General features: G+C 42.2%; 1 protein-coding gene and 1 long non-coding RNA gene across 6 annotated transcripts; one reads left to right on the top strand and one right to left on the bottom strand.

Moving 5' to 3' along the window:
• Nucleotides 1-39191: 39191 nt before the first annotated feature.
• Nucleotides 39192-44912, bottom strand: LOC140713903 (uncharacterized). Of its 2 annotated transcripts, none has more exons than XR_012095771.1 (3): nucleotides 44801-44912; nucleotides 43479-43600; nucleotides 39192-39599 (listed from the first exon to the last, which is right to left on the bottom strand). It is a non-coding gene; the product is annotated as an uncharacterized lncRNA (long non-coding RNA). The 2 variants fall into 2 exon arrangements; XR_012095772.1 differs by lacking the exon at nucleotides 44801-44912 and adding an exon at nucleotides 44346-44432.
• LOC140713901 (ubiquitin-conjugating enzyme E2 E2) lies at nucleotides 43043-214914 on the top strand. Of its 4 annotated transcripts, none has more exons than XM_073024560.1 (7): nucleotides 43043-43398; nucleotides 45456-45641; nucleotides 66608-66658; nucleotides 165269-165340; nucleotides 187201-187333; nucleotides 199587-199734; nucleotides 213576-214914. In XM_073024560.1, exons 2-7 carry the CDS (start codon nucleotides 45466-45468, stop codon nucleotides 213671-213673), a joined length of 678 nt encoding a protein of 225 aa, XP_072880661.1. In that variant the 5' UTR covers nucleotides 43043-43398; nucleotides 45456-45465; the 3' UTR covers nucleotides 213674-214914. The 4 variants fall into 4 exon arrangements, with proteins under 4 accessions (XP_072880661.1, XP_072880662.1, XP_072880660.1 ...); XM_073024561.1 differs by lacking the exon at nucleotides 43043-43398 and adding an exon at nucleotides 44365-44385; XM_073024559.1 differs by lacking the exon at nucleotides 43043-43398 and adding an exon at nucleotides 44459-44702.
• The last annotated feature ends 50055 nt before the right edge of the window (nucleotides 214915-264969 follow it).

Raw genomic sequence — 264969 nt, 5'->3', positions numbered from 1 at the left:
GCTTTAATTAGAGGACAATGAAAGCTTTAATCAGTGAAATGGAGTTGAACAGTGGCTCGTGCCCTACCTCGTATTCTTCTTGCCACAAGGTTTATGCGTGCTACCTCTGCCTCCCCAGGGTGCTCGCAGAGACGGTAGAATGCTGAAACACCCACACAATCTCCAAACTACAAAGCACAGGCCCCAACAGTTACAGAATCACATTCAAGATGAAAAACAAACATAAAAGAAGTGAAATGTGGTTTCGTGATCTATCCAGATGTCAACTAAAGGAATATTGTATGCAGGCGCCCCCTTGCCCAGAAGATAAATGTCACCATTTATTACCCTGACATCCATTTTCTTGCGGGCATTCTCAGTAGTACAAACTACACACAAAGAGGGACAAACAACCAATTTGCAAATAAATTCAGACAAGTAAATAGATGATAGAAAGATGACTGATAGATGGTAGATGGATAATACTGAGAACATACTTGTGGAGTCCTTAAATGTGAGTCCATAGGTTGTGCAATCAGTTCAGTGTTGAAGTGAGTGAAGTTATCCACTCCGGTTCAGGAGCCCGATTGTTATAGGGGAGTAACTGATCCTGAACCTGGTGGTGTACAAACCAAGGCTCCTGTGGCAGCAATGAGGCGAGCGTATGGCATGGATGGTGACAGATGCTGCTGTCTTGAGGCAGCATTCCTTGTTAATATGCTCAATGACGGGGAGGGCTTTGTCTGTGATGGACTGGGCTGTATCCACCAGTTTCCGTAGCAGCTGAATTACAGGTGTCTGAACTGTGCCAAGTGGCATCAGCTGTACAGACGTCACTTTGCAAATTCCATATGCCGGCTTACTCTGTCCTGCAGTAGGAAGTCATTCCGCTGCTCAGTGTCCAGCTGATGAATGACCACGTGTAGCGCATCAAGCAGATCAGAGCCCAGTATCTTGGCAGCAGTCAAGAAGCCTTAACTCTGAGGCACGCTGAGATACCATCTGTATTTGATTTTCCATAACCAACAATAGACAACCGAATCAGAATCAGATTTATTAACAGATTCAGATCCAGATTCATGTATTTATCACTTGTACGTTGAACCATACAGTGAAATGAACAACCAACACAGCCCAAGGATTTACTGGGGGCAGCCTGCAAGTGTCATCACACATTGTCCACAATGTTCAGCAGAGTAACACAACAACTCAGATGGCATTGCTCTCGAGATCTCAGGAACTCACTAGCCTCGACAAAGGTTGGAGAGAAAGAGAACCCAGTGCTGAGCTTCTTTCTTGAGCTGGCATCCCTGTTGTGTACCCGCTGCTCCAGCAGCATAGGTTGCACTGGCTGGGACAAGCTCTACGGTGAGCCGGCTTTAGGCAAGAGAACCTCAGACCGTGCTATGAGGATATCTGCAAGCAGGGCACGAAGGCACTGGACATCAACGTGAGTCCAGAGAGGAACTCACAGCCGACCCCACTGGGTGGGGAACACCCTGAAACAACATCTGAAGTCAGGCGAGGAAAGATTGCTGAGAGTGAAGTCAAACGGGCCCATGGAAAGGAACACTGCATCTCCAGCAGAGCTGGGACCACTTACAGATGCAACACTCTCACATGGGTCTCAATAGTCGTAGATGCTCCTGCACCTGGAGCAGAAATAGCCAAGATGCAACATCCTTGGTCGACCTCAACCAACGGAAGGCCACAGCTGGCAAATTGGTTCATCATTGTGACATATACCAAGGTACAGTAAAAAATACTTCACACACAAAATGCTGAAGGAACTCAGCAGGCCAGGCAGTATCTATGAAAAAGAGTAAACAGTTGATATTTTGGGCTAAGACCCTTCATCAGGAAGGTCCTGAAGAAAGATCTTGGCCCAAAACATTGATTGTTTACTCTTTTCCATAGATACTGCCTGGCCTGCTGAGTTCCTTCAGCATTTTGTGTGTGTTCCTCTGGATCTCCAGCATCTGCAGATTTTCTTGTGTTTGTGACAGTAGTAACTTGTCTTGCACATTGTTTGTGTGGATATGATAGTCAGCTTTTCAGGCAACCTCAGTTTTTCACGTCAGAGGATTGTTGGGATCTACTATATCACTTGCTGGTAAAGGAAATTCAATATATTCCCTTGTTGGTATCAGAAGCAGAAGGCTTGCCAAATGATCCATTATCAAAAGTGCTTTCTATTCCAGACATGAAGAGGGGTAAACTTTATCCTGTCCTGTATTCTAATGCTCAGTAGCAGTTTAGAAAATAGCTGACTTAGAATAAACACTCACTGGTAACAAATAAACCTCCTGCTGCATTCTGATGTTTTTTTTATCCAAAATTCTTTTTGGAAGTCAGGAAAGAAGCGCAAAGCTTGCTGCTTCATGATCATGTTATTAAACGCTCGTAGAGCAAAGAGAATTGGAAATGGACAGTAGCAAGAGTCTAAGCACAAAGAGGGAAGGAAGGACAATAAAGATAGCCAGCTTATGCGTTTCAGATCTTTTTTATACCACAGATAAGAAATATTCCATTCAAATTTGTGGATAAGAGTTAACCAATCAAATATTCCCTATTCAAATAATGTGATATTAGCAAACTTGCAGAACCTGCAAAGAACTGTAACCACTAGGGGACACAGTAAACAATTGCATACACACTATGACCACTAGAAACCTACTAAACAATTATATGTATACTGTATAGGTAGTTATATAAAACTCAAGCTTGTAATTAATTAAACTACAGAGAAAATAACAATTATACAATCTAATCCAAAGCTACTGTACCTAATAAAGTGGCCGCTGAGTCCATGTTTGTGGTCTTCTGCTGCTGTAGCCCACCCACTTCAAGGTTCAACGTTTTGTGTATTTGGAGATGCTGTTCTGCACATCACTGTTATAATGCGTGATTATGTGAGTTACTGTCGCTTTCCTTTCAGCTCGAAGCAGTCTGGCCATTCTCTTCTGACCTCTCTCATTAACAAGGCCTTTTTGCACACAGAACTGCCATTCACTGGATTATTTTTCTTTTTCGCACCATTCTCTGTAAACTCTAGCATGAAAATCCCAGGAATTCAGCAGTTTCTGAGATACTCAAACCACCAACATTCATTCTACAATCAAAGTCACAGATCACATTTCTTCCCATTCTGATGTTTGGTCGGAACAACAACTGAACCTCGACCATGTCTACATGCTTTTATGCACTGAGTTGCTGCCACGTGATTGGCTGATTAGATATTTGCATTAATGAGCAGGTGTACAGGTGTACCTAATAAAGTGAGCACTGAGAATAGAACATAACCATCAATCTACCCCTTCCCTCCCACATAGCCCTCCCCTTTTCTATCATCCATTTCCCTTTCTAAAAGTTTCTTAAATGTCCCTAACGTATCTGCCTTTACCACCACCCTTGGCTGTACATTTTGCACCCACCACTCTGCGTAAAAAAACAACCTCTGACATTCCCCCTATACTTTCCTCCCATTACTTTAATATTTCACCACCGCATATTAGCCATTTCTGCCTTGGGAAATAGTCTTTTCTGTGATTTTTTAACTTGAAAAGCCTGGTCTGCACAAGTTGTTTCTCATCCTGTTGCAGCTACTTGGCCTGCAGCCTGGTCTTCTCCAGTAAGATGTTGTCCTCCACAGAACGAGCCTTGTCAGAGGGGGCTGATTAATAAGTCACGAGAAATGAGAGCTCCCCTCTGGGAAAAGAGATATGATGTTTAGAAAGCTTTATAGAAGAAGGAAGAAAATGCCAATTATACCAGACAACAAATGGAGAGCAACAATCAAAATGACAATATTTAACTTTTACTGTTCCTCAACCTGCTGGTGTATGAACTAAGGCTGCTGTACTTGCCCTTCACCTCCCTCTGATGCCCCTGCTCCTTCCCTTTCTCCCATGGTCCTCTCTCCTCTCCTGTCAGATTCCTTTTACTTCAGTCCTTTACCTTCTCCACCTACCACCTCCCAGATTCTCACTTCATCCCTTAATGTGGTGAACTAGATATACCTGTCTGACTGCTCCTGTGGCTCCTCCCACAGACCCTGCTGACTGCTCCTGTGGCTCCTCCCACAGACCCCTGTATAAAGGCGACTGTGGTCTGCTGCTCTCCCTCATTTTCCCAGGATGTAGTGTTGTTCTTCAGTCAATAAAAGCCGATATCTCACTTCCTAAGTCTCGGCGTGAGTTATTGATGGTGCATCACACTTCATCCCTTTCCCCCACCCACCCACCTTCCCCCTCACCTGGTCTCACCTATCAGCTGCCTGCTTGTCCTCCTTCCCCTCCTGGCTCTTCCTGTCATGGTCCAGATCGGTTCCCCTTTAAATTTAGTTAGGTTGTGATCCGGACCATTGACGCCTTGTTCCCTTCTAATTCCGTTTCACGCATCCCTTGAGCTTGGCAATCAAGGTCATCTACCCTCGGCCCGAACCGGTAGTTTATAAGCCCCTGGCTTTAGCCGTTCGGGGCGAGAGTGTCAAGAAGCCTTCGCAAGTCGCCGTCGCCGCTGCTACGACAAGCCAAGAGTGACCCAGCCCGCATCGGAGTACCAGCGATTCACCTTCCGTCACCAGAGTGATCCAGCCCGTATCGGAGTACCAGCAATTCACCTTCCGTCGCCAGAGTGACCCAGCCCGCATCGGAGTACCAGCAATTCACCTTCCGTCGCCAGAGTGACCCAGCCCGTATCGGAGTACCAGCAATTCACCTTCCGTCGCCAGAGTGATCCAGCCCGTATCGGAGTACCAGCAATTCACCTTCCGTCGCCAGAGTGACCCAGCCCGTATCGGAGTACCAGCAATTCACCTTCCGTCACCAGAGTGACCCAGCCCGCATCGGAGTACCAGCAATTCACCTTCTGTCGCCAGAGTGACCCAGCCTGCATCGGAGTACCAGCAATTCACCTTCCGTCGCCAGAGTGGGTCCAGGCAAGGTCAACCTACCAGGGGCGAGATGAAGGTGGAGTCCTGACTCGATGTTCATAACCATTGTCCATGTCTACCCCCTGAAGAAGAGCCCTGGCTCGGTGCCTGAGTGGAAGGCAGAGTTCCGGCTCGATGTCATGCCCAGTGTCTGTGTCTGCCCCCAAAGAAGAGTCCCGGCTCGATGCCTGATCTGGAGGAGGAGTCCTAGTTCAAGATTCCTTGTCCTGTGTTTTGGTGTCCACGTTTCTGGCTGCAGTGATCCATGGTATCCAAGTGTCTGGCGGTGGTGAATCAAGGTCCCAGTCTCCAAGTCCAAGGTCCGCGGCTGTCCATGCTCCCCCTGTCCAAGGTCCACGGCTGTCCATGTTCCCCCGTCCAAGTCCGAGGTCCGCAGCTGTCCATGTTCCCCCGTCCAAGTCCGAGGTCCGCGGCTGTCCATGTTCCTACTGTCCAAGTCTAAGCTCCGCGGCTGTCCATGCTCCCCCTGTCCAAGGTCTGCGGCTGTCCATGTTCCCCCCGCCCAAGTCCAAGGTCTGCGGCTGTCCATTTTCCCCCTGTCCAAGTCCAAGGTCTGCGGCTGTCCATTTTCCCCCTGTCCAAGTCCAAGGTCTGCGGCTGTCCATTTTCCCCCTGTCCAAGTCCAAGGTCTGCGGCTGTCCATTTTCCCCCTGTCCAAGTCCAAGGTCTGCGGCTGTCCATTTTCCCCCTGTCCAAGTCCAAGGTCTGCGGCTGTCCATTTTCCCCCTGTCCAAGTCCAAGGTCTGCGGCTGTCCATTTTCCCCCTGTCCAAGTCCAAGGTCTGCGGCTGTCCATTTTCCCCCTGTCCAAGTCCAAGGTCTGCGGCTGTCCATTTTCCCCCCGTCCAAGTCCAAGGTCTGCGGCTGTCCATGTTCCCCCTGTCCAAGTCCAAGGTCTGCGGCTGTCCATTTTCCCCCTGTCCAAGTCCAAGGTCTGCGGCTGTCCATTTTCCCCCTGTCCAAGGTCTGCGGCTGTCCATGTTCCCCCTGTCCAAGGTCTGCGGCTGTCCATGTTCCCCCCGTCCAAGTCCAAGGTCCGCGGCTGTCCATTTTCCCCCTGTCCAAGGTCTGCGGCTGTCCATGTTCCCCCTGTCCAAGGTCTGCGGCTGTCCATGTTCCCCCTGTCCAAGTCCAAGGTCCGTGGCTGTCCATGTTCCCCCGTCCAAGTCTAAGGTCCGCGGCTGTCCATGCTCCCCCTGTCCAAGGTCTGCGGCTGTCCATGTTCCCCCTGTCCAAGGTCTGCGGCTGTCCATGCTCCCCCTGTCCAAGGTCTGCGGCTGTCCATGTTCCCCCTGTCCAAGTCCAAGGTCTGCGGCTGTCCATTTTCCCCCTGTCCAAGTCCAAGGTCTGCGGCTGTCCATTTTCCCCCTGTCCAAGGTCTGCGGCTGTCCATGTTCCCCCTGTCCAAGGTCTGCGGCTGTCCATGATCCCCCTGTCCAAGTCCAAGGTCCGCGGCTGTCCATGATCCCCCTGTCCAAGTCCAAGGTCCCCGGCTGTCCATGTTCCCACTGTCCAAGTCCAAGGTCTGCGGCTGTCCATGTTCCCCCTGTCCAAGGTCTGTGGCTGTCCATGTTCCCCCTGTCCAAGTCCAAGGTCCGCAGCTGTCCATGTTCCTACTGTCCAAGTCTAAGCTCCGCGGCTGTCCATGTTCCCCCTGTCCAAGGTCTGCGGCTGTCCATGTTCCCCCTGTCCAAGTCCATTTTCCCCCTGTCCAAGTCCGAGGTCCACAGCTGTCCATGTTCCTACTGTCCAAGTCTAAGGTCCGCGGCTGTCCATTTTCCCCCTGTCCAAGGTCCGCGGCTGTCCATGTTCCCCCTGTCCAAGTCCAAGGTCTGCAGCTGTCCATGTTCCCCCATCCAAGTCCAAGGTCCGCGGCTGTCCATGTTCCCCCGTCCAAGTCCAAGGTCCGCAGCTGTCCATGTTCCTACTGTCCAAGTCTAAGCTCCGCGGCTGTCCATGTTCCCCCTGTCCAAGGTCCGCGGCTGTCCATGTTCCCCCTGTCCAAGGTCCGCGGCTGTCCCAGTTCCCCGTCCAAGTCCAAGGTCCGTGGCTGTCCCAGTTCCCCCTGTCCAAGTCCAAGGTCTGCGGCTGTCCATGTTCCCCCTGTCCAAGTCATGGCCGCGGCGATCCCAGTTCCAAGTTTCCAAGTCACAGGTCTGCAACGATCCTAGTCCCTAGTCCCCTAGTCTGAGGTTCGTGTTCCTCTTTGTCCTCCTTGATATCCCGATCTTTTGTGTAGTGAGTAATAAACACTATTTTATTGAACCTAAGAAAGAAGTGTTTGTGTCCTGCGTGTGGGTCCTCTCTCAACACCCTTGTCCCCACCTCGTGACACTTCCCCCTTTATTTCCAGTCCCGATGAAGGGTCTCGGCTTGAAATGTCGTATGTTTATTCCTGTCCATGGACGCTGCCTGACCTGCTGAGTTCCCCCAGTATTTTGTGTGTTACTCTGGATTTCCAGCATCTGCAGAATCTCTTGTTTAAAACTTTTACTGAAGTATTTCAGCTGGCTTAATGATTTGCTTCTGCTTGAGGCATCACAGCAGATTGCTGTCACCGATAAATGTAAAAGCACTTCTGGCTGGGTTGAAATGAGGAATGTGGTCTAGGTAGTAACACTGGTTAAAGGTCAGGGATCCAGATCGGACAATGCTATAAGCACATGATAATATCTCATTATAACCAAGTAGTGGGTGGGGGAAGCACGGTAACATAGTGGTTAGTGTAATGACCAGTATAATTGGCAGATGGGCTTGTTGGGCCAGAAGGGCATGTTACCGTTCTGTATCTCTAAATAAAAATAAAAAGTCTATGAAAAGCATGTTCTATTTAGGAGCAGCCAAATTCATGAGTGTACCATTCCAGGGTACATAGACATACCTACAGTAATAAATTCATTTAATGAATTAGCAGGATTGGATTGATTTAATGAATTGGGCTGAGTTACGGTGAGAGGGTGGACTTTATTTCTTAGAGCCGGAGATTGCGAGGTGAGCCGGGGTTCACAACCTTTCTTATGACATGGGCCCCTACCATTAGCTGAGGGGTCCGTAGCCCCAGGGTGGAACCAGCTGCGAGAGGCATGTACAATCATGATGGAAACAGAGAGGGTGAATGGACTCGGGTATCAAGAACCAGAGGGCACAGGTTTAAGGTGGGAGGAGAGAGATTCAAGAGAAAATTAAGAGACAATTTCCACCACCCACCCACACACACACACAAAGGGTGGTAACTATGTGGACTGAGCTGCCAGAGGAAGTGGTTGAAGCAGGTACAATAACAACTTCTTAAAGTACAGTTGGACAGGTTTAGAAGGTTATTGCTAAATGATGGAGTGCCTTGGTCAGCACAGAGCAGCTGGGCCAAAGGGCCTGCTTTGGTAATATATGACTCTACAAGTCTAAGATCTAATTATTTGCATTCTCTAGGGCAAGACAGTGTAAAAATGCTGAGTTTTCAGAATGTTTTCCAAGTAAGCCTTTGTGTGCCTGAATGTCTTCATTGACTAAATGCGTCAAAAATATCTGCTAGAACATAGAAACCTGCAGCACATTACAGGCCCTTCGGCCCACAATGTTGTGCCAACCATGTAACCTACTCTAGAAACTGCCTAGGGTTTCCCTATTACATAGCCATCTATTTTTCTAAGCTCCATGTACCGACCTAAGAGTCTCTTAAAAGACTCTATTGTGCCAACCTCTACCATTTGCACTGGCAGTGGATTCCATGCACCCACCAGTCTCTGTGTAAAAAACTTACCCCTGACATCCCCTCTATACCTACTTCCAAGCACTTTAAAACTATGTTCCCTCATGTTAGCCATTTCAGCCCTGGGAAAAAGCCTCTGGTTATCCACACGATCAATGTCTCTCATCTTCTTATACATCTCTATCAGGTCACCTCTCATCCTCCGTCACTCCAAGGAGAAAAGGCCAAGTTCACTCAACCTATTCTCATAAGGCACACTCTCCAATCCAGGCAACATCCTTGTAAATCTCCTCTGCTCTTCAATGAACTTTAAACAGAAATTCAGAAATAAGCCAACTATGAGTCTGAAGCTTTCTCTGTTCAGTAAGTACAAACCAGCTGTGTGGACAAAACAAACTATTGAAGTTAGATCAGATAAAAACAGTTGATAAGAACAAAGGGTTTAGAAATGTGAGGATTTGCCAACTGTGATACGTATCTGCCTTTTCCATTTGTAGAAACTTCAACTTTATAAAGTTTATATCAGAGATGATGACAAAGGTCACGTTCCAAATGGATAAACTGCCAGCTTGCATTTAACTAAAGTAGCACACACACACAAAATGCTGGAGGAACTCAGCAGGTCAGGCAGCATCTATGGATATGAATAAACAGTCGACATTTTGGGCCGAGACTCTTCTTCAGGACTAAAGTGACAACCATTTATTCCTCCTCATAGATGCCTCCTAACCTGTTGAGTCCCCCCAGTACTTTGTGTCTGTTTCTCTGGATTTCCAACTTCTGCAGAATCCCTTATGTTTATGGTTTAACTAAAGTGCTTGCTTTAAAATCGATTCAATGATGTCAAAACAGCCCTGTTAAGCGGGAAGAAAAACTCCCTTTCACCCTTTGGTTATTTCAGTATCACATTGCATATATAATACCAACAGATTGCTCTTTTCAGAGCAAGATGATTAAGTGTTTCCTTTTTCTATTTATACCGCAAGAGTATACCGCATAGAGATGCATTTAAGTTGCAACATGAAAGCAGCTCTTCCAGCTGAGGTAGTTACCCTGAACAAGAATCAATTTTCCCTGTTACATTTATAAACCTTTTTCATTCATACACTCACCCAGTCAAACATCAAATGTTGTAAACTGAATTCTGCTTCTTCACAATTCTCATTGTTCAGATTTATCTTCTAAATCCCTTACAATTAATTTTTCATAGCTGATTACTCTTTCAACCTTTAACTGCTGAAAACTATCTCCTTCTCCGTATGGAGTCTCACCCGGTCATAATGCCAGACACTTACACCATAAGGCATAGGAGCAGAATTAGGCCATTCAGCCCATCGACTGTGCTCCATCATGGCTGATTTATAATCCCTCTCAACCTCCTTCTCCTGCTTCTCCCCGTAACCTTTGACACCCTGGCTAATCAAGATTAGGTGGTGGGGTGCATATACATCTCTTCCATAGGAGGCATAAAGCATTCCTTCCCTGTTATAGCTCTGTGCTTTCGGAGTTCGGATATTCACTGTCTGGTGAACTTTATCCCTTAAACCCCGTGACCACGTGGGGTTCCTCCAGATGCTCCGGATTCCCCCCACAGTCCTAAGACGTATGGATTAGTCGGTTAATTGGTCATTGTAAATTGTCCTGTGAATAGGCCAGTTGGATCATTGGGCCTATTCTGTGCTGTATCTCTAAATAAGTAAATAAAATGGCAAAAACTTAGATCATAAGACATAGAAGCAGAATTATACCATTTGGTCCATTGCGTCTATCATTCCATCATTCTTAAGCCCTTCACCCCTAACGAGGGCACAGGCTCCTGACGCAGATTGCCAGAATCCTCTGTCCTGCATGAAGATGCTTCTTCTCACAGGAATGAGGCCTTAGGAGCTTCTGTTGTTGTTTTTGTGGCTCCAGGATTGTATGGGATAGGGTTGCTAGCCCCATGTCTCCTTTCACAGCCAGGCATCCTTTTCACATCCACTTTTATGACATTGTTTGCTATTTTGTAAATAGTTCCTCATTAGAACTTGTATTCCTGTGAGAAACCATTAATAAAGTAAAATAATCCTTGACAATGAGCTGATACACAAAATCTTTGATCAGGTGAACATGATCTTTGATCAGTTTAAATTGTTTGAGAGGTTACCCGCTAAAAAGTAAACAGTAGATTTCTTCAGCTTGTCTCATCCCAAAGGTATTTAAAATTGCAATTACGGTTTCAGTAATGTTTTTTTTAAGCTAGAATTTCTTTTATTACTGAAGAAATGTGAGAAGCTAGAATTCAATCTATGCAGTTTACTTGGATGTTCTCAGTCATCATTTATCCCAAGGCACATTGAACTAATTGTTAGTGTTTTTATTGCTTTTTTCCCATGCATTAAATTTGAATTTACATTTACAGCTTTTGTGAGTTTGTCTCTGATGTCAGTGTGGATAAAGTTCAGGAACATATGTATCTCCCTGGCCAGACAGTTCTGTGCAGTGAGCCATTTGGATAAAATCGTAACCAAGGGCGTTGTGTTGTCTGCCTCCTCAGGTATATCTAAAAGAGCCAGTAACATTACCTGACACAGATCAGGGTGATGTACAGGCCAACACAGTACAGACCGCACAGGAGTGCAGCAGTTAGTGTAAAACTTTACAGCGTCAGCGATCGGATCATTTCCTGCCGCTGTCTGTAATGATTTATACATTCTTCTCATGACAGTGTGGGTTCCTCTGGGTGCTCTGGTTTCCTCCCACATTCCAAAGGTGTGCAGGTTAGTAAACTGTGAGCATACTATGCTGCCGCCGGAAGTGTGGCGATACTTGAGGGCTGCCCACAGAACATCCTCGCTGATTTGCTTTGAAGTAAATGATCGGTCTCACTAATAATCAAATCACATTTAAATGCCAAAATGAAGCTGGCAAAAGAAATGTTGCAGAATAGCTGACAGAGTGGTTACGAAGGTGTATAGTGTGTTGGCCTTCATTATATGGGGCACTGAATTCAAGGGCGGCGAGGTAATGTTACAGGTCTGTAAAACCCTGGTTACATCACACTTGGAATATTACCTTCAGTTCAGGTTTTTCCCAGGGATGGGGGCACGAAAAACAAAAGCACATTGGTTCAAGTTCAGAGGTGATAGATTTAAAAGGAATGTCAGGGACAGCTTCTGCACACACAGGACAGTGTGTATGGGGAATACAGTGACACCAAGGAACTGCAGATGCTGAAACCTCAAGCAACAAACAATCTCATGGAAGAACTCAGTGGGTTGCACAGAAAAGAAAGTGTCAACATTTCAATTGAGTCCAGAACCAGGGATCTGGTCCAAAATGTCAGCAATTCCTTTCCCCCAACGGATGCTGCTCAACCCACTGAGTTCTTCCAGCAGACTTGTGTTCCAGAATGAGTGGTTGAGGTGGGCACTGAGTTAAGTACACGTTTAGGAAAGGTTTAGAGAGCTGTGGACTAAACATGGGCTGACAGGACTTGCTCCTTGAACAACACAGTTGCATTGACCAGTCAGGCCAAAGGGCCTTTTCCCTATTGAATGATTCTGTGACTCCAAACAGATGAATAAATTCACAGTTTAATGCTGATTCCAGGAAGTGTCTCTCTCCCGGTAAGTGTCAACATATGTTGGTTGTACGACTGAAACCTCAAAAAACCAGAAAGAGAGCTCAGCCGGTGTTGGAGAACATTTAGAACTCCTTGTGGTTGGTGGATCTCTCTCCCTATCATTATGTTATTAGCTGGTTCGCAACATAAAATTATTCTCGTAACTTATTACCATTTTTCAAAATTGCGGTCTGTAAATTGCGTGACATAAGAGAAGTGTTTTTGATGAAACCCATTCCCATTCTGAAATGTCAGTCCATGGCACCCTCTGTTGCCTGGATAAGACCTCATACTCCACCCGGATAGCCTCCAACCTGGCAGCATGAACATCTATATGTCTAATTTTCTTCAATTTCTCCCCACTCCCCCTTCTCTCTTTGTCCATTCGCCATTCTGGCTCCCCTCTCACCCTTTCTCTTCTCCACACCTGCCCATCACTTCCCTCTTGTGGCCTCCTCCTTCCCCTTCTCCCATGGTCCACTCTCCTCTCCCATCTGATTCCTTCTTCCTCAGCCTGTTACCTTTTCCACCTAATCTTTCCCGGTTTCTCTCTCACCTCAGCTCACGGATCACCTGCTAGCTTGAACTCCCTCCTTCCCCACCCCCCCCCCCTTCTTTTACTAACTTCTTCGCCCCTCCCTCTCCTGACCTGATGAAGGGATTTTGCCCAAAATGTCAATTGTTTATCCCTCTCCACAGATACTGCCTGACCCGTGAGTTCCTCCAGCATTTTGTGTGTGTTGCTCTGAATTTCCAGCATCTGCAGAATCTGACTTTTTTTTTACTGAAACTCAGTCGCTCAACAAGGTTGTGGCAGTGGAACACTGAGACCTGAATCTTTCATATCAGTGAAATGCACGCACATGGAGATGACTGAACATCTGCAGACGTGTCAAATGGCCTCTCATACTCAGATTAATGTGAAATGGGAAAACTTTGCTTAGTTTTTGAGGCCTGCAAATGGCTTGAGCCTTAAATAATGAAGCAGGTCCCAATTGAAAGGTTGAGCATGCTCAGATTCAGGTTCATTTATCACGTGTACATTGAAAATGTAGTGAAATGAGTCATCTGTGTAAACAACCAATACACCCGAGGGTGTGCTGGAGGCAGCACAGTCGTGTCACCATACATGCTGGCACCAACAAAGCACAGAATGCAACAAAATAGAACACAAAAACAACAAAACAAGCTCATTCCTCCCTCACACCCACTCACCCATGCATATACACAGTCCTCTAATGTCGGGCAGGTCATCCTCGGCCTTCAGCCTCCAGCAGACTCATGGATTCACAGACGCTGGGCCTTCATCTCCCACAGCAGGCTTGCAGAAATTTGCATGTTTGAGGCTCTGACCATCAGGCCTCAACTAGGCTGGGCTTCGAACTGGGCCTGCAATTGGTTTTCAGGCTTCAATTAGGGCCTGCAATTGGCTTTCAGGCTTCAATTAGGGCCTTCAATTGGCTTTCAGGCTTCGATCTTGGCCTCCAATTGGCTTTCAAGCTTTGATCAGGACCTCTGATCGACACTCAAGCTACAATCTGGACCTCTGAATAACTTACAGATTTTCATCAGGACCTTCACTTGACTTGCAGGTTTCAATCTTCAATATCAACCTAGGACCCTGAAACCTAGACCTCAAACTCCTCTGCCATTAATTAAAGGGTTCATCAATCCTCAGGCCCTTAGGTGTGGTTGATATGCTGCCAAATAGATGGAAAGCTGTACTTGGAATAGTACTGTGCAAAAGTCTTAGGCACATATTAATACCTAGGGTGCATAAAACTTTTGCACAGTACTATAGTAATCTTTTGTATTGCACTGTGCTGCTGCCACACAAAAAAAGCAAATCTCATAACATATGTGAGTGATGATAAACCTGATTCTGATATGGTGGACTCTATTGTGGACTGAGAGTGGGAAGGGGAAAAGAGGAAAGGAGAGGGAAGGGAATGGGAAGCACCAGAGAGGGACACTCAATATTGTCTGGGATCAAATGACCTTGCCTGGTGTCTCAGGTCTGGGTGTGTCTGCACCCATGCCACCTCCCCCCCCCACCCTCACTATTCCCAAATCCTTTGCTTCTGCCAGATTTACAAACTCTTTCCCTGTTCCACATTGACAAATACAGTACTGTGCAAACGTCTTAGGCACCCTAGCTACTTTTACGTGCCAAAGACTTTTGCACAGTTCTTTAGCTCTGTGGTAATTCAGTTCTGATGTACAAACTATTCCAACAAAATGCACATTAAACCCCAGCTATTGTTTTCTTCGATGTATGGTTTTGATCCAGACTGCTTCTGCAGAGGCAAATGAAGAGTCTATTTTATTTTTCACTACATAACTTTCCTTCAGGAGCTTCACATTCCTGTGAAGAATAATGGCATTACTACTGTGCTACCCTGTAGAGAAATGTTGTTAGTAGTCCTTAATATATCAAGTATTTTTACAGGAAAGGTATCAATAAAATTGAAAGTACAGAGAAAGTTTCCATGGGATGAGTTCCAATCAGCTATTAACCTACCCAGTACATCTTTGGACTATGGGAGGAAACCGGAGCACCCAGAGAAAACCCACACATTCCACAGGGAGTTACGTCAACCTATATACATGATCCCTCTCAAATGTGGCTGCCAGGACAGTAGCATAGTTTCCTTTCAGTGCGCTATATGATGATGTGCAACCTGCAACTTATAGGGAAAGGTTGACTAGGTTAGGAGTCACTCCCTGAGCTATTTAAAAGATAAAACATTTATGGGGAACCTTCACTCAGAGGGAGGTGAGAATGTGGAACAAGCTGACAGCAGAAGTGATGGATGCAGGTTTGATTTCAATATTTAAGAGAAATTGAATACATACATGGATGGAAGGGTATTTGGGGTCTATGGTCTGGATGCAGGTCGATGGCACTAGGCAGAATAACAGTTCACACAGACTCGATGGGCCAAAGGGCCCATTTCTGTGCTGTAACCATCTATAACTCTATTTCAATCATTGTGGAGTTGTTTTCTCGAGAGTTGTTTTCCTGAAGTGTTTTCACTTAAATATATTTTCCATGGTCATATTCTATACATTAAAAGCTGGAAGTTTAACATATCATTGAGACTTGTGTTTTTATTGCATTAACTTATTCTGAGTAACATGCAGGAGCTATATTCTATATTTTCTTGTTTCATTCCACAGCCGTCTTTCAGAATGTTATAATGTATATTCAGATTTACAGTAGATTAACCACATTAACGACAATCAATCGACTTGTTGAAGAGCTCTTCACCTTGCGTTCTCCATATTTACTGTTTACTTATTCACTTCTTCTTATTATTATTATTTCTTTCTTTTTGTATTTGCATAGTTTTTTGGCTTTTTGCACTTTGGTTGCGCAGTCTTTCATTGATTCTGTTATGGTTATAATTCTGGAGATTTGCTGAGTATACCTGCAAGAAAATGAATCATAGGGGTGTATATGGTGTCATATATACACTTTGATAAAAATTTACTTTGAACTTTGCAGATTTTACATTTACCTCTGAGTGTTTTGGAAAATTAAATACACCCAAAAGATTATCCTTATCAATGTGACAAACCAGGTCAAGATTTTCAGAAAAATGTTCTATTTTCAGATAAGTGACCAAAAAAAAGGTAAATTTGAGTTGAGTTGACAATTCTGGCCAAGACCCTTAATCAGAACTCTGCCCAAAACGGATGAAGTTCGGTCCTGATGAAAGGTCTCAGCTGAAGTGACAACTGTTTATTCACATCCATAGATGCTGCCTGACCTGCTGAGTTCCTCCTGCATTTTCTCTGTTTTTGCTCTGGATTAACAGCATCTGCAGAATCTCCCGTTTAAATTGAGTTAGCATTTTGCTTTGGATGTTTTATTTTCATCGGGAATTGAAATTACTTTCATCTCTATTAAAAATGTTATGATCTCAGGATTCCCCAAGGTGCTTCACAACAAATGAATTATTGAGTTATTTGCTACTCAGCCATAACAGATTGCTGCTGTTGAGAAATATGGCAACAGTCCAACTGAGTGTTACCTTGTTAATATAGTTCCCTCGTTGTTGAGACTAATGTTATGATTAATAAGTATTAATATTTTTAAATTGCCATAATCTACCAAAGTTACAGCCGTGTAAACCTTGAAATTTAGAATTTTCTTAATTTGCAGATTATGCCTCATTTGCTGGAACATCAATGCAGGATATTTACCTTACAGTTGGGCCATGGGAATGATGTGGAACCAGCTCTAGCCTCTAGTCCTTGCTGAACAATGATGGGCAGAAGCTAATTCCCAATGAGAGCCACAAAACAATCCCAAGCTTTTCAGGTATGAGTGACCTGGGTGGCAGGATGGAGATAAATCTCTGCCAAAGGAGGTGTACGGTGCTCCTTCCCTCTGCTAACCTGCAGGTTACACTTGGTAAGGTGCAGCATCTACTTAGCCCCCTGATCAAGGTCATGTGAACCCATAGGAGCAGGTGGTGGATGGTGGTATGAGCAGCAGATGCATATTACAGTTCCTGGTTATGTGACCTCTGAAGAGTATTGACAATGGCTGCAGTCACCCATCTTGCAAAGACACTTCCCAGGAGAAGGCAATGGCAAACCGCTTCTGTAAAAAAATTTGCCAAGAACAGTCATGGTCATGGAAAGACCTTGATCGCCCACATAATAATGATGATGATAGATGATGACACTTGGATAATTGTGAGCAGTTTTGGGCTCCTTATCTAAGAAGAGCTGTGCTGGAATTAGAGAGCGTCCAGAGACTCTAGGCCTGTCCTTACTGGAATTTAGAAGAATTGGGAGAGGATCTCATTGGAATCTATCGAATATTGAAAAGCCTAGATAGAGTGGATGTGGAGAGGATGTTTCCTATGGTGGGGGAGTCTAGTACCAGAGGACACAGATAGAGTGGATGTGGAGAGGATGTTTCCTATGGTGGGGGAGTCTAGGACCAGAGGACACAGATAGAGTGGATGTGGAGAGGATGTTTCCCATAGTGGGGAGTCTAGGACCAGAGGACACAGATAGAGCGGATGTGGAGAGGATGTTTCCCATAGTGGGGAGTCCAGGACCAGAGGACACAGATAGAGTGGATGTGGAGAGGATGTTTCCTATAGTGGGGGAGTCTAGGACCAGAGGACACAGATAGAGTGGATGTGGAGAGGATGTTTCCTATGGTGGGGGAGTCTAGTACCAGAGGACACAGATAGAGTGGATGTGGAGAGGATGTTTCCCATAGTGGGGAGTCTAGGACCAGAGGACACAGATAGAGTGGATGTGGAGAGGAGGTTTCCCATAGTGGGGAGTCTAGGACCAGAGGACACAGATAGAGTGGATGTGGAGAGGATGTTTCCTATAGTGGGGGAGTCTAGGACCAGAGGACACAGATAGAGTGGATGTGGAGAGAATGTTTCCTATGGTGGGGGAGTCTAGGACCAGAGGACACAGATAGAGTGGATGTGGAGAGGAGGTTTCCCATAGTGGGGAGTCTAGGACCAGAGGACACAGATAGAGTGGATGTGGAGAGGATGTTTCCTATAGTGGGGGAGTCTAGGACCAGAGGACACAGATAGAGTGGATGTGGAGAGAATGTTTCCTATGGTGGGGGAGTCTAGGACCAGAGGACACAGATAGAGTGGATGTGGAGAGGATGTTTCCCATAGTGGGGAGTCTAGGACCAGAGGACACAGATAGAGTGGATGTGGAGAGGATGTTTCCCATAGTGGGGAGTCTAGGACCAGAGGACACAGATAGAGTGGATGTGGAGAGGATGTTTCCTATAGTGGGGAAGTCTAGGACCAGAGAACACAACCTCATAATAGAAGAACTTCCCTGTAGAACAGAGATGACGAGGAATTATTTTAGCTAGAGGGTGGTGAATCTGTTGAGGCCAAATCTTCGGTATATTTAAAGTGGCATTTGATAGGCTCTAGATTAATAAAGGTGTCAAAGTTTACAGGGAGAGGGCAGGAGAGTGGGGTTGAGAGGGATAATAAATCAGCCATGATGGAATGGCAAAACCAACTCAGTGGGCCAAATTATGCTCCTATGTCTTATGGTATTAAAAAATTCAAAGGTAAATTTATTATCAAAGAACATATATGTCATCGTCTACAACCCTGAGATTAATTTTTGTGGGTGTACTCAATAAATAGAAGAATAATAACCACAATGGAATCATCAGTGAAAGACTGCAGAAGCTGAGTGTTTAACCACTGTGCAAAAGACAACAAACTGAGCAAAAACAAAAATAAATAAATAATAATAATAAATAAATATTAGCAATGAATATTGAGAACATGAGACATAGAGTCCTTGAAAGTGAATCCAATAGCTGTGGGAACATTTCAATAATGAGGCAAGCGAAGTTGAGTAAAGTTATCCCCTTTGGTCCAAGAGCCTTTTTCAAGGGGTAATAACTGTTCCTGACCTGGTGGTGTGAGTCCTGAGGCTCCTAAACCTTCTTATTGGGAGCAGCAAGAACTTTCCTGTGACAACTCTTCATGTAGATGTGCTCAAAGGTGGGAAGTATTTACCTGATGTGGGAATATTATAAAATGTTTAAAAGTATGTGTGCCTTGTGAGCTTTTCCAATCACCCCAGCACAACTCAGTGAAGAATTTGCCGTCTCTAAAACCTGCAGATCAAATGCCAGTGTTGCTTTTGTGCAGCTTTTTTTCAGAATCAGAATCAATATCACTGACATATGGCATAAAATTTGTTATTGACATGCACACATTGGGAACCCGTTTGTCCAGTCTGCAAATCGCCCACAGCTTTATTTTGAAGTACATCGTGCAGCTTAAGTCAAATCTGACTCGTGTGGTTCACATTCAATAAAATGGCTTTTATGTTTTAAGCTCTAATGTGTACAGTTTTGGTCACACTCTAATAGGAAAGATGTGGTTAAATTGGAAAGAGTGCAAAAAATATTTACGAAAATGTTGCCAGGATAAGAGTGCCTGAGTTAAAGGGAGATTTTGGCCAGGCTGCAATTTTATTCCTTGAAACTTAGAGGAATGAGGGATGATGTGGTAGAGGTTTATAAAATCATGAGGGGAGTAGATAAGGTGGATGGCCACAGTCTTTTCCCCAGGGTGGAGTTTTTAAACCAGGGTGCAAGGATTTAGGGGAAAGATTTAAAAGAGAACTGAGAGGCAATTTTTTCACACAGAGAGGGTGGCAAGTATATGGAACGAGCTGCCAGAGGAAATAGCCACGGCAGGTACAATAGTATCATTTATGAAGCATTTGCACAGTATGTGGAAGGACAGGGCTTGGATATGGGCCAAATGCAAGAAATTGGGACCAGATTGGTGGGCATTGTGGTTGGCATGGACTCGTTGGGCTGAAGGGCCTGTATTACTCAATTAATCTATGACTCTAGTAACTGATGTTCTCTGACCATGGTTTGCTTCTTATCAGCACTAACATAAGTAAACAGGATGGTTAACAAAGTGCTGTATGTGGCATAGTTGCCTTCATCCCAAACTGACTGAGATAAGTTCTAAAGCAGCTGTTATTTGAAAAAGGTTCCTAAAGGTGCCCTTGCATTCTTTGTGATGATTATAAACACTTGCATTTAGACAAAAGAAACTACACTCCTCCTTCACCACCATCCTGTGATCTAAACAGCCCTTCCAATCGAGGCAAAGATTCACCTGTACCTCCTCCAACCTGGCCCAGTGTATTCAATGCTCTCTGTGTGGCCTCCTCGACATTGGAAAGATTGAGCGAAGACTAGGCAAATGAGTTGTCAAGAACCTGCTATCAGTCCACCAGCAACAGCCATCTTGAGCTCCTGGGTCTGCTGACATTACCCATTGTATCCGATGGTCTTGGTGCTGCCTCCTCTACCGCTGTAACACTGAGTCTCAAGGCACCCAGTAGTCACAGGTCTCCAGTCAGAGAACTGACCTTCACCATCTACGTCCTTTCATTGAGCTCATTCCGCATCCCAGCTCGCTATCTCCCCCTGATTCCCATATGACCAAATCTACATGGTCAACCTGCCTTGCAGGATCTTATCAAAGGCTGAAGTTATCTAAGTCCATATAGACAATGCACACTGCCTTACCCTAAACTATCCCCTTCATTACCTCTTTGTAAAGGTCCAAAAGATTTGTCAGACACACAAAACCATGCTGTCTATTCCTGATCAGGCCTCGATGATCCATGTCTAATAGAACACAGATGTTCTGGAAAGCAATCTCATATTGTGGACACAGAGTGTGGTGCATTCAATTGGAAAAGTCCAAAGACTTGCTCATTCATTTAGAAAGACTTTTGGGGTCCATGAATGATAAGAAAGGAAGAGATGAAGGAACAGGCATGGATATCTTATGGATGAATGGGAAACTAATATAAAGAAAGATTAAGATTAGCTTTATTTTGTCATAGGTACATTGATACATCAAAACATACACTCAAATACCTCATTTGCATCAATGACCAACAGAGTCCAACAATATGCTGAGGGCAGCCTGTAAGAGTCACCACGTTCCCACTGCCAACATAATCGGGATAGCTAAGGACTGCATAAAAGCTAAGGAAAGGGCATTCAAGTTAGCAAAAATGAGTGGGAAGTTGGATGATTGGGAAGCTTTTAAAATCTGACAAAAGGCAACTAACAAAGCTATAAGAAGGAAAAAGTTAAAATATGAGGGCAGACTAGCCAATAGTATAAAGCAGGATACTGAATTTTTTTTCTCAGTTATATTAAGAGTAAAATGGTTGTGAGAGTTGATATTGGACCACTGGAAAATGATGCTGGTGAGGTAGTAGTGGGGGACAAAGAAATGGCAGATTAACTTAATAAGTACGTTGCTTCAGTCTTTACTGTGGAAGACACCAGCTGTATGCCAGAAGTCCGTGAGTGTCAGGGAGCAGGAGTGAGTGCCATTGCTATTGCAAAGGAAAAAGTGTTAGGCAAATTCAAAGATCCTAATGTGGATTTCACCTGGACTAGATGGACTACATCCTAGAGTCCTAAGAGAGGTTGCTGAAGAGATAATAGATGTATTGGTCATGATCTTCCTACAATCACTTGATCCTGGCATGGTCCCGGAGGACTGAAAGATTGCAAATGTCACTCTGCTCTTGGTTTATTATTGTGCAGGGAAAAACTTGTCTTGCATACTGTTCATACAGATCAAATCCATCACATGGTGCATTGAGGTGGTACAAGGTAAAACAGAGTATAGACTGAAGTGTTACAACTACAGAGAAAATGTAGTGTGGGTAGACAATAAAGTCATAATGAGGCAGATTGTGATTACAGCCGGCTGTAAGATCAGCGTTCAATTCCCACCTTTGAGCATAGTTACAAGGAGTGTTGTGGCAGGAAAGCAGCATCCGTCGTCAAGGCCAGCCCCCATCCGGGCCATGCTTTCTTCTCACTACTACCATTCAGCAGTAGGTACAGGAGCCTTAGGTCCCATACCAGCAGGTTCAGGAGCCTTAGGTCCCATACCAGCAGGTTCAGGAACAGTTATTACCTACAACCATCAGGCTCCTGAACCAGTGTGGATAACTTCATTCTCCACAACACTGAACTGATTCCACAACCTACAGACTCACTTTCAATGTCTCTACAGCTCAGTTTTTGTTTTACTTGCACATTGATTGTTTGTAAGTTTTTTATGTATAGATTTTTATAAATTATATTGTATTCCTGTATTTTTCCTGTTGATTCTCACAAGAAAATGAATCTCAAGGTAGTATCTGTTGACATTTATGTACGTTGATAATAAATTTGCTTTGACTTTGACAATTCCTGCCATGGTCTGTAAGGAGTTTGTACGTTCTCTCCATGATTCCGTGGTTTTCCAGTGGGTAATCGGGTTTCATGCATTTTCTTGTAGGCATACTCAATAATCCATAACAGTATAATAACCATAATAGAATCAATGGAAGACCACACTGCCTTGGTTGGTTAGTGAGTTGTGGGCGTGCTATGTTGGTGCCAGAAACGTGGTGACACTTGTGGGCTGCCATCAGCACATCCTCAGACTGTGTTGGTCGTGTTACAGAATCAACAACAGTTCACTGTCAATTTTGATGTACACACGACAAATAAAGCTAAACTTACACTTGCGTCAAAACAGTTCTGTGTCACATCAGAAACAGAACAATGTCATCTTTTAGTCTGTGTGTGAAAAATGGCAGTGGAACAGTGACCCCTTTATCCGAGGCTGTCCAAGTGCTGCCGCTTTGGTTTAATGGGTGGATAATGAGGCCCATGAGGGAACTGCAATACCTCCCCTAGATGGAAGTTACATTACAGCTTTATAAAACTCTGGTTAGGCCGCATCTGGAGTAATGCATACAGTTCTGGTCGCCCCACTATGCTTTGGAGAGGGTGCAGAAGAGGTTTACCAGGATGTTGCCTGGTTTAGAGGGCATCAGCTATAACAAGAGGTTGGACAAACTTGGGTTGTTTTCTCTGTAATGGTGGAGGCTGAGGGGAGGTCTGTAGAGGTTTATAAGCTTATGAGTGGCATAGATAGAGTAGACAGACAGTATCTTTTTCCTAGGGTTGAAATATCTAATTGCTGAGGGCATGCATTTAAGGTGAGTGGGGGTAAGTTCAAAGGAGATGTGAGGGAAATTTGTTTTACAGTGAGTGGTGGGGGCCTGGAACGTGCTGCCTGAAGTGATGGTAAAGGCAGATACATTAGAGATTGTTTTTAATGTTCAGATAGGCACATGGATGTGAGGAAAATGGAAGGATTTGGACATTATGTAGGCCAAAGAGATTATTAGCATTTTATTACTATTTTAATTGATTTGTGGACCAAAGAGTCTGTCCCTGTGCTGTACTGTTCTGGGTTCAACAGAGCAGAAAGTTCATGATGACATTCAGTAGACAGTCATTAACCACAAAATCTCACTTCACTTGTGTTACACATTAACATTACTCACTGCCAATACTGAAGCAAGGGCCTCTGGTTCTAAACACAGACATCACCCTGGTCAAAATCGGGCATCCTGGCCAAAGTCTCATAAATTTGATTAAGCTTTATGGATGAGGTAACTAAGAAAATATTCTGAGGATCAATGATCAAGTTAGAAGCATGGATGTGGAATAAAGTGTGCATAAATACATGAATACCAGCTTGTACTTACAACATGATAAAATCAGTTTGAAGTGTAGTGATGGGGTAACAAACAGTGTTATGAGAGAGATATGGATGGAGATGAACCCAAGTGCAGAGTGAGGTCTAGAACTGACTCAAAATAAACAAGATGACACAAACAGTAATACTAGAAATTGAACATAGAAGGAGCCCTTTAAGTACAGACTTTCCATGAAGGAATGTGGCAGGTAATAATTGGCAGTCTGAGTCTTAAAGGGACAGTGGAAGCTAAGCAGACTCAGGGGAATTGGAGCGCTGAAACTCGGGTGCCTACCACTGTTCAGTTGGAATGATGACAAATAAAGGGGGTGATGGCTGACTAGAATGGTTGATCAGATTAACTACCTGAGTGAAGAGACTTGAGGAATGGGATGATGTTTTTGTTTTAATAGCCCTCCAGCACTTTCCGGAAGGGAGCTTTTGAAAAAGGCAGTTTGAGGTTGTGTCCAGCTTAATTGTAGATCTGTGATAACAAGAAAAACGTAAGGTTTGTCACAAGGTAAACAAGAGCTAGTACAGAAACTTGACAAGCCTGTTTGCAGCCTGTGACTAAAGGAGAGTTGCTGCACAGAGTATCTGCACAGCAAGCTGTACAGAGGAGAGAACAAACTGAGACCACAGCCGCTATGAATACACTGCAGTCACAGAGAGAGGTCACCAGATATCAGCAGATCAATAGATGGGAGAACAGACTGAGAGATCAGTGGTGGAAAGGATGAGTAACTTGTGCTTCCAGGGTCTGAAGATCTAAGACCACAAAATCTCACTTCACATACGTTACACATTGACATTACTCGCTGCCAATACTGAAGCAAGGGCCTCTGGTTCTAAACACAGACATCACCCTGGTCAAAGCTGGGCACCCTGGCCAAAGTCTCATAAATTTGATTAAGCTTTATGGATGAGGTAACTAAGAAAATATTCTGAGGATCAATGATCAAGTTAGAAGCATGGATATGGAATAAAATGTGCATAAATTTGACTGTCATATGTTGAAAGATTGGAGCGACTGGGCTTGTATACACTGGAATTTAGAAGGATGAGAGGGGATCTGATTGAAACATATAAGATTATTAAGGGATTGGACACGCTGGAGGCAGGAAGCATGTTCCCGCTGATGGGTGAGTCCAGAACTAGAGGCCACAGTTTAAGAATAAGAGGTAGACCATTTAGAACAGAGATGCGGAAAAACTTTTTCACCCAGAGAGTGGTGGATATGTGGAATGCTCTGCCCCAGAAGGCAGTGCAGGCCAAGTCTCTGGATGCATTCAAGAGAGAGTTAAATAGAGCTCTTATAGATAGTGGGGTCAAGGGATATAGGGAGAGGGCAGGAACGGGGTACTGATTGTGTACGATCAGCCATGATCACAGTGAATGGCGGTGCTGGCTAGAAGGGCCGAATGGCTACTCCTGCACCTACTGTCTAATGTCTATAAATGCATCAATATTGATGCAGTTGCAAAGAAAGCACAACAATGATTATTTTTCATTAGGAGTTTGAGGAGATGTGGTATGTCAATCTAACTGGTTGCGTCAGTATCTGGTACGGAGGGACCACTGCACAGGATCGGAAAAAGCTGCAGAATATTGCAAACTCAGTCAGCTCCAACTTGGGTATTAGCCTCCCCAGCAACCAGGACATCCCCAAATGGCAATGCTTCAAAAAGGTAACATTCATCATACAGGACCCCATTACCCCTGGACGTGCCCCCTTCTCATTGCTACCATCAGACAAGAGGTACAGGAACCGACACACTCTCAATGTTTCAGGATTCAACTGCACTTCCTTCTCCACCATCAGATTTCTGCATGGTCCATGAACTTGTTGCACTACTTAATTATTTGTTTAAATTTATTATCATAATTTATTGCTTTTATTATTATGTATTACAAAGGAAGTTGAGAAGCACGACCGCAAAGGTAGTAATCTCGGGATTACTGCCTGTGCCACGCAACAGTAAGAATAGGAATAGAATGAGGTGGAGGATAAATGCGTGGCTAAGGGATTGGAGAAGGGGGCAGGGATTCAGATTTCTGGATCATTGGGACCTCTTTTGGGGCAGGTGTGACTTGCACAAAAAGAACAGGTTGTACTTGAATCCCAGGGGGACCAATATCCTGGCGGGGAGGTTTGCTAAGGCTACTGGGGAGAGTTTAAACTAGAATTGTTGGGGGGCGGGAACCAAACTGAAGAGACTGGGGAAGAGGAGGTTAGCTCACAGATAGAGAAAGCTTGTAGACAGTGCGAGAGGGAGGATCGGCAGGTGATAGAGAAGGGACGCGCTCAGACCGAAGGCTTGAGATGTGTCTATTTTAATGCAAGGAGTGTTGTGAACAAAGCAGATGAGCTTAGAGCATGGATCAGTACTTGGAGATATAATATGATGGCCATTACAGAGACTTGGATGGCTCAGGGACAGGATTGGTTACTTACAGGATTGGCCGGGTTTTAGCTGTTTCAGAAAGGACAGGGAGGGAGGCAAAAGAGGTGGGGGCGTGGCACTGTTGATCAGAGATAGTGTCACGGCTGCAGAAAAGGTGAACGCCATGGAGGGATTGTCTACGGAGTCTCTGTGGGTGGAGGTTAGGAACAGGAAGGGGTCAATAACTTTACTGGGTGATTTTTATAGGTCGTTCAATAGTAACAGGAATATCAAGGAGCAGATAGGGAAACAGATCCTGGAAAGGTGTAATAATAACAGAGTTGTCATGATGGGAGATTTTAATTTCCCAAATATCAATTGGCATCTCCCCCGAGCAAGGGGTTTAGATGGGGTGGAGTTTGTTATGTGTGTTCAGGAAGGTTTCTTGACACAGTATGTAGATAAGCCTACAAGAGGAGAGGCTGTACTTGATTTGGTATTGGGAAATGAACCAGGTCAGGTGTCACATTTCTTATATTGCTATATTTCTTCACTATTCTTGGTTGGTGCAGCTGTAATGAAACCCAATTTCCCTCGGGATCAATAAAGTATGTCTGTCTGTCAGATCTCTCAGTGGGAGAGCATTTTGGAGATAGTGATCATAATTCTGTCTCCTTTACAATAGCATTGGAGAGAGATAGGAACAGACAAGTTAGAAAAGCATTTAATTGGAGTAAGGGGAATTATGAGGCTATCAGGCAGGAAATTGGAGGCTTAAACTGGAAACAGATGTTCTCAGGGAAAAGTACGGAAGAAATGTGGCAAATATTCAGGGGATATTTGTGTGGAGTTCTGCATAGGTACGTTCCAATGAGACAGGGAAGTTACGGTAGGTACAAGAACCATGGTGTACAAAAGCTGTAATAAATCTAGTTAAGAAGAAAAGAAAAGCTTACAAAAGGTTCAGAGAGCTAGGTAATGTTAGAGATCTAGAAGATTATAAAGCTAATAGGAAGGAGCTTAAGAAGGAAATTAGGAGAGCCAGAAGGGGCCATGAGAAGGCCTTGGCGGGCAGAATTAAGGAAAACCCCAAGGCATTCTACAAGTATGTGAAGAGCAAGAGGATAAGACATGAAAGAATAGGACCTACCAAGTGTGACAGTGGGAAAGTGTGTGTATGGAACCGGAAGAAATAGCAGAGGTACTTACTGAATACTTTGCTTCATTATTCAGTATGGAAAAGGATCTTAGTGATTGTAGTGATGACTTGCAGCAGACTGAAAAGCTTGAGCATGTAGATATTAAGAAAGAGGATGTACTGGAGCTTTTGGAAAGCATCAAGTTAGATAAGTTGCTGGGACCAGACAAAATGTACCCCAGGCTACTGTGGGAGGCGAGGGAGGAGATTGTTGAGCCTCTGGCGATGATCTTTGCATCATCAATGGGGGCGGAAGAGGTTCTGGAGTACTAGAGGGTTGCAAATGTTGTTTCTTTATTCAAGAAAGGGAGTAGAGATAGCCCAGGAAATTATAAACCAGTGAGTCTTACCTCAGTGGTTGGTAAGTTGATGGAGAAGGTCCTGAGAGGCAGGATTTATGAACATTTGGAGAGGTATAATATGATTAGGAATAGTCAGCATGGCTTTGTCAAGGGCAGGTCGTGCCTTACGAGCCTGACTGAATTTTTTGAAGATGTGACTAAACAAATTGATGAAGGAAGAGCAGTAGATGTAGTGTATATGGATTTCAACAAGGCATTTGATAAGGTACCCCATGCAAGGCTTATTGAGAAAGTAAGGAGGCATGGGATCCAAGGGGACATTGCTTTGTGGATCCAGAACTGGCTTGCCCACAGAAGGCAAAGAGTGGTTGTAGACGGGTTACATTCTGCATGGAGGTCGGTCACCAGTGGTGTGCCTCAGGGATCTGTTCTGGGACCCTTACTCTTAGTGGTTTTTATAAATGACCTGGATGAGGAAGTGGAGGGATGGGTTAGTAAATTTGCTGATGACACAAAGGATGGAGCTGTTGTGGATAGTGTGGAGGGCTGTCAGAGGTTACAGCGGGACATTGATAGGATACAAAACTGGGCTGAGAAATGGCAGATGGAGTTCAACTCAGATAAGTGTGAAGTGGTTCATTTTGGTAGGTCAAATATGATGGCAGAATATAGTATTAATGGTAAGACTTTTGGCAGTGTGGAGGATCAGAGGGTTCTTGGGGTCCGAGTCCATAAGACGCTCAAAGCTGCAATGCAGGTTGACTCTGTGGCTAAGAAGGCGTATGGTGTATTGGCCTTCATCAATCGTGGAATTAAATTTAGGAGCCGAGAGGTAATGTTGCAGCTATATAAGACCCTGGTCAGACCCCACTTGGATACTGTGCTCAGTTCTGGTCGCCTCTCTACAGGAAGGATGTGGAAGCCATAGAAAGGGTGCAGAGGAGATTTACAAGGATGTTGCCTGGATTGGAGAGCATGCCTTATGAGAATAGGTTGAGTGAACTCGGCTTTTACTCATTGGAGTGAAGGAGGATGAGAGGTGACCTGATAGAGGTGTACAAGATGATGAGAGGTATTGATCGTGTGGATAGTCAGAGGCTTTTTCCCAGGGCTGAAATGGTTGCCACAAGCGGACACAGGTTTAAGGTGCTGGGGAGTAGGTACAGAGGAGATGTCAGGGGTAAGTTTTTTACTCAGAGAGTGGTGAGTGCATAGAATGGGCTGCCAGCAATGGTGGTGGAGACAGATACGATAGGGTCTTTTAAGAGACTTTTAGATAGGTACATGGAGCTTAGTAAAATAGAGGGCGAAAGGTAAGCCTAGTAATTTCTAAGGTAGGGACATGTTCGACACAACTTTGTGGGCTGAAGGGCTTTTATTGTGCTGTAGGTTTTCTATGTTTCTAATGTCCCACTGCATAAAACAACAAATTTCATGACACAAACAAGAGAAAATCTACAGATGCTGGAAACCCAAGCAACACACACAAAAAAACTGGAGGAACTCAGTAGGCCAGGCAGCATCTATGCAAAAGAGTATCATCGACATTTCGGACCGAAACCCTTCATCAGAACTCATCAGCCAGTGGTTCTAAAACTGATTCTCACCAACAAAACAGAGATAAGTATGGAGAGGTTGAACCTGACCCAGTCAGTAACAAGAGGATGTTTACCATTGGATCAAGGCAGCTTGAATACATAGGGCTGTGAGAGAATGAGAGAGAGTGGAGGGGGGGGGGGGGGAGAGAGAGAGAGGGGGGAGAGAGAGAAGAGAGAGTGAGGGGGAGATAAAGAGAGGGGAGAGAGAGGGAGGGGGAGTGAGATAGAGAGGGGAGAGGGAGTGAGACAGGGAGAGAGAGAGAGTGAGGGAGAGAGTGAGGGAGGGAGGGAGAGTGAGGGAGGGAAGGAGAGAGAGAAATCAGAGGTTACAGTGTCAGCTGTAATAGAACAGCTGCCAACACAGATGCCTTGTGCAGGAAGGCACAGAGTCGACTGTATTTCCTTAGAAGGTTGGCGTCATTCAATGTTTGTAGTGAGATGCTGAAGATGTTCTATAGGTCAGTTGTGGAGAGCGCCCTCTTCTTTGTGGTGGCGTGTTGGGGAGGCAGCATTAAGAAGAGGGACGCTTCACGTCTTAATAAGCTGGTAAGGAAGGCGGGCTCTGTTGTGGGCACAGAACTGGAGAGTATGACATCGGTAGCAGAGCGAAGGGCGCTGAGTAGGCTACGGTCAATTATGGAAAACCCTGAACATCCTCTGCATAGCACCATCCAGAGACAGAGAAGCAGCTTCAGCGGCAGGTTGCTATCGATGCAATGCTCCTCAGACAGGATGAAGAGATCAATACTCCCCAATGCCATTCGGCTTTACAATTCAACCGCCAGGGGTAAGATATGTTAAAGTGCCGGGGTTAGGACTGAGCTTAAGTTACCATTCAATGTATTTTAGTAAACTATTTAAGAACTTTTTAAAAGCTATTTATTAATGCTTTTTGAGAGGGTGATTTTAGATGCATATCATATTTATACTGAGTTAAGTATTGTATGTAATTAGTTTTGCTACAATAAGTGTATGGGACATATTGAAGTATCTATCTATCTATCTATCTATCTATCTAATCACGAGAGGGAGGGGGAGTGAGATAGAGAGGGGAGAGGGAGTGAGACAGGGAGAGAGAGAGAGTGAGGGAGAGTGAGGGAGGGAAGGAGAGAGAAATCAGAGGTTACAGTGTCAGCTGTAATAGAACAGTACAGCACATTAGGAGAATGATGGGAGATTTGATAGAGGCAGATAAACTTATGAGGGGTATACATTGGGTAAATTCAAGTAGGTTTTTTCCATTAAGATCAGGTGAGACTAGAACAAAAGGTCATAGATTAGGCGTGAAAGGTGAAATACTTAAAGGAAACTTCACTTAAGTGGTGGATGCAGGTTCAGTCGCAACATTTATTCGTTTATTTATGCGTGACTGTGCAGATTGGGCCTTTCCAGCCCTTCGAGCCTCGCCACCCAGCGATCCCCCAATTTAATCCGAACTTAATTTACAATGACCTATTAATCTACCAATCGGTACGTCTTTGGACTGTGAGAGGAATCCGGAGCACCTGGAGGAAACCCAGGTGGTCATGGGGAGAATGTACAAACACTTTACAGGTGACGGCAGGAATTGTACCCAGGTCACCAGGACTGTAAAGCGTTGTGCTAGCCACTGTGCTACTGTGCCACCCTAAGAGAGGTTTGGATAAGTATGTAGATGGGAGGGGTGTACAGGGATATAGTACAGGTCTAGGTTTCTTGGAACTAGGCAGAATAATAGTTCAGCATGGACTAGATGGGCCAAAGAGTTTGTGCTTATGTTGTGCTCTCTGACTAGATTTTATGAGTACAGGCCCTTCAGTCCATGGTGTTTGTGCCAACTTTCTAACCTACTCTAAGATCAATACAACCCCTCCCTTCCACATACCTACCTAAGAGTCTCGTAAATGGCCCTCATGTATCTGCCTCCACCCATCCACACTGGCATCGTAAGAAACTCTAATCTGCAGTCATTTACTAAATATTTCGCTTGGATTATGATTCAGTATTCCCAAGAATGAATGAATAAACAAATAAAACAAATCACTCTTGATCTGGGTGAAAACTCTAATTAAATTTGTCAAGAAGCACCGGAGATTTAACCCGAGTTGCCTTTAACACGTGCAATTAAAGTAATGAGAAACTGAAGTGCTCATTTTTTTATGAGTTAATCATACACTTACATTTTCAAGTGGGCAGCTAGAGACTTCTTCCCAGGACGGAAAAGGCAAATACAAGGGGGCAATTTTTCAGGTGACTGGAGGAAAGTATAGGAAGATGAGTCCTGATGAAGGGTCTTGGCCAGAAACATCGACTGTTTATTCCTCTCTATGGATGCTGCCTGACCTGCTGAGTTCCTCCAACATCTTATGTTTTTATTTTATTTAGTGATACAACATGGAGTGAGCTATTCCTGCCCTTCACGCCATGGCGCCCCAGCAACTTCGATCAACCCTAACCTTTTTTTAATTTTGTGTGTGTTGCTCTGGATTTCCAAAATCTGCAAAACCTTGTGTCCATGAAATTATAGTGGGGATGTCAGAGGTAGTTTTTTTTCTCACAGAGTGACGAGTGAATGGAATGCCCTGCCAGGGGTGATGCTAAAGTCAGATACGTTAGGGGCAGGGGTTCCCAATCTGGGGTCCACAGACCGCTTGCTTAAAGGTATTGGTCTGTGGCATGCAAAGGTTGGGACCTTTGCATTAGAGTCCTTTAAAGAGACTCTAAGATAGGCAGGATAATGTGTCGTCTCCCGGGGGCTAGGGTCTCTGAGCAGCTGCAGAATATTGTTGAAGGGGAGGGTGAGCAGTAGAGGTTGTGGTACCAATGACATAGACAGAGGAGGGGTAGAGGCCCTGCGCAGTAAGTTTAGGGAGTTAGGAACGAGGCTGAAAAGCAGAAGCTCCAAGGTGGTAATTTCCAGATTACTCCCAGTGCCACAAGCTAGGGAAGGTCAGAACAGGAAGATAATGCAGATGAATGAGAGGCTGAGGAGATGGTGCAGGGGGAAGGGGTGACCTGTACAAGTGGGACATGTTGCACCTGAACTGGAGGGGAACCAGTATCCTGGGAGGGAGATTTGCTAATGCTATTGGGGAGGGTTTAAACTAGATTTGCAGGGGGCTGGGAACCGAAGTGGAGAGGCAGAGGATGGGGCAGTTGGCACACAAGTAGAGACAGCTTCTAGGGAGTTTGTGAGGAACGATAAGCAGATGATAGAGCAAATATGCACTCAGCCAGATGGCTTGAGATGTGTCTATTTTCATGCAAGAAGTATCATAAACAAGACAGATGAATTTAGAGTGTGGATCAATATGTGGAACTATGATGTTGTGGCCATTGCAGAGACTTGGATGTCTCAGGAGCAGGAATGGCTGCTGAGTGTGCCAGGCTTTAGATGTTTCAAAAAGGACAGAGAGGGAGGCAAAAGAGGTGGGGAGTGGCTTTGCTAATAAGGGATAGTATCACAGCTGCAGAAAAAGAGGAAGTCATGGAGGGATTGCCTGCTGAGTTAGTGTGGGTAGAAGTCAGAAACAGGAAGGGGCAATAACTCTACTGGGTTATTCCCAGGGCTGAAATGGATAACACGAGGGGGCATAGTTTTAAGATGCTTGGAAGTAGGTACAAAGGGGATGTCAGAGATAAATTTTTCACACAGAGTGGTGGGTGCGTAGAATGCACTGCGAACAACAGTGGTAGAAGAGGATACAATAGGGTCTTTTAAGGACTCTTAGATAGGTGCATGGAGCTTAGAAAAATAGAGGGCTATGCGCTAGGGAAATTCTAGGCAGTTTCTAGAGTAGGTTACATGGTTGGCACAACATTGTGGGCTGAAGGGCCTGTAATGTGCTGTAGATTTCTATGTTCTATGTTCTAGGCACATGGATGAAAGAAAAATGGAAAGCTGTGTTTGAGGGATGGTTTTGAGTTAGGGGTTAGCACAACATGATGGGCTGAAGGGTCTGTAGTGCGCTGTAATGTTCTATGTACAGTAAGAAGCAGCTTTCCTGCTGCAGATGACTTTGGTCGATGGGGAAAGGTTTCTGAACGGTGAACTCAATTTGTTTATGCTACAATGTTTTATTCATGAGTGTTAAAAGGTGCTAATGTACTTGTGTATTATCAGCTTAAAGACAGTGCCAGAGGAAATCAACTCCAGCAGGTTGTTCACCTGAACTGAAGATCAGAATCAGATTCATTATCACCGGCATGTGCCCTGAAATTTGTTAATTTAGGGTTAACAAATACAGTCCATTCATTAAGTACATTCTGTAAGGAGCTTTTCACATTCTCTCCGTAACCGCGTAGGTTTTTTTCTCGGTACTCCTATTTCCACCCACATTCGAAAGACACACAGGTTAGTAAGTTGACGACAGTTGCGAGTTGACCCTCCAGCACATCCTAAGGCTTTGTTAGTCATCGAGGCAAAGGACACATTTCATTGTATGTTTCAATAATTCAGATTCTGATTTATTTATCGCATCTACATCAAAGCATGCTGTGAAATGCATTGTTTGTGTTAACAGCTAACACGTCCATGGATGTGCTGGGTCAGCCCGCAAATATCACCACACGGTCCAGCTCGAATGCTCAATAAAGTAACCCAGAACGCAACAAGCAACAAAACAACAACGGCAAAACAAGCCCCTTTCCTCCCTCCCAAAACTAATCTGCTAATCCTCATGTCCTCAATGTTGTGCCACTCAGATTGGACGTGCAATAAAAGGGACAGAAGATGTGCTAGAAAGTGACTGAGTCTAACCAATTATGTAACCATCAGGCCTCAAGGGGGATCATCACAATGCCTACTGTGAAAAGTCCAAGGTCACCAGAAACCTACTTGGCAATCAGCCAGCTAACGATTTCTTCTCCATAAGGAAAATATCAAGTATCGTATAACTGAAATAGACTCTTAGAATCAGAGAGCACCACCACACAGAAAGAGGCCCTTTGGCCCATCTAGTTCATGCTGATTTGTTATTTGGCTCTATTGGTCCCAACAGCGACCAATACAGTCCGAGGATGTGCTGGGTTGTAGGTGCCACCACACAGTCCAACACCAACATACCTTGCCCACCATGCTCAGGAGAACAACACAGGACACAACAAAAGAGAACATTTATTTATTTAGAGCCTTTTGAGCCACATTGCCCAGCAACCCCTGACAACCCTGATTTAACCCAAACCCAATCATGGGACAACTTACAATGACCAACTAACCTACCTGATACTCCACTGGACTGCTGGAGGAAACCCACACATTCAGACAGACAGACATACTTTATTGATCCCAAGGGAAATTGGATTTCATTACAGTCGCACCAACCAAGAATAGTGTAGAAATACAGCAATATAAACCATAAATAATTAAATAATAATAAGTAAATAATGCCAAGTGGAAATTAGTCCAGGACCAGACTATTGGCTCAGGGTGTCGGACACTCCAAGGGAGTTGTTGTAAAGTTTGGTGGCCGCAGGCAGGAATGACTTCCTATGACGCTCAGCGTTGCATCTCGGTGGAATGAGTCTCTGCTGAATGTACTCCTGTGCCTAACCAGTACATTATGGAGTGGATGGGAGTCATTGTCCAAGATGGCAAGCTACTTGGACAGCATCCTCTTTTCAGACACCACCATCAGAGAGTCCAGTTCCACCCCCACAACATCACTGGCCTTACGAATGAGTTTGTTGATTCTGTTGGTGTCTGCTACCCTCAGCCTGCTGCCCCAGCACACAACAGCAAACATGATAGCACTGGCCACCACAGATTCGTTGAACATCCTCAGCATCGTCCGGCAGATGTTAAAGGACCTCAGTCTCCTCATGAAATAGAGACAGCTCTGACCCTTCTTGCAGACAGCCTCAGTGTTCTTTGACCAGTCCAGTTTATTGTCAATTCGTATCCCCAGGTATTTGTAATCCTCCACCATGTCCACACTGACCCCTTGGATGGAAACAGGGGTCACCGGTGCCTTAGCCCTCCTCAGGTCCACCACCAGCTCCTTAGTCTTTTTCACATTAAGCTGCAGATGATTCTGCTCACACCATGTGAAAAAGTTTCCCACCGTAGCCCTGTACTCAGCCTCATCTCCCTTGCTGATGCATCCAACTATGGCAGAGTCATCAGAAAACTTCTGAAGCTGGCAAGACTCTGTGCAGTAGTTGAAGTCCGAGGTGTAGATGGTGAAGAGAAAGGGAGGACGTACAGAGGACAGTGGGATTGAACTCCGAACTCTGACGCCCTGAGTTGTAATAAACCTTGTCATAGTTTGGAGACTTGATGTACCGCAATAACCTGGAGAGCTCCAGTATGCTGGCTGGAGTCAGGCTTTATGCTTTGGCTCTTGGTAGGGTCACCCATGCCAAACAGGACAAAGGGTAGAGGCCAGACTAAGAGTGGTCCACCGGCCCTCCAGGTTTGGGGGTTCAGCTCAGGGCTAACAACCCTGACTGGTCAAAGAGGATTGTTACGGAAAGAACATCTACATCTGAGTGTGACGGTATTCCTGAGTCTCCACCCAGAGCTTATATGTCTGACAGTAGTGAAAACCGAGAGGAAACTACCGACATGATGAAAGAGTCCCTGAACACGGCCAGAGATGCAGGACGCCAGCGGTGTAATGGGCAGTAAGTAAGTAACCACTATGGCACCGTGGCACCACATACTGAGCGACTAAGCAGCAACCTGTTCCTCCCACACCCACCCACCCATGCACATGCACAGTCTGCTAACCCCAGGACAGGTGTCCCAACTCCAGTGGACGTGTGCATTCGCAGATATTGGGCCTTTGACTTCCCCAGCGAACTCACAGGGATTTTTAGATTTAGGGCTCTTCCCATCGGAGCCTCAAGCTCTGGACTTCTGACTGACCTTCAGGATTGGATCTGCACTTCTGATCTGTCCTGGGGGAGAAACTTTTGTGTGAAGTTTTGGTTTTAAAAGCCCTATAGTGCCTTCCAGAAGGGAGCTTTTGAAAAAAAAACAATTGCTTTTTGTTTTTGGTTATCCAACCAAAAAAGGGTTGGATACTTTGTATGCTCGTTACGTGCTGTGTCGTACAACGTGGTCTGCCCATGACCATGATTGTTCTTGGTATCAACAGAAGTGGTTTGCCCTTGCCTTCTTCTGGGCAGTGTCTTTACAAGATGGGTGACCCAGGCATTATCAATCCTCTTCAGAGATTGTCTGCCTGGCATCAGTGATCACATAACCAGGACTTGTGATGTGCACCAGCTGCTCATGCAACCATCCACTATCTGCTCCCATGGCTTCATGTGATCAGGGTCCAAGCAGGTGCTACGTCTTGCCCAAGGGTGACCTGCAGGCTAGCGGAGGGAAGGAGTGACTTACACCTCCTTTAGTAGAGACGTATCTCCACCCCACCCCATCGTAGGGTTGGATAGTACGTAAAGATAAAACTATGAATTTGAGGCACTGGCATACCAGAAGCCAATAGTAGTTGGTAAGCAATGACAAGGTGGTGAGTCAAATTGCTGTAAATTAGGATTTGAGCAGTTTATTTTCAGTTGGGTTATATTTTTCAAAGTAAGGTCATGTGAAGATGTCAAGAAGAGAATCTGCAGTTAATGCAGGAGGAAACAAAGGCACAGATAAAGGTTTATGGCGTAAACCAACCAAAGCTGGGTGGAACTCTACAAAAGATAGGTGGAGGAGCAGGTAGTACTGAGGAAGCAGGGAGTCTGCAGAAGGACTTGGACAAATTTGGAAAATGAGCAAGGGAGTGGCAAATGGAATACAGTGTAGGGAAACGTATGGTCATGCACTTTGGGAAAATTGTTTTCTAAATAATTCAAAAATCAGAAGTGCAAAGGGATTTGGGATTCCTTGTGCAGAATTCCCTAAAGTTTAACTTGCAGGTTGAGTTGTTGGTAAGGAAGGCAGAGGAGGTTTACAAGAATGATCCCAGTAATGAATGGGTTAATGCTTGAGGAGTGTTTGATGGCTCTGAGCCTGTATTTGCTGGAGTTTAGAAGAATGAGAGAGGATCTCATTGAAAAGTCTAGATAGAATGGACATACAGAGGATGTTTCCTATAATGGGAGAATCTAGGACCAGAGGCCACAACCTCAGAATAGAGGGATATCATTTTATAATAGAGGTGAGGAGGAATTTCTTGAGCCAGAGGGTGGTGAACCTGTGGAATTCATTGTCACACACGGTTGTGGAGGTCAAGTCATTCAGTATACTTAAAAGAGAGGTTGATAGGTTCTTGATTAATCAGGGTGTCAGAGATCATGGGGAGAAGGCAGGAGAATGAGGTTGAGAGGGATAATAAATCAGCTACACTGGAATGTGAGAACAGACTTGATGGACCGAATGGTCTGATTCTGCTCCTTTGCCTAATGGTCTAGAATTACAAAGGTGGGATGGGAGAAAAAGGACATGAGGTCAAGTGCTCAGCTGAGGTTCTCAAGCTATAAATACTGTGTTAAGGCTCAGGCTGTATTAAATCTGTCCTGTTTTTAAAAGCATGAGACATCAAACTGAACAGAGGTATTTGTATTTCTAACTGGTTTGATGATGCTTAAAACTTAGACTCAGTAATGCGGCTGAACAAGTGAGAGACCACTGGTCATTTGGTACCTCAGGATATCTTTCATGGGACCTTAAAGGAAGCGTTAAGTTATACCTGGGCCCATTACGCAACATACCAGAATTAAAAGGAGACGGAGTCACAAGAACTTTGCAAGTCACATGTTGCCAGCCCAAGCAAATGGCAAACATCCACGGTCCCATCAGAATCCTCAGAGGATAGGTTGAGTGAGCTGGGGCTTTGGAGCGAAGGAGGATGAGAGGTATCATAGAGATGTTCAAGATGATGAGGCATAAATCGAATGGACACTCAGAGACCTTTTCCCAGAATGGAGATGGCTAATTTGAGGAGGCATAATTTTAAGGGGAGCGGAGGAAAGAATGGGAGGATGTCAGAAGTAAGCTTTTACACAGAGAGTGGGAGGTGCGTTCAATGACTTGCCAGGAGTGGTGGTGGAGGCAGCTATGGTACAGATATTGAAGAAACTCTTAGATAGGTACATGGATGATCGAAAATTGGAGGGCTATGTTGGAAGAAAGGAAGCTTTATGTTGATTTTAGAGTAGATTAACTGGTCGGCACAACATTATGGGCTAAAGGACCTGTACTGTGCTGTAATGTTCTGTATTCCCTGTTCCACTATCAGCAGCTTCCTCCATGCCGGGGCAAAAAGCCTAGTATCTGTTGACCATCAGCCCCTGATCATACTTCAGAAGCATTAGCAATGAACAACATGGAAACTGGTCATTCTGCCCAACTGGTACATGCTGACCGACATGCCCATTTAATTGTGTTTATTTATTGATTTAGAAATATAGTGTGAAACAGGCCCTCCTGGTACAATGAACCATACCATCCAGCAACCCACCTATTTAACCTTAGCCTAATCACAGGACCATTTACAATGACCAATTAACCTACTAACCACAACGTTTTTGGACTGCGGGGGAAACTGGCGATGCAGAGTAAACCCATGCAGTCACAATCTAGTCTCTAACCCTCTCAACATTTCTGATCCATTTACATGTCCAAGTATTTTTTTTAATATTGCTTTTGTATCTGCCTCAACCACCTCCTCTGGTAGCTTGTCCCATATACGGACCATTTTCTGGGTGAAAAATATTGCCCCTATTAAATCTCTCCGCTCTCACCTTCAACCTGTGTCCTCTAGTTCTTCATAGCTCTCAAGTTCTTGAGGACTGTGTTCACACATCCTACCTGTGCCCCTCATTATTTGTACATCTCTCTAAGATTACTCCTCATTTTCCTATCTTCCAAGAAATGAAGACCTAGCCAGACCTACCTACTGGGGCAGCACAGTAGTGTAATGGTTAGCACAATTCCCGGGTTTAATATCCACCATTGCCTGTAACAGGTTTGAATGTTCTCCCCATGACCAAATGAGTTTTCTCCCACGTTCCAAAAACATACAGGTTGGTCGATCTTTTGGTCATTGAAAATGATCCCATGGTCAGGCTGTGATTAAATTGGGTCATTACTGGGTGTTGCGGCTTGAAAGGCCTCAATAAAATAACTAAGGATCTCTAGTCCTGGCTTTATTTTCATAAATCTTCTCAGCGTAGAGGAATCTTCCCTGTGGCAGGGCAACCAAAACTGAACACAACATTCTAAATCGACCTCACTAACTTCTTGTTCAACTGCAGTATAACAAACATCACAGCTTCTATACTCAATGTCCTGTGAGGTTAAGTTTTCTTCACTGTGTACTTGCATTTTACAAACATCCTTAAAAGTTTTTTCATAAAACGTCATTATTAAAATTTCAAAGTAAATTTATTATCAAAGTACATATATGTCACGATGTGCCACCTTGACATTCATTTTCTTGTGGGCATTCATAGCAGAACAAAGAAATACAACAGAACCAATGAAAGACTGACAAGCAACCAATGTGCAAAAAGAGAAACAGTGCAAATACAAAAAATAAGATACAACTGAGAAGGTAAGTTGTAGAGACCTTTAAAGTGAGTCCATAGGTTGTGGAATCAGTTCATCGTTGAGGTTATTCATGTTGGTTCAGGAAGCTGATGGTTGAATTTTTGAACTCGATGGTTTGAACTGTCCCTGAATCTAGTGGTGTGGGACCTTTGTGATGGTAGTAGTGAGAAGAGAGCATGGCCTGGATGTTGGTTCCTGATGCTGGACACTGTTTTCTTGTCAGAATCATTATACCCACTGTACGTGATGAAACTTGTTAACTTCACGGCGGCAGTGCAATGAAATACATGATAAATTAATATAGAAAAAACAGAATTACATTAAGTATCTATATGTTCATTAAATAGTTAAGTTAAAACAAAAAGTGCAAAATAACAGAAAAAAATAGTGAGGTAGTGTTCATGGTTTCAATGTAGAATTAGGTAATTTCTCCCATCGAGTCACCACAACCATTTTATCATGGCAGATTTATTATCACCATCAACCCGATTCACCTGCCTTCTCCCCTTGACAGCCTTTCTAATCAAGACAAGGTGAGTATGATGAATTGGGTTTGATCAAAAAGTTAACTGGGGAAAAAGGTTTTGTTCTTTACATGAGTCAAGTAGGCGAGTAACAGAGACAGTAAAGGGGTAGAGAAAGGTGGTGTTGAAGCTGAACTGGGTATATTAATAATAAACAAACAAGAGAAAATCGGCAGATGCTGGAAATCCGAGCAACACACACAAAATGCTGGAGGAATTCAGCAGGTCAGGCAGCATCTGTAGAAAAAAGTACAGTCGACATTTTGGGCCGAGACGTCTACCGTACTTTTTTCCATAGATGTTGCCTGGCCTGCTGAGTTCCTCCAGCATTTTGTGTATATTAACAATAAATATGGAACCAAACATACTTAGAAAGATATTGCTGAGGGGCAGTGTGCACATCAGATACAGATGCAGTCAAAGGTAGATTTTCATGAGACTCCTAAGTTAATTCTATTAGAGCCGGAAGAAACTCCACAGGAAATTTTTCTACAACAGCTGGATAGAACTAGATGAGGGCAGCTGAATTACACACGGGAAGAATTTGAGTGTTTTTCATGCCATCTGATATCACAGCTATTTCACCCCCCCCCCCCCTCCCACCAGCCCTCCTTGTAAACTGCAGCATCAATAGAACCATAAAACAATTAATTGGCAAAGTACCAATATATGACACTGCTTAATAAGGCTAGCAAGCTAAAATGGTTTATTTCCCACTAAAGCATCTGTTTTTGTTAGTAAAAGGATTTCAAAGGTTGCTGAGAGGATCTTCAGGCTCTCTCTTACACGCATCCGAGATATTTATCAGGAGAACTGTGTATGCATTGTCACTGAACCTCCCATCCATCCCACAATCTTTTTGACTCCCCCCATCACCATCATGCAGGAGGTACCATAGCATTAGGACAAGGACTGATGGAGAAACAGCTTCTACCCCCAGGCCATGAGATTACTGAACTCCCTGTCACCACCCAGGTCTCATCACTTATGAATCACCTGTAGCGTTATGCTGTTTACCTTTTATCTTGTGTTATAAATGCACCTTGTGCTAAGTGTCAATCTTCTGGAATATATTTTATTATTTGTTAATTTATTTGTGGTAATATTACTTATTCAATGGTGGGGTGAAGGTATGTCTCTTCCAAAGGAGGTAAGGTCCTTCCCTCTGCTAGCCTGCAGATCATCCTTGGCCAAAGTGTAGCACCCGCTTAGTCCCCCCCGATCAGGGTCACCTGAAGCCATGGGATCTGGTGATGGGTAGTCGTATGAGTAGCTGGTGCATATCAGAAGTCTGAGTTGTGCGATCACTGACGCCAGGCAGACAGTCTCTGAAGAGTATTGATAATGCCTGGGGTCACCCCTCTTGTAAAGACACTGTCCAGAAGAAGAGAATGGCAAACCACTTCTGGAGAAAAAATTGTCAAGAAAAATCATGATCAAAGACCATCATACAACATGGCACATGAGGACGACGAATATTACTTTATGTGTTGTGTGTGAATTATATTTACAGTGCTGTGCACCTTGATCCGGAGGAACGTTGTTTTATTTGGTGGTATACATGGGTACAGTTAAATGACAATAAACTTAAACTTGAATTCTTTTTCTGAAGCAAATAGCCACATAAACATAATGGGTACAAGAAGTTTTTCTTCACATTTTGTTTGGCAATGTGTGAAATAAAATAGGCAGACACACTTGAAATCAGTTTAACATAGACTTATACTAAATTAATTTCAAGAGTATCTGCCCATTTAGTAGAAATCCAGATAACATGGATTTTGCAACAGGATTTTTAGACTACATTTAATGTGACAATATTCTGACAGAATGATGCATTTCTGAGATTCTTTCCACATTGTGACCAAACAGGATCATTTTATGTTTGTCATGAATGTATGACTTAGGGGAACTGAGCCAGTCTTTAAAGCTTAGTTGGATTGATGTGATAAAAGCTTGTTTAGTCACATAGTTTAAACCAATATTTCCATGGATATGTAAACTTGGGATTTATCTATTATGAGATAAAAAGCCTTATTTTCTCTCCTGGACCACCAAAGTGTAAACAACTCAAACCAACAACACAGGAAAATCTGCAGATGCTGGAAATGCACAGAAAATGCTGGAGGAACTCAGCAGGTCACGTAACACCTAAGAAGAGTAAACAGGACAAGACCCTTCATCGAGAGTGGGGGGGGGGGGGTGGTTCTGGTTAGGAAATGCCTGAATTAAATGGTGGAGGGAGGGGAAAGAGGCCGGCTGGAAGGTGATAGGTGAAGCCAGATGGGTGGGAAAGGTCAAGGATTGGAGAAGAAAGAATCTGATAGGAGAATAAAGTGGACAATAGGAGAATGGGAAGGAGGAGGGGACCCAGGGGACGTAATACGTAAGTGACTAGGAAGTAACAGCTCAAACCAACAACACAAGAAAATCTGCAGATGCTGGAAATCCAAAGCAATGTACACAATATGCTGGAGGAACACAGCAGGTCATGCAGCATCTATGGAAAAGAGTAAACAGTCGACATTTCTGGCTGAGACCCTTCATCAGGTGGATGGGAAAGGCCAAGCAAACTGTTGACATTAGGAGAGTAAAGAATGGGAAGAAGGGAGAAGTAATAAGCAACTCAATAGGAAATAACAACTCAAACCTGCAAGTGCAACATATTAAAACAACTAACTTGTCTAGGTGTCCTGTGCTACATAGAGATAGCATAGTGGGACAAGACATGATAAGATATTATTTGCATACAAGTTTAAACACTGTCAAATAACATTAAAAAAAACTTTAAAGTTGTCTAACTGTATAGTAACAACCCTAAAGGGTCTCAATCCAGAATATAGACTGTTTATTCGTTTCCATAGATGCCATCTGACCCACTGAGTTCCTCCAGCATTTTGTGTGTAACTGTATAGTAGATCCTTAAAAGAAACTTTAATGCTTTTAAGGAACTACAAAAAAAACCAGTTAGTTCAACTTCTACTTTTTTAAGGATCAAAGGTTAACTTTATTCACCACATATATTTGCATGTATTAGGAACTTGCCGTGTTGCAGTGTCTACTTTATCAGGTACAGCTACTCATTAATCCAAATATCTAATCAGCCACTCAGTGCATAAAAATATGCAGATATGGTCAGCTGTTGTTCCGACCAAACATCACAATGGGGAAGAAATGTGATCTAAGTGACATTGATTGTGGAATGATTACTGGCACCAGATCGAGTGGGTTGAGTATCTGAAAAGCCGCTGGTCTGCCAGGATTTTCATGCACAGAAGTCTCTAGAGTTTGGTATGAAAAAATCCAGTGAGGTCAGAGTAGTTTAAGCTGACAGGAAGGCGACAGTAACTGAAATAACTATGTGTTAAGACAGTGGTGTGCAGAAGAGCATCTCTGAACACACAACACGTCAAACCTTGCAGTGGGTGGGCTACAACAGTGGAAGACTACACTGTGTTCATCTCCTGTACCTAATCAAGTGGCTACTGAAGGTACCTGGGAAATGAAGTTGAAGCTTGATTGGTAAAAAAAATATGTAAGTAGAACTGTATAGCAGTTCCTTGAAAGCATTTCAGCTTATTTTTTTGTCAATATAAGTTACAGTTTACTTCTTACCTCTTCCTTTCCAGTACTGAAGATGGGTCTTGGCTCAAAAGGTTGACTGTTTGTTCATTTCCATAGATGCTGCCTGACCTGCTGAGTTCCTCCAGTGTTTTGTGTGTGTTACATTTTAAGAACTGGTGACCAAAAGAAAGGAATTTGACATTTAATTTAAAAAATCTCACGATTTGCTATAGTCTTGTGTACAGTTGCCTTGAAAAAACTAATTTTAGCAGCAACACAGACACACAGAATCAGATAAGCAGCATTCGCAACTAAAACAAACATAAATATATTTGTACATGAAAGAACATTATTAGAACAAAATGAAGACCATTTTAGTGCCACAAACAAGAGAAAATCTGCAGATACTGGAAATTTGAACAACACACACAAAATGCTGGAGGAACTCAGCAGGCAAGGCAGCATCTATGGAAAAAAGGTACAGACTATGTTTCAGGCAAAACCCCTTGACAGGATTCCACCCGAACAGCAACTGTAACTTTTTCCCCATAGATGCAGCTTGGCCTACTGAGCTTTTCCAATATTTTGTGTGTCCTTCCATTTTAGTGTGAAGGACAGGGAGTTTGAGGGGAGGGAAAGGGGGATTGGACAGGGGTGAGAGTAGGGTGTTGGAGAGAAACTGGGGAGAGGGTGAAACAAGGGGAAGAGGGTTGTGGGAGGGGAAGGAAGAGAGGTAAGGGGGGAGGGAGGAAGGAAGGGGGCAGTGAGGCTGAAGGAAGTGGGATGAGGGGGAGGGAAGAGGGTTGTGGGGGAAGGAAGGAGGTAGTGAATGTGAAAAAAGAGGGACGGGGGAGGGGAGAGAGGTAAAAGTGAGGATGAGTGAGGGAGGGAAGCGGGGTGAAGAAAGTCTCAAATAACCCTCTGCCTCTCCTCGTCCTGCCAACCGGCATCATTTTGGGTGAGCGGGGTAGGAGGGGGAGGGTTGGTAAATGTGGAGTCTGCGGGAGCGCGCGTACTCCGTGCGCGACCACGTGTTGCCGAAGCGCGGGTTCCGTCGACGGGAAGGTGCGCGCTCGGGTGAAGGCGGCGGCGGTAGCGAGGATCCGGATCCACATCCGGAGCGGGAGGCTGTGCGGCCCCCGTTTGTGCCCAGCCGGGGCTCGGCGTTCCCCCCTCCTCAGCCCGGGGCCTAACTCTGCCCGATCTCCTCACACCCCCCCTCCCCTCTCCTTCTCAGCGCGACCCGGGGACGGGCAGTGGCTGCTTTCCTTTCAGGTAACCTCAGCATCTGTTTTCTTTTTATTTATTTTAAATAATCTGAAGCCACTCCGTCCGTCTCCTTGCCCCTCTCCCCCTGTTCGTCGTCTACCCACCCTCCCTCGACAGCCGTCTCCTGTCCTCTCGAAGGCGGCCTGAAAGTTGGAGACCGGCGGGGACAGTGTGTGTCTTTGTGTGATGTTCCCGTGTGTGGGTAGGAGAGGCCCTTCACCCGTCCGTCTGTGCCCACCCACCAACCACCCCCACCTCCTCCTCCCGCCCCCTTCCCTCCACCCCTACCCCGCCCCCCTCCACCCCTGCCCCCTTCCCTCCCCCGCCCCCTCCACCCCACCCCCTGCTCTCTCCCCGCCCCTCCCTCTCCCCTCCCTTTCCTCCCTCCCTCCACCCCAACTCCTTCCCCCTTCCCTCCACCCCTACCCCCTCCCTCCCTCCCTCTCCTGGCCCCCCATTCCTTCAACCCGCACCCCCTCTCCCTATCTCCCTCCCTGCACCCGCACCCCCTCTCCCTACCTCCCTTCCCCCACCCCAACTCCTTCCCCCTTCCTCCACCCCTACCTCCTCCCTCCCTCCCTCTCCCCCATTCCTTCCACCCGCACCCCCTCTCCCTATCTCCCTCCCTCCCTTCCCCATCTCCCCCCACCCCCATCCCCCCCTTTCCCTCCCTCTCCCCAGAGCATCCCTATGGTGTACTGGATTGTGACATTTTGAGAGGAATATAAACCGTCAGTGACAATGTGTTTTAACTTCCAGAGCAAGTAATATGTCCAGTGAGTCACAGAGGGCTGATGACAGCCCGAGTACCAGTAGTGGTAGCTCAGATGGGGATCAACGTGAGAGTAATCAGCAAGAACAAGAAAGGCAACAACAGCAGCCTAAGAAGAAGGATGCCAAGATTTCTGGTAAAACGGCTGCTAAACTTTCAACTAGTGCTAAAAGGTACTGTCATCCGAAATCACTTTTTTTTTCTGAGAAAAGTTATTTATGTCAAAGTATCAATGTGATGTTCAGCAATATATGTCATCAATGGAAATGTTGTGACAGTACAAATGATGAGACGTAGGAGCAGAATTAGACCATTTGGCCCATCGGGTCATCGCTATTCCATCATGGCTGATTTATTTTCCCTCTAAACCCATTCTCTTGCCTTCTCATAAACTTTGACACTCTAGCTAAACAAGAACCTAAAAATCTCCACTTTAAATATACCCAATGTCTTGGCTCCCCACATCCATCGGTGGCAATAAATTCCACAGATTGCTCACCCCCTGGCTAAAGAAATTCCTCTCTATTTCTGTTCTAAGTGGACATCCCTCTATTCTGAGGTTGTGCCTTCTGGTCTTAGATTCCCCTACTTTAGGAAACATCCTCTTCCGCATGTCCAGTCTAGCTAGGCCTTTCAATATTCAATAGGTTTGAATGAGATCATCTCTCATTCTTCTAAATTCCTGCAATTATAGACCCAGTCACAACTAAGAAAATCTGCAGATGCTGGAAATCCAAGCAACACACACAAGATGTTGGAGGAACTCAGCAGGCCAGGCAGCATCTATTAGAAAAGAGCATCTTCGACATTTTGGGCTGAGACCCTTCATCAGGACTTCAGAATTATAGGCCCAGAGCCATTAGGCATTCCTCATGCGTCAACCCTTTGATTCCTGGAATCACAGTCAAGGTATATATTTCATTTCCCCATGTTTCCAATAGGCACTTGGTGTTTCTTTAGCGATTTCTTCCGATACGTGTTGCGGGTGGGAGATGCAATGACTAGGCTAGAATTTTTGCTAGGAAATATTCAGAATCCAAATGAACAGCTTTTATGTTCTTCACAGTAAAGTAGCACACATTTTGAGAAAATGTACATACTAATTTCTCTTGTTGCATGAAAGTAATGTACAGTCATGGAGTTAAAGAGCACCGGTTCCAAGCTAAGCTTTTACTACATCCATGCTGATCTAATTTGTCAACATTGGATCCGTTTCATTTTTTATGCCTTGCCTGTTTAAGTGTCTTTCTAACTGTCTCTTAAATGTTGTACCTGACTCAGCCACCTTCAGTGGGCAGTAAGTTCCAGCTCACAACCACTCTGTATTCCACATTGGAAAAAGCTGCAGAAAGTTGTAAACTCTGCCAGCTTCATCATGAGCATTAGCCTCGCGAGCATTGAGCACACTTTCAAAGAGCAATTTCTCAAAAAGGTGGCACTCAGTAGGGACCCCTATCACTCAGGACATGCCCTCTTCTCATTGCTACCACCAATGAAGAGACACATTCAAAGTTCGAAGTAAATTTTATTATCAAAGTACATATATGTCAAAGGTCCTAAGGTGGATAAGTCACCTGGACCAGATGGACTATATCCCAGACTCCTGAGAGAGGTTACTGAAGAGATAACGGATGCATTGGTCATGATCTTACAAGAATCACTTGATTCTGGCATGGTCCCGTTGGACTGGAAGATTGCAAATGTCAATCCACTCTTTAAGAATGGAGGAAAGCAAAAGAAAGGAAATCATAGGCCAAGCAACACACACAAAATGCTGGAGGAACTCAGCAGACTGGGCAGCATCTGTGAAAAAGAGTATTGTCGAGATTTTGAAGAGTTTCGGCCCAAATTGCTACCTGGTCTGCTGAGTTCCTCCAGCATTTTGTGTGTTGTTTGGATTTCTAGCATCTGCAGACTTTCTCTCATTTGAAATTATAGACCAGTTAGCCTAACCCCAGTGGTTGGGAAACTTGGAGTCTATTATTAAGGATGAGGTTTCAAGGTACTTGGAGACTAATGATAAAATAAGTCAAAGTCAGCATGGTTTCTGTCAAGGGAAATCTGTTAGAGTTCTTCGAGGAAGTAACAAGCAGGGAGGACAAAGATGCAGTGGATGTTATTTACTTGGATTTTCAGAAGGTGTTCGATAAGGTGCCACACATGAGGCTGCCTAACAAGATAAAATCCTATGGTGTAATAGGAAAGATACTTGCATGGATAGAGGAATGGCTGACAGGCAGGAGGCAGTGAGTAGGAATAAAGGGGTCTTTTCTGTTTGGCTGCCTGTGACTCATGGTGTTCCTCATGGGTCAGTTTTGGACCGTTACTTTTCACGTTGTTGTCAGTGATTTACATAATGGAATTGATGGCTCTGTGGTAAAGTTTGCAGATGATACAAAGATAGGTGGAGGGGTAGGTAGTGCTGAGGAAGCAATGTGATTGCAGCAGGACTTAGACAAATTGGAAGAATGGGCAAAAACGTGGCAGATGGAATGCAGTGTTGGGAAATGCATGATAATGCATTTTGGTAAAAGGAACAATGTTGTAGACTATTATCTAAATGGGGAGAAGGGTCAAACATCAGAGGTGCAGAGGGACTTCTGAGTCCTTCTGTAAGACTTCCAGAAAGTTAATTTACAGGTTGAGTCTGTGATAAAGAAGGCAAATGCAAACTAATACACTAGTCAGGCCGCACAAAGAGTATTGTCAACAGTTTTGGACCCCATATCTCAGAATGGATGTGTTATCATTGGAGAGAGTCCTGAGGAGGTTTACAAGGATGATTCAAGGAATGAATGAGTTAACATATGAGGAGCGTTTGACAGCTTTGGGCCTATACTCACTGGAATTTAGAAGAATTCTGGGGGGAGGGGGGTAGGATCTCGTTGAAACCTACCAAATGTTGGAAGGGCTATATAGGGTGGATGTAGAGAGGATGTTTCTTATGGTGGGGGTATCCTGAACTGGAGGACATTCTCAGAATTGATGGGCAACCCTTTAGAAGAGAGGTAAGGAGGAATATTTTTAGCTTGCGAGTAGTGAATCTATGGAATGCTGTGCCACAGACTGCAGTGGAGTCCAAGTCTGGGTATATTTAAGGCAGACATTGATTGTTTCCTGATCAGTCAGGGCATCAAAGGCAGGTGTATGGGGTGGAGTGGGATCTGGGATCAGCCATGATGAAATGGCAGAGCAGACATCGAAGGGCTGAATAGCCTAATTCTGCTCCTATGTCTTATGTCACCATATATAACCCTGAGATTCATTTTCTTGTGGATTACTGAATCAGTTGATGGAATAATAACCATAACAGAATCAACGAAAGACTGCTCAGTAGGGCGTTCAACCAGAGTGCAAAAGACAACTTACTGTGCAAATACAAGATTTAATAATAAATAAGCAATAAATATTGAGAACATAAGATGAAGAATGCTTCAAAGTGAGTCCATAGGTTGTGGAAGCATTTCAATGATGGGCAAGTGAAGTTATCCCCTTTAGTTCAAGAGCCTGATGGTTGAGGAATAATAACTGTTCCTGAACCTGGTTGTGTGAGTCCTGAGGCTCTTTTTCCTGATGGCAGCAGCAAGAAGAAAGCATGTCTTGGGTGGTGGGGGTCCCTGATGGTGAATACTGATTTCCTGCAATAGTGTTTCATGTAGATGTGCTCAATGGTGGGGAGGGCTTTGCCTGTGACGGACTGGGTCGTAGCCACTACTTTTTGTAGGATTTTCCATTCCAGGGCATTGGTGTTTGTTTCCATACCAGGCTGAGATGCAGCCTGTCAATATACTCTCCACATATGTAGAAGTTTGTCAAAGTTTTAGATACCAAATCTTCACAAATTCTTAAGGAAATAGAGGGGCTACCGTGATTTCTTTGGAATTGCACTTACATGCTGGGCTCAGGGCAGCTCCTTTGAAATGTTAACACCGAGGAATTAAAGTTGCTGACCCTCTCCACCTCTGATTCTCCAGTGAGGACTGGCTCATGGACGTCTGATTTTCTCCTCCAGAAGTCACTAATCAGCTCCTTGGTCCAAGTAATCCATTACCTAATCACTTACTACGTGTGGGACTTTATTATGAAATTTGACAGCTGGGTTATAATAAATATACTTCAGAACACTTGTCTGCCTGTACAATGCTGTTGAATTATAGAGACAGTCCATGTATGTGTTTGTGTTCCACTGAAACCTCTACCTGCCTTTCTTCATCTGCATTACTCCTCTATTCCCTTCTCACTTGAATTTATGTATGTTATTCACTTCAACCATACCCTGTGGAATATAACTCCACATTCTCACTACACTTCAGGTAAAGAATATTGTTCTGAATTGCCCATTCAATTTCTTGGTGACTGTCATATTATATTCATGGTTTCTGGTTTTGCTTTCTTCTTGCAAGAGGAAACATTTTCACTGCAGCCTCTTTACTAAATCCCACAATATTGGTAAAGAACTCTTTAATTCATCCTTCAGCTGCTTTTTAGTATCATGTTGACCTTATAATTAAAAAAATATTGGTTCTGCTGGCAAGGTCATCATTTATTGTTTCTCTCCCTAAATGCCCTTTATAAAATGGCAATGAATCCCCATCTTGACACTCTGGTAGAGATAATCCCATAAAGTTCATGTGTGAGGAATTCCAGGCTTTTAGATTCAGTGATACTGAAGGAATTGCAGAATGTTTCTGAGTCAGAATGGTGTGATTTGAAGGTGGAGCTGTGAGTAGTGAGGTTTCAGTGTGCCTGATTTCTTTGTCCTTGAATGATAGAGACTATAGTCCTGCAAAAATGTGGGGAATAACTTTTGAATTCATCAGAACATCCATGTCTGCAATGCAAAATAACTACAGGCAGTCCCCGGTTTATGAACAAGTTCCGTTCCTGAGTCTGTCTTTAAGTCGGATTTGTACGTAAGTCGGAACAGGTACATCCGGAGTTATTTAGCGTCAGTTAGTCAAACGTTTGTCTTAGTATATAGTATATATTTTACCTTTCTATGCATATGAAACACTTAAGAAACATATGTATTTCAATAATTAAACCACTGCATTGCTTAGTCATAATTATAGCTTTCATTGGGGCAGGGCCTTTCACATGCTCCATTATTCTCACTTTATCCTTTACCTGTGTCCTTTAAAGTTGTTCTGATTGTTGACCAACTGTAGCCTAAAGCTTTTCCAATGGCCGATGGCGTTTCACTTCTTTCTGATTGGTTTATTATTTCCACTTTATTTTCAATCGTGATCGTTTTCCATTAACGGAACAGAAAACTGGATTTTATGTTCGTTCACTGAGCAGCAGTGAACTGTCTGATTGGCCTATCAGAGTTCTCTTTAGGAACTAGTTGACTTGATCAGCATTTCTGATCTGGCTATTGTTCACAATCGCACTTAATAAAAGAAATACAGCAGCAGCAGCAGCAGGCGGATGCTCTGTGCTGCTTCGGGTCCTAAAGTCCACCTGCACTGAGACAGGTTAAATGGGACAAGTAGAGGTGGTGCTGACTGGAAAGGGGGGAGGATCAGGGTGAATCTTGCTAAAATATTTAAGCCAAATACAAAGTTACACACTCAACATAGTGTTAACGGCAATGACTTAAAATGGCGGACGGCGTCATGATCCGACTTAAAATGGCGGACGGCGTTCTCCTCCTTCTGTTCATAAGTATGAGTTGTCCGTAAATCGGAAGTTCATAACTGGGGGACTGCCTTTAATTGAAACACAAGATTCTGTGGATGCTAGAAATCTTGAGCAACATACTCAAAATGCTGGAGGAAATGAGCAGGTCAGGCAGCATCTAGAGAAATGAATAAAAAGTTGATGTTTCAGGCTGAGACCCTTCATCAGGGATTGGAAAGGAAGGGTGAAAACTCTAAAATGGTGGGGTAAGGGGGGAGGTGTACCTTTTAGCTGGTACTCCTTCCACTCTCCCCTCCTTATTATTCTGGCTTCACCCACTCCCTTTCCAGTTTTGATGAAGGGTTTTGGCCCAAAACATTTACTCTTCATTAATTTCCAAACTAACTATATTTTCTGTTCTTAATGGTTTTCTGAAAGCAATTCTTTAAATTTGCATTGCATTGATGAAAGTTGTACCATCCCATACTTTGATAATGTTGAAAAAAGTGGCAGATGTAAGATAAGTTTTCCACTTGCATCAATTATGCTGCTGTCTGTAAAGAATTTGTACATTCTCCCTGTGACTGCGTGGCTTTCCACCGGGTGCTCCTGTTTTATCCCACAGAGATGTACCGATTAGTACGTTACACACACATGCTGGAAAGGAATACAGTTGACGTTTTGGGCTGAGACCCTTCCTCAGGGGAAGAGTCTCAGCCAAAAATGCTAACCGTACTCCTTTCCATAGATGCTGCCTGGCCTGCTGAGTTCCTCCAGCATTTTGTGTCTGTTGCGTGAATTTCCAACATCTGCAGATTTTCTTTTGTTTGTGATCCAATTAGTAGGTTAATTAGTCATTGGTAAACTATCCTATGTTTAGGCTAGGGTTAAATCAAAGGTTGCTGGTCGGTGAGGCTGTATCTCAATAAATAAATAAAAATAAAGCAGTGGTTGAGATTTTGCCATGAAATTATATCACATAATAGATTGGCTTTGAGTTTTACAGATACCAATTTGTCTTAATTTACCACATCAATCACAAGCATTCACTTTTAACATGTCACACAGCCTGACAAATTGACTAGCATAAGCTTTATGTGCCAGAAGTAGAGAGAAGAGACAATCAGTGGTGTTAGTCCTTTTGCATTATTGTCTGGTCACCATTGCTGCGGTGACCTCAACATCCAGCTAACACCTTGCATCTACCCCACCTGCAAGCAGAAGGCTATCAGGGACTCATTATTTAGTTGCTTGACCTTTATTTGGAGGTTTGCTTGCCTTTCATAGTGCTCAAACCAGGAGAAGATTATCACCTGCTGAGATAATAGTTTCAGTTTTTGCTATCTTAGTTTGAAATAAAGTTGTTTCCTCAAAAATGTAGTGTACACAGAAACCAAGTACTTAGTCAAAGGCACTTTCTCACAGCCAGGTGTGTTTAGCTGATTGAAGAAAATAGTTACTAAGTTGGGAAGACAGAGATGGAGCCTTGACCACTGTAGGGGATAAAGCTATGTGATGAGATGTCTGTGGCTCTGACAGTTGATCATTGTAAGGGAAAGTGAGGAGAGGAGCTATCTTCATAGAGCTTCCTGATGTAGAAAGACCTCCATTTCCTGTCATGAAAAATGGGTAGTATGTGAAGAGCCTCCCAGTGATGTGGTCACCTTGAGGACTCAGCATTTGGAATTGAGCGGCTTCAGCAGCTGCGTGAGGATCAGCTCCATGCATATGGAACAAGTCCATGACCAAGGCAAACAACTCTGCGAAAACAAACTCAAATTTCAAAATAAATGTATTATGAAAGTACATGTATGTCACCATATATAACCCTGAGATTCATTTTCTTGCAAGCATACTCAACAAATCCAATAGACATAATAGAATCAATGAAAGACTGCACCGACTGGGTATTCAACCAGTGTGTAAAAGGTAACAAACACTCCAAATGCATACAGAAATAGATAGTAATAATAATAAATAAATAATAAACATCAAGAGCATATGAAGAGTCCTTGAAAGTGAGTTGTGGAAATACTTAAGTGAAGTTATCTCCTTTCGCTCAAGAGCCTGATAGTTGATGTGTAATAACTGTTCCTGAACCTGGTAGTGTGAGTCCTGAGGCTCCTGTACCACCTTCCTAATGGCAGCAGCAAGAAGAGACCCCATCCTGGGTGGTGGGGGTCCCTGATGATGGATACTGATTTCCTGCGACATGTTTGGCAAGTGAAATTATCCATGCCGGTTCCAGAGCTTAATGTTTGAAGGATAATAACTGCTCCTGAACCTCATGGTGAGGGATCTAAAGCTCCTGTACCACCTCCTTAATAGAAACAGCAAGAAGAGAGCATGAGCTGATGATGGATGCTGTTTTCCTGTGACAACACTCTGAGCAGATGTGCGTAGTGATGGAGAGGGCTTCACCCATAATGGACTGGGCCATATCCATTACTTTTTGTAGGATTTTCCATTCAAGGACATTGGTGTTTCCATACTAGGCTGTAATGCAGCCAGTCAATATACTTTCCACTACACATCTATAGAAGTTTGTCAAAATTTTAGATGTCATGCTGAATCTTTGCAGACTCCTAGGGAAGTAGATTCAGATTTGCATTGCTATACTTTCTTTGTAATTGCACTACGTGCTGAATCTAGGACAGGCCCTCTGGAATAGTATGGCTTAAGAATTTAAAGTTGCTGGTCCTCTCCACCTTTGATCCTCCAATGAGGACTGGCTCATGGATCTCTGGTTTCCTCCTGACATCAATAATCATCTTGTTCTTGCTAACATTGAGTAAGAGGTTGTTGTGGCACCACTCAACTAAATTTTCAATCTCCTATGTACTGATTCATTATCACCTTTGATGCAGCCTATGACAATGGTGTCATCGGCAAACTTGAATATAACATTAGAGTTGTGCTTAGCCACACATCTTACGTGCAAAGTCGAAATAAACCATGATCCTTTCAGAATTGAGAATAGACAATAGAATTATCAATTAGTTACCCTTGTGGTTCATTACTGCTTTGCTTTGTATGTCTGCCTGTACTGCTCATCCTGTATTGTGCTCCATGACTGAGTACAGCTTGTTCAGTGGGAGTTTGTGACTGTTTGTGAAGGAGACTGCAGATGGACTCTCAGGGTGACTCTGAGCTCTGATCCAGCTTTGGATTGCACAATCACACTGAGCTGCTGCTATCTAAAGGGTTTAGCAGATCAGGAATTGTAAGGATGTTGTCACAGTAACAAGAAGAGAAAGGAATAGTTACCATCTTGAAAGAAAAGAGTAGCTTCAGCAGCCTCCGGAATTACAGCTAATCCTTTGTCACTGTGCTCTGGTGATCTGAATGATCAGAGGGAGTATACTTGCTGGACTGAATCTCATTCTATTAGCCCCTCTGAACACTAGAAACTAGAAATTCCACTGTAAACTGTGATGATGGGTTATTTTTTGACTATTGCAACAAAGGCTGTGAAATGATGAAATGGAATGATTACTGTCTACATTGCTGAGAGCCCATTTGATGCCCTCATTGTAGCCTTCTGCAATAATGTGTATGTCCTTGCCTTCAGCCAGGTTGACAATTTTCCCCTGAAGGGGTTGCAGCCTTCTTATGTCCAGTGGTTCAACCTGTGAAGTTACTGCCTCTTAGCTACGTGTAATGCACGTCAGACCTTGTATCTAAACGAAGTTGTGAATGTTGGGTGAAGTACCATTTGCTGGCTTAATCCTTAGTGAGGTGGGAGGTCTTTTTTCAAAAATAGATAACCACAAATGTAATACAGTGAATTCTAGTTAATTGGATCTTTGGTTAATCGGGCAGCTGCCTATTTGAGACAAATCTTAAAGAACAAAAAGTAGCCAGGATTCCCTCTGTCTATTTGGGACAGTATGCCACTTAATTGGGACAGGAGGTTCTTGCCAAACAGTTTCTAACTAGTGTCAGCCATGTGCATTTGTGTTGCTGTTGAATTGAATTGACTTTATTTCTTACATCCTTCACATACCTGAGTAAAAATATTTATGTTACATCTCCATCTAAATGTGCCATGTGCAATCATAGTAATTTATAATTTTAAATAAATAGAATAGTCAATGTAATATAGAGTACACTTAAAACTGCTTTAGACACTACACTGTTTAGAGCAAATACTCATTATATAATGTCCGTTTACATTCAAAAAGTAGTGATTTTTGTCACTGTTAGCTGATGAGCAATAAGCTAATTCAGAACTGTTTTGCCCAGTTCAAACATTCAGGCTTCAAGGTGCCAAAAACTGCCTGAAGTAAAAATGAAATGATTTCCCTACTTCAAAAGTTGGGAATTATGAAGAATTTGAAGGAATTGATAATCATCTTGAATGCTACAATGAAAATGAAGATTTGGAGGATGTAATTGTTGACAGCATTGTATGAAGGCAATCCATTATGTATACTTGTGTCTGCGCCGATTTTGTTCGTTTACAGTCAATCAAAGGAATGCAGCAGTGTACACTGGATGGATTCCTCCATTGATAACTATTAATAACTAATATGCAGTTCTATAGTACTGGTAGTGTTCTAACTTATTCTGTATTACATTTAAATATATAATTTATTGCTCAGTTAAATGGTAGTCTGTCTTTTATTTAAATACTTTTTTAACTATTTCTGTGAAACTTTGACTAATTAGGGCTGTCAGATAATTGGGCCAAAATGTACTGGTCCCAATTAAACGGATCCATTGTATTAGGCTTAGGAGTTTGTAGGTGGAGTTGGGGGGACTGGATGGAGGAAATTGAATCAACACATGTAGCTTAAAAATCCTAAGTAGTTATGGGATAAGGCTTGAGTGGATTAAAAAAAAGAAGATAAAACATAAATACAACATAATTTCTTGTCTAAGTTCCATGTGTGCCTGTGACTCCTTCTGGTATCCATCTTGTATAAATGGAGTTTAATATGGGGATGTGTGAGATCAAGAGCAATTGAAAAGCAGATCATTAGAATGGAGAGAGAGAAACGAGTGATCGAGGTGATATAGTGCAAATCAGCAGACAGGTCCAACAGGTTGAAGTTTATTGCAAAGGGGCTGGATGTGGCTCTGTTACTGTAGTGCAGGGTATTGGTAAGGTCACACCAGGAATACTGTGCTCACTTTTGATCCCCTTATCAGCTAATCCAAAGAGATTCACTGGGTTTATTTCTGTGTGTGTGTGTATTGTTTTATCAAGAGAGGTTAATCAGTTTAGACATGGAGTTTAGGTAAATTTAAGTAACCTCATTCAAATGCACGAAGAGTACTTGAGCAGGTGGATGTTGTGATGTTTTCACTACTGGGAGAGTCATGAACATGAGAGCCTAATGGGGCCAGTCATTTAAGCCTGAGGTGTATAGAGATTTCTTAGAAGGTATTGAGTCTCTGTAAGATCAAATCATTAAATTGAAGATGGATAAAGGTTAAGGAGGAGGAGGCCTCTGTCATGATGAGGCCACACTCAGGTTGGAGGAACCGCACTTTATATCTGGGTAGCCTCCAACCTTATGGCACGACATTGATTTTTTGAACTTCTGGTAATGTCCCCCACCCCCACCTCACCTTTCACCATCCTCTTTTACCCTCTCTCACCTTATCTCCTTGCCTGCCCATTGCTTCCCTCTGGTGCTTCCCCCCTCCCTTTTCTTTCTTCCACTGTCTTCTGCCCTCTCCTATCAGACTCCTCTTTCTCCAGCCTGGTATCTGTTTCAGCAAACAACTTCCTAGCTTTTCACTTCATCCCTCCCTCTCCCAGTTTCACCTATCACCTTGTGTTTCTCCCTCCCCTACCCCCACCTTTTAATTCTACCCCTCATCTGTTTTCTTCAGTCCTGCTGAAGGGTCTCGGTCCAAAACATCATCTATACTCTTTTCTATAGATCCTGCCTGGCCTGCTGAGTTCCTCCAGCATTTTGTGTGTTGCTTGGATTTCCAGCATCTGCAGATTTTTTCTTGTTTGTGATAGAATTCCTCCTTTCTTGTATTCTGTAGTGAGTGCCAATGCGAGCTGCTGAAGATGTGCTTCACCCACCCTTCAAAGTCAGCTGCCATTTTCAGTGACTATGTAACCTTGTAACGAAGTAGGAGAAAGAAAAGTGTGTCTTCTTAGTGAGTGCTGTGCATTGTGCTTTGTGCTTGAGGACATTGTGAAAGCTGAGAAGTCAACAGTGTTTGGGGCTGTGCTGGGAGTAAGCAGTATTTGGACCTAACCTCAATCGAGATTGCAATACCAATGTGATGGGCTGTATTACATTACATTGAATAAGTATATGATTCATTTAATGGAGTAGGAAACTTTGGATATATAATCGACCTTTACTTCTTCTGTGAGGTCATTAAATCTCTTCCTAGGTTGTATCCAGGTCCTTAGAGCTTAACTCCTTTATAACTCCACGGTAGCATAGCGATTAGCGTAACCTTCACAGTGTCAACTTTAAGATCAGGGTTCAACTCTCACCACTGTAAGGTGTTTGTACATTCTCCCCGTGACTGCATGAATTTCATCTGCGTGCTCCAGTTTCTCCTCTCATTCCTAAAATGTACAGTTAGGGTTAGTAAGCTGTGGTTATGCTATGTTGGCACTGGAAGCATGGTGACACTTGTGGGCTGCCCCAGCACATCTCTGACACAGGCAATGCATTTCACTGCTTCATGTTTTGATGTACTTGTGACAAATAAAACTAATCTTTGCATTGTGGGGGAAGTGGTGGTGTTAATACTTTTCTTTGAATGGGTTCCTTGGTTTTCTTTGTTTTGTGGCTTTCTGTGGGAATACTAATTTCAGGGTTGTATATGGCATGTATATTATGATAAATGTACATTCAATCTTTGAATCATTTTGTTTACTTCCACTGCCCTTGAGCATATTAGCTGAACAGGATTTGTATCTCCTCGTGGGCGAAGGATGTCTCTCCTCTTCACCTCATTAGTGTACATTGAGCTACTTTGGAGAAATAAGAGTTTGTTTCTCCACTGGTCAACCATCACCATCCAGAATGTTTGTTCTTGTACAGTACATTTCCTTTAGAAGATGTAGGTCTGGAACTAGCTGTGGTTTGTTGGGGTGAACTTACTCACAGTAAGGGAACAGAAGTTAAAACTGTCCCAGAAATTCAGTGTTGAATTAAATGCGCTATATGGTAGTGTGAAATGTTGATCTTGACCCTCTACAATTCATTCTGTTTAGCACTACCAGTCAAAGATTAACTTTGCAGCAGTTTAGTTTTTTCTGTTTTGGTGTAACAGGACAGTTGCATTGAACGTTGGAGAATCTCTCCTTTTCGTAGCAATGTTATGACATATTAGTCTACCTGAAAGATAATAGTCCTGGAGATATAATGAAGCATCAGCCAGAATTATGTGCTGACTCAGATGCAAGTGAGCCAAGCTGAGTAGCTGCTTCCCTGGTTCTTTAGAGTCACAATGGCACATTGATAATGAAATTAAACATGATGATAACTCATTAGTTTTTTTATATATCAGTATATGAAAAATTGTAAGATCTTAATAAAATAATAAACATAAGGCCAAAGCATGTAAGAACAGAATTAGGCCATTCAGCTCATCAAGTATGCTGTGCCGTTCCATTGTGAATGATCCCAGATCCCACTCGACCCCCATACACCTGCCTTCTTCGCCATATCCTTTGATGCCTTGACCAATCAGGAAACTATCAACTTCCGTTCTAAGTATATCCATGGACTTGACCTTCACCGCAATCTGTGGCAGAACATTCCACAGATTCACTACTTTGGCTAAAAAAATTCCTAAAAAGCATCTTATGTAGTATGATGTCAATAAGCCAAGTTTATTATTATCTGCACAAGTACATGTTTGCCCAGATGCAATGAAAAGCTTGTTTGCAGCAGCATCATAGGCACATGGCATCAGATAAGCCACATTCACAAGATAAACATAAATTATGCAGATTTTACAAGACAGAATGCAGTTACAAAAAAAAACACAAAGCCAAAATGATCAAAGTGGTCGTCGCATTGCTAAAGTGTAGTGTATGGGGTTTTGCCAGTTGGTTGATGAACCGAATGGTAGAAGGAAAGTGGATCAAATAATTATTGTTTTTGACATCACTACTGGATGGATGAAACGTTGCACTTTACAGATTACATTTTAATTCAGCACATTTCATTGAAAGTCTCATACAAATGTAACAATAATTGCCAAGAATTAATTGTGGCATTAGAGTACAGTACTTTATCACCAAAATTCAGAGCTGGATGGGAAGAATGTGTAGTACATTTAGTAGTGTCAAATGGCAATCAGTTTTCAAGTATATTCATGATAATCAGAACTATGAAAAGAGCCATTTTTCATTTATTAAAATTAGTTCACTGATTATACTAATAGGTCAGTTTTTCAAAGCATGAAATATATTTTTGAGGCATAAAAAGAAATGTTCGATTTTGCATTTATTCCACATTTGATAAACAACTATAGTAGTTGTACAATACTGTATTGTCCAGTTTTAATGAATCGTTGTAACATTACCACAAATTGACACTTGCACACAGCGTACCCCGAGCCATTGTGAACACACCGGTATGATAATGCCATGTAGTTCAGCTCTTGCAGTTTACCTGGATAAGTTGTGCTGTTATCAACAATACAACAATACAATGTATTTGGATTGTCTAACTGAGTTAATCAACCGTGTGCTTTGTAATACGGGGCTAAATTGACCTAAAACACTTAATGGTGATTTTAGTCGTGCTGTTATTTATGTGGGTCACAAAATTGGCTTCATTACTCCTTTTTCAGTGCTGGGTAAAGATGGGGAGGGGTTAATGCTTTGCAGGTAGATACTTGCATCAGCTGTAGCTTGTAAATCAGAAGAGATTGTTGGATGTGTATTAAGTGAAGTGTGAGGAGAATTTTGTATAGAAATGCAGTAATCTCGACCATACCAGTGTCAGCTACTTGGACATCCATGTGTTACCTGCTCGTCTGTCCATTATGCACTGTGTTCTCCAAGAATAATGGAGGAATAAGGTCTCTTGTATGACATATACATGCTCTGGTTGAATGGCTAACACGTGTATCCTGTGTGGGTGTGAAGCATAGCATAGCATAATAGTAAGTGTGAGGGGCAATTGTAAGTTAAGTGTGAGTTGTAGATTATAGAGATAATTAGAAGGTGAGTGTAGTTGGTGATGCAGTTTTTTGGGAGATGGGATTGACATTGATATATATGATGACTTTAAATTTTTTTTTGTCCTTGTCCTTTGAGGGGGGGTTCACTCTAAGTGTAACGTTGTTTGGAAAGCTTTTCCCCATTGCCTCTTGATTACTAGCACGAAGGTTGACTTAGTTCCATAGAAACATAGAAAACCTACAGCACAATACAGACCCTTCGGCCCACAAAGTTGTACTGAACACATCCCTACCTTAGAAATTACTACTAGGCATACCTATAGCCCTCTATTTTACTAAGCTCCATGTAACTATCTAAAAGCCTCTTAAAAGACCCTATCGTATCTGCCTCCACCACCGTTGCCGGCAGCCCTTTCCACGCACTCACCACTCTCTGAGTAAAAAACTTAGCCCTGACATCTCCTCTGTACCTAGTCCACAGCACCTTAAACCTGTGTCCTGTTGTGGCAACCATTTCCCTGAGAAATGTTTATTCCTTTTCTTTCCTCTTTTGAGCACAGCAGGTTAGAGTTGCCCATAAGTCAGAGGGGTTTCTATCACTCAAACCAGCTATGTGGTACACAGCATCAGCAATCACATGCAGTCGATTTGTGGCTGATTGCTAAAACAAAAATCATTTCATCAATTAAATCTCATTCCTATTGTAGATGTCTGTTCACTTCATGAGAAATGCTGCCTTGGTAAATTCACACACAGATTGTTGAGGAAGTAGACTTCCAAAGTAAGCCATCTTTGCATGCTTTAGTTTAAACAGTCAGTTGGCTGATAGAAGTGCAGGATTTTAAATAACTGGAATTTCAATGGGTTCCTATCAAAACTTTAATGATTACAACAGCTTAACAAAGAGCAGGTAATTGGTGAATTATTAAGTGAACTGTTATTCAAAGCTATATAAAATCATTAGGTTAGAAGGTTAATACTTGGATCCAATTGTCAACAAACATGATAAGAAAGCAAAAGAGTCAAGGAGGTTCTGAGCTTTGTTGCTGAAGGCTTAAGTATCATCCATGTAGTATTGTGAAAATCATGAAGAGGCTGAACTATGGCAATATTTGAAAATGATTATACGAGATGTTCTGCAGATGCAACACACACTAAATGCTGGAGAAACTCAGTAGGTCAGGCTGCATCTATGGAGAGAAATAAACAATCAACATTTTGGGCTAAGGCTCCACCAATTTTGATGAAGGGTCTTGGTCCAAAATATTGACTGTTTATTCACTTCTGCAGATGCTGCCTGACCTGCTGAATTCCTGCAGTATTTTGTGATTATTGTAAATGGAGGGATTAGCTAACCAGAGAATTTATGAAAATCAAGTTGTTGCAAGTTGTAGAATTTTAGGTGACCTGAAGTTTATGGTATAGAACATAGAACAATATAGCACAGTACAGGCCTTTTGGCCCACAATGTTGTGCCGACCCTTAAACTTTGCCTCCCATATAACCCTCCACCTTAAATTCCTCCATATACCTGTCTAGTAGTCTCTTAAATTTCACAAGTGTATCTGCATTCCACACACCAACCACTCTCTGAGTAAAAAACCTTCCTCTAATATCGCCCTTGACCGTCCCACCCCTTACCTTAAAGCCATGTCCTCTTGTATTGAGGAGTGGTGCCTTGGGGAAGGGGCGCTGGCTGTCCACTCTATCTATTCCTTTTAATATCTTGTATAAGTATGAGTTGGATGACCAGATTAAAGTGGTTAACTCTAGAGCTAGCAAATGGATAGATGAGGGTTTTGGTAGCATACAGTATGAGTGGTGTTGAGAGTCGGGTGAGGATGCTATGATGAAAAAGGGGATCTTAGTGATGACCAAGCTATATGTCTAAAGATGATCTCATAGTTAAATATGGTATTAAGCCAGAGGTCCATGAGACAGCCCTCATTAAAGTAGTGAACGCGGAGAGGGTGAGTGGCTTTAAATTCCTTGGTGCCATCACCAAGAAGACATGAAAATGCCTCTGCTATCTTGGAAGTTTGCGTGGATTCGGCATGTCACCAAAAACTTTAACAAACATATCAATGCACAGTGCAGACTTTACTGACTGATGGATCATGGCCTATCCAGTCCATGCTCTCTTCTCACTGCAGCCATTGGGAAGAAGGAATAGGAGCCTCAGGACCTACACTACCAGGTTCAGGAACAGTTATCCTACTACCATCAGGCTCCTGAATTGGCATGGATAACTTCACTCACCTCAACTCTGAACTGGTTTTACAATCTACAGACCTACTTCAGTGACTCTTCTTTCCAGTATTATTTTTATTTGCCTAGTTTGTCATCTTGCACGTTGCTCTTTGGTGAATAGTCTATGTCTGTTTATGTATAGTTTTTCATAAAATACAATTGTATTTCTTTTCCTGTAAATGCCTGCAAGAAAATGAATCTTGGGCTAGTAAACGGTAACATATACTTATATGATAATAAATTTAGTTTGAATTTTTGAAACAATCTAGAGGCAGTTTGCAAGGAAGAGGGATGACTGTGAACTGGAGTTTAATAGATTCTGTTGAGTCAAAGGAATTTTCTGCTTGCCCATTGTAGTATGTTTTTATAAGTACCGTAGATTCCGGACTACAGAGCGCACCTGATTTTTAGCCGCTGGCACTAATTTTAGAAATAAAATCATTTTTTTAAATGTAAAGGCCGCACCGGATTTTCGGCCGCAGGTGTCCCACGTTGTAATATGAGATATTTACACAGAAAGATATTACACGTGAGGATTTTTTTAACTTTTAATTAAATCCATATGGTAACAAAAACAAATACATATTGCAAATGCTTTTTTTCGAACCGTGCCCGTACGCGGCTACTTTTAAATATACGTTGCGTATACTTCTTTACTGAACAACATTCCAATATCTCCTAACGACTGGTAAAAAATATATATACTGCAGCCTACCAGGAAAAGTTATTGATACCTTTAACTTAAAAGCAGAGTTCGCTCGGATCCAAAGCCGCTCGCGTAATGCCGCTCCCCCCCTCCTTTCCGTTTCATCGCAAACGGCATTTAAAAGCAGATTTCGCTCAGATCCAAAGCCGCTCCGCCGCTCGACCCCCTCCTTTCCGTTTCATCGCAAACGGCATTTTCCCACAAGACGCCGCGAAACCGGGTGTGTCGTCATAGCATCCCGCGATGTAGTACAGAAAACAAATATAGTTTAAACTAAGAGGGTAGGTAGCACAATGCTTCGAGTGTTTTCCATGTTGATGAGGGTGAGTACAAATGACTGATTTACAATAATTTAATTGTGAAAGTGCGCTTGATTTATCGTACAATTTCATTGGACCTCTGTGAACTACTTGGTCTACTGTTACGAGGCAAAATGTTTACGAGGCGGCATGAAAAAAACCTTGCATTAGCCGCATCGGATTATTGGCCGCAAAGTTCAAAGCTGTTCAAAATGTGGGAAAAAAGTAGCGGCTTAAAATCCGGAATCTACGGTAGTTAACAGTTTATGAACAGTGAATGTTCATGAGAGCTGATAGTAAGGTAAAGCTGGCTGTTGCTATCCAGCCTTGAAAATCAAATGTGAAGGTGTTGGAAATCTGAAAGTATAACAGAAAATGCTGAAAGACAGTGTCAGTCTCTGAGGGAAGAGAAAAAATATCTGTTGTCCCAGGTTGACAACCAACTCAGCCCCAGCTGCCCCCACCCCAAGGTCATTGACTTTAAATGCCAATCATGAACCCCTCCCCCAGATACAGTTCTAAAAGCCAGGTACAGGTTGAAAACCCCTTATCCGAAAATCCGAAAGCTTCCTAAATCCAAAATTTTTTGAGCACTGACATGACACCACAAAGGGAAAGCTCTACAAAGTGCTGGGAAGGTTCCCAGGTGATGCACAGGTATCAGTGATTACCATGTGTTTTGTGCTTATTCTCTGTTCTGTGCTGTGAAGCTATCATTGAAAATGTCAAAAAGGCCAGCAGTTAGTTACCCCTATAGTTAAAAGTTAAAAAATAAAGAGGAAGCATTTATATTTATAACACAAAACCAAGTTGTTGGAAAAACCTGACAGTGGTGTAAGTGTGAAGCATCTGACAGAACAGTATTGGAATGGCCAGACGGGCAAGCTTAAAGTTCTATGCTGAAATATGCTGAAGTTAATAATAAAAAAAGATAAAACTCTGCATAAAGCAAAAAATGAAGATCTTGATTATGTATTGAAAGATTGGATTTATTGGCGTCTGAGTGAACAGATGTCACTTGTTGGTGTGCTGATCATGAAACAAGTAAAGGTCTATCATGACCATTAAATTGAAAGTAATTGTGAATGTTCAGGAGGCTTGTTGCAGAAATTTTTAAAAAAGGCACAGCATTAAATTTCTAAAGATTTCTGGTGATAAAGCATCTGCTGACCAGGAAGCAGCAGGGAAAATCATTGATCAGTTTGCCAAGATCGCCGCTGATGAAGCTAACAGGCTGAACTGTTGCATTGGTACATATGTATGAAGAACAAGTCTAAGACATAGACTGCTTAACAGTAACACATAAATTCAGAGTCAGGAATGATAGCGATGCCTAATAACCACTGACCATCCACCTGGGTGGACAAAGTAGTGACAGCTTCCCTTTCTGATGGTTCAGTGTGCGCATTATTATTTCATGCACAAGACTACCTTCAGGATATATGTATAAACTGAATATGTAATGTAAATGGATTTGGTGTTTTTACCTGGGTCCCATCCCCAAGCAAATATTCCAAAATCTGAAATCCAAAACACTTCTGGCTCCAAGCATTTTGGATAGGGTTGCTCAAACCTGTACCTGCAGCATTCTCTCCTCTTCCACCAGAACTGGATGGCTCTGTCATAACCTGCAACAACTTGTCATCTGAAATTAATAAAATCATTCTTCTGCCCTAAGTCAAAGTAAAATTTATTATCAAGGTAAGTCTATGTTACCATATATTACCTTGAGATTAATTTTCTTGTAGGCATTGTCAGGAAAATAAGTAAGTACAATACAATTTACAAAAATATCTACATAAAGATGAACAAACAACATAGACAAATTCTCCCAAGAAACACAAAAGTACTGAGAACATTAATTGTAACGAGTCATTGAAAGTGAGTCTTTAGGTTATGGAATCAGTTCTGTGTTGTGGTGAGTGAAATTCCCCACACCAGTTCAGGAGCCTGATGGTAGTAGTGAAAAGAGAGCATTGCTGGACAGCCCTACGGGTTGTAATGTGCTTGAATAGAAGATGAGATATTATTCCTAGTGACTACAGTGAGCTCTGTTCAAACAATTTATGAAGTCAAAAGCAGAGAGATCAGTTGGGATGGAGAATTGAAGTGACAGGTGACCAGAAGCTAAGGGTTATGTTTGTAGGTTGGTATGAGGATTAATGCTTAGTTTAAGAGGTGTTACCTGAAAAGTGGTTTGCAGCATCAGATTCATGACTTGGACAAGCTGAGACAAATCTTTAAATAATGTCAAAGCAGGTCTCGTGCATTAAAGCTGCTTCTGCTTAAATAATATGACACCCTTCTTGAATAGTGGAAAATTGCCAAAGTGGTATCCACCCTGGGTTGGTTGGTTTGTTTATTTATTGAGATTCAGCATGGAATAGGGCCTTCCGGCCCTTTGAGCTGAGCCACACCACAAGCAAGCACCCCCTGGTTAGCCTCATAATGGGACAATATACAAAGAACGTAACTGGTAGGTCTTTGGAGTTTGGGAGGAAACCAGAGCACCCGGGGAACCTGACGTATTCCACAGGGAGGATGAACAGTCCCGTTACAGATGATGTCGGAATTGAACTCTGAACACTAATGCCATGAGCTGTAATAGTGTGGCACTAAGCACCACGCTATTGTAGTGCCCTGGATTTGCATGTTGTTAACTTTCCTGTTTGTGCCTAGGCATATCTGTGTTAATGTTCTCCTTGCACTGAAGACCTAGAAGGAACCTCACAGGCTATGTTTATCCACAAGTTCACAATTTATCCCTGCATCACCTAGGACATGCTTTCTTCTCATTTTATATATGCAGACCAGCATATTTTATGACTTATGCCAGTGATATTAAATCTGATTCTGATTTTTCTTAATTTTTCATTGATATTCAAGTGGTAAGAATATACATTGTGCTATATCACCGAAATTCTAGTTTTACATTACTTGGTTGGAATTCAAATAACGGTAGTATGAAAATCTAAGATCATTGGTTTGTTAAAATGGAATTGTAGTCCTGCAGAAATGTTGACTGTATTTTTTTTCCATTGATGCTGCCTAGCCTGCTGAGTTCCTCCAGCATTTTGTGTGTGTTGCTCGGAAATAATATATTCCTATTGAACAGCTGTCATGTTGTGCCTCCTTACAGGATTCAGAAAGAACTCGCAGAAATTACACTCGATCCTCCCCCAAACTGCAGGTAAGAACTAATAAATGAATTGTCATGAACAGAAATACTGGAAAAATATATGCTTTTTGTAGATTGTTTCCAGAAGCATTTTGTTTGCTTTCAAGTGCAATAAAGCTAATTTAACTTTAAATCTTTTAGTGGAAACTGATGCGTACAGATGGAGGTGTTTGGAATTATCTTGTAGTTTTATCTGAAAGATGTATATTGTAATATTTAGGTAAATACTGTATTTGTTGCTGAGAGGAGTTGATAAAAGTGAATTTATCCATAAAATATGCATAATAAATTTTATGGCTAATATAAGAAGTCATAATTTGAAGGTGATTGGAGTAAAGTATGGGGTGCAGTGTCAGAGAGAGTTTATTTTTCACACAGAGTGATGGGTGTGTGGAACGTCCTGCCAGTGGTGGTGGTAGATGCAGATACATTTCAGAGACTCTTAGATAGGCACATAGATGATAGAAAAATGAAGAGCTATGTGGGAGAGAAGGTTTAGATTGATTTTCAGAGTAGGTTAAAGGTCAGCACAACATTATGGCCCAAAGAGCCGGTACTGTGCTGTAATGTTCTGTCTATCACAGAGATGGATGTTAACAGGCAGATGTAATATAGACTTTTAAGAGATGTTTACATCACATGAATGTGAGAGAAATGGAAAGATATGGACATTGTGTAGGCAGGGGGGATAAGTTTAGTTGGCCATTTCATTATGAATTTAATTGGTTCGGCACTGTTCTAAGTTTGATGTAATAAAGTAGACTCGAGTTGTTAACTGGACTTCATGCGCATTGCTGATAGTACACGTAATGCTGATCACATCAGCAGTAGTGAATAATTAAAGGCTTTTGTTCACTAGCTGTTTGTTCAGATGAGTCTTTCTTTGTTTAAAAAAACATCAGTTTGCAATTGTTTCAAGAAATGTTGCATTTGGCTGTGAGCCAATTATGTGATTTTCAGATTATATTTCAAATTTAGTTTTGTTCTTGGTCAGTATCAGTGTCTGCTTTGGTATTTACATGTATTTTATGGACTTGTCACATATTGCATTTTTTTGCATTTTACAACTATTAATGTTTAATTTTCCATTACTATTATTGTAATTGCAATGACCAATTATATGATTTTCATCATTTAATTTTATAGCCATGAACTGTTTCCTCAAAACAATTTTAATACCACCAATGTATAAATTCCTATGTTAATACTCTGCTGTTTTGTTATTGATATAGTGATTAAAAATATTAATTTTTAACTTGTTGATGCTTGCACAAGTGTTATTTATCTATCAAGGGCGCATGGTAGCATAGCAGTTAGCGGTTTCGAAGCTGCATAAGTGTTCCTGCATTCACTTTTGGCAATGAAGCTCCAAGCGTTTCACTTCGGAATGTTTGATGTTCAATTTCGGCACCAGACCTAAGGAGTTTGTACTTTCTCCCTGTAACCACACGGGTTTCCTCCAGTTGCTTATTCTCACAGTCCAAAGATGTGAGTAGTAGGTTAGTTGGTCATTATAAAATGTCCTGTGATTAGACTAGTGTAAAATAGGTGGGTTGCTGGGTAGCATAGCAAATTGGGCCAGAATGGCCTGATGCACGCTGTATCTCTAAATAAGAAAGATAAAAGAAGTTTATATAATATTTGGAGAATCAAAGTCTGTGCACCAGTTTGAATGGCATCCAGGTGATTAATGAATTCTGCTCATTTAGCAGCATTATTATGTGGTGTAGGGTGATATTTCAGCACAGGTGCATAGTTGACTTTATCGTTATTACTGGTTTGTCCTGTCAGAAAGTATACATCTGGAGAAATATGTTTGTGGCCTGAAAATTACACACTACTTAAAAAATCAAAATACATGCTTTTACTTTTACATGTAAGCTCTAATGATAGTGTGGAACTTTCTATTTAATGAATACTGATTAGATCATACCTTAATGTATGAACAGAATACATGTCCTTGTAATATCCTGAGATCAAAATACTGAAATTACTGCATTTTTTTTTGCTGCTGTGTTCATAATTTATTAAAAATGCTGAAAGGTATTAAATAATTTTGGATCAATTTCTTCTGTTAATCTAACACTAGACTATTTCACTGGAAAAATCAGTACTGGTTTACTGTTTGAGGTTATGATTTTTGGAGCTCTGAAATCACTTCCACATACCTATTTTTTGCATTCTGAATTATGTATACACTTTTATTATTGTATCTTTCATTCTGGTAGCATTTATCAGAGGATATATTTGAAGTGTACAACTCAAGTTGAAAATTCTGATCTGCAGAATTGTAAAGCCAGAAAAGGGTTTACTGGTCAACAATGTTTATTAAATAAGCAAGGATTTAGATCTTGTAGCTTATTAATTCTAAAATCTATGATTTATAATATATCTCAGCAAATTTGGAATCCAGAATGGATAAATTCCTGTTGATGTTAACTTGATTTAACCACAGTTTAGTGATGATGAGTGAGTAATTAGACAACATGGAAATAGTTATGCTGTCGAGGGTGATATAAATTAGTGTATTTATAATTTATTTTGTATTATAATATTAAATTCAAATATTTCATTTTAAAACTGCAATGTTTGAAGCAGTTTAGGCAATGATTTAAAATAGGTACTTTTATAGCAAGATCTCCTGTGATTCTTACTGATAATTCTGTCAATAATTGCTCTTGAGTTACTATTGCATAAAGTTCAACAGAGTTAAAGTTGTCTTATAAATCCCTGATCTAAATGTGAATTTACAATGCAGCTTTAATTGGACAGATATATGCTAAGAGACAGAATCAAAATGATGTTAGGTATTGAATTGTTATGCAAAACACTATATCATGCTTCTTTTCCCCAAAACTTTCTTCTTCCTTACAAACAGTTCTTGTTTTATTTTTCATCCGTTCACATTCTAAGTGAGTCAGCGTGAAAATAATAATGATTAGTTTGATCATATGTAGGTTGCAATCGATTAGTATGTCTGTAAATTTTTGTTGCCCTTGTTATTATGATCAAAATTATCTTTCAACTTTGTGATTTTAATCAAAGGTTCCTACTGGTATGGTTCTAGTATGGTTAATGTGGTACCCTGGAGGTTTCAGTGGTTCTATTTTTTGGTTTGTCCTTTAAAATGAGCAAGTTATTACATCATAACTGACGTGTTGTTTCATTCTGACTCATCAAAATATGTCATTTTTATATTGCCTAATTTATTTATGGCTGCAGTATTTTTGTTAGTGTTTTGTCGGTAATTATCTTAATGGAATTTTATTCTTACAATATGCTATTCCACATTATTTTTAATTTCTGTCTACAGATCCCATTCTGAGAAATTTCTTGCTTTATATATGGTCATCTGAGTGTTGGTAATTTTCATCTCTTTATTTTCTCTGTCATTTCTGAGATGGTAACTTTGCTACCATATGAGAAGAATTCTTCTGTGAGCTTTCAAAGTGGTGTGAATGATGATCTTAATTCACGCCTGCAGCTGGACTCTCATTTTTTGTATACTCAACAAATCAGTCATTGAACAAATCAGAGTAGTTAATAGATGTGGGCCTCTTTGAGCAAGCCACTTGGGCAACAGTGTGGGTAAAGAGCTCTTGTGTACTTGGACCGTGGAGGGACGTTCTTTGGCACTCACCTTTGTATTCAGGATTAGTAGTTAATTATTCTAGACACATAGAAATGTTTGCCAAAGATGGCAGAGGCTTGGCTGATTATCTTGAAATTACCTGCCGAGGCTTAACCATTACTGAGGATAGAACTATGATGACAGAAGTGATGCATGTTATCTAGGGCTTCGGTATTTTAATTTAGAGGTACAGTACAGTAATTGGAGGCCCATTGAGCCTGTGCCTCCAATTATACAAGTGACCAATTAACCTACTGATAGGTACGTCTTTGGAATGTGGGAAGAAATTGGAGTACCCTGAGGAAACCTACGTGGTCACTGGGAGAAGGTACAAACTCCTTGCAGACGACAATGGAAATTGAACACTGATCACTGTAAAGTGAAATGCTAGCCACTACACTACCATGCCACCCTACATTGATGTAGATTTCACATCAACAAAGTCCAGGAGAATCAGGTCTAAGAGGCTGAGTCCTCAGTTCATAAAGCCTTTGTGGTATTCATGATGGATCATAGATGCTGTGTGTATATAACAGCTGAGTGTCATGCATTGACTAAGTACCAATAATCTTCTCCAAAAATAAACTATTACCAAACCCTGTAGTATCATTTACCCAAGAAGTTGATTTTTAACTCAAAATCATTTCTGAAGTTTTTTTTAATCACAGAAGGAGCCCATCTCTTAGGAAAAATGTCATTATTAACAATGTCACCAGTGACTGTAGGCTCCATGATCTCAAATTGATTTGGCATTTCATGTTTTAAAGTGGCTTTTTTTTGATAAGTTGAGGTACTCTCCAAAATCTATAGCAAAATAAAATATGAAGATGCTGGAAATCCAAGTATCACACACAAAATACTAGAGGAACTCAACAGGCTAGGCAGCATCTATGGAAAAGAATATTGTCGATATTTTGATCCTGATGAAGGGTCTCGGCACAAAGCGTCGACCATACTCTTTTCCATAGCTGCTGCCTGGCCTGATGAGTTCCTCCAGCATTTTGGTGTGTTTCTCCAAAATCTATGTTGAATTTTTCTTTGGATAAACACATCTTTGTATCATCCATTGGTGTGTCAACAACATCAATATATTCTAAGAGTAATTTTGTGATACTCTGTGACCACTTTATTAGATACCTCCTGTACCTAATAAACTGGCCAGTACATAGTGTTCATGGTCGTCTGTTACTGTAGCCCATTTATTTCAAGGTTCAATGTGTTGTGTGTTCAAAGGTGCTCTATTGAACATCACTGTTTTAACACATGATTATTTGATTTACTGTCTACTTCCTGTCTACTTGAACCAGTCTATCCATTCTCCTCTGACCTCTCTCATTAATAAGGTGTTTTTGCCCTCAGAAATGCCACTAACTGGATGTGTTTTTTTTTTGTGTGTTTTTGCACCATTCTCTGTAAACTCTAGAGATTGTGCTTAAAAATCCCCGGAGATAAGCAGTTTTTGAGATACTCAAACCACCCCGTCTAGCTTGAACAATCATTCCATGGTCAAAGTCACTTAGATCTCATTTATTCTCCATTCGGATGTTCTGGTCTGAACAACAATGGAACCCGTTAACCACGTCTATATGTTTTTATGTATTAAATTACATCCACGTGGTTGGCTAATTAGATATTTGTGTTACCAACCTGGTGAAAGGTCTACCTAATAAAGTAGCTACTGAGTGTATAGTTTGGAGCAAATCTGATGCAGAAAGGATGACATAAATATCTGTACTTCACTTGAATGTTCATGTCTTAGTGTCCTGCTAAGAATGTTACAGCACAGTAGAGGCCCTTCTGATATTGTGCTAACATTTTAACCTACTATGAGATCAATCTAACCATTCCCTCCCACATAGTCCTTCATTTTTCTATCATCTATGTTGCCTATGTAAGAGTTCCTTAAGTGCCTCTAATGTATCTGTCTGTGCCACCACCCCTGTCAGGGTGTTCCACACATCCACTATGTTTAAAAAAAAATTTACCTCTGACATCCTCTATATTTTCTTCCAACCACCTTAAAAATGATCAGAATCAGAATCATTTCATCTTGTATTAGCCATTTCCATCATGGGGAACAAGTTTCTGGCCATCCACTTGATCTAATGTCTCTTATCATCTTGTACACCTCTATCAAGTCCCCTCTCATCCGCCTTCCCTCTAAAAGCCCTAGCTCACTCAATCTATCCTCATCAGACATGCTCTCTAATCTAGGCAGTATCCCGGTAAATCTCCTCTGAGCCCTCTTTAACAATTTCACAGTTTCAAGTGCCAAACATTTGAGCAAGTATTGAACTTGGAAAATTATTATGCAACACTAAACCACGATATGCTTTCCTAAAGTAAGATTGTTTACCTTTAGTGAATTATTTTGGAAGTTAAAATGAAGTTGCTGTTCACCACTTGTTTCTACGCAGTGAGTCACTTCATCCATTTATGACTTCAGTAATCTTTTAAATGAATCATGAAAGAAAACTTTCTGCCTGCTGTCTAAATGATGCACTGTGTAAATTGCTTGTCAGATTCTGATCTGTAATGTTCTTAGCAAACAATTGTATTCCAGAGATAGAGAGTGGGCATATATTCATGGAAACTGACACCTGCAATTCCTTAAACCTTAACATTACTGAAATTTTACACTGGAAGTTTTTGTAAGCAGGTGGTTGAATTGAAATGACACCCACTATGGAGTCTGGGAGAACTGGGCAAATAGAACATCTAATCAGCAAACAATACAGTGAAATCAATAGAGCAGGTTGATCCAGGAAGTTTAAATTAGAATCAGTAATTCAGTGCCAGATCAGATAGAGAAAAATCAGATTAAGAATGGAAACCAGAGAAAAGAAGAAGGTTAAAATACATTTTTTAAAAATTCTCATGTGTGATTCATTTCATTGCCAGTCTGAGTATTTGACATTAATTACATTAATTAAAACCTAAAACGTATTAAAATATAATAAAACTGAAATAGACAGTTTCTTGTGGTAAATTCATCTTATGTTGATGCCTCTCAATACTTCCCATTTATTACACACTCCCTCATTTTATGCAGCTCTCCAAATACATAATCTCTCTGGATTAGATTTCAGTTTGCCATTTTTCACTGCTAAACTGACTCGGTCATTTGTATTTTCCTGGTCTCAAAGGCTTTCCTCTTCATAGGCCAATTTTTGTATTATCAGCAAATTTAATCAAGCCTTTGCCAATTTTGAATTCTGTTTGCCTGTCCCTTCGATACTTTAACCTCTCTGACAAGCCTGTCATGTGGAACCTTGGCTCTTTAATTTGCCTACCACTGAAACTACATTGATTGCCTTGCAATCACTTACTTCCGGCTTGCCCCCTTTTTTTACTGACAAACAGCCAATATGCAAAAGAAGACAAATTGTGCAATCAAGTACAAGATTGTATGATAAACAATTATTCCAGGTGCTTTTATGCAATTATTGGGAGGTTCAAAGTGCTAAGCTAGTACAGCAGTTTGTGCTGTATCCTCATAACTCAAGGAGTTATATTGATCTCCTTGAGTGTACATATGCAGTTCAGAATAAGGTGTATTATCGCTGACGGATATCAGGATTCCTCTAACCACCTTACTAATATATCCCCTTGTATTAGAAATTTCAACTCTCGGAAAAAGTCTGGCTGTCTACTCAATCTAAGTCTCTTGTACACTTCTATCAGGGCACCTCTCATCCTCTTTCACTCCAAAGATAAAACCCCTGGCTCACTCTACCTTTCCTCATAGATATAAGTTTGTCCAACTTTTCCTTAAAGATCATATTCTTTAATCCAGGCAGCATCCTAGTCCTTTCGGTTAGTCCTGACGAAGGGTCTCGGCCCAAAACATCGACAGTGCTTCTCCCTATAGATGCTGCCTGGTCTGCTGTGTTCCACCAGCATTTTGTGTGTGTTGTTGTTTGAATTTCCAGCATCTGCAGATTTCCTTTGTTAGTATCCTAGTAAACCTCTTTTGCACCCTTTCCACATCCATTGTTTAATCAGGCGACCAGAACTGCACACAACACTCCAAGTGTGGTCTGACTTAAGTTTTATATAGTTCTAATATTTACTGTACAGACGTTTGTCCTGGTTTTTAAACACCACGGCTGAAGGAATAGTGAAATCATCGAGGAAGTTAATGTCAATTCTGATATTGTGTTTTATGTCTTAAGAGTTGTTTATATCAAAATGTTTTACTCCCTACTTGCTACCACAGGCACTGATGTATCTTGAATACTGTGTCTACTGTCAGGTTGAAGATTTGTACCACATCCTCTGTGTGTAGTTCCTCAAATGCACAGATGTTACTACACAATGTAAATAGACTCTATATGTGACTGAATATTATTTATATGAGGATCACAAGACAAAGGAGCAGAAGTAGGTCATTCAGCCCATTGAGTCTGCTCCGCCACTGCACCATGAGCTATTCTCCCATCTAGTTCCAATTTCAGGCATTTTTCCCATATCCACTGATACCCTGACTAATTAGATACCTATCAATCTCCTCCTTAAACACCCTCAATGATCGAGTCTCCACAGCTGCATGTGGCAATGAATTCCATAAATCCACGACCCTCTGGCTAAAAAAATTTTAGATCTCTTAAATAAAAGGAGGTCTCTTATTCTATGCTTGGAAGTCTGCTTTAAAATTTACTCCCTTTTATGAAATGGAAATTGCAAGGGAAAGCCCTGCAATCATTGGCTTAATGGAAGTGAACATTATTTTGCTTTTTTAAGCCAGTTATATTTATTTATTTGTTTAGTTACTTTCTTCCGTTTTGCTTTCATTTCCACTATTGGTATGTTTTTTAAAGATTTGTGCTACATTTTGTGGCCAACCTACCTCACATAATCAAGTCCTAGAACCCAGGAGCATACTTCTCCCCACATCATGTACTATTCTATGTTCTATGTTCTATCATGCTGGAGGATCAGAGAATGCTTATTTAAAGTGGCTGACCAGCATTATTGTAAGAGACTCGTTGCACTGCATGTACAGAACATGCTTGTCCTATATGAAGTTTTTAAATCATCATATGGCTGAGTTTTCACTTTGGGAGTAATGCTTAGATAAATACAGCTAATACAGCAAGTTTGCAATCTGTTGAAATTGTGCCATAAACTTGACTTTTTAGTGATAACTGAGTGGATATATGATCTGTAACACAAGTATAGAAAGTTCAATACTGTGGCAGAATTATTAATAAGCAAAATATTAAGTTGCTGGGAAGAATATTGTATACAGTCACTGCATTATTCAGCTACAGAAGTTGTAGAATTTATGGTGTAAGTGATTTACACAGTACCACAAATGACTTGAATTTTTGTTTGGCTCAACCATTATCCCTTGTTGAAAGCAGCTTGAGAGTAATTATACCTTCCAATGCATAATGATCACAATTTTCTGCATTTAAGTCATTTTAAATGCCAGTGCCACATGAACTGAAAAATAATGGTATCCAGTTTATGGCAATTGTGTCAATTAAGGATGTGTGTTTATTAAAAATTTATACCAAAAGGAAAATGTCGTATAGAAATTGAAATGCTCGTTGCAGCTAGTCTAACAGTAATGATCAAAGTGCAAATTATTGCAGTTTATGACAAGAGGAGGATAGTTTGACTGGAACAAGGCTGTCGTCATTTTCAGGTCATGGTTTCTGGAGTGCTTGGAGGGTTTGCTAATAGGCATGCCATGTATAGTTCTTGGTTTGTATTTACACAGGATGTAAATATGATAAAACTACATCTTGTGACATTTACATCTATACTGTGGATACATTATTAGGTACACTGTGTACCTAATAATATATTGTGTACCTGCTCGTTAATGCAAATATCTAATCAGCCAAACAAGTATCAGCAACTCTATATGCATAAAAGCATGCCAATGTGGTCAAGAGGCTCGGTTGTTTTTCAGCCCAAACATCAGAATGGGGAAGAAATGTGATTTAACTCACTTGGATCGTGGAATGATTGGGTGGTTTGAGTATCTCAAAAACTGATGATCTCCTGGGATTTTCACACACAGCAATCTCTATATATAGAGTTTACAGAGATGGGTGCAAAAATCAAAAAAAATTCTAGTTCTGTGTGCAAAAATGCCTTGTTAATGAGAGCGGTCAGAGGAGAATGGCCATACAGGTTCAAGCTGACAGGGCGGTGACAGTAACTCAAATAACTGTGTTATAGCAGTGATGTGCAGAAGAGCATCTTTGAAGACACAATGAGTCGAACTTTGAGTGGTTGGGCTACAGCAGCAGAAGACCACAATAGGTTCCACTCCTGTAGCTAATCAAATGGCCATTGAGTGTACGTGCTGGAGAGGTTAAGAATATTTGGCGAGAGCAAATGAAGGTGTGGTTGAAGGGCTGGTGCAGACAAGAGAGCTTCAGCTGCTTGAAACATTGGGATCTCTACTGGGCAGAGGAAACCTGTATAACAGAGACATTTCCATGGAATGGGGGCTAATATCCTGGCAGAGAGATTTGCTAGTGCTACTTGGGATGGTTTCAACTAAGTGTGCACCACAGTAATGTGGCAATTAGCGTGACACTATTACAGCTCAGTGTTGGAGTTCAATCCTGGCGTCTTCTGTTCGGAGTCTGTATATCCTCCCCATGGAATGTGTGGGTTTTCTCCGCATCCTCTGGTTTCCTCCCATTGTCCAAAAACGCACCGCATAGTTTAATTGGTTATTGTAAATAGATTAGATTAGGGTTACAATGGTGATTGTTGGGGATTGCTAGGTGGTGTGGGCTGGAAGGACCTCTTTTGTGCTGTATCTGTAAATAAAAGAAGGCCCAATGTAGTGTTAGGAGGGATTGGGAGACCTGTGACTGGTGGTGTGCCACAGAGTTCAGTTCTTTATTCCTTGAATTTTTGGTCTGAAACTGGCCATTTCAGTCCAAAATTGATGGTACAGTGATCTGTGAAACAAGTTGTCCAAGGTTATAACAGAATATGGATCAACTGTGAAAGTGAACAAGGGAATGGCAGATGCAAGTGTGAAACCAGGACAGAACAGACTGTGGATGACAGGATCCTAAAGAATGTTTTGAACAGTGAGATCTTGGGGTACACAAGTGAGAAGCTTATGATATGTTTGCCTTCGTCAGCTGAGGCACAGAGTGCAAGAGTTGGTTCATGATGTGACATTTATGGTAAGTCCGTACGTGGTGTGCTAAAGTGTAGTTCTTCTTACTGCACTGTTTGAAAGATGTGATTAGTGAGGGCACAGAAAAGATTCATGAGGCTGTGGCCCAGGTTTGAGGGCTTGAGTTATCTGGAGAGATTAGTTAGACTGTTACCAAAAGCAAAGGAAACTGAGAAGTAAGGTGATGTACATACATAAAACTACAAGGGGCATAGTAGGATTTTTACTGAATGTCTGAATCTCATGGTGAAGGTATATAAAACTAGAGGGCAAAAATTCAAGGTGAGAGGGGGGAGATTTAAGAGGAATAGACAGAGTGGACAGCCAGCGCCTCTTCCCCAGGGCACCACTGCTCAGTACAAGAGGACATGGCTTTAAGGTAAGGGGAGAGAAGTTCAAGGGTGATATTAGAGGAAGGTTTTTCACTCAGAGAGTGGTTGGTGCGTGGAATGCATTGCCTGAGTCAGCGGTGGAGGCAGATACACTAGTGAAGTTTAAGAGACTACTAGACAGGTATATAGAGGAATTTAAGGTGGGGGGTTATATGGGAGGCAGGGTTTGAGGGTCGGCATAACATTGTGGACCGAAGGGCCTGTAATGTGCTGTACTGTTCTATGTTCACACTATCTGAAATTATCTGTAGGAGGCGGTGGTATGCGCAGGAGCTGTAACAAAATAATGTAAGAGGCATCTGGGTGCATACTTGAATGAACAGGACAGAGAAGGATATGAAGTTAATGCAGGCAAGTGGGATTAGTATATGCTGACGTTCTGGTTGTAGGGATGTGGTTGGCCAAAGAGCCTATTTCAATACTGTTCATCTTTCTTTGACTCCTACATTTTAAAAGTCAATGGATGTGCCAGCTGATAAGATCTATAATTACAGCATTGCATGATTTGCAATTATAATATAAAATGTGAACAGTAAACTTTTCACAGTTCAATACGACAGTATAACTACAACGATAAATGTTTGTATAATTCCCCTGGCTGTTGTGAAAAGTGTGTACTGCTATTTACCTTATCCCTTCATCCTTATGCCAATCACAGTGTTTGCAGTCTCAATGACTGTACAGTGAATCAAAGTGTAACAGATCAATGTATTGTTGCTAATGTAGTTCTGGCTTTTACGTAATCATTACTAAAAATACTATAACATTTATGAGACATAACATTTATTCTCTTTGGAGATCCTCAAATACTTTTCTTAGTGTATGTATTTCAGAAAGAAAAGCCGTAAACTGCAACAGTACATTTGGAAAAAATATTCTTCACCCAGGTATTGATTAGAATATGAATTTCATCACCTATTTTAAGAAATGGCTGAGTCAAACACTATAGACAAAGGGAAGCTAAATGAACATTACAGGGAGAAACTACCGGTAATCAAATGCATTGCTGAGCAACACACACAAAGTGCTGGAGGAACTCAGCAGGCCGGGCAGCACAATGTTTCGGCCGGAAACGTCGACTGTACTCTTTTCCTAGATGTTACCTGGTCTGCTGAGTTCCTCCAGCATTTGTGTGTGTTGCTTGGATTTCTAGCATCTGCAGATTTTCTCATGTTTGCAAATGCATTGTTGATAAGGTACATGAACAAGAGTCACACACACAAAATGCTGGAGGAACTCAGTGGGACAGGCAGCATCCATGGAAAACAACAGTCGACGTTTTGGGACAAACAAGTATTTATACACCTTGCTTAAGTTCTATTTATTGTTAATTCATTTATCACGGCTTGCATATGATACTACTTCTAACACAGTGGGAGGATTAGTATTGTGTATGAGGCAACAATAAAATTATGCAGTGCTCTATCATTCACCCTTTACGATCACGTTACATTCTCGGAATTATTTAGTCATTTAAATTGGTCTGTAATTTATGTCACACCAGTCCTACAGAAAAGCAATGATATCTACATAGATAAAAGGAAATGCAAATATTTTTGTATTTGTAATTTTGCAGATATTTGCATCAGTAATAAATGAACTATTAGTGCATAGCTCAGATTGAAATACAGCTGAATTTCTGCCTTCTATGAATTTGCATCAGTGTTTATATGGAGTTTTTAGGAATAGCTAATGTGTCGTCACTGAAAGAAATGGATGCAATGAAAATGAAAAATGGGATTTGGAGAAATAGCTGATGTATTGGAAGATGTGACACTGAGCCATATGCTGTTGGGATTTACGAAAAAAAGGAAATTTAACCTTGTGTTTGGCAGTTTGCTGAATGTGTCTTGGGGCAGATGAACTTCTGAAAGTTTCTCATTCCTTGGGGAGAAATCAATATGTTCATACTCTTGATTTGTACATAGTACAGTGAATAATTTCCCTGCACTTCCAAATATCATACTTGAACCATTCTGCAGTTGACATAAAGAGTCTGATTGTTGCAGCAATAATCAAATCCCAGTGACCATATCATTCTCTGTGGATTCTTAGTTTTCTCAAGCAAGGCAGGCTTGGACCTATAGAAGCCAAGACCAGGACAACAGTTGAGGTGATGTACCAGTTTTCTCAACTTGTTGCAGAAGTATGTTGTTTTGAAAGTACTAGAAAATGCTACATTTGCCATAATGGAGAGGGATCTTACCAGGCCATGTCTAAACCATGTCTAATTCTTAAGCAGTCATTATCTGTAGTTACAAGATCTTTAAATCTCATGCTTAACAATTATGCAGTCCTGGGTTGGTCTTGTAGTCTAGTGTAGTTTTTTTCTATGTTGTTTTTACGTAGTTCATTGTAGTCTTTGTACTGTGTCATGTAGCACCATGGTCCTGGACAAAGTTGTCTCGTTTTTACTGTAAACTGTAACTGCAGTTTTATGGTCGAAATGACAATAAAAAGTGACGACTTGACTCCAACCTCTTCCCAACCTTTGAGGTCAGGCTAACTGGTCTATAATTTCCCTTCTGCTGCCTTCCTACTTTCTTAAAAAATCGGGTGATTGTTGACCAATGGTTTTTGAAAGATCATTACTAATGCCTCCATAATCCCTACAGCTACCTTTTTCAGAACCTTAGGGTGCAGTTTATCTGGTCCAGGTTACTTATGTACCTTTTAGGTCTGTTAACTTTTTAGCACCTTCTCCCTCGTAATAGTAACTGTACTCACTTCTCTTCCCTCGCACCCATCAACATCTGGCACACTACTAATGCTTTACATAAAGAAGACCGATGCAAAATACTCACTTAGTTTATCTGCCATCTCCTTGTCCCCTGTTATTATTTCTCCGGCCTCATTTTTTAGTGGTCATACATCCACTCTCATCTCTCTTTTATTGTTACAAACTTGAAAAAGCTTTTACTATCTACTTTGATATTGTTTGCTAGCTTGCTTTCATATTTCATGTTTTTCCTCCCAATGATTCTTTTAGTTGCTGTCTGTAGGTTTTTAAGCTTGCTAATCCTCTGTCTTCCCACTAATTTTTTGTTTTGATGTATAGAGTTTGCTTTGTTGTATGCAAAAAGTTGTTGTTTTGCAGTAGCAGAAGATTTCAATACATAATAAAAACATCAATTGCGATACATACATATATATAAAAATAAGTAGCACAAAGAAAGAGTAAAAAATAGTGAGGTAGTGTACATGGATTCACTGTCCATTCAGAAACAAAATGTTGGGCATTAGGTTTTTAAATTTTCTACTCACTTAGCATTTTTGTATTGCAATAATAGGAAGTTGATGAGGAGATAAAAATAGTTGAATAGTGTGTGTTCATATCAGTGGAAAGCAAAGTGTAATTGCTGTATTTACAAGATTCCAAGGACTTAACTAAGATGAGACATAAAAGGGTAGCAGAAGTTCAAGAAATGTTGAACCATGTATACACGAAATGAAAAGGTTTTAGAATTGGAAAGTCACAGCTGGGGGTGATGGGTGAGCTCATTAAGGAGGGAGATGTGTAAAGCTGCTCTGAATGTTTAAAATCAGCAGCATGGGATGGTTAGTTCAGGGCTACAATTAGTTATTAAATAACCATGAGCTCTGAGGTTCTGTGTGTGCTGGGCAATCTCAAATGTGATTGGCACACAAGCATAATTTCCATTAGAAATGTTGCAATAAGAAAAACAGGCTTAAATTGTGTCGTGCCTTGCATACTTAAAGCCATTTATGTTGTAAAATTGAATAAATGCCTTCTGTTTCTGCTGCTGATTGTTACATTCAATTTAAAAATTGACCAAAGCAGGGAAAATACTTGATAATTAGTTTATTACTATCATCATCACATGTACTGTACCACAGAACTGTGAAGAACTTTGTTTTGCATTCCATTCATTCAGCTCATTTCAAAACAAGTATATTGAAGTTGTACAGGGGAAAAGTGGTAACAAAATGCTGAATAGTAGGTATGCGATCGCTCGAGTTGAGTATGATGCTCTCCATGAGGGTTGACTTTTGATGGATCTTCAGGTGGCTGTAGAGGCCGATTCGGGATCCACATATTATGGGGGTTTCCAGACTTCATAATCCTGCCACCTTCATCACTTGATGATTGTTGCAGGATTTAATCTGTGATGCTAGGGTGGATTCCCTTAACAGAGTTTGCCTGTGCTTGACTTTGTTTAACATGGGGAGGTTGATTCAGGGGTAGCTGCCACACGGTCCTTGAAAGATCAGTGACAGGGTCCAGTGGTGTGGAATGCAAAGTGATTGGGGGTCCTTCACTGCCATTGTGATGTGTCATATTCTTCCACCAGCTCCATCAGTGAGCTCTTGGTTGGATCTCCCTTTGTCTGGAACATCATCCTTGACCTTACCACCATGGGTGATCCTACCAGGCAGTAAACTCCAGACAGAGTCACTTTTGGTATCTTAGAACTCACAGCCTTGTCAGCACATTGAGGAATGAAGAATATAGTTTAACATTAACACAGAGAGTGCTACGCAGACAGATGGTGCAAGGGTCATGATGAGGTGAAGAGTTCATTATTTTTGTACAAGAGGTTCATTAAGTGGTTTTATAACAGCAGGATAGAAGCTGACCTTGAACCTGGTGGTATGTGTTTTCAAGCCATGTACCTTCTGAGTGAGAAAAAGAAAATGTTCTGGGATGGATGGGGTCTTTGATTAGTTTGGCTGCTATTCCAAGTCAGCAAGAAGTGTAGACATGATCCATGAAGAGGTGGAGGTAGGATGGGAGCTGATTTTCATGGTAGACTGGACTGGACTGCGTCTATAACTATCTAATTTCTTGTCATCTTGGGCAGTGCAGTTGCCGTTCCAAACTGTGATGCATCCATATGCTCACAATCTCTACTATGCCCTCAAGTCAACAGGCTGTCCCCAACCTTCTGCCTACATAACCTGTATCTGTTGTTCACAGTTTTGGGCTTAATGTCAAAATGTGAAATCTGTTCATGTATTTGGTTTCTCAGATATGTAACCTTAAAATGAGATTTGCTGTCATTGTTCTAAAATCCAGAGAATAAAGGCCTAGTTTATTCAATTGTTCCTCATGTGACAAAGCTGCCATTTCTGAATCCAAGCCAGTGAATCTTTTTCATCAATGTATGAGAGTGTTGAGTAGACCAAATTCCAATACTCCATGCACAGTCTCATCTTAGATAATTCATAGAATTACATTCCCTTACAGTAAGTTGTTGGCCAAACTATAAACTAGCTGCCATTTTTACATCAAATTCTGGTCTGACAAGCTGTAAAATAACTCTAATATAAAAAATGTATAAATAATTTATTTTAGGGTTTCAGTACCAATGAATGCATATTTAATACCAAAGTGTTAAAGCATATAAAATACTGTGTTGAGCAATGGGCTTAAGAAATTGAATTAAAGAAAGACCAAACTAACACATGCTAGTTTAGTAGTTTTATTTAGTGTTTGCCGCAAATTACACTGGGTGATTTTTATTCTAATTGAAAGTTAATTATAAGGATTTGGATTGCTGGTTTTTGATAAATAGGTCTTGAAAAGATTAACAGGATAAACTGAGGCACTTATTTTCGCATTACTTAATGTTTTGGTCATTTACGTGGAAGCATGTTTTCGTTGCACCTATTCTCTGAATCAGCAGAACATAGAGGGCCACACACTGAATTTATGCAAGCTTCTACATACTGTTGTAAAATGCTGGGAAGCTTCCTGCTGACTTAGAACACTAATCCTATGGATCTCAGTGACTTTGGGTCACTGCATTTCTTCATCTTTAACCTTCCTGCCACAGCCACCTCTCTGGCAGCCCTCCTTGGTGTGCTACTTACACTGAAGTTGCTGCATCAGTATCCAAGGCAGAGATTCCAGTTTAAACAATCTTTTTGTAATTATGTGAAATGTTTAATAATGTTTTTATTACCTGTATAAATACCATGCAGTATCAGCAAGTGTTTTGAATAATTAATATACTGTATAAATTGACAGATTTTGGGGCAGTGAAGTGGTTTATGAGCCTGTTTCCACGCCCTGTACAGTTGTCAAAATGACGAAATGACAAACCTGAAGGCACACACTCGGAAGTTTTAGCAACAGCTTCTACTCCTCCACAGTCAGATTTCTGAATGATCAATGAACCAACCTATGAACACCCCCCCCCCCATTTTTGCTCTCTTTTTGCACTACTTAATTCAACATATAGCAGTGATATTAAATCTGATTCTGAAACACATCTTTGAAAGCGGAGTCATTATAAACCACTCATCTCAAATAATGCAATCTTAATCATACAACTCATTGTAGAACTTTATCAAACAATTAATTGTAAATGATTAATAGTAATAAAGGAAATTTTCATGCATCTTGCAATATAAATTTGACTTGTCTTCCATAACAATGCAACATAGACTTGCACATGGTTTGGAGAAGTGATAATGAGGGATGTTTCAAATTTTGCAATTCAGGTAATTGAAATGCCTTTAAAATATTATCTCTATGATCTGCTTTTTTACAAACACTGTTCCTAAGATAAAACACACAAAATATGTGATTTACTCTTGATTTCCAGCAACAGCCGAATCTCTTGTGTTCTGAAGATGCAACTTGAATCCCAAAATATAATATGAGGCTGATTCTAAGGAGTTATGTGGCAATAGAATCTCTTCTATATTAATAGTATGGCAGATATCTGTGGATTTTCTGTATGTATCATTTTTATATTGAAGATAATTATAAATCAGTACTTTCATGGCAACAGCATTGTTAAATAGCAGTACAGTGGATTCTGGTTAATTGGGACACATCAGGACCAGTATATTTTGGTCCAGTTAGCGACTGCCCCAATTAGTTGAAATTTCATGAAAATAGTTAAAAAGGTTAAAAGGTGTATAAGATGATGAGAGGCATTGATCATGTGGATAGACAGAGGCTTTTTCCCCAGGGCTGAATTGGTTGTCACAAGAGGACACAGGTTTAAGGCATTGGGGAGTAGGTACAGAGATGTCAGGGGTAACTTGTTTACTCAGAGAGTGGTGAGTGCGTGGAATGGGTTTCCGGCAACAGTGGTGGAGGCAGATTCGATAGGGTCTTTTAAGAGACTTTTGGATAGGTACATGGAGCTTGGAAAAATAGAGGGCTATGCGTAAGCCTGGTAATTTCTAAGGTAGAGACATATTCAGCACAACTTTGGGGGCCAAGGGGCCTGTATTGTGCTGTAGGTTTTCTATGTTTCTAAGAGACAAATGAGTAACAAATTATGTATTTAAATGAAGCGTAGAATAAATTACTGTGGTACAGGCAGTCCCCGGGTTATGAACGAGTTCCGTTCCTGAGTCCGTCTTTAAGTCGGATTTGTATGTAAGTCGGAACAGGTACATCCGGTATTTTTTAGTGTCAATTAGTCAAACATTTGTCTTAGTATATAGTATATATTTTACCTTTCTATGCATATAAAACACTTAAGAAACATATGTATTTCAATAATTAAACCACTGTGTTGCTTAGTAATAATTGTAGCTTTCATTGGGGCAGGGGCTTTCACATGCTCCATTATTCTTACTTTATCCTTTACCTGTATCCTTTAAAATTGTTCCGATCATTGACTGACTGTAGCCTAACGCTTTTCCAATGACTGGCGTTTCACCTCTTTCCGATTGCTTTATTATTTCCATTTCATTTTCAATCGCGATCATTTTCTGTCAACGGAACAGAAAACTGCAGATTCAGCTGCAGCGGCGGGTCCTCTGCTGCCGTGGGTCCTAAAGACCACCCGCATTGAGACAGGTTAAATGGGACAAGTGGGGGTGGTGCTGACTGGAGAAGTGGGTGGGGTCAGGAGGAATCTTGCTAAGAAATATTTAAGCAAAATACAAAATTACACACTCAACACAGTGTTAACGGCAATGACTTCAAATGGAAGACAGTGTCGGGATCCAACTTAAAATGGCGGACGGCATTGTGATCCGACTTAAAATAGTGGACGGCATTTTCCTCCCTCTGTTCATAACTCAGGGACTGCCTGTACTTCAAAAGAACGTATTAGTTTCTAAGCAACACACACAAAATGCTGGAGGAACTCAGTAAGCCAGGCAGCATCTATGGAAAAAAGTACAGTCGACATTTCGGGCCGAGACCCTTCGCAGGACTGGAGAGAAAAAGCTGAGGAGTAAATTTGGTGGGAGAGGGGAGAGAGAAACGCCAGGCAATAGGTGAAACTTGGAGGGGGAGGGATGAACCAAAGAACTAGGAAGTTTTTTGATAAAAGGGACAGAAACCCAAGGAAGAAAGGGGGAGGGTGTGGGAGGAGTACCAGAGGGAAGTGATGGGCAGGCAAAGAGATAACATGAGAGAGGGACAAGGGGATGGAAAAAGGTGAAGGTGGGGGTAGGCATTACTGGAAGTTTGAGAAATCGATGTTTCTAATACTTATTCAGTCTTTTGACTACAAATGAACAAAATCAGCGCAGACACCTAGAGCAGATAATGGACTGCATTCATACAAAGTTGTCGACAGTTGCATCCCCCAAATCTTCATTTACTTTGTAACCTTCAAGATGGTTGTCGATGCTTTCAAATTCTTTGGGGTTTCAAACTGTCCTGTTGTACATACTGTTTATTATAAATTACTATAAATTGTACATTGCACATTTAGACGGAGGCGTAACGTAAAGATTTTTACTCCTCATGTATATGAAGGATGTGAGTAATAAATTCAATTCAATTCAGTTTCATTCATTCAATGCATTCAAATAACCGTATACTCTGCTTCCAGTTCAAACTTTCAAAATGTATCACTTCACACTTCTCCAGATTGGAATCTATCTGCCACATCTCTGCCCAAATCTGCTTCCTGTCTATATCCTGTAGTAACCCATGATGGACATTGAATTTTCTGATAGGATCAACTGAAAAAGCACTGTGACTGTATGAATTAAAGCAGGCATTAAATCATTTAAAGGAACCAAGGATTCAAAAGCTAGACACAAATGCTTGATTGAAAAGCAAAAGTAAAGTGCAATGCTGGAAATCAAATAAAAATAAAGATTGGAAACCTAGAACAACATACAGAATGCTGGAGGAACTCAGCATCCATGGAGAGGAATAAGCAGTTGACATTTTGGGCCAAGACCCTTAATCAGGACTGATGGACATCTCTGTCGGTCAGACAGCATCTATGGGAGAGAAACAAGATTAATGTTTCAAGCTGATATCTTTTATGGGTAGAAACTGGAAAGGCTGATTATTGAGTTGTAAATGCAGTACAGTATTAAATCTGAAGCTTTAAGAAAGGGAGATGCTGTCCTTTGAGCTTAGGTTACAGTTACTTGAAACAGTGTAAGAGATTAAATACAGACTTTAGGAATGGGGTGGAAAGTTAAAGAGAACTAAAAGCTCAGGTTCATCTTTGCAGATATGTTATCTGAAACTTTGACCGACTTTGATAGATATGCAGTAGAGAGCATCCTAACTGGTTGTATCACAGCCTGGTATGGAAACACCAAGGCCCAGGAATGGAGAAGCATACAAAAGGTAGTGGATACACCCCAGTCCATCGCAGGTAAAGCCTTCTCCACCACTGAGCACATCTACAAGGAGTGCTGTCTCAATAAAGTAGCATCCCTCATCAAGGACCCCCACTATCCAGGCCATGCTTTCTTCTTGCTGCTGCAGTCGAGAAAGAGGTACAGGAGCCTTAGATTCCACATCACCAGGTTCAGGAGCAATTATTATCCTTTGAACATCAGGCTTCAGAATCAGCATGGATAATTTCACTCACCGCAACACTGAACACAGCCTATGGACTCACTTTCAAAGACCTTACATCACATGTTCTCAGTATTTATTTATTTATTTATTTATTCATTCATTCATTCATTCATTATTTGCACAGTTTACCTTCTTTTGTACATTGTTTGCTTGTCAGTTTTTGTTTCTAGTTTTTTGTTCAGACTATTGTTCTTCTATTGTGAATGCCTACAAGAAAATGAGCCTCAGGGTAGTATACTTTTTGATAAATTTACTTTGAACAGAAGTGGTCATTCTGTCTGCTTATGGCTTTCCCAGTTTAGTGGAGATGACACTTTGAGCACAGACTTGGAGCACACTAATTGGAAATACATGAATTGCTGACTTAAATGGAGCAGTGTTTGGGTCACTGAATTCTAGGAGGGGAAAGGAAAATGTCTACCTTTGCTTCTTGATTTTTACTTTGATTTTTCTATCTTGGTGCTTTACAAAATATTCTTTATAGGTTGACCCAAGAAAAAGCAGTTAATCAGATTCTGCTATGGATTCCTGTTGTTTTATTATAAGCGGGTGTGTAAATTTGTTTTTGTGTACAGGCATTTCCTAATGCAGTGGAATGTGTAAAGAAAGTGTAATAGTGTGAAAGTGTGTGTTATAACTCATGATTAAATCCTGGTATTTTGACAGGGAAATTCACATTAATAGGGTTTAAAATAATTTGCATGATCTTGTTGAATATTCAATCAAGTGTACCCATGCTGGTTTATGTAGCTAACATTACAGAAGCTTCTTCTGCTAATGTGTCTTTAAATCCTATTTGATTATATTTTAATAAACTCTGGATATAAATACAGAGGGCTAAATTGGTTAGGCTCCAGAGAGTGCTAAGTGCAGTTCATTTGTGCTTTTTGTTTCCAGTGCAGTTCTGTGCTGCCTGCTCATTTGTGTGATTGCAGTTTGTAGCCTGCATTGGTTGTACTGTTCCATTAGCTTAATGCCTCAGCAGGGGACCAATCTATCAGTGGCTGGCATCAGTTAAAATTCCCCTGCAGTGCAAAAGTACAACATGGAATGGGACTGTAGCACTCCGGAACTCATTCTGACTCAAGAGGCATAGTACACGGGAGTACAAAGGTTCTGATGTTGGTCTGGAGGAAGGTGTAAAGAAGAATACCTGTTTCTGCAAGTGCCAGGAATGCTCCTTCCCTTACCCCTCTTCAACATTTACCTAAATAGCCTAAAATACCTTCCCCTCTTCAAATACCTAAAACGTGGGAGAAAGTATGAATACCAAGGACCTCAAAGTCAAAAAAAGTCGTAGTAAACTTATTGTTGAATTACTCATATGCCACTATAAACTATCCTTAGATTCATCTTGTAGCCACCCACAGGAAAATGAAGAAATATATACAACCAGATGGGCAAACTGTCAATGTGCAAAAGAAGACAAATTGTGCAAATCAATAAAAAATACCAAGAGCATGAATTGTAGAGTCCTTGAAAGTGAGTCTATAGGTTTTGTTCGGTGTTGTGGTGAGTGAAGCTATCATGCCAGATCAGGAGGCTGATAACTGTTCCTGAACCTGGTGGTGTAGGACTGAAGGCTCCTGTACCTCCTGCCCAATGGTAGTAGCAAGAGCATGGCGTTGGATGGTGGGGGTCCATAATGATGGATGCTTCTTTCTTGTGGCAGTGCTCTCTAAATATTCTAAATGGTGGGTAGGTCTTTACTTGTAATGTTCTGGGCTGTATCCACCACTTTCTTTAGCCCTTTCTGTTCCTGGACCAACCTGACCCAGTGTTGAGAGCTTGTTGAAAGCATCTTTGAATGCCATACCTCACAAACTCAAAAACTGCTCTACTTTCTCCCAACTGTAGCTTCCCCCTGCCAACATCCTTTCTCAGACAGGACCTGTAGGTAACACTTACATTGTTTATAGTGCCTTCAGTACTATGGGAAACCTTACAGCCACATTTCGCATCAAACTTGATTACAACATCAGCCAAACCAAGCAAGCTGGGATATTCCTATTGCTATTAAAGGAGGAGGCCAAAAGGACAATCGGAGGAAGTAGCTGTGCCATTCAATTCCAGGAGTTGAGTCCAAGGATCTAGATGCAGCATTGCTAGAAATCGCATGATCTTGCATGTGTGGTAAGGATCAGTGAGTAAGTCTTCAAGTGTCCATTCACCTCCTCACTCACCACTATTCAGGGCCCCAAACAGTTCTTCCAGGTAAGACAACACTTCACTTGTAAGGCTGTTAGGGTTATTGACAATATCCAGTGTTCTTGGTGCAGCCTCCTCTACATTGCTAGATTGGGGGACCCTTTGTTGAGCAACTTTGCTCCATATGCAACAAGCAGGATTTCCAGTGGCCAACTATTGTAATTCCATTCACATTTCTTTTCCAACATATCAGTCCATGGCCTCCTCTACTACCACAATGCAGCCACTCTCAAGTTGGAGGAGCAACACTTCATATTCCATTTGGGTAGCCTCCAACTTGATGGCTTCAGTATTGATTTCTCCAACTTCTTGTAAATTTTCCTCCCCCTTCTCTCATTATCCATGCCCTAATCTGGCTCTGCTTATATCCTTTTTCTTCTCCTCACCTCCCTCTGTTGTCCTCCTCTTCCCCTGTCTTCCATGGACCACTTTTCTCTCCTATCAGATTTCTTCTTCCACCTATCACCCTCCCCCCAGTTTCTCACTTAATCCTCTTCATCCCTTCTCCTCCATCCACCTACCTTCTCTCTCAACTGTCTTCCCCTATTACCTTCTACCTTGTTCTCTTTCCCCTTCCTCACCTTCTTATTCTGGCTTCTTCCCCTTCCTTTCCAGTACTGATGTAGGGTCTCTGCCCAAAACATCAACTGTTTATTCATTTCCGTGGATCCCTGACCTGCTGAGTTCCTCATGCATTTTGTTTGGGAGGTTAAAGGCACTGGTCATCCAGGAGGAGAGTCTTTAAGCCCCTAGCAACATTTGCAAATGAGTATTTTTTTAATATTCTATTTCATTGGCTGGTGATTTAGGTCCTGACCGCAATGGAAGTTAATTTCAGGGTCTAAGATATTATGTACCACTGAAGAGCAGAAATTCTGTATAAGATTAATGGTGGCATCAGATTTATTAGATTCAATTACTTTTAGATGTTCCATAATGAAGAAATGAAAAGAAATTATAATTACATGAATATTGATTTGGCTTTGTGAATACTGTTTTTCCTATTTTATGGCTAAAAGGAAAGATCCATTTTATAGGTTAGCTTGTTGGGGTGATTGGTGTAATTGGTGGGTTTGCATTATAACTAACTCATGCCACTTTGAATAAGCATTGTGTCATTTAGGTTCTTCCAATAAGCAAAGCAGCCTGTTTGCCTTGAAAATGGATCACATAATACCATGCTTGTGTGTGCTATGTGACCCATTTTCAATAACAAAACAGTGTAATTAAAAATTGGGACTTGCAGTATGGAAGATAGGGAAGTATAGAGTTGTGCAGTCTCTCACTCTACCTTATTTTGATTTCAGACAGACAGACATACATTATTGATCCCGAGGGAAATTGGGTTTCGTTACAGCCGCACCAACCAACCAACCTTAGGCTTATTTATAGATTTCCAGATGCATCAGCATTCGCCTTGGAGTTATACAGCATTGAAGCAACCCAGCTGATCCATGCTGACCAAAATGCCCCCCATTTGTCAGTGTTTCACCCATAACTTTCTAAACCTTCCCAATCTACGTTCCTGTCCAACTTTTTTTTTTAAGAAGTTGTTATTGTATCTGCATCAACTACTTCCACTGGCAGCTCATTCTACATAGATACTGTTGCCCACAAGTTTCTTGCAGCCCAGTTCAAAGTAAGTTTATTATTGAAGTACATATGTCACGTACAACCCTGAGCATAATTTTCTTGTGGGTATTTACGGTACATGCAAAGAAACTCAATATAAACAATGAAAAACTGCACACCACAGAACAAACAACTAATGTGCAAAAGACAACAAACTCTGCAATTCCAAACAGATAGATAGATAAATAAGCAAGCAAGCAATGAGTATCAGAACACGCGATGAAGGAGTCCTTGAAAGTGAGTGCGTAGGTTTTGGGAACAGTTCAGTGATGGGGCATGTGAAGTTGAATGAAGTTATCCCCTTGGTTCAAGAGCCTAATGGTTGAGGGGTAATGATCGTTCTTGAAGCTGGTGGTGTCAGTCCTGAGGCTCCTGTACCTTCCTGATGGCAGAAGTGAGAAGAGAGCATGGTCTGGATGATAGATGCTGCTTTCCTGTGGCAGCACTCCTTGTAGATATGCTCGGGAGGGTTTTTGCCAGCATTTGGACTGTAACTTTCTAAACCTGTCCAATCCATGTACCTGTTCAACTGTCTTTTAAAAGTTGTCTCAACAACCCTCATCCCAGAGCAACAAACACAAAGTGCTGGAGGAACTCAGCAGGTCAGGCAGCATCCATCATGGGGTATAAAGAGCCAACATTTTGGGCCACAGCACTTCATCAGGTGTATTCCCAGCTGGTTTAGAAACATAGAAACATAAAAAATCTACAGCACGTTACAGGCCCTTTGGCCACAATGTTGTGGCACGCTGGTGTTCAGGGTGAGAGTGGTGGAGGAGGAGGAGAGGTTGTCTAAATTATCAGATTGGGGTCTGTTAGTCAAAAAGTCCAAGGTCCAATTGCAGAAAGTCCAAAAACATTCCTGAAATATTACATATTTCTTAATTCTGTATATTAATTAAAAATGTTGGGGCACCACAATGTTGTCCCAACTACTCTAGAAGCTGCTTAGAATTTCTGTATCGCATAGCCCTCTATTTTTCTAAGCATATCTTGATATCTGAGAGTCCTTAAGTACCCTATTGGATCTGCCTCTGCCACTTTCGCTGGCAGTGTATTCCACGCACTCACCACTCTCTGTGCGGAAAAACCGCCTCCTGACATCTCTGTACCTACTTCCAAACACCTCAAAACTGTACCCCCGTGTGTTAGCCATTTCAGCTCTGGGAAAAAGCCTCTGGCTATCCATACGATCAATGCCTCTCATCATCTTATACACTTCAATCAGGTCACCTCTCATCCTCTGTCATTCCAAGGAGAAAAGGCCAAGTTTGTTCAACCTATTCTCATAAGGCATGCTCTCCAATCCAGGCAACATCCTTGTAAATCTCTGCACACTCTCTATAATATCCACATCCTTCCTGTAGTGAGCTGACCAGAACTGAACACAGTACTCCAAGTACTCCACAGTACTCCGAGTGGGGTCTAACTAAGGTTGTATACCTGTATCATTACTTCCCAGCTCTTGAACTTAGTCCCACGGTTGATGAAGGCCAACACACCATAAGCCTTCTTACAACACCATCAACCTGTGCAGCAGTTTTGAGTGTCCTCTGTTCGATTGTAAAGGGAATAGATAGGCGTTTCTGCGGCCGCAAACGAGACTCCAGGATGGTATGTTGCCTCCCTGGTGCAAGGGTCAAGGATGTCTCTGAGCGGCTGCAGGACATTCTGGAATGGGAGGGTGAACAGCCAGTGGTCGTGGTGCGCATAGGTACCAACGACATAGGTAAAAAACGGGATGAGGTCCTACAAGGTGAATTTAGGGAGTTAGGAGATAAACTAAAAAGTAAGACCACAAAGGTAATAATCTCTGGATTACTACCAGTGCCACGTGCTAGTCAGAGTAGAAATAGGAGGATATTTCAGTTGAATACGTGGCTTGAAAAATGGTGCAAGGGGGAGGGATTCAAATTTCTGGGGCATTGGAACCAGTTCTGGGGGAGGTGGGACCGGTACAAACAGGACGGTCTGCACCTGGGCTGGACCGGAACCAATGTCCTAGGGGGAGTGTTTGCTACTGCTGTTCAGGAGGCTTTAAACTAATGTGGCGGGGGGGATGGGAACAAGTGCAGAGAGACAGAGGGGTGTAAAATGAGGGTAGAAGCAAAAAGTAGTAAGGTGAAAAGTAAAAGTGACAGGCAGGCAAATCCAGGGCAAAAAGCAAAAAGAGCCACTTTTCAACATAATTGTATAAGGGTTAAGAGTGTTGTAAAAACAAGCCTGAAGGCTTTATGTGTCAATGCGAGGAGCATTCGTAACAAGGTGGATGAATTGAATGTGCAGATAGTTATTAATGAATATGATATAGTTGGGATCACAGAGACATGGCTCCAGGGTGACCAAGGATGGGAGCTCAACATCCAGGGATATTCAATATTCAGGAGGGATAGACAGGAAAGAAAAGGAGGTGGGGTAGCATTGCTGGTTAGAGAGGAGATTAACACAATAGAAAGGAAGGACATTAGCCTGGAGGATGTGGAATCGATATGGGTAGAACTGCATAACACTAAGGGGCAGAAAACGCTGGTGGGAATTGTGTACAGGCCACCTAACAGTAGTAGTGAGGTTGGGGATGGCATTAAACAGGAAATTAGAAATGCGTGCAATAAAGGAACAGTAGTTATAATGGGTGACTTCAAATCTACATATAGATTGGGTGAACCAAATTGGTAAGGGTGCTGAGGAAGAGCATTTCTTGGAATGTATGCGGGATGGTTTTCTGAACCAACATGTCGAACCAACTAGAGAGCAGGCCATTCTAGATTGGGTATTGAGCAATGAGGAAGGGTTAGTTAGCAATCTTGTCGTGCGAGGCCCCTTGGGTAAGAGTGGCCAGAATATGGTGGAATTCTTCATTAAGATGGAGAGTGACGTAGTTAATTCAGAAACAAAGGTTCTGAACTTAAAGAAGGGTAACTTTGAAGGTATGAGATGTGAATTAGCTAAGATAGACTGGCAAATGATACTTAAAGGGTTGATGGTGGATATGCAATGGCAAGCATTTAAAGATCGTATGGATGAACTGCAACAATTGTTCATCCCAGTTTGGCAAAAGAATAAACCAGGGAAGGTAGTGCACCCGTGGCTGACAAGGGAAATTAGGGATAGTATCAAGTCCAAAGAAGAAACATAAATTAGCCAAAAAAAGCAGCACACCTGAGGACTGGGAGAAATTCAAAGTCCAGCAGAGGAGGACAAAGGGCTTAATCAGGAAAGGGAAAAAAGATTATGAGAGAAAGCTGGCAGGGAACATAAAAACTGACTGTAAAAGCTTTTATAGATACGTGAAAAGAAAAAGATTGGTCAAGACAAATGTAGGTCCTCAGACAGGATGAAGAGGTCAATACTCCCCAATGCCATTAGGCTTTACAATTCAACCGCCAGGACTTAAGAACTTTTTAAAAGCTATTATTAATGCTTTTTGAGATAGTGATTTAGATGCATATCATATTTTTTATTGAGTTAAGTATTGTATGTAATTAGTTTTGCTACAACAAGTGTATGGGACATTGGAAAAAAAAGTTGAATTTCCCCATGGGGATGAATAAAGTATCTATCTATCTATCTATCTTTACAGTCAGAAACAGGTGAATTGATCATAGGGAACAAAGACATGGCAGACCAATTGAATAACTACTTTGGTTCTGTCTTCACTAAGGAGGACATAAATAATCTTCCGGAAATAGTAAGGGACCGAGGGTCTAGTGAGATGGAGGAACTGAGGGAAATACATGTTAGTAGGGAAGTGGTGTTAGGTAAATTGAAGGGATTAAAGGCAGATAAATCCCCAGGGCCAGATGGTCTGCATCCCAGAGTGCTTAAGGAAGTAGCCCAAGAAATAGTGGATGCATTAGTGATAATTTTTCAAAACTCCTTAGATTCTGGATTAGTTCCTGAGGATTGGAGGGTGGCTAATGTAACCCCACTTTTTAAAAAAGGAGGGAGAGAGAAACCGGGGAATTATAGACCGGTTAGTCTGACATCGGTGGTGGGGAAAATGCTAGAGTCGGTTATCAAAGATGTGATAACAGCACATTTGGAAAGAGGTGAAATCATCGGACAAAGTCAGCATGGATTTGTGAAAGGAAAATCATGTCTGACGAATCTTATAGAATTTTTTGAGGATGTAACTAGTAGAGTGGATAGGGGAGAGCCAGTGGATGTGGTATATTTAGATTTTCAAAAGGCTTTTGACAAGGTCCCACACAGGAGATTAGTGTGCAAACTTAAAGCACACGGTATTGGGGGTATGGTATTGATGTGGATAGAGAATTGGTTGGCAGACAGGAAGCAAAGATTGGGAGTGAACGGGACCTTTTCAGAATGGCAGGCAGTGACTAGTGGGGTACCGCAAGGCTCAGTGCTGGGACCCCAGTTGTTTACAATATATATTAATGATTTAGACGAGGGAATTAAATGCAGCACCTCCAAGTTTGCGGATGACACGAAGCTGGGCGGCGGTGTTAGCTGTGAGAAGGATGCTAAGACTTGGTGACTTGGATAGGTTAGGTGAGTGGGCAAATTCATGGCAGATGCAATTTCATGTGGATAAATGTGAGATCCACTTTGGTTGCAAGAACAGGAAAACAGATTATTATCTGAACGGTGGCCGATTAGGAAAAGGGGAGATGCAACGAGATCTGGGTGTCATTGTACGCTGGTCATTGAAGGTGGGCATGCAGGTACAGCAGGCGGTGAAAAAGGCAAATGGTATGTTGGCATTCATAGCAAAAGGATTTGAATACAGGAGCAGGGAGGTTCTACTGCAGTTGTACAAGGCCTTGGTGAGACCGCACCTAGAATATTGTGTGCAGTTTTGGTCCTCTAATCTGAGGAAAGACATTCTTGCCATAGAGGGAGTACAGAGAAGGTTCACCAGATTGATTCCTGGGATGGCAGGACTTTCATATGAAGAAAGACTGGATCGACTAGGCTTATACTCACTGGAATTTAGAAGATTGAGGGGGTATCATTGAAACGTATAAAATTCTAAAGGGATTGGACAGGCTAGATGCAGGAAGATTGTTTCCGATGTTGGGGAAGTCCAGAACGAGGGGTCACAGTTTAAGGATAAAGGGGAAGCCTTTTAGGACCAAGATGAGGAAAAACTTCCTCACACAGAGAGTGGTGAATCTGTGGAATTCTCTGCCACAGGAAACAGTTGAGGCCGGTTCATTGGCTATATTTAAGAGGAAGTTAGATATGGCCCTTGTGGCTAAAGGGGTCAGGGGGTATGGAGAGAAAGCAGGTACAGGGTTCTGAGTTGGATGATCAGCCATGATCATACTGAATGGCGGTGCAGGCTCGAAGGGCCGAATGGCCTACCCCTGCACCTATTTTCTGTGTTTCTATGTCCTGTGGACCAGGATCCCAAGATCTCACTGATCATCTGCACTGCCCAGAGTCTTACCATTTGTTGTCATATGCTGAGCAACTTCTTGGCTTTTGCTTTTTCACATTAAATCAACTGCGCTCAAATTAGGGCCTTTTTATGTTGAATTGCCCCAACATTTTTAGTTAATATATAGAATTAAGAAATATGTAATATTTCAGGAATGTTTTTGGACTTTCTACAATTGGACCTTGGACTTTCTGACTAACAGACACCAATCTGTTAATTTAGACAACCTCTCCTCCTCCTCCACCACTCTCACCCTGAACACCAGCGTGCTTCAAGGCTGTGTGCTGAGCCCTCTTCTGTACTCCCTTTTCACCTATGACTGCGTTCCTGTACATGGTTCTAATTCCATAATCCAGTTTGCAGATGACACCACGGTGCTTGGCCTGATCAGAGGGGATGACAAGATGGCCTACCGGGATGAGGTCCAGTACCCGGCCGCATAGTGTGCCACCAACAACCTGGCCCTTAACACCCAAAAGACCAAGGAGATCATTGTGGACTTCAGACATGCTAGGAGCCACACTCAAGTCCCCATCTACATCAACAGAGCTGTAGTGGAGCGTGTATCAAGCTTCAACTTCCTTGGTGTCCACATTTCTGAGGATCTCACCTGGTCCCTGAACTCCTCCATTCTGATCAAAAAGGCACAACAGCGCCTTTATTTCCTGTGGAGCATCAAGAAAATTCACCGCTGTCCCAGGATACTGACGGACTTTTACCGCTGTACCATTGAGAGCATACTCACCAACTGTATCTCAGTGTGGTATGGCAATAGTGGTGTATCAGATCGCAAAGCACTCCAGCGGGTGGTGAAATCTGCCCAGTGAATTATCGGCTCCCAATTGCCCACCATTGGGGACATCTACCATAAACGCTGCCTGGGCAGGGCGAAAAGCATTATCAAGGATGCATCTCACCCTCACCATGGAGTTTTTGCTCTCCTTCCATCTGGTAGGTGCTACAGGAGCCTCCACTCCCACACCAGCAGGCACAGGAAGAGCTTCTTCCCTGAGGCTGTGACCCTGCTGAACCTCACATCACAGCACTAAGCAGTATTGCACCCATATTCTACTGTCTCAGTACTTTTATATTTCTGTGCTGTAGCACTTGCTTTTTATTCACAGTTATTTTGTAAATAACATTTCCGGTTAGATGCTAACTGCATTTCATTTGGCTTTGTATCTGTACTCGGCACAATGACAATAAAGTTGAATCTAATCTAATCTAATAACCTGCCTCATTTGCATAATTTAACCAACAAATCATTTTTTTGTAAATTGAAAGTATATGAAAGTCGATAACATATTTTTCACCAGCGTAGAGTGGGGGTTTGATCATGTGGTACTTTCTCACTAAATAAGCTGATATTGAGATGAGTGTGTGCTCTCTGGGTGTTGAGGTGGAATGTAAGGATGATGAAGTTAGTTGGATATGGTTGCAGCCTCTCAGTTTGGAAATATATTGCAATTAGTGACAGGTCTGACCTCAGAGTATTTTCAATCTTTTGAATGTTTTCTTTTGTCTTAGTGGTAGTTGCAAATTTCCCTGAAGAGGCAACAAGCATATTGGGGTAGGGATGCTTCCTGTGGGGATCATTACTTAAGATCTTTGGTCTGCTCAAATCCACAAGAATGTTGCTAGTACTTGAGGACCTGAATTATAAGGAAAGGATGAATAGATTAGGATTTTATTCTCTAGAGCGTAGGAGAATTAGGGGAGATTTCATAGAAGTATACAAAATGATGATGGATATAGATAGGATAAATCCCCTAAGGTTGGGTAAGACTAGAGCTAGAGGTCATGGGATAAGGGTGAAAGTTGAAATATTTAAGGAGAACATAAAGGAGGGATGATTTTACTCAGCGAATGGTGATGGTGTAGAACAAGTTGCAAATATTTTAAAGAAATTTGGATAGTACCTGGATGACAGGGATGTGGAGGGCTATGGTCCAGGCGCTGGTCAATGGGATTAATAGTTCAACATGGATTAGTTGGGCCAAAGGGCCTGTTTTTCTGCTGTACTGTTCTATGACATAGAGTGGGACTATCTGAGTATCTGATCTGAAACAGTGTCACTGTTGTGGAAAGCAACAGAGGCAGTGACACTCCTTAGCACAAAGCTCCTCTCAACGTTTGTGATTAGACCAAGAACATGGTCACAAAAATATTTAATATAGAGGCAGATATTTATAAATTTTTATGAGTGATGAACAGACCTGATGGAAATGGGGTGCAGAGTTAACCAATTCCCCCCCCCCCCCCGAGAACCACAAACTATTACTGTTGCTATGCTGCTCATGAGAGAAAGAGATGAAACACAGGCAAGAACATCTGCCACAGATAAGAGGGAGAGAGAGAGAGACTGTTGATTTATGGTATTTTGACTCTTCCTGGATTATTTACCTTTTACTACAAGGACTTTACTTTGCTCGTTAACATTCCTCAGGAGACAGCAGGAGTGGCCTGATTTGATGGACACAGTCATTCAGAGTTGATGGATAGCTGAGACCCCGTGAGTAGGGATAAAAGACAGGTCTGGAGAGACACCCTTCAGACACACCAGTGGACACTGACTGAGTGTTGTGAACCCACAGAAAGGTGGGGGCTTCGGAGACCGAATCAGGAGATCGGTCAGTAAAGCTCTCAGTGTTACAGCAGGGCCGGTGGGGACTTCTGTATGTGTCCACTCATGCCAGAGTGACGAGTCCACCACAGAAGAATGGTCTAGCTGAAGAACAGAGGGGTCATAGCTGAATGACCACCACAACGATATGATGGAATAAGAAAGCAACAGAAGGTTTACCTGCTGCAGCTGTTACATCTCTCTCTCGCTCTCTCTCTCTACACAACAACCATAAACTACCTCAGCATGTATGAACTGAACTGAACTTTATACTTTTCTATGACAATTCATTTTCCCCTAGACATCGATAGAGCTTGTTTATTATTGCTTATTATTATTCCTACACTTTTAGGTTTATTATTGCTAACTTGTGTTGTATGTATATTTGCATTATTTGTATTGTTTTGCTTATTTTACTAATAAACACCTTTAGTTTTGGTACTACTAGACTCCAACAGATACTTCTGTCTTTGCTGGTCAGACACCCAGTTACGGGGTACGTAACAAAATGAACGATAGAGCGACAAAGTATAAAGTTTATGCAAACTTTTCGATATTAGAATGTCAACTGAAATACATGACTATGTTAGATAGACAGAATTCAAAGAGACACAGTGGAAATTTATTAGGATATTACCAGTGATACATATCATTCATGTGGTTATACTAGTGTATTTTGTTCCTAGAGTAGAGAAAGTTATGAAGCAATTTATTAGAAGTGTTCAAAATTATGAAGGCGTTTAATGAAGGAACTGATTCCACCGAAATATAAGTGATTTCTGCAAAACAAAACTTCCAAGACTATTAAGTTATAATTGTGATTTTATATTTATATTCTGGCACTGTGAATTGTAAAGAAAATTTAAATTATTTTAATTGTAGATTGTGGGTTTTAGATACGCTGTGTGTGATACTGCAAATCAACTTTTACTAAATAAATTTGTGATTCAAAATAATGATTACGTGTCCAACCCCTGTTCTGAATGGCTGCAGTACCTAGCTAAAGTATGGCAGAGTTTGCTACACAAGTGTGAATTCTCTCTGCACAGAAAGTTATTGGCTTTGGAGTACTCAGAATCATTTATAATAGAAAGAAATACAAACCATAGTTAAATAGGAAAGGGCCGTCTTAATCCATGTCACTACTGTATTTCCAAACTTCCTCTTTCATGAACATACATACACCTCTCCTAACTCTCAGACCTACCTATCCTCCCTAGTGAATGCTAATATGAATTATTCATTTGGAATACAACACATTATCCCCCAGCAAAACACAAAAATCTCCCTCTCTGGTCTATGAAGGGTCCAGCATTTTTTCCAGCTACCTTGCTTCCAATATATTTATACAAACCTTTGGAATTTTTAAAAATTCTGTTGACCTGAACCATGTTTTACCCTCTTTTTGCCCTCAAAATACAGAACATGAAGCACTACAGCATAGTACAGGCACTTCAGCCCACAGCGTTGTGCTGACCTTTTAACCTACTCTTAAGATCAATCTAAGGCTTGCTTTCCACATAGCTCTCCATTTTTCTATTATTTTTCATGTGCCCATTCAACAGTTTCTTATATGTCCCTAATATATCTGTCTCTACCACCATCCTTGGTACTGTGTTTCACACACCCACCATTCTTGTAAATAAAAACTTGCCTCTAACAACCCTTCTTCCTTAATTGCCTTCTTAATTGCTTTCTTAAAATCTCTCCTGCATCATCTATAAACCTCAAAGGACTCCCATACTTGACATGTGCTTCTCTTTATCCTGATCACCATTTGTTCACATCTCTCTTCAATAGTTAACTTTGTTTTTTTCTTTCATTCTCTGTGAAACACATCTCCATGAAATAAATCACTCTGATATAACCTGTTTTTGCTGCTCTTAGACTCTATTGAAAGAATGTCATTCAATTTGTATAGTTGATGCATATAAGCTGTGTAAGAAGAGAAGTGCTTACTGAAGCTTGATTCAACATCTGAAAATGAATGGTACTAGCTGAATGATAATGGTAAATATACAATTACTATTATTCAGTGAGTCCAAGATGCTGAAACAGTCTCTACTTTGGAGATTAAAAAAAATACTTTTCAAAACACACTTCAGTATTTTGGAGCAATAGTTTAAAATAAAAAGAATGACATCCTACAAAATTGCCTGAACTGCCAAATGTGCAAAGTTCAAAGTAAATTTATTATCAAAATATGTATATGTCACCATATCCTACCCTGAGATTCATTTTCTTGTGAACATTCACAGTAGATGACCCCAACAGACTCACAGGTTGAGGTGTCACCTCACCTGGATGGACTGTTTGGGGCCCTGAATGGTAATGAGAGAGGAGATGTAGTGCCAGTGGAGATCTGTGAGGAGGGACGAATGGACAAGGGAGTCACGTAGGGAGTGATCCTCGCGGAAAGCAGAAAGTGGGAGGGAGGGAAAGATGTGCTTGGTGGTGGGATCCCGCTGGAGATGGCAGATGTTATGGAGAATTATGTGCTGGATGTGGAGGCTGGTGGGGTGGTAGGTGAGGACGAGGAACCCTATCCTTGGTGGGGTGGCAGGAAGATGGGCTAAGGGCATATGTGTGTGGAATGGAAGAGATGCAGTAGAGGGTAGCGTTGATGGTGGAGGAAGGGAAGCCCCCTTCTTTGAAGAAGGAGGATATCTCCTTCATTCTGGAATGAAAAACCATGTCCTGAGAGCAGATGCCTTGGAGGTGAGGAATTGAGAGAACGGGATAGCATTTTTACAAGTAACAGGGTGGAAAGAGGTATAATCCAGATAGCTGTGAGAGTCAGTGGGTTTGTAATCTTCTTGGAAGTCCATTGGGAATGATGATGACATCACAGACGCCTCTGAGAGCGAAGCCCGAACTGGGAAGTGCAGATGCGCCCACAGGTCGGGCACATTACAGCCATTGAAGGGTTGAGTCATTTCTCCTTGTGGTCCTGGCGTTTTTGATCGAGGTCCTTCAGCCACTGCTCTTCAAATGTGCTGGTGCCTTTGTAGACTGCTAGGCGCCAGGTGTTGCAGTCTTTGGCCAAAGGCCTCCCAACCAATCACATGGATATTTCATGCCTTCAAAGATGCTTTCACACAGTCTTTATAGTGCTTTGTAGGGCCTCCCTGCTTTCTGGTGCCATATGCCAGCTTGGAAGAGAATACCATCTTTGGAAGGCAATTGTCTTCCATCTGGACAACATGTCCAACCCATCGAAGTTGAGCATTCATGATCAGTGTCTGTGTGCCAGAGCTCTTGGCCCTTCATAGCACGTCTGTGATGGGGACTCTTTCTTGTAAGACCATCGAGTCTGCTCCGCCATTCAATGATGGGCTGATCTAATTCTTCCAGTCATCCCTACTCCCCTGCCTTCTCCCCATACCCTTTGATGCCCTGGCTAATCAAGAACCTATCTATCTCTGCCTTAAATGTGTACCCAAAGACTTGGCCTCCACAGCCACTCTTGGCAACAAATTCCACAGATTTACCACCCTCTTACTAAAGTAATTTCTCCGCATCTCTGTTCTAAATGGACGTCCTTCAATCCTGAAGTCGTGCCCTCTTGTCCTAGACTCCCGTATTGTGGAATCATGGGCATCTCGTGATTTTGCAAAGGCATTGCAGGTGGAACTGATCAGGCATCTTGATGTGCCTGTGGTATGGGGTCTATGTTTCCCAGCCATACAGCAGAGAAGTCAGGATGACTGCTCTGTAGACTGCCATCTTGGTCTTCAGCTGTATGCCACATTCTCCCCACACACATGTTCATAGTCTGCCAAAGGATGTCCTAGCTTTTGCAAGTCTGTTAGAGACCTCTTGACCTAGACTGTAGGGGGAGGTGAGGCAGCTTCCCAGGTAGGTGAAGGCATTAACATTGTTGAGTTGTGTGCCTTCACTCTCAATTCATGGTTCTGCAGGGTTGGTATAGGGTATGGGCCAAAGGAGAATTCTGCCTTCTACAGGCTGATGGTTAGGCAGAATTTTCTTGCCGCCACAGCGAGGCAGTCAGCGAGCTCCTGTAGGTCCTTTTTACAGAGTGCTGCAAGAGCAGAGTAATCTGCAAAGAGCAAGTCTCATATCATGCTTCCAGCACTTCGGTCTTGGTCTTGAGGTCTTGCAGATGAAAGAAGTGTCCATCAGTCATGTAGTGAATTGCTAATCCCGCGTCAGTCTGTAAGAGAGTGGAGAACAGTATTATGCAAACAGCAGGCTGAACAGAGTAGGCGTGACAACGCAACTAGCCATCATGCCATCGTGGAATGCTGACCAGCCTTGTGGGGCAGCCTAACTTGATAAAGATGTGCCAAAGGCCTTTGCGACTGATGGTATCAATTTTTAAGGCGTGATAGACATCAATCGATAAAGCTGTCTCCAGAGACAGAGATGGAGAGATTGAGAAAGAGGAGGGAGGTGTCAGAAAAGGACCAGGTAAATTTGAGGGCAGGGTGGAAGTTGGAAGCAAAGTTGATGAAGTCGACAAGCTCGACATGGGTGCAGGAAGCAGCACCAATGCAATCATCAATGCAGCGTAGGAAAAGTGGAGGAGTAACACCATTGTAGGCTTGGAACATAGACTGTTCCACATAGCCAGTAAAGAGGCAGGTATAGCAGAGACCTGAGAAGACAGTATATATACAACAAACGTAGTCTACTGAAGGCATGAATGCTGAATGCATAAGCTCACACTATGTTAAGAAGACTTGATAGATTTTTAAAAATATTGGAACAGGTGATAATCTCTCTCGAATGGCAGTATTCAAGTAACAATATAAATAAATGAGAGACACCTGCCAAAATAGCCATCATTTTCACTATGATATGCATGTGATATTATGGGAGATCTGATGGCTGTTAACTCCCTGTGTCTAAGATTAAATGTGCTTTTATAGACTGGAATACAGTGATTTTCACGTGTTCTTAAGTTTTAGATGCATTTGTCAACTTAACCACCTCACTATTTGATATGACACTAATCACGCTTCAGCAACAATGCTTTTAAACATCAGCATTCATGCTGCCAGTCATCTTGCATGCATAAATATAATATTTATTAGGCTTATGATTAATATGTTCTGCAGATACCCTGTGATCTATCCTGACCTTTTCTCACGTTGTAATATCTAAAGTCTGTAAATAAAATATAAATGGCATGGTTAAAATTGCACTTTTACAGTGAGATAATTTATTATCTGTAACTAATCTTTTTCTGTTTATTGTATTTACTTTTATTCTGATACTTAACAAAAATACTGCACACAAGTAGTTATTTTCAATGTTATCTTTAGATTAAATGTAAGTGACTACTGCAGACTCATTTAGGTACATTCTAGTATGATGTTTTAATCGCCATTAATGTTTCTTTCTATATCAGGTAAACTATATTTATAATTTGTTTGTCCTGTTTGAGTTTTGATCCTCATGTATATTTTTTAACGGTTGAACTTCAGATGTACTATGATAGTGCACCATGATTGTTTTAAATTCTATGTTAGATATAGTTTTCTTTTATAATGCATTTTATGCCTGAATTTACAGACATATGATGCAGTCAACCGCTGCATCACAGCTTGTTGGGTTATGGAAATTTACTCTTACGGAGTTCACAAATCTTTACCTAAAAATCTGAAATTTAAAAATATAACTAATTCTTTCAGGGAAAATAAAATATCTACAAACAATATCTGAAATACATCTTATGGAAATTTTTGTTTGATGATAAACTTCAATAAAAAATAAATTACAAAAAGAAATAACAAATTTAGTCTATTTTTATTTTTATCAGCTCCTATTTATTGATCTATACGCAGATAATGCACCACGACTTTTTTTTTTAAGGGTCATTTTGCTGTCCAGCAGATTTTTTTTGCTCCAAGTCTTTCTTAACCGCAGCAGTTAGCATGACACTATTACAGCTCAGCTCAGTGTATCAGAGTTCAGGGTTCAATTTCAGTGCCATCTGTACGGAGTTTGTATTTTCTCCCTGTGAACCATGTGAGTTTCCTCTAAGTGCTCTGGTTTCTCCCACAGTCCAAAGACCAGTGGTCCTCAAGTACCGGGCCGCAAAGCATGTGCTACTGGGCTGCACGGAAACAATATGATTTGTTGATATGAAACAATATGAGTGAGCTGCACCTTTCCTCATTTCCTGTCACGCCCACTGTTGAACTTGAATGCACGCGAAGTCATCAGTCACCTAAACGCAGTGATACCCTACCGCCAGGGATCACTGGTTGGCCTCGGGTAACCGGCTGCCTCGCGCGGCTGGCAAGAAGTGTCATTGCTGGCCTGGAGTGTGGACAGATGGGTGCCGCCTCTAAACCTGTTTAGCACACCAAATGTTCGTGGGGAACCCAGTGCTAAAATATTCACAGACGACCTAATTCGGGCTCAGGGTTTTGTAAGTAGCAGAGCAACTACCTTGCTGCGATCTACTGAAAGTCATCCCTCGAGCCAAACTTTTGTCAGCCAATAGATCCTACCTACCTGCAAGGGGGGCGGGCGCGTGCCCTGTCGCACTCATTGCTCGGTCGGTTGCTCTCTCCGGACTGCGACCGCCACGGCCCCGGTACAGGGACCTCCGGCCCTTACCTTGTCCTCTCACTGGTGTGTTGCCATGATTTTATATGTTCGTACGAGGAAAATATGTGCTGTGTGTTTAATATCCAACTGTTACTTAAAATGTTATGATGCTATTGACTTATAAGTGAGTTATAATTGACTTATCACTATATTCATGCGAGGAAAATATGCGCTGTGTGTTTAATATTAAATTTGTTAGATAAATCCTTTTAGAAACAAAATTGAGTGTATTAGCCACTTATAAGTGAGTTATAGTTGACTTATCACTTATATTCCGGTTGTGATTAACACCACCACCCCCCCTCCCCCGTCAGCTGGTCTGCAAGAATATTGTCAATATTAAACCGGTCCACGGTGCAAAACAGTTTCATGACCCCTGCCAAAGACATACTAGTTAATAGGTTAATTAGTGATTGTAAATTGTCCTGTGGTTAGGCTAGTATTAGATAGGTGGGCTAGAAGAGCCTGTTCCACGTTGTATTGCTGAATAAGTACATGAAACAGGACCTGCAAGTTAAATTAGCAGTTTGTAAACCTAAATGATTATCATAATTTCTTTTGAGTTATATTATTAAACCATCTTACCAGTGTTTAATGTGCTTTTAAAGCTATATGTCTCCATTCAAACTGAAGACTGGAAAGTGAGAAGCATCTGAAGTCCTCTGTATTTCCAAGCACAGCACCTGTCCACTAAGTGATTACTGTGTCGATTTCCAAAGCAAATCTCTTGCCTTGAATCAGCAGTGCGATACTCATCATCGCTGTTGAGAGAAAACTATCCCATAGGAATGCTTTCCCACTTATGGGATTCAATGGTGGAAAAGGTTTTGCTTAGATTTACATTACAGAAAATCACAGTACGTTTTTCAAGAACAGTTCTTTTGTAACACAGACATTGCTTGAAATAGTTTCCACTATTAGCAAATTAAATCATTTTCCCAGTACTTGCAGTCGAGCCAGATGTGTATAATATTGATTAAAGATTCATGTTTATTTGTCATATGTACAGAAAAAAAATATAGTGAAATGTGATGTTTGCGTTTAACTAACGAACCTGAGGATGTGTTGGGGCCAGCCCGCAAGTGTTGCCACACATTCTGACACCAACATAGCATGCCCTCAAAGCTGGCAGAACAACACAGAATGCGACAAAGCAAAATATAACCATATAGCAATTACAGCACGGAAACAGGCCATCTCGGCCCTTCTAGTCCGTGCCGACGCTTACTCTCACCTAATCCCACCGACCTGTACTCAGCCCATAACCCTCCATTCCTTTCCTGTCCATATACCTATCCAATTTTTTTTTAAATGACAAAATCGAATCTGCCTCTACCACTTCTACTGGAAGCTCATTCCACACAGCTACCACTCTCTGAGTAAAGAAGTTCCCCCTCGTGTTACCCCTAAACTTTTGCCCCTTAACTCTCAACTCATGTCCACTTGTTTGAATCTCCCCTACTCTCAAAGGAAAAAGCCTATCCACGTCAACTCTATCTATCCCCCTCATAATTTTAAATAACTCTATCAAGTTCCCCCTCAACCTTCTATGCTCCAAACAATAAAGACCTAACTTGTTCAACCTTTCTCTATAACTTAGGTGCTGAAACCCAGGTAACAATAACAACAACAGAACAAGCCATTTCCCCCCTTCCTACCACCCACACGCAAACATAGACCTCCAGTCCCAAGACGGGCCCCATCTTCTTCGGCTTCCAGCAAATTCAGATTCGGACTCAGATACACAGACACTTGGTCTTTGACTGCCCTATTAGAATCACAGAGATTTGCTGAGATAGGGGCTCCAACCAACTGGGCTAAACTCCCAGACTTTTGACCCTAAGGCCTTGACCTTCACCTTCGGCTACCAGATCACTGAACACTAGGCCTCGGACTCCAGTCTCAGTGATTTTATGAACCCAGGGTGTCATCAGACCTCGTTCTTCCTGACCGCCAAAAGCTCACTGACCTTAGGAAGTCAGTGCTAAGTATGCCATTCAACATCTGGCCAGACGACCCGGCCCAGCCCTGCCCTGCCCTGCCCAACTCAGGGATGTCTGACATGCACATCACAGTCCTTTGAATGTAGAGCAGAGACTATAGATAAAACTCAGGAATGTTAAATGAGTGTGATAGTGCTGCCATACTTAAAGCCCTGAAGTGAGCACAAGTGTTGTGGCCTTATTCGTAACTTGTATAACCTTCATGCAAGGCTTTTTACAGGCTTGAGAAGAAAATAAGATATAACATATAATCTCAGTCTAGCATGAATATTAAATATAGCAGTGAAACAGATTTTTTAAAATTTTATTGCCAGCTCTGGGAGGAATGGGGAATAAAATAAACTGTACAGAGTTTACTGAAGTTACTCAGTACTTTAGCAATCAACAGCATAGCAGAGAAGTAGTTGATAATTAGAATCATTTGTTCTTGGACAAACCCAAATGTACAAATTCAAGTCTATCCATGGCCTCCTCTACGCTCAAAATGATTCCAAACTCAGGTTGGAGGAACAACACCTTATATACCAGCTGGGTAGCCTCCAACCTGATGGCATGAACATTGACTACTCTAACTTCCGTTAATGCCCCTCCTCCCCTTCTTACCCCATCCCTGACATATTTAGTTGTTTGCCTGTTCTCCATCTCCCTCTGGTGCTTCTCTCCACCCCCCTTTCTTTCTCCCGAGGCCTCCCGTCCCATGATCCTTTCCCTTCTCCAGCTCTGTATCACTTTCGCCAATCACCTTTCCAGCTCTTAGCTTCATCCCACCCCTTCCGGTGTTTTCCTATCATTTTGCATTTCCCCCTCCCCCCACTACTTTCAAATCTCTTACTATCTTTCCTTTCAGTTAGTCCTGACAAAGGGTCTCGGCCCGAAACGTCGAGAGTGCTTCTCCTTATAGATGCTACCTGGCCTGCTGTGTTCTACCAGCATTTTGTGTGTGTTGTTTGAATTTCCAGCATCTGCAGATTTCCTTGTGTTTGCTGTACAAATTCAATTTCCTGTTTGCTACAGATGTGCCACCCATTTACCAGGAACTGGAATGTCCTTCCTATTTTTATCTGTAGGAAGCAATGGACTGGCAAGAAAAAGTTGCGATTTCTCTGTTCTGAAATTTATGCTAAGTTGTCTACTTTTAGAGAGGTAATTTCACAAAACTTGATAAGAATTGGCAAGGCACAGGATTTAATCTAGAGATATTTAATGTTATATATTTTCAGTGGACTTTGACATTCAGTGTGATATACTCAGTATGTCAAGAGCATATTCAGACATATTGAAAAGAAATCTTGTAAAATACACAGGGCCTCCTCTGAAACGAAAATTAATAATACAAACCATCAAAATTTAAATATACTTTGTATGCTTCGATGGCCTTGTGAAATAGGATTCAGTTAATGAAGAGTGCTGTATTCTCCTTTGTCTCTGGAAACTGAAAAGGTTTGCAATGTTTTTGAAAGATGTCATGAGTTATCAATGGTACAAATGTTTGGAATGTTACAAGTAAGGAGTATGTGACTTAAACTCTTGAGGATTCAAAGTAATTTATGAAATCCAACAACTAAAAAGTGAGTACACGTCGGTACTAATGACATAGATAGGATAAGGAAGAAGGTTCTGTTACAGGAATATGAGCAGCTAGGGGTCAAATTAAAAAACAGAACCTCAAGGGTAATAATCTCTGGATTATTACCTGAGCCACGAGCAAATTTGGCTAGGTTGAATAAAATTAGGGAGTTAAACGCGTGGCTCAAAGACTGGCGGGAGAAGTGGGTTTTGCTTCTTGGGACACTGGCACCAGTACTGGGACAGGAGAGAACTGTTCCGGAGGGACGGGCTTCACCTGAACCGGGCTGGGGTTAGTGTCCTGGCGAATCATATAACTAGGGCTACAGAGAGGTCTTTAAACTAACTAGTGGGGGGGAGGATTCTAGAGAGCAAATAATTAAAAAGACAATGGAGAAGGTAATGGATGTAGGTAAAAGTGGAGGAATAAAAAGGCAAAGTGTGTCAGGAGGGGAAAGAATGTACGGAGATAAGCGTAAAGTTGTACAAAAGGAAAAGGTAGGAAATAAGTGTCAAACATATTTGAAAGTCCTTTATTTGAATGCATGTAGTATTAGGAATAAAATTGATGAGTTGACGGTACAAATAATTACGTATGGTTATGATATTGTGGCAATTACGGAAACATGGCTGCAGGGTGACCAGGACTGGGAATTAAACATACAAGGGTATTCGATAATTAGGAGAGACAGGCAAGAAGGAAAAGGAGGTGGGGTGGCTATATTAATAAAGCAAGAAATCACTGCAATAAAGCGAAATGATATTGGCTCAAAGGATCAGGATAACGAAACAATTTGGGTAGAAATAAGAAATAGTAAAGGGAAAAAAGCAGTGGTGGGAGTAGTCTATAGGCCTCCAAACAGCTGTAACTCAGTTGGTCGGAGCATAAATCAGGAAATAGTTGGGGCTTGTAATAAGGGAACAGCTATAATTATGGGGGATTTTAACTTTCATATTGACTGGAATAATCAAGTCGGACACGGCAGCCTTGAAGAAGAGTTTATTGAGTGTATTCGGGATGGGTTCCTTGAACAATACATTACTGAGCCGACAAGGGAGCAAGCAGTCTTAGATCTGGTCCTGTGTAATGAGACAGGACTAATAAAAAATGTCCTAGTAAAGGATCCCCTTGGAATGAGTGACCATAATATGGTCGAATTCCATATTCAATTAGAGGATGAGAGGGTTGGATCTCAAACAAGCGTACTGAGCTTAAATAAAGGAGACTATGATGGTATGAGAGCGGAATTGCTTAAGATGGATTGGGAAAATAGATTAAAGGGTAGATCGGTACTTGATCAGTGGTGTATATTTAAGGAGTTATTTTACAACTATCAAGAAAAATATATTCCACTGAAGAAAAAAGGGTGTAAAAGAAAAAATAGTTATCCGTGGCTAAGTAAAGAAATAAAGCAAAGTATACGACTAAAAAGAAAGTTATATAAGGTAGCTAAATCTAGTGGGAAGATTGAAGATCGAGAAGCTTTTAAAGATTAGCAGCAAATAACAAAAAGATTGATTAAGAAGGGGAAGATAGATTATGAAAGTAAATTGGCGAAAAACATAAAAGCAGATAGTAAGAGTTTTTATAGTTACATAAAAAGAAAAAGGGTGGCTAAAGTAAATGTTGGTCCCCTAGAAGATGAGACCGGGAAATTAATGGTAGGGGACATGGAGATGGCGGAAACGCTGAACAAATATTTTGTATCAGTTTTTACAGTAGAGGACACTCAAAATATCCCAACACTGGATAAACAGGGGGCTCTAGGGGGAGAGAAGCTAACTATGATTCAAATCACCAAGGAAATGGTACTTGATAAATTAATGGGACTGAAGGTGGATAAATCCCCTGGACCGGATGGCTTGCATCCTAGGGTCTTAAGGGAAGTGGCGGTCGGGATTGTGGATGCATTAGTGATAATTTTTCAAAACTCGCTGGACTCGGCAATGGTCCCAGCAGATTGGAAAAATGCTAATGTAACTCCTTTATTTAAAAAGGGCAATAGACAGAAGGCTGGAAATTATAGGCCAGTTAGCCTAACATCTGTGGTTGGCAAAATGTTGGAATCGATAATTAAGGAAACAGTAACAGGGCATTTGGATAAACATAGCTTAATAGGACAAAGTCAGCATGGCTTTACAAAAGGGAAGTCATGTTTGACAAATTTGTTGGAGTTCTTTGAGGACATAACATATAGGGTAGATAAAGGGGAACCAGTGGATGTGGTGTATTTGGACTTCCAAAAGGCATTTGACAAGGTGCCACACCAAAGATTATTACTTAAAGTAAAAAATCATGGTATTGGGGATAATATTCTGGCATGGGTGGAGGATTGGCTTTCTAACAGAAAACAGAGAGTTGGGATAAATGGTTTATTCTCAGACTGGCAGTTGGTGACTAGTGGTGTTCCGCAGGGGTCGGTGTTGGGACCCCAACTCTTTACAATCTATATTAATGATTTGGAGAAAGGGACTAAGTGCAACGTATCAAAATTTGCTAATGACACAAAGATGGGAGGGAGTGTAATGAGTGCGGAGGACATTGAAACCCTGCAGGGGGACATAGATAGGCTGAGCGATTGGGCAGACATTTGGCAGATGAAATATAATACTGACAAGTGTGAGGTCTTGCACTTTGGCAGGAAAAATAATAGAGCAAGTTATTATCTAAATGGAGAAAAACTGGAAAGTGCTTCTGTGCAAAGGGATCTGAGGGTCCTGGTGCAGGAAACACAAAAAGTTAGTATGCAAGTGCAGCAGGTGGTCAAGAAGGCCAATGGAATGCTGGCTTTTATTGCTAGGGGGATGGAGTATAAGAACAGGGAGGTCTTACTGCAGTTGTACCGGGTATTGGTGAGACCACACCTGGAGTACTGCGTGCAGTTCTGGTGTCCATATTTAAGAAAGGACATACTGGCTCTCGATGCAGTGCAGAGAAGGTTCACTAGGTTAATTCCGGGGATGGGTGGGTTGATGTATGATGAGAGGTTAAGTAGATTGGGACTCTACTCATTGGAGTTCCGAAGAATGAGAGGCGATCTTATTGAAACATATAAGATTGTGAAGGGGCTTGATCGGGTTTTTTGCGGGGAGAATGTTCCCAATGATGAGTGAAACTAGGATTAGGGGGCATAATCTTAAAATAAGGGGATGCCGTTCCAGGACTGAGATGCGGAGAAATTTCTTCACTCAGAGGGTAGTGGAGCTGTGGAATTTACTGCCCCAGAGAGCTATGGAAGCTACTACACTCAATAAATTCAAAACGGAGATAGACATTTTCCTGGATAAAAATGGCATTAGGGGATACGGTGAGCGAGCAGGTAAGTGGACATGAGGCTAGGTTTAGATCAGCCATGTGATCTCCTGGACCAGTTTTCGATAGCCTGGATGGGTTGGAGAGGAATTTTCCAGATTTTTTCTCCTCAATTGGCAACTCGGTTTTTTTCCCCCGGGTGATCACATGGGTTTGGGCGGGATGAATAATAAAATAAAATGGGCGGCATGGTGCCCTGTTAGTTGGCACTGTTGCCTTGTGGGATTCGGTGAAAACTAGAGTTAAGATTGGATCAGCCATGATCTTGTTGAATGGCGGAGCAGGCTTGAGGGGCTGAATGGCCTACTCCTGCTCCTATCTCTTATGTTCTTATGTTCTTATGAATGTACCCATAAGAAGATTAATAGTCTGAGATCCACAAGAAGGTTTAAACTGTCTATATGCATGTCTATCAGGAATATTTCATCTGATTCTTCATGACACCTGCACATTTAGTCACATAATGGACATTGACCTCTCTGTCTTCTCCTCCACTATGTATATGTTCCAGGAATCACTGGGTTTTTGTATTTGACTGATTAGACTGGGGTGGGTGTAGTTTGCCAGGGTGTGGTTCAACTTTGTTCTTCTGATAACAGCACCAAAATATATCAGTTCTTTTTAATTGCTTTTATCCTCCAGGTAGGCTGTAGCTAATGAAATTAATTGCCAAAATAAGGAGTAGAGATGCAACTAAGAAATAATGTTGAATAAATGTACTGCAATCAAATTGTGGCTCAGTAGGAGTAACTGAAAAGTCTGTATCCAAGAACTATATATGAGAAGCATACAAAATATCCTGTAACTCAAGTTCAAGTTTAATAGTCATTCAGCTATTTGCATGTATACAGCCAAACGAAACAGTGTTCGTCCAGGGCCATGGTGAACAAACACAGTACAAGTTTGTATTTTTCATGTGGAGGAAAAAAAACAAGAACTAAAATGAATGAAGCCACTACCCCAGCCATGTCATTATAATTTCTGAAGGAGTAGAAGTTTGAGGAAAAAATATTACTAAAAAAAAACAAAATAAGAAAAAAAAACTAAATGGGGGAAAATAAATGGTATAGAAACGTAAGGAATGAGAAAGTATCCATTTAAGACTCAATAGCATTTGTTTAAGTCTACTATTGAAACAGTTATCCTGACGTTGGAGATTGAGTGCTCTCCACATAGAGTTCTGTCATAACTCATATAAGCAAGTGTGCTAAAATTTGTCCATGAACCTCTGACCCAGTGTGTATTAAGACCGGAAATAGTCGGAGAAGTAGTCGGGCAGTGACCATGCCATTCAATAGGAGCATGGCTGATCAAATGCATTCAGCGGTCTTTTCCCCATATCCCTTCATTTCTTTACTGATATAAAGTCAGTCTATCTAGACCTTAAATACTCAACAAGACTCTGCCCCCACAGCACACTGTGGCAAAGAGTTTCAAAAATCCTTAAGCCCTCTGAGAGAAGGAACTCTTCCTCATCTCTGACTTGAATGTTTATCCCTATTCTGAGACCAGGCTTTCTGGTTTTGGACTCTCCCAAGAGAGAAAATGTGTATTTTTGTTGAAGTAGATTTAAAGAAACATGTATTTTCATTTGAAGTAATTCAGAGATTATGCACTCGAACAGCTACACGTATGGAGGAATTGTTCTGGAGAGAAACGGGGACTCAGCTTAGTGGAGGTTAGAAGAATAAAAGGGGATTCTATTGAAACATGAGATTCTTCTAGGGCTATAAAAGGTAAATACTTAAATGTTTTTGTTCATGGGAGAGTGCAAAACCAGGATTTCCAGAACCAGTCACAAATAAGGGAAAATCTGCAGATGCTGAAAGTCCAAGCAACATACGCGCAATGTCAGCAGATCAGGCAGCATCTATGGAAAAAAAAGTGAACAGTCAACGTGTTGGGCCAAGATGCTTCATCAGGACTGGAGAGAAAAAATGAGGTCAACATAAAGAGGTGGGGGAGTAGAGGAAGAAATACAAAGTAGTAGGTGAAAGGTGAAACCGGAAGGGGAGGAGGGGTGCAGGAAAGAGCTGGGAAAGGTATGAGGGCTAGAGAAGGGGTAATCTGATATGACAGGACAGAAGGTCAAGGAAGAAAGCTAAGAGGGAGGAGTACCAGAAGGAGTGGATGGCGAGGTAAGGAGATAAGGTGAGAGAGGAAAATGGGAATGGGGAACGGTGAAGGAGAATGGAGTGGGCTGGAGAGTCCCTAAAGACGGGTGCTGGGTTTTCACCACTCCCTCTGACCTTCCCCTCTCTTGAGGCAGAACATTCTGTCCTCAAAAGGACTTCACTTTTGAAATCCTGCGCTCACACCTCAGTGAGTTCCACATCTGCCATGATGCTGAGGTTCTTCTTCCTCTGCCTCTATCTCTGTGCCTACTTCTTTGGCAAAGTCTCTACAGCCGGCATCAATGATCCCTTCTCCCACCTTCAACCCTCCTCCTCTTCCTGGACACACTGTTCTAGTCTTCTACCTGTTCCATATCTTTTCATTGCTAACTGTGGAATTCTCACCCAATAAAGCAGTGGAGGCTACCTCAGTAAATATACTTAAGAGAAGGATGATAGCTTTTTGCATAGTCAGGGAATTAAGTGCTATGGGGAAAAGGCAGGCAGGTGGAGATGAGTCCATGGCCAGATCAGCCATGATCTTATTGAATGATGAAGCAGGCTTACTCCTGCTCCTATTTCTTATGTTCTTACGAAACTGCCGATAAGACGTTAACTGCCTGGACTTCACTCCTTCCAAATGCACTGCTCTCCACTCTCTCTGCATTAATCCTAACCTCATCATCAAACCCACAGATAAGGGGTGGGGGTGCAGTAGTAGTCTGGTGGACTGATATCTACCTTGCTGAGGCCAGGCAACTACTGTCAGACACCTCCTTTTACTTGCTCCTCAAACAGGACCCCACTAAGGAGCACCACATCATTAGCAGCCTTATTATCTCTGGGGGTCTCTCATCCACTGCCACCAACCTCATAGTACCCTCACCCCACATCTCCTTTTTCTACCTCCTACCCAAAATGCACAAACCTGCCTGTCCAGGTAAACCCATTGTTTCTGCTTGTTCCTTGACTGAACTTATATCTGCATACCTCAACTCAGTTTTATCCCCCCAGATAAGTCCCTTCCTACCTAATTCTGTGACACTTAACAAGCTCTTGATCTTTTCAATAACTTCAAGTTCCCTGGCCCTGATCATCTTATTTTCACTATGGATGTCAATATCTCCATCCCCCACCAGGAGGCTTCAAAGCTCTTTTCTTTCTGGACACCAAATCCAACCAGTTCCCCTCCACCACCACTTTCCCTTGTCTGGCAAAACTGGTCCTCACTCTCAATAGTTTCTCTTTTGGCTCCTCCCATTTCCTTCAAACAAAAGGTGTATCCATGGGCACTTGTGTGAGTCCCAACTATGCCTGCCTTTTTGTCAGCTACGTAGTACAGTCTATGTTCCAAGTCTACACGAGTATCACTCCCCAACTTTTCCTATGCCACATCAATGACTGAATTGGTACTGCTTCCTGCACTCATGCGGAGCTTGTCAACTTAATCAACTTTGCCTCCAATTTCCACCCTGCCCTCAAACTTACCCGGTCCATTTCTGACATCTTCCTCCCCTTTCTTGATCTCTCTGTCTCTATCTCTGGGACAGCTTATCTACTGATATTTTTTATAAACCCTCTAGCACTTACAGCTACCTGGACTGTACCCTGTTACTTGTAAAAAAAAAAGTGCAGTCCCCTTCTCTCAGTTTCTCAGTCTCCGCCACATCTGCTTTCAGGATGAGGCTTTTCATTCGAGAACTAAGATGTCCTCCTTCTTCATATGAAAGGAATTACCATCCTCCACCATCAATTCTGCTGTCAACTCCATCTCGCAACCATTTTCCCACCACCCCACTAGGGATAGGGCTTCTCTTGTCCTCAGATACAACCTCACCAGCCTCATAATTCTCCATAACTTCCACCAACTCCAACAGAATCCCACCACCAAGCATATATTTCCCTTTCCTCCCCCCATTCAACTCTACTTCCCACAGGGATCATTCTCTATGCAACCCCCTTGTCCACTTGTTCCTCCACTGATCTCCCCCATGGCTACACCTGTAGAACAAGTGCTACACCTGTCGCTACACCTCCTCCCTCAATATCATTCAGACCTTCCAAGCCATACTTCACCTGTGAGTCTGTCGGGGTCGTCTTACTGTATCCGGTATTCCTGATGTTGCCTCCTGTATATTGGTGGGACCCGAATTGGGTCGGGAGACCACTTTGCCACGCGCCTATCTCCATCTACCAGAGAAAGCAGGATCTCCCAGTGGCCGCCAATTTTAATTCTACTTCCCATTCCCATTCCGACATGTCAGTCCATAGCCTCTTCTACTGCCGCAATGAAGCCACACTCAGGTTGGAGGAGCAACACCTTATATTCCATCTGGGTAGCCTCCAACCTGATGGCATGAACATTGATTTCTTGAATTTTCAGTAAAGTCCACCCACACCTCTTCTTCACCATTCCCCATTCCCATTTCCCTCTCTCACCTTAGCTCCTTACTCACCCATCACCACCTCTGGAGCTCCCCCCCCTTCCCTTTCTTCCATGGCCTTCTGTCGCTTCGCATCAGATTTCCCTTTCTCCAGTTCTTTATCTCTTTCACCAATTGACTTCCCAGCTCTTTACCCTCTCTTTCCCCCCACCCCACCCCCGGTTTCACCTCTCACCTACTATCTTGTATTTCTTTCTCCCCTCTCCCCATCTTCTAAATCTGACCTCATCTTTTTTTCTCCAGTCCTGATGATAGGGTCTTTGCTCGAAATGTCGACTGTTTACTCTTTTCCATAGATGCTGCCTGGCCTGTTGAGTTCCTCCAGCACTTTGTCAGTGTTGCTTGGATTTCCAGAACCAGGTTTAGAAAGTTTTTTTTGTCCTCCTTCACTGCATTTTGAATGTATCCCAGTTTTCCAATGAATTGATAACTTTAGAAAGAGGTGACATAGCGCAGAAGGTGTTGAATCATTGTGGAGAGAACCAAGGAACTGCAAGGGTGAAAAGACACTGATGGGAGTTGGGAAAATTAGGTTTGTGCTGGATTCCAGAAGGGGAAATTTCTTGAGTGCCTATGTGATGGCTTTTTAGAGCAGCTCGTGATTGAGCCCATTAGAGGATCAACTGTTCTGGATTGGGTGTTGTGTAGTGTACCAGAATTGATAGGAGAGCTTAAGGTAAAATAACCCTTTGGAACAAGTGATCACAATATCAAATTCACCCTGAAATTTGAGAAGGAGAAGCTAAAGTCATATGTATCAGTATTACAGTGGAGTAAAGGGAATTACAGAGGCATGAGAGAAGTGCTGACCAGAATTGATTGGAAAAGAACACTGGCAGGGATGATGGCAGAGCAGCAATGGGTAGAATTTCTAGAAGCAATTCAGAAGGCACAGGATGTATACATTCTAAAGAGAAAGAAGTATTCTAAAGGCAAGATGATACAACTATGCCTAACAAGAGAAGTCAAAGTCAACATAAAAGCCAAAAAGGGTGCATATACCGGTAATAGAGCAAAAATTAGTGGGAAGTTAGATGATTGGGAAGCTTTTAAAAACCAACAAGAGTCAACTAAAAAAGTAATTAAGGTAAAGATGGAATACAAATGTAACCTAGCCAATAATATTAAAGAGGATACCAAAAGTTTTTTCAGATGCATAAAGTATAAAACAGAGGGGAGACTAGGTATCGGGCTGCTGGAAAATGATGCTGAAGAGGTAGTAATGGGGGACAAGGAAATGACAGATGAACTGGATAAGTACTCTGCATCAGTCTTCACTGTGGAAGATACTAGCAGTATGGTGGAAGTTCCAAGTGTCAGGAGGCATGAAGTATGTGAAGTTACTATTACTAGAGAGAAAGTTCTTGGGAATCTGAAAGGTTTGAAGCTAGGTAAGTCACCTGAACCAGATGGTGTGCACTTCAGAGTTCTGAAAGAGGTGGCTGAAGAGATCATGGAGATGTTAGTAATGAAAATTGCAAATTTGGTTGTTTAACAAGCTACAAGTATTACATGAAAGATTCTTGCATGGATAAAGCAGTAGCTAATTGGCAGGAGGCAAAGGGTTGGAATAAAGGGAGCCTTTTCGGGTTTGCTGCCAGTGACTAGTGTTCCACAAAAGTGTGTGTTGAGACTGATTCTTTTTATGTTATATGTCAGTGATTTGAATGATGGAATTGATGACTTCATTGCCAAATTTGCAGGTGATGTGAAGATAAATGGAAGGGCAGGTAGTTTAGAAGAAGTAGAGAGGCTACAGAATGACTTAGATTAGGAAAATGGGCAAAGAAGTAGTAGATGGAGTACGGTGCCAGGAAGTGTATGGTGATGTACTTTGGTAGAATAAATGAAAGGGTTGACTATTTTCTAAATGGAAAGAAAATCTATATAAAAAAAAATACTGAGGCACTAAGAATCCTTGTACGGGATTTCCCAAAGGTTAATTTGCAGGTTCAGCCTGTGACGAAGGCAAATGCAATGTTTGCATTCATTTCAGGAGGACTAGAATATAAATGCAAGAATGTAATGTTGAGTCTTTATAAAGCACTGCTGAGGCTTCTCTTTGAGTATTGTGAGCAGTGTTAGGCTCCTTATTTTAAGAAAGGATGTGTTGAAACTAGAGAGGGTTCAAAGGAGGTTAATGAAAATTCAGATTCAGTTTATTGTCATTTAAAAACCACAAATGCAATGCAGTTCAAAAAATGAGACAACATTCCTCCAGAATGATATCACAAAAACACATGACAAAACAGACTACACCAGAAAATCCACATAACGTTTGGCAATCCCCAATCCAGAGTCCAGAGAGGCTGCTGCGTATTAATATTGCGCTACCATCTTAGCACATTCCCCAGAAAGGAGCTGTAATCCCACTAGACAAACAAGACCAAAAACTGAAGCTACAAGACCTGTACAAAACCACATATTTACAACATATAGTTACAACAGTGCAAACAATAGCATAATTGATTAAAATAAACAGACCATAGGCACAGTAAAAAGTAGTCCAGAGATGTTAAAAGACTACAAGTTCAAAAGAAACCACCACACAGTTTCCACAAGTCCTTAGGGTTCCCGATTGACTCGTCATCCCACGCCGGCAACAGAAGGGAATACCCCCGCTATGGACTTCCGCGGCGCCGCCCAACTCAGTATTGATTCCAGTATTGAATGGCATGTCCTATGAGGAGCGTTTGATGGCTCTAGGCCAATATTCACTAAAATTCAGAAGAATGAGAGGTGACATCATTGAAGCCTATTAAACGGTGAAAGGCCTTGATAGAGTGGATGTGGAGTGGATGTTTCTTATGGTAGGAGAGGTGAAGACTGGAGGATACAACCTCTGAACAGAGCAGTGTCCTTTTAGAATGGAGGTGAGGAGGAATTTCTTTAGCCAGAGAGTGGTGAATCTGTGGAATTCTTTGCCACGGGTAGCAGTGGAGGCCAAGTTTAAGGCAGAAGTTGATAGATTCTTGATTGGTCAGGACATGAAGGGATATGAGGAGAAAGCAGAAGATGGGGACTAAGAGGAAAATTGGATCAGCTGTGATGAAATAGCAGAGCAGACTCAATGGGCCAAATGGCCTAATTCTGTTCTTATAGCTATGGTCTTTTGATTCTTATTACACTTTCAAGTTGATATCTTCTGTAACTTGGTTAGCATGGTTGAGTCATCCTTGGAGTCTTTCCTCTGTGTTGGTAAATGTTGAGCATCATTCCTTCATCTCATGTTCTGTCTGTTCTTGAGATTTATTGTTTTTTATTATTATGTATTTTTTTTGCATTTGCAGTTTGTTATCTTTTTGCACATTGGTTATTTGTCTGTCTTGTGTGCAATTTTTTTTTATTGGTTCTATGGCATTTATTGTATTTAGTGTGAATGCCCTCAAAAAATGAATCTCAGGATTGTATATAGTGACATGGCTGTAGTTTGATAATTCTACTTTGAACTTTGGGAAGTCTACTGCTGCTAGCCTTGTTTCTTTTCTGTTGATCTGTCTGTCCAGTCCACTTGATCCTCATTCCATTATAATTCTCCTTATTAAAATTAAATGCTGTTACTACGTTTGAGTTTCTTTTTTACAAACCAAACACACAATTTTATCACACTACAAACACAGCCCTTTGATTTCCTGTTTCTATCCTCCACCCACATGTTCTCAGCATCTTCAGAATATACAAGCACCTTACAAACAGCAGCAGAAATTGAACCCCAGTCTCTGGCACTGAAAAGCGTTTTGCTGCTGTGCCACCAACAGTGTGATTAGATGGTATTATTATGGATGATTATTATAAAGTGTAACTAGGCATACTTTTCTAAAGATGAACTGTGCGTGCTGTGTAAATGATTTCAAGCTGACCTGTGTTACAGTTGTGTGTTTAATGGCAAGAACAAGTCCACAGCAGGAGCAGCATTAGTGTCTGTGTGTTCTGTATAATGGAGTCAAATGTAGGAAGAGATTCTTTTCAATAAGCCAAAGCAGAAATCAGAATAATGAATAATTCTGTGTATAATTTTTCACATAATTCGCAGATGCTATTTTTCGTTGTGCGTAAACTGGTTGTACACAGGTAATAAATGGGTTCTACTCTTATCGATGTCTATTAGTTGATTTCGTCCTTAAGTGAGAAAGCTTATACAGAAAATCAATAGGTAAAAATGGCTCATTGTTGTGAACTTATCTCCACAGTATTGGTTTTATTTGTCACATATACGTCAAAAGATACAGTGAAATGCATCACTTGCATCAATGACCAACGCAGTCCAAGGTGTGCTGGGGGCAGCCCACAACTGTTGCCAAGCTTTTTGTGCCAACAATTTACTAACCTCCACACATCTTTTGGAATAGAAACATAGAAAACCCACAGCACAATACAGACTCTTCTGCCCACAAAGTTGTGCTGAACATGTCCCTACCTTAGAAATTACCTGGCCTACCCATAACTTTCTATTTTTCTATGCTCCATGTACCTATCCAAAAGTCTCTTAAAAGACCCTAGACCACCCAGAGTACATCCATGTGGTCACAGGGAAAATGTACAAATTCCTTACAGACATCTGGGGGGTGGGGGTTGAACCTCAGTCACTGGTGTAAAACATTATGCTAACTGTTAAACTATCATGCTGCCTTTTACGCTGCAGTTTCCTTGCAGTGTTGTAATGAATGGCATCGAAAGCGCGTCAACAATTGCAGAAAATGGAGAGAGGAAACTAGTCACATTGTCCATAGGAACACGTGCATCTACTTTGATCCAACCTTTGAATTTAATAATAATGGAGCTCATTCATATCTAAGGGATGTTCATAACCTGGGTACAGCCTTTTATCTTTAATAAATTCAGCACAACCAAAAAGCAGGAGCTTAGAGGCAAATGTAAAGTTATGTAAGAGCGTTGAGTGCACATGGTGACTACTTGGAAATCAGCAGAGTTTATTCCTACCAGGAAAAGTTATTTCCTTCTCACTGGTATACTACCACAGCCAACTAGCTGCTCATTCTATGTAATACAGTACTGTGTAAAAGTCTTAGGCACAAGTAAAAAAAAATACTGTAAAGCAAACGAGAAAATCCTTAGATGCTGGAAATCCTGCTGTAATGTTGACTGTACTCATTTCTATAGATGCTGCATGGCCTGCTGAGTTCCTCCAGCATTTGTGTGTGTATCTGGTAAAGCAAATATGCTTTCAAAAGTAATGAAAAGTTTCTGTCAAAAAAATTACTGTAAAGGGCAGTAAACAGTAAAAAGCTAAATCAAGTCAATACTTGGTGTGACCACCTTTTGCCTTTAAAACTGCATCCTCTTGTCTACCCTGTCATGCAGTTTTATAAGAAAATTAGCTAGTAGGTTGTTCTAGGCATCTTGGAGAACTTGCCACAGTTCTTCTGCAGACTTTGGCTGTCATGCTTGTTTCTGTCTCTCCAGGTAACTCCCAGACAGCCTCGATGTTGAGATCAGGGCTCTAGGGAGGCCATATCATTTGAAACCATATAAAAAATTTAAAGTGTCTAAGATTTTTGCACAGTTTTGTATACTGTATACACATATTAGAATATTGAAATTATAAACTATCCCAGGGTAAAACATATTGAGTTGATTTCTTGGACATCTGCAAAACCTATTTGAAATATGATCTCATATACCATACTGAATTCCCAGACTGTATAACAAGCAGTGTATTGCAGATGGTTTCAAAACAAGAAATATTGGGCAGACATTGGGTGTACAAAAGGCCAGGCAGATGTGGTATTGGAGTGACAGTGAGTTCCAGTAGAGGTTATGATTGAATAGCTGGCATGGAATAAAATGTGAGAGCCACTGAAAATAACATTACAGAAGGCAGGGTAACACATACAAAATGCTGGTGGGACTAAGCAGGTCAGGAAGAACCTATGGAAAGGAATAAATAGTTGAGTCATGTTCCCAGTGAAAAGTTTCTGCCCGACTGTTTATTCCTCTGAATAGATGGTGCTTGACCTGCTGAGTTCCTCCAGTATTTTGTGTCTGGATTTCCAGCATCTGCATAATTTCTTGTTTTACAGAAAGCAAGTGTTCGGGGCTTTATTAAACTGATCCTATTGTCCTGTATGGTGGTTCGTCCATCGTCATTGATGAAGACCTCAACACCATTATGATGGTGTCGAGACTAGCGCTTGATTTGGACTTAAGTGAGGGAGAGTTGCCTCACTCTCTTTTCCCAATTCCCATCTGGATCCAGTGGCAAAACAGGAGTTGAGATGGCTGGAGATGGGACAAGGCACAGTGGATGACCAGGATGTCTTCGGTGTCTAGTCGTGCTCTACATGTTCCACGACGCTTGCAGAGACTGCTTTCTTGACCGTTGGACTTTCCATTGGTCTCGTCCACTCAATCCGCCAGAGTCTGTCTTCACATGCTGGGTTAGACAACTCCTTAACTCACCAAGGGTTTGAGACCCATCAGATACCCTCACCTGGTTTAGCTGGCTTGTTAAAGCCGTTGCCTGGGGTGTGGCCGCTGTCACATGCAAACAGCTACGGGGAGCCACAGGTGAGAGCTGAGTGCCACCTGGGGACCAAAGTTGGACAAACCACCTGAAAAGGATGCGACATGTTCCCCCACCAGAGGTGCTACCCCTCCCTGACACCCCATACATGCCCTGTATAACAATGATCTGAAATAATGCATGGTCACATGACATTTGTATCTTGCTTTTCATTCTGTTTTGTTAGTTCACGGATGAATATTTCTTTAGCAACATTTAATTTATTATTTATGTAATTGTAATTGTCAGATTACACATAAGCATATGTCACGGTGTTGTCTCTGAAGTAATGAAGGACATGCATAGGGATGTGACCATTGCCCACCACCCTCTCTTCCACTATCAATAATCATTAAGCACATTGAGGACATGTACCTGTAGGGCTCTCAGTACCAGTAACTGTGGTGTTAACTGTTCAGGATAACAAAATAGCTTCTCTGTATTGTTATAATGAAATGGCTTGTCTGTAATGTTATTTAATGCTGTAATGGGTTTCTCTGTCTGGAATGTTTGGGTTATGACTGCAGATAAGGGGGAGGGAACTAAGCAATGGAGAATTGTTATGCTATCTTGTACATATAAGCTGAGCGGGAGTTCGTGGTCTTTTTCGGGAGGAAAGTGAGGAGGACGGATGTGTGAGGAGCGGACAGTGGTTCCAGGGCGGCAGATACTGGACGTCGGGGGTTCAGACGGTGGCCAAAGGCTGGGAAGGTCATTGTGGATGGAACCGGAGGCGTGAGCTCCAGGGTATTTAAAATATTATGTGCACAAACTGATAAACTTACTGATTTGGCACCTTTAGGTTATCTGTTTTTATTAACCCATCACTAAGAAATAACTATAAAGTTGCAATTATTTACTCGCCTTTGATGTATTGTCTGGTATTTGCGTTGCAAGTGTGTACTGGGGGGGCATTACACTGAATACATACACAACGCTGGAAGAACTCAGCAGGTCAGGCAGCATCCGTGAGAAAAGAGTAGCCAACGTTTCAGGCTGAGACCCTTCATCAGGAATGGGGCGAAGAGAGGGCCGAAGTCCAGTAATAGAGATAGGGGAGGGGGTAGGGCCTAGAGGCGCCAGGTGGAAAACCAGTCAGAGAAAAGATAAAGGGGGGAGGGGAGGGGATAAGCATGAAAGAACTGTAGAGATAAAGAAGCAGAAAGTTGAAAGGGGGGAGAGGCAGAGAGGGACCTGGGATAGGGGAAGGGAATTACCGGAAATTGGAGAATTCAATGTTCATACCACCAGGCCGGAGGCTACCCAGATGGTAGATGAGGTGTTGCTCCTCCAACCTGAGATTGGCCTCATCATGGCAGTAGAGGAGGCCATGGATGGACATATCTAGATGGGAATGAGAGGCAGAGTTGAAGTGGGTGGCAACCGGGAGGTCCTGTCTGTTGTGACGGACGGAGCGGAGGTGCTTGATGAAGCGGTCCCCCCATCTGCGTTGGGCCTCGCCGATGTAGAGGAGGCTGCACCGGGAGCACTGGATGCAATAGACATCACTCTATATTTGCACTGAAGTATTGCATTATTGCTGGGGCGACAGTGGTTCACCCTAGGTGAACAGGGGAAAATTGGGGGCACAGATGCTACATACCTATAGGTACATATAACTGCTTAACATATCTGTCCAAGAGAGGTGTAATTAAAATGTTTGCTCTTTGAATTAGTCCTGCTACTTTTAGTCATTTTGTTTGGGTGTAATGTCTCTGTATCCTATTCTGTGAGAATGCGGGTTTTATTATTAAAGATGTATGTAATAATGGCATAGATAGTTAATGAACAAATGATAGTTAATGCTTCAGTACACGCTTACATCCTAAATTGTTGCCTTGAAAAAGAACAGTTTTTCATCCATGTCAATCCTGCTCAATTCAGGGATATCTACACTACAGTCTGATAGTACAAACCTTCTTATTTTGTACTTTCATCATTACTATTGAAAATTATGTTCAATTTGCCTATTTTGTCCTTGCATGTTTAAATGCTATTGGCTAGTTATTAGGTTGCTTAGCACCATAATTGCATGTGATATCTGGGAATTTTGAAATGTAATTACCAACCATCTAAATGTTCAGAAACTATTGAACCATCATTTATGTGTATTTTGCAGTTTCCTTAGATACCAATTGTTGATTAAAATTTTTTTAGATTTTTTTATTGGCTAAGATTAAAGTTAAAAAGCTTGTATTCATAATGACAACAGTCCATCCCGTAGAATTTGACCTAAATTAGCTTTGCTTCCTTAAGCTCTTCTTCATGATGTAGAATGCAAGCATGTTTTGGACCTGACTCTGAAAGGGAAAGCCTCATTAGTTGATGTAATTTAAATTATTAAACAATTGCAATACATTTAAAATACTGAATTTGTTCCTAAAAGGGCATCACAAAAGGAAAAAAGATATAAATATAAGTATCTATTTTAAAATTCTAAGCATATCTGCCTTTATAAAGCTAAATCTATAATAGTACAGTTCTTTGTCATGTAAATCTTAGGGTAGTGTATGGTGACATATACGAACTTTGGTAATAAATTTACTTCAAACTTGTTGTGGTACAACAAAGGCATTTTGTTCAGTGGCACGTTCCATGGAGTCATGGGGTTATTCAGCACCTTGTAAAAGTATTCAGCCTCCATCTCTTTGTTCACATGAGTATTACAGCCAGAAAATTTGATCAATTTATCTGAGAAATTTTATTTGTGAAACACGTGCGCATTTTTTCACAGTAGAGCCCAAAAAGCAGGGAAAATTCTAAAGCATGAAAAACCAAAAATTGAAAAACTGAAATGTCAGCAGTTCAAAAGTATTCATCTCCCTTTGTTTAGTACATAGTTCAGCCAACACTTGCCCCTAATATAGCCTGAAGTATTCTTGGATAAGTATCTATTAGCTTTGCACAACAGGATGAAGCAAGATTTGCCCATTCTTCCTTGCAAAATTGTTCAAGCGGTGCCAGGTTAGTTAGGGAAGCGAGCTGGACAGCAGTATTGAGGTCTTGCCAGAGATGTTTGATCGGGTTAAGATCAGGACGTTTACTGGGCCATTCCAGTACATGAATTTTCTTCAATTGAAGCTACTCTGCCAGTGTACTTTGGTCTTAGTCCTGCTGAAAGATGCACTTCCTCCACATTATAAGCTTCCGGTGGAGGATAGCAGGTTCTTATCCAGGATCTCTCTCTGTTTAGAAGCATTGATCTTCTCATCAATCCTGACTGAATTTCAAATCCCTGCGGCTGAAAAGCATCCCCATACAATGATGCTTCCTCTACCATAATTTACAGTGGAGATGGTGTTACCTGGCACTGTTAGATTTACACTACACATGCTGCTTAGTGTTTAGGCTAAAAAGTTCCACTTTAGTCTCCTCCTACCACAAGACCTTCTTCCACATCTTTATAATATCTCCTAAGTGAAGCTTTGCAAATTCTTTATAGGCAAGGATATGCTTTTGTTTTTAGCCAGAGCTACTCCCGTGCCACTCTTCCATAAATACCCATTTTGTGCAAAGCCTTAAACATTGTGGAGCCATGAACTTCATCTCCAGTTGCAGATACTGACTTCTGCAGTTCACTCAGTGTGACTGTTGGAATCATAGTAGTCTCTCTTACACAGGCTGATCTTCTCTGGCGACTAAGTTTAGAGGGGCAGCCTGACCTAGACAACGTGGCTGTAGTTTCATATTTTTTCACTTTCTCAGATTGGACCACACTGATCTCCCAAGACATTTTCAGTGCCTTAAAGATGGTCTTGTACCCTTCCCCAGGTTTATGCTTCTCTGTTATTATTTCCCTGACTTGTTTTGAATGCTCTTTTGTATTCATTTTGGTTTAGTATGTTGAAAATACTATACTGTTGGCCCTTAGAGTGGGGGGTATTTATTCTTATGATTTCATCAAAAATAGGTGATCCTTAAATTTTCTACATCAACAAATTGGTTGAGTTGGCAAGGTAAATATATGGCACCTGAGGAAAGTTAGCATAGTAATTACAAAAGAGATGAATACTACACAGCCTCACAGTTTTGGTTTTTGATTTTTAGTAAATTGTTGATGGGCTTTGGAATTTTTCTATTGACTTGACATGATATGCAATGTTTTGTAGATGAGCTCAAAAATCCTACTGCAATATATTTTAAATTTAAAAGATGAGACAGTAAAATGTGCAAGTAGTTGTAGGGGCTAAATATTTTTTCAAGGCACTGTATAAGTACAGAAACTTCATTTGGCCCACTACAAAGACACAAATACGTCAAAAGGTGTTAATTGAATATACTTTGAGATGGCTTCTTTTGGAAGCCATAGGGATGGGTCCTCAGTTGTTGTTTTGTATGGCAGGTGATTTTCTCTTCACACTTCTAATTGGTTTTTGTCAAGTCACTCCTTCAGCTCGTGACCACATCGATGGACCGCACAAAGCCGTCTTGGATCTTGGTGAGAGAGCACAATTGGACGAGGTGGAGGATGTCCTGGGTTGGGGCAGCACAGGGGCAAGCCTGGGTTTGTTTGGCACCCCATCGGTGTAGCATTTGTGTCATTTTGGCATGTTGACTTCTGAGTCTATTTGCAGCTGTCCAGTTTTTTCTGGTAGCTGTAGTAAAGATCTGGAGGAGCAAGGTGAAGTCATCAATCAGCGTGTTGATATGCCAGTATTGGTGCCATTCAGTATGTTTGTCATAGGACTCAAGGTTTTTCAAGTTGTAGTAAGGTTTTCAGGATTTGAGTCGGGAAGTTGGAGGAGCATTTTCGACGAGTTTACGAACTGGAATGTTGGGCATATTTTGAATACACGTAGAATTTCACTAAAGCTACTCTTCTGTGGGTCTCTGGGAGTGCTATTCCACTCGTTGGGAGCTATTAGATGTGTGGATTTTAGGGCTCCTGAGATTATTCTCATAAAAGTTCAGAGCTGTGTATTGATGGTGTTTGTGTGAGCACTTCTTTCCCAGGTAGATCCTTAGTAGTGAGGTTCTACACACTGACCCACCCTTTAAACCCATGATGATCCTTTAAGACAACCAAAATATGTTCTGCCTCCTATGAGAAGAAAATCAGTTGAACAGCTGGGTCAGTTGACTTGCCTGACTTGTTAGAGGAACTCAGCATGTCAGGCAGCATCATTGGAGGGGAATAAACAGTTGAGAGCCTTCATCGGGACTGAAAATCATGAGTGCAGATGATGGAGGGCCTTGGCTTGAAACATTTATTCGCATCTGCAGAATCTCTAGTATTTAGACTTTAAGAAGAGTAAAGGCTTCAAAAAACCTAAACAATCTATGGGAGACTTTTAAAGAACATACTTAAACTGAGAATTTGAGAGTCTTTACATTGGCAAAATAGCTAAAGCTATTACAGCCAATCCCTTCCATTCAAAACAAGCCAGGGTTCTTCAAAACATAAATAGATACACTTTTATTAAGTTCCCTTGCCATAATGAAGTTCATACAGTGTCTAACACAGGAGATTTCTTAGCTGTTCAATAGTGAAATGCTGCCAGCAATCTCCATATTTTTCAGGCAACAGATTTTGGAAGTTACTACTATGTAGCAGGATGAATCTAATAAACTGTACATTTCACAGTAGAATATGGACCATTCATGATACAAGTAAGAGTAACACACAAAATGTTAAACGCATCCAGTCCTGATGAAGGGTCTTAGCCCAAAACGTTGACTGTTTATTCTTCTCCATAGATGCTGCCTGACCTGCTGAGTTCCTCCAGCATTATGTATGTGGTACTCTGGATTTACAGAATCTGCAGAACCTCTTGTGTTCATGACAAAAATAATCTGTACTTACAGTTCAATTGAGCCTCTAACATAGATTTTTACCAGAGCAAATTTTATGTGAGGGTTCATGTTCAAGTACTTGTTTAGTCTTACATATGAACAGGGATGCAAAAAGTTTAGGGAAGGAAACCTCAGTGCTTTAGACCACAGCAATTGAAGTTACAATCTCCAATGGTGGAGCCATTAAATAATTAAAGAATTAGAGATTAATCTGAAAGATCAGCTGTCCATTTCCCTCCACGGATGCCACCTGACCTGCTGAGTTCCTCGAGTAACTTTGTTTTTGCTCCAGATTCCATCCTCTGCAGGCCCTTATGTCTCCAACCCAGATTAATCATCTAGTTATAGGACTAAAAGAGATGACAAAGAGGAGTAGGGGATTAATAGTAGGGAGAGATTTGAAAAGTAAATCTGTTCCATTATAAAAATGGTTTAGTTCCTTGGGCATCCAGCTCCATTCCTGCTTTAATTCATTTGCTGCTGAGCATCTTATATGTGTCTTTACTGCTGCCTAAAAGTGGCTACACAGGTTAATAAGGTGGTTTAAAAAGGGCATGTGGCGTACTGCTTGCCTTTATTTTTTTTATTTTGTTATTTGATGTCCCATTATGCTCATGCGACCAATTAACCTACTAACCTGTACATTTTTGGAATGTGGGAGGAAACCCATGCTGTCAGAGGGAGAAAGTGTAAACTCCTTACAGACCGTGGTGGAATTGAACCCAGATTGCCGGCACTCTGCTGGTGATATGCTAACCACTAACCACTACTTACCGTGTCGCCTTAGTCAAGGAATTGCGTACAACAGTTTGGAAGTTACGTTGCAGCTTTATGAAACTCTTGTGAGGCCATATCTGGAATATTACATTCATTTCTGGTCACCCCTTGGAGTTAATGTGGAGACTTTGGAGAGGAGTTTTTATCAGGATTCTGCCTGGATTAAATGGCATAATGATGTAAGGAGAGGGTGGACAAACTTGGGCTGTTTTGTCAGGAATAGCAAAGGCTGAGAGGAGATCTGATAGATGTTTATAAGATTATGAGTGGCATAGATAGAATAGAAAAACAGTATCTTTTTCCCAGGGTTGAAATGCCTAATATCAGAGAGTATGCATTTATGTTGGGAGGGGATACGTTCAAAGATGTGCAGGGCAAGTTTTTTTTACAGAGAGTGGTGGATGCCTGGAATTGTGGTTGGAGAGGCAGAGACATTAGGGACTTTTATGGGATATTTAGATAGGCACATGAATGTCCAGGAAATTGCGTAGGCAGAATTAGATATTTAATTACTACCTTAATTAGTTTGGCACAACATCGTGTTCTGATTGGTCTATTCCTGTGCTGTACAGTTCCAGATTAACTATGAAAATTGTCCTATAAACAAGTTGTTATCATTATTAGTATTTTTATTCTTTCTCAGCCCAAGCTGGTAAATCTTGAGGTGCAGGAAAATCCAAGCACACACCCTTGTCAATCGCTAGGAACTTTCAGACTATTCTAGTGGTGTTTAGTATTGTGGCTTTCTGGAGATTTATATAAATATTGCTGTGTAACCTAAATTGTTTAATGCTATTGTGTAGTGACTTTGGGATGATACCAGTTGTAGATATTACCATTGGGACAATTTTCATGTTCCATAGTCTTTCAATTTTCTCTTTTAATTCAGTATACCTGATGTTTTTCACTTACTGATTTTTGTATATTATGTGTGTTTGGAATGGCTATATTTGTTAAGTAAGTTGTTTTGGCGTGTTTATCTGTATTATTATATTTGGATGATTATTATGGGTTGTCCAATCTGTAATAATGGATTGGTCATAAAATAATTTGTAGAACTCTGACTCTAAAACTGGACCAGGCTTGTATTTATACTAAGGTATGGTGTCTTATGAGTTTGTATTTTAAAGCAATATTGTCTTTGGAGAGTAGCATCCATCATCCACCACCCCGGCCATGCATGCTCTTTTCTCACTGCTGCCACGAGCTAGAAGGTACAAGACTCATACTACCTGGTTCAAGAACAGTTACTTCCCCACTACCATCATGCTCCTGAAAAAAGGGGATAACTACACTCACTTGGCCATCCGTTGAGATGTTCCCACAACCAATGATCTAAATTTACAAACTCTTTATCTTGTTATCTCATGTTCTTGTTATTTATTGCTATTTATTTATATTTGCACTTGCACAGTTTGTTTTGTGTACTCTCGTTGATCTTTCACTGATCCTGTTATAGTTACTATTCTGTAGATTTGCTGAATATGCCCACAGGAAAAAGAATCTCAGAGTTGTATATAGTGACATATATGTACTTTGATAATAAAGTTTACTCAGAACTTTGAAAATTTACTTTGAACTTTGAATTTGATGAATGATATTTGCCACTTGATTGTGCCTATGTAGTTATCAGATAAAGTTAAACTGCTGCAAGATCCTGAAATGTGTTGGATTGTTTCTGTTTTCTCTTTGCATTTATCATCCTGAATTTGGTGGTCTTTCATTATGTATTTTTGATCTTTTTTTTGTGTTTACGACCTGATCCTGTATTGCCACAAGGAACCCCTCTGTTTCTGGGAAGAGGTCTCCAACTCTGAGCCAGGAGTTCGATGCTTCCTTGTCAATAATCTAGTCTACTCAGATTGTGGGGATGTCTTCCATGGAGCGTCATGCTCTTCCGTTGGTTATCTTTTTCTTCTATAGTGATAATTTCTTCAGTTTTCTCTGTTAAGCTTTCATTTAAATTTAGTGGTATGTATTTCTTATCAACATTGCATATGCTCACTTGGAGTCCTGAATCCTGTTTTTGTTGATGAAAGTATAGTATATCCACAGAAGTTTTATCTGATCGTTATGTAAATATTTTATGCCTGTTATTCTTCTTCCCCCTTCTGTCTTAGCTAGTGTTAAATCTAAGTGCATTCAAGTGTACATTTTTTTCTAAAGTTTGTCATTTCAGTTCTTATTTTTCTTTGTAAATTTTCCAGATTTGTTTCGATCCAAGATATTATGCCAAAAGAATATGTTATTATAGGTATAACAAGTGTTTATTTGCCTGTGTTATATTTTTACTATTGAGCCGTGGCAGACTTTCTTAAGCTTCGAAGTAAATTTTGTCAGACATTATCCCTTTGTCGCGCTATGATCTATTTTCTTTGCTTGTCGATATCCCAGATACTTGTATGTTTCACGTTCATCCATTAGTTGTATCCTACCTCTGTTTGATTTTCTACTGTCTTTATTGCACCTTTCTTTACGTTTAATGTTCTGCACCTATCTAATCAAAAGTTTATGTTTATATCTTTCAAAAATAATTCTACTATTTAATTGCTTTAGCTTTACTGATGAAGGAACTATTATTAATCCTTCATAAAGTCAAGTATCTATACTTTTAAGGTATTGCTAAATGATGCCAGGGTAGATTTGAAAGCAGAGGGATAATGGATTAATAGGACTACATGCATGGCTATTCAGGGCACTGATGTTGCATGACCTTGAGTTTGTTGCTGATAGAATGAAGGAGAGACAAGAACACATTAGAATTGTAAAATACACCAATAACAAAAGTTCATAGTCAAAGCAGAAGTGTCAATTTTATCAGCAAATGACCTGAGACAGAAATGGAATAGGGTAAATTTTCAGACATGGAAAATATTTCACAGGTTTAGCAATGGTAACACTCATCTTCATTTGAAAGGTGACACAATGTTGCAAGGAATCTTTAGCTTCAAATGGATGCCAGGAAGAGAGCTGGAGCTGGTGGCTGAGAAATAGACCTGTGACAGGAAATGAAGACAATGGCTTGTGTCTCCTTAGTGATTAGTTGGCAGAAATTTGTGCTCATTCATTACAGAATGTTAGACAGTTTGTTCTGTGTATCATTTTCTCACATTTTTATTCTGAAGAAAGTACGTTTTAACATGTGGCTTTACATTTTTAATCATTCTTCTGCTGGTTCTCAGGGTCCATAGTATATCAAAGCTTGATGGTGCATAGTTTTATTAACTTGGTATTTCCAATAAATAACTCAGGATCAGTGTAGAGCAATAACATAGCATTCAGAGTGGACTGTTAGAAGGTGGTTAAAGCTGGAAGTAGCTTCTGAGACTGAAGCGATTGCCAATGTAATGTTAATAGTATATGACAGTTCCTTCCAGCCCTCAATCTGTATCATTATTTTCAAACACTATTAACAAATGAGAAAGTATGAGTATGTATGGTTTATGCCCTCAAATGTTAAGAACATTTTGTAGTGTCGTAAACAAAACGGAATTCTGGAATGAAATTTTCAAGCTCACCAGGTCTTTATTGTCAAGCAAGGAACTGCAGCTGCTCAGCCAAAGACTCTGAAACTCGAGCTAAAATTTTGCTTAGGTGATACACCGGTGGTTTTAAAGTTAAGGTTAGAATTCTGATACTGATGTTTTGAATAGTTTTGATTTATTAACAGTGGGGCGTTGACATAATTGGCAAGGTCTGCGTATTAATTGGCCGGGAGATATTGATGGCAAGGCATCTTCCAGCCCTTTTGGAAAGAGAGTTTCCATAATGCTGTTTTGTAGGCACTTCCATGATTTAGACTCACTGGTGATGAACGACTGCTGATATACACTCAGTGGACACTTTATTGGGTACATCTGTACACCAGCTCATTAATGCAAATTTATCTTATCGGCCAATCATCTGGCAGCAACTCAGTGTATAAAGGCATACAGATGTGGTCAAGAGGTTCAGCTGTTCAGATCGAACATCACAATGGGGAAGAAATGTGATTTAAGTCACTTTGACTATGGAATGCTTGTTGTTCCAGAAGTGGTGTTTTGAATATCTCAGAAACTGTTGATGTCCTGGCATTTTCATGCACAACAGTGTCTAAGAGTTTACAAAGGATGGCACGATAAACGAGAAACATCTGGTGAGCAGCAGATCTGTGGGCAAAAATGAGAGGTCAGCGGAAAATGGCCAAGCTGCTTCAAGCTGACACAAAGGTGATACTAACTCAAACAATCTTACAACAGTGGTGTGTAGAAGAACATCTCTTCTGAATACACATCAAGCCTTAAAGCTGATGGGCTACAGCAACAGAAGAACACGGACATACACTCGGTGGCCACTTTATTAGGTACAAGAGGTGATGAATAAGGTGGCCACTGAGTGCATTTGCAGGTTATTATGGTAGGTAACATGCAGTTGGTGTTCCAATTTGTTTGCATTGTGTTTCTGCTTTATCAGCAGAAGGTGCAGGTTTGGGAGGTGATGTAGAATAATCCAAGAGAGTGAGTGGAATTCAGTTTTTAGATAGTACACGGTAGTGTAGTGGTTAGCACAACACTATTACAGCACCCATGACGTGGGATCAATTCCCGTTGCCATCTGTATGGAGTTAGAGCCACTGTACAGGTACACAGAAACTATTCCCGTACAAATAGAATGCAACAATAGCTAAGGATAGATTTAGACTTGTTGAATTCACTTTATGTATTAGTCTTATGCCCCCTTCCTGCACCAAAATTCAATATGTTTAACTCGGATTGTTTGCTCCTAAAGATTGGTGTTGAATTAAAATCCCAATTGTGGCACTACCCACTCCTCCTCCCTCCCCCCCACCGCTCCCCCATCACCATCACCCTCTACTCCCCTCCCCAGTTCAGGAGCATTTCAGTGATTTGTGAGCTATAAGCAATTGCTTGCACCTGGCTAATGTACCAAATTAAAATCCCACTACTGTATGAAGGCTCCATTAAGTGATATTGGTCTGCGGTGAGTGCTTTGTTTATTAAGTGCAATCCCTGCTTTTAAACAGTTGTACTAATGAGTGAATTGTTCTCAGCTCTAGTGAACATAGCCAGTAAACCCTGCCGATGTGAGTGATTAGATTCAAGATTGTTTAATGTCATTTTGTGTACACAGGTGTAAGAAGAATGAAATAATTGTTAATTTGGATCTGATGCAAAACAAAAAAAAACTCAATAAGATAAAGAGCACAATAATTTAAAAACACACAATGGATATAAATACGTAAAATAGCTTATATACATTGATTGTATTACATAAAGTAACGCTAGGCTGTACATCAGGTGACTGACAGGAAATAATAAAGTAGCAGTGGAGTTGGTGGGTGGAGGTGTTGATCAGCTTGCGGTAAGTAACTGGTGGTCCTGGTGTGGATGTTTCATAGCCTCCTTCCTGATGGGAGTGGGACAAACAGTCCATGAGCAGGTTGTGTTGGGATACTTCATGATGTTACTGGCCCTTTACTGTCATCTTTCTGTATATATGTCCTTCGTAGTGCATAGGCTGGTGCCAGTGATGCGTTGGCCAGTTTTAACTCCCTGTTGCAGAGCCGTCCTGTCTGCCACAGGGCAATTTCTGTGCCAAGCAGTGAAGCAGCTTGTTGGGATGCTCTCTACTGCACATCTGTAGAATGACATGAGGATGGATGTGCATAGTCCAGCTCTTTTCAGCCTCCTCAGGAAGTAGAGGCATTGGTGAGCTTTCCTGATATGTAGGATGTGTTCTGTGACTATGAGTCCATGTGTAATGTCCACTGATGTGGCACCGTGTAAATGGGGTGTAAGTTCTCCTGATATTGATAGCCATTTCCTTTGTCTTGTTGACGTTAAGGAAGGCCCACCACTAGGCCTCAAACTCATCCACCTGCTTAGGGAACAAAGTGCACTGCTGGGTCAGGGTGGCACTGATAACATTGTGGTAATTTTTTGAGTTGGAACAAGGGTGATCGGGACAAGTGCAGAGAGTGGATTGTGTGTGTGTGTGAGAAAGAGCAGGAGTGTCACAGGGACAGAAAGACTGAGAAAGTAAAAGAATATCATTGTCAGTAGATGATGAGAATGTTCATCATTAAAGATTTGATGAGGGTAATGTGGTCCCCTAGTATGAGATGGACTCTTCACCTTACACTCTATTGTTTTACTTTATACTACATCAATACACTGTGTATTGATATGATCTGTATAGACAGTATTTAAGAAAAGTTTTTCAATGTACATGTGACAGTATTTAACCATATTACCAATTTACCATTTGCAGTTTAGCACTGCACAGGAACAAGATCTTCAGCACACAATGTTGATCAGAACTATTTAAATTAGTAATCAAATGCCTAAGTAACCCCTCCTACCTACACATCCTTCCATTTTCTACACTTTCATGTGCCTGAAATCCTTTTGAAAGCCTCTATTTTATCTTTCTGCACTGCATCTCTGGCAGCACATTCCAGACACCCTCCAGGTCTGTGTGTGTGGGGGGAGTGGGGTTGGATTTGCCTAATATGTGTCCTTCAAACTTGCCCCCCTTGCCATCCTTGACCTGGCACTTGGAGGAACACACGGTCTAGGTGTGTCTTTCATGGCTGCACAATGTCCTGTCTGTCCCCCTCTTTGCTGAGCCTTCAAGCTGGCCATGGTGCCACTGACCTGGCTGCTGCTACTGTGGTCTTCGTAACCCCCTCTCCACAGCAGTATTCAAAGAGGAGCAGCCATAGGGACTTTCTGTGTCTCCCACTTACCTCTCCTGCTATCTGCCACCTTCCTTAATTGTTTTTGTCTGAGTTTACACCTGGCTAATGTACCAAATTAAAATCCCACTACTATATAAAGGCTTCATTAACTGATATTGGTCTGCAGTGAGTGCTTTGTTTGCTTGTAAACAGTTGTACTAATGAATAAATTGTTCTCAGCTGCAGTAAAATCATAGCCAGCAAACTCTGTCACTGGGTGGATTAGGGAACAAATCAGCACCCCAGATGATCCTAAGTGCTTCCATCTCCTGCTGCAGTTCCTTCACAGGGTCAGTCAGGAACCATAGCTGGGTGTACAGTCAGCCCTCCTTATCCGCAAATTCAACCATCGCGAATCACGAAAACCCGGAAGTGCTCTTCCAGCACTTGTTGTTCGAGCATGTACAGACTTTTTTTTCTTGTCATTATTCCCTAAACAATGCAGTATAACAACCATTTTACATAGCATTTACATTGTATTAGGTATTCTAAGTAATCTAGAGATAATTTAAAGTATACGGGAGCATGTGCGTGTGTCATCGCGGATCGGGATCGAAAAAAATTTGAAGTTCTCTTACTAAGTAAGTCGGAACAGGTATATCCGGTATTATTTAGTGTCAGTTAGTCAAAAGTTTGCCTTAGTATATAGTATATATTTTACCTTTCTATGCATATAAAACACTTAAGATCATATGTTTCAGCGCCGGGTTCGGGAATGGAATTTCCTGAGTTCGATTGAGCGACAGACCGCTGCCGAGTGCGCTCTCCACCGTGCCTGGTTGATGTGGAGGATCAAAAACCCAAAACCCAATAATTAAACCACTACCTTGCTTAGTAATAATTATAGCTTTCATCAGGGCAGAGCCTTTCTCACTTTATCCTTTAAAATTGTTCCGATTGTTGACCGACATAGCCTAACGCTTTTCCAATGACCGATGGTGTTTCACCTCTTTCCGATCACTTTATTATTTCCATTTTATTTTCAATCGTGTTCGTGATTATTTTCACGAACAGAAGCACTGGGGATTCAGAGTTCTACTGCCGGGTCCTAATGTCAGCCGCAGTGAGACAGGTTAAATAAGGTCTGGGGTTCCGCTGGGTCCTAAGATCCACCGCATAGAGACAGGTTGAATAAGGGACTTGAGCATCCGCGAATTTTGGTATCCGCGAGGGATCCTGGAACCAATCCCCTGCGAAAGGAGGGCCAACTGTACTTAGAAACATAGAAAACCTACAGCACAATACAGGCCCTTTGGCCCACAAAGCTATACTGGATATGTCCTTACCTTAGAAATTACCTAGGGTTATCCACAGCCCTCTATTTTTCTAAGCTCTGTGTACCTCTCCAGGAGTTTCTTAAAAGACCCTATCGTTTCCGCCTCCATCACCGTCGCAGGCAGCCCATTCTACGCTCTCATCACTCCCTGCGTAAAAAAAAAAACTTACCCCGACATCTCCTCTGTACCTACTTCCAAGCACCTTAAAACTGTGCCCTCTCATGCTAGCCATTCTAGCCCTGGGGAAAAGTCTCTGACTATCCACACGATCAGTATCTCTCATCATCTTATACATCTCTATCAGGTCACCTCTCATCCTCTCTCGCTCCATGGAGAAAAGGCTGAGTTTACTCAACCTATTCTCATAAGGCATGCTCCCCAAACCAGGCAACATCCTTGTAAATTTCTTCCACACCCTTTTTATGTTTTCCACATCCTTCTTGTAGTGAGGTGACCAGAACTGAGCACAGTACTCCAAGTGGGGGCTGACCAGGGTTCTATATAGCTGCAACATTACCTCTTGGCTTTTAAACTCAATCCCACGATCGATGAAGGGATTGTGGTTCACGTATGCCTTCTTAACCACAGAGTCAACCTGCACAGCTGCTTTGAGCGTCCTGTGGACTCGGACCCCAAGAACCCTCTGATCCTCCACACTGCCAGGAGTCTTACCATTAATACCATATTCTGCCATCATATTTGACCTTCCAAAATGAACCATTTCACACTTATCTGGGTTAAATTCCATCTGCCACTTCTCAGCTCAATTTTGCATCTTATCAATGTCCCGCTGTAACCTTTGACAGCCCTCCACACTATCCACAAAACCCCCAACCTTTGTGTCATCAGCAAATTTACTAACCTATCCCTCCACTTCCTCATCCAGGTCATTTATAAAAATCAAGAAGAGTAGGGGTCCCAAAACAGATCCCTGAGGCACTCCACTGGTAACTGACCTCCATGCAGAATATGACCCATCTACAACCACTCTTTGCCTTCTGTGGGCAAGCCAATTCTGAATCCACAAAGCAATGTCCCCTTGGATCCCATGCCTCCTTACTTTCTCAATAAGCTTTGCATGGGTCCTTATCAAAAGCCTTGCTGAAATCCATATACACTACATCTATTGCTCTACCTTCATCAATGTGTTTAGTCACATCCTCAAGAAATTCACTCAGGCTTGTACAGCAAGACTTGCCCTTGACAAAGCCATGCTGACTATTCCTAATCATATTATGCCTCTCCAAATATTCATTAATCCTGCCTCTCAGGATCTTCTCCATCAACTTACCAACCACTGAAGTAGACTCACTGGTCTATAATTTCCTGGGTTATCTCTATGCCTTTTTTTGAAAAAGGGAATAAAATCCACAACCCTCCAATCCTCTGGAACTTCTCCCGTCCCCATTGATGATGCAAACATCATTGTCAGAGGCTCAGCAATCTCCTCCCTTGCCTTCCACAGTAGCCTGGGGTACAACTTGTCCAGTCCTGGTGACTTACCCAGCTTGATGCTTTCCAAAAGCTCCAGCACATCCTCTTCCTTAATAACTACGTGCTCAAGCTTTTCAGTCTGCTGCAAGTCATCCTATCATAATGAGGCCACACTCAGGTTGGAGGAGCAACACCTTATATTCCATCTGGGTAGCCTCCAATAGAAGGGGGGGGGGGGAAGGCATATATGATAAGTGTTCAAGACAGCTTATATCCTGCTGTATTATGACTATTGAATGGTCCCTGAGTATGGTAAGTACACTCTTAACTACACAATCTGTCTTGTTATGGCCTTGCACCTTGTAGTCTGTCTGCATTACATGTTCTCTGTAAATGTAACACTATTCAGCATTCTGTTCTTTTACCTAGCACTGTTGTCATGAAATGATCTGAATGAATGGAATGCAAACAACATTTCCACTGTACCCCAGTAGGTGAGAATAATAAGCTATTTAATTTTACTTTATTTGCCTATGGCTTGACAAGCAAAAGAGTGGAAAAAAGAGGCAGAAACAATGTAGCTGAATGAGTTAAAGGATGGGTGTATCTGGCAATGTATTTGCAGAATGTGAGTGGAGGTAAGGTAAGAGCTGGAGATGTGAAGCAAACATCTTGGTGAGGTCTTGACCAGTCTTGAAAGTCATAATATTTTATTGAATGCTGGTCAGGTCAGTTCAGGCAATACTGCTTCTTTCAGACACTTCTTGATAACCACTCAGCAGTGTCATTTGCAGCTAGTCCAGGACTATTTGCATGCCTTCTTAAACACAGTACTTTCCTTCTATGCCTTATTTGAATAACATCGTCCATCAGGCTGTTCAAGTCTCTTAGGAACATGTTTTCCTCTCTTAGGAACTGCTGGTGTAGCTGTGGTGAATGAAGCAACTCCACGTGAGCAAGTATCAGCAGCTGCAAGAAACTTAATTGGAACTTTTCAGTTTTATACACTCAATGGCCACTTTATTAGGTATACCTGTACACTTGCTTATTACTACAGATACCTAATCAGCCAATCATGTGGCAGCAACTCAATGCCTACAAGTATGAAGACATTGTCAAGAGGTTCAGTTGTTGTTCAGACCAAACATCAGAATGAGGAAGAAATGTGATCTGAGTGATTTTGATCATGAAATGGTTTTTGATGCCAAATGGGATGGTTTGGGTATCTCAGAAACTGCCAATCTCCTGGGATTTTCACGCACAACAGTTGCTAGTATTTACAGCGAATGATGCGTAAAACAAAAAAAAACATCCACTGAGCGGCAGTTCAGTGGTTGAAAACACCTTGTTGATGAGAGAGGCCAGAAGAGAATGACCAGAGTGGTTCAAGGTGACAGATAACTACACGTTACAACAGTGGTGTGCAGAAGAACATCTCTGAATGTACAACACGTCAAAACTTGAAGTGGACAGACTACAGCAGCAGAAGACCACGAACATACATAAAGTACCAAGTAAAGTGGCCACTGAGTGTACAGTTCTTGAAATAATGTAAGCTTACATATGGGATTCTGTCATGCATTTCTTCAATGGTGGTCAAATATTGTAATTTCACTTCTCTTGTTAGATACATCATAAGAGAGACATCTAGCAACATTTTATTGCTGAGGAAATAGCCACATATGAATATTTATGGATTTGTGTCAGCTCTCTGTCTCTCGGCATTGATAATCTAAATTTGTTGAAGAAATCTTTGTCAATATCTGTTTGAGTACACTGAAAACACAACTGAAATTTCCCATATTTACAATTCCCTTCTGTATGTTACACATTTATAAACTTAAAATAATGTCTTGTTGTATTACTACAGACAGTAATTGCATTTCATTGGGGAAATGTAGCTACTTTTTCAAACTTTGTTTTATTGGACTTCTTATCCATGACCCCGTTGTATTCAATAAATATTTAAACACAATAGATTCTGCAGATGCTGGAAATCTAGAGCAACACAAACTAAATGCTGGAGGAACTTAGCAAGCCAGGCAGCATCTATAGAGAAGAATAAACCGTGATGATTCAGGCCGAGAGCCTTCATTAGTCCTGATGAAGGGTCTTGTCTCAAAACGTTGACTATTCATCCCACACCAGAGATGCAGCTTGACCTGCTGAGTTCCTCCAGCATTATGTGTTTATTCAGTAAAGATATGACAGTGTTACCCTGGTTGCAAAACATTTTGAATATTGCTTAGCACATTATCTATTTAAAAATCATAAAACTTGTGTTGTAAGATAAAATCTGTTTCCAGAACAAAGTATTTATGACACAATTAAAACATATATTCTTCAGTAGTGTTGATGGAAAATGACCAATGTGGACTCACTCACAGCAAGCCTGAAAAATATTTACCCTCTGTACAGTTTGTGTTGATGCCTCTGATCTGATCAATATGTTAGATATCGTACATTACATGCATCTTTCACATAATGATGGAATTTTGATGCTTGAGATTGATATTTGCATTGTGAAGTGGAAATTACATACAGTTCAAGATTTGAAATGTGATTAACTCATGGCTTTTTTTCAATGAGTAATTATTTTAATCACTCAGCAGCCCTATGTATTAGGACATAGAACATAGAAATTTAGGACACATTACAGGCCGTTCAGCCCACAATTTTGTGCCGACCATGTAACCTACTCTAGAGACTGCCTAGAATTTCCCTACTGCATAGCCCCCTATTTTTCTAAGCTCCATGTACCTACCTAAGAGGCTTTTAAATGACCCTGTTGTTTCTGTTTCCACCACCACCACCGGCAGTGCATTCCACACACCCATTACTCTCTTTGTGAAAAATTTACCCTTGACATCCCCTCGGTATCTATTGCCAAGCACCTTAAAACTGTGCCACCTCGTGTTAGCCATTTCAACCGTGAGAAGAAGCCTCTGTCTATCCACATGATCAATGCACCTCATCATCTTATACACCTTTATCAAGTCACCTTTCATCCTCCATCGCTGTAAGGAAAAAAGGCCAAGTATATTCAACCTATTCTCAGAAGGTACGCCCTCCAATCCAGGCAACATCCTTGTAGATCTTCTCTGCACTCTCTGTATAGTATCCACATCCTTCCTGTAGTGAGGTGACCATAACTGAACACAGTACTCCAAGTGGGGTCTGGCCAAAGCGTTATATAGCTGTAACATTACCTTACGGTTCTTGAACTCAATTCCATGGTTAATGAATGCAAACACACAATATACACCTTCTTAACAACACTGTCAACCTGCGCAGCAGCTTTGCGTGTCCTTATCGACATGGACCCCAAGATCTCATAGATCCTCCACACTGCCAAGAGTCCTACCATTTATATTACATGCTGTCTTCAAATTGGAGCTACCAGAATGAACCACTTCACACTTGTCTGGGTTAAAGTCCATCTGCCACTTTTCAGCCCAGTTCTGCATCTTATCAATGTCCCGCTGTAACCTCTGACAACCCTCCAGACTATCCACAACACCCCCAACCTTTGTGTCATCAGCAAACGTACTAACCCACCCTTCTTCTTTATCCAGGTCATTGATGAAAGTCACAATGAGGGGTCCCAAAACAGATTCCTGCGAAATACCACTGGTCACCGACCTATAAGCAGAATACAAATCATCTACAGCCACCTTTTCCCTTTTGTGGATAAGCCAATTTTGGATCCACAAAGCAAAGTCTCCTTGGATCCCATGCCTCCTTACTTTCTGAAGGAGCCTTGCATGGGGAACCTTATCAAATGCCTTACTGAAATCCATATACACTACATCCAGTGCTCTACCTTCATCAATGTGTTTTTTTACTTCCTCAAAGAATTTAGTCAGGCTCATAAGGCACACCTGCCCTTGACAAAGCCATGCTGACTGTCCCTAATCAGATATGTGTCTCCAAATGCTCATAAATCCTGCCTCTCAGGATCTTCTCGATCAACTTGCCTACCACTGAAGTCAGACTCACTGGTCTATACTTTCCTGGGTTATCTCTACTCCCTTTCTTGAACAAGGGAACAACATTTGCAACCCTCCAGTCCTCTGGTACTTCTCCCATCCCCATTGATGATGCAAAGGTCATCGCAAGAGGCTCAGCAAACTCCTCCCTCGCTTCCCACAATAGCCTAGGGTATATCTCATCCGGTCGTGGTGACTTATCTAACTTAATGCTTTTCAACAGCTCCAGCACATTCTCTTTCTTAATGTCTATATGCTCAAGCATTTCAGTCCACTGTAAGTCATCCCCACAATTGTCAAGGTCTTTTTCCATGGTGAATACTGAAGCAAAGTATTCATTAAGTACCTCCACTACCTCCTCTGATTCCATGCACTCGTTTCCACTATCGCACCTGATTGGTCCTACTCTCACATGGCTCATCCTCCTGCTCTTCACATACTTGTAGAATGCCTTGGGGTTTTCCTCAGTCCTGCTCACCAAGGCCTTCTCATGGCCCTTTCTGGCTCTCCTAATTCCATTCTTAAGCTGCTTCCTAGCAACCTTGTAATTTTCTAGAGCTCTATCAGTACCTAGTTTCTTGAACCTTTTGTAAGCTTTTCTTCTCAACTAGATTTTCTAAATACTTTGTACACCATGGTTCTTTAACTCTACCATCCTTTCTCTGCGTCAATGCAACATACCTATGCATAACTCCATGCAAATGTTCCCTGAACATTTGCCACATTTCTGCTGTGCATTTCCCTGAAAACATCTGCTCCCAAGTTCCTGCCTAATAGCATCATATTTTCCCCTATCCCAATTAAACGTTTTCCCAAATTTTCTGCTCCCATCCCTCTCCAGCGCTATGGTAAAGGAGATAGAGTTGTGGTCACTACCTCCAAAATGCTCTCCCACCAAGAGATCTGACACCTGACCAAGTTCATTTCCCAATACCAGATCAAGTTCAGCCTCTCCTCTAGTTGGCTTATCTATATATAGCATCAGAAAGCCTTCCTGAACGCACCTAACCGAACCGAATGAACACTTCTCAATGTCCCTGTTACTGTTGGGGGGGAGGGGGGGTTCTATAAAAATACACCCAGTAGAGTTATTGCCCCTTTCCTGTTTCTGACTTCCACCCACACTGACTCGGTAGACAACCTTCCATAACTTCCTCCTTTTCTGCAGCCGTGGCACTATCTCTTATTAGCAATGCCACGCCCCTACCTCTTTTGCCTCCTTCTGTGTTCTTTTGATTATAGACTATTGATTAATTGTCTATTGCTATGAATAAGTTTCATTTTTGGAGATCCAGATGGGCAATTCTATTGAACAGAATCCATTCTGAGTAGTTCCAATTTACTTAGCTCTTACTAGATTTCTTTGTTTTTTAAGACTTAAAATTGAAACTAATTTGTGAATCTCAAAATCCTAATTTGTTACACTTGACCACTCTTCAGATATTAATTTTTTGAGACATAATTTCTAGTTGATTATCCTATTTGGCCTGAATTTATAAAATTCCTGATTGAGAAGGAAGAGTGACCTCAGTCACTTGCTTTGGTTCTTACATTCAAATGTTTTTTTTGTTTCCTGAAGCTAACAATGTTCACAAGCATAGAAACTAATAATAAGACCGTACAGTATAGGAACAAATTAAGCCATTCAGCATGTTGATTCTGCTTCCCCATTCTATCATGGCTGAATTATTATTCCTCTCAACCCCATTTTTTTGCCTTCACATGTAATCTTTGGTGCCCTTACTAATCAAGAACCTATCAATCTCTGCTTTTACTATAGCCAATGACTTGGCCTCCACAGTTGTCTGTAGCAATGATTCACAGAAAGCTCACAGATTCACCACTTTTTGGCTGAAGAAATTATATAACTACATATGTTGTTATTTTGGGTTACGTTGATGAACGCAGGTGAATTGATATTCTAATGTCGTGATGCAGGTCTCCTCGTTCTTCCCCACCAATTCCCCTCCATTCCCCAGGCACTCATTCGTAGAGCTATGCAAACTGTTGCACCTGCCCTGACACCTAATCCCTCAGGGTTACAAACGGTCCTTTCAAATGAGGGAGTCATTGACTGTGAATCAATTAGTATTACTGTATTTTTTCGCACCCACTGCTTCCAGTGTGGTCTCCTTTATGTTGGTGAGACTGGACACAGATTGGGTAACCGCTTCATTCAATACCTTTGCTTTGTCCACCATACCAGCCGGGATCTCCCGGGCCAAACAGTTTGACTCCACTTCTCATTCTACACCTATGTATCTGTTCATAGCCTCCTCCACTGCCAAATGAAAATCAAAGAAACAGTACCTGTATTCCAACCTGGGAGAATCAATATCAAATGCTCAAAATTCCAGTAACCATTTTCCCTTTGTCCTATTTTCCATATTTTTCCTTTATCTCTCTCTCCTCCTGATCCAACTGCCCCCATCAATCACCCTGTCTTTCTCCTGCCTCACCCTCACCCTTCCCATCTGCATATCATCCACACACCTTCCACCACTGAGACAGAGTTTAACCAAGAGCAATGATTGGTCGTCAACAGGTATAACAGGAGAATGGGAATGATGTGAGTTGGAATTTGGACATTCAAAGTTTAAAGTAAATTTTATTATCAAAGTACATGCATGTCCATAAGACCATAAGGCATCTGGCCCATCGAGTCCATTCTGCCATTCAGTCATAGCTTTCCTCTCCTCAACCCTATTTCCCGGCCTTCTCCCCGTAACCTTTGATGGCGTGTCCAATCAAGAACCTATCAATCTCTGCAATAAATACCCCCAACAACCTGTTCTCCACAGCTGCATGTGGTAACAAATGCCACAAATTCACCACATAAGGAAATTTCTCCACATCTCTGTTTTAAATGGTTGCCTCTCTCTCCTGAGGTTGTGCCCGCTTGTCTTAGAAAGGAAACATCCTTTCCACATCTACTCTGTCTAGGCCTTTCAACATTTGAAAGATTTCAATGAGATCCCCCCCCCCCCCATCCTTCTAAATTCCAGTGAGTACAGACCCATAGCCATCAAACGGTCCTCATAACCCTTTCATTTCTTCAATCCTTATGTACCTCCTATGAACTCTTTCCAATGAGATGAAGAGCCCAAAATGGTTTACAAATTTCAAGATGAGGGCTCACTAGTGCCATATAAAACCTGAGCATTACATCCCTCCCCTTGTATTTTAGATCTCTTGAAATGAATGCTAACATTCATTTCAACTTTAGAATGCAGTTCATTTGGTCCAGGTGACCTGTGTACCCTTAGCTCTTTCAGTTTTTGAAGCACCTTCTCCCTAGTAATAGTAACTGCACTCTCTTCCTTCACACACTACAACATCTGGCGCACTGCTCATGTCTTCCACAGTGAAGACTGATGCGAAATACACATTTAGTTTATCTGACATCTCCTTGTCCCCCATTATTATTTCTCTGGCCTCATTTTCTAGCTGTCCTGTTTTTCACTCTCATCTCTCTCTTATTTTTTTACATATTTGAAAATGCTTTTACTATCCACTCTGATATTGTTTGCTAGCTTGCTTTCATATTTCACCTTTTCCCTTTATGATTCTTTTAGTTCTCTGTAAATTTTTAAAAGCTTCCTTATCCTCTATCTTCCTGCTAATTTTTGCTTTTTTGTATGCCTTCTCTTTTGTTTTTACATTAGCTTTGACTTCCCTTGTCAGCCACGGTTATACTATTTTGCGATTTGTGTGTTTCTTTGTTTTTGGAATACATCTGTCCTGCAGCTTCCTTTTTTATCCTCAGAACCTTACAGCATTGCTGCTCTGCTGTCAGCCCTGCCAATAGTTCTTTCCAATTTACTTTGGCCAACTCCTCTCTAATAACACTGTAATTTCCTTTACTCCACTGAAATACTGCTACGTCAAACTTTACTTTCTCCCTATCAGCTTTCAAGTTGAGCACAATCATATTGTGATCACTGGCTCCTAAGAGCTCTTTTACCTTAAGCTCCCTGAGCACCTCCAGTTCATTACTTAACACCCAATCCGGTATAGCTGATCCTCTAGTAAGGTCAATGACAAGCTGCTCTAAAAAGCCATTTCATAGGCATTCAACAAACTCACTTTCCTGAGAGCCATTACCAACCTGATTTTCCCAATCAACCTGCATGTTAAAATCTCCCATGACACTCATAACATTGCCTTTTTGACATTTCTATTTCCTGTTATCATCTGTGGTCCACATCCCAGCTACTGTTTGGAGGCCAGTATATAACTGCCATCAGAGTCCTTTTACCCTTGCAGTTTCTTAACTCAATCTATAGGAATTCAACAACTTCTGATCCTATGTCTCATCTTTCTAATGATTTGATGCCATTCTTTACCAGCAGAGCCACACCACCCTCTCTGCCTACCTTCCTATCCTCCAATACAGTGAGTGCTGTATTTGCTACCCTTTTTGAGTTTGCGTTCCTAATGCACTGATACTCATCCTTCTGGCTGCAAATTTGCCATCTGTCTGCCCTTCTGACAGTATGACTGCATGCTATCTTTGCTTTTTTATCATCTGTCCTATCCTGAGTCCCTTCATTCAGGTTCCCACCCTGCCCCCCCCCCCACCAAATTAGTTTAAACCATTCCCAACAGCTGTAACAAACCTGCCCCTGATAAAACTGGCCCCCCTCGGTTTCAAGTACAGCCCGTCACTTTTATACAGTTCATGCCTCACTCAGAAAAGATCCCAATGATTCAAGAACCTGAAGCCCTGTCCTCTGCACCAGCTTCTCAGCCACACATTTATCTGCCATGTCATCCTGTTCCTACCCTCACTAGCATGTGGTACAGGTAGCAGTCCAGAAATTCCTATCCTGGAGGTTCTGCTTCTCAGCTTTCTGCCTAGCCCTCTCAATTTTCTCTTCAGGACCTTAATTGCTTTTCCTTCCTATATCATTGGTACCAAGACATCTGGCTGATCTTCCTCCCTCTCTGTCTAAAATGTTCACCATATTCAACACTGAGATGCATTTTTTGCGGGCTTTCACAGTAAATACAAAGAAAAAAATAATAAATAAGCAATAAATATTGGGAACCTGAGATGAAGAGTCCTTGAAAGTGAGTCCTTAGGTTGTGGGAGCAATTCCGTGTTAGTGCAAGAGCCTGATGGTTGCGGGCTACTAACTGTTCCTGAACTGGACGTGTTTTGTGGATGACAGAATTCAGGTGGCCAGCCTAGAATATGTACTGTAGATGGTTCAATCTAGAGACAGCAAAGACATGGTCGATGCTTTCAGTTGTGATTGAACTGTGCCAGATGAATGAGATTCATGTGGAAACAGCCTATCTTACTGATAATGTCAGTGTTGGTGAACACTGATTCCAAATCAAAAACACAATTGTATTTCTGTTATTACAGCTGCTCATAGGTTCTCAATATATGAAACACAACACACAAAATGCTGTAGGAACTCAGCAGGTCAGGCAGCATCTGTGGAGAAGAATAAAAAAACTCGACATTTCAGACCCAGTGGAAGGTCTCTGCCCAAAGCTTCAACTCTTTGTTCCTTTTCATAGGTGCTGCCTGACCTGCTGAGCTCCTTCAGTGTTTTTGTTTTTTTATTTTTTTTTTGTATTTAGCAAGACAGTGCAGAACAGTCCCTTCTACACCAATAAGCGGCATTGCCGAATAACCCATCTATTTAACTAGCTCTATCACAGAACAATTTACAATGACGAATTTTGTGTGTGTTGCTCTAGGTTTCCAGCTTCTGCAGAATCTCTTGTGTATATGAAGTATCATTACCATTTTATCGTGCCTGCTGGTGCTAAATTCCTCCAAGTGTCCTGCATTATAAAGAAAATTGAGCTAATTACTGATTTGCACCAAGTACTGCAACCCAAAGCTATGAAGATAACCTTAAGTTGCACCCATTTTGTGCTGAGGCATTGGTGAATTGGAGTTTCATGACTGACAGAGTGGAATTTAAACAGCTTTCATTTTCAAGAAATAAATCAAGACTTGATGCATTCTCGTGTCATAACAGTTACACTTCGTGGTCATTTTATTAGGTACAGGAATGGAATCCGGTTCAGTCTTCAGCTGCTGTAGCCATCTACATCAAGGTTTGACATGTTGTGCATTTAGAAATGCTCTTCTGCACGCCACTGTTGTAACGCGTAATTTGAGTAACTGTCGCCTTCCTAGCAGCTTGTGCCGGTCTGGCCATTCTCCTTTTTCCTCTCTGATTAACAATTTATTTTTGCAGACAGAACTGCTGCTCACTGGATTTTTTTTTTATTTTTGCACCATTTTCAGCAAACCTCAGAGACTGTTATGTGTGAAAATCCTAGGAGATCATTAGTCTGGCACCAACAATCATTCCACAGCCAAAGTCACTTAGATCTTGTTTAGACCATAAGAAATAGGAGCAGAATTAGGCCACTTGGCCCATCAAGTCTGCTCCACCATTCAATCATGGCTGATCCTTTTTTTTTTGTCCGTCCTGAGCCCCGCTCCCCATTACCTTTGATGCCTTGTCCAATCAAGAGCCCCTCAAACTCTGCCTAAATACATCCAGTGACCTGACCAGTGAGTTGGCTGTGGTGACAAATTCCAATGGCTAAAGAAATTTCTCCACATCTCTATTGTAAATGGATACCCCTGTAAACTGAGTCTGTGCCCTCTTGTCTTAGACTCCCCCACCATGGGAAATATCCTTTCCACATCTACTCTGTCCAGACCTTTCAACATACAAAAGGTTTCAATGAAATCCACCCCCCCATCCCATCCTTATAAATTCCATTGAGCATAGACCCAGAGCTATCAAATGTTCCTCGTATGATAACCCTTTCATTCCCCGAGTCATCCTTGTGAACACTCTTCTGAACCCTCTCCAATGCCTGCCTGCTTGTCATTTCTTAGATGAGGAGTCTAAAATAGTTCACAATACTCAAGGTGAGACCTCACCAGTGCCTTATATAGCCTCAGCACCCCATCCCTGCTCGCATACTGTAGAACTCTTGAAATGAATGCTAACATTGCATTTACCTTCCTCACCACCGACTCTACCTGCAAGTTAACCTTTAGGGTGTTCTGCACTAGGGCTTCCAAATCCCTTTGCATCTCAGATTTTTGGATTCCCCCCCCCCTTTAGAAAATAGTCTGCACATTTATTTCTACTACCAAAGTGTATGACCATGCATTTATTTCCCATTCTGATGTTTGGTCTGAACAAAAACTGAACCTCTTGACCACATCTTCATGCTTTTATGCATTGAGTTGCGGCCACATGATTGACTGATTAGATATTTGCATTAGCAAGCAGATGTATAGGTATAACTAATAAAATGCCACTGAGTGTGTATACAATAAACTGCTTTGTGGTGCCAGGCAAAAGGAGTGAAATCAAGGCCTTTGCTTTCTCTTTTAGGGTTAGTAATTGGGGACATCAGGAAGTAAATGTCTTGAAGTATTTCCACCAGAGATTTAATTGAGGTTTCTTGAAGTGTTTGTCATTAATTTCATGGAAGTTTGTTGGAATTCCCATTGACTGACTTCATATGAGGTTTCTGTTAAATGTCAGCTGAAAATAGAGCAATAGGTTGGGAAAACCCCTGAGAAATTCCTGCCATCTGGCTTAACTTGTACTGAGTGTTTTCAGATAATTACATAAGAGGAAATAATTAAACAATGAATTCCAAATAGTCGGTTTTCTCCAGTGACACTCGTTCAAGTTACATTACTCTTCTGAGGTGAATCAAACATACTGTATGTTTGCAACACACACAAAATGTTAGAGGAGCTCCGCAGACCAGGCAGCATCTACGGGAAAGGGTAGTGTTGACATTTCAAAGGGTTTTGGCCCAAAATGTCAACAATACTCTTTTCCATAGATGCTGCTTGGCCTGCTGAGTTCCTCCAGCATTTTGAGTGCATTGCTTGGATTTTCTCTTGTTCATGATTGGAATACTGTATGTTTACCTAAGTGACTATAATTCTTAGATGAGCCTAGAAAATGATACTATACCTCCATATTCCTAAGAATGGTACCTGCTGAACCTCAAAGTGACATAATTAACAGCAGAATCTAACTGTACAAATAAACATTAGTAATAATTAGTGATACAGGTTTGAAGAACCTGTACTATGTTGTACTGTTCTATGTAACCTTCTACAGAAAAATGTCGGGAAAAGGGTCAAGGGTCAGTAACATCATGAAGGATCCCACCCACCCTGCTCATGGACTGTTTGACCCACTCCCATCAGCAGGTTACATAGCATCCACACCAGGATCACCAGACTCAAAAACGTTTACTTTCCCCAAGCAGTAAAGCTGATCAACACCTCCACCTACTAACCCCCACTACTTTATCATTTCCTGTCAAAGTCACCTTATGTACAGAGACTCCTGTGCCTAGTGTCATCGATCTACATATATAAGCTATCTAACGTATTTATATTTATTGTGCTTTTTTTTATTATTGTGTTTTTTGTACTGCATAGGATCGAGAGTAACAATTTTTGTTCTCCTTTACATTTGTGTATTGGAAATGATATTAAACAATTTAGAATCTTTAGAGTGCATCACAGTTCCATTATAGTCATACAGTGAATTATGTTGTACCATGGACATTTATAATATCATCGCCACACTCAAGACATGGCTGATCTGACAAGCAGTTACAGAAACTGAGCCTACTTCATGATGGCATGTCAGCCACGGTACTCAGCAATAGTGGTGTTGAATCAGAACCCTTCACTCTCAACACAGGAGTCAAATATGTCTACATCGTTGCACCCACCTAATTTGTCATCTTTATTGCTGACATCCTTCAGCTCATTGACCAAGACCTGCCACAGGGAATGTGCATAGAATAAACAACAGGCTTTTCAGGCTCAACCTGTTCAAGACCATGAACAAGGCCAGTACAAAACCTATTAAGGTGCTTCAGTATGCAGATGACTATGCAATTGTAGCACACTCTGAAGAACATAGACCACACTACCGCACAGGAACAGGCCTTTCGGCCCACAATGTTATGCTGACCAATTACATTAGTAACTAAACACTTCTGCCTACACAATGACCATATCCTTACATTTTCCTCACATTTGGTTGCCTATCTAAATGCCTCTTAAAAGGTTCTGCCTCTACCACCTCTACCACCGCAGCAAGAAGTGTATTCTGGGCACCCTCCTCTCTCTGTGTAAGAAAAAAATCTTGCCCTGCACATCTCCTTTGAAATTACCCCCCTCACCTTAAATACATACCCTCTGGTATAAGACCTTTTAACCTTTGGGAAATGATTTGTCTACCTTTGTCTAACCTTTGTCTCCTCTATCTATGCCTCCCATAATCTTATAGGTCTCTCCTCAGATTCCACAGCTTCAGGGAAAACAACCAAAGTTTGTCCAACCTTTTGTTATTGTTGCGGGAAAGGTACTACTCGGACACAAAGGGAGATCGTGTTAGAAAGTCTTTATTGTAACATGATATCATGGAGAGCTCATCCTCCTAAAAGCGAAGTTCCGAGACTCTGTCTGACAAGGGGTCATGCTCTTATTTATATCCCAAGCATACGAGAGAAAAACACATAAATCAGAAGGAGGAACTTCAATGGCAGTTCTGCTGAGCAGCAAAGTTGCAGGATATGTCCTTTCACATTTATTTCAGTGTTAATTTCTCAAAAGAGTTTATTAGACAGGCTAAAAGAGTATATCAGACATGTGATGATTCTTAGAACAACAAATACAAACATAGTTATTTTAATCAGCCTGACTGAAAGGCACATTGTCAGCAGCACATTAGTCACAGTAGACTTTGATTTTACATTTGAAGATCATTAACCCTTCCTTGCTCAATATAGTGTCAGCTCTGGGTATTTTCTTCCACAGTTCAAGTACAGAACACTGCTGTGAAGAAAAATACTCTATAACCCCTTAGTATCTAGCTAGTAACAAAATTTCTTCCACAGTTACAATACCTCTAATCCTGGCGACATCCTGGTAAACCCTCTCTAGAGTATTGACATCCTTCTTGTAGCGGGGTAAGCAGAACTATGCAATACTCCAGATGGACTCAAACTAGATTTTTATAAAGCTGCAAAATAATTTCTGAACTCTTGAACTCAGTGCCTCAATTAATAAAGGATTCTCTTTACATTTCTCCTGCATTTAACTTCACATCTAGCTAGGCTAAACTCCATCTGCCATTTTTCTGCCCTACAACTGATCTATATCCTGTTGTATTCTTTGCCAGACTTTTACGCTATCCACAAAACTACCAATCTTCAGATCATCTGCAAACTAACTAATCCATCCAAGTCATTTATGTACATCACAAACAGTATAGATCCCAGTACAGATCCCTGCAAAGCACCACTAATCTCAGCCCTCCAACTAGAATAAGTTGTCTTGACCACTGCCATCCGTCTTTTATGAGTTTTGAATCGAAACGGCGATTTCACCATGGATCTTATGCATCTTAATCAAAAGACCTCCAATGTATCCTGACTACCTTTGCTTCGACATATAGGGCCCTGGGCTTTGTTTCGTGTGTAAAAAAAAACACACACACTGGTCCCCATCTCAGCCACTGCCCAACCTGTCATTTATTTAGCCATCCATGAAATTGACGATATCCCTTTTGAAAAAGAATTTCAGGATGTATGTTGTATACATGTACCTCTTGAACCTATTGAAAATGTGGACTACCCAGGACATGCTCTCTTATTGTTACCATCAGGAAGGAGGTACAGAAGCCTGAAGGCACACACTCAGTGATTCAGGAACAGCTTCTTCCCCTTGGTCATCTGATTTCTAAATGGACACTGAACCCATGAACACCGCCTTACTGCTTTTTTTTTGCACTACTTACTTTAACTTAACTATTTAATATAAATATATATAATTGCTGTGATTCAGTTTTTTATGTATTTATCATGTATTGCATTGTACTGCTGCCACAAAGCTAACAAATTTCTTGATATGTGCTGGATATTAAATCTGATTCTGATACTTTCCCTACTTTGTCAGCATACTCTCTTCAAAAGCAGAGATCAACTCAGAGATCAACTGATTAATAGATCATGTCATTCAGATGTCTCCCCAAACAGATCCTTTACTCCCAGTTGAAGGAAGCCCCTGGTGGACAAAGGAAATGCTTCAAAAATGACATCAAAATCAGGCTGAAGCAATTCAACATTACATCTAAAAACTGTAAAGACATTACAGTACACTCAATAGATAAACCTAGAGGAAATCTGTTCAGCAAGAGGGAGCTGTGCTAGATGAGAATAATCTCCGCTGTGCAGCAGAGAACAAATGGCAGCTGCGAAAGGAAAGACTGAACAACCCAAACGACCCAACCACTAACCACAGCCAAATTTGCTCTTGCACACACTACACCAGAATATGTGGATCCTGGATTGTCCTCTACAGCCAGCTGAGGACCCATCAATAGACAACCCCTTAGGAGAACAAAATACTCTACTTGAGTAATCACACTGCTACTGCTACTACCAATGACATTCAGTAAGATTCTTCATGATAGGCTGATCCTGGAAATGAAGGCACAAGAGACACGTGGGATCTATGGATACTTGGTAGATTGGATTTAAAATTGCCTTGGCTGTACAAGGTTGGTAGTAGGGGTGTTATTTCTCACAGGAGGTCTGTGACCAGAGGTGTTCTGCTGTGATCAGTGCTGGGATCTCTGTTGTTTGGATGAAAAATGTAAGTGTGCTGATTAGTAATTTTTCAGATGATGTGACAATTGGTAGAGTTGTGGAAGGGAGCAAGGCTATCAAATTATTTAGCATGATATTGACCAATTGGAAGTGTAAGCAGAGAAACAGCAGATGAAGTTAACCCAGACAAATGAGAGACGTTGCACTTTGGGAGGGCAATTTTAAGAGGAAGGTAACAGGGAACTGGGAATGGTACTTGCCTTGGTTATTATGTGCCCATTCTCCCAGTGACAGGGTTTCTTCCCAAATCCCAACAATGTGTTAATTAGTAGATTGTGTGGTCGGTGGTTGAAGAATCAAAACAGATATCTGAAAGGGAAAGGTCACAGTATAATAAGTGAGGGAACGGATTAAGTGATTGTTTTGACTTGATGGCCTGAATGGCTACTGTTGAACAGAAAGTTGATGGGTGAAATATTTAATGGGAACTTGGTGGCGGGTTGGAGGGGGAATTTCTTCTCAGGATGGCGAGAGTGTGGAATGAGCTGCCAGCAGAAGTGGTGGATGTGGGTTCGATTTCAACATTCAAGTGAAATTTGGATAAGTACATGGATGGGAAATGTATGGAGGGCTCTGGTCCAGATGCAGGTCAATGGGAGTAGGCAGAATAATAGTTTGGCACAGACTAGATGGGCCAAGGGGTCTCTTTCCGTGCTGTAGTGCTGTATGACTCAACATCAATGGCTTGTGCAGGTTTTAACATATCGAACAGAATCTAAGTATCAGAATACAGCAAGAGACTTTGTGAAATATAATTCTGACAGCAGCAACTATAGAACTTCAGCTAATCATGATGTGCCCGTAATAATGTTGATTACATACTCCCCAAACTGCTCAATTACCACTTCGGTGATAGGAAAGTCAGAAATCCAGCTTTGGCTGAGCAATACTTACACACTGTGATTCCAAGAAATTGGAGCAGCATATGATTTAACCTTATGGTTCATTCTTGCTGAATAGTGTACATTCCAATGATTAGTTGGTAGTTGCAGTGGTGGAAAATAATAACAACAGATTGGTTCTAAATTTGGAAATGGCTCTTCTCATTGCTACCATCAGGGAGGAGGTACAGGAACCTGAAGACACACACTCAACCAGCTTCTTCTCCACCATCAGATCTCTGAACAGACTATGAACCTATGTACACTACCTCTCTACTTTCCCCTCTTTGGCTCTCTTTTTGCACTACTTAATTAAAATGTTTAAATGTCTATTTGCTGTTCTAATTTATAGTTTTGTTTATTATTATTTATTGCACTATACTGCTACTGCAAACCGACTAATTTCACGACATTTGCTGGTGATATTAAATCTGGTTCTGATTCTTTGCTTCTAATGTAAGTAGCACTCCTTCTATGTATTGCCTGCCAATTATTTTTGCAGCATTCAGACAACGTCAGCAATACAATGGAGTGATGGCCTGGCTTTACTTCGGCAGATGACCCATAGTTCTAAGAAATTAGTACAAGTTAAACATAGTTTGCATTAGTTAGAGCTGAACTGTGCTGACCTCTTAAAGCAGGGGTGTCAAACTCATTTTAGGTCACAGGCCGGATTGAGCAAAATGCAGCTTCATGTGGGCCAGATCAGTCGGACGCGTGCGAGCGCAGCTTTCGTTGCCTCCGTTTTTTCAGCCTGCTCTCATGTGTCTCAGTCTCTGCTATAACTACAAAGTGTTTCACTTTACAAATTCTGTTTCTTATGAAGAAGACTGCCGAATAAACACTAAAAACCCTGAAAACCTGGTACCTGAATAAACTCAGCATTAGCCATATCATACGCCATAGGCGCTTCGATTACTGGGGCCAGCTTTAATAGTAATTAGATATTATCTCGCGGGCCAAAGATAATTCCACCGCGGGCCGGATTTGGCCCGCGGGGAAAGGATACAGAGTGTGATGGATAAATAAGACCATAAGACATAAGAGTAGAACTAGGCAATTCAGCCCATCAAGCCTGCTCTGCCATCCTATCTGTTGATTTATTATCCCTCTCAACCAAAAGAGCATAAGAAACAGGAGCAGGATTAGGCCATTAGGCCCATCGCGTCTGCTCTGCCATTTTATCATGGCTGATCCAATTTTCCTCTCAGCCCCAATCTCCTACCTTCTCTGCATATCCCTTCATGCCCTGACCAATCAAGAATCTATCAACCTCTGTCTTAAATATACATAAAGACTTGGCCTCCATAGGTGCCAGTGGCAAACAATTCCACAGATTCAGCACTCTCTCACTCATGTCGCAAAGGTAATGATACAGTTGTCATGGGTGATTTCAACATTCAGGTAGACTGGGAGAATCAGAATGGTACTGGACCCCAAGAAAGGGAGTTTGTGGAGTGCCTCCGAGATGGATTCTTAGAACAGCTTGTACTGGAGCCTACCAGGGAGAAGGCAATTCTAGATTTAGTGTTGTGCAATGAACTGGATTTGATCAGGGACCTCGGGGTAAAGGAACCATTAGGAGGTAGTGACTATAATATGAAATGTTTTAACCTACAATTTGAGAAGGAGAAGGGAAAATCGGATGTGTCAGTATTACAGTTGAACAAAGGGAACTATAGAGCTATGAGGGAGGAGCTGTCCAAAGTTCAATGGAACAATACCCTAGCAGGGAAGACAGTGGAACAACAATGGCAGGTATTTCTGGGAATAATGCAGAAGGTGCAGGATTGGTTCATTCCAAAGAGGAAGAAAGATCCTAAGGGGAGTAAGGGGCGGCTGTGGCTGACGAGGGAAGTAAAAGGCAGTATAAAAATAAAAGAGAAGTATAACATAGCAAAGATGAGTGGGAAACGGGAGGACTGGGAAGCTTTTAAAGAGCATACACCAAGAAAAAAATGAGGTACGAAGGTAAACCAGCCAAGAATATAAAGGAGGATAGTAAAAGCTTCTTTAGGTATGTGAATAGCAAAAAAATAGTTAAGACCAAAATTGGGCCATTGAAGACAGAAACGGGTGAATTTATTATAGGGAACAAGGAAATGGCAGACAAGTTGAACAGGTACTTTGGATCTGTCTTCACTAGGGAAGACACAAAAAATCTCCCAGATGTAATAGTGGCCAAAGGAACTAGGGTAAAGGATGAACTGAAGGAAATTTATATTAGGCAAGAAATGGTGTTGGATAGACTGCTGAGTCTGTAGGCTGATAAAGTCCCCGGGACCTGATGGTCTGCATCGCAGGGTACTTAAAGAGGTGACTCTAGAAATCGTGGACGCATTGGTAATCATTTTCCAATAGACAATAGACAATAGGTGCAGAAGTAGACCATTCGGCCCTCGAGCCTGCACTGCCATTTTGAGATCATGGCTGATCATCTATTATCAATACCCGGTTCCTGCCTTGTCCCCATATCCCTTGATTCTCCTATCCATAAGATACCTATCTAGCTCCTTCTTGAAAGCATCCAGAGAATTGGCCTCCACTGCCTTCCGAGGCAGTGCACTCCAGACCCCCACAACTCTCTGAGAGAAGAAGTTTTTCCTTAACTCTGTCCTAAATGACCTACCCCTTATTCTCAAACCATGCCCTCTGGTACTGGACTCTCCCAGCATCTGGAACATATTTCCTGCCTCTATCTTGTCCAATCCCTTAATAATCTTATATGTTGCAATCAGATCCCCTCTCAATCTCCTAAATCAATTTCAATCTCAATCTCCAATGTTCTATAGATTCAGGAACAGTTCCTGCTGATTGGAAGGTGGCTAATGTTGTCCCACTTTTCAAGAAAGGAGGGAGAGAGAAAACAGGGAATTATAGACCGGTTAGCCTGACGTCAGTGGTGGGAAAGATGCTGGAGTCAATTATAAAAGAGGAAATTACGACACATTTGGATAGAAGTAGAAGGATCAGTCCAAGTCAGCATAGATTTATGAAGGGAAAATCATGCTTGACTAATCTTCTGAAGTTTTTTGAGGATGTAACTATGAAAATGGACAAGGGAGAGCCAGTAGATGTAGTATACCTGGACTTCCAGAAAGCTTTTGATAAAGTCCCACATAGGAGATTAGTGGGCAAAATTAGGGCACATGGTATTGGGGGCAGAGTACTGACATGGATTGAAAATTGGCTGGCTGACAGGAAACAAAGAGTAGTGATTAACGGGTCCCTTTCGGAATGGCAGGCTGTGACCAGTGGGGTACCGCAAGGTTTGGTGCTGGGACCGCAGCTGTTTACAATATACATTAATGATTTAGATGAAGGGATTAAAAGTAACATTAGCAAATTTGCTGATGACACAAAGCTGGGTGGCAGTGTGAAATGTCAGGAGGATGTTATGAGAATGCAGGGTGACTGGGACAGGTTGGGTGAGTGGGCAAATGTATGGCAGATGCAGTTTAATGTGGATAAATGTGAGGTTATCCACTTTGGTGGCAAGAACAGGAAGGCAGATTACTATCTAAATGGAGTCAAGTTAGGAAAGGGGGAAGTACAACGAGATCTGGGTGTTCAATGAAAGCAAGCATGCAGGTACAGCAGGCAGTGAAGAAAGCTAATGGCATGCTGGCCTTTATAACAAGAGGAATTGAGTATAGGAGTAAAGAGGTCCCTCTGCAGCTGTACAGGGCCCTGGTGAGACCCCACCTGGAGTATTGTGTGCAGTTTTGGTCTCCAAATTTGAGGAAGGACATTCTTGCTATTGAGGGAGTGCGGCATAGGTTCACAAGGTTAATTCCCGGAATGGCGGGACTGTCATATGTTGAAAGATTGGAGCGACTGGGCTTGTATACACTGGAATTTAGAAGGTTGAGAGGGGATCTGATTGAAACATATAAAATTATTAAGGGATTGGACACGCTGGAGACAGGAAGCATGTTCCTGCTGATGGGTGAGTCCAGAACTAGAGGCCGCAGTTTAAGAATAAGGGGTAGACCATTTAGAACAGAGATGCGGAAAAACTTTTTCACCCAGAGAGTAGTGGATATGTGGAATGCTCTGGCCCAGAAGGCAGTGGAGGCCAAGTCTCTGGATGCATTCAAGAGAGAGTTAGATAGAGCTCTTATAGATAGCGGGGTCAAGGGATATGGGGAGAGGGCAGGAACGGGTTACTGATTGTGTATGATCAGCCATGATCACAGTGAATGGTGGTGCTGGCTAGAAGGGCCGAATGGCCCACTCCTGCACCTACTGTCTATTGTCTCTGGCTAAAGAAGTTCTGCCTCATCTCCGTTCTAAAAGGATGCTCCTGATAAAGTATGTAAAAGGGTTAACACTTTGTTAAACAATAGCAGCCTGATCTTTCCGAAAGAAACCGCTGATGATCAACAGATGCGCTAAGCCACACCGAACCTATTTCTTCTCGGAGTTAGTGTTTCAAATGTCTTTGGTTTTCGGTCTTCGTTTCTTTGTGTAGTCAAGCACAGAGATAGGACCACTCCTGCCTGTTTGTGTATTAGGCCAGTATGAAGAAGAAGAAAGCCATTAACTCAGAGTGGAGTCATTGGGACACCATCGTGATGGCATTTTTTTTAGCAGGCTTTCTTATTTTTACGAGGCAGATTTGCTAGCTCGACGCTCAACCCAGCATGGATGAAAGCATGCAAGGGGGCTGGCTGGATTTGAACTCGGGAGCCTTCACTCTGAAGTCCGGCGCTGATGCCGCTACGCCACCAGCTGGCTATTAGGCTATTATGCCTACTCTGTAATTTGTCTCTCGGTACTGTCAAGCATTAGATAAATCTGACTTCAGCTTGGTATGTGTAGCGGTATCTGAACACGATACCTCTTCTGTAGGGGGAATTGTGAATTAGTTGGTGGACGACTAACTGAGTAAGCCCTGGGTGCATTGAATAAAGAGTTAAATATACAGTCTCTGAGTGACCTTATCTGGATTCGACTTGCACACTCCTCTAGGCCTTTCATCATTTGATAGGATTCAATGAGTTCATCCCTTACTCTTCTGAATTCTAATGAATACAGGCCCAGAGCCATCAAACATTCTGAGGCTGTGTCCTCAGGTCTTAGATTTTCCCACCATAGGAAACTTCCTCTCCACATTCACTGTATCAAGGCTTTTACCATTCGATAGGTTTCAATGAGGTCACCCCTCATTCTTTTTAATTCCAATGAATATAGGCCCAGAGCCATCAAACGCTCTTCATATGACAAGCCATTCAATACTGAAATCATTTTCATGAGCCTACTTTGAACTCTTTCCAATTTCAACACATCCTTTAAAAGATAAGAGGCTCGCTCACAATACTCCAAGTGATGCTTCTCCAATGCTTTATGAAGTCTCAGCATTACATCCTTGCTTTTATATTCAAGTCCTCTTAAAATAAAAGCTAACAGTGCATTTGGCCTTCTCACCACAAACTCAACCTGCAAATTAACCTTTAGGGAATCCTGCACAAGGGCTCTCAAATCCCTTTGCTCCTCAGTTTTTTGTATCTTCTCTCCATTTAGAAAATAGTCAACCCTTTTCTTCTACTAAAGTGCATGATCATATACTTCCAAACAATGTATTCCATCTGACATTTCTTGCCCATTCTCCTAATCTGTCTGAATTCTTCTGTAGCCTCTCTACTTCCTCAGACAAACCACATTGAGGTTGGAGCTGGAACTGGATGAGCTCCGGATCATTCAGGAGGCTAAAGGGATGATAGATAGGACATACAGAGAGGTAATTACACCCAAGGTGCAGGACACAGGAAACTGGATGACAATCAGGAAGGCGAAAGGGGTTAAGGAGCCAGTGCAGAATACCTCCGTGGCCGTCCCCTTCAAAAACAGGTTGGAACTGTGGAATTGTCGGGAGCAAGGAGGGATGACCTAACAGAGCAAAGTCACAGTGGTCAGGTCTCCACTTAAGGCAGAAGAAGAGGCGTGCTGTGGTGATAGGGAATTCACGTGCTGATAAGCAAAAAATGAAATCAAGTCATTAGAAAGAAGTGACATAGGGTTAGAATGTGTTGAATCATTGTGGATAGAGCTAAGGAACTGCAAGGGTAAAAAGACCATGATGGGAGTTGTATACAGACCCGCAAACAGTAGTAAGAACATGGCCTACAAATTTCAATGGGAGATAGAAAATGCATGCCAAAAGGGCATGTTACAATAGTCATGGGGGACTTCAGTATGCAGGTAGATTGGGAAAATCAGGTTGGTGCTGGATTACAGGAGGAGAAATTTTTAGTGTGCCTATGAGGTGGCTTTTTGGAGCAGCTCATGGTTGAGCCCACTAGGGGATCAGCTCTTCTGGATTAGGTGTTGTGCAGTGAACCAGAATTAATTTGAGACCTTATGGTAAAAGAACCCTGAGGGGCAAGTGATCATAGTATGACCAACTTCACCCTGAAATTTGAGATGGAGAAGCTAAGGTCAGATATATCAGTATTAAACTGGAGTAAAGGGAATTACAGAGGCATGAGAGAGGTATTGGCCAGAACTGATTGGAAAAGTACACTGGCAGGATGATAGCTGAGCAACAATGGCTGGAATTTATGGAAGTAATTCAGAAACACTGCATATATATATCTCAAAGAGGAAGAAGCATTCTAAAGGAAGGATGACAAAATCATGGCTAACAAGAGAAGTCAAAATCAAAATCCTTGCTCTATTATATGCCTTTGACTTTTATATCAAAACCAACATAAAAGCCAAAGAGAAGGCGTATAGTAGAGCAAAGGTTTGTGGGAAGTTAGAGGATCGGGAAGCTTTTAAAAACCAGTAGAAGGCAACTAAAAAAAGTCATTAAGAAGGTAAGCTAGCCAATAATATCAAAGAGGATACCAAAAGTTTCTTCAGGTATATGAAGTGTATAAGAGTTTTGAGAATGGATATCAGATCGCTGGAATACGATTGGAAAAAAACACTGGCAGGATGATAGCTGAGCAACAATGGCTGGAATTTATGGAAGTAATTCAGAAGAACCGCATATATACATCTCACAGAGCAGTAGTGGTGGAAGCAGATACAATAGGGTCTTTTAAGAGCCTCTTAGGTAGATACATGGAGTTTAGAAAAATAGAGGAATATGCGCTAAGGAAATTCTAGACAGTTGCTAGAGTAGGTTACATGGTTGGCACAATATTATAGGCCTGTAATGTGCTGTAGATTTTTATGTTCTATGTTCTGTGATAACATTATGCAAAAGAAAAAATCTGCCTGTTTTAGAGATGATGTGGGTCACTTCAGGGAAATGCCAGTGATGCTGTTAGACATTCTATCTTTTCTGAAGTTGGTAATGTTCATTCCTCCACCCTCAGCGTTCCACCTGTGATCAATGATAAAATTATGCAGTGTAAAACAAGCCTCCACTAATCCTGACACTGACTGTTGAATACTTCAGGGATGGAGGGTTGCTTTAGGATTCTAGTGTTCATCATCTGCTCCTCTCTGGCAAGAGACAATGAGACATAATTACATCTGTTTGAACAGTGTGTGTTACTGGCCACACATACAGGCTCTGGTGAACTGTAAAATGTTGGGAATATATCCAGCCCCCACCTGGATGGATTCCAATGTGTAAACGTTCATGGCCACAATTTGAACAGCAATCAGAAATGCAATCCTGGCTCTACTCTGAGGCTGAAGCAAGTGACAAAATTAAACTGGCACACTCCATTGCTCTCTGTGTGTTCAGAAAAATATGAGGAGTCCAGAGTCTGCCTTTTGCCCCTCAATCATGCTCCTTTATTCATTATGATCATGGCTCAGAATCCGGTTTATTTTTACTGACGTGTTGTGAAATTTGTCATTTTGGTGCAGCAGGAAAGTGCAATACATAAAATACACTATATATTACAATAGGAAATATATATTTTAAAAAATAAATAAACAGTGCAAAAAAACAAAAACAGTAAGGTAATGTTCATGGGTTGGTTCATTGTCCATTCAAAAAATTTGATGGTGGAGGTGAAGAAGCTGGTCCTAAAACATTGAGTGTATGTCTTCAGGCTTCTCTACTTCCTCTCTGATGATAGTGATAAGAAGCTATCATGGTCTGGGTGATGGGGGTCCTTAATAATCGATCTAGCCTAGAGGCTGCCCCTCTATTTGAATGTCATGTTCCACCTCTCCCCATAACTCTTGATGTCTAGAAATTTATTTCCTCAAATATATTCAGCAACTCTTTGGGAATGAATTCCCCACCTTCATCTTTCTCCAAATCCAGAAATTTCTTCTTTTCATGGTCCTAAATATCCTACCCATGTCCTAAGAGTCATTGACCCAAGTCGTAGCTTCCCTATCCCAAAAAACATCCTACCCACATCCAGTCTTTAAGTCCCCAATGAATGTTGTACTGTTCAACTCTAGTAATCCAGGATAGGAGAATTGCTCACTGAGCATCTCCATTTCAAGCCTTGTCCCCTTCTTGTAGTTTTTTTAAAGTCCGCTTATTCTCTCAATCATGGTATACCTGGAAACACCTTCTAATGTTCCAATGTTTCTGAGTTTAAAACTGGTTTGCTCAGAAGTTTGAAGTTACTTGGGCTTATTTTGCACCTGCCAAATCATTCTCTGCTTTATGTAAGAGCTTTAAAGGTCTATAGAGAAACTAATGATATGTGTAATTCTAATTTATCTCATTTCTATACTAGGATGGCACAGTACCATAGCAGCTACCTTCACAACACCACCTGTAGGATCGAAGTTCAATTCCCACTGCTGTTGTAAGGAGTTTGTATGTTCTACCTGTAACCACATAGGTTTACTCCCGGTTTCTCCCACAGTCTAAAGTTGTATGGGTTAGGGTTAGTGAGTTGTGGGCATGTGCTGTGGTGCTGGAAGAGTGGTGACACTTCAGGGCTGCCTAGCGGAATCCTGACTGATTTGATTTGATGCAGACAACGCATTTCCCTGTATGTTTCAAGAAAAAGTTTGTGAACCCTTTGCAATGACCTGGTGTTCTGTACTAATTACTCATAAAATATGGTGTGATCTTCATCAGACCATATTTTACAATAACATCACAATAAGTCACAATAATAGACAAAATCTGCCCTAACACACAAACAATTGTGGTACTTCTCACCAATACTGAGTACACCATTTAAACAATCACAGCCTAGGTTCAAAAAGCTGTGTGAACCTCTGGAGTAACGCCATCTACAAAAGCTATTTGGTGTTTCAGTCAATGAGATGAGATTGGAAGTGTGGATTGTGGAGGTGCCCTGCCCTGTAAAAAAGACACATAAAGTTACTTTACTGACAGAGCCTGCTCTTCCTAAGAAAGATCTATTTATGTGCACTGTACCTTAATCAAAACAACTTTCAGAGAGGACCTCAGAAGAAAATTTGTAGAGAGGCATGAAGCTGGAAAAGGCTGCAGAAGACCTGAGTTTAATTTAGAGAAATTATCTGCAAATGGATGAAATTCAGTATTGTTACTACTCTCCCTAGGAGTGGGTCTCCTGTAAAGATCACAATGTGCCATGCTGAAGGAGGTGAAAAAGAACCCAAGGTTAACAGCAAAAAAAACCTGCAGAAATCTCTAGAACTTGCTAACCTCTTTGTTCATATGTTCACTATAAGGAAAGCACTGAATAGGAATGGTGTTCATGGAAGGACACCACTAAGAAAACCACTGCTCTCCAAAAAGAAACATTGCTGCACGTCTCAAATTTGCAAAAGAAAACACCTGGATAATCCACAGCACTTCTGGGACAATGTTCTGTGAGCAGATGAGAAAAAAGTTGAACTTTCTGGCAGAAATGCATACCGCTATGTTTGGACGAAAAAGGACACTGCACACCTACACCAAAATCTCATCCCAACTGTGAAGCATGGTTGGAAGGATCATCATGGTTTGGTGCTGTTTTGCTGCCTTAGATCCTGCATAGCTTGCAGTCATTGAGGGAACAATGAATTCTAAATTGTATCAAGACATTTTACAGGAGCATCTGTCACGGTAGCAGTCAGTCACTTGAAGTTTAATAGAAGTTGGATGATGCAACAAGATAATAATCCAAAACAGAAGAGTAAATCAACAACAGAATAGTTTAAAAAGAGGAAAATTAGTGTTTGGAATGGCAAGTCAGAGTCCAGACCTTAACCCAATTGAGATGCTGTGACATGACCTGAAGAGGGCTGTTCATGAAAAGTATCCCAGAAATATTGATGAACTGAAACAGTTTTGTATGAAGGAATGGTCTAAAATTCATCCTCACTGTTGTGCAAGTCTGTTCAGCAGCTACAGGAAATGTTTGGTGGAGGTTACCGCTGCTAAAGGAGATTCTATCAGTTATTAAATACATGGATTCTCTTTTTCCAGCCTGAACTGTGAATGATTTAACAATGTGTTTAATAACAACAATGAAAAGTACAATTGTTTGTGTTGTAGCGATGTACTACATACAGAGCTAGAGACGACACGCAGTGGGTAAGTCGTTTTGAGACTAGTTTATTCAAACTTCGCGGCGCTGGCATTTAATCCCTAGCGCCCGCCCTCTCCGGGCGGAAATGACGTCAGAGGTGCATTACCAAAGTCTCTCCCCGCGCGCTGGCTATTTGTGAGCCGGTTCACCTGCGCAGAAAGTGGGTCACCACATAACCCCCCCACCCCCCAGAACCGGTGATACACCCCCCAGTCCACAGTCTGGATCAGCCTCTGTTTGGGAGGTCTCCCTCTGCGCTACGGTGCCTGAACCTCGACCGGCTGCGCCGTCCACATGGGCTGGTTTGAGTCGATCCACCGGGAAAACCTCCTCTTTCCCCCCCAATGTCCAGAACGTATGTGGACCCGTTGTTGTTGATCACCTTGAACGGCCCCTCGTATGGCCGCTGTAGCGGTGCCCGGTGTCCGCCCCTTCATACAAACACAAACTTACAGTTCTGCAGGTCTTTGGGTACATGGGTCGGGGTCCGTCCATGCTGTGAAGTGGGTATGAGGGCCATGTTGCTGAGCCTTTCGTGTAGTCTGTCCAGGACAGCTGTGGGTTCTTCCTCTTGCCCCCTTGGGGCTGGTATGAACTCTACCGGGATGGCCAGGGGTGCGCCGTACACCAACTCGACCGACGAGGTGTGCAGATCCTCTTTGGGCGCTGTGTGAATTCCAAGCAGGACCCAGGGAAGCTTGTCCACCCAGTTAGGTCCTCTCAGGCGGGCCATGAGAGCCGACTTCAAGTGACGGTGGAAGCGTTCCACTAGTCCGTTCGACTGTGGGTGGTAGGCAGTAGTGTGGTGTAGCTGCATTCCCAACAGGCTGGCCACAGCTGACCACAGGCTGGAGGTGAACTGGGCGCCTCTGTCGGAGGTAATGTGGGCCGGTACTCTGAAGCGTGCTACCCAGGTTGCAATCAGTGCTCGTGCGCAGGAATTGGCAGATGTGTCGGTGAGCGGGACCGCCTCTGGCCACCTCGTGAACCGGTCTACCATAGTTAGGAGATACCGCGCTCCTCGGGACACTGGTAGGGGGCCCACGATATCCACATGAATGTGGTCGAACCTCCGGTGGGTGGGTTCGAACTGCTGCAGCGGGGCTTTAGTGTGCCACTGCACCTTGGCTGTTTGGCACTGCGTGCACATTCTGGCCCATTCGCAGACCTGCTTGCGAAGTCCGTGCCACGCGAACTTGCTGGAGACCAGCTGGACGGTTGTCCTGATAGATGGGTGCGCCAAACCGTGTATGGAGTCGAAAACTCGCCGCCTCCAGGCTGCCGGGACGATGGGGAGAGGTTGGCCGGTAGCCACGTCGCACAGGAGGGTCCTCTCATCTGGGCCTACGAGAAAGTCCTGCAGCTGCAAACCCGAGACTGCGGTCCTGTAGCTGGGCATCTCGTCGTCTGCCTGCTGCGCCTCCGCCAGTGCTGCATAGTCCACCCCCAGGGACAGGGCCTGGACAGCTGGTCTGGAGAGTGCGTCTGTCACGATGTTGTCCTTTCCCTAGACATGCTGGATGTCCGTCGTGTACTCAGATATGTAGGACAGATGTCGCTGCTGGTGAGCCGACCAGGGATCGGACATCTTCGTGAATGCGAAGGTCAACGGTTTGTGGTCCGTGAACGTGGTGAACGGCCTGCCTTCTAAGAAGTACCTGAAATGCCGGATTGCCAGATACAGTTCCCGGTCGAAAGCACTGTACTTGAGTTCGGGTGGTGGTAGGTGCTTGCTGAAGAACGCCAGGGGTTGCCAGCGCCCCTCGATGAGTTGCTCCAGCACCCCACCAACTGCTGTGTCGGATGCGTCCACTGTGAGGGCAGTTGGAACGTCCGTTCTGGGGTGCACCAGCATCGCGGCATCTGCCAAGGCTTCCTTGGCTTTAACGAAAGCGGCCGCGGCCTCCTCGTCCCAAGTAATGTCCTTGCCTTTACCCGACATCAGAGTGTACAAAGGGCACATGATACAGGCTGCTGAGGGGAGGAAACGATGGTAGAAGTTCACCATACCAACAAACTCCTGTAGGCCTTTGACCGTGTTGAGCCGTGCAAAGTGGCGGATCGCATCTACCTTGGCGGGCAGAGGTGTTGCCCCATCTTTGGTTATCCTGTGGCCCAGGAAGTCGATGGTATCGAGACCGAACTGGCATTTGGCTGGGTTAATCGTGAGGCCGAAATCACTCAGCGGGAGTAGAACTGGCGGAGGTGGGACAGATGCTCCTGGCGACTACTGCTAGCTATAAGGATGTCGTCCAAATAGATGAACGCAAAGTCCAGGTCGCATCCCACCACATCCATTAGCCACTGGAACGTCTGTGCGGCATTCTTCAGGCCGAACGGCATTCGGAGGAACTCGAACAGGCCGAACAGGGTGATAAGTGCTGTTTTGGGGATGTCTTCAGGGTGCACCGGGATTTGATGGTATCCCCGGACGAGGTCTACTTTGGAAAATATTCTTGCCCCGTGCAGGTTTGTTGCAAAGTCCTGTACATGTGGCACGGGGTAGCAGTCTGGAGCGGGAGCCTCGTTCAGTCTGCGGTAGTCGCTGCATGGTCTCCAACCCCCAGCTGCTTTGGGCACCATGTGCAGGGGGGAGGCCCATGGGCTGTCAGACCTCCGTACGATCCCCAATTCCTCCATCCTCTTGAACAACTCCTTCGCCATGCGGAGCTTTTCCGAGGGGAGCCTTCGTGCGCGGGCATGGAGGGGTGGTCCCTGGGTCGGAATGTGGTGCTGAACCCCGTGTCTGGGCATGGCTGCCGTGAACTGCGGTGCCAGAATAAATGGAAAGTCCGCCAGGATTCTGGTGAATTCGTTGTCCGACAGCGTGATGGAGTCCAGGTGTGGGGCCGGCAACTTGGCTTCACACAGGGAGAACGTCTGGAAAGTCTCGGCATGTACCAGTCTTTTCCCTTGCAAGTCGACCAGCAGGCTGTGAGCTTGCAAGAAGTCCGCCCCCAGGAGTGGTTGGGCCACGGCGGCCAGTGTGAAGTCCCATGTGAATCGGCTGGTGCCGAACTGCAGCTGCACTGTGTGGGTGCCATAGGTCCGTATCATGCTGCTGTTTGTGGCCCTCAGGGTGGGTCCTGACTTCCTGTTGCGGGTGTCGTACCCCGTCGGGGGCAAGACGCTGATTTCCGCTCTGGTGTCAACCAAGAAGCGGCGTCCCGACTGTTTGTCCCAGACGTACAAGAGGCTGTCCTGGTGGCCAGCCGCCATAGTCATTAGTGGCAGCTATTTGTGAGCCGGTTCGCCTGTGCAGAAAGTGGGTCGCCACAGTATCTTATCAGTTTAGGCAAATTGTTTTGCTAATAAGATCAGAGCATATCTTCATCGATGACTCCACCAGGAGTTAGACAGATATATAGAGAGAGAGAGAGAGAGAGACACACACACACACAATATTTTAATACAGAAAAGCAGGTAATTATAAAGGATTCACCAACTTTTTCTTGCAGCTACACAAATAAATCTTTTATCTATATCATTTACATGCAAGGCATTCGGGCTTTTCAGGTTTTATATGTCAAACATGTGGTGATTGATACTCCCCGAGGCAGAGAAAAAATATAAGTTTTTTGTTGCTAATGAGGCTATGCTGATGTACCCATCCAGTGCACAAGGATTTCCAGGCATATGGATTTGAAATTGTAATTGGTTGTATTTTTATAAATCTATTTGCTTTTAAACATTTTGCATTCTTCAAAAGCATGTCAATTCTTGCATGTTGAGTTGTACTGCCACAATTAGTAAGCATGGTATGCCCATGAGAGAATGTTGTACAGCAGTCCCTGTGTCTGTTATTATTTCTTCATTAATTAACCACCTGACATATGTTGAGCGAACAGGGACCAAGATTGAATTCAGAGCCCCCAAAAAACAAGCTCGGTACCTCTAAACAAGTTCACATACCTAGGAGAAAATGTCATGATTGAGCAGAATCAGGTTTAATATCACTGGCACATGTTATTAAATTAGTTTTGTGGCAGCAGTACATTGCAATACACAACAAAAATTTGCAGGAAGTATATTTAAAAAATTAAATTAAATTAGTGCAAAAAGAGAAGAAAAGAAATAGCAAACGAGAAAATCTGCAGATAGTTTATATTAATTTTAGTTTATATTAAACATAAGTGTACATATAGACATGTGTTTGAAATAGGATTCCATTAGATTGGTACCCAAGGTGGACTAGAAATCTGTTTTCACATTTACAGTACCTAGCAGATAAACTAGGGTGGGAATATTTTGATGTGCTGCCAATGTTTCCTCTGCTGCTTGGTTTTATACGTCAAATATATGGTGACTGACACTCCCTAAGGCTGAAAAATAAATGAGTAGAAGTCTTATTGTTCCTGATTAGTTCCTTTGCTCTAATTGAGGAATGCCACGTCATTCCAAATACCTTGTCTCACTTGCAGTGAAAATCAGTTACTGACTGAATAAAGTGCCATTCACAAAATCCATAAGAGATAAATGAGGAATTGACAATATAAAAAAATCATTTTGAACCTATGTAACCTCTGGCTAAAAGAATAATTGGGACTGAATAGGAATTGTGGAACTGAAATAAACTCTGTCTTCAGCAGTTAGCTAAAACTGGCTAATACTAGTTCTCCCTTGGTTTGCAGAGAGACGTTGAGAGTTTGATAACATTGTACATTGTACCCTCGTTTGTGTAGGGGAAGGGGGACTCACCGATAAGGACAGGAATGAACATCCATCTGTAATTAAGTCAGGGCCTAGCAAAGGGAATAACTGATAAAGACTGGACAGCGCATCCATCTGTAATTAAACCTTGATCTAGCATACTGTCTTATCTGTAACTAAGTTTCTCACCAACAGACTTGGTGGGCATACCAGTTTAAATGACATCTTGCAACAGTAATGTATGGGGCTTACTATGTATAAATACATGGCTGTAACCAGAGAGAGGGGGCCCACTTGTTGGATGGTGGCAATACTTACATGCCTTCCCTGGGTCTCCACTGGGTACAGTACAACTGGGTCTCAAACTCCTGCAGGAGGGTGCACAATAAACTGTTGCAACTATAAGAAGTTGGTCTCCTGAGTTTTATTCAGATTCAACTTTAACATAAAAAGCAAGCAACAATTAATTTGATTGTCATGAAATATAAACAATAAATCAGACATAGATTTATTAGCACTGACGTGTCATGAAATTTGTTTTCCTGCAGTAGTATAGTGCAACACATGAAAAATTACTTTAAGTTATAATAAGAAATATATTAAATAGATAGTGCAAAAAGAAAGCAAAACAGTGAGATAGTGTTCATATGTTCATGGACTGCTCAGAAATCTGATGTAGAGAAAGAAGCTGTTCCTAAAATGTTGAGTGTGTATTTTCAGGTTCCTGCATCTCATCCCTGATGGTACCAATGATAAGAGGGCATGTTTTGGATGGTGAGGGTTGGTAGTGATGAGTGTCACCTTCTTGAGGCATCCTTTTGCAGATGTCCTCAACGGTGAGGAGGCTAGTGCCTACGATGTAGCTGGCTGAAACTACAAACCTCTGCAACTTTTTCCAACCCTGTGCAGTGGTCCCTCCATTGCAGGTGGTGATGCAACCAGTTAGATTGCTCTCCACAGTGCATCCGTTAAAAATTTGCTATGAGTTTTTGGCAACATGCCAAATCTCCTCAAAATATATAAAACATAACATATTAAGTAATATTTTCTGATGACTATAACATCATTCTTTAATTTGTATTTCCTTTTGAAGACCTTAAAGTAGTTGTACATCTGTTATTAATCTTTTATTAATAATTTATTAATTATAGCGGTTGTTGGATATCCTACAGAGTTAAGGGTTAATAATGAAGTTATTAATGAAGAATGGGTTAGTCCTGATGAAGGGTCTCGGCCTGAAACGTCAACAGCGCTTCTCCCTATAGATGCTGCCTGGCCTGCTGTGTTCCACAAGGCATTTTGTGTGTGTTGTTGTTTTAATAATGAAGATGTGGCTTTCAGGACAGGATGAAAAGTGGTGTTGTTTGTGGTGGCATTGCAGCTCCTTGATGACAGTGAAGCACATGGGAGTAGTGCAGTGTGGCTTTATGGTTTCCTGTGCAACATCTTGCTGACTGTGCTGATATAGAAATTCATTTGTGGCATTATTATATCATGTACATTATCATTTCCCTTTCAAATGAAAATTAATAGTTGGTTTGCTAAAAACTGCATGGTAAACAATAGTTCCTACTAAAGGAAGAGTCAAATGAAAATACTCAGCAGGTCAGGTAGCATCTGTGGAGAGAAAAGCAAGAATTAACATTTCAAATTGATGTCTTTCCATCAAGTATTATATTGGAAAGAAGGGGAATGGAGTATGGAGAACAAATGAAATGTCTGTGATAGAGTAAAGACCAAAACAGACTAAATGATAGAAGTGATGGTATTACTGGCTGAAAGAAAATGGTACATGTTTATTAATTATTAGTGATGTGTCTGGAAAAGGTGCAAGTTTAGGGGAGGCACGGTGCAAAGTATATCACCATATACCACCCTCAGATTCACTTTCTTGTGGGCATTCACTGTGGATACAAAGAAACACAATAGAATCACTTTTTTAAAAGAACTACACAAAACAGAATCACTTAAAAAAGGACATGGAAAAATAAATAATGCACAAAAGATGACTAGTTGGGCAGATACAAAGAAAATCAAAGCCAATAAATAATATCCAGAACGTGAGTTGTAAAACCCTTGAAAGTGTGTCTATAGGTTGTGGAATCAGTTCAGCGTTTATGCCAGTTCAGGAGCCTAGTGGTTGTAGGAGTAACTGTTCATGAATGTCATGTTTTTTTTGGTATGTGGCTTGATCATTTAGAAGCACTGTGAATAAAGTCTGTTTTGCATGTTTTATCACCAACTTAGTGTTTTAACACACTTAGTGTGTTATTGTGCATCATTGACAAAGGTGGTCAGCCAGCAGTTGACTATTAACAGTAGTCCTTTTCCTCAAAGGAAATTTTTTGTCCCCACTCATGTAAATGCCAACCATTCGGATAGGACTTGAGGACAACTCTTTTGTTTGGATTGACAGCTGTTTCTCGGGAGATGCTGTTCTTTGTCTTTACCAAGCAACAGTTTTGTTAGTTTCTTTATATTCATCATCAGATGGAATAAAGAGCTAGATACTCTTTTTTGATTTCTCATTATCTTGTTCATCTGTAACTCAGTGTACTCATAATTTACCACCCAAAGGAGGATTATGTTCTTTGCATTAAAGAAAAGGTGAATTTTAAAAAGTCTCCCCTAAATTGCTAAAACCCACAAGAGGCCTATAGTTTGATCCAAGTCGGTTATTGCTCACCAAAACTGGACTGCCATGAAGGGTTTATTTTTGCTGATAATAAGATACTGCATTAGGACGTTATAAATATCAACTTGTATCTTGAACACCAACACTAGTGTTGAATCTAAGAGGAGTTATGTTTTGAAACTTCCTCAAACTCCATTGTTCTTGTGTTTGTTATTTATTACAGCTGACGATCTGAGTGATAGCAAGAAAGGCAAATGCAATGTTAGCATTCTTTTCAAGAGAACTAGAATATACAGTGCTGTATAAAAATCTTAGGTGTATATATTTGTAGTAATTTTAAGTATCGCTGCTGCCAGAAAAAAAGCATTTCATGACATACGTGATTGATACCCGATACTGATATGGGTTTCTATTGGGGACTGAGAGTGGGAAGGCGAATAATAGTTGGGAAAAGGAGAAGGAAGAAGGGAGGGAATGGGAAGCACTAGAGAGACATTATGTAATGATCAATATACCAATTGTTTAGAATCAAATAATCTTGCCTGGTGTCTTTGGGGCTGGGTGTGTCTGCACGCATGCCACCTTCCGCCCCTGGCACTCCTCTGCCACCTGTCCCACACCCCTCCAGCAGTATCCACTCTCACCATTCCCAACATACTTTGCTCATTCTCTGCTCCACGTGGACAAATACAGTACTGTATTTGTAAACATGGAGCCCCCTATGTGTCGAAGACTTTTTTACTGTACTGTAAAAGCAAGGATTTAATGCTGAGGCTTCATAAAACATTGGAGAAAGTCTCGATTAAGTTCATGAGAAAGATTCCGGGGATGAAAGGATTAATGTGTGTAGCGTATTTGATGCCTCTGGGTCTGTACTTGCTAGAGTGTAGAAGGAAAGGTGGGAGAAAGGAGGAGATCTCATTGAAGCCTACTGAATAGACTCAAAATAGAGGGACCTTCATTTAGAATAGCGATGAGGCGGAATTTCTTTAGCCAGAGGGTGGTGAATCTGTGAAATTCATTGCCACAGACAGCTGAGGAAGACAAGTCATTGGGTATATTTAAAGCAGAATTTGATAGTTTCTTGATTAGCAAAGATGTCATGTTACAAGGAGGGGGCAGGAGAATGGGGTTGAACAGGATAATAAGTTCCTAAATTGCCATGATTTAATGTTGGAGCAGTCTCAATGGGCCAAATGGCCTAATTCTGCTCCTGGGTCTCAGGGTCTTATTCAGAGTACAGGTCAGTTTCATAGTGGTGTACAAACAGATTGTGGGTGAGGAGATGGAACTGAAGCTTATCGAGAGGCAGAACTGCCACAAAGTATTAGATGCATATGGATGTCAGCATTTCCTGAGCCAGAGGGCCAGTGCGGAGGAGCTGGAAATGGTTCACAGACTCAATTTGGACAGCTGCTTACTGCAAACTGTTACAAGCTGTTTTATCTTGTGGCATACTGAAACTGCATTTGTAACCAGCTGCTGCTGTGAAGACCCAGCAAAAAAAGTCCTCAGCAAATCTACCCAGTTCATCTGTGCTCTTCAACAGCTGTACAGGATTTGCTTGACATCAGCTTGTGGCAACAGTATGACAATTAATGCAAAGTAAGTGCTGTTTCAATGCTGACTAGAGGATTTGCACTGAGTCATAGTCCTTAAGGACGCTGATTGTTTGCTATTGTGCTCAATGTACTCATTCAAAATTTCGATGCTAATCAAATTGACATGATTCAATATTATTTTTCTTATTTTCAGTAGCAATGGAGGTAGATTCTTTTTAACACATTAAACCTTGTGTAATTTTTCCCTTTAAACTTAAAATAATAAATCCAAATACAGTGGATTGTTGTTAATTGGGACTCATTGGAACCAATACATTTGGTCCAATTAAGCAGCTGCCCCAATTAGCCAAAGTTTCATGGATATAGTTAAAGTGTAAAGAAAGACAAACCACAATTTAAATGATTAACAAATTATGTATTTAAATGAAATACAGAACAAATTAGAGCACTACCAGATGACCCAGAATAGATTAGGGAGCTTAAGAGGTCGTGATCATAATATGATGGAATTCATCCTGTAGTTTGAGAGGGAGAAAATAAAGTCAGATGTATCAGTATTACAGTGGTGTAAATGGAATTACAGAGGCGTGAGAGAGGAGCTGGCCAAAATTGATTGGAAGGGGCCACTAGCAGGGATTACGGCAGAACAGCAATGACAGGAGTTACTGGGGGAAATTCGGAAGCTGTGTTAATAGATAACATCTCACAGATGAAGAAGTATTTTAAAGAGAGGATGAGGCACCCATCACACACAAAATTCTGGAGGAACTCAGCAGGCCAAGCAGCATCTATGGAAAAGAGTATTGAGTTGACTTTATTTCTTACATCTTTCACTTACATGACCAGTAAAAAATCTTTACGTTATATCTCCATCTAAATGTGCAATGGGCAGTCATAGTAATTTATAATAAATAGAACAGTCAATGTAATATAGAGTATACTCAAATCAGCGTGAATTAATCAGTCTGATGGCCTGGTGGAAGAAGCTGTCCCAGAGCCTGTTCGTCCTGACTTTTATGCTGCAGTACCGTTTCCCAGATGGTAGCAGCTGGAATAGATTGTGGTTGAGGTGACTTGGGTCCCCAATGATCCTACATGCCCTTTTTACACACCTGTCCTTGTAAATGTCCTGAATCATGGGAAGTTCACAACTACAGATGCACTGGGCTGTCCGCTCCACTCTCTGCAGAGTCCTGCAATTAAGGGAGGTACAGTTCCCATACCAGGCAGTGATGCAGCCAGTCAGGATGCTCTCACTTGTGCCCTTGTAGAAAGTTCTTAGGATTTGGGGACCCATACCAAACTTACTCAACCATCTGAGGTGAAGGAGGCGCCATTGAGCCTTTTTCACCACACTGCTGGTGTATGGAGACCATATGAGGTCCTCGGTGATGTGGATGCCAAGGAACTTAAAGCTGTTTACCCTCTCAACCCCAGATCCATTAATGTCAATAGGGGTTAGCCCAGGCATGGGCAAACTACGGCCCGGGGCCTATATGCGGCCCGTTAAGCTTTTTAATCCGGCCCGCAGAACTTGATGAAATTATATTAATAAACCTTGTTAACGTTTTTTCCCCGCAATTCTGGCATTATTTTTTTCAATAAGCCTTACTTGTTACATGTCATTTCTGTTAAGTGATGGACATGAGTAGTGCGCAGGTGCACATACGTTCTCAAAATAAAAAATGCACTCCAGATCAAATAACGCGCTCCGCATACTGGCGCGCTGTCACTGTTCTGTCAGTGACACTGGTCGTTGTTGAGTTTTGGCACAGGGGACAATTGAATAAGAAGGAGCAGGACAAGTAGACCTGCATCTCCTACCGTTTTTGAAATAAAGACAGTCAGGAGGAGAGTGATGATGATAATATCTTGAAGGATAACAGAATTTTCAGTGCTTTAAAATAATAACTGTTACTATTAAAAAAAGCTGTATTTTATTCATTTAATTTTCAGTGTTTTAAAAGTCATTTCAATAAATAGCTAAATACCATGGGACTTCAAAGACAGATATTTTGTTGTAATGCATTTGTTCATTTTCAATTGAAATTAAAGCACATGTTTTCTACATATCCCATGATATTTTATTTTCTTTTATGAGGTGTATTACCAAAACACTCCGTCCATCTGCTCCTGGTCCGGCCCCCCTGTCAAATTTTAGAACCCTTTGTGGCCCACAAGTCAAAAAGTTTGCCCACCCCTGGGTTAGCCCGTCTCCATTCCTCCTGTAATCCACAACCAGCTCCTTTGTTTTTGCAATGTTGAGGAAGAGGTTGTTTTCTTGACACCACTGTGTCAGAGAAATGAGTTCTTCCTTGTAGGCCACCTCGTTTTTGTTTGAGATTAGGCCAATCAATGTACTGTCATCGGCAAATTTAATTAGCAAAGATTAGAGCTGTGGGTGGCAACACAGTCATGGGTATACAGAGACTAAAGGAGGGGACTCAGTACACAGCCTTGAGGAACTCCTGTATTGAGAGTCAGAGGGATGGAGGTGAGGGAGCCCACTCTTACCACCTGCCGGCGATCTGTCAGGAAGTCCAGGATCCAGCTGCACAAGGCAGGGTCAAGGCCGAGGTCTCTGAGCTTCTTGTCGAGCCTAGATGGAACTATGGTGTTGAATGCTGAACTGTAGTCCAACAACAGCATTCTCACATAAGCACCCTTCTTCTCCAGATGTGTAAGGACAGTATGTAGAGTAGTGGCTAATGTGTCATCTGTGAATTGGTTGTGCCAGTAGGCAAATTGTAGGGGGTCCAATTTGGGTGGTAGCAAACTATAGATGTAATCCTTGACCAGCCTCTCAAAGCATTTGTTTATTATTGAGGTGAGTGTGACAGGATGCCAGTCATTCAGGCATGTTACCTTGTTCTTTTTTGGTACGGGGACAATGGTGGATAATTTGAAGCAGGAGGGCACTCTACACTGGGAGAGGGAGAGATTAAGAATTGACAAACAGTTGACGTTTCAGGCTGAGACCCTTCAACAGGACCCTTCTCAGGCCTCCTGAGTTCCTCCAGCATTTTGTGTGTGTTGCTTGCATTTCCAGCACCTGCAGATTTTCTCTTGTTTGTAATGAGGCGACCAAGGCTAACAAAGGAAGTCAGAGACAGCATGAAAGCAAACAAAAAGGCATATAATACAGCAAAAACTAGTGGATCGGAAAACTTTTAAAAACCAATAGAAGGCAACAATAAAAGCCAAAGGGTAAGCTAGCCAATAATATAAAAGAGGATACCAAAAGTTTTTTTCAGATATATAAGGAAAGGTTAGTGCCAGTGACTAGTCGTGTTCCACAGGGGTCAGTATTGGGACCACTTCTTTTTATGCTGTATATCAATGATTTAGGTGATGGAGTAAGTGGTTTTGTTGCCAAATTTGCAGATGAGACGAAGATTGGCGGAGGGGCAGATAGTGTTGAGGAAACAGGTAGGCTGCAGAAGGATTTAGACAGATTAGGAGAATGGGTAAGAAAGTGGCAAATGAAAATGTTGGAAAATGCATGGTCATGCACTTCGGTAGTAGAAATAAATGTACAAACTATTTTCTAAATGGGGAGAAAATCCAAAAATCTGAGATGCAAAGAGACTTGGGAGTCCTTGTGCAGAACACCCTAAAGGTTAACTTACAGGTAGAGTCGGTGTTGAGGAAGGCAAATGCAATGTTAGCATTCATTTCAAGAGGCCCAGAATACAAGAGCAGGAATGTAATGCTGAGGCTTTATAAGGCACTGGTGAGGTCTCACGTTGAGTATTGTAAACAGTTTTGGGCTCCTCATCTAGGAAAAGATATGCTGTCATAGAAGATGGTTCATAGGAGGTTCACAGGATGATTCCAGGAATGAAAGGGTTGTCACACAAGGAACATTTGATTGCTCTTGGTCTGTACTTGCTGGAATTTAGAAGAGGGGGTGGGTGATCTCATTGAAACCTTTCAAATATTGAAATGCCTAGACAGAGTAGATATGGAAAGGATGTTTCCCATGATGGGGGAGTCTAGGACAAGAGGACACAGCCTCATGATAGAGGGGCATCTATTTTAAAAAAGATATGTGAAGAAATTTCTTTAGCCAGAGGGTAGTGAACTTGTCTAACTTATTACCACAGGCAGCTGTGGAGGTCAGGCCATTGGGTATCTTTAAGGGAGAGCTTGACTGGACAGGGCACCAAAGGTTACGAGGAGAAGGCCAGGGAGTGGGGCTGAGGAGGGGGTAAAAAAGATCTGCCATGACTGAATGACAGTGCAGACTCAATAGGCCAAATGGCCTAATTCTGCTCCTGTGTCTTATGGTGTTTTGGAATAAAAGAGAGGTGAGAGTGGATATTAGACCACTGGAAAATGATGCTCGAGATGTAGTAATGGGGGACAAACAAATGGTAGACAAACTTCGTAAGTATTTTGCATCAGTCTTCACTGTGGAAGACACTAGCAGTATGCCAGCAATTCGAGACTGTCAAGGGCAGAAGTGAGTACAGTTGCTGTTATGAAGAAGTTGATTCTTGGGAAGCTGAGAAGTCCAAAAGTAGATAAGTCACCTGAACCAGATGAAATAAACTTCAGGATTCTGAAGAATTGTGGAGGCATTAGAAATTATCATCCAAGATTCACTAGATTCTGAAAAATAGCACATATCACTCCACTCTTTTAAGAAGGGAGGGAGGCAGTAAAAAGGAAATTATAGGCCAGCTAGCCTGACTTCAATGGGTGAGAAAATGTTGGAGTCCTTTATTAAGGAAGAAGTCTCGGGGTACTTGGAGGTACGTGATAAAATAGGCCAAAGTCAGCATGGGTTCTTTAAGGGGAAGTCTTGCTTGACAAATCAATTGGAATTGTTTGAGAAAATAACAGGTAGGAAAGACGAAGTAGAGTCAGTAGATGCTGCTTACTTGAATTTTCAGAAGGTCTTTGACAAGGTGCAGCACATGAGGCTACTTAACAAGATAAGAGCCCATGGTATAACAGGAAAGTTGGTTGAACAACAGGAGGTAAAGAGTATGGACAAAGGAGGCCTTTTCTGTTTGGCTGCCAGTGACTAGTGGTGTTCTGCAGCGGGGGGTATTGCAACTGCTTCTTTTCACATTATTTGTTAACGATTTGGATGATGGAACTGATGGCTTTGTGGCTAAGTTTGCAGACGATGGCCCAATTAACTGGAACCCACTTTATTGTAATAGCTATTTGGTTGTATTAATTTACAAGCTTTTATTCTGATTTCCTGCCTGCCATTCAGTATCTTAACAAGTAGACCTGAACTTGTACGGCAGACTGTGGTTTAGCTATTTATTAGATTTGAATTGCATAAAGCTCCACTGAACCTTTATCTCATCTGTCACGTTTATAGTCCTCTCCCTAATCTCCTTCGTGCTCAACAACAAAAAGTGCAAAAGGGCTCATGCACTTGATTGAAAAGATAGGAAATATCTCAGCTTCTGTTTGCTGACCAGCGATCTAAAAATCCATTTGAGGCCTAGATCCAAACTGGGATCTTCTGCTAGTTGCTCAACGGTCTCCTCTTGAGCCCTCTTTAACAGCACCATAATGAGATAGAGATGCATTCAGGTTATTCGGCCCATCAAGTCTGCCCCTCCATTCCATCATGGCTGATTTATTATCCCTCACAACCCTTCTCCCCATATCCCTTGACACCCTGATTAATCAAGAACCTATCAAATTCTGCTTTAAATAGACCCAATAACTTAGCCTACAGAGTCGTCTGTGACAATGAATTTGCCAGATTCACCACCTTCTGGCTAAAGAAATTCCTTTCATCTCTGATCTAAAGGGATGTCCGTCTATTCTGAGTCTGTGCCCTCTGGTCCTGGACTGTCCCACTATTGGAAACATCCTTTTGTTCCCCCAGATCTAGAGTACCTTGTGCTGCTGTGTAGACCTTTCTGGCTGCCCAGAGATTTCACGACTGTTATTATCACAGCTGTGTATATTCTGCAATAGGCTGATACTGATCTGGCTCTCATGGAACTGTCCCTGGAGACTGCACATCCAGAGGCTGCCTTCACCGTCGCTGGTGACTTTAATAGAGTGTCATTGTCTAAAGTCTCTCCAAAGTTTTGTCAACACATCCAGGTGTTCACACAGGGCGATAGCATACTCGACCACTGCTACTCTCCCTCCTGCGACACTTACGAAGTGCTCCTCCGTCCACCATTTGGGAAGTCGGATCACTCCTCCATCTTGCTGCTGCTGAGGTACAGGCAGAAGCTGAATCAAGAGGTGGCCATAGTTAAAACCGTCCACTGTTGGCCTGACCATTGGGTCTGCATGCTGCAAGACTGCTTTGATGACATCAACTGGAATGAGTTCCATGACGAGGATGTCTCCAAGTTCATGGAAGGGGTCATGAGTTTCATTCAGAAGTGCTTCGAGGATGTTGTCCCCCTAGAAATCGGTCAGGGTCTATCCAAACCAGAAACCCTGGATCAGCAGTTCCTTGCGAGCAGCACTTACCATGTGACACAGAACCTGCGTCGCCAGTAACCACCAGGAACTCAAGAAATGCAGCTACAATCTGCGCAAAGTCATCAAGGCAGCGAAACGACAATACAGGGACAAGATCCAGACACGGCTCTCCACCAACAAAATACGCAGCTTATGGCAAGGTCTGCACACCATAACAGACTTCAAAGCTAAAGACAGTGGTGTTCCCAACATCGCTGTCTCTCTCCCAGATGAGCTAAATCTTTTTTACGCTTGATTCGATTTTGCCAACTCTGAGACCCTGAGGAGAGCCGCCAAAGAGACAAGCACTTTGGTCATCTCTGAGGTTGAAGTACGCAGATGATTCCAATGAGTGCACAGTCCCAAGGCTGCGGGACCAAACGCCATCCCAGGATGGGTACTCAGAGTGTGCACGGCACTATCGGCAGGTGTGTTTGCAGACATTTTTAATCTCTCCCTCTCCCAGTGCAGAGTGCCATTTTGCTTCAAAACATCCATCATTGTTCCTGTACCTAAAAAGACTAAGGTAACATATTTGAACAACCGGTGCCCTGTCGCACTCATCTCAATAGTAAGCAAATGTTTTGAGGGGCTGGTCAAGGACTACATCTGTAGCATGCTACCACCCACACTGGATCCCCAACAACTGATCGACAGATGATGCAATAGCCACAGATCTACACACTGTCCTTACACATTTGAAGAAGAGGGATGCTTATGTGAGAATGTAGTTCTTGGACTACAGTTCAGCATTCAACACCATAATTCCCTCCAGGCTCAATAAGAAGCTCAGAGACCTTGGCCTTCACCCTGCCTTGCGTAGCTGGATCCTGGACTTCCTGTCAGATCACCAGCAGGTGGTAACAGTGGGCTCCCTCACCTTTGCCCCTCTGACCCTCAACACAGGTGCCCCTCAGGGCTGTGTCCTAAGCCCCCTCCTTTAGTGTCTGTATACCTATGACAGTGTTGCCACCCACATCCAATCTACTAATTAAATTTGCTGACAATACTACATTGATTGGCCTCATCTCAAATAATAATAAGGCAGCCTACAGAGAAGTCATCACCCTGCCACAGTGGTGTTAAGAAAACAACCTTTCCCTCAATGTCGCAAAAGCAAAGAAGCTGGTTGTGGATAATGGGAGGAATGGAGACAGACTAACCCCTATTGACGTCAATGGATCTAAGGTTGAGAGGGTGAACAGCTTTAAGTTCCTTGCATAAATATCACCAAGGATCTCACCTGGTCTGTACATAGCGGCTGTGTGGTGAAAAAGACACAGCAGCACCTCTTTTACCTTAACGGTTGAAGAAGTGTGGTACAGGCCCCCAAGTCCTAAGAACTTCCTACAGGGGCACAATTGAGAGCATCTTGACTGGCTGCATCACTGCCTGGTATGGGAACTGTACATCCCTCAATCGCAGGACTCTGCAGAGAATGGTGCGGACAGCCCAGCGCATTTGTAGTTGTGAACTTCCCACTATTCAGGACATTTAGAAAGACAGGTATGTAAAAAAGGGCCCAAAGGATCATTGGGGACCTGAGTCATCCCAACCACTAATTGTTTTAGCTGCTACCATCCGGGAAACAGTACCACACCATAAAAGTCAGGACCAACAGGTTCCAGGACAGCTTCTTCCACCAGACCATCAGACTGATTAATTCATGCTGATATAATTGTATTTCTATGTTATATTGACTGTCCTGTTATACATACTATTTATTATAAATGACTAATAATTGCACATTGCACATTTAGATGGAGGCGTAATGTAAAGATTTTTATTCCTCATGTATATGAAGGATGTAAGTAATAATGTCAATTCAATTCAATTTGATGACCACTCTATCTAGGCCTTGCAATATTTGATAGGTTTCACTGGGATCCCTCCTCATTCTAATAAAGTCCAGTGAGTACAGGCCCAGAGCTAACAACATTCCTCATATGTTAACCCTTTACCTGCCAATGAAGTACAGAATCAGAAATTCACAATATAGAATGCAGCCATTTAGTTCACCTTGTTTGTGGCAGCTGAGAAAAAGCTAATGACTCAAACCTCACGCTCTCATTCTGTAGCCTTGTAGATTGGGGCACATTAATTCTTCATCTAGATCAGGGTTCCCAACCATTTTCATGCCATGGACCAATACCATTAACCATGTGGCCCATGGACTCCAGGTTGAGAACTCCTGATCTAGGTAAGCATGATCAGCACATCTGTCACAGCCACCCATCTTGTGCAGAAGGTTTGGTTTTTGAGTATAGAAGCTGTAAGTCATGTGGCAGCTGTAAAACAAAACTTCTGTTTGAGACACATTTTGAGACCTGTGTGCAGTCCTGATCATCACATTACAGGAAGGAGGTGGAGGCTTTAGAGAGGATGCAGAATAGGTTCACCAGGATGTTGCCTGGATTAGAGAGTATTACAGTAGCTGTAAAGAGGTTGGATAAACTTTGTTTTCTCCACAGTGCCAGAGGGTAAGGGATGATCTGATATACAATGTTGAAAGGTATAGGTAGGGAGATGATCTTTTTCCTGGATGTTACTATTTCAGAGGGCATGTCCTGGACCTAGTTTATAAATGCAATTGCAAAGAAAGTACAGCAGCACCTCTACTTCCTTAGGAGTCTGCAGAAATTTGGCATAATATCTAAAGCTTTAACAAACTTCTATAATTTGTTGTCTTCCACCATAGTGGTTGATCCTTCATTGATCCTGTTATAGTTACTATTCTGTTGATTTGCTGAGTAAAATGAATTTCAGGGTTGTATCTGGTGACATATATGTACTTTGATTATAAAAATTAACTTTGAACTTTGAAAATGTCAAATACTAGAGGGCGTAGTTTTTAGCTGAGAAGAGAAAAGTTTCAAGAAATTGTATTCTTCAGTACGAATGTAAAGGAGAATTAAATGATTGTTATTCCAGATCCAATGCAGCATAAAACAACACAATAAAAAAAATACGACAAATATAAACACAAGAGATTCTGCTGATGCTGGAAATCCAGAGCAACACACACAAAACTCCGAAGAAACTCAGCTGGTCAGGCAGCATCTATGGAAATTAATAAACAGTCGACGTTTTTGGCCGATGCCCTTCATCAGGGTGGGAACGAAAGGGGAAGACAGCAGAATGAAAGGGTGCAGGGCGGGGGGAAGGAAGATTAGCAAGAAGGTGATAGGTGAAACCAGGTGGTAATAAACAATCACGAAAAGTAAAGGGCTAGAGAAGGAGGAGTCTGATAGGGGAGGAGAGTGGACCATAGGAGGAAAGAGGAAAGTACAGTAAATATAAAAGCAATCCTATAAAACACAATGTATAATTTCTTTGTGTATACACAAGATTACCTTATATACATAGGCTGATTCGCTGTACATAAAGTAACACTAGGTGCAGGAGTATCTGAACTTAAGGTGACTAACAGGAAACGACAAAGTGACAAATTGAACTCGGCAAGAAGAACTTGAAGGGGGCTTTAGGAATTCATTTATTAACCTGCAGTTAATGGCAAGGCCCTGCATTTCTTGCCCATTCCTAATTGTTTCAGAGAAAGTGAGTCACTTGAACTCAGTCAATACTGCTAATCAGTATATTCCCATACTGTTGTTGCAGGAAGAGTTCCAGATTTAAAGTTCAGAATAAATTTATTTTCAAAGTCCGTACATGTCATCATATACTACCCTGAGATTCATTTTCTTATAGGCATTCAGAGTAGGATGAAGAAATACAATAGAATCAATGCTAAAGTACACACAAAGACTGAGAAACAGCCAATGTGTAAAAGAAGTCAAACCATGCAAATACAATAATAATGATGATAATAATAATAATAATAATAATAGTAAATAGGTAAATAAATAATACTGAGAGCATGAATTATAGAATCTTTGAAAGTGAATCCATAGGTTGTGGAATCAGTTCAGTGCAATGAGGGGTTATCATATTCCTTAAAACATATTTCCAAAAGCCTAGCAACACAACACCTTTACAGTTTGAGGTGTTCAGGAGTTCAGAATTCAATTCTGACACTGTTCTCTAAGGAGTCTGTAAATAAGATAAATCCTGAACAAGGGTCTTGGCCCAAAATGTCGACAGTTTATTCATTTCCATAGACGCTGCTTGACCTGCTCAGTCCCTCCAGCATTTTGTGTATTTAGCCTTGGATTTCCAATATCTGCAGAATCTCTTGTGTTTAAAATAAATAAATAAACTTCTTGTGGCTCCATGTTATGTTTTTTTTTAAAATAATTCTTCTGTGACTTGAATCAAGTTGTTTTACTGGATTTGAAGCACGCTGGAAAACCAAGTTATTGCTGTTGACATGTAACGTGAAACCCCATCTGTTGTAGAACTCTCAGTATTTGTTCTTTCACTCTGTCGATGTCTTGATTAGATAAAAGAGGGATCATACTGTGATATAAATAAAAACAAAACTGTTGGAAACAGCAAGTCAAAGAGCATCTGTAGCAAGAAGAACCACAGTTAATATTTCTGGTTGAAGACCCTTCATGAAAACAGGGAAAGTAAGAAAGCAAGTTAGCTTTACATTGCAGAGAGGTGAGGATGGATAAATAGGAATCCCTTCTACACTCGTTATAACTTCAGTTTTGTATATGTTTAGAACACAAGAGATTCAGCAGATGCTGGATAACCATAGTAACACGCACAAAATGCTGGAGGAACTTGGGTACAGCTCCTGATGAACGGTCTCAGTCTGAAATACTGACACTTTTTTGACTTCCTCCAGCATTTTGTGGGTGGTTGTGTAGAATTGCCTCATATGGAGTAATATATTGACATTTTTTTAAACTTCCATTTATATTTATTGAATATATCTTCTGTTACAGTGCTGGGCCCAAAGGAGACAATGTCTATGAATGGAGGTCAACTATCCTGGGTCCTCCAGGTTCAGTGTACGAGGGTGGTGTCTTCTTCTTAGATATCACATTTTCACCGGACTACCCCTTCAAGCCACCCAAGGTGCGTACTCCTGGAAGCAAAGTAAAGCAACAGAAAAAAGCATTTATTTAACAATGTAAAACTTAAAGGTAATGGAATGAACTTTGAGCAGCTCTCAAGCATGTCTGATTGGTCTAACTGTTATAATTCCTTTGGTTGAGACCTGTCAATATTTATTTTGCCCTTCTACTAGCTGCTATGCAATCAAAGATACCAATAGTGAAAAGTTGGGCAAAAGTTATTTACTCATTCTTAAACTTGTTTCATTCAGTTACACTTAAAAGATTAGATTCACTTGTCACGTGTACATTGAAACATGCAGTGAAATGTGTCGTTTGCCTTTACAATCAACACAATCCAGAGATGTGCTGGGGGCTGCCCATGTGTTGCCATGCTTCTGGTGCCAATGTAGCGCACACACAACTTACAAATCCTAACCCGTACATCTTTGGAATGTGAGAGGAAACCGGAGCACCCAGAAGAAACCCATGCAGTCATGGGGAGAATGTAGAAACTCCTTACGGACTGTGGCAGCAATTGAACTTTGTTCTTATTGCTGGTGTTGTAAAGCATTACACTAACTGCTACACTACCATGCTGCTCTTTCTTCAGTACCTCATCCCTCCAATTTTTATCTTTCTTCCTTTATTCTATGTTCTTTATCTAAGTATTTTTCATTTCCATCCTTCACCCTTCACTTTCAACCCTTGCTTTTTGTGTATTTGTCCATTTTACTGACCATTCACTTCCCATTGTCCTGCAGTTTGTCATGACAATGGTTGGCAGTGTAACTATGCTGAGAGTGCAGGAAGAGAGGGGGCAAGACAAATGACTTCTGTACCCTGAGCCCAGAATGCAAATGAGAGTTGGATGTTTAACAACAAGCAGAAAGCACATAAAGAAGTAGGAGACTACAGATTTTGGAATCTGCTCAAGGAACTCAGCAGATGGAGCAGCAACTATTGGCTATTGGGTCAGATGAATTGTAGACATTTCAGGTTGAAACCCTGCATCAGGACTCAACAAGTTGAAGAGAATAGGATACTGACTAACCACCAGGGAACAAGTTGTTCAAACTTAAGGGATAGGAGTGTCAATAAAACTTGAGGGAAAAAAAAACTAAAGTTACTGTCAAGGCATTGGAGAGAATGCAGAGGTATACCCATGGAGAGAATCTTCATTTAAATGGAAGGAAAGGAGAAGCAGATAAAGTTGTAGGAAAAATTAATAGAGGTGTTCAAAATCAAGGAGAAAACATTTAGTATAAAAGTGTTAGAGGTGAATGATGAGAATATTCTTTACTCACCAAATTGTAATAACCAAAGTGCATTGCATGAATACTGATGGTTACATTGAATAATAATCTTCAAAAAGAATTGGAATAAATGCTTGAAAATAAATTTACAGGGATAAGAAAGGAACAATAGTGTGACAAATTGAGTAGCTTTGTAAAGAGCTAGCACAGAAATCAGAATCAGGTTTAATATCGCTGGCATACGTCGTGAAATTTGTTACCTTAGCAGCAACAGTACAATGTAATACATGATTAATATAGAAAAAAAATCTGAATTACAGTAAGTATATACATATATATTAAATAGTTAAATAAGTAGTGCAAAAAACAAATACAAAAAAGTAGTGAGATAGTGTTCATGGGTTTAATGTCCATTTAGGAATCAGATGGCAGAAGGGAAGAAGCTGTTCCTGAATCGCTGAGTGTGTGCCTTCAGGCTTCTGTATCTCCCACCTGATGGTAACAGTAAGAAAAGGGCATGCTGGAGGTCCTTAGTAATGGACACTGCCTTTCTGAGACACCACTCCTTGAAGACGTCTTGGATACTACAGAAACTAAAGCGTGCCCATGATGGAGCTGACTAATTTTACAACTTTCTGTAGCTTCTTTCAGTCCTTTGTAGTAGCCCCCCCCCCAACCCCCAATACCAGACAGTGATGCAGCCTGTCAGATTGCTCTCCATTGTACATCTATAGAAGTTTTCAAGTGTTTTTGAAGATAAACCAAATCTCCTCAAATTCCTAATGAAATATAGCAGCTGCCTTAGCTTTTTTATAGCTGCATAGATATGTTGGGACCAGGTTAGATCCTCAGAGATCTTGACTCCCAGGAACTTGAATTTGCTCACGCTTTCTACTTCTGATCCCTCTGAGGATTGGTTTGTGTTCCCCCGTCTTATCCTTTCTGAAGTCCACTATGTGGTCTTACTGACATTGAGTGCTACAACACCAGTCTATGAGCTAATATATTTAGCTCCTGTATGCCCTCTAATCTCTGTCTGAGATTCTGCTGACAGTGGCTGTATCATCAGCAAATTTATAGATTATATGCCTGGCCACATATTCATATGTATAGAGGGAGTAGAGCAGTGGGCTAAGCATGCATCCCTGAGATGCTACTACCAATCTGCACAGATTGTGGTCTTCTGGTTAGGAAGTCAAGCATCCAGTTGCAGATGGAGGTACAGAGGCCCAAGTTCTGGAGCTTTTTGATCAGGACTGTAGGAGTGATGGTGTTAAACACTGAGTTATAGTCAATGAAATAAATAGACTGAATTGCTTAGTACTGTGCAATTTCTCATTCCACATCAAAGTTAAAGTAAATTTATTATCAAAGTACATATATGTCACCATATACTACCCTGAGATTCATTTTCTTGTAGGCATTAATCATTTAAAAACTACACACAAAGACTGACAAACAGCCAATGTGCAAAAAAGAAACTGTAAATAAAAAATACTATAATATTGTTTAATAACTAAATAGTAATAACAACTTAAAAATAAATAAATAATGCCGAGAATATGAGTTGTAATTTCCTTGAAAATGAGTCCATAGGTTGTGGAATCAGTTCAGTGTTGGGGTGAATGAAATTATCCATGCTGGTTCAGGAGCCTGATGGTTGAAGGGTAAGAACATTTCTAGATGGGTGTTAAATGTTGGCTTTACCATCTATCCTGACATCCTGAAATAGTTAATAAATGTTTAAAAATCTTCAACTGTTTCTGAGGTTCTTAAGGCATTGAAGTTACTGAAGGCCCATTGAAAGGCTCCATGGGTATGGCCTCACTTTCCACTGCAATTAGATCCTTGACTTTCTAACCTGACTACTCTCTCATTTTATGTGTGCAGCAGCAGGGCAGGCAAGACAGCTGGTGTTACGGGCCACACAAATTAAGTGCAACTGCAGAAATCTTGTGAGAGGCACTGTCTGTGTCATCTGGAATCCAGCCCAAAAGAAAAGACAGATCTGAGCTTGGCTGTAAAATTCTCCAGTTAGATGGTCCAATGACTTGGCTTATATTTTAATAACAATCGCTTGTACAGGATAATTTAAACATAATGTACTCTCATGATGTACATCTCAATCACCATCTTCAGGAAAATGAAAAATAAATTAAGACCATAGACACAAGGCATAGGAGCTGAATTAGGCCATTCAGTCCATCGAGTCTGCCCCACCATTCCATCATGACTGACCCCGGATTCCACTCAACTCCATACACCTGCCTTCTCACCATATCCTTTGACGCCCTGACCAATCAAGAAACTGTCAACTTCTGCCTTAATGTGCCTGTCTGTGGCACAGCATGCCAGGTGACTTATCTACCTTAAGACCTTTGAGTTTGCCTAGCACTTTTTCCTTTGTAATATTAATGACACTCACTCCTGCCCCTTGACACTCACAGACCTCTGGCACACTGCTAGTATCTTCCACAGTTCATCTGCCATTTCTTTGTCCCCCATTACCTGCATCATTTTCCAGTGGTTCAATATCAACTCTCACTTCCCTTTTACTCTTTATATAACAGAAAAAAACTTTTAATATCCTGTTTTATATTATTGGCTAGTTTGCCCTCATATTACATCTTTTCCCTTGTTTTGGCTTTTTTAGTTGCCTTTTGTTGGATTTTAAAAAGCTTCCCAATCATCCAACTTCCCACTCACTTTTGCTACCATTTATGCCCTTTCCTTGGCTTTTATGCAGTCCTTAATTTCCCTTGTCAGCTATGGTTGCCTATCCCTGCCATTTGAGAACTTCTTCTGTGGGACATATCTGTCCTGTGCCTTGTGAATTATTAAAATGATGTTTCTCTAAAAGGTCTAAGCATAATTTTAGTAACTCTGAAAATCACTGTTTAACAGTGATTACAAATCTAAACTCCTAAAGCTTTGTAATTAAATCAGATCAAGTGCTTAAATACAACACTCAGGACTGCAAAGAACTTGTTAATACTTTTACCACTAAGGTCACTGTTTGCAAACAGGCGAATCTGGAGGAGAAGTCAGTCATTCAGCCACTCAGCCAGTCAGCTGTGCCTTTTAATAAGAACATGGCAAATCTGATTGTAACGGCATTTCAGTCTACCCAGAGTAATCCTACGATCATTTTCACATATGGATATCTGTAGCTCCCAACAAATTCAATTTGGTCAGTGCTGGAATGAGGTATAAAGCATTTCTTAGGAGAACTGGCTAATTTAGGAGCCAGCTGGTACTTACCTTCAGCATGTGTCTCCTACTGGCAAGTAGAGTTTCAGTGGAAAATGCCCTCTCTGTAAATTAATTTTAAAGCTAACTTCAAACAACATAGTTGATATTTTTTCCTCTCAGAATCGGAATCTGGTCAGTGACATTAGTCATGAAATCAGATTTTTTGGCAGCTGGCAGCAGAACAAATGAATTTAACTTGCAATAAAAATAAATAGTGCAAAAGCGGGGTAGTGAGGTAGTTTTCATGGGTTGGTTCATTGTCTGTTCAGAAATCTGATGGCAGAGGGGCAGAAGCTTTACCTAAAACATCGATCTTCAGGCTTCTGTACCTCCTCTCTGATATTAATAATGAAAAAAGGAAAGAGCACCTCCTGGATGATAAGGGTCCTTAATGATAAATTGAAAAAGGGTAGTTGTAGAATTCTCTGCTGAATTTTGATTTAAAGAAAAGCATGAAAATTATAAAGCCCGTCAAATGAGATAATTGGTATATTCACCATAGATTATTGGGACACACTTCAATCAAGAGAAGAACAAATCATGCCAGATATATTTGTAGGGAACTTGATTCAAAATCAGCCTTGTTGACTTCTCCATGAACACAGCCTGTTCAAACATATTGTAGCACTGAGGCAACGGTACATAGTGCAGCCCCGCTAACTATAGAAATAATGGCCGGCACTCTCAGATTGACACACACAAAATGCTGAAGGAATTCAGCAGGGCAGGCAGCATCTGTGGAAAGGAATAAAGATTCAATGTTTCAGGCCAAGATCCTTCATTAGGACTGGAATGAAGGAAGAATTGCAGATTGACTTGGATTGTCAACAGTCATGAATAGTGGCCCAGACTTTGCACTCACTAAGGAAAGCGTTCACCATCTTCAAATTTAGCAGTATTCTGTGTAGAAGTTTGTATCAAGGTGTCGGTTCAGGGAGATTTCTGCTATACAACAACCATGTTATGACTGAGTAAAACAATAACATTTTTAATTATTTTACAGATGTCAGAATAGACTAAAGCACATGTTCAGTGGCCACAGTGTATGTTCTTGGTCTTTTGCTGCTGTCGGCCATTCTTTTTAAGGTTCAAAATGTGCTTTCAGAGATGCTCTTCTGCACACCACTGTTGTTACACGTGGTTATTTGAGTTAATATCACTTTCCTGTCGGCTTGGACCAGTCTGGCTATTCTCCTCTGACCTTACTCATTAACAAGGCATTTTCATGCACAGAACTGCCACTCATTGGATGTTTTTACTAGTTTTCATGTCATTCTCTGTAAACCAGAGTCTGTATTGCATGGAAATACCAGGAGAAACTCAAACCACCCCATCTGGCACCAACAATCATTCCATGTTCAAAGTCACTTAGATCACATTTCCTGCCCCAGTCTAATGTTTGGTCTGAACAACAACTGAACCTCTTGACCATGTCTGCATGCTTTTATGCGTTGAGTTGCTGTCACATGATTGGCTGATTAGATATTTGCATTAACAAGCAGGGGTACCTGATAAAGTGACCACTGAGTGTATCAGAATCAGATATACTTTATTGATCCCGAGGGAAATTGGGTTTTGTTACAGTCGCACCAAGAATAGTGTAGAAATATAGCAATATAAAACCATAAATAATAATAAGTAAATTATTCCAAGTGGAAATAAGTCCAGGACCAGCCTATTGACTCAGGGTGTCTGACACTCCGAGGGAGAAGTTGTAAAGTTTGATGGCCACAGGCAGGAATGACTTCCTATGACGCTCAGTGTTGCATCTCAGTGGAATGAGTCTCTGGCTGAATGTACTCCTGTGCCTAACCAGTACACTATGGAGTGGGTGGGAGACATTGTCCAAGATGGCATGCAACTTGGACAGCATCCTCTTTTCAGACACCACCGTCAGAGAGTCCAGTTCCACCCCCACAACTTCACTGGCCTTACGAATGAGTTTGTTGATTCTGTTGGTGTCTGCTATCCTCAGCCTGCTGCCCCAGCACACAACAGCAAACATGATAGCACTGTCCATCACAGACCTGTAGAACATCCTCAGCATCATCCGGCAGATGTTAAAGGACCTTAGTCTCCTCAGGAAATACAGACGGCTCTGACCCTTCTTGTAGACAGCCTCAGTGTTCTTTGACCAGACCAGTTTATTGTCAATTCATATCCCCAGGTATTTGTAATCCTCCACCATGTCCACACTGACTCCTTGGATGGAAACAGGGGTCACCAGTGCCTTAGTCCTCCTCAGGTCCACCACCAGCTCCTTAGACTTTTTCACATGAAGCTGCAGATGATTCTGCTTGCATCATGTGACAAAGTTTCCCACCGTAGCCCTGTACTCAGCCTCATCTCCCTTGCTGATGCATCCAACTATGGCAGAGTCATCAGAAAACTTCTGAAGATGGCAAGATTCTGTGCAATAGTTGAAGTCCGAGGTGTAGATGGTGAAGAGAAAGGGAGACAGGACAGTCCCCTGTGGAGCCCCAGTGCTGCTGACCACTCTGTCTGACACACAGTATTGCAAGCGCAGGTACTGTGGTCTGCCAGTCAGGTAATCAATAATCCAATGCACCAGGGAAGCATCCACCTGCATCACTGTCAGCATCTCACCCAGCAGAGCAGGGCGGATTGGGATTAAACTTGTTGAAATAATAAGTGCTTTAAAATATTTATAATCTCAAAATCCATTCAATTTTGAAATAGTCTTCTGAAGGAATTGTTATTCAATGATTTGGTATATCAATAACTAATCACTTACACTTCAACCTTTTGCTCTTTACAGAAGGAAGTGCAGTAACTATTCTCATTCATTTATTTGTTTAGCTGATATCGCTGGGAAAGGCTGAGAAATAGGACATCCCCAGCAAAGCAAGCAATCACTGACAACAAGATCATGTCAGTGAACACCACTGTTTATTGTGTTGCAGGATTTCAGAGTTTTATTCTGCAATGATCATAAATGTTGACAGTTTTACTGTCTTTTATTTACTTTTTATTTTATTTAGAGATACAGCAAGTTACCCAGCAACCCACCTATTTACAGCCTCATCACAGGACAATTTGCAATGATCAATTAACCTACTAACTGTACATCTTTGAAGTGTGGGAGGAAACTGGAGCACCCAGAGAAAACCCACATGTTCATGGGGAAAATGAACAAATGCCTTATAAACACACCAGACAGCTGTGGAGGCCATATCATATATTTAAAGTGGAGTTTGGTAGGTTCTTGGGTAGTCCAGTTGTCAAAGGTTATGTGGAGAAGGCAGGAGAATGGATTGGTTGTTGACACAAATGATATATTTCACTATGTGTGTTGACATAAACTTGAGAGGTTAAATTGTCTTTGGTACCATAATTATTCTCTGATTCTCTTCTGATACAGGTAATGGAAACATATTTGTTGCCTTGCTTGGACAGTAACATTAGCTGATGGGTGTGAAGTCTTGTACTTGTGGCCAAATAGTGTTAGTCATGGTATGGTAATTCTAATCATAGTTTACATAATGATATATTATCATCATATCTCATAAATGACTTGTTCTATACTCCAAATTCATTGCACAGATCATGGGAAGAGATTTGCTGCACTTTATACCGAGTTATTTTAAATAATAATAAATTGCATTTTTATGTAAAAGGCATATCACACATGGAAATATAGTGGAAGGGAGCTAAACCATAGAATGCAAGATAAATTTATCAAACTTGACAAGAGGAGCAAGAAAAATGAAAATTCACACATCCAAGGAAATAGGAGTTTCTTAGTCTGAATCCAGAGAATCTTGGGTGTTTGAGGACTGTGTACATGTGTGGATGGGAGGGAAGAATGGGGCTTGTTTTGCTGCTGCTGTTTCTGTTGCTTGTTGTGTTCTGCGTTGTTCTGCTGAGCATGCTGTGTTGGCAATGGGATGCCCCTATCCGCAGCACGCCCTCTTGGGTGTGTTGATTGTTACTCAAATGACATACTTCACTGTACATTTACGTGTACATGTGATAATAAACATTATTCTGCAACTTTAAGTTTTGTGTGTCCACCACAGTGATGGTTCTGTTGTTGCAGGGATCCTGAGACAGGGGGATACCAACTTTCCCAGTAATGGGAAAAAATAGTCATCTCATAGGTATTTCCATAGTAGCACCAAGGGTTATCATGGCCATGATTGGTCACACAGGAGGTTCAGAGGATCTCAGGGCGATGGTGGTAGGAGCCCAGAAGCTGCTTCAGAGAAGCCATGTTTTCCTTGGACCTCTCTGAGCAATAATGTATTCACAGGCCCTTCGACCAATGTTGTTGTCATTGACATTGGTGACCTTCTGCTGAAAGAGCATCAGCCATTTCTTCGTGCATGGACTACTATCTCCAGAGTCCTGAAACATTGGTTCTTTGATCTGAATCAGGTTCAATAAAATTAGCATATGTCATGAAATGTATTGTTTCGTGGCAACATTACATTATAATACACAATAATAAAACTATAAATTACAATAAATATAAAAAAGAAATTAAATCAGTAGGGCAAAAAGAGAGGGAAATACTGAGTTCAGGCTCCTGTACCTCCTCCTGATATAGCAATGAGAAGAGGGCATATCCTGAATGATGGGGGTCTTTAATGATGGATTTAATTTTTTGAGGCATCACCTTTGTTGAAGATGTCCTGTATGCTGGGGAGGTTAGTACCTATGATGGGGCTGGCAGAGTTTTTTTTAAACTTGTTGCAGCATTTTTCATCTCCATAGATGCTGCCTGACCTGTTGAGTTCTTCCAGAATTTTGTGTGTGTCTCTATAGGAGTGAGCATACTTGAACTTCTTCATCCCAGGGACTTTTCAACTGGTTGCCGCTGATCTCTGCCATGTGTTGCTTCCTGCTGTATCAGAGAGGTCCCTTATGCTCTGTACTCACAAGGAATTACTTCATGGATTTGATTTCCATGAAGAGCAGGTGGCATCTCGTGCATCCAGCATGGCTAACTTCCAGTAAATGAGGGCAGCTGTTGACTGAATGTGCACATAGGGTTGCCCTTAACAACAGACTTTGTCATCTGGAAAGAACAACTTACATTCCCTTAGTGCTCCATTTGCTGTGAAGCATGAGAAGAATTCCCTGATGGTAAATGCCCTGTTTTCTGTAAGCTTGCATGACTCCTTTAGGAGGGAGGACAAGGCTTGTTTTGTTGCTTGTTGTGTTCTGTGTTCTGCTGAACAGTTTGGCCATGCTATGTTTGCGCTAGAATGTGTGGTGACTCTTGTGGGCTGTTCCCAGTACACCTTCAGTTGTGTTGCTTGTTAACACAAACAACACATTTCGTTGTGTTTCAATGTACACGTGATAAATAAATAAACTTGAATCTTGGGTGTCCTGTGGAGAATTGAATGATTCCCCTCTATTTACAGTACTTAAGTAGCTCACTACAACATGGACAGACAGCACAGAAACGGGCCCTTTGGCCCACAATGTCTATCCAGCCACCAAGCATCCATCCATACTAATCCCACTTACTAACGTGTTGGCTGACTTGGTGACTCAAGTGCTGATCCAGATACTTCTTAAATGTGGAAGTACCTGTCTCCATCACCTCCTTAGACAGTGCATTCTAGATTGCAGCCACCCTCTGGGTGGATACAGGTGAGAAGTAAGACTTCATCCGTAGCCTTTGGTTGCATACATAGACTGCCACTATTCTCCCTCTCAGGTCATATTATTTTCTAAATTGCTCTTGCTCTTTATGTATGAAAATTTAATTCAGATTTTCCTTACTCCAGTCTACCAGTGATTTTATTATGCTGCCATCCACACACATTCTATGCTTCTATAAGGCTTCACCTGCTTTTAATTCTCTAAACATGCCACATACTTCTTTTCTTCATCAAACTTCTGACATCCATGGCTCCCTGTACTTCATCTTTACAAGAACACACTAACCCTGAATTCTCACTGCTTTACTTGTTTTTTAAAAAAAAATCACCTCCCATATCACACACGTCTATGCAATCTACTTTTCCCAGATCCTGTCTTATGATATTAAGTTTGGTCCTGTACGAACTCAGGGTCTTAATCTATTGGGGTACAGGAGATGCTGCAGGTGCTGGAAACCTGGAGCAATGCACAAAATGCTGGAGGAACTCAGCAGGTCAGGCAGGAGATGAGCAGTTGGCATTTTAGGCCGAGATCCTTCATTCCTTAATTTCTGGACCACTTACATTGTTTTTTATAACTATATTGAAACTTAGAGTTATCGCCACTCTCCCAAAAATGCTTACCCACAGACAATTTGGGCAGTTTACATGTCCTCCTTCATTCTTTAAGATTAGGTGGACACCTTCTCTATGACTGTCTATGTATCAGCTGAAAAGCTCTCCCAATGTACTTTTAACATTGTGCCCTCCCTAAGCAAGCTCTATATTTCCTCATGATCAGTTACTTACTGAAAGAACTTGGTGAAATTAAAAAATGTATTTACCTTTGAGAATCTGCACTCTACAGGGGTAAACAGCAGTTTATATCTAGTGAGAGCATCAAATATATTTGTGTGTTGCTCCACTTTGCAGGGATTTTCTGAGAATAATAATATTGTCACCTGCCTGCCAAGTTATTCCTGAGGTGGGCCTAGTGAGCTCCCAATTACAGAAATTTCTGTTGGCATGCTAAGGCTAAGACTAAGGCTTGTGTTCCTCAAAAATGTGAGAGCTATCTCCCTCTTCTTTGAGACTTCCTGGAAGCAATAGGAAGTATGCCTTTAAGGACTCAAGACTTTCCAAAATTGTTGTGCCACCTTAATGGGAGCTGAACACAAATGTGTGAATTTCAACTATTTCTATTACAAGTCCATTTCATCTCCTGCTAAAGTCGGGGGAAATAAATTATTAGGAGATACAGCACAGTAACAGGTCTTTCTGGCACAATAAGCCTCTGCTACCCAGTTACACCGTTGTGACCAAATAACCTACTAACTGATACGTCTTTGGAATGCAAGAGGAATCCAGAGCAGTCGGAGGAAATCCATACAGTCACAAGGTAAATGTACAGATTCCGTACAGATGCGAAGCGGTGGATTTGAACCAGGGTCATCGGCACTGTGATAGTGTTACACTACCATGCCGCCCCCTAACATTATTTCTAGTGAGTACAGTGAAACTCCAATAAAGGTCCATCCAATAGTTTGGAAATTCTAATGGTTTAGTATCAGCCTTACTGATAATTCTTGCAATCCCATTAACAGTACCAAGTCTCCCTGTAATATACTGGCATGCTGATTCCTCTGTTCTCTTCAAACTACACTGCAGAATTTATTATACCACCATGTAGCATCACTTTTTTAAAAAGTGAATTGCTCTATATTTTAGAATAATAGTCAATTCTCAGGAAAATCTATCAATTCACCCACATCAAACTCCCAAGCACACTGGATTAATGAAGTTTATAATAAAAAGAATCTTTCATGTGGCACAACATTTTGCTGCTACAAATCATGTTAAGATGTTTAAAAAGGGGAAATGATCTGCCCAGGAATTAATGCAGGATGGATGGGAATGCATCATTGTTATAATTATTTCACTGCGTCAATGTTTCAATGTACACATGACAAATAAAGCTAATCATTATCTTTAATCACTGTGGAGGTTTCTCAGAAACTAGCTGATGTCAGTCTTTGATGCTGTCATGTGAAGCAGAGTTGTCTCACTTACTTTGCTATTGTATTGAAATTAGTTTATAGTTGTAAGCAGTTAAACACTTCCTGTGAAACCTTACTTCACCTAAATTTGACAGGTGACATTCCGGACAAGAATCTACCATTGCAATATCAACAGTCAGGGGGTGATCTGTCTGGATATTCTGAAGGATAACTGGAGCCCAGCACTCACCATCTCCAAGGTCCTTCTGTCAATCTGTTCACTTCTCACAGACTGCAACCCCGGTAAGAGCAATTACATCATTTTAAACTTTGGCTTTATATTTTTAAAAGGGAAAAATCTGCAAATGCTAAATAAAAATGAGTTTTTGTGCTGTAGCAATTCATGGATTTCCACTATCTTTAGAGCAACTTTATTGTATATCTTTGGCTTTTCTGATATTTTATGAGTCAAGAAATTTGATTTATCATACTTTGCATAAATAACCTCTATGTTATGTCATATGATTTAAAACAAAATCAAATCAAAGAGGGTCTTTCTAAATCAAAACACGACTGAATGCACAATCAATAAACCTTAAACTAGCAGTTTTTTAGAAAGATTCAAAGTACATTGAAATAGAAAATGCTCCATGAAGATAGATGATTTTTTTAAAAATGGTAACTCCATAGTCTTAGAGTCATAGAACACCATAGCACAGAAGCAGGCCTGTCAGCCCATCTAGTCCATGCTAAACTATTAACCTGCCTAGTCCCATCTTCTTGCAGCTGGACCTTGCTGCTCCATACCCCTCCCATCCTTGTACCTATCCAAATTTCTCCTAAATGCTGAGATTGAACCTGCATCCACCAGTAAAGTCTTCAGTTTCTTTAAATACTGGCAATTAGACGACTCAGGCTGATTTCACACAACTTATTTTGTCATAAACTTTAATTTTAAATGTTTACTTTTAAGAAGTTATCTGATAATTGAAGTGAAGTTAAGAATCTCTGTATGTAAAGAAATTAAAGTGACCTTGCATTACACATGGCTGGACCAGTGATTAGAATATGATATTTAATGCTGTCTAATTCTCCTCAGCCATTTCCTTTGCAAGAGGTTCACAACATGTCCCGTCAAAATATTCACACAATTTTTGCTACCTACTGTAGATTAACCATATACCGTATAAACTAACCTTGGCAAAACACATTTAGATGTGAACCTACACATCTTCAAATTCTGATCTTTCTTTTTCAGACTTCCAATAAATGCCTTTGTATTCCAATTATAATTACTTGTATTCAGTGGTTCTATTAGTTTTATTAGAACTAGGTTAAGATGGGCACCATGGTAGTACAGTGGTTAGTGTGGCGCTGTTACAGCTCAGGGCATCTGAGTTCAGAGTTCAATTCTGGCGTCCTCTGTAAGAAGTTTGTAGGTTCTTCCCATGTGCGTGTGGGTTTCCTCCATGTGCTCTAGTTTCCTGCCACAGTCCAGAGAGGTACCAGTTAGTAGGTTATTTGTTCATTGTAAAATGTCCTGTCATTAGGCTGGGTTTAATAAGGTGGGTTGCTGAGCAGCAAGGCCTGATCCATACTGTATCTGAATGAAATAAAAAGGGAATAAAAAATGTTCTGGTTGTTTCATTGGACTGAACCTATAATCTTGAGCCTTTCAAATCCCAAAACAGCAGTTCAGGCATGGAGTTATAGAATCAGTCTGTTTGGCCCAAACAAGCCATGCCGACTGAGGTGCCTTCCTGAGCTAATCCCATCTGCGGGGAAACCTTTCCTTTAAATTAAAATACTGTAGCGATGTGCTGCACACAGCGCTGAAATAACGACACGCAGTCAGTAAGTCGTTTCGAGACGAGTTTATTCAAACTTCACAGCGCTAGCATTTAATCCCTAGCGCCCACCCTCTCCAGGCAGAAATTACGTCAGAGGTGCATTACCAAAGTCTCCCCCCGCGCGCTGGCTATTTGTGAGCCGGTTCGCCTGCGGAGAAAGTGGGTCGCCACATAACCCCCCCCCCCCCCCACCAGAACCAGCGATACACCCCTCAATGTCCACAGTCTGGATCAGCCTCTGTTTGGGAGGTCTGCCTCTGCGCCGCGGTGCCTAAACCTCGACCGGCTGCGCCAAGTCCACATGGGCTGGTTTGAGTCGGTCCACCGTGAAAACCTCCTCTTTCCCCCCAATGTCCAGAACGTACGTGGACCCGTTGTTGTTGATCACCTTGAACGGCCCCCTCGTACGGCCGCTGTAGCGGTGCCCGGTGTCCGCCCCTTCGTACAAACACAAACTTATAGTTCTGCAGGTCTTTGGGTACATGGGTTGGGGTCCGTCTGTGCTGTGAAGTTGGTACGGGGGCCAGGTTGCTGAGCCTTTCGTATAGCCTGTCCAGGACTGCTGCGGGTTCTTCCTCTTGCCCCCTTGGGGCTGGTATGAACTCTCCCGGGACAGCCAGGGGCGCGCCGTACACCAACTCGGCCGACGAGGCGTGCAGATCCTCTTTGGGTGCTGTACGAATTCCAAACAGGACCCAGGGAAGCTCGTCCACCCAGTTAGGTCCTCTCAGGCAAGCCATGAGAGCCGACTTCAAGTGACGGTGGAAGCGTTCCACCAGTCCGTTCTAGTGTGGGTGGTGGGCAGTTGTGTGGTGTAGCTGCGTTCCCAACAAGCTGGCCACAGCCGACCACAGGCTGGAGGTGAACTGGGCGCCTCTGTTGGAGGTAATGTGGGCCGGTACCCCGAAGCGTGCTACCCAGGTTGCGATCAGTGCTCGGGTGCAGGAATCGGCAGATGATGTCGGTGAGCGGGACCGCCTCTGGCCACCTTGTGAACCGGTCTACCATAGTTAGTAGGTACCGCGCTCCTCGGGACACTGGTAGGGGGCCCACGATATCCACATGAATGTGGTCGAACCTCCGGTGGGTGGGTTCGAAGTGCTGCGGCAGGGCTTTAGTGTGTCGCTGCACCTTGGCTGTTTGGCACTGCGCACACGTTCTGGCCCATTCACTGACCTGCTTGCGAAGTCCATGCCACGCGAACTTGCTGGAGACCAGCCGGACAGTTGTCCTGATAGATGGGTGCGCCAGACCGTGTATGGAGTTGAAAAGTCGCCGACTCCAGGCTGCCGGGATGATGGGGCGAGGTTGACCGGTAGCCACGTCGCACAGGAGGGTCCTATCACCTGGGCCTACGAGAAAGTCCTGCAGCTGCAAACCCGAGACTATGGTCCTGTAGCTGGGCATCTCGTCGTCTGCCTGCTGCGCCTCCGCCAGTGCTGCATAGTCCACCCCCAGGGACAGGGCCTGGACAGCTGGTCTGGAGAGTGTGTCCGCCACGACGTTGTCCTTTCCCGAGACATGCTGGATGTCCGTCGTGTACTCGGAGATGTAGGACAGATGTCGCTGCTGGCGAGCAGACCAGGGATCGGACACCTTCGTGAACGCGAAGGTCAATGGTTTGTGGTCCGTGAACGCGGTGTACAGCCTGCCTTCTAAGAAGTACCTGAAATGCCGGATTGCCAGATACAACTCCCGGTCGAAAGCACTGTACTTGAGTTCGGGTGGCCGTAGGTGCTTGCTGAAGAATGCCAGGGGTTGCCAGCGCCCCTCGATGAGCTGCTCCAGCACCCCACCGACTGCTGTGTCGGATGTGTCCACCGTGAGTGCGGTCGGAACGTCCGTTCTGAGGTGCACCAGCATCTGCCAAGGCTTCCTTGGCTTTGACGAAAGCGGCCGCGGCCTCCTCGTCCCAAGTAATGTCCTTGCCTTTACCTAACATCAGGGTGTACAAAGGGTGCATGATACGGGCTGCTGAGGGGAGGAAACGGTGGTAGAAGTTCACCATACCAATGAACTCCTGCAGGCCTTTGACCGTGTTGGGCTGGGCAAAGTGGTGGATCGCGTCTACCTTGGCGGACAGAGGTGTTGCCCCGTCTTTGGTTATCCTGTGGCCCAGGAAGTCGATGGTATCGAGACCGAACTGGCATTTGGCCAGGTTGATCGTGAGGCCGAAATCACTCAGGCGGGAGCTGGTGGAGGTGGGACAGATACTCCTGACGACAACTGCTGGCTATAAGGATGTCGTCCAAATAGATGAACGCAAAGTCCAGGTCGCGTCCCACCGCGTCCGTTAGCCGCTGGAACGTCTGTGCGGCATTCTTCAGGCCGAATGGCATTTGGAGGAACTTGGACAGGCTGAACGGGATGATGAGTGCTGTTTTGAGGATGTCGTCAGGGTGCACCGGGATTTGATGGTGTCCCCGGACGAGGTCTCCTTTGGAAAAGATTCTTGCCCCGTGCAGGTTTGCTGCAAAGTCCTGTATGTGCGGCACGGGGTAGCGGTCTGGAGTTGTAGCCTCGTTCAGTCTGCGGTAGTCGCTGCATGGTCTCCAACCCCCGGCTGCTTTGGGCACCATGTGCAGGGGGGAGGCCCATGGGCTGTCAGACCTCCGTACGATCCCCAATTCCTCCATCCTCTTGAACTCCTCCTTCGCCAGGCGGAGCTTATCCGAGGGGAGCCTTAGTGCGCGAGCATGGAGGGGTGGTCCCTGGGTCGGAATGTGGTGCTGTACCCCGTGTCTGGGCATGGCTGCCGTGAACTGCGGTGCCAGAATCGATGGAAAGTCCGCCAGGATTCTGGTGAATTCGTTGTCCGACAGCGTGATGGAGTCCAGGTGTGGGGCCGGCAACTTGGCTTCACCCAGGGAGAACGTCTGGAAAGTCTTGGCATGTACCAGTCTTTTCCCTTGCAAGTCGACCAGCAGGCTGTGAACTCACAAGAAACCCGCCCCCAGGAGTGGTTGGGCCACGGTGGCCTGTGTGAAGTCCCATGTGAACCGGCTGGTGCCGAACTGCAGCTGCACTGTGTGGGTGCCGTAGGTCCATATCATGCTGCTGTTTGCGGCCCTCAGGGTGAGTCCTGGCTTTCTGTTGCGGGTGTCGTACCCTGTCGGGGGCAAGACGCTGATCTCCGCTCTGGTGTCGAACAAGAAGCGGCATCCCAACTGTTTGTCCCAGACGTACAAGAGGCTGTCCTGGTGGCCAGCCGCCATAGTCATTAGCGGCAGCTGGCCCTGGCCCTTGCAGGGCAGGCGAAAACGGCGGGCTTTTGTGCCCCACCGCTGGTGATAGAAACACCACTGTTCACTGGCCTCCTCACTCCTGCCTCTGTGTTGTATGCGCCCCCCTGCCGGGCCTGGTCTGGTCCGCTGTTGGGCGCATGGCCTGGTAATCTGACCGACGGACGCCACGCTCTCCCTCTTGGCTTTCCACAGCACGTCTGCCTGGGCCACCACCTTCCGGGGGTCACTGAAATCTGCATCGACCAGCAGCAGATGTACGTCCTCGGGCAGTCGCTCTAGGAACGCTTGCTCGGACATGTGGCAGGGCTTGTGTCCGTCAGCCAGGGCCAGCATCTCGTTCATCAATGCTGATGGCAGCCTGTCTCCCAAACCGTCCAGGTGAAGCAAGCGGGCACCCCGCTCACGCCGTGAGAGGCCAAAGGTCTCAATGAGCAGCGCTTTGAATGCTTCATATTTGCCTTCTTCTGGGGGTGACTGTATGAAATCCGCAACCTGGGCGGCCGTCTTCTGGTCAAGGGCGCTCACCACGTGGTAGTAACGCGTGGAATCAGAGGATATCTGCTGAATCTGTAACTGGGCTTCTGCTTGGCTAAACCACATGTGTGGTCGCAGCGTCCAGAAAGTTGGCAGTTTTAGCAAAACTGCGTGAACAGATGAAGAGTCAGTCATCTTTGGTCCAAATCCCGTTTGGACCGTTGGGGTCACCAATGTAGCAATGTACTACACACAGCGCTGAAATAACGACAGGCAGTCTCTAAGTCATTTCGAGACTAGTTTATTCAAACTTCGTGGCGCTGGCATTTAATCCCTAGCGCCCGCCCTCTCCGGGCGGAAATGACATCAGAGGTGCATTACCAAAGTCTCCCCCCGCGCGCTGGCTATTTGTGAGCCGGTTCGCCTGCGCAGGAAGTGGGTTGCCACAATACAGTAATTAAATAGTCTGGAATGAAAAGAAGGATTTGGTAATGGAACTACTGGACTGTCGTAATCTGCTGTATTAAACAGAACTGGCCCAAAAGTGATCCAGTCCACAGGCGTATAATTAATTGTTTACTAAAATTCCTTAAGTCATTCAGTTGTACTAAACAGTTATGTCAGAGATAATAAGACTAAAAGCAGACTGCCCATCCTACATTGATAGAGGCACCAGAATCACACACAACAAAACTAATCCCTTCCCAACAAACTTGGCAAAGTCTTTCCAACACCTGTTAAAGACAGGGACATTAGAAGAGCTGACTTATTAAACCTGATCTGATTCAGATTCATACTTGAAAATGTACCATTGTTCCTATAATTGTCACCAGGTTGAACAAAGGTCTAAAATTTACTATTCAATGACATGGAGAATAAATTTAACAGATTCAAGTTTAATGTCATTTCTGATCTACAAGTATAAAGGAGAATGAAATAATTGTTACTCGAGATCCAATGCAGCGCAAAAAAACCATACAGGATAAACTGTATATGCTCATAATGCACCGAGTGAAGATAAACTACACAACAATAACTGGAGGGGAACTAATATCCTGGCGGGGAGGTTTGCTAATGCTATTGGGGAGGGTTTAAACTAGATTTGCAGGGGGTTGGGAACCGAAGTGAAGAGGCAAAGGATGAGACTGTTGGTGCACAAATCGTGACAGCTTGAGGGAGTTTATGAGAAAGGACAGGCAGATGATAGAGCAAAAAAGCACTTGGCCAGATGGTTTGAAATGTGTCTATTTTAATGCACATAGTATCTTGAGCAAGGTGGATGAACTTAGAACTTGCATCAATATGTGAAACTATGATGTTGTGGCCATTACAGAGACTTGGATGACTCGGGCAGGAATGACTGCTGAGTTTGCCAGGCTTTAGATGTTTCTAAAAAGACAGGTAGGGAGGCAAAAGAGGTGGGGGAGTGGCAGTGCTAATCAGGTATAGTATCACGGCTGCAGAAAAAGAGGCAGTCATGGAGGGATTGTCCACTGAGTCATTGTGGAAGGAAGTCAGAAACAGGAAGGGGGCAATAACTGTATTGGGTGTTTTTATAGACCCTCCTTCCCCAATAGTAACAGAGGCATTAAGGAGTAGATAGGGAGGCAAATTCTGGAACGGTGCAATAATAATAGGGTTGTTATGATGGGTGATTTTAACTTAACCTACACTGACTGGCATCTCCTTAGAGCAAGGGGTTTAATGGGGTGGAGATTGTTAGGTGTGTTCAGGAAGGTTACCTGGTGCAATATGTAGATAAGCCGACTAGAGGAGAGGCTGTACTTGATCTGGTATTGGGAAATGAACGTGGTCAGGTGTCAGATCTTCGGTGGGTGAGCATTTTGGAAATAGTGATTACAACTCTATTTCCTTTACCATAGTGCTGGAGAGAGATAGGAGCAGACAATTTGGGAAAGCATTTAATTGGGATGGGGGGAAAATTATGCTATTATGCAGGAACTTGGGAAGATAAATTGGGAGTATATGCTCTCAGGGAAATGCATAGCAGAAATGTGGCAAATGTTCAGTGGTGGCCAAGTTGTTCGAAAAGATGCTGAGAGGCAGGATTTATGAGCATTTGGAGGGACATAATCTGATTAGGGATAGACAGCATGGCTTTGTCAAGGGCAAGTCATGCCTTATGTACCTGATTAAATTATTTGAGGATGTAACAAAACACATTGAAGGTTGAAGTGGATGTAGTGTATTTAGGTTTCAGTAAGGCATTTAATAAAGGTTCCCCATGCAAGGCTCATTCCGAAAGTAAGGAGGCATGGGATCCAAGGGGACATTGCTTTGAGAATCCAGAATTGGCTTGACCACAGAAGGCAAAGGGTGGTTGTGGATGGTTCGTATCTTGCATGCAGGATGGTGACCAGTGGTGTTCCATAAGGATCTGTTCTGGGATTCTGATTTTTATAAATGACTTGGATGAGGAAGTAGAAGGGTGTGTTAGTAAGTTTGCTGATTATATAAAAGTTGGGGGTGTTTTGCATAGTCTAGAGGATTGTCAGATTGTCAGCGAGACATCGATTGGATGCAGAACTGGGGTGAGAAGTCACAGATGAAGTTCAACCCAGATAAGTGAGAAGTGTTTCATTTCGGAAGGTCAAATTTGAAGACAGAATATAATATTAATGGTAAGACACTTGGTACTATGGAAGATTAGCAAGATCTTGGAGTCCATGTCCATAGGACACTCAAAGCTGCTGCATAGGTTGACAAGGTTGTTAAGAAGGCAAATGGTGTGTTGGCCTTCATCAACCATGGGATTGTGTTCAAGCGCCACGAGGTAATGTTACAGCTATATAAAACCTTTGTCAGACCCCACTTGGAGTACTGTGTTCATTTCTGGTCACCTCACTACAGGAAGGATGTGGATACTATAGAGAGAGTGCAGAGGAGATTTATGAGGATGTTGTCTGGATTGGATAGCATGCTTTCTGAGACTAGGTTGAGTGAACTTGGCCTTTTCTCCTTGGAGAGACGGAGGATGAGAGGTCACCTGATAGAGGTGTATAAGATGACGAGAGCATAGCCAGAGACTTTTTGCCAGGGATGAAATGGCTAACACAAGGGGGCTTAGTTTTAAGGTGTTCAGAAGTAGGTACAAGGGGCATGTTGGAAATAAGTCTTTCACACAGAGAGTGGTGGGTGCATGGAATGCCAGCTAAGGTGGTAGAGATGGTTAAAATAGGGTCTTTTAAGAGACTCTTAGATGGGTACGTGGAGCTTAGAAGAAAAGTAGAGGGGTATGCGGTTCGGAAATCCTAGGCAGCTTCAAGAGTAGGTTACATGGTCAGCACAATTTTGTGGGCCGAAGGGCCTATAATGTGCTGTAGATTTTCTATGTTGTAATAAAAACACATAAGTTAGCTTGTATGCATTGATTGTATCTCCATGAAGTGACACCAGGCACAGGAGTGTCTGTACATAAGATCTCTGACAGAAAACGATAAAGTAGTGGTGGTTGAGGGTAGGGTGTTAGTGGCTGGAGGTGTTGATTAGCCTCACTGCTTGGGAAAAGTAACTGCTTTTGGTCCTGGTGTTGATGCTATATAGCCTCCTCCTTGATGGGAGTGGGACAAACAGTCCGATAGAGTACAGTTCAGGAAAATGGTTTGGAATTCCATATTAAAGAATAAACTTTCCATTGACATTAACATGTCATGAATGGATTTTAAAAATTCAATACTCCATTATAAACATTTCCATTTCTATAATATAGATCAAACCCTAATCCAAAATATCAATTCAGAATTAATTTAATTCTGTGGCTGATTGTACTATATAGCTTCCTTCATTTATTTTGTACATTCATAAATGTGAAAAGGAACTAATTTGTCATTAAGTTAAGAGTTCATATTTGCCTGACATTTAATATTAAATAAAAAATAATAGTTCTAATCTGGTGAGTCTCCATTTCAACAAGCTTCACTGAAACGGTGTCACGACTAGAGTGACAGCTAATTAACCCTCTTGAGGTTTACTGTGCCAGCTGTCCATAAAATTTAAGCTTATTAGGGAACCTAGAGAAGATGAAAAGGCCATGGTTCTCCATTTCTAGTACTGTAGCCCAGTGCAATGTACCCATTACCAGCACTTTAACACTCATATCTCACAGATGCTGGTAAACTTTATAAAGCTAACCAACACTCACACATTGCTGGAGGAACTCAGCAGACCAGGCAGTATCCGTGGAAAATAGTAGTCGACATTTTGGGCGGAGACCCTTCAGCAGGATTGAAGAAAAAAATGAGGAGTCAGAGTTAGAAGGTGGGGGAAGGGGAGGAAGAAACACAGGTGAAACTGGAGGGGAAGGGATGATATAAAGAGCTGAGAAGTTGGTAAGTGAAAGAGATACAGGACTGGAGAAGGAGGAATTTGATAAGAGAGAATCAAAGGTCATGGAAAGAAGAGAAGGCAGCGGAGAACCAGAGGAAAGTTAGGATATAAGGTGAGAAAAGGAAAGCGGGAATGGTGGTGGGGGGGGGGGGGGGGGCATTACCGGAAGTTTGAGGAATCAGTGTTCATGCCATCAGGTTAGAGGTTACCCAGACAGAATATAAGGTATTGCTCCTCTAACCTGAGTGTGGCCACATCGCGACAGTAGAGGAGGTTATGGACTGATATGTTGGAATAGAAATGGGAAGTGGGATTAAAATGGGTGGCCACTGGGAGATCCCGCTTTAAACCAACCAACACACACACACCATGTTAGAGAAATTCAGCAGGCCAGGCAGCATCTCAACGAAGTGGTCTCCCAGTCTACGTTGGGTCACACCAACATACAGGAGGCCACACCAGGAGCACCAACAGTAGATGACCCCAACAGGTGAAGTTCTGCCTCATCTGGAAGGACTTTTTAGGGCCCTGAATGGTAATGAGGGAGGAGGTGTAGAGGCAGGTGTAGCACTTGTTCCAATTGCAAAGGTAATTGCGAGGAGGGAGGAACGAATGGACAAGGGAGTTGCCTAGGGAGCGATCCCTGTGGAAAGCAAAAGTGGTGGGGAGAGAAAGATGTGCTTGGTGGTGGGATCCTGTTGGAGATGGCAGAAGTTACAGAGAATTATGTGCTAGATGCAGAGGCTGGTGGGGTGGTAGTTGAGGCAAGGGGAATCCTATCCCTGGTGGGATAGCAGGAGGATGGGGTGAGGGCAGACGTGCACAAAATGGAAGCAATGCAGATTAGGGCAGCTTTGATGGTGGAGAAAGGGAAGCCCCTATCTTTGATGAAGAAAGAGGACATCTCCTTAGTTCTCGAATTAATAGCCATATCCTGAGAGAGCAGGTGTAGTGGAGATGGAGGAACTGAGAGAAGATAGCATTTTTACAAGTAACAGTAGGAAGAAGTATAGTCCAGATAGCTGTGAGAGTCAGTGGGTTTATAATAGACATCAATAGTGAAGCTGTCTCCAGAGATACAGAGAGATCGAGAAAGGAGAGGGAGGTCCAAGTAAATTTGAGGGCAGGGTGGAAGTTGAATGCAAAGTTGAAGGAAGTTGACGAGCCCTGCAAGGGTGCAGGAAGCAGCATTAATGCAGTCCTCAATGTAGTATAGGAAAAGTTGGGGAGTGACACCAGTGTAGGCTTGAAACATAGACTATTCATGTAGCTGACAAAAATGCAGCCATAGCTGGGACCCATGTAAGTGTAAGTAAAACTGAGTCAAGATATGCAGATACAAGTTCAGTGAGGCAGGAACAAACAGAATCAATGGGTCTACCTGGACAGACAGGTTTGTGGAACTTACACCTACACCTCCTCCTTCATTACTGTATCCATTGTACCCGGGGTGGTCTGTATATCTCTGAGACCCAATGTAGATTGGGAGACAGCTTCACCAAGCAACTACATTCCATCTGCCAGAAAAAAGCGGTATCTCCCAGTAGCCATCTATTTTAATTCCACTCCGTATACCCATTCGGACATGCCAGTACATGGCCTCCTCTACTGTCGCGATGAGACCACACTCAGGTTGGAGGAGCAACACCTTATATTTCAGCCCAAAATGCCAACTGTACTCTTTTCCATAGATGCTGAGCAAAATTATTGTTTTTAAATGTTAGTATTTTTCCCATATTACAGAATCTTCAGCCAAAATAATTTATTTATCGAGCACTTTTTAGACAGACACTGTAGTTCATAGTGCTTTACAATGTAAGGTGTAAACACGAAACTAAAAGACAAAAGATGTTAGTTAAAGGAAGGTTTTAAAGTTAGTTAAAAACAAATAAATAGGTGTTGAGCTGTTGTTTAAAAGTGTCAACTGATTTTGCAACCCTTATAGTTTTAGGTTTTGAGTTCCACAGTTTCGGAGTGTAATTCAGAAAAGGCTGACCTGCCAATTAGCTTTTGAGGAAGATTGTTTAAGTTTAAGAGACATGCTGAAGAAGACCAGAGAGCTCGAGCAGGACTATAAAACAAACACAATTCTGCGATGCACTGTGGTCCCCGACCATAAAAAGCTTTGAAAATAAGTAAGGGAGCTTTAAAATCAATTCTAAAAGATATAGAGAACCAATGCAAAGTGGCTAGGATGAGAGTGATGATATGCTTCCTCATCCTGGTTTTAGTTAACAGTTCTGCGGCATTCTGAATGAGTTGAAGTTTGTCAATGGATTGTTCTGGAAGGCCAGTAAAAAGTGCGTTGCAGAAATCTAGACTATTGGATATAAAGTTGTGAATTAGTTTTTCAGCGTCATGACGTAATAGAAAAGGACATATAGTACCTCTGTATTGTGTAAACACAGTCCTATCTTGTTGCAATGGAATAATAAGAGAGAACAATTTGTTTCTCATTATTTCAGGGTTGCTCAGTTGCGCAGATACTAAATGCCTTGTCAATAGAAAGAGGAATGTAATTTCCAAACACATGAATAGAAGTGCAGCAGAAAAGGCTTTGTGCTGAGATTTAAATAACTCCACACATTAACCAATACATACTTATAGTTATGTAAATAAATTACTCTGACAAAGCTGAGCTATCAGAATCAGTTTTAATATCAATGTTCAAAGTTGATTTGTGGCAGCAGTACATTGCAATACGTAATAATAAAAACTAGAAATTATAAATACATATTAAAAATAGTGAGGTAGCAATCATGGGCTCATTGTCCATTCAGAAATCTGATACACTTCCTGAGGAATGTAAGTCAGGCATTGCCCTGCTATGATGATCACACTGTCAAGAACATCAATTGAGTCATATGAAAAAATGTAGTACTGGCATTTCCCAGATTAAATACTCAATCGCATTATGTTCAGTTTTACAAGCAAATAAGAAACTCAATGATGATCAATTTCAGGCCCAGTAAATATTTGCCAAACAAAACATTCCTGGCCTGCCACAGATTTCCTGGTTGGGATGGGACTAGTGCATCCAAAAATAGGTCTACATTAATTCCCAATATACCTCCCTACCCCAACCAATATAGTGGAAAATGAAACACAACTTTCTTCTCATTGTTCACATATAGATGGTTCAGAACAAGGTTTATTTATTTGTGTGTGTGTGTGTGTGTATATATAGAGAGAGAGAGAGAGAGAGAGAGGTGCATGATGGTCGAGGCAGATACATTAGGGACATTAAAAGGACTCTTAGGCACATGGATGAAAGAAAAATGGAGGGCTTTGTGGGGGGAGGGGTTGATCTTGAAGTAGGTTAAAGGGTTGGCACAACATTGTGGGCCAATGGGCCTGTACTGTTCTACATAAGATTATCTACAGTACATTTTCTCCTTAGTGCTGCTCATTCCTATATTTGTCAAGACATTTCTCCTATGGTTTGATATCAACCCAACACACCCATCATTTTACTGCCAGCGCAACTTCAGAAAGAAAGGATGTCAAGTTCTGGAGCATGTGCTATCAGAAATCTTAGTCCACCATGTTGAAACAGTCCTTCAGAATAATAACGTTTGTACCAGTATCTTTCTTTGTGATGCACCTGATCTCAGGCAGTATTTCATACCTTTTGATAATCCTCTTTATTATTTATTTCATCAAATCTTGAGCAGCAGGAGTTGTGTAGCCAAAATGAAAGATCAATAATACTTGGGCCCGGGTAACCTGTCCTTCGTATCACAAGATGAGATCACTGTACAGTGATTTGATCTCTCAGTCTTGAAGAACTGGCAAGATTAACGAGTGACTACAACAGTAAATCGCAAAGAACAGGCAGGCACCTCAGAATGAGATAGCATTGAATTTAATGTAGTTGTGTTGAATTGGACGCTATGTATTTTTGATATATGGCATGAGTTGTGTTAAGATGGGGTAAATTTCCAAGTAGATGTGGTTCTTGGGTCTCCTCGACCATCACCCTCATCAGAATCCACCAGATTTTTTCTCCCTCCCCTCCTCCCGCTATCCCTCACCTCAAATCCCCCATCCCACTCCCCTCCCCCCCCACTCACCCTCCTTCCCCACTCACCCTCTACCCCTCCACCCTTCCCCACCACTCCCCCTACAGTGTAAGATTATTACTGTGGTTTAAATGCTGCGTAGATGATGAGGTACATACACTGTGCATCCAGTGCTGATAACTGACCTATGTGCTTTTGTTCTACAGCGGACCCTCTCGTTGGAAGCATAGCGACTCAATACCTGACCAACAGAGCGGAACATGATCGAATAGCCAGGCAGTGGACCAAGAGATATGCTACATAGGGTAGACAGCAGTAACTCCTGGACTCTGGGAAAGCACACTCCGCCTGCAACAACCCAGATCCCCTCCTGACTTTATTTTAAGCCCTGCTCTTTTTTAAAAAATCTTTTGTGTAAAAATATCCTTCTGTTCCTTGAAGACTTGAAGAAATTTGACACCTGGTTGTTTTTACAATGTTTGAATCTCTACAATGTAAAGAATGTTCACGTTATATACGTAGAGAGTTTTATTGTTACATAGGTTTGTATAAGTGTGCCCTCTTCCATGATAGATTTATATCTGATTTCTTCACATAGGTTGCAATTAGAGCCAGATTTTTTTGTATTGAAGTCGATCATGTCAGGTGCATGCTACCGGGCTGTCACTGCAGTAGGTTAAGTTCACAATCACTGTGCATTACTATAATGACTGGCTTTATCACCTGCCTCATTATCTTCTTTTCTCAAAAAGGCTGCCGAACGACACTTAAAATTTGTGTAGTTTGAACAATACAGTGGATTCCGATTAATTGGGGCAGGACTGTGGCTGAACATTTTATCAGTAGTGTCAGTCATGTGCACTATGTGGCCATTAGACACTGCACTGTACTGTGCTTAAAGCAGACAGTTTTTAAATAGCATGCTTGTATCCAGCCAGCAGTTATTTCTCTCACCAGTAGTTGGTGAGAAATAAACAGTAGAACAATTCAGAACTGTTTTACTCACCGCAGTTTCAAGCATTGTCTTCGAAATGCCAGCAACAGCCAGGAGTGAAAATTTTTTAAAATATTTCACTACTTCAAGTTAGAAACTATGAAGAATCTAAAAGTATCAACGATCATCTTGTTCAATGAAAATTTGGAGGATGCAATTGGTATTATGAAGGCAGTCCATTATTTACAAGTATCTGCGCTGATTTTGTTCATTTATAGTCAATCAAGAGAATGCAGCAACGTAAACTGGACAAATTCCTCAATTGATAACCATTACAAACTAACACTCAGTTTTATAGTAGTATTATTGATAGTGTTCTTATTTCTTAGTTAAACAGTAGTTTCTGCTTTTTTGTACCTTTTTAGCTATTTGGATAATTGGGGCAGCTGCTTAATTGGGCCAAAATGTACTGGTCCTAATATGTCCCAAATAACCGGAATCCACTTTACTTACTTTAAAATGCTTGTAAATTTTGAGATACTTGCAATTCTTGACTGTGGAACAGTTTGATGTACACTTGTATTATTGCACCCATTAAAACAGCAAACTCATTTTTCCTTTGTCCTTGACTTAGTAAAAAAAACACCACTTGAAAACTTACTTTTTTAAAACCAGGTAATATGTTCTAGAAGACAGCATAGTAGAAGCCCTTAAGCTCATACTGTTAAGCTGACCTTTTAACCTACTCTAAAAATCAATCTAATAGTTAGATTCGAACACTTCTGTGTATGACTGTTAACCATTGCTTGATTTGAATATACAGTCGGCCCTCCTTATCCACGGGTTCTGCATGCGCGGATTCAACCAACTGCGGATCAGGAAAACCTGGAAGTTCTCTCTCCAGCACTCGTTGTTTGAGCATGTAGACTACTTTTTTCTTGTCATTATTCCCTAAACAATACAGTATAACTACTATTTACATAGCATTTACATTGTATTAGGTATTATAAGTAGTCTAGAAATATCTTAAAAGTACAGGCAGTCCCCGGGTAATGAATGAATTCCATTCCTGAGTCTGTCTTTAAGTTGGATTTGAAGTCGGAACAGGTACATCCGGTATTATTTAACGTCAGTTAGTCAAACATTTTTCTTAGTATATAGGACATATTTTACCTTTCTATGCATATAAAACACTTAAGAAACATATGTATTTCAATAATTAAACCACAGTGTTGCTTAGTAATAATTGTAGCTTTCATCGGGGCAGGGCCTTTCACATGGTTCATTAAAATTGTTCCGATCGTTGACCAACTGTAGATTAATGCTTTTCCAATCGCTTTATTATTTCCACCTTATTTTCAATCGTGATCGTGATTATTTTCGTGAACAGAAACCCTGCAGATTTAGAGCTGCGCCACCAGGTCCTAATGTCCATCGCACTGAGACAGGTTGAATAAAATCTGGGGTTCCGCTGGGTCCTAAAGACCACCACACTGAGACAGGTTAAATAAGGAACTTGAGCATCCGCGTTTTTTGGTATCCGCGGGGGGTCTTGGAACCAATCCCCCGCAGATAAGGAGGGCCAACTGTACATAGAAGAGTTCAGTCCCTTCATCCCATGATGTGCCAGCCTTTTAATCTACTCCAAGATTAACCCTTCCCTCACACATAGCCTTTCATTTTTCTATCATTCATGTGCATAGTCTCTTAAATGTCCCTAATGTATCTGCCTTTACCTCTGACACCGTAGTCCACATAAATTAGTAAATTTTAAGAGTAGGTTAAGAGGTCAACACAACATCGTAGGTTGAGAGACAACTATTCAATATTCTAAAACTCCAAGATCAGACAACCCTAGAGTTTCCTCCATTCTGTAGATGAGTAACGTTTCATTACAGCAAGACACTTTATGCTGTTATAAAATTACCTAAACTTAATCCCACTGATATAGGAAAAGCCAATGATGCAAATGAAAGATCGTATTCCATAATGTTAAGTTATTTGAGGGCTTGCTAGAAAACCTATTGATAAGGGAGCCCCAATCTACCATCTCTACTGCAACTCTAATCGTATACACCAAGTAATAGACTGGATGACCCAAGGGCAATTAGGAAATAGGCAATAAATATTCCCTTTATTACATGAGCACATTAAAACAAGAATCAGTGTATTCTAGATTGTGATTCACTATCTTTAAATTACATCTGTTGCATTTACATCTTGTCTAAAACTAGATGCAGTATGTACTCCTGAGACTTTTAAACACTTAGTGGCTACTTTTATTAGGCACACCTGCTGGTTAATGTTGGTCAATAATCAGCGCTTTAGTTCTGTGGGAAACAGGCAAGTTGTCAGAAAGCAATTCTAAGACCTGACTTGCTTGTGCATACAATTTACACTCAGTGGCCACTTTATTAGGTACACCTGTACACCTCATTAAAGTAGATATCCAATCAGCCAATCCTATGGCAGCAACTCGATGCATAAAAGCATGCAGACATGGTCGAGGTTCAGTTGTTCAGACCAAACATCAGAATGGAGAAGAAATGTGATCTAATTGACTTTGATTGTTGGTGCCAGACAGGGTGGTTTGATTATCTCAGAAACTGCTGATCTCCTGGGATTTGCACATACAAGTCTCCAGAGTTTACAGAGGGTGGTGAGAAAAACACAAAACAGTCAATGAGTGGCAGTTTTATAGGCAAAAACGCCTTGTTAATGAGAGAGGTCAGGGGAGAATGGCCAGACTGGTTCAAGCTGACAGGAAGGTGACAGTAGCTCAAATAACCACGTGTTACAACAGTGGTGTGCAGAAGAGCATCTCCGAATGCACAACACATCAAACCTTGAAGCAGATGGGCTACAGCAGCAGAAGACCAAGAACACATATTTAGTGGCCACTTTATCAGGTACAGGAGGTACATAATAAAATGGCCACTGGGTATATGATGATATTATTTGATGTCTGCTGAAACACTCAGCCCAAAACATCAACTGTTTATTCCTCCATAGATGATCCCTATTTGCTGGTTTCCTCCAGTACTTTGTATGTGTGAGTGCATGTTATATAGGTGAAGTATTTACTCAGCTTTGAATCTTTGATTGCTCTTATGGAAAAATACTTGGAAACCTGTCAACTGAAAGAATATAGAATAATGATTCCCCAGGAGATCTAGTACAATACTTTGCCTTTTATTTGTTCTTTCCAATATTCACTCCTAAACTTGTCATAACATCAGCACAAACCACTCTTAAGTGTCCCTTGTATCCCAATCAGCTACTGTGGACTCAGCAGAAACCACTACTTTGTGGTTGATTTGGACTTTCTGTCAAAGTTACAACAGATAATTGGGAGATAACCTGTCCAAAGACATTCCCAGCGATCGTCATGATAAACATTCTATAGCCAAGTAAGTAATTGAAGAAGAGGTTTCAAAGAGCGAGCACTTTAACACTAGCTTCTTCTTAGATGCCCAAAATAACAAGCTGGCAGTTCAACAAGACAAACCACCGTATCAAAGAACCTTACAATCACTTAATCCTGTTCATTTAAAGCAGTAACACTGATACACTGACCCTGGAGGAGTTTGAATCATGAAGTGCAAAGGAGAAAATGCATAACTAGAGGGGGGTTGATAAAACAAACAAGGTGAACACGGTTAGTTGTCCATTACCATTTTCAGGATGATTAGACAACAGTTTGGAATATTGCATTCCGTTCTGGTTACCTTATGATAGGAAGAATGTGGGAAAATTCAGAGGATAGAGATTTTAAACACGAGGTTCTGCAAATGCTGGGAATCCAAAGCATTACACAACATGCTGGAGGAATTCTGCACGTCGCACAACTCTGTGGAGGGGAATAAACAGTCAACTTTCAGGTTGAGACTTCATCAAGACTGGACAGGAAAGGGGCAGAAGCCAGAAGTGGGAGAAGGGGAAGGAGTACAAACTGGCAGGTGACAGGCGAGACGGAAGGCAAATGGGTGGGGCAGGAGAGAATTACCAGGATGCTGTCTGGATTAGAAAGCATTTTTTTTAAGGATAGTTTGAGTGACCTAGGGCTTTTCTCTTTGGAGTGAAGGAAGATGAGAGATGACTTGACAGAGTGGATGGTCAGCACCCTTTTCTTAGGGCAGAAGTGGCTAATTTTTGAAGGTATGATTTTAAGGAGAATATAGGGATGTTAGAGGTAGGTTTTTTTTTTAAAAAGTACTGTTTTCTGGATGCGTGGAATGCTGTGGCAGGGGTGATGGTAGAGGCAGATACATTAGGACCTCAGGAAATATCCTCTCCATGTCCAGTCTATCTAGGCTTTATCTCATTCAAAAGATTTAACGAGATCCCCCCCATTCTTCTAAACTCCAGCAAATACATGCTCAAATCCATAAAACACACCTCATACTTTAACCCTTTCATTCCCAGAATAATTGGTGAACCTCTTCTGCACACCACTGTTGTAACACGTTATTTGAGTTACTGTCACCTTCCTATCAGCTTGAGCCAATTTAACCATTCTCCTCTGGCCTTTCTCATTGAGAAGGAGTTTTCACCCACAGAACTGCCGCTTACTGGATGATTTTTGTTTTTCCACACTATTCTTTGCAAACTCGAGAGACTGTTGTGCATGAAAATCACAGGAGGTCAGCAGCTTTTGGAATACTCAAACTACCCTGTCTGGCACCAACATTCATTCTTCCATGGTCATTTTCACTTAGATCACATTTCTTCCCTGTTTGCCTGAACAACTGAACCCCTTGACCATGTTGGCATACTTTTATGCATTGAGTTACTGCCGCATGATTGATTAGATTTTTGCATTAACAAGCTGGTATACCTAATAATGTGGCCACTGGGAGTACTTATCAATGATGGCTCCATCGATGCTGCCTGGCCTGCTGAGCTCCTCCAGCATTTTGTGTGTTTTGCTTCTCCCTCTGTAGCTCCGTCGTATAGAGTCATAGAGCACTTCAGCACATTGCCAAACTATTCTGCCTTGTGCCAATGACCTGTACCTGGATCTTAGCCCTCCATACCTCCTCCCATCCACGTACTTACCCAAACTTTTCTTAGGTAGCGTAGCAGTAAGCACAACGATATTGCAGCTCGGAGTGTTGGAGTTCAATTCCAGCATCATCTGTAATGAGTCTCTGTATCTCCTCCAAGTAGAGCGCATGGGCTTTCCCCAGAGCTCCGTTTTCCTCCCACAGCCCAAAGATGTACCAGGTAGGCTAATTGGTCACTGTTGAAGGTCCTGTGATTAGGTTAGAGTTAATCAGTGCTGTCAGGGGTTGCTGGGGTGGCATGACTCAGAGGGCAGGAAGGGCCTTCCCCGCACAGTATCGCTAAATAAATAAATGCTGAACTCAAAACTGCATTCCTTCTGCTGACCGCTCGTTCCTCACTCGCACTGTGAAACGACTCAGTGTGGGAGGGTGAGGAGGAGGTGTCTGACGTCACAAAAATTATATCAATCATGGTAATTGTGTTACAGATCTCAGTGACAACTACTCCTCATTTACTTCAAATTATTACTCATGAATTACTTCAACAATTATTACCAACAATTACTCAAATTACTTCAGCTATATTACTGACTTGGCGCTGACCCTCACCTATAGCAGGTACCTACAGCAGTGGTTTGCCAAGACAGGTGACCCCAGCTATCACTGATACTCTTCAGAGATTGTCTGCCTGGCGTCAGTGGTCACATAACCAGGACTTGTGATAGGCACCAGCTGCTCATACGACCACCCACCCCTGCTCCCATGGCTTCATGTGACCCTGATCGGATGGGTAGGTGGGTGGGCTAAGCAGTTGCTACACCACGCCCAAGGGTGACCTGCAGGTTAGTGGAGGGAAGGAGTGCTTCACTCCGCTAACCTGCAGACCCAGAATAATAGTGTGTTAACTAAAACATATGTGAAGTGAAATTACTTTCCTCACTGCCCCGTGGTCCTCATTCAAATCAATGGGCAATCACTAACACAGGGTACAAAGCTTATTTTGTAGGTTTAACACAGTTATTTCAGCAAGCCTGGCTTTGTGAGAAGTTCAGCAGTGGTATATCAGTCCGTAGATCTAGGACTCTGATGAGGGACACACTTCCTACCAACGAAGTAGTCAATCGTCTATCTGAAGCAGCAGTGCTGGCTAACAAGATGTAGCCCAGTACATCACTCAAGCTACATCAATAATATTACAAGCAATTATAAATTGTTTCAGGCAATCATTTCTCAATACTCAAATTACTAAAGTGAAATAATTTATTACTGATAATTACAAATCACTTCAATGCTGTAATCAATATTATATCAATCTAAAATAGTAAAATTATTCCAATGATGTTTCAGAGAGTTCACTGACTATTATTCATTACTATAATGAAATCACAGGTTATACTGCAAGTCCCAAATTAGTGGAAAAAAATGACATTACTGACAAATTACCAATAAATACTGACAAATTTCTTTCATCATTCAGAGAGTCTGGTGATAGCTGATGCAATTATTTGTCATTTCTAAGGTACTTTTCCTTCAGTGATCTTCATTCTGGTTATTTCCCTGTAGGTTGCTGCTCCCTCACTCCATCAATCCCAACACAATAATACAGAATCTTCTTTCAGTGAAGGCATGGTGCAGGAGAGGGGCTTGGGGGACCACAATCCCATACAGAGAGCTGATCCCAAATGCAGATGCCCACCAGTTCAAGATAATGGCTTTCCCAACTCAAGAGCAATGGGTGAACTCTGGGAGAAAGGACCTATCATGGGCCAAAGCTCCCCATACCCCTCCCAGTACCCATTGTTCCATTTTAAATATCCCATTTCCTGCTGTGATGGAATGTGCTCCTTACCTGCCCAAAGTGTTTACTTTGTGAAGTAAGAGCCCATGCTCTCTAACCATTGAATTATGCTGTGGCAGCTTAAAAGGTGTGAAATGGAGACTTCAGCCTTCTTGAATCTTTGACTCCAATCTGAATTTCTAAGCCAAACCATGTCAGGAATTACAGCAACATGTGGTCAGAGCTTTCAATGAGTCAGAGCACAGAAACTGTCCCTTCAGCCCATCTATTCCATGCTCTCCCCAGTCCCATTGCTCCATACCTATACCATAGCCCTCCATATCACTCCCATCCATGTACCTATCCAAACTTCTTTTAAACATTGCAATTGACCCCACATCCAACACTTCCACTGGCAGCTTGTTCCACACTCTCACCACCGAGTGAAGTTCACCCTCATGTTTCCCTTAAACATTTCACTTTTAACCATTAAACCATGACCTTTATGTTCTCAGGTGGGAAAGGCTGCTTGCATTTATCTCTCGATTTTGTATACCTAAAGTTGTTAGATATTCAATTCCTTTGTGTGCCTAAAAGATGCGAGGAAACATATAGAACTGAACCATCACTGCAGACCAGTCAGTTGAAGGCACCTTGCTCCATATTCAGTCTAATTTGATAATTCTGTTACAACAGTCTTCACCCCGTCTTGTTTCCATAAACTCACAGCCCAACCTTCTACCTTTTTAATCCACATATAGACAATAACCCAGTACATCCTTTCAAAGCCAATTCCTTTTCCCACCCAGCTAGGAGACCAGGGATAAATTCCATGACAACCCCTTCTCTGCAACCACAAAGCCCCCACAGCAACAACACAGCCACTGCTCCCACTCAGGCAGTTCACACATTTGAAAGCTACCTTCTTTGCAGAGGGGCGCAAGTGCTTTGTGTAATCACTTCCGAGGTGATCTATTAGACAAACACCTTGGATGGATAGGTAATGATGAAAGATTGGCACACACTCAAGTTTTGAGGAAAGGGAGAGAATGCAATTAAAATCTGACATTGTGAGCAGTGTCTATGTGCAGAAGATAGAGGAGATGGTCATCGATTCTGGGAAAACCACCACCACTCACACCCCTTAAGACCATGAGACAGAGGAGCAGAATTATGCCATTTGGCCCATCGAGTCTGTTCCATCGTTCTGTCATAACTGATTTATTATCCCTCTCAATCCCATTCTCCTGCCTTCTCCCCATAACCTTTGAAACCCTGACTAATCAAGAACCTATCAACATTCACTTTAAATACACCCAATGACAGACTCCACAGCTGTCTGTGGCAATGAATTCCACAAATTCACCATCCTCTGGCTAAAGAAGTTCCTCGTCCTCTCTGTTCTAAAGGGACCTACCTCTATTCTGAGGCTGTGCCCTCTGGTCCTAGACTAACCCACCAAAGGAAATATCCTCTCCTCATCCACTTAATCAAGGTCAGGGTTTCCCAACCTCTTCTAGCCAAAGCCACCCTAAAGAACTTTCATACTTGCCAACGCACCTCTTAGGCACAATATACAGGACCAACAGGGTTCGGGACAGCTTCTTCCAGCAGGCCATCAGACTGCTTAATTCATGTCATAGATTGATTATCCTTTGATTGTTGCTTTTAACTTTTACAAAAGAAGATCTCTTAATAAACTTTTCCACTTTTGATCAACTGCACATATGCCATTAGCAATGCCTCGTTGTCTCACACAGTTGACTCATCCAGTTGTATCCCAAATCTGGATAGCTCTGTACATAGTTGATACTCAATGTCTTCATTCATTTTGTCAATATGAGCTACAGAGTTATTACTTGGAAGAACTGACTTTAAAATACTGGTATCCATTTTGAGAACAGTGGTGAGCACTTCTGATACAGCAGGCATTATTGATCTTTTCCACACTTTGCTATCATTTTGGAAATGTTATCGGAAGTAATGAGACCACAATCAAGGTAATTTTTAGCTTTCTTGACAGATGAGTCAAGTGTGCAATGATTTTCACATGCTTCTTTCATCTTCTGGAACTGAGTAATATCATAAGTAACCTTGTTAGGGTCTTTTATGGAAGTGTTCCTGCAGTTCTGATGATTAGATCATTAGATAGTCCAGTATTACAAATAAGATGCGAGGGGTGTTGCTGATCTGACAGGAATCAAATAAAACCATATTCCTGGTTTGTAACATTGTATTGACCCACTTTCTGTTCCTTCACAGGATTAGAATTCAAGGTTTCACCTCCATCAGATTCAGATATCATGCCATACATGCTTACCCATCATTAACAGTGCTCAGTTAAAATTAAAAAATTAACACAAACTGGGAATGCCTGTCAGATGTTGATGATGGCAGTGAGTTGACACGGATGGACTGATGGTAGCGGCACACAAAGGAACGGCGAGGCGAAGATGAAGATGATCACAACAGTGAATATTACATTAGCAAGGATTCAGATTGGAATCTGAATTTTAGTCAGGATAGAGCTGGTGTTCGGCAACCTATCTTTATACTATTCTAGTTAGCATGGCTGACCAATCACGCAAGGTCTCATAAACTTCAAAGATGGTTCTTGACCGCACATATAAAGCTGGGGTTGCTTTGAACACTTCAAGAAGAATCCTGGAGTTAGCAGGTTCACCGATTGGCTCCATTTCACCGCTTGGTTCAGCCAGCGCTAGATTTGTAGAGAAGTTGAGGTGGTGTACTAGACTTACCAACTGTTAAATTGCATGAACTCGTTCCATGCCACGAGTCAAGGGAAACTGTTGGGCACCCTGGCTGATAAGTTATGCATCCAGGTTTGGTTGGTAAGGTCGGATGAAATTGTTGAGTTTCAGACAGGTTGTGACGATGAGTGTTCACCACCTGAAATGCCTTGGTTCTTCCCGTGTTCCTGTGCCTCACCCTTTATTTTGAAAGTGCCTGCTCTACTAACAGTCGGCCAGGTCTTGTGCCTCATGTTAGGGTGCCACTTACCCTCCCCCAACAACTTGTATTTTCCTTGGATATGTAACCATCTCATTGGGAATCACTGATCTGGGCCTTTCAATATTCAGTAGGTTTCAATGAGACGCCCCCTCCACCATTCTTCTAAACTCCAGTGAGTACAGGCCTAGAGAAATCAAATGAATCTGATGCATTACCCCTTTCATTTGTGGGATCACTCTCTGAAGCTCCTCCGGACCCTCTCTAACGTCAGCACATCCTGTCTTAGATAAGGGGCCCAAAACTGCTCAAGATTCTCCAAGTGCTGCCTGACCAATGTCACACAAACCCTCGTGTAGCAGCCGTGGAGACTGGGCAGGTTCATAGTGCTGGGAGTGCACATCCCACACAACCTCTCACGATACCAGAACACATCCTCCACATCAGGAAAGCTCACCAATGCCTCTACTTTCTGAGCCGGCTGGAGAGGGCTGGCCAATGCACATCTATACTCACGACCCTCTAGAGGTGAGCAGTTGGCAGCATCCAAACATGCTGCTTCATTGCTTGGCACGGAATCCGAACTGCAGCAGACAGGAAGGTTCAACAAGTGGTTAAAACTGCCCAACGTATCACCAGCACACCCACCATCAAGGACATATATACACAATAAAGTGCAGGGAAAAGGCCATCAATTTCTTGAAGGATCCCTCTCACACTCTTATGGATTATTGTCCCTGTGCTTAAGACCAAGTACAGAGTTACTCTCAATAGCCACTTTGGAACTGCTGTGGTCTTCTGCTGTGTTAGCCCATCAATTTAAGGTTCAACTTGTATTCAGAGATGCTCTTCTGCACACCACTGTTGTAACACGTGGTTATCCAAGTTATTGTTCCCTTCCTGTCAGCTTGAACCAGTCTGGCCATTCTCCTCTGACCTCTCCCATTAACAGGCCTTTTTGGCCTTAGAACTGCCATTCACTGGATTTTGGTTTTCACACCATTCTTTGTAAACTCTAGAGACTGTATGAGAAAATTGCAGGAGATCAGCAGTTTGAGATACTCAAACCACCTCGTCTGGCACAATCAATCATTTCTGATGTTTGGTCTGAACAAGTGAACCTTTCGACAATGTCTGGATGCTTTAATGCTTCGAGTTGCTGCCAGATGATTGACTGATTATGAAACTCTGCTTTCTGATGAGATGTGTCTGGTTCAGCAATGCAAACTGACAAACAGAAACCAAGAGTTTCTGCAGATGCTGGAAATCCAGAGCAACACACGCAAAACGCTGGAGGAACTCAGCAGTCAGGCAGCATCTATGGAGGGGAACGAAAAGCCGACATTTCAGGCTGAGACCCTTCATCAGGGCTGGAAAGAAAAAGGGAAAATGCCAGAATAAAAAAGATGGGGGCAGGGAAAGTACTTTGTAGTATAAACTAGTCAATAGGTGAAATCAGGTGGGTGGGAAAGGTAAAGGACTGGAGAAGGGACTTACTGTAAAGTTTAAAGGCGATTGGTAGATCAACATAAGGTGAATTAACAGCACCTGAGTTGAAGTGTGGAACAAAGAGACAGGAAGTAGACCCAGTAAATTCCACCCCCCCAAAAAAAAAACCCTCAAATAATACCAAAAGGTCTAATGCTTTTCTGAAAGTCAAATGCACACTTATATACAAGTATATTACAATGGCAGTGATGCCCTAACAGGCTTTCCATGTTAAACTGTGTCTGTCCCAAAGATCTCAATTTAGCAATTAGATGTTTCCTTTGCATCTCATAGGAACTGCATTCAAATGACCTGTGGTGCACTGTCTCTTGACAAGAGTACACCCTACAAATGCCCAAATCATTCATACTCATTCTGAACAACGAGTTATTCAAACTGGGATGTTCACATTTATATAAATGTATAAATATAACTTCTTCCCTCCTTTTATACCCATCACCCAGTTGCATTCCCACTATCCTCTGAATTTTACATCAACGCCATCCTCTCTTTTCCTTATCTCAGCTTTGTTCCACAGTGATCAAATTGACTTTATAATTATGACTTTCACCTTCCCCCTTATGTAATGGCATCTCTACATTTACATCCTTAATTTTAGAGATTGTTTGGCAAGAAGGTCTACCACCTTGTTTTTTCCAACCCCAACATGGGCAGGAACCCATATCAAATGTATACACACATATAGACCCTGCAAACTCAACAGATGTTGTCCAATCTCAAGAATGTCTGGCCAACAATTTGAAATTCCTGCTTTAATAGACTGAGAATGAATCAGAGTATGGAAGTAACATAATCAGAATGCATTTCTTCAACCCATTCCAAGGCTAAAATGTTAGCAAACATCTCAGATGCAAGTACTGATATTATGTCTGATAATCTTTTCGTAAGTCACCTGAAACTTTGGAATACAAACAGGAACACCTGAACGACCTGTCAGTGGATCATCTGAACCAACAGTGTAGATAAGCAAACATCCATAATATCTGATTGCTGAACTTGCTGTGCACAGATAACCAATCACTCCTCATCTGGACCAAAATCAATCACGGGCAAAGGGAAAGACCAGGGAGGGTGGCACTGGGACCATAATCCACATTAAACAACCCAAAATTGTGTGCACATTCATCTCCCATCCACCCAAAACTGAAGACCTTACAAGTACCACACTCCTCTTGCATTAACCCGATAAACCATTGCTCAGATGTAAAGGTACTTCACCCATTTCTACTGCTACAGTCGAAACTAGGGATGATTTAATAGCAACACAACAAAATCCCAATGCTCAAGCTTGACATTTATCTAGAGGCTTCAAGACTGCCAGTAAGGCTGACCCATAAGAAACACAACCACAATCAAAGACAGAACTGAATAAAGCAATACAGTATACATCCATTTGTGTGACTTCCTTCTCACTCCCAATCACACTCAACTATGCACCTGAGCACATTAAGGGTTTTACACGTCTCTAGAATTTTATTCACATGTACCTTCCCTGTTAACCTTGTGTCCATCCACACACCTAGAGATTTTACCATGATTCTTAGAGTTGTAGAAAAGTACAGCACAGAAACAGACCTTCTGGCCTATCTAGTTCATGCTGAAATCATTTAAAAATTTTTATTAACCATATAACAATTACAGCACAGAAACAGGCTATCTTGGCCCTTCTAGTCCGTGCCGAACGCTTACTCTCACCTAATCCCACTGACCTGCACTCAGCCCATAACCCTCCATTCCTTTCCTGTCCATATACCTATCCAATTTTTTTTTTTTTTTAAATGACAAAAATCAAACCTGCCTCTACCACTTCTACTGGAAGCTCGTTCCACACAGCTACCACTCTCTGAGTAAAGAAGTTCCCCTTCGTGTTACCCCTAAACTTTTGCCCCCTAACTCTCAACTCATGTCCTCTTGTTTGAATCTCCCCTACTCTCAAAGGAAAAAGCCTATCCACGTCAACTCTATCTATTCCCCTCAATTTTAAATACCTCTACCCAGTACCCCCCCCCCCCCAACCTTCTATGCTTCAAAGAATAAAGACCTAACTTGTTCAACCTTTCCCTGTAACTTAGGTGCTGAAACCCAGGTAACATTCTAGTAAATCTCCTCTGTACTCTCTCTACTTTGTTGACATCTTTCCTATAATTCGGTGACCAGAACTGTACACAATACTCCAAATTTGGCCTCACCAATGCCTTGTACAATTTTAACATTACATCCCAACTCCTATACTCAATGCTCTGATTTATAAAGGCCAGCATACCAAAAGTTTTCTTCACCACCCTATCCACATGAGATTCCACCTTCAGGGAACTATGCACCATTATTCCTCGATCACTCTGTTCTACTGCATTCCTCAATGCCCTACCATTTACCATGTATGTCCTATTTTGATTAGTCTTACCAAAATGTAGCACCTCACACTTATCAGCATTAAACTCCATCTGCTATCGTTCAGCCCACTCTTCTAACTGGCCTAAATCTCTCTGCAAGCTTTGAAAACCTACTTCATTATCCACAACACCACCTATCTTAGTATCATCTGCATACTTGCTAATCCAATTTACCACCCCATTATCCAGATCATTAATGTATATGACAAATAACACTGGACCCAGTACAGATCCCCGAGGCACACCACTAGTCACCGGCCTCCAACCTGACAAACAGTTATCCACCACTACTCTCTGGCATCTCCCATCCAGCCACTGTTGAATCCATTTTACTACTTCATTAATTTCTACATAGAATACAGAGTTCAAGAAAATACATATTATAAAACAAAAGATAGATATAATACCAAATACATTATTTGAATCACATTGGCAAACTCCTTACTCTATTTTCATGTAGATTAGATTAATTCATATGTTGGGATATAAATAGCTTTATATTATATACAAAACTCTACACCCACTACCAAAGCCAAATCCATTTGGTAAAGAAAAAAGGAAAAAAACCTTATCAGATAGTAAAACATGCTATTAACCAGCATCTGTACTTTAATGGGAAATCAAAGGTTTTGAAAATAATTCAAAAACAGTCCCCACAAACTTTGAAAATCTTTGTTAGATTCAGAAATCATGCTGAAATCATTTAAACTGCTGACTCGCGTTGACCTGCACCAGGCTCACAGCCCTCCATACCCCTACGATCCATGTACCTATCAAAACTTTGCTTAAACATTGAAATTGAGCTCACATGCACCACACACTGGCAGCTCACTCCACACTCTCATCACCCTCAGTGAAGAGGTTTCCCCTCATGTTCCTCTTAAACTTTTCACCTTTCATTCTTAACCCATAACCTTACAACTGAGAAGGTGCTCAGGAAGCTTAATGGACTGAGGGTGAATAAATCTCCTGGACCTGATGGAATGCACCCTCAGCTTCTGAAGTAAGTAGCTGGAGAGATTGTGGAGGCATTAACGATGATCTTTCAAGAATCAATAGATTCTGGTATCGTACCTGGTGACTTGAAAATTGCAAATGTTACTCCACTAATTAAGGGTGGGAGGCAGCAGAAAGGAAACTATAGACCTGTTAGCCTGACATCAGTGGTTGGGAAGTTGTTGGAATAGATTGTTAGGGATGAGATTACAGAGTACCTGGAGGCACATGACAAGATAGCCAAAGCCAGCATGGTTTCCTGAAAGGAAAATCCTGCCTGACAAACCTACTGCAATTCTTTGAGGAAATTACAGGCAGGGTAGACAAAGGAGATACAGTTGATGTGGTGTACTTGGATTTTCAGAAGGCCTTTGACAAGGTGCCACACCTGAGGCTGTTTAGCAAGATAAGAGCCCATGGAATTACAGGGAAGTTACTAGCATGGGTGGAGCATTAGCTGATCAACAGAAAACAGAGAGTGGGAATAAAGGGATAGGTTCTTCATTAGCCAGGGCAGCATCAAAGAGTATGGAGTGAAGGCAGGGGAGTGGGGATGACTGGAAGAATTGGATCAGCCCATGATTAAATGGTGGAGCAGACTCAATGGGCCAAATGGCCTACTTCTGCTCCTATATCTTATGGTCTTATAACCTCTGGTTGTAGTCCCACCCAACTTCAGTGGAAAAAGCCTGCTTGCATTTACTGTATCTATACCTCTATCAAATTTCCCCTCAATCTCCTACGTTCTAAAGAATACAGTCCTAACCTATTCGATCTCTCTTTATAACTCAGGTTCTCCAGACCCGGCAACATCCTGATAAATTTTTCTGTACACCTTCAAACTTACTTGTGTCTTTCCTGTAAGTAAGGAGACCAAAACTGCTCACAATACTCCAAATTAGGTCTCAATGTCTTTTACAACTACCCAACTCCTGAATTGAATTGACTACTTACATCCTTCAAATACACGAGTAAAAATCTTTACATTACATCTCCGTTCATATGTGCAATTATAGTAATCTATAATAAATAGTGTGTATAACAGGACAGTCACTACAACTAGAAGTACAGTTGTGTCAGCATGAATTAATCAGTCTGATGGCCTGGTGGAAGAAGCTGTCCCGAAACCTGTTGGTACCTTTTCCCAGATGGTAGCAGCCAGAACAATGTGTGGTTGGGGTGACTCGGGTCTCCAGTGATCCTACGGGCCCTTTTTACACACCTGTTTCTGTAAATGTCCTGAATCATGGGAAGTTCACAACTACAGATGCGCTGGGCTGTCCGCACCACTCTCTGCAGAGTCCTGCAATTAAGGGAGGTAGAGTTCCCATACCAGGCAGTGATGCAGCCAGTCAGGATGCTCTCACTTGTGCCCTTGTAGAAAGTTCTTAGGATTTGGGGACCCATACCAAACTTACTCAACCATCTGAGGTGAAAGAGGCGCCATTGTGCCTTTTTCACCACACTGCTGGTGTATGGAGACCATGTGAGGTCCTCGGTGATGTTTATGCTGAGGAATTTAAAGCGGTTCACCCTCTCAGCCCCAAACCTATTGATGCCTATAAGGGTTAGCCTGTCTCCATTCCTCCCATAGTCCACAACCAGCTCCTTTGCTTTTGGAGGGGTTGTTTTCTTGACACCACTGTGTCAGGATGACTTCTTCTCTGTAGACTGCCTCATTATTATTTGAGATTAGGCCAATCAGTGGTGTCATCAGCAAATTTAATTAGCAAATTGGAGTTGTGGGTGGTGATACAGTCATGGGTGCACAGAGACTGAAGGAGGGGGCTTAGGACACATCCCTGAGGGGCACCTGTGTTGAGGCTTCTGTACTGAATACATTGATTTATGAAGGCCAACGTGCCAAAAGCTTCCTTTATGACCCTAGCTACCTCCAACATCACTTTCAATGAATTATGGGCCTGTATTCCCAGATTCCTGTTTTACTGTTCTCCTCAGTGCTCGGCTGCTCACTGTGTAGGATCTACCAAAGTGCAAGTTGTTTAAGAAATTTACCATACAACTTGAGATCAATTGTGGGTGTAATTTTCCTTTTATAAAAACAAAGGACTGAGTCTTTGCACAGAAAATTTAAAACCCAACCGTCATCTGCATTCCTCTACTTCATTAATAACTACCTGTAATTTCCTAACTAGACCACAAGATATAGGAGCAGAATTCGGCCTTTTGGCCCATCGAGTCTTCTCTGCCATTTCATCATGGCTGATCCAATTTTCCTCTCAGCCCCAGTATCCTGCCTTCGCCCCATATCCCTTCATCCCCTGACCAATCTAGAATACATCAACCTCTGTCTTAAATGTACAAAAAGACTTGGCCTCCACAGCTGCCTGTGGCAAAGAATTCCACAGATTCACCATTCCGGCTGAAGAAATTCCTGCTCATCTCCGTTCTAAAAGGTGCCCCTCTATCCTGAGGCTGTGTCCTCTAGCCTTAGACTCTCCCACCATGAGAAACGTCTTCTCCACATCCACTCTATTAAGGCCTTTCACCATTCAATAGGTTTCAATGAGGTCACCATTCAGGAATACAATTTATATTCCTGCTTCTCTCACACTGCACCATCATCAACATATAATGATTTGGAAATGTCTGAGTTAGCCTTTAATAAAACATCATTAATCATAATATTAAAAAGGAGTGGGCTACACTCTGCCCTGTGGAGTCCCAGTTGCTATCTCATGCTGCTTGATAAAAATCTTGGATCCAGTTGAACATTCTACCACCTATTCTCGTCTTTTCCAGTGAAAGCAGCAATCCTTACAGAATGTCCATTGCATATCACAAGCTCTCTTTACAAAGAAAACTGCTTCCTCTGATCCTTTATTAACTTGGGCCTTACGAATATCAGATTCCAAAGTTCCACCGAGTCCCTTTATGAAATCCAAACTGGAATACAGCTAATTTCCCTTGTCTTCCCACAAATTAAGAAAACCTTGCTATAACCATTCATTCTGTTATTCTACATACATGGGAAGTTAGAGATAGGTCTATAACCGGAAGGATCTTTGCTCCTTACCAGGTTTCAATATAGGGATAAGAATCACTAACCCATATTGGATTAAAGAATTTCAAAATCAACACCCGAATTTCAAATCTGATAACCATGTAGACATATTATAACAAATATCACCTTTCCTGGGTGAAGTCTGACCAGCATTATTAATAACCCTTTGAAGTTCAGGCAATGTAAATTCAACATCCAAGCAGGAACTAGAACATTATTTTTACTCAGCAATCCGAGGGTTGTTTGCCAAAACTCTTTCTTTACAAGACCTCTCTACTTAAGTTGGCCAAACTGTGTACACTGACACATGTTTTTTTTGCTAATAGCTCTGCTTTTTCCAGAGTCAGTAACTGAAACCTCTCCCCACCCGTATAAAACTGGTAACGCATCAAGTTTTCTAACTACACCCATTTTCTGTTTCATACCCCACACTTCTACCTCGACCTCTTTCCCAGTGTTCTCACAGTACTTTTTCCAATACATTCTTTGCCCCTCTCACTACTTTTCCAACTCTGGTTTGAGCTCTTTCATATTGTAGGAAAGATGAATCGGAGTAACACTGCCCAACTTTCCCAAGAGCTGTATTCTGCTCTGCTCCTTCATTTCTTGTCCACCAGCTCTCCTTTTATTAACCCCCAGTGATCTGGGAATTGACTCCTTTAGCTACTGAGGACAAGGTATTATTACTAAACTTCTGAGAAGTGATTTCTTCGTCACTGAGCACACACTATTGTTCACCGCGAGATCCTCCGAAACCCAACGATCAGGAAATTTACATTACCTAATCCCAATTTGCCTTTTTAAAAATCCATCTGGGGACATGAGAACCTTTCCACTGATATATGTTTCTCCCCCCCCCCATTGTACAGACAATAGGGAAATGATCACTCCCCACTGCTGTATCATTATACACTTCCCAATTACACACCTTTCCTATATCCATCATGAGGTCTGAGGCAGAAAAAGTGTGGTTAAATATTTATCCTTGTACTCTTACCATCATTCAGATGAAACACTTACCTTCCAGAAAGTCTTCCACCGCCATCCATTACATCTGTCTCACAACAACCCCACACACTGTCGTCTTATGATCATTAATATCCCCGCACCACACAACCTTAATTTTCTCATTTCCACCCACACTTCCCAAAACAGTATGTCAGATGTTAAGCTTTCACAAGGGTTATAAAAATTATAATCTGTGCTTTACTATTTTTAACCCAAATTTCAACCACAATTGACTCCTAATCAACTCCAATCTCCGTAACAAAGGTAGCCACACCTTCTCCATACCCATTTTCCGATCATGTCTCTTCTATCAGTTTAACCTTGTATTTTAGAATGTAGACAAGATTTCAACCAGGTTTCCTGTACATCCGGTTTATTTGTTAAATCTTCAGTGAATTTCTTGAGCTCTTGACTATTAGCTAACAGGCTTCTAACACGCCAATGTAAGATTAGAAAAACCATGAACACCCCCCCCCCCCCACCCCACTCCTCCTTGCAAGGCTGCTTTTCATGTAATTTTATTGTTTTTCTGTCCTGCTTTTAGTTTGTGCTGTACAATTTACCACATCTGTCCTGGAAGTGACAAACGTTTAGTTTATCAACAATCAGAGAATCCTTTGTCACAAAACCATGCACCTTACACACTGATTGCAATCTGTTTGTATTCTGGATATTTATGGGTCCCACTGACACTGTCTTCTGCAGAACCTCTGCATATGAAGTGCCCATTTCCACTAGAACACACTGCACTTCCCCAGCTTTTGATATACAGGACACCCTGTATAAGCAGAGCTATGTTTCCCTCCACAGTTCCTACATTTTGGCCTAATGCCACAATTACCATGATCATGTTCTCTACCACATTTACAACACCACTTCTCACCCTTACTCACAGCTGCTACATGACCAACCTCCTGGGGCTGAAAACATCTCAGAGAGGGCAGCACATAGACACGAACTGTAAAACTCAAAACCTAAATTAACCCTACCCAGCAACTCCCCCCCCTCCCATCAAGTTTTATCAGCACCAATCAGCTATCTGTTCCAGCTCCACCACAAAACCCTTTTAAATATTTAATGTCCGCAGCAACACACAAACTGCTGGAGCAGCTCAGCAGGTCAGGTAGTGTCTATGGAATGAATAACCAGGTGATGTTTTAGGCCGAGACCCTTCATCAGGACTGGAAAGGAAGGGGGAAGGTGCCAGAATAAAAGGTGGGGGGGAGGGAGGGGAAGGAGGATACCTAGAGGGTGATAGGTGAAGCCTGGTGGATGGGAAAGATAAAGGGCTGGGGAAGGAGAGGAGAGCAGACCACAGGTGAAAGGGAAGGAGGGGGCGACCCAGGGAGCAGGTGAGAAGAGGCAAGGGGCAGAGTGTGAAAAGAAGAGCAGACGAGGGGGAAGGAATGTTTTTTTTAAAAAACCAGGAGAAATCTATACTCATGCTGTCAGGTTGGAGGCTACCCCGATGGAATATAAAGTGTTGCTCCTTCACCGTCAGCTGAGATGATTACTAGCAGCTGCAGAATTTGTGTTTTTAGTTTAGCGTCCACAACTTTTCCCCCAACTAAGTTATCCAATGAATACATCTCGAAACTCTCCAGAGTTACTCCTAAAGGCCAGTGCTGTTCAATTCCTTGGTGTTACTTTCCTTCCTCCCACAGCTTCTAACCCAAAGGCTTTCTCACATTTACTGTCTTTACAAAATACTAAAGAGTGCCCCATCTCTTAAAGGTTTTGCACCCACAATATCTCCAAATGCTTTATTCAGTTCCTCAGTTAGTCTAATTGGACCACACTCAACTGAGCAAAACCTTCAACTCTTCCTTCCTTTTATTTAAATCCTGTCTACTGCCTTTGTCACAGGACTATAAGCTTTGATCAGCCGCTTATTTTTCCATTTCCCAGAAATCTACCATTCCCTTCTTCCATGCAACTGCATCACCCAATACCACCTCCTGTTCACTGCCCCCGCCATCTCTACCCCACCTTTCTGCCTGAGATTAAACGCCCAACCGCAGCCTTAGACTTTTGCTCCAACCTTATTCCGACTCGTGAACTCCTCTGCCTCTGGCGATACAGCCTCGGACCGACTTCGAGAAGAAGCGACCATATCTGCATGCTTTTCTGCACTAGGTTGCTGCCTTGTGATTGGCTGATTAGATAATTGTATTAACAAGCCGGTGAACAGGTGTACCCAATAAAGTGGCCACCACTTTATGCAGTTTGAGTCTGTTCCCTGTTTGAATCAAAGTTTCTTTTCCAGTGACAGTGCGTCAGATTTACTGAAGTTGGAAGTCTGCTCCCTGATGAGGGTCTGGGTCACCAGTGCAGACACTGCAAGCTGACAAATAGAAGGCACCAGACCAGACCTGTGCTAAGGCAGCATCAGTGTGAAAGTATTTAATTGATTACTCAGTAATCTCAAAAATCACCATTTCTCAGTGACAAATCCCTTCTCCAGGGCCACAAGCTCTACAACCCAATTAGCTTGATTGACTTCTCCCTTCAACAACAATGACTCTGGGCAAAATTACACAGTTCAAATTTTAACCTTTAAAAGGTAGTGATGTTCTACTATGCAAATATCTGAAGTTTGGAAACAAGAGAAGCCATTCTGCCTCTCCAGTCTTCTACTAACATCACAACACTGCATTCCTATCTCTTGCAGCAACTTTACACCACTTCGGTTAACAAGAAATATCTACATATAGTGGCCTCTTTATAGAACACTACTGCACAGAAAACAGGCCATTGGGCCCTTCTAGTCTGTGCCGAATCTTTATTCCACTAGTCCCATTGACCTGCACCCAGTCCATAACACTCCAGACCTCTCCCATCCATGTATCTATCCAATTTATTCTTAAAACTTAAGAGTGAGCTCACATTTACCACGTCAGATGGCAGCTCATTCTGCACCCCCACCATTCTGTGAAGAAGTTCCCCCTAAACCTTTCCCCTTTCACCCTAAAGCCATGTCCTCTTGTATTTATCTCTCCCAATCTAAGTGTAAAGAGCGTACTCGCATTTACTCTGTCTATACCCCTCAATTTTGTAAACCTCCATCAAATCCCCCTCATTCTTCTACACTCCAAGGAATAAAGTCCTAACCTGTCTAATCTTTCCCTGCAACTCAACTCCTGAAAACCCGGCAACATCCCAGTAAATCTTCTCTGCATTCTTTCAATCTTACTGATATCCTTCCTATAGTTAGGTGACTAGAACTGCACACAATACTCCAAAAATGGCCTCGTCAATGTCTTCTACAACCTCACCATAACATCCCAACTCCTATACTCAATACTTTGATTTATGGATGCCAGGATGCCAAAAGCTTTCTTTACAACCCTGTCTACCTGTGACGCCACTTTCAGGAAATTATGTATCTGAACTCCCAGATCCCTTTGTTCCTCCGCACTCCTCAGTGCCCTACCATTTACTGTGTATGACCTACCTTGATTTGTCCTTCCAAAATGCAATACCTCACACGTGTCTGCAATAAATTCCATCTGCCATTTCCTGGCCCATTTTTCCAGTTGGACTAGATCCCTCTGCAAGTTTTGACAGCCTTCCTCACTGTCCACAACACCTCCAATCTTAGTGTCATCAAACTTGCTGATCCAATTTACCAAATTATCATCTAGATCATTGATATAGACAAACAACAATGGTCCCAGCACAGACCCCTGAGGCACACCACTAGTCACAGGCCTCCAGTCTGAGAAGCAATCCTCCACTACCACTCTCTGTCTTCTCCCACACAGCCAATTCGAATCCAGTTTATAACCTCTCCATGGATACCTAGTGTCTGGATCTTTAGAACTAACCTCTTATGTGGGACCTTGTCAAAGGCCTTACTAAAGTCCATGTATATAACATCCACAGCCTTTCCTTCATCTACTTTCTTGGTAACCTCCTCGAAAAACTCTACAAGATTCGTTAAACACGATCTACCATGCACAGAGCCATGCTGACTATCCTTAATCAGCCCTTGGCTGTCCAAATACTTGTATATCCGATCTCTCAGAACACCTTCCAATAATTTACCTACTACTGATGTCAGGCTCACTGGCCTGTAATTACCTGGTTTACTTAACGGAACAACATGAGCTACCCTCCAATCCTCCGGCACTGCACCCGTGGCCGAGGACATTTTAAATATTTCTGCCAGGGCCCCTGCAATTTCTACACTAGTCTCTGTCAAGGTCCGAGGAAATATCAAGTCAGACCCGGGAGATTTATCTACCTTTATTCGCTGTAAGGCAGCAAGCACCTCCTCCTCTTTAATCTCTAAATGTTCCATTACACTACTGCTTGTTTCCCTTTCTTCCATATACACTACGCCAGTTCCCTGAGTAAATACTGATGCAAAACAAAACTGTTTAAGATCTCCCCCATCTTGTGAGGCTCCACACATAGACGACCACTCTGATCTTCTAGGGGACCAATTTTGTCCCTTACTATCCTTTTACTCTTAATATACTTGCAGAAACCCTTCGGGTTTACCTTCACATTATCTGCTAAAGCAACCTCATGTCTTCTCTTTCCCTTCCTGATTTCCTTCTTTAGTATTTTCTTACATTTTCTATACTCTTCAAGTATCTCATTTGTTCCTTGTTGCCTATACCTGCTATACACCTCTCTCTTTTTCTTAACCAGATCACCAATATCCCTTGAAATCCAAGATTCCCATGCCTGTTAACTTTGCCTTTAATCCTGGCAGGAACATGCAAACTCTGCACTCTCAAAATTTCACCTTTAAGGCCTTCCACTTACTGAACACATCCTTGCCAGTAAACTTATCCCAATCCACTCTTCCTAGATCCTTTCTCATTTCCACAAAATTGGCCCTTCTCCAATTTAGAACCTCAAGTTGAGAACTAGACCTATCCTTACCCATAATTAACTTGAAACTAATGACATTATGGTCACTGGACCCAAAATGTTCGCCTACACATACTTCTGTCACCTGACCTGTCTGGTTCCCTAATAGGAGATAAATATTGCATCCTCTCTCATAGGTACCTCTATATATTGATTTAGAAAACTCTCCTGAACACATTTGACAAACTCCAAGCCATCTAGCCCCTTTACAGTGTGGGAGTCCCAGTCAATATGTGGGAAATTAAAATCCCTTACTATTACAACTTTCTGTTTCTTACATCGGTCTGCTGTCTCTACAGGTTTGCTGCTCTAATTCTCTGACTATTGGGCGATCTATAATACAACCCTATTAGTGTGGTCACACCTTTCCCGTTCCTCAGCTCCACCCATATGGCCTCTGTAGACGAGCCCTCCAGGCTGTCCTGTCTACACACAGCTGTGATATTTTCCCTGACTAGTAATGTCACTCCCCCTTTCATCCCTCCCCCTCTATCACATCTGAAACAACGGAACCCCGGAACATTAAGCTGCCAGTCCTGCCCCTCCTGCAACCAGGTCTCACTAATAGCAATAATGTCATCATCCCACGTGCCAATCCACACCCTAAGCTCATCTGCCTTACCTAGAATACTCCGTGCAATGAAATAGATGCACCTGAGAACATTTCGATCACATGCAAACCTATGATTTCTTTCTATACATGCAGTCCTCGCATGACCTTTAGCCTCCTCCACCTCACTATCTGCTCTAACACTCCGGTTCCCCTCCCCCTGCAAATCTAGTTTAAACCCCCCGGAGCAGCACTAGCAAATCTACCTTCAAGGATGTTAGTCCCCCTCCAGTTCAGGTGCAAACCATCTCATCAGAACAGGTCCCACCTTCCCTGGAACAAAGCCCAATTGTCCAGAAACATGAAGCCCTCCCTCCTGCACCATCTCCTTAGCCACGTATTTAGCTGCATTATCTTCCTATTTCTAGCCTCACTAGCACGTGGCACGGGGAGCAATCCTGAGATTGCAACCCTGGAGGTCCTGTCCTTCAACTTTGCACCCAACTCCCTAAACTCTCTTTACAGGACCTCCTCCTTCTTCCTATCCACGTCATTGGTCCCTACATGGACCACAACATCTGGCTGCTCACCCTCCCTCTTGAGAATACTGAGAATTCATCCTAGATATCACGGACCCTCTCACTAAGGAGGCCACAGACCATCCGGGATTCTCGATCTCTTCCACAGAACCTCCTATCTGTCCCCCTAACTATTGAATCCACTATCACTACTGCTCTCCTCTTTTCCCTCCTTCCCTTCTGAGCTGAGGGTCCAGTCTCGGTGCCAGAGACAGGACCACTGCAACTTGTCCCTGGTAGGTCGTCCCCACCAACAGTATCCAAAGCGGTATACTTATTATTGATGGGAACGGCCACAGGGGTGCTTTGTTCATTCTGTCTATTCCCCTTCCCTCTCCTGACAGTCACCCAACTACCTGCCTCCTGACTCCTAGGGGTGACTATCTCCCTGAAACTTCTGTCTATTTCTGCCTCTGCCTCCCAAATGATCCAATGTTCATCCAGCTCCAGCTCCAGCTCCAGTTCCCTCACTCAGTTTGTCAGGAGGTGCAGCTGGATGCACCTTTTACAGGTGTAGTCATCGGGGACAACAGTGCTCACCCTGACTTCCCACATACTGCAAACAGAGCACTCGACTGCCCTGACTACTACCTCCATTACCTACTCCTAAGCTAATTAAATTAATTAAAGGAGCTTATCCAGCCTTACCTCACCAGGAACAAACTCATCCTCAGCCTCTGCTCACCAAAGCCTCTCAAGTCAAAGCTCCACTCCTCTTCAGTTACCCCTCCTTTTATTTGTCCCTGCCAATTATCTTAAGTAGTCACTCCCTCTAATCAACACTCTGTTTAACCCTTCAGTTGCCCTCCATGCTCCTTTTAAAGCGCTCTCCCGAGCCCCTCGCTCCTCCTCCTGCTGCGACAGTCCCGCGGTCACACTGGTACACCTGTACGTTAACGCAAATATCCATTCAGCCAATCACGTGGCAGCAACTCGATCCATGAAAGCAGGCAGACATGGTCAAGAGGTTCAGTTATTATTCAGACTAAACATCGGAATGGGGACGAAATGTGATCTGAATGACTTTGATCATGGTATGATTGTTGGTGCCAGACAGGGTGATTTGATCTCCTGGGATTTTCACACACAACAGTCTCTAGTGTTTACAGAGAATGCTGCAAAAAAAACAGAAAAAACATCCAGTGAGTGGCTGTTCTTTGGGTGAAAACACCTTGTTAGTGAGAGAGGTCAGAGGAGAATGGCCAGACTGGTTCAAGCTGACAGGAAGGTGACAGTAACTCAAATAACCACACATTACAACAGTGGTGAGCAGAAGAGCATCTTTGAACACACAACAGGTTGAGCCTTGAAGTGGATTGGCTACACAGCAGAGATGCCACAATTATACTCAATGACCGCTTTATTAAATACAGGAGGTAGCTAATAAAGTGGCCACTGAGTGTTTCTCTGTCTTAAAAATATTCAAAGACTTTAAATTCCACTTCTTACTTCATCCCCCTCACCTGGTCTCACCTATCATCTGCCAATTTATATTCCTTCTTCTTCCCCCTCCTCCCCGTTTTGACTTCTTCCTTTCCAGTCCTGATGAAGGGTCTCAGCCCAAAACATTAATTGTTTATTCCATTCCAAAGATGCTGCCTGACCTGCTCAGTTCCTTCAGCGTTTTAAGGTGATTGGAGGGAAGTACTGGGGTTGGTGTTAGAGGTAAACTTCCCCACCCCACTGCACCCCCGAGGTACAGAGTGGTGAGTGTGTGGAATTGTCCTGCCGGGGGTAGAGGCAGAGATATTAGTGAATTTTGATAGAGTCACTATTGGAGGGAAGGGTTAAATTGATCTTAAAGTAGGTTGAAGGGTCAGCACAAATATCTTGGGCTGAAGGGCCTGTAGTGAGGTGTAATGCTCAGTGTTCTATTTTGTGTGTGGTACTTCAACTTCCATATCAAGGTGAGAATTACAAGGACTCATATAGAACAATACAGCACAGTACAGGCCGTTCGGCCCACAATGTTGTGCCGACCCTTAAATCCTGCCTCCCATATAACTCTCCACCTTAAATTCCTCCATATACCCCCTGACTCATAACCCCCTGATTCTCAAGAGATGCAAAAATATTTACACCCTTCCTTGAAGAAGCTGGGCACCATACACACAGGATTCCTGATGAAGTTTCTCTAATTCCCCATGTAAATGAAACATAACCTCTGCTTTTGCTGTAATTGTCCATTGAGTGTGACCTGTGTGGGAGAGTTTTCAAAGTGGAAACACTGTTGCACTGGGGCAGTTCCACTCTCTCGACCTCAGAAACCTCGGTCCAGTGGTACGAACGAGTATCACAATCTTCCTTGATTGCAGTGGATGTCTGTGATGGCTTCCGTGCCTCGGGTAGCTGTCCTAACACTTACCACCTGTGCATACTAGCCCTTTGTAAATCCCCAGTTTCGCAAAACAATGGCCGCTGTGATCACTTAGCACTGAAATTGACCTTTTCTGTTCTAATTTTGTTCTTTCGTGTAAGATTGTGTGGAGTTGATGTATACCTTATGTTTTTCTGGTGAATGCTGCTTATCTGATGGTGTGTGGTTGTAATGCTTCTGCAAGGTTTCTTGTTGTACCTGTGCATGCATTAACTTGTGCACATGACAATAAACTTGACTTCTGCAATCTTGCACTGCTTGTAAAAAAAATGTTCCTGCCTAAGTGGGCAGTTCCGTGTTTTCCTGCATAATGCCCCATTTGAAATCCCTTGCCTAGTTACTTATCCTATCTGTTTCCTTTCTCCCATGGTCCACTACTCTACCCTATTTGATTCCTTCTCCAACCCTTTGCCTCTTCCACCTATCCGCTCACAGCTTCTCACTTCCCCTACCCACCCAGTCTCACCTATCACCTGCCGGTTTGTATTCCTCCCCTTCCCCCCGTCGTCTTAAACTTCCCTCCTCTCCAATCCTGATTAAAGGTCTTGATATAAAATGTCGACTGTTCTCTCCTCTCCATCGATGCTGCCAGAGCTGCTGATTTCCTCCAGCATTTTGTGTGTACGGCCTCCTCTACTGCCATGATCAGGCCCCACTCAGGTTCGGGGGCAACACCTCCCATTCCACCTGGATGGTCTCCAAACTGATGGCTTGATTTCTCCTTCTGGTAAAGTTCAAGCAGTGTTGGATGCTCCAAGGCCAGAGAACGTGTCCCAGTCACCGTCCTTTTCAGGATTTGTCTACTACTGTAACAGGTTCCTGCCACTGTGCTCCGACTCTTGAAGGCGTTACAACAGACTGGGAGGAAACGGCAATGGACAAGGCAGTGTGGCGTGGCTTTCCAAAAGGCAAAGGTGATGTCAGGCACTGTACCCACACATTATGATCCACATCGCCCAGTGAAACTTGTCCATGGCACCTGGCATTATGGTATCAGTGCAGTCACGCACGTTATGAGTGATGGAGCTTAGCTTTTGCATCACGTTCCCTTGCCCCCGCAGAGAAAAACTACACAGAGGTTGATAGAGGCACCTTGAGTCTGGTTTGGGGTGTAAAATGTTTCAACCAGTACTTGTACAGGAGTGAGTTTACCCTCACTACTGATCATCAAACACCAGTGTCCATTTTCAATCCACAGAAAGGAGTCCTACTGACAGCAGCTCTGTATTCAAGAGGACAGCTTATGGAAATGCTGAATGATTGTCCTGTTTACCCTTGGACAAAGAAATACCTGAAAAAATTACAGAAGAGGACACGCCACTTAACGTATTCTCCCTAAGACAAATCAAAAGTCTCCCTATTAAGTCAGAGATGATCCAAAGGGAAACTAGAAAAGACCCCAAACTCTCTCAGGTTCAAATAATCACCCAAAATGGCTGGAATCTGCAGAACTTACAGTTCCCCTGTGTTTACAAGCACTGGGATGCACTCACTCTCAATGGGGGATGCCTTGTATGAGGATTGAGATTTGATACACCATCCAAGCTGAGAACTAAAGTGTTGGACAAGCTACATGCTGGTAATCTAGACGTGGTCAAAATGAAAGCGTTGGCTCGAAGCTTTGTCTGATGGCTGGGGATAGGTCAGTAGATCGAGCAGCTGGCTGTGCACTGTTCGGGATGCCCACACGCCCAGGAGAAAGGTGTCCCAGGCAGTCAGAACCACTTCCTGCAGTCCCAGGGTCAATGACTTCAAACACCCCGGAGGAGGCCCTGGAACCTGAGGTTGTTCCACAGCCACAAATTGCACCTGCCAAGCAGTGACCCCATTTCCCACGCATCAGGAGAGATGTTATCGCCCAAGAATAAGAAAGCCTCTATGGCAATTAAATCTTCAGGCTTGAATGGCACAATCTGAAATGTACTATGCTGTGGATGCCTATATCATGTGTTACGTACCCCGTAACTGGGTCACTTAACAGCAAAGATAGAGAGGTCCGTTGAAGTCTGATGGTACTATTTTTAACAGTATTTATTGATAGAAATACACAAAAATAATATCAATGCAAACACACAGATAATATACGTCATCAATACTAAATCTAAAAGCGCGGGTATAATAATAATCAATAAGAAATAAGCTGTATCGTTGTCTAGGGGATAATGAATTGTCCGATGGAAATATATAGTTCGTTCAGTTCAGACAGGCTGCAGCCGTTGGGGACCCTGTGCGGCAATTGTTGGAGAGAGAGAGAGACGGGTTAAAACTTGCCCATTCCGTTTATGATGTCAATCCTTCGAGAGTCGTTGGGAGTTGAGTTCCCCGTTGTTAGCTAAAAACCGTTTTTCCGTGGCAAAGGTCACCGATTCCGGGCAAATGGAAGCGGACGCACGTGGCCTTCCACCGGCTTTCGCTATTACGGGATCGCTAGCGTTTCTTCTGGTGCATCTGAGGGGCTGTTCCCACAGACCCTCTTTTTAACCTGACTCACAGGATCTCAGGTGTCAATCAGGTTGGGATGATGCAATCCCTCCACCAACCTCCTCCTTGGTTCATTGCCTGGGGCTTTGATTGCATCGTCCAGGATGCAATACACAAGTCCGTCTCCAAGAGACAATAGTCGGTATCAATGGGTCCGCCTCTCGGAGGCCAGGACACATTCCAACCCTTTTGTGGATTCTGCATGTCTTTCTCTCATTTCCTGTGTCCCCTGAACTGACTTAATAGTGATCTTGTGATTCTCACAAAGGAGGGGGCTACCCCGCACCCTTCGGCCCCTCAGAGCTGTGGCACATTCGTAACACATGATTGTACACACACAATCTCTCTCTCACACACACACGCGTTATTCCCAGCTCCCGTACTTTCCTTTCAATTAATTTCCAACGCTTCGTGTAGACGTGGGGAGGCCTTTACCTGTCATGGACTGAGCTGTATTCATAATTTCTTGTAGGGTTTTTCATTCAGGGGCACCAGTGTTTCTATACCAGGCCGTGATGCAGCCAGTCGATATACTCTCCACTACACATCTATAGAAGTTTGTCAAAGTTATAGATGACACGCCAAATCTTTGCAAACTGCTGTGCTGCCAAGTTTTCTTCACAATTGCACTTACGTGCTGGGCACAGGACAGATCCTCTGGAACGATAACACTGGGGAACTGCTGACCCTCTGCACCTTATCATGAGCCAGTCACCGATAAGGACTGGCTCCTGGATCTCTGGCTTCCTCCTCTGGAAATCAATAATCAGCTCCTTGGTCTTAGATTATTGTTGTGGCACCGATCTAAATCAACAAAGCCATGTGAATGGAGAAGCAGAAATTTATAAAAAGTGCTAAAATTAACTAAAAGGAGAACTACAACATAGAAAGTGAATTAACATTTTGAATCTCCTTTAAGATACAGTGATTATACAACTATTCACCAAAGCCCACACAATTTCTCCTTGAAGGCAGAATCATTGCATGTACAAAATAAAAGCTCCTCTTTGTGTCAGAATCAGATTTAATATCACCAGCATATGGCACAAAAGTTGTTGTTTTGTGACAGCTGTACATTGCAATACATAATTTAAAAAAGTGATAAATTATAATTAGAAATAATATTCTGTTTATACCTAGCCTAAGACTTTTGCACAGTACTGTAGTAATTTTATGTATCGCACTGTACTGGTGCCAGGAAAAAAATTCATGACACATGTGAGTGATGACAAACCTGATTCTGATCTGGGTCTCTGTTGTGGACAGAGTGGGAAGGGAGCAGGGAGGAGGAAATCATGGTTCAGAAAAGGGGAAGAGAGAAGGGAATCATGGTTGGGAAAAGGGGAAGTGAGTGGGAAGCACCAGAGAGAGACATTCTGTAATGATCAATAAGCCAGTTGTTTGGAATCAAATGACCTTGCCTGGTGTCTCAGGGCTGGGTGTGTCTGCACCAGCACCCCATCCCACACCTGGCATTCCTTCTCTGCCGACTGTCCCACAACCATCGCCATTCCCAACCTCCTTTGGCCCACCAGATTTACAACCTTGCTCTTCACTCTGTGCTGACAACTACAGTACTGTGCAAAAGTCTTAAGCGCCCTAAGCACAGTAACTGTATATCATGAAATTAAGCTACATACAGGAAGCAGTGCAGGAGGTAGTGTTCATGGGTTCTTTGACAAAGCTGTAGAAGTTATGCAAAAGTTATTTAAATTAACAGATTAAATGTAAATCTGGTGTGCACTGGGTGCTTTGAAATGAGATCTCCAAATCCACCACAGCACTGATCTTCGATACTTGAAGGGGATTTTCAGGTTTTTTAAGCAGTCATTCTCACCACTTCCTGAACTCATTTCCTTCCTATGGCACATTTACTAGTGATCATTGGAGGTGACTTCCTCATTCCCCACCCGACACTATAATACTGGTAATTCTGTAAGACAACAAGGGCAAAATTAGGCCATTCAGCCCATCGACTCTGCTCTGCCATCCCATCATGGCTGATTTATTATCACTTTCAAACATTCTCCTGTTTTCTCCCCATAAGTTCAACTCCTGGTTTAAATATACCCAATGACTTGGTCTCCGCAGCTGTACGTGACAATAATTTTCACAGATTCACAACTTTCTGGCCTAAGAAATTCTTCCTCATCTCAGTTCTAAAGGCATGTCCTTGTATTTTGAGGGACTGCCCTCTGGCCCTAGACTCCCCCATCATCCTCTCTATTTAGTCCTTTCAATATTCAGTAAGTTTCAATGAGATCCACCTTCATTCCAGTCTCCGTATCATGTTAGTTACTCAACTGACTACAAGACCATAAGACATAGGGGCAGAATTTGGCCATTTGGCCCATCGGGTCTGTTCTGACCCTTCACAACCCATTCTCCTGCCTTTTCCCTTTTTAGGAGTATCTCTTTGTACAACCTGGTAACCTTCTCGGAAGGACAAATAAAGATTAAAGATTAGCTTTATTTGTCACTTGTATAGCAAAACATCAAAACATACAATGAAATGCAACACTTATATCAATGACCAACACAGTCGCTGTACTGAGGGAGGCCTGTATGTGTTGTCAAGCATTTGGGCCTCCACCACAGTCTGTGGCAGAGCATTCCACAGATTCACTACTCTCTGGCTAAATAATTCCTCCTTAACTCTGTTCTAAAAGGTCGCCCCTCAGTTTTGAGACTGTGCCCTCTAGTTTTAGATACCCCCACCATAGGAAACATACCCTCCACATCCACCCTATCTAGTCCTTTCAACATTCAGTAAGCTTCAACGAGATCCCCACACATTTTTCTAAATTCCGGTGAGTACAGGCCCAAAGCTGCCAAATGCTCCTTATATGTTAACCCCTTAATTCCCAGAATCATCTCCGTGAACCTCTGATGTTTGAATTTTCTCCCCATTTAGATAATAGTCTGAAATTTTGTTCCTTTTACCAAAATGCGTTATCGTACATTTCCCAACACTGTATTCCATCTGCCACATTTTTGCCCATTCTTCCACTTTGTCCAAGTCCTACCTCAAATGCATTGAATCTTCAGCATTACTTACCTCTCCACCTATCTTTGTATCATCCACTAACTTTGCCACAAAGCCATCAATTCCATTATCCAAATCATTGACAAACAAGGTGAAAAGGAATGGTCCCAATAAAAAATCCTGAGGAATACCAAGCAACACACACAAAATGCTGGAGGAACTCAGCAGGCCAGGCAGCATCAATGGAAAAGAGTACAGTCGATGTTTCAGGCTGAGAACTCCCGTCAAAGGGAAGATGTAAATTTCTTCAGGGTCGGCATCACTCGTCACTGGCAGCCGACCAGAAAAGGCCCCTTTATTCCCACTTGCTGCCTCCTGCCTGTCAGCCATTCCTCTGTCCATGCCTGTGACACCATAGGATTTTATCTTGTTAGGCAGCGTCATGTGTGGCACCTTATCGAACACCTTCTGAAAATCCAAGTAAATAACATCCACTGCCTCTCCTTTGTCTACCCTGCTTGTTACTTCCTCAAAGAACTCTAACAGATCTGTCAGGCAAGATTTCCCTTTACAGAAACCATGTTGACTTTAACTTATTTTATCATTAGTCTCCAAGTACCCAGAAATCTCATCCTTAATAATAAACTCCAACACTTTCCCAGCCACTGAGGTTAGGCTTGCCCCTACACCTCCTCCCTCACCACCATGCAGGGTCCCAAACCCTCTTTCCAGGTGAGGCAACACTTCACCTGTGAGTCTGTTGGGGTCATCTACTGTATTCAGTGCTCCCGGTCTGGCCTCCTGTATATGGTGAGACTTGACATAAATCAGGGGACAGCTTCACCAAGAACCTTCCCTCCAACTGCCAGACAAAGCAGGATCTCCCTGTACCCACCCATTTTAATTCCACTTCCCATTCCCATTCCAACATGTCAGTCCATGGCCTTCTCTGCTGTCACGATGAGGCCACGTGCAGGTTGGAGGAATAATACTTTATATTCCGTTTGGTTAGCCTCCAACCTGATGGTGTGAACATCGATTTCTTGAACTTCTGGTAATTGCCCCCCCATTCACCATTCCTCATTCCTGTTTCCCTCTCTTGTCTTATCTCCCTTCCTGCCCATTGCTTCCCTCTGGTGCTCCTTCCCTTTCTTCCAATGTCTTCTATCCTCTCCTATCAAATTCCCCTTCTCCAGCCCTGTATTTCTTTCACCAATCAACTTCCCAGCTCTTTACTTCACACCCTCCCCCTCTTGTGGGGTCATCTATCACTGGCCACCTTCTACTTCTTCCTCCCCTCCCTCCCTACCTTCTTATTCTCTCCTTCTTTTCCAGTCCTGAGGAGGAGTCTTGGCTTGAAGTGTTGACTGTACTGTTTTGCCTAGATGCTGCCTGTCCTGCTGGGTTCCTCCAGCATTTTGTGTGTGTCACTGTGAAATGCGTCACTTGCATCAAATCAAATCAATGAGGATCTTTGTGGGGGCAGCCCGCAAATGTCACAAGCTTCTGGCGGTAATATATCATGTCCACAACTCACCCTAAGTGAACGTCTTTGGAACATGAGAAGAAAGATGTACAATTAAGGTGCATGTCTGAAACACTTTACTTTTAGATCTGAATATAATTTCCTTTCTTTTGCCTTCCTCCCTTCTTAAAGAGTGGAGTGACATTTGTAATCTTCCAGTCCTCCAGGACCATGCCAGAATCAAATGATTCTTGAAAGATCATGACAAACACATCTGTTATCTCTTCAGCAACCTCTCTCAGGACTCTGGGATGTAGTCCATCTGGTCCAGGTGACTTATCCACCTTAAAACCTTCGAGTTTACCTCACACTTTTTCCTCAGGGAGCAATGGCACTCACTCCTGCTCCCTGACACTCACAGACCTCTGACACACTGCTCGTGTCTTCCACAGTGAAGACATGCAAAGTACCTATTAAGTTCATCCACCATTTCTTTGTCCCCCATTACTACCTCACCAGCATCATTTTCCAGTTGGTCCAATATCGACTCCCATCTCCCTTTTACTCTTTACATAACTGAGAAAACTTTTAGTATCCTGCTTTATATTATTGGCTAGTCTGACCTCACATTTCATTTTTTCCTTTCTTATCGCTTTTTTTAGTTGCCTTTTGTTGGATTTTAAAAGCTTCCCAATCATCCAACTTCCCACTCACTTTTGCTACCTTATATGCCCTTTCCTTGGCTTTTATGCAGTCCTTAACTTTCTTTGTCAGCCACGGTTGCCAACCCCTGCCACTTGAGAACTACTTCTGTGGGACATATCTATCCTGCGCCTTGTGAACTATTCCCAGAAACTTCAGCCATCTCTGCTCTGCTGTCATCCCCACCAGTATCCCCCTCCAATCCACCTGGGCAAGCTCCTCTCTCATGCCTCCGTAATTCCCTTTACTCCATTGTGATACTGATACACGTGAGTTATGCTTCTCCCTCTCAAATTTCAGTATAAATTCAACCGTATTATGATCACTGCCTCCTAAGGGTTCCTTTACATTAAGCTCCCTAATGAGATCTGGGTTATTACACAACGCCCAATCTAAGATAGCCTTTCCCTGAGAAGGCTCAAGCACAAGCTGCTCTAAAAAGCCATCTCGTAGACATTCAATAAATTCATTCTCTTGCGATCTGACACCAACTTGATTTTCCAAATCCCTTGGCATATTGAAGTTCCCCATACAATTGTGTGATTACCCTTATCACACGCCTTTTCCAGCTCCTTTTGCAATCTCAATCCCACATCCTGGCCACTATTTGGAGGCCTATATATGATTCACATAATCGTTTTATTACCCTTGCAGTTTCTTAACTCCACCCACAAAGATTCAAGATTTTCTGACCCTACGTCACCTCTTTCTAAAGATGTGATTCCATCTCTTACCAACAGAGCCACACCACCGCCTATGCCTTCCTGCCTGTCCTTTCAATACAAAGCATATCCTTTAAGCTCCCGACTACGGCCTTCTTTCAGCCACGATTCAGTGATGCCCACAACGTCACACTGACCAATCTCTAACTGAGCCACAAGTTTGTCTACCTTATTCTGAATGCAATATGTGTTTAAATACAGCACCTTCAGTCCTGCATTTTGAATTTTACCTTTGTAGTATACTTTAACGCTTTAACCCGTATATCTTTGAACTTTGGGAGGGAACTGGAGCACTCGGCAAACACCCACACAGGGAGAACATACAAACTCCTCACAGACAGTGGCAGGAAATTAACCCATGTCACTGGCACTGTCATAGCATTACACGAACCATTACCTACTCTGACAACCCTGTTTTTTCCTTAGCTAGTGAGTTAAAACAATCGGATCAAATGTACCTTTGCTATGAACTGTGATACATAGAAAACAGAACACTACTGCACAGTACAGGCCCTTCGGCCCCCAATGCCGTGCTGACCTTATGACCTCCTCCAAGATCAACCTAATCCTTCACTCTTACAAAGCCCTTCCCTCCCACACAGCCCTCCATTTTACTATCATGCACGTGCATATCTGAGAGTCTCTCAAATATCCCCAATGTATCTGCCTCTGTCACCACCCTGGAAGCATTTTCCACACACCCACTACTCTCTGTGCAAAAAAAAACTTACCTCTGACATTCACCCCCTATACATTCCTACAATCACCTCAAATCACACCCTCTCGGATTAGCCGTTTCAACTCTGGGAGAGAAAACTCTTTATTTAACTTTTTAAAATTTAAATGTCATCCTTATTTAAATTTAACTCTTCCAGTAGATGAGGTTAGTCAAGTCAAGTCAAGTCACTTTTATTGTCATTTTGACCATAACTGCTGGTACAGTGCATAGTAAAAATGAGACAACGTTTTTCAGGACCATGGTGTTACATGACACATTACAAAAACTAGACTGAACTACATAAAAAACAACACAGAGAGAAAAAAACACACACACAACTACACTAGACTACAGACCCAGGACTGCATGACGTGCACAAAACAGTGCAGGTATTACAATAAATAATAAACAGGACAGTAGGGCAAGGTGTCAGTCCAGGCTTCGGGTATTGAGGAGTCTGATGGCTTGGGGGAAGAAACTGTTACATAGTCTGGTCGTGAGAGCCTGAATGCTTCGGAGCCTTTTCCCAGATGGCAGGAGGGAGTGGAATTTGTATGAAGGGTTCATGAGGTCCTTCAAAATGCTGTTCGCTTTGCGGATGCAGTGTGTAGTGTAAATGTCCGTGATTGCGGGAAGAGAGACCCCAATGATCATCTCAGCTGACCTCACTATCCGCTGCAGGGTCTTGCGATCCGAGATGGTGCAATTTCCGAACCAGGCAGTGATGCAGCTGCTCAGGATGCTCTCAATACAACCCCTGTAGAATGTGATGAGGATGGGGGGTGGGAGATGGACTTACCTCAGCCTTCGCAGAAAGTAGAGACGCTGCTGGGCTTTCTTTGCTATGGAGCTGGTGTTGAGGGACCAGGTGAGATTCTCCGCCAGGTGAACACCAGGAAATTTGGTGCTCTTTACGATCTCTACCGAGGAGCCGTTGATGTTCAGCAGGGAGCGTTCGCTCCATGCCCTCCTGAAGTCAACAACCATCTCTTTTGTTTTGTTCACATTAAGAGACAGGTTGTTGGCTCTTCACCAGTCCGTTAGCCGCTGCACCTCCTCTCTGTAAGCTGACTCGTCATTCTTGCTGATGAGACCCACCACAGTCATGTCATCGGCGAACTTGATGATGTGGTTCGAGCTGTGTGTTGCAGCACAGTCATGGGTCAGCAGAGTGAACAGCAGTGGACTGAGCACGCAATCCTGGGGAGCCCCCGTGCTCAGTGTGATGGTGTTGGAGATGCTGCTCCCAATCCGGACTGACTGAGGTCTCCCAGTCAGGAAGTCTAGGATCCAGTTGCAGAGGGAGGTGTTCAGGCCCAGTAGGCTCAACTTTCCAATCAGCTTCTGAGGGATGATTGTGTTGAATGCTGACATGAAGTCTATGAACAGCATTCGAACATACGTGTCTTTTTTGTCCAAGTGGAGGGTGGTGGCAATGGCATCATCTGTTGAGCGGTTGGGACGGTATGCAAACTGCAGGGGGTCCAGTGAGGGGGGCAGCAGGGTCTTGATATGCCTCATGACGAGCCTCTCGGAACACTTCATGATGATGGATGTAAGTGCAACGGGACGGTAGTCATTTAGGCAAGACACTGAAGACTTCCTCGGCACGGGGACAATGGTGGCGGCCTTGTAGCACGTTGGAACGACGGCGCTGATCAGGGAGATGTTGAAGATGTCAGTGAGAACATCTGCTAGCTGATCTGCACATCCTCTGAGCACTCTACCCGGGATGTTGTCTGGTCCAGCAGCCTTCCGTGGGTTGACCCTGCACAGGGTTCTTCTTACGTCGGCCACGGAGAGACACAGCACCTGGTCATTTGTAGGAGGGGTGGACTTCCTCGCTGCCACGTCATTTTCCACCTCAAACCGGGCGTAGAAGTTATTCAGCGCATCTGAGAAGGAGGCATCACCAGCACAGGCAGGTGATGTTGTCCTGTAGTTGGTGATGTCCTGGATGCCCTTCCCTATGTGCTTCGTGTCGCCGCTGTCCTGGAAGTCGCTGTGGATTCGCTGGGCATGTGCACGCTTTGCCCCTCTGATGGCTCGGGACAGTTTGGCCCTTGTTGTTGTTGGGCTGCCTTGTCACCTGCTCTGAAGGTGGAGTCGCGGGACCTCAGCAGAGCACACACCTCTGCGGTCATCCATGGCTTCTGGTTGGCCCGTATAGTGATGGTCTTGGACAGAGTAACATCATCAATGCACTTGCTGATGTAGCTGGTCACTGATGCTGTGTACTACTCTAAGTTGGTAGAGTCGCCATCGGTTGCAGCCTCCCTAAATATGTGCCAGTCAGTGTGCTCAGTCAATGGTTAAACAAACTGGTGTCAATTAGTGGAGTTTCGTGTTTGAATCTGTTATGAGTGATGCACACAAAATACGGATGAACTCAGCAGGCCAGTCAGCCGAGACTGGAAATGAAGGGGAATGAAGGCGTACAAACTGCCAGGTGATAGGTGAGGGGAAAGTGGAGGGAGATGAAGTTAGAAGCTGGGACGTGATAGGTGGAAATGGTAAAGGAGTGAAGACGAAGGAATCATAGGTGAGGAGAGTGGCACATGGAAGAATGGGAAGGGGGAGGGAACCAGTGATAGTAGATGAAGAGAAGGGGTGAGAGGGTAACCAGAAAGGGGAATGCAAAAATAGAGAGGATGGCGGAGAGGTTACCAGATGTTAGAGAAATTGATCTTTTTAAAAAAATTATTTTTATTGAAGGAATGACACAATACGGAATACATAATGGATTACATTTTCCTCCATTTTGCTTTTATATCTTACCCCTAAACAAACCTCCCCTCACCCGCCCTCCCCGAACATACTATGGCAGCTATACAACACTTCACAAATACAAGTACGGACCTTTCACAGCCATACTACCCCCACACTACTTCAGGACGAAGTCCCACACACATCCGCAACATGTCAGATGATTCGGAATATACTCATATTACAATTCATCAGCCACCCTGTGAGGTAAACCAGATGTGTGTTAAAAGGGAGGCAACTTCCCAAATACAATCAGATGCCCTCAACTAGTAGGTAATTGCTTAAGACTCCCAAAATATGACAAGAAAGGTCCCCATTTCGAATAGAACTGTTTCACAGACCCCCTTAGAGGAATTTAATCTTTTCTAACATTACGTCCTCTAACCAAGCAGCAGCAGATGGGGGAGTGGCAGATTTCCAGACCAGCAGGATTCTCCTACGGGCCAAAAGCGATGTAAATGGCAGATTTCCAGACCAGCAGGATTCTCCTACGGGCCAAAAGCGATGTAAATGGCAGATTTCCAGACCAGCAGGATTCTCCTACGGGCCAAAAGTGATGTAAATGGCAGATTTCCAGACCAGCAGGATTCTCCTACGGGCCAAAAGCGATGTAAATGGCAGATTTCCAGACCAGCAGGATTCTCCTACGGGCCAAAAGTGATGTAAATGGCAGATTTCCAGACCAGCAGGATTCTCCTACGGGCCAAAAGTGATGTAAATGGCAGATTTCCAGACCAGCAGGATTCTCCTACGGGCCAAAAGCGATGTAAATGCAACGACATCCGACTGGTTTGCATTTAAACCTAAAGCATCATCCGCCACACCAAATACAGCTATAAGCGAGCAAGGTCTCAGTGTCACCCCCAAAACCTCACTGATAATTTTAAAAACCAGTGCCCAATAGCAAGACCAAAATGCATGCACTAAACCAGCCGGAGAGAAGGAACACCTTTCACAGCCAGCGTCTGTCCTGGGATATACGTCAGTACGCCTGGCTTTACTGAAGTGTACCCTGTGTAAAACTTTAAATTGTATGAGCCCCAGTCGCACATGATGATGAGGAATGAACCCTATTCAGTGCTTTTGCCCAATATTCCTCAGCCAGATCCATACCAAGGTCATCCTCCCACCTAGTCTTAGTTTTGTTTAAATCTTGAACTTCCAAAGACATCAGCTTGAGAGTATAGTACAGAGATCAGCCCTTTATCATTAAAGCTAAGAGTGAGTTTTTCCCACAACATAGTAGGTGGTAGATCAGGAAAAGAGGGAAATTTGACAAAGTGGCGAATCTGCAGATATTTTTAAAAATGATTATGCCGAAGGCCAAAACTATCAAATATATTACCAGTGTACAAATCTTTAATGCGCAGAAGACCGTTCAAACCCCATTGTCTAAAAACTGAATCGAGTGTGGAGGGAAGAAATAAATGGTTTCTATGAATGGGACCCAAAACTGAAGATGATGTGAACTTATAGTGGCAGCGAAATTGATTAAAAATTTTGAGGGTAGAGAGCACGACTGGGTTAGATGTGAATTGAGAGGATTTCAATGGCAAGTTAGAATACTCTAAAGCTGGGAGAGACGAGGAGTGACAAGACCGTGTCTCAAGCAGGCGTCAGTTTATATCTGGCCAGTGAAGCCAAAATAATACCTTTTGAATGTTCGATGCCCAGCAATAATGAATGAAGCTAGGAAGGCCCATTCCACCTTCGTCACAAACTCTTTGGAGAGTGCGCTTACTAACCCTTGGGACTTTATTTTCCCAAATAAAGGAGGTCATAGTTTGGTCGATTGATTTGAAAAATAACTTGGGTAAGAAAACTGGCAAGCACTGGAACAAGTAAAGAAATCTGGGAAGTACAGTCACTTTCACTGATTGAATTCTCCCAGCTATAGTAAGGGGTAATCTGGGAAGTATAGTCATTTTCACTGATTGAATTCTCCCAGCTATAGTAACGGGTAAACTGAGAAGTATAGTCATTTTCACTGATTGAATTCTCCCAGCTATAGTGAAGGGTAAACTGGGAAGTATAGTCATTGTCACTGATTGAACTCTCCCAGCTATAGTAAGGGGTAAACTGCACCATCTCTCAAATCAACCTTCATTTGGCTAACCTGAGGCCTGCAGTTAGCTTCAAACAGAGATGTAAAAGAGCGAGTAACGTGTATTCCTAGATATACAAAACCTTCTTGAGATAAAGGAAAAGGCAAAGATTCCTGTCGGATCTGTAGGGCCAAGTTATTAATAGTAAAGCATTTGCTTTTTTGAAGGTTCAGTTTATAGCCAGAGAAGGCTCCAAATTGACCTAATAATAGCAGGACTGCTACCTACAGGGTCGCTAACATAAAGTAAGAGGTGATCAGCATATAGGGATACATGGTGTTCCATGTCCCCTCTCCTAACGCCTTGAAATAACGTAGTTGACTTAAGTGCAATAGAAAGAGGCTCAATTGTAATTGCAAAAAGAAGAGGGGACAATGGGCAGCCTTGGCGAGTGCCAGGTGTTAATGGGAAATAGTCAGATCGAAAATAATTCGTCTGTACACACGCTAAAGGCAAATGATATAATAGCTTAACCCAGGCTACAAATATTCTGCCAAATCCAAATTTCTCCAAAACACTAAACAGAGTATACCCACTCCACTCTATCGAACACCTTCTCCGCGTCCAAGGAGATAACAACCTCTGGACTCGGAGAGTCACTGGGTGAAAAAACCACATCAGCCAGTCGATGGATATTAAAAAAAGAATGGCAATTTTTAATAAAACCTTTTTTGATCGTCTGAGACTATCTTGGGAAGGGGGCATCCTAAATGGCACACAAGCACTTTAGCCAAAATTCTCACATCCACATTCAAAAGTGAGATGGGTGATATGATCCCCATCGAGTCAGGTCCTTGTCCCTTTTAAGAAGAAGTGAAATAGATGGAAATTGATCTTTTATAACCTTTTGATTATTAGTGTGCTATACACAGTGAGACACTGAAAATGCCTGGTGATTCCACAAGAACTTAAGAAATATGAGCAGGAGTCGGCCATCTGGCCCATCGAGCCTGCTCTACCAGTCAATAAGATCATGGCTGATCTGACCATGGACTCACCTCCACCTACCTGCCTTTTCCCCATAACCCTTAATTCCCCTACTACGCAAAAATCTATCCAACCTTGTCTTAAATATATTTACAGATGTAGCCTCCATTGTTCCTCTGGGCAGAGAATTCCACAGATTCACCACTCTCTGATTAATTTATTTGAGTGATGATTAATCATTAAATTGTCCAAAGTAATTTGTTGAAATATTAACCAATTTTACAGGTTCATGTGTGATCCTAATCCAATCTTTCAATAGGTGATTACAAACACTGAGGTTTTCCCTGATTGAATTACAGTCTGCTGGTCAGAAGCCCTCAGTATTTATTTTATTTTTATTTAGAGATGCTGCGTGGAACAGCCCTTCCAGCCCCTTGAACTGGGCTGCCACTAACCTACCTATTTAACCCTAGTCTAACCACAGGATAGTTTACAATTAACCTACTAAACCCTCCGTCTTTGGACTGTGGGAGGAAACTGGAGCACCTGGAAGAAACTCATCCACTTGATTAGATACAGGAGTTCGACTTGGTGGAGTCCTTTGCTGCTCTAGGCCATCCACTTCAAGGTTCAAGGTGTATAACGTTCAGAGATGCTCTTCAGCACACTTCTGTTGTAACGCATGGTTAGTTGGGTTACTGTCGCCTTCCTGTCAGCTTGAACCAGTCCAGCCATTCTCCTCTGACCTCTCTCATTGACAAGGTATTTTCACCCACCAGAACTGCTACTCACTTCACACCATTCTCTGTAAACTCTAGAGATTGTTGTGCATGAAAATCCCAAAAGATCAGCAGTTTGAGATACTCGAACCACCCCATCTGGCACCAACAATTATTCCATGGTCAAAGTCACCTAGATCACATTTCTTCCCCCCTTCTGATGTTTGGTCTGAACAACAACTGAACCTCTTGACTACGTCAGCATGGTTGACTGTTACATGATTGGCTGATTAGATATTTGCTTTAATGAGGTGTACAGGTGTACCTAATAAAGTAGCCATTGATTGTAAGTTGTATACACAAGCAAATCAGGTCTTAGAACTGCTTTCTGAAAATGTGCCCGTTTCCTGTAGAACCAAAGTGCTGATTATTGATTTCAGGAGGAGGAAACTAGAAGTCCATGAGCCAGTCCTCACTGGGGGATCAGAGGTGGAGAAGATCAGCATCGTTAAATTCTGCAGGACAGATTTCAGAGGATCTGTCCTGGGACCAGCACGTAACTGCAATTACACAGAAAACAAGGCAGCACTTCTAATTCCTTAGAAGTTTATGTAGATTTGGCATGACTGCTAAAACTTTGACAGACTTCTATAGTTGTGTGATGACCTGGCCTGTAAACACCAAAGCCCTTGAGTGAAGAAGTCTCCAAAAAGTAGTGGATAAGGCCCAGCCCATCACCGTTAAAGCCCTCTCCACTATTGAGCACATGTATAGGGTGTGCTGTCACAAGAAGGCAAGCATCCATCATCCAGGCCATGTTCTCTTCTCTCTGCTGCCATCTAGAAGGATGTTCAGGAGCCTTAGGTCCCACATCACCAGGTTCAGGAAGAATTATTACCCTCAACCATCAGGCTCTTGAACCAGAGGGGATAACTTCACTTAACTTCACTTGCTTCATCACTGAACTGTTCCCACAACCAATAGTCTCACTTCAAAGGACTCTTCATCTCATGTTTTTGATATTTATTGCTAAGTTATTACCATTTTGTTTGTTTTGCTTTTTGCACGTTGGTTATTTGTCCATCTTTGTGTGTGTATGTTGATTCTATTGTGTTTCTTTGTGTTTACTGTGAATGCCTGCATGAAAATGAATCTCAGGGTGACATACATGTACTTTGATAATCAATTTACTTTGAACTTTGAAATGTTATTTTAGTTACATATGCTGATGGTAACTACTTACAAACATATTCTCAGAAAATCATCTGCCCTGTATATATGAACATCATATATAAAATGTATTGGCTATACTAGCATAGTCATTGTTCATGGACTGATAATTCAGGGATGAAGCATCCAGAGTTGGGAGCTTGTACTTAGATAATTAAAATTTTAATACAGGATTTTAAAGATAGATTAAAGAGAGATACACACCTTATTTGTCAAATGTACATTGAAACATACAGTGAAAAGCGTCGTTTAGTCAACGACCAATACAAGGACGTGCTGGGGCAGTTCACACTTCTGGTGCCAACACAGCCTACCCGCAATTTACTAACGCTAACGTCTTTGGAATGAGGGAGGAGACCGGAGCACCTGGAGGAAACACATGCAGTCACGGGGAGAACGTACAAACTCCTTACAGACAGTGACAGGAATTGAACCCGAATCTTACAGCTGGCGCTGTAAAGCTAACCACTACAATACCATACTGCCCTGATTCCAGAGTAATAAGTGGCAACGGACAAGTAATTCAGCAACAAAGCATCCAGAGCTGGGAATTTGAATTTAGATAGTTAAGTTTAATTTAATTTAAAAAACTGGCACTCACAATGATAATACAGGAATTTCACTAAAAACTGATGCTCTTCAGAGAGGAAGACAGGCTGACCAAACGTGTCGTATGAGCAATTCCTGGCTGCCCTCAGGAATAAACGATCTGGCATGCCATTCATGCTGGAGTATCTGCATCACACGACAGTGCCAGTTCATCGGCAGATGAGTCTCAAGGGCAGGAGACGAGTACTGGCCTTTCCGAAGTTACCAACACTTGGCCAGTGGACTCCCATCACCCAGGACATGCCCTCTTCTCATTGTTACCATTGAGGTGGTGGTGCAGGAGCCTGAAGACACACACTCAGCCTTTTTTTAGGAACCGTTTCTTCCCCTCTGCCATCAGATTTCTGAACAGACTATGAACAGCACCTCACTATTTTTTGTTCACTGTTTTGTATATATACTTATTGTAATTCATAGCCTTTTTGTATATTACACTGAACTGCTGCTGCAGAACAACTCATTTCATGACATATGCCAGTGATACTAAACCTGATTCAGCATATCAAACTATATCGGAATGAAGGCTTTGAAAATTCAATCCCAACAACGTCCTTGCCCTCTCTCCAGCCCCATCCTCAACCCCAGAACATATTAACTGTTTAATGGGTGCCAAATACTTGGTGGTTCATGCTTTCAGGCCTTTGTATCTTCTTCCTGATGGGGCAGGAAGAAGAGGGGATGTCCGGGGTGTGTGGCCTCTTTGATTATGCTGCTGGTTTCACTGAGAGAGCAAGCGGTGTAGGTGGAGTCCCACAGGTGAGCTGTGTCTACAAATCTCTATGGCATTTTACGGTCACGTCAGAGCAGTTGTCTTACTAAGCTGTGTCGTATCCAGATAGGATGCTTTCTATGGTGCATCAATAAATATTTTAGTTATTAAAATATTTCTGTATAATAATATAAAAATCCAATATCACTGTCAAATCAGTGTTATATAGTGATTAAAGTCAGTTTGCCTCCTGTAAACATTCCTGCAGAGAGATGTAAACTGAGCCAGCTCCATTACGGACACAACTCTCCTCGCTATCGAGGACATCTTCGAAAGGTGATGCCTAAAGAAGGTGGGGCCCATCACAAAGGACCCTCACCATGCAGGACACGCCCTCTTCTCATTACTCCCATCAGGGAGGGGGTACAGGAGCCTGAAGACCAACACCTAATGATTCGGGAACAGCTTCTTCCCCTTTGCCATCAGATTTCTGAATGAACACTGAACCCATGGCCACCACCTCACCACTTTTCTATTACTTTAAAAAAAATAATATACAGTATATTTCTTATTGCAATTTATAATATATCATGTATTGCACTGTACTGCTGCTGCAAAACAAATCTCATGCAGACAGTATGTCAGTGATAATAAACCTGGTTCTGATTCCTAAAGATGTCCCATATGCCATTGGCAATACCAGCATGACAGTCTGGCTAAGTACATGTACGTGCTTATAAACTTCAAACATCAGGTGCTGCAGAGTCTAATTGTGTGATGTCTTTTTCCTTCTCGATTTGGAACTAAGACATTTAATCCTCCAGCATCCCTCGCACCCTCATTCACTTCACACAGACTTGAAGGATCACCTGGTCAAAAATTGGAAACTGTATGCAAATGATGATAAATATTGTTTATACAAACAGTGCAGTGCAAGATTTAAATATACTCGCTGTGCTGTTGTCACAATCAATACTTTGAGCTAGTCTTTCAAGGAGAACCAAAAAAACCCACAAAATATGCAAAAAAGTACAGGAGCCTCTGGACTCAAACCAGCAGGTTCAGGAACAGTTATCACCCCTCAACCATCACGCTATTGAACCAGACTGGATAACTTTACTAACAGCCATGGAACGCTTCCAAAGAAATAAAAGAATTCAACCCTGCCACCCACATGCAAAAAATTTGCATAAATGGCAACAAAAAAAAAGAGCAAAAACAGGATATAAATCACAAAAAATCAGAAGGTCTTGACACGGAGTTGATTCCTCAACATTTGGATTCACTTTCAATGGTTCTTCAGCTCATGCCATTGATATATAAAGTACAGCTCAGAACCAGGCCCTTCGGCCATTCCAGTCCCTGCTGAAACCATTCAATCTGCCTACTCCCACCGACCTGCACCAGGACCGTAGTTCTCCATATCCCAACTATCCATGTACCTATTTCACTTAAATGTTGAAACCATTTGGGCTGGCAGCTCATTCCACACTCATGACCTCTGTGTGAAGAAGTTTCCCATCATAGTCCCCTTAAGCTTTTGACTTTTCAACCTTAAGTCATGACCTCTGTTTGTAGTCCCATCCAACCTCAATGGAACAAGATTGCTTACATTTACCCTATCTATACCCTTCATAATTTTGAAAGCCTCTATCAAATCTCCCCTCAATCTTATACATTCTAACGAATAAAGTCCTAACCATTCAATCTTTCCTTATAACTCAGATCCTCCAGGCCCAGCAACATCCTTGCAAATTTTATCTGTACTCTTTCAACCTTATCTACAAATTTCCTGTAGGTAGGTGACCAAAACTACACACAATACTCCAAATTAGGCCCCACCAATGACTTACAGAACTTCAACATAACATCCCATCTCCTGTACTCAGTACATTGATTTATGAAGGCCAGTGTGCCATACGCTTTCTTAATTACCCTATCTACCTGTGACAACACTTTCAATGAATTATGGACCTGTATTCCCAAATCTCTTTCCTCTACCACACTGTGTAAGACCGACCCTGTTTAGTCCTACCGTAAAACCTTGCATTTGTCTGCATTAAATTCCATCTGCCATTTTTCAATCCATTCTTCCAGCTGATGCAGATCCCACTCCAAGCCATCATAGCCTTCCTCACTGTCCACTATGCCCCAATCGGCATCATCCACATATTTGCGGATCCAGTTAACCACATTATCATCTAGATCGTTGATGTAAATGACAAACAACAACGGACCCGGCACCGATCCCTGTGGTACTAATCACAGGCCTCAAATCAGAGAGGCAACCCTCTACTACCACCCTCTGGCTTTTCCAATAAAGCCAATGTCTAATCCAATTTACTACTCATCTTGAATGCCGAGCAACTAAATTTTCTTGACCAATCTCCAATGTGGGACCTTGTCAAATACCTTACTAACATCCATGTAGACAACATCTATTGTCTTATCTTCATCCACTTTCCTGGTAACTTCCTCAAAACACTCTCTAAAATTGGTTAGACATGACCTACCATGCACAAAGCCATGGTGATCATTCTTAATCAGTCCACGTTTAGCCAAATACTTGTATATCCAGTCCCTTATAGTACCTTCCAGTAGTTTCTCCACTACTGATGTCAAATTCACAGACCCATAATTTCCTGTTTTATGTTTAGAACCTTTCTTAAACAGTAGAACAACATTGGCTGTCCTCCAATCTTCTGGTACCTCTCCTTTCACTAAGGATGATTTAAATTTCTCTGCTAGGGCCCCAGCAATTTCTTTACTTGCCTCCCGTAGGGTCTGAGGGAACACCTTGTCAGGCCCTGGGGGCTTATCCATCCTAATTTGCCTCCTCTGCAATCTGTACAGGATCCATGAAGTTAAAGACTTTTTGCCTCATTTTTATAGACCCTGTGTCCATCTCCTGAGTAAATACAGATGCAATTAAAATTACTTAAGATCTCCCCCATCTGTTTTGGATATACACATGGATTACCATTCTAATCTTCCAGAAGATCAATTTGCTATCTTTTTGCTTTTAAACTATCTGTAGAATCCCTTAGGATTTTACTTCTCCTTTTCTACCTTATTCTCTCAGATTTTCACTTTTGAAGACCTCCCACTTACCAAGTACACCTTTGCCAGAAAACAGGCTGTCCCAGTCCACATTTGCTAGATCCTTTCAGATACCATCAAAATTCGCCTTTCTCCAATTTATAATCGCAACCCACAGACCAAACCTATCATTTTGCATATTTACTTTGAAACTCATGGCATTGTGATCACTAGCTGCAAAGTATTCCCCTACACAAATTTCTATCACCAGCCCTGTCTCATTCCCTAATAGCAGATCAAGTATCGCACACTCTCTCATTGGGACTGCTACGTACTGATGAAGCAAACTTCCCTGAACACATTTGACAAACTCTATATCTAAAGTAAGGACATGTTTGGCACAGCTTTGTGGGCCAAAGGGCCTGTAGTGTACTGTAGGTTTTCTATGTTTCTATCTAGTCCTTTGACAGTATGAGAGTTCTGAACAGTATGTGGAAAGTTGAAGTCACCTACTATAACAAACTTCTGTTTCCTGCCACGATAATCCCACAGACTGTTGGGTAGTCTGTAATATAGCCCCATTAACATGGTGATACCTCTCTTATTCCTCAGTTCCACCCGTAATGCCTCACTAGACGAGTTCTCCGGTCTGTTTCTGACTGAGCAATGCCATGAGATTTTCCCTGACTAATACTGCCACCCTTCCTCCACCACACCACTGATTAGAAAGCAGTGAGTTCAAAAATGGAATAATAAGAAACATTAAGATTCTGGCAAGTTTCATTCAGAACTCCAAAGATTTATAATTTGCTCCTCCACTGCGAAGTCTCTTTGACGTACAGTATGTCTACCCTAACCAAGTTTAAATCTTCTCTTCAATGGGAGTTCAGTGAGACCCACTCTCACTGCTCCACTTCTGTGATCCTTGCTGCCCTCCGACTCTTCGAACACGTGCTTACCCAGACACCTGGTGTCACCTTTCACCTGCCAGCTTGTACTCCTTCCCCTTCCCCAACCTTCTTCCCCCTTCCTTTCCAGTCCGGATGAAGGATCTTGATTTGGAACGTTAACTGTTTATTTACTTCCATAGATACTGCCTGTTCCTCCAGCATTTTGTGAGAGATTCCAGCGTCTGCAGAATCTCTTATGTTAATAATCATTTAATGAGGTTTGACTACTTCACATCTTTCACCAAAAGATGTTATAATGTTATAGAGTTTTTACCTGTTGCAAATAACACCTTAAACTTTGTCACTTCTCAAGGCAGGAATCTCAGTACAATACTCTGCTCTTTTGCATCTTAAACCAACTGGCTAAACCCTCATTTCTACAATTTAGCAACACTGCTCATTTTGATCACTTTACACTAAAATGGTTCTATTTTGTTCTTAATATGTTCTTTCCTGTAAAAATGGAGAACAATTTATGTTTTTCTAGCAAATGCTGTTTCTATGCAGGTAGATTGGGAAAATCAGGTTGGTGCTGGACTACAGGAGGGGGAATTTCTAGAATGCCTATGAGATGGCTTTTTAGAACAGCTCGTGGCTGAGCCACTAGATGATCAGCTATTCTGGATTTGGTGTTGTGCAATGATCCAGAATTAATTGGAGAACTGAAGGTAAAAGAACACTAAGGGGTAAGTGATCATAATATGATCAAATTCACCCTGAAATTTGAGAAGGAGAAGCTAAAGTCAGATGTATCAGTATTACAGTGGAGTAAAGGGAATTACAGAGGCACGAGAGGGGAGTTGGCCAGAATTGATTGGAAAAGAACACTGGCAGGGATGATGGCAGAGCAGCAATGACTGGAATTTCTGGAAGCAATTCCAAAGACACAGGATATATACATCCCAAAGAGGAAGCAAGATGACACAACTGTGGCTAACAAGTCAAAGCCAACATAAAAGCCAAAGAAAGAGCCTATAATAGAGCAAAACAGTGCGAATTCAGAGGATTGGGAAGCTTTCAAATACCCACAGAAGGCATCTAGAAAGGTCATTAAGAAGGGAAAGATGGAATATGAATGTAAGCTAGCCAATAATATTAAAGCAAATACCAAAAGTTTCTTCAGATTCATAAAGTATAAAAGAAAGGCGAGAGTGGATATCGGACCGCTGGAAAAAAATGCTGGAGAGGTAAGAATGTGGGCAAGCAAATGGCAGTTGAACTGAATAAGTATTTTGCATTCACAAGAAAATCTGCAGATGCTGGAAATTCAAGCTACACACACAAAATGCTAGAGGAACTCAGCAGGCCAGGCAGCATCTATAGGAAGAAGTACAGTTGGTGTTTTTAGTCCTGACAAAGGGTCTTGGCCCGAACCGTCGACTGTACTTCTTCCTGTAGAATTTTGCATTACTCTTCACTGTGGAAGACACTAGCAGTATGGTGGCAGTTCCAAGTGTCAGGGGTG

Source organism: Hemitrygon akajei, chromosome 20 (assembly GCF_048418815.1).
Source record: "Hemitrygon akajei chromosome 20, sHemAka1.3, whole genome shotgun sequence".
NCBI classification, from domain to species: Eukaryota; Metazoa; Chordata; class Chondrichthyes; order Myliobatiformes; family Dasyatidae; genus Hemitrygon; species Hemitrygon akajei.
This window is presented reverse-complemented; position numbering and strand designations above follow the sequence as displayed.

What these genes read in the sequence shown, in the direction of transcription:
- LOC140713901 (XM_073024560.1), top strand. Translation starts at nt 45,466, where the DNA reads ATGTCCAGTGAGTCACAGAGGGCTGATGACAGCCCGAGTACCAGTAGT. An exon ending in GATCCTCCCCCAAACTGCAG is followed by an intron (nt 66,659 to 165,268) that starts GTAAGAACTAAT and finishes TTTCTATACTAG; the next exon opens with GATGGCACAGTACCATAGCA. An exon ending in GTTCAATTCCCACTGCTGTT is followed by an intron (nt 165,341 to 187,200) that starts GTAAGGAGTTTG and finishes CTTCTGTTACAG; the next exon opens with TGCTGGGCCCAAAGGAGACA.